The sequence below is a fragment of the Schistocerca cancellata genome, chromosome 5 (assembly GCF_023864275.1).
Source record: "Schistocerca cancellata isolate TAMUIC-IGC-003103 chromosome 5, iqSchCanc2.1, whole genome shotgun sequence".
Lineage (NCBI taxonomy): Eukaryota > Metazoa > Arthropoda > Insecta > Orthoptera > Acrididae > Schistocerca > Schistocerca cancellata.
In genome coordinates, this window is record NC_064630.1 from 290,598,966 (window position 1) to 290,887,323 (window position 288,358).

A 288,358-nucleotide genomic window follows, 5' to 3' on the forward strand; every position below is an offset into this window, starting at 1 on the left:
TCCCACCAAAATCTTGGAAGTACCGGGAATCGAACCCCGGTCTTCTGCATGGCAACCATCTACGCTAACCGTTCAGTTACGGAGTTGAACGTGTTAGTTGCCTAAATCTGTTCTTGTGAGACTAAAGACTCTGCTCATATCATGATAGTTTACTACCATGTGCCCCGTTCGCCACTGCTGCTTTTAAACTATTGTTATTTGTTCCAATGAATCAAAATATGCCCAGTACCGAGAATTACTGTGTTTACATGAGCTACTCTGAGATTTTCCTCAGTGAATAGACTTATTCAACGAATTAATGAAATCTACTGTTCCTAAATGATTCTTCTAGTTTGCTCTTAGTCTTTAAAAACAATAGTATCGGTCCGATTAAAATTCTTTGAGTGATAACTCATCATGATTTAAAAAGCTCGAACGTTCGACTACTATTTTTGTACTGCCGTTCTCGAACAGCAGACGTCAGTCCCCATAAAATAATTCCATTCTTATACATTCATTTTTAGTCATGAGAGTATTATTAATACACTGCCGGGAAAATGCAACACGTTCAAGGACTACTTTATGTGACACCAGAGTATGTAACAACAACAACGCTGTACTATTATACATATAATATTTTTTTCTTCTGATTTTCGATAAATTAGTGTAATCGATGTTCTGATTTCATTTCTTTTTTTTGTTTCATGTCATTGTGTTAAGAAAACTGTAAACAAATTTCAATATGAATATTAATGTTTATGTCAAATATCAAACAATATTGTAATAGAATTGAAAGGTAACAAATGTTGAAACTGTTGTAACATGTTTAAAATTGTAACTGTGCATCTGGTCCATACGTAGGCAATGTATTAGGATATGTAGAATGCAAAACCTCGGGTGAATACCCTGTCTGTAAGGGAGCGGTAAAAGGTGGATGGCAGGCGAGCGCGGGAAAATGCACACGGGCGCTGCACGGCATAACGGGCTCAGCAGTAGTAGTCGGAGTTGGGCATTGGTCTGAGCAACACGTTATGGATCGAGGAGGCTCTCCTGGAAGACGTGGTTTCATTGAGCCTCGGGTATGCCGTTCCAACGCCCATACAGCATGGCAAAATTCCATGGCACTAAATGGAAAAGTATTGCGACGCTAAGAAGAAGTAAAGTGCCGATACATCAAGAGCCATAGCTGTGGTTGTATGTGTGCTCTGTGCCTCGCCATCTCGCCGCTTACCAACCGCCGTATCGATACGAACAGGTTGAAACTTTTAGTACTATATTCGTGTGGACTAGTGTTACTTTTGTTCCATACTGTTCAATAACAACGTAATAACAACTTAAATTTTACCAGAACTTTCCTATCATTTAATTATCCTCACAACTAACCTAGACAGGGTCATTTCCAAATGTTGTGCAATCCGAGTGTCCCGAGATGAATAATTAAAGTTTGTGTTAATAATAATTACCTGCAGACCTAACTATGTTAGAATGGTGTTTAAAGAACTGTTTTGTTAATGAACCAATAGAGGAATAACGAAGGTCTGACAAAGTTGGAAGATAATTTTGATATTGATTTAGTAATGAAGTTTAATTATTTCGAGACAGATATAATGGTATTTAAATGAGCAGGAAATAAGATGAAAAGAGTAGTAACTCATATATTGGAAATCTTGAGCACATAATGATTTCAGTAATCAAATTTTTTAATACAGTGATCATAACAGTTTCAGGGTCCCCCCCCCTTTTTTTTATTCATTTGAATTCTGAAGTGTTCTAAACTGATTTGACCAGCAAAGCTAAAGTCAATATAAAAACCAAAATTTATCAGTGTTTTATCTTTATTAAAATTGACATTTTGTTTGTGGCTCGAAATTGCTATTTCTAGGGCAACCTATGCCCGATTTTAATCAGATCAATAGACAGTACGAAGTTTTGTAGTAAACATTATAGTGTAGTGTTATGTATTTATGGTTTATCCATGTCAGTACAGAAAGCGAAATTATCAGTTCAATAGATTTTCTGGTTCTAAAATTTACTATATTATGCAGTGTTACTATGTGTTGTTTTGCTTGAACGTACATCAACTTGTACAGGGAAGAAACTCAGTTAATGCCTAATTAGGCTGGCGACCGTATTATTAACAAGTTGGTAGCATATTCTGTGTTGCTTCTTGTCCGTCCTGACGTGTAGTTGCATTTCGGACTTGCTTGACGTATCATTGTTATTACAGAGTGGGTGTAAGTCTGATTTGCCTCCATTCAGGTACACGCGGTCAATATCTATACAAAAATCCTGTCTAGTAAGGTAAACCCCACTCATTTACCACAGTACAGGCTTTAAAGGAGTATCGTGGGCCCCACACGCGCACGTTACAAGTATAATATCTGTATACTGAGGGGTTGTAGTGTTAGTGATTCATTTGAACGGTCATCTCGAGATAGATGGCGCTCACGAGGCCGGCCAGTGTGCCCTCTGGTTTGGTTCTGCAGGCAGTAACTGTACTGAGGCGAACAGTGTTCACAGAATACATTCTAGGGTACAACTATGCCCCAGGAACGACTAGTACTCCTGTTGAGCAACTTATCCATTTGAATGGGACCGCATTGTGGGCCTGCGAGATGCTGAATGGACGTGTTGATGGATTGCTGCCCGTGCTGGGCACAATGTATCTGCGGTGATCGTTGCATTCAAAAATGGGCTGTGGGACATTTCCACACCTATAGACCAGGCTCTGGACCCCACGTAGTACAGACGCATGTCAAGATCGACTCACTGCGCGACCAGCAATGGCCGACCGAGAATCACCTAAGGATGAAAATGTGGGTGCATACTGCATTTGATACGTCATCAGGGGCTATTGGGAACCGTCTGCTCGCAGCAGGATTAAGATAACGTATGTGTCTGGATAGGATATCGCTGGGACCACCGATACCGCCAAGCATGCTTCCTCTGGTGTCGTGAAAGAATTGACTGGAAATTGAAATGGCGCCCTTTGTGTCTCCATTGATGACAGTAAGTTCTGCCTATATGAGAGTCATGGGCGTGCTTGGGTACGGTGTAGACCTGGTGAGCTGCCTAGTCCGGAGTATATTCGTCCACGGCAAACAGGTCCCACCTCAGGCTGCACGGCGTGGCGGACCATCGGTTACAGCTCGCTGTCACATTTGGTGTTTATGCAGGGTAAATTAACCAGTGCCCAATACACTGTGCGGGCTCTTATCCCTGTACCTGCAATTTCTTCGACAGGCCAACAAGATAGGTCTCTCGCCGTTCGAACAGTTTTGGGATATGATGAACTTATCTATTCTCCAGAGTCTACAGCAACTATTGCTGAATTACAACAGAAGACGCAAAATACTTTGGACAGTCTGTCGCAAGATGCCATTCGGCATTTTTATGGTCGTTTGCATGTGAGAATACACACCTGAGTTGTCGCCAGAGGACGATACACTGTGAACTGCTGCGACTGATGGGGCATCGTTTACTGTGGCAGGTGTGTTTCATCTAGTCTGAATTTGTTCCATACACTCTTGCAATGTTGAACTACCTCTCACCTCACTTTTCACTTTTTTCGGGCATAATATGTCGATGAGAGACCAAATTATTTCGAAGTAAGGTACAATGTGTAGGGGACAACCTGACTAAAGGGAGTCAAGCGCTGAAAGCACTGTTAAGTATCGACGGAATTTACAGATTCTCCTTGGAACTTCTGTCTGATCGCCCTCAATTAGAATTCACATCGACTCAGTATCACATCGTAGGAATTGCGCGATGGTTGTTTCAGTAGATCCAAGGCTAGTTCATTCCCGAATCCTTACCCATCTGTGGAAACAATGCATCTGTTAGCTGAAAACTAACTGACGAGTGCGGAGGCGCATTGCTGCTGACACGCTGATCTCGCATTCAGAAAGACGGTGTTGCAGTTTCTCGTTTGGCCAAACAGTTTCGATTTCTCACAATATCCGTGATTTGCTTAAGTAAAAAAGTGGGATGATGTCTTTGAAATGGAAAGGGCCGACTTCATTCCATAATACGAGCCTGTGATGCGTCTCTAATAATATCGTCATCGATTCGACTTTGAACCCTAATCGTCCACATGTTGGGAACACCAGCTTACTTCTGTTGTCAACTGGCCAGCGCTCCTTTACCCCGATCACGAATACCATACCAGACAACTTAAAAAACTGAATAAGAGATAAACGTATAGGTTGCTCAGATATTCGAATGACTATTATTCGTAAGCATACAAATGTTGAAAGTACGACAAAACGTTCCAGTAGATGACAAAAAGCGGCGATATGTTAATTATGGACAAGAGAGAAAGATAAGAGCTATAGAGACTGTGAGAAAGAGACGGAAGGGATTATGTGTATGTTTTCTGAATTTGTATTCGTAAACTGTACTTTGTATTTATGTATTTTAATGACGCGCACACCATGTGTGTGTGTGTGTGTGTGTGTGTGTGTGTGTGTGTGTGTGCAGCATAAGTATCACATTACTCTATGACTCTTTTTTCGTTTGTTTTCTACTTTTTTCAATTAGGCAGAAAAGATCATATAAAATTTTCTTTTAATAAAGACTTCTCCTAATATCTTAGGTCAGAAACGATAACTCAGAAATCCAGAATAAGAATTTATTGGTAAGCTTAGAATTTGCCATATAAGACACCCAATTAGTTATTAATCACCGATGCTATATCATACTTCATTACAAGGACGACTTGAAAACGCACTATCAGAAGAATAAATTGGAAAACGTGAAGTCAAACATGAAGGCAGGAAGGGAAAACTTCTTTAATATGAAGCTACGCGAATAGCTTGCAGGAGTTTTCTGCCTCCTTCTCCTTTAAAGCGCAGGTCTAAAGTCGAAAATTGAATCAGATTCGACGAGTGAGGCAGGAAGGAAATACGCTTTGAGGTGACATAGCCCAATGGCACGAATTTCACTGCTTTAACATGATCTGTAAAGTAAATTCAATACATTATTAAATTTAACAGTTGGTGTTAACAACTTGGGAAATAACGTCGTATAGAAATCACGTTGTTAGAGTGACGTTGGTTTACATTTGAAAATTTTAACGAATGGAGAATATAAAATCTGTGCGGAACTGTGTCAAAACGTATTGTAATTTGTGACTTCTTAATGAAATTCACCTTGTAAAGAAGAAAACGATAAAAATTTAGAAAGTGAGAATTCAGATTTTATAGCGAGGGTCCTATATCTGCGTTATAATCGAAACCTGACAATCTTTTACCATGGAAACAAGAACTTGCTGATTTGTTATGTGGAAAACCGAACATAGAATCATAATCATCTCGAGCTTTGAATAGTGGACTAGGTATGTTCTCATTGGTGTTGTAGTCGTCTTCAGTCCGAAGTCTGGTTTGGTGCAATTCACCACGCTAGTGTATTCAGTGCAAGCCTCTTCATCTGCACGTAACTACTATAATCATATGAACCTGTTTAATGTAGTCTAGCATCGATAATCCTCCACCAGTTTTACCTCGAAACGCTTCCTTCCATTACCATATTGATGATTCTACCGTAACAAAATTTACAGTTCCTTAACACCTCAGGAAGAGTCCTATCAACCGGATTCCTTCTTTAGTCAGGTTGTGCCATAAATATCTTTTCTTCTCAGTTGGCTTTAACGTCTCCTTACTGGTTATCTGACCCACTCATTTCATCTTCTGTAGCACCACATCTCAAAAGCTTCGATTTTCTTCTCGTCTCAACTGCTTATAGTCCACGTTCTTTGCCGTACAAGGCTACAATCCAGAAAAATACAGTCAGGAAATGCGTCACAACTCTTAAATCTATATTCAATGTTAAATGTATATTTATAAGTAATGATTTTCTTGTATTAAGAGTTTACGAATTGTATACTGTGTATTCAGCCGCTATCAGTTGTTTTGCAGCGCAGTAAGCAAAACTCAAACACTGCTTTTGATTTTTCATTTCCCAGTCAAAGTCCTCAAGCATTACCTGGTTCAATAAGACCACAGTTAGTACCATTGTTTTACTATTGCTGCTATGTTACAACCTCTTTACAAGATTCTAACTATTCCGTTTCACTGATCTACCAGTTCCTTTGCAGTGTCTATCAGTTATAATAGCATTGAAAACCTCAAAGCTTTTATTTTTTCTTCCTGAACTATAATTCCCTTTCCATATTTCTTCTTACTTTCCAGCTTGCTCAGTATACAGACTGAAATGGTTCAAATGGCTCTGAGCACTATGCGACTTAACTTCTGAGGTTATCAGTCACCTAGAAATTAGAACTAATTAAACCTAACTAACCTAAGGACAACACACACATCCATGCCCGAGGCAGGATTCGAACCTGCGACCGTAGCGGTCGCTCGGCTCCAGACTGTAGCGCCTAGAACCGCACGGCCACTCCGATCGGCTATACAGACTGAATAACGTCCGTGATATGCTACAACACTGACTCATTACCTTGTCACCTACTGATTCCCTTTTATGTCGTCGAGTCTTATTACTATGGTTTGGTTTCTGTACGAGTTGTAGATGAAATTTCGTTCCCTATACTTGTATCGCCGCTACCTTCAGAATTTCAGAGTATTCCAGTAAATATCGTCAAAATCTCTTTACATCTCCAACAAATGCTACAAGCGTAGGTTTATCTTTGTTCAGTCTGTCGTCTAGGACACTTTTCTAGGTCTCAAACTGATCTTCCCCGAGGTCAAAAAAATGGCTCTAAGCACTATGGGACTTAACATCTGAGGTCACAGTCACCTAGACTTAGAACTACTTAAACCTAACTAACCTAAGGACATCACACACATCCATGCCCGAGGCAGGATTCGAACCTGCGACAGTAGCAGCTGCGTGGTTCCGGACTGAAGCGCCTAGAATCGCTCAATCATAACGGTCGGCTCCCCGAGGTCAGCTTCTAATTGTTTTTAAATAGTTTTATACATAATTTGTGTCAATATTTTATCACTGATCTTCTTCGGATATTGATTTATTACATTCTTTAAGTTTGAGGCTATTTCAGCTTTCTCATAATTTTGCGCACCAGATGAAGTAGTTTTTGTCATGACTGGTACTCCTAAGGATGTCAATCATTCTGAGGGAATATCGTCTATTACAACGAGCTTGTTTCGGCTTAAATCTTTCAGTGTCCGTCAAATTCTTCCCGCAGTATCATATATTCCATGTCACCTTCATCTACGAGGGTAATCCCAAAAGTAAGGTGTCTTATAAAAGAATAAGTACATAGACCTGTTTATTTCTACAATGGTTTACATCAGTTTACAGCTTGAAAATTTAGCTATTTTTCGACATAATCACCATTTCTGTCGATGTATTTTTGCAGACGCTGTGGCAGTTATTGTATGCCCATGTCATACCAGCTCGCCGCCATGCAGTTCAGAAAGTTATGAACCTCTTCTTTCACCTCGTCATCGGAGCTGAATCGCTTTCCGGCCAAATGTTCTTTTAACTTAGGGAACAGGTGATAGTCATTGGGCGCCAAGTCAGGACTATAGGGTGGCTGGGTGATTATGTTCCACTGAAATTGTCGCAGGAGAGCAACGGTTTGCCGAGCGATGTGTGGGCGAGCGTTGTCATGGAGAATGTGTACGCCCTTGCTCAACATTCCTCTTCTCCGGTTCTGAATTGCCCGTTTGAGTTTTTTCAGAGTCTCACAGCACCTGTCAGCGTTAATTGTGGTCCCAGTGGGCATAAAGTCGACCAACAATAACCCTTTCCGATCCCAAAAAACGGTTGTCATGACTTTACCGACAGACTGTGTTTGTTTGAATTTCCGTGGCTTTGGCGAAGAAGGATGCCGCCACTGGCGTGATTGTTGCTTGGTCTCAGGTGTAAAGTGGTATGCCCAGGTTTTGTTACCCGTGACAATTGAGTCCAGAAAGTTGTCCTGTTCGGATGCAAGGCGGTGAATAAATGCGCGGGAAGCATCAACTCGTTCCCGCATGTGGTCCTCGGTCAGCATGCGTGGCACCTTCCGGTAGTTCAATGTTTCCGTTAAAATTTTGTGAGCAGTGCTTCGGGAAACCTCAGGAACCAACGTGCAGAGATCGTCCAGGGTGATCCGCCGATCTTCACGCATGCTTTGCTCAACCTTCAACACTGTCTACTCAGAAACTGACGGTGTCCCGCTCCTTTGCAAACTCTCTACACCACTTACAAACATTTTTGACGCCCGTGCACGACTCACCATACGCTTCCGTCAATTGGCGATGGATTTCAATCGGCGCAGTGCTCTTTGCTTTCAAAAACCGAATAACTTCGCGCAATTCGCACTTGGCGGTAACATCCGACGGGAGCTCCATTTTCAACGATTGCCAAGCCAAGACTGAGAGCCTCAGCTCGGCGTGCGCATGTTTAGACATAGCGTGTGAAGCACTCTTCGTGAAAGTGTGACCAACTGCCACACAAAGAGAGTTCCGTACTTATAAAAAAATAGGAGACTTTACTTTAAGGATTACCCTCGTACTTCCTCTTCCCTTTGCGTAACATTATCTTGAAGTTTGTTTCTCGTCTGTATTCCTTTTTATTCCTTCTACCTCCTACCTCTCAATCATCTCCTCTTTGCTTGCAAAGCAACTGAGTGTTGAATTTCTGTCTGGCTTGGCTCTGGTAATGCGTTCCTATTCTGTCGTTGTAGTTCACCCGCATTTCTGTTTTCTTATTCATTATCTGTGCTACTCCTATAAAACCCCTATTTGATTATGTTTTGTTAACCTTGCACTCTCCTGGCTTAAAGTACTGTTCTTTTCGTCACCTTTGTACGTCTAAAGTAACCCTATTCATTTTTCTTTTCAACCTGTCCTCCCGATTAAGGGATCCAACATTTCACGCTCAGACCCGTAGATAGGCAGATTTGATTGTTAGCTGAATCTTCCGTCGGTTCTTGGTAGATCAGTATCATAATAAGTGAAACGCCCTAATCTGATTTTGTTCTGCAGTATCACTTTTATCTGTGTTAACCGGTTTTCGGCTTGCAAGGCCATCTTCAGACATTTACTGACTATTATCGCCAAAAAAGTCACAATGTTTGTAGAAATACATTGGAAAAGAAGTTAAACATCTAGATTGGACCAGAAACGTACAGTAAAACATATATTTGGGAATGTGGTGGTAATGCAGTGTAAAAAGTAAAAAGTTGAACAGTAAATAAACGGAGTAAATAGGAAGAAACCTTAACACAAAATTGGAACAGCAAACCTACAGAACAGTTTATATTAATAAACAAAACCAATAAAATAAAATAAAATAAAATGTTGTATTTGACGAGGCTACTTCAGGAGGTATAAAACATGAAGAGTAACACACAAACCAATGAAAGAAGAAGGAATTGTCAATGTAACTACAGAAAATATAAGGAACTTAAGCAATATCAATAAGATAAACAGAAATGTATAAATGCAGGAAAGTGGAGGAGTGTGAGGGAACATACAGTAAATGTCAGCTTTGAGAGAGTGCTACTACTGCATTTTAAAAAGTAACAAGTGGAACACTGTACAAATGTAACAGGAGCAAACAGGAAAACCACTACACTGAAAACTGTTCCTATGTAACAGTTTGCTTTAAAAATGAACAAAGTAAAATAAAAAGAGTATTTGATGAGACAACTACAAGATTTGTTTGTCTTGATGAGGATATCCTCCAGATAAATCTCTGTTTGGAGATATGACTGAGAGATTTGCCTCCGGAATATTTTACTCGAAAAGAAGGAGAAAGAGTAAGATTTAACGTCCCGTCGAAATCGAGGTCATAAGAGATGGAGCAGAAGCTCGAAATGTTTCAAGGGTTGGGAAGGTAATGGGCCGTGATCTTTCAAAGAAGCCATCACGGTATTTCCTTGAGCGAGTTAAGGAAATCGCGGAAAACCTAAATCTGAATGGCTGGTCGCAGATTTGAACCGTCTGGCCCCGCCTGTGAATCCAGTGTGGTAATTACTGCTCCACCTGGCTAGGTATTTCTTTTGTTTACCTTTTGCCTTTACTCAAGAGTATGCCATCATCACTGCGCCACACAGCTGTGCTGCATGTCTTTTACAAATACCTGTTCTGGTTTCCGCTTGATTCTAGCTGTTCGTCTGGCTTCTCAGTTGATAACTCTCCGATATGGTTAATTGCATATCTTCTTTTATTCAGTGTTAGTGCACAATTACGCTCCCCCCTCCCAATGAACCATGGACCTTGCCATTGGTGGCGAGGCTTGCGTGCCTCAGCGATACAGATAGCCATATGGTAGGGGCAGCCACAGCGGAGGACTATCTGTTGAGAGGCCAGACAAACGTGTGGTTCCCGAAGAGGGCAGCAGCCTTTTCAGAAGTTGCAGGGGCAACAGTTGGATGATTGACTGATCTGACTTTGTAACATTAACCAAGGTGGCCTTGCTGTGCTGGTACTGCGAACGACTGAAAGCAGGAGGAAACTACAGCCGCAATTTTTCCCGAGGCACGCAGCTTTACAGTGTGGTTAAATGATGATGGCGTCCTCTTGGGTATAAAGTTCTGGAGGTAAAATAGTCCCCCATTTGGATCTCCGGGCGGGGACTGCTCAGGAGGACGTCGTCATCAGGAGAAACAAAACTGGCGTTCTACGGATCAGAGTGTGGAATGTCAGATCCCTTAATCGGGCAGGTATGTTAGAAAATTTAAAAAGGGAAACGGATAGGTTAAAGTTAGATATAGTGGGCATTAGTGACATCGGTGGCAGGAGGAACAAGACTTCTGATCAGGTGAATACAGAGTTATAAATATAAAATCAAACAGGCGTAATACAGGAGTAGGTTTAATAATTATTCAGATAGTGAAGGGAGACGAAAATTTATTGTCATGGGGGACTGGAATTTGTTGTACGAAAAGAAAGAGAAGGAAAAGTAGTAGGTAAATGTAGACTGGGAGTAAGGAATGAAAGAGGAAGCCGCCTGGTAGAATTTTGCACAGGGCATAGCTTAATCAAACTTGCTTTAAGCATCATGACAGAAGGCTCTATACGTGGAAGAGGCCGGGAGATACTGGAACCTTTCAGATACTTATATAATGGTAAGATATATATTTAGAAACCAAGTTTTAAATTGTAAGACATTTCAAGGGCCAGATGTGGACTCTGACCACAATCTATTGGTTATGAACTTTAGATGAAAACTGAAGAAACTGAAAGAGGTGGCAATTGAAGAAGATGGGACCTGGATAAATTGAAAGAACCAGAGGTTGTAGAGAGTTTCAGAGAGAGCATTACGGAACGATCGACAAGAATGGGGGAAAGAAATACAGTAGAAGAAGAATGGGTAGCTTTGAGAGATGAAATGATGGAGAAAAGAGAACCACTTGTATGAATATCAAGAACACAGATGGAAAACAAGACTTAGAGAAAGCTTTTGACAATGTTGACAGGAATACTCTCTTTCAAATTCTGAAGGCGGCAGGGGTAAAATACATGGAGCGAAAGACTATTTACAATTAGTAGAGAAACCAGATGACAGTTGTAAGAGTCGAGGGGCATGAGATGGAAGCAGTGGTTGGGAAGGGAGTGAGACAGTGTTGTACCCTATCCCCGATGTTATTAAATCTATATACTGTGCAAGCAGTATAGGAAAAAAAGATATACTTGGAGTACGAATTAAAATCCATGGAGAAGAAATAAAAACTTTGAGGTTTGTCGATGACATTGTAATTCTGTCAGAGACAGTAAAGGACCTGGAAGAGCAGCTGAAGGGAATGGACAGTGTCTTCAAATGAGGGTATGAAATGAACATCAACAAAAGCAAAACGAGGATAATGGATTGTAGGCTAATTAAATCAGGTGATGCTGAGGGAATTAGATTAATAAATGATATACTTAAAATAGTAGATGAGTTGTGCTATTTGGGGAGGAAAATAACTGATGATGGTCGAAATAGAGAGGATATAAAATGTAAACTGGGAATGGTAAGGAAAGCGTTTCTGAAGAAGAGACATTTGTTAACATCGAGTATAGATTTAAGTGTCAGGAAGTTCTATCTGAAAGTGTTTGTATGGAGTGAATCATGGGCGATAAATAGTTTAGGCAGGCAGAGAATAGAAGGTTTTGAAATGTGGTGCTACAGAAGAATGCTGAAGATTAAATGGGTAAATCACGTAGCTAATGAGAAGGTACTGGATAGAATTGGGGAGAAGAGGAATTTGTGGCACAACTTGACCAGAAAAAGGGATCGGTTGGTAGGACATGTTCGGAGGCATCAAGGGATCAGCAGTTTAGTATTGGAGGGCAGAGTGGAGGGTAAAAATCGTAGAGGGAGACCAAGAGATGCTCACACTAAATAGATTCAGAAGGATGTAGGGTGCAGTAGTTACTTGGAGATGTTCTGTAAGGTATCAAACAAATAACACACCTTATACTGAATTCCCGAAGTAATTCTGTAATTCTGGTTAAATGGCTATGCCACACGGCGTAGTTACGTAAAAATGTACGAATTATTGATAGGCAAAGCGAATACACAAGCCAGCATTTCGTGAATATAAACCACTAACACTCACACAAGTAATCACACGCAAGTAATTTCCCAGACCCGAGCTGAGAGACATAGTTATGAGGGAAGGAGAATTTTCTAATGGCAATACCCGTCCCAATGTTGGGTCGAAACCCACACAGCGGGACATCTAGCGGACACAATGAGAGTCTGGAGCCACTACACAGGCTGTCAGCAAAAACCGATCGTTTGGGAAGCCTTTCTACTGGAACACTGCTGAAGATGTCTGATGAACGTCTGGAGAAACCCAACTCAAAACATTGGTGACTCACTACTGTCATCTGTGTTAAAACATGCATGAAAGAAAATGCTGCTTATCTCAGTATTACGTAGCAGAAGTTAAACTGTGCCCCACAAAAGAAATGACGCCTTTGATAGGCTACAAAAACTCTAGTGGGTGGAGTTATAACAAGTACGAACGCTCTGATTGGCCAGAAAGATAAGGCATGGCCACCAGCTTAGACACAGGCAAATGTAGACAGAGAAATTCGCATTTTCTTCTGCAGGAAATCGTCGAGTGTTTGAGCAAGGTGACTCGCGCTGCACTGAAACGATTGCGAGAGGCATTATGTGAACACTTCTTCACAGGCTCGTCTTAACTCATAAGGAGTTAAACTGCAAAGTCTCCTAGTACGGAGAATACACCAAGCACTGACAGTTAAAGCTTGCGAGCGATTTGAGGGTAACAATGTATGTGCTATTCCAGCCAAATAGTGCGTACCATGCCAGTTAACTTAGCTAGAGAACAACTAGGAGTATCGGCTTCACTGAAGTCGTAGGATATCTATCAGACTAGGTTTCAATAGTTGAGAGAGATTTAGAATAGATTCTCAGGTTCACAGCTAGCGCCGACAGCCGCCATTGCCGCCGCCAACGAAAGGTAAACACGCGCGCTTGCGCTACGCCAGCAAGTGATATTCACAGAATGAGATTTTCACTCTGCAGCGGAGTGATATTCAGTTGACACTCAGAACTGCGATCGTCTCCGTCTCTCCTATTTTTTTCTTACATTCAACCATGACCTGTAGTTTAACATATTCACGACTGTTGGTCCTAACTGAACCAGAAACAGGAGATATCCGATTTAACGAAAAGAATTGATCGGCCACTGTAGAGCGCTTTAAACACTGAAGTTATTGAATTGTTTTAATCGTGTACTTCTTTCTGATTGCTCTTTACCGACCCCCATCCATTAATTGGTTATTTTAATTGTGCTTTTTTTAGCTTAATTTGTATCTTTGGCCCCAACTGTATTTAATTTATTTGTACTTTATCGACCCCCAGACAGGTTCAGCAACAGAGCCTTAGAATAGTTAGGAATTTCCCTTCACTGTTGTTAACACCCAATATTAATATTTTACCATCCTGTACGTATTATAATTATGATATTATGAAGTCACACTTAGAGAAAAAATTAACTCAGATAACGAAAATCTAAGATTTAAATTTTTTGTTGACATATAGTTAAGCCTGATCCTATACACTGATTACTGTTAGCGATAACGTTTCCTTTACAGGGAGTGTAGTAGAACGGACATTGAGATCATTGTCTGATTGCGTCACCGTCCATACTGCTGCACTCTTGTGATCTCTGCATGCTGAAATGGTATCTTCCTACCTTCCAGGCCGTAGGTTCAACACCAAACTCCTAAAACACTCACAGAGCGTCCTTGCACAACTGTGGTAGGGAGATAGATCAGAACCAGTCTCACACATGTTAGAGTTCAACATACTTTCGCTTACTCAGAAAGTAGCAATATAAATTCAGTTTTCTTCAACATTTAGTGGCACTCAAACGGACCCCAAACATAATGCGTATATGAAACTGAAATGTATCTGCAAGCATCAGGAATACATATACAACAGTTGTCATCACTAATTTTTCGTTTATAGAATAATACATTATTCTGAGTGTTGTAGTCCTGTAAAATTTTCTCAGTTGGGTTTTATGGGAGGAGAGTCTTTACTTTATGCCACCTTGGATCTGCGTCTTGTAATGTAGTAGTGTTATTATACATATTTTAATAGTGTTGTATGTAATGGCTGTCTTTCATCACAAGAAACAAGTGATAAGTTATCTGTTCTGATAATTCGAAAGATAATTCAGTCCTTGCAGTAGACGCAACAAAGCTTCAGCTACAGCATTGTTCTTACTTTTTATGTACATTGTCTCGAGACTATTCTTGAAGAAATGCTGTCCAAATTGCAATTATAGGATGAAGTAGCTTACAGGTTAAAAAACAGCTCAGAGCCTGGTAGTCTCAAAATAAGTTAATGTCTTTTCCATAAACGTGATGGTTAAATTTCTTCAACGCCCATGTTACAGCTAGTGCTTCAGCTCAGTACCCAAATATCCCCATCCACACTCTGAAAGAGTTCTATTGGTTAAACTAATCATGTTAACTTAAATTCTATTGTCCTCTCCAGGCATCTGAAATGAAAAAAAACATCAATTCCCGAAAATAATGTGTCTGTGCCAATGTAAAAATATAAACTCATGTTCGGATGTCATAGGGTACCAGAATTTACCAAATTATTCTTTATTGCTTCGAAATCTGTCTGACATCTGTCTGACCAAAATCATATTACTTTGTTCTTTAACAAACTTAATAGTGCTGGGGTATTAAGCAATGCCGACTAACTAAACGGCAAAAAACCGAACAGACACAAATGGATTTAACGGCCATTTTGTATTCGGTGCTGAAAAATTTTTCATTGTGCTTATTTTCGGTACCAGGTATTCCTCCTGAATGAGATACGATATAACCTAAAAATATAATTTCCTCACGACCAAATTTTGATTCCTGCAAGTTAACTTCCACTCCAGACTGTGAAAATTTACTTAATGTTCTGTCCATTGATTCACGGTGTTCCTTCCACGTAGCGGTAGTAGTCACGAGGCATTGAATATGTAGCTGCTCATCTGCTGCGTCCACGGCTCAAAGGGTTCCATCACCTTGTACGTAAAATCGGATGCGGAGTACTTCTTTCTGGTAGAAAGACTTGGAACTGACTATGCTTGACCACACTTTTTCAAGCAAGACAGGACATAATGATTGTGCAGTCTTTACTTCATATGGTATAGGGTTTGACGATAAGTCATGGAAATTTGTTTCGTTACCATAAGCAGTAGTGCTGCAGTAACTATCACATAATACACTCCTGGAAATTGAAATAAGAACACCGTGAATTCATTGTCCCAGGAAGGGGAAACTTTATTGACACATTCCTGGGCTCAGATACATCACATGATCACACTGACAGAACCACAGGCACATAGAAACAGGCAACAGAGCATGCACAATGTCGTCACTAGTACAGTGTATATCCACCTTTCGCAGCAATGCAGGCTGCTATTCTCCCATGGAGACGATCGTAGAGATGCTGGATGTAGCCCTGTGGAACGGGTTGCCATGCCATTTCCACCTGGCGCCTCAGTTGGACCAGCGTTCGTGCTGGACGTGCAGACCACGTGAGACGACGCTTCATCCAGTCCCAAACATGCTCAATGGGGGACAGATCCGGAGATCTTGCTGGCCAGGGTAGTTGACTTACACCTTCTAGAGCACGTTGGGTGGCACGGGATACATGCGGACGTGCATTGTCCTGTTGGAACAGCAAGTTCCCTTGCCGGTCTAGGAATGGTAGAACGATGGGTTCGATGACGGTTTGGATGTACCGTGCACTATTCAGTGTCCCCTCGACGATCACCAGTGGTGTACGGCCAGTGTAGGAGATCGCTCCCCACACCATGATGCTGGGTGTTCGCCCTGTGTGCCTCGGTCGTATGCAGTCCTGATTGTGGCGCTCACCTGCACGGCGCCAAACACGCATACGACCATCATTGGCACCAAGGCAGAAGCGACTCTCATCGCTGAAGACGACACGTCTCCATTCGTCCCTCCATTCACGCCTGTCGCGACACCACTGGAGGCGGGCTGCACGATGTTAGGGCGTGAGCGGAAGACGGCCTAACGGTGTGCGGGACCGTAGCCCAGCTTCATGGAGACGGTTGCGAATGGTCCTCGCCGATACCCCAGGAGCAACAGTGTCCCTAATTTGCTGGGAAGTGGCGGTGCGGTCCCCTACGGCACTGCGTAGGATCCTACGGTCTTGGCGTGCATCCGTGCGTCGCTGCGGTCCGGTCCCAGGTCGACGGGCACGTGCACCTTCCGCCGACCACTGGCGACAACATCGATGTACTGTGGAGACCTCACGCCCCACGTGTTGAGCAATTCGGCGGTACGTCCACCCGGCCTCCCGCATGCCCACTATACGCCCTCGCTCAAAGTCCGTCAACTGCACATACGGTTCACGTCCACGCTGTCGCGGCATGCTACCAGTGTTAAAGACTGCGATGGAGCTCCGTATGCCACGGCAAACTGGCTGACACTGACGGCGGCGGTGCACAAATGCTGCGCAGCTAGCGCCATTCGACAGCCAACACCGCGGTTCCTGGTGTGTCCGCTGTGCCGTGCGTGTGATCATTGCTTGTACAGCCCTCTCGCAGTGTCCGGAGCAAGTATGGTGGGTCTGACACACCGGTGTCAATGTGTTCTTTTTTCCATTTCCAGGAGTGTATATTAACAGTCGATGGGGTCCTTGAACTATGCCCCTGACTGAAGACAATTCTTGTTGTACGTTTGCAACTTGCGCATTTATTTGGTCACGCCATTCCGACAAATATTTGCTCAAAGTGACTTTTATTTGAGCTAAGGACTCGCTGGAATTGTCCCGTTAGAACATAGCGACGATGAGGGAATGATTTACAACACGTTCTAATGCAGAACTTATTTTTTAAGTAATTTCTGCATCCATGTGCGAACGCCATCGAGAAAAATAACAATGTTTCCATTTAGATGTTTGTGATCTGTACGGCTTCTGGGAGACCACGATCAGCCATCTTTAATTGTGAAACTTCATCCGCTGAAGTATTATACTGTACTGACAGTCTGTTGAAATCAGAAGCCAATTTCTCTAAGTCACTAGATTATTTTTTAAAATCATTAGACTGTTATTATATACCACTGAATTGTTTTTGTAACTCATTGGATGGTCTTTGTAATTCCTTGAATCAGTTTTGTAATTCGTCTGACATCCATTTCTGTTGTGTTGATAAACGGTTAAATTCGAATTTTATTCCGTTCTAAGTCCTTATATGTTTTCTTCCATTACTTGAAGACATCGTTATAACAACGTAATCGGATCAGTTGGTGGACCGCTAATTTCTACATACGTTTCTAGTGAAATACCGCACATTAGAACATCTGCTTAAGGTGAAGTGTCTTCAAGGTGAACAGTTACATTACGTAAAGAGCCGTCTCTGCCAACATCAACTTCACACCGAAGATTTTCAGTCGAAACATTGGTTTCACTTTCAGGGTACTATCCAAAGCTTCCGCTTTAGTGAGTTCTCTTTGTCAAGGAATAAATTTATGCTACTAGTTTATTTGTAGAAATTTTTGCGTTCTTTCCTATTTTCATCATAGTATTAGTGTAAATCAAAAATACTGTTGCTAAAATTTGGAATAAACTACGATTCTGAGAAGCATCTACAGGGTAATAATAGTATCTAGCTTATACACTGCTCAGGAAGAACATTATAACCACTGACCTACTATCGATACAAATCCATCCAGGCGACAGCAGCGTCACCTGGGGAGGAATGACTGGTAGTCAGACACACGCACTGTCCATGCAGTATCAGTGAGCGTTCAGTCCGTTTGTAGAATGGGGAAGGAGAACTATCTGTCTGATTTGACCGAGGGCAGATTGTGTTATGACTACGTGTTACGAACGGAGCACAGAACTCTTACAGCTACGGGACAGCGAAAGTATGATGTCTCAGAACCATACTGATGCTGTGGTGAATCATTCTCTCCGCTGTGTGATATGCTGAGGTGGCACCGCTAGTTGGGGTGGCCATGGTTGTCGCCAAGAAGCCGCCATCAATGATTTCCAGAATATAGAATGTTATTGCTGATTGAACTCTTCTGATTCCGCGCTCGTTGTGGTACTGGTAGAACGCATACACCCTCCGGCACACGCCATCCCGGGGCAGTAACGACCATTTTGTCATGTAATGGCTTCGCACCTCTGGCGCTGTTACACACACACACACACACACACACACACACAGAGAGAGAGAGAGAGAGAGAGAGAGAGAGAGAGAGAGAGTTCTAGGTTTTTCTGCTGAAGAGGTAATCGATTTAACCAGTTTAATGTGCTAACTGTAAGACGCGTGAAAGGAACAAGTGTTACGACATTGACGAATCTTCATCGATTAGTTTTCGCCTCTGAAAGCAATTTTATCTTTATAAATGAATGCTTTTGTCTATTCTGAACAGTCTCACAGTAGTTACCGACGAGTATGATGTTCACTTATCTACCTATATACCTGATCACACACGATCTATTTTAATGCTTGCTTCCGGTTTCGTTGGCTGTATTGTCTTTAAAATCTTTAAAGCATCAAAGTAAAATGTTGATGAAGGAAGTCAGCATTAATTGACGGTAGCAAGAGGATGATGACATAGTTATATAATTGAGATATGGTGCACTGAAATGTTTCCTGTACTACCTGTTTGATTTTACTGCATGGACCCCTTCTTTCATCGCCCTGATGTGTAGTTCAGTGTCAGAAGTCGTCAGTGGAAATTGCTTGTATACTCGTTTACGGATTCTCTCCAGCATGATGCGGTACGGCCGTTTATTAAGGTATGCGACGTCTGCTTGCAGCACCGCAGTCAGGCCTGCTGAGGCTTTCTCGAAGCGGTTGCGTAATTTTGGCGAAAAGAGTATGCGATAGAGTCGGATGTTGTGGAGAAATATCTTGATAAAGGCGACAAGTAACACTTTCATTACCGTGAGCATCGTCATTTAGAAGGATAATGTCGGTGTATTCTGAAAACGCGTGCCCAACCATGTCGCTCTAACACTCACAAACAAGTGAATGAGGCTCGAACGAGGTCAGAGAAGTAAGATAGACGTCAAATGATATCAGCCGATCCGACTTAACAATCTCTCACCATATCATCCTACTACATACCTACCTAGCAAACGTTTTCAAACGGCTGTAACAATGAAACGGTCGTTCCCAGATGTGTGTTCCTATTTAAAATATGTACTCACTCTCCTCTACAAGTCCTCGAAGTTTGTAATGAAATTTCTGAACACCTCGTACAATCAAAATATTAAATTAAATATACAGATAAAAGAAAGTCCGCAGACCGTTCGGTACTTTTCTCGAAAAATGATAAGTGATTGAATACAACAAAGAATCACCGGTATTTTACTACTGATCCTGATTTTTTGAAACGGTGTACAAAAATCATGTTGAAATCAAGGATCATGCTACTATTTGGGCACTACAAAGTCAGTGATAAAAGGGTGAAAACTAAAACTGGAGAACTCTTTCCTGTTAAATTGTCCATGTCGAAGGGCTACAAGCAGATGAAGGCCCATTGTGTAGACAGAGCCAGTAAATCAGCTATTTTCAATTTTTATTGTAAGCTATGACTGAATTATTAAGTTTTAAGTGTTCTCCTCATATGAAGTCGCAAGTTTATTGTGGCTCCTCCCGTTTTGAATATTTTGAAGCACATCGAGCACTGTACTTTATTAAAACCGCACTTTGCAAAATGCTTCCAGACTAGGGATGGTGCCATCCCGTAATACGACTGCTGTCGGACAACGACAGTGAGAAACCACCATATAGACCAGATGGGGCATGTCTTGTACACTGCATGTACACGCGTGCCATCTAGTAAGCCACACCACGTGGTAACAGGTACATTATTGTTTCAGCAACGTTGTACCAATTCTTATGCCAAGTGTTGTTGCTTGCTTCTGTCGGCATTGTTATTGAAATAGCTTTTCCCATTTTCTATTGTAACGCTTCATTTCAAAGCAGTGAAAGTATTACGAACAAAAATTACTCGTTTTTTTTTAAAAAAAGGTTAATTTAAAAATAAAAAAAATTAGCACTTCTGCTGTGGCTAATTAATATTTCTTTTTCTTACACGCTTATTAGCAAAAAATAAAAACACCAGCTGTAACTGAGACAAAAAAAAAAAACGAAAATACCGATTACTCAGAACTAAAATACCGGTATTGGTTTTAACCGATTGGTTTTTCCATCCTAGTTGATAGGGACACTGTTGGACGATGGGTAAAGAGAGTTACAGCATTAGGAATACAGAAACTGAGCTCCATGATCGGCCATTTTCGGGATGTCCTGCCTCAGTCACTGCTCCACACTTCGTGACTCGAAGTGCATTTACAGTGATTGAGACTCTTGGATAACGTATTCAAATGTGGGTTCAACTCTCATTCCACTAACGCTCACAACAGAGAGTAAGAGTCAAAGAAAAGCCATTTAATGTGAACTGTCAGAGAAGTTTTAGGCCAGTGAAGAGGCGTTTCTTTCACGGATCGTTACAGGTGATGAAATCTGCGTGTAGCACTTTAAGCCAGAAACAAAATTATCGTCACTGGAGTAGCAGCAACCAGAATCACCGGAAAAGAAAAAGATCCAGGCAGCTCCATCTGCTGCAAAGCCATGATGACAATCTTTTGGGATAGTGAAAGTGGCACACCTGTGGATGCTGAAAGGGTTAGCCACTGAGAGGCATATATGAGGACTCTGAACAAACTCAACAACCTTTTCCAATATGTGACAACAATCCGTAATAAATCTTGGTCCAACACGACGATACATACACTCATGGACCCCCCTCTCCCCCCTCCCGCGCCCCCCGCCCCACAACACACACGTATGTCCCAGTACCCGGAAACACATCGCCAAATTAGACAGGACATCACTGTTTAATGCATCATGTAGTCAAGACCTGGCATTTCCGGACATCTATCTGTGTGGGCCGCTTAACGATTCTCTATGTGGGACACACTTTGAAGAGGATGAGATTCTAATTCACGAAGTGAAAACGTGGGTTCGAGCACAAGACAAAGGCGTTTACCAACGGGGAACATATTCTCTACAGTGCTGGCGTAACCCTATAGAACTTGACGGAGACTACGTGCAAAGATAGTACATGCAGAAGAAATGCTGACTAATACTGTCACCAGATTCGAGCACTTAAGAATAAACAGCTTCTGAAAAAAAAAAGAAAACTGTGGGACTGTATTGAACGCCAATCTTAAATACCACAGCAATTAACAGGGAATTTTGTCTTGTGAATTTCTGTGAACAGTAAACGCTCGATAAAGCATATTTCAATGTTCATCATTTATTTGAGGAATAAAATCCATCTCTAAAAATCCCTAAAATAAGATTATACCTCCATCTACCGGCATCTGTTCGCATTACAGGTTAGCTGTACATCAGTAGAAATTAATTAAAATTAATATCATAACGATAAAATCTATTTTATAAAAATGTAAATCACTTTAATGTGGGCAATTACAGCCATTACCTGCTCCTGTCAGATGTAATTACTGAAACAGTCTCCTATAGATTAACTTATATTAATTAAAATAAATACCATAAACCTAATGCATAAAATGTAACCCACTTTAATGTGGACGGCTACAGACTCATGGAAAAGGCTAGACTACCACTCCAGTTTAACATGAGTCATGTCACAGCAACTGTAAGTTAAAGCTTAAATCTCTCTATCCTAAGTAATTTAATGTACTATACGAAACAGATACAGCTTTGCCCAATCGTTACAAACTCCATCAAGAATAGAACGCCGAAACACATAGCCCTCACAGGTGAACAAGAAGAATTATCATAAATCACAGACAGTACTGAAACATCTGACATCGGATTTTGATGATTCATTGATAAAGGCGTATCTTTTGTAGGTGCGTCCGCCGCTCGTGGTCGTGCGGTAGCGTTCTCGCTTCCCACGCCCGGGTTCCCGGGTTCTATTCCCGGCGGGGTTAGAGATTTTCTCTGCCTCGTAATGACTGGGTGTTTTGTGCTGTCCTTAGGTTAGTTAGGTTTAAGTAGTTCTAAGTTCTAGGGGACTGATGATCATAGATGTTAAGTCCCATAGTGCTCAGAGCCATTTTTTTTGTAGGTGTAAGTAATGTGTTTTCAAAACAGTAGCTTGCAATGACACTGCCTGCTGCTACAGGAAGCGTAACCGTTTGAACGATACTGCAAGACTACCACCTACATGAGTGTTATCTTCAGAAAAAAGGGCAGCAATAGGATTACCCGATGTTGCACTTGTATACAAATTATGCAACGGTTTTTACACCAAAGTATTAGTGATGCTACCTTCTACACACCTCACAGATGAGATCAAATGTGCGAATATCGGTTACCTTAGTTGTCGGAGTGGTCACATCTCAAATTACGAGAACTCACGTGCAGTTGTGTTTCAGATGTCAAAAACCAAGCTTTTTAGGTCATCTTTTGGGCTAGAATGATTGATAATCTCCTAGGCCCTATACTTCTGCCAGCAAGCTTAGCAGCTTCCCATCAGTGTCTTACGGAAATGCTGTAAACAGCCACTCCTGTTCCAACATGATGCCACCACAGCATGCCTCAGTGTTGAAGTATGAGCCCAAAAGACTTTTGACTTCGAGGTACAGTGGAAAATTCGAATAGGAACTCTTGTGTGAGCAGTGCGTTCGCCACCTTCTTGTCTCTTTTGTGGGTACGTGTTAGATGTACACATCATTACTCCAATTTCTACGAAATCTGAGCTAATCGAACGAATCACGGTACGCAGCTGAACCTTGCCATGCTCAACAGAGTTATAGCTCCATTGATGACTTTATGAACCATTTAAGGAACCTCTGGACAGACAATACCTACTGTAATGTTTGAGTAAGCCTTCAATAAATTTTAATTTCTATGCGTAGTTTTAATTCATTATTAGAGCTTTATGAAAGACTCATTCGGATATTTCACATCTGACGGGTTGTAAATAGCATTCCTTACCAAAAATTGTATTCTAGGTGTGAATAGCTTTTTTTTATATCCACAGCCACATTAAATTTATTGAGGGAAGCTATTTTTCTGCATAAGACTGTTTTTTATTTGAAACCAGCGCCTCGTTTCATTGGCGAGTAGCTAATTTTGCCCCCTTGGGCACTGTAAAGCAATATCACACAACAGTTACGTTTTATACTTTCATTTATCATCGCGTCAGGATCCATGCAACGATGTGGATGATTGGTATGTAATGGCGTCCAATATTATTGTCGAATGCCGCAATATCGTACAGTGACGAATGTGAGGTTCTACATCTAGAACCAGGAAGTACTACTCGTATACTAGCATACGCAGCACTTTAAAATAGATCAGCTAGTCTTGAAATAAAATCACACGTGGCGTGGTTAACGTCTGAAATTGAAGCTTTCCAAACAACGGAAGCATCTAATTTAATTACTGTGTGATGTTGTTTGATAACACCCAAGGAGGCTAAATGAACCAATATAAATAAAATGTTTCAAATAAAAATAAAAATAAAAATCAACATCACACAACGAATTAATTTCTTTAAAAAAATGTGTCAACTACAGTTTCTCAAAGGTAGTCGATAAGATCCGGGAACTCTCTGTGCTTACATGTCGTTAGAAGATGGCCAGTTGCAAAAGCTGTGAAGAAAAATGACCGAGTGTGACGAGTCTGGGAATCCCTAAGTGCAAGTACCATAAATAAACTGTGTGGCCGAAAGTCATGGGAGTGCCACTCAGTCTAGTTCGAACTGTGGTTCCCGTTCTGCAAGGCAAACTGAAATGTTTTCAGGTATACTAGCTAAAAGTATTCCATCATGATTCATTCAAGAAACTTAATTATTTTGAAAAGTAATCTGTATTATCACTATTTCGTTAAAGACGACTATTTATTATTTAAGTAACATACAGTTACTTAAAACTTACGAATGCCAAAATTAACACAAACACGACGCGATGGAAGCCACAGCTTGTGGAAAGAATGTGTGGACAACGTAGTTTGGTATTTGCGCTCGGTCAACGATATTGCACTTCCGCTGGTTTGATCGCAGTATCGCCTTGCTTGTCGTTCGATGTTTCTACAGTCAGTTGGTCTATTTATTTCAAAATTAGCATGTGTCACGGTTTTATTTGAAGAAATACACTGCTTGAGCAAAAAAAGTAAAGCATAAAGAAGGGGAGGAGGGAACGAAATGAAAATTCGCTGATTGAAAGCGATGTTATTACAGTAATCACAGAATGAGTCAAATTTACAACGAAATTGAAAGTACGCGGTCATTTACCAGTATGACGCTGTACCCCATCTGGCTTGGATACATGCAATGATTCGATTGGGAAGAGTGTCACAAAGCCGTTGTATCCTTCTCGTAAGGCAAGTTGTCCAAAACTGGTCCTTGATATTCTGGATACTGGCACTGGGACAGAGTTGATGTCTGATATGGTCCCACACATTTCCTACCGGCGACAGATATAAGAGTCTCGCAAGTCTCGGGCGATACATGCCATCTGCGGACAAGTATTGTCCGGATGAAACATGGCCCCACAATGCCGTCTCATCAGAGGTAACAAACGAGGATGACGGATGTCCGAAGGTACCATTCTACCGTCAGTTCTCTCAGTCACTGTCAACCGTCATCTGAGGCCATAGCCGATGGCTCCCTACACCGGACGACAGAAGTAACTCCGTTGTGCCTCTTCAAAAATTTGAAAGAAGGGGACCTCTCCTCAAACTGCCGCTATTCATGCCATCGATGTTCACCCAGGATACTGGAAAACCGTGATTCATCGCTGAGCATAATACAATGTCATTCATCAGCTGTCCACGCTTCTCGGTTATGGCACCACTCCAGTCGTATCCACTCAAAGCATAGTCCAGCTGCAATAGTAAGGAATGACACAGAATTTTGCAAAGAGTCCGTTACTTGTTCTCGGATAGCAGGCACAGATGTGAAGGGTACGATGTGCTTGGCCCACAGTCCGGCGATGCTCCCTTGCTGTGGTTAAACGAGGTCGATTAGAACCATGACGTAGGTATCCATGCTCCCAAGTTCCCAGGCTGTCGAACATTGGGCCACTGTCCCATCCGAATGCCACAGAAATCAGGATATTCCGCAATTAGACCAGCCAACAGAATGGAGACCCACAGTTAGGCTCCTTTGAAATCCCAAAATGCGCTGATAACGTCGTCTGATTCTGGTAAGTTGCATCTCCGAGTCCATTACACCTAACATTGAACACGCTTCTTATATAGTCTATCCGGCCTGGTAATGACCTTAACTCGAAACACACAAAAGCGCTCTGGTTGGGGTTTCTACTCGTCAAAAACAATTGCAACTTTTAATTATTTTCATATTCGCCGCTAGTGTGTAAATGTATGAAGCTAAATTGACATACGACTATGTCTCTTGGGTGCATCTCTTTTTTTGTCTGGCACTGTAATACCGATAATCTCTGCGTGAAAAAGAAATACAGCATAACCAAATAAGGTTACCATTTCTCTTTGCAAACTGAAGTTTAACCTGCACTGGACTGAAGCCGAGGAGGTTTCGATGATTCTAAAACTGTCAATGGGGATCAAAAAATCAAATGGCTCTGAGCACTATGGGACTTAACATCTGAGGTCATCAGTCCCCTAGAACTTAGAACTACTTAAACCTAACTAACCTAAGGACATCACATACATCCTTGCCCGAGGCAGGATTCGAACCTGCGACCGTAGCGGTCGCGCAGTTCCGGACGGAAGCTTCTAGAACCGCTCGGCCACCGCGGCCGGCCCAATGGAGATCGACAACAGGAATGGAAAATGCTGATTTACACATGAAGTATGTCAAGATTTTTCATCTGTGATAGATTACCTCAGCGACAGTTTTCACGATTGTAAAATCGACGAGTAAGTGCTTTGATTCTAAAACCACTTCCAGAAACTGAAAAAATGTTTTCGTATGTTGAAATTCCAGCCAACGTGCAATTTCTTGAGTTACCCGTAGACGACGCATTGAAAATAAGTCTTCGTAAAGCCACTAATATCGAAATTTATTTTAAGGAAACTATATCCATTCACCACAACTTACAGATGAGAAAGTTACTTTCGTCTATGGTAGCAATGAGAGTGAAAGCCAAGAATCGAATAAACTTTGAGCATGGCTTACGACGTGTATAGGGTAAGACCAAACAGAACGTAATAAAAAAAATTATTAGAAATAAATAGTGCTAATCATCTCAAGAGTCATTATTTCTTATTTCAACAAAATACCTAGAGAAGTACGCGGGTTTTATTTGTTTGATGGTAGCTAAAAATTGTCTCTCGTCAGTAATTAAAAATATAGAAGTATTCGAATTTTTTGTTTGATTCTATAGTTTAATCGGGGTTATTGTCTAACATGTAATTGCACTGAGGGGATACGTTGTGCTGTGAAGGGAAATTCAGTTTTAGCATGACATTTACGTTTTGATCGTTGTAGACGAAATAAGAGGAAGATTAAACCATACACTCATGAGGCAAATAATCCGACATTCATTTAAAGTGATTTAGGAAAACCTGAATGTGGACAAACGAATGGAGAAAGAACTCTAATCCTGTTTCTACACTTAAAATCACCTGAATATAGGGTCTCTGACGAAGTCGTCGATGGGGCGCTAAATCTTAATTTTCCTTCTTTCGTTACCTTATCATTACGCTTTTCATGCTCTCTCTTTAAACGTTTATTCGTTTGTAAAGCAGTCATTATCAGAAAAATTACGAAAGATTGATTATGCGTTTTACCTGTTTGTCAACAACCGTAGTTTTTTAGACTGAAGTTCACGATTCATTCTTACTTCCACAATCATAACTCAAAGTTAAGTGAATACGAATAAAATTTTGAGTTGAAATTTTTAAAAATTAGTTCTTGAAATTATGATCTACTGATACAGTCCTATATAAAAGGAGAAAGCTGTAAAATAAGTGAGAAACATTTTTATCTTTCTACTTAAGCAAGATAATAAGGCAAACAGTGGATTTTCACTACCGTAACTTCGCACACAGAGCTTTATGTTACATCGTGCCGACCTCCAGTCGTTACCGAAACAAATGTGAACATTAACTAAGGTATCTGCTATACACGCTGATGTAGGACTGTAATTGGTAACCATCCATCACGGAAGGCCTCGCCACATAACAGCTTTTGCTCTTGTTACCCACGGCATCGAAGCAACGTTTGGTAAACAAGCTGCGTTTGGGGAGACAAGTTGCAGTTCCCGTTATTATTAGAGCACACTTCACATGGTTTTTAAGAGATTTTTCAACAGCGAAACATGAAATTAAGTTTAATCGAAAAAAGTACATGCAATTTCTCCAACTGCGCGGTACTATAAGGTAGGCTAGTAGAAGCGCTTCACCATTCGCTGAAATAACTTGTGCACTTACTGATTCCACAAAAGCATTATTCGTGTACATCTGTAAGTAGGCTGTTTATGTTTTCTTATTGGCAACGTTACGTAGCGCTCTGTACGAAAATCATGCAGTCTGTGGCTAGTTTGCATTGTTGTCTGCCATTGTAGCGTTGGGCAGCGGCAGCTGGATGTGAACAGCGCGTAGCGTTGCGCAGTTGGAGGTGAGCCGTCAGCAGTGGTGGATGTGGGGAGAGAGATGGCGGAGTTTTGTAATTTGTCATGAACTGCTATATATATTATGACTATTAAGGTAAATACATTGTTTGTTCTCTATTAAAATCTTTCATTTGCTAACTATCCCTATCAGTAGTTAGTGCCTTCAGTAGTTTGAATCTTTTATTTAGCTGGCAGTAGTGGCGCTCGCTGTATTGCAGTAGTTCGAGTAATGAAGATTTTTGTGAGGTAAGTGATTTCTGAAAGGCATAGTTTAATGTTACTCAGGGCCATTCTTTTGCAGAGATCTTTGATAGTCAGATTGCATTGCGCTAAAAACATTGTGTGTCAGTTTAAGCACAGTCTTGTATAATTGTTCCTAAGGGGACATTTCATATGGCGACCCTGCCAGGATATCTCACTGGAATCTTCTGATTTTTTCTTGTAGTTTGTGTAATTAGTGTAGATTTTGTTTATTGCTAGCACGTAATTGCAGAGAGAATCTCCTTTGTAGTTGCAGCCTTTCATTGTTGCACAGTAAAACAGTTGTGGCATGCATGTAGATTTGCACCAAGTATTTCGCAGCTGCAATTAACTAGATATTATTTTCAGTACTATGTTAATGTGTTCTCTTATTTTTGCTCTTCAAATTGTGCTTTTCTGTGTTATCGTGTGAAATATTGTGACAATAATGATGTGCGAAACACGTAACACTAGGCTTCAAAGTAAACTGAGAAATAATAGTGACGACGAGCGTAGCTTATCAGCACCACTGGGTAGTGAATTAACAGACATTCAAAGTAGTAATTTGGTAATTGTGCATAGGGAGATGGAGCGGGCGGCAAATAATGGTGTAGACAGTCAAACAGGTAGTGAACAGGGAAGCATTATCGATCGATCGGTCGGCAACAGCTCGCCTCAGGAATCCTAAATGATAGGACACAATTTTGCAAATACTGTAGTCAAGACACATTTTCTGCTTGTCAAAATGTGAATGTTGCCGGTGAAAATGCACTGCCAAAAAGCATAGAGAAACAGATTCCAGACACTAATACATTATTATTGCAATTAATGCAACAAATGGAACAAAATCAGAGACAAATGGGACTAAATCTTCAAAAGTTAGACACAATGGAACAGAATCTTCTAAAGTTAGACACAATGGAACAAAATCAGAGACAAACACAGCAAAAGCTTCAAAAGTTAGACACAATTGAACAAAATCTTCAAAAGTTAGACACAATGGAACAACACCACAGACAAACACAGCAACAGTTACACACAATGGAACAAAATCAGAGACAAACACAGCAAAAGCTTCAAAAGTTAGACTCATTGGAACAAACTCTCGAACAAACACGTGAAGATTTAACTGCTGAGTTACATAACATTGAATCGAAATGTCAGAAAGTGTGTAATGACGTAAAAACACAAATTTGTGAGCATTTTCAACCTATTTTTTCGCGTCATGAAAATGCATTACAGAATCACGAAGCAGCCATAAAAGAACTGCAAACTATTGTTCATGAAAATCATGAGACCTTGCAAGCTAAAATGGACTCAGTTGCATCTACCGATTCGGTTACGCAACTTGCAAAAACTCAGGAAAACTTAAAGGACACAGTAGATACTCTGAAAATTGGTTCAGAAAGACACATGGAGGAAATTAGTTCATTATCAGAGAAAGTAGCCGAACTTTCGGATCAGGTCACTAACTTATCTACGAAGGTAGATGATAATCTGAATGACACAAAACCGGTAGTCTTTAATGACACAGAAGAGTGTGAACAAATTAGGAAACTGAAACAAAATCTGAATCAAATTAATACGCAACACCAAAGAGACATCCGGGAAGTACAAGATCAGCTGACACAGGTAATACAAGAATTACGTATTTCAGAGGACACTCGCGCTCCAATACGGGAAGAGGAACATAGAAATACGGAACAGCCACAAAATAATAACACAGGGCATTTCGGAAGTTATGAAAGAAATTGGCAATGTGCACCGAATTTTGAGATCGAACCGCCGACACGACGTAACAATGACCGACATGCTACTCGCCGACACGATGATTTTGACTATAAGCTGTTCATTACTACACGTAAATTCAAAACGTTTAAGAATTCTGTCAACGACATTCATCCACAAGCGTGGCTCCATCAATTCTCTCATTGTTTTCCTCCCAACTGGTCATTGGAGCACAGGTTAGAATTTATGTGTGGCTACTTGGAGAATGAACCAGCTGTAAGAATGCGATCGGTCATTCACGATTGTCACAGTGAAGGAGAATTTTACCATGCATTCCTCTCAGCATATTGGTCACAAGCTACACAAGACCGAGTAAAACATAGCATCATGATGATGAAACACTTTGAACAATCTGAATTTTCCAGTCTTGTGAAATATTTTGAAGACATGTTGCACAAGAATCAGTACCTGTCAAACCCATACAGCCCCTCAGAACTCATCCGCATTTGCTTAATCAAACTGCCTGAACATTTACGACATATTATTTTAGCAGGACGTTGCAAAGACGACATTGAAGCTTTTCAGACACTCTTACATGAATTAGAAATTGGCACAGACAGTCGCGGGATGCGAAAACAGGAAAACAATCACTACATGTCACATCCGTCACAATTCCGTGACGACAGAAACAATAACTGGACACGACAGTTCTATTCTTACAACGTAAATCGTGACCAAAAGAGACACCACCTGTACGACAACCACTGGCAGAGTAATAGTTACAGAGAGAGATCGCATTTCCGTAGTAATGAATATGACAGAGACACTCATAGAAACAGACAATTTGGCAACCAGTACAATTATTATCACGGGAGACAGAATAATTTCAGACGCAACAGTTCAGCGGGCAGTTACGATTCAGGGAGAAATTCTCCACGACGTGACCGGCAAGAAAGAAACTATGGAATCTACCGACATGATGACAGACGATATGATCATAACGACAGACCTGAATGTTATCAGAACTGGCGGGATTCTCGTCACGGTGAATTTGTAGAAGTTAGGTCTCCCAGTCCCAGTAACGACGCGCGCCAACAAAGAAACAGGCAATGACTCGCACACCAGGCAGCCACCTGCGCCTGCTGGCTCGGGGAAAAATAACATTGACGCTAACCTTGAGCAAAATTCCAGTATTCTTTACGGACGAATACTGCATGATAATTGCATTCAAGTTGAAATTCTGCGTACTATGAAGAGTAAAGGTTTACACCACATTTCACATGTAAAACCGTTTATTGAAAGATAAGCTGCTTTTTAACTTTGTCTTTGCCATAAAACGTTTCACTTCACGTTACTAGTATGCTTTAGAAACTGTTACCATGCAACAATGTTTAAAGTTAAATATCCAGTCAAGAACCAAGAGAACTTATTTAAACAGAAATTACGACTGCATTGTAATTGCGAACAGACGACACAGTGTTATTGTGTGTGTACATTCTTGCTTGTTAGTTGCACGATTACGTAACGACTATAAGGCTCACATACTTAGAACATTTACCAGTACTGCTAATGGGATTCTATTGCAACATTTTGGTTTACTTGAAAATACATTCCGGATTTAAAGTACTTTCTGGGAGATACCAGATGACACAGTGGTTAGTTAATGTGACAGCTACATGATTTTATCACGACGCTACCAATGAGTGACAATTTACAATGTTGCTTTTGCGGTGTTTCTGTTTCATATCTGCACAGTTTTTCTGAATTCTTCTGGAAAGTAAAACATGTTTAATAGTAACTTTTGTGGTACAGCTACAATGAGACAGCCTTTTCTGTAGCACAACAATACGTTACAGCACAGTACTTTCTTCATCACGGCAATAAGTGTAATAAGTAAGATATCTATACGCAAAGCATTTAACTTTTGTTTATCATGAGGTAAGTACATTGACTTCTGCAGAACTTAGCTTTGGGAGGACGATAACTACGACACTTCCACAGAGATTATCTTACAGCAAGACGCACATCTAGCGCTACAGGACACGTATTTGAGTGATTAATTTTGTACTTAAAACATTTATTTTTAAAGATTTTTGAATTACAAAGAAAGTTTTTCGTGATACATTTCATTCCATTGCTGTAATCTGTAACACCTGAGGGTATAATTACAATAATCCTCAGGGGGGTACACGCCTACTTTGTGTACCATGTGTTTGGCAAGCACAAGGAGCCCTAGCTAATATGGTATTTGCTTATACAACTTAACACATCGGTACCATATTTCTCTAACACACAAATTACACAGCTATCTGATCATTTAACTGAGAGATAAACATTTTTTTTTTTACTACATCAGTGACACATATTTACTCAATTACACCATTGGATGACTTCACACTTACAAAATTGTATTTTGTCTGTACTTTGTGAACTGTTCATATTTTTTCGGACCCATTGTGATATTATGAGAGCTTTGAATGATATATTTGGTATTGGATCATGATTTTTAAAGTACGTTTGAGGCATATGACACTTTTGACATGAGCAGAGAATTTTTTTAGGTTTTGAAATTATTGGAGGAAGCTACGACGATTTTGAGAGTTGACTGAGGTGTTATGATGTTATTATTACGATGACTATGTGTATTATGCTGTTGTGGTATGTTTATGATCAATAAGCTGATGCTATATGAGTTATTTGATTATGCTACGTATGTTATGATGAAATATTGAAGAAGTGTTGACGAATAAGGTAAGGAATAATGAGTTGTGGTTAGGGACTCTGGTTTGTGAATAAGGATGTTGGAAACCAAGAATCGTACTTTAAGAGTTATGAAATGTATGTAAGTGCGTGAATGTATTACAATGCCGACGAAAATTTTTTGGGCACTGTCATATCAATAGGATTTTGTTTCTACAGATTTGTAACCCAAATTCTTGACCTGTGAAATACTTTTATATGAGACTGTCACTGTAGCAAACTGGTGTCGTAAATATTTCGGTAAGAAAGCCAAGTGACCTTGACGTAATGCGTCTTGAGCGGCCAGCTGTGCGTCGCCTGGAAAAAAGCCATTAGTGCCTTTCGGAAGCACAGGTAGAAAAAAAAAGGGAGGCTATTCTCCTCGCTATTGACATTTCCTTGTTGATAGCATACTGTGGAGCTCGTAATTTATGATATTTACTGAAATGCCTAATGAAACAATGAGAAACATTTCACGGCTATTGTCTTGCTAGTTGAGAAAAATGCCATATGGCTTGCTTTATGTATCTATTTACACATTTTGTTTAATATCAAGTTTCTAGCTGCACTGCAGCATTGGTTAAAATAAAATTTAATATATGTACTAATATAGTTATTTTATGCCTACAGATCCAGTCAATAAGAAATTTATGATCTACTTCCAAGGAAACGAGGGCACATAAATAGACATTTCCCTTCACAGGAATTGCATAAATAATTTCTTTACGATTTGGTAACTTATCTGCTAGTGTAAGTTCTCGTGATGCATCACTCCAGTGTTAAGATGTGACATAGGTATTAGACATGGCCATTTTAGTGTAATATTTTTTCTGCTTGAGCTATGTCATGTTTAGATATAAGTTTTTTTTATTTGGTGCTGCTGTTTGCCAGGCATAGTGCTACTAAATTTCATTTTGTATTACTCTGTTAAGCTAGTTTTACTATTGATTTATTTTTATTGTTGCTGCACATTGGCTCATATTATTTGTAATGTTGCATTGCTTGGTAATTTAGATTTACTGTAGCTTGCTTTGCTGTTGTCATTGCTGTTTGCGTTAATTGTTTTGTGCTGCTGCATTGCCTCGTCCCTTATTTTAGCATCTGAGCTCAGTAGATTTAAGTTAGCTTAAGAGGGGGTAGCCTATAAGAGAATGAGTTGCAATGAATTGGAAGAAATGTATTGAGAAGTTATACGAAAAAGTACAGAAAGCAGGTATAGGTAGGACTTTTGGGGATAATGATGAACCAAGGGAGATCTCCATGCAAAATACTGCAGTAAAACAAACCCTGTCCTTTCCCCTTTGCTGCTTTTTCCCAATATGTAATTGTGTGTTGTCCTTTCCTTTTGGTGTTATCCCACTACGTGTTTGTGTACCCTTGTGTATTTGTTTTCTTCCTGTCTCTGTGTAGTTTCATAGAATTTTTTCTTCTTCTAATACTAAGCTACATTCACTATGATTAGGAATACTGTTATCCTCGAATATAATTGGCATTAATAATATGTTATTTACCTTGTAAATATGCTTAGACATTATTTATCTGTTCTGTTTTGTTGCTCATATGTGAAGTTGATGTTTCGCAAGCTGTTCTGATCTTTTATGTATGTACTCATGTAATAATTCCTGTAACACTGATGTATATGTTATTTCGATTCTTTTGTAAAACCTGTACTACAAATGTTATCTGAATTCTTATGTTCTTTAATGATGTATTTTGTACCTTTGTAATTGTATTATCATGTTATAATATTGTAATTGACACCAGTTAATCAAATTAAGTAACTTGTAAGTTCCATTTCACTGCACACGTTTCTGTTGGTCATAGTATGTGGACAATATGTGAGAAGTAGGGACTGTTAGTGTTTGCAAGTGTGTTAATAATTCAGCAAGGAACTGGATAACAGCATTGCTGGTTCTAAGGACAATTCCAAAAACTTTCTGAGTGCAGAAGTGGTGGTTATGGACTTGCTATATTAACTGCAAGACTCTTCAATGGTGATTGTGCACCCGCACAGTCACAACAGATGGCTGCTGGCCATCTCTACAAGGACTGCAGTAGGTATGCATCTTTGATGACTCACCAATACCATTATTTCTACAAGGACTACAGTGGGTCTACACCTTTGCTGACTCACCAATACCACAATCTCTACAAGGACTACAGTGGGTCTACACCTTTGATGACTCACCAATACCATTATTTCTACAAGGACTGCAGTGGGTCTACACCTCTGGTGGCCCACCAATACCGTAATCTCTACCAGGACTATAGTGGGTCTGCTCTGTGATGACCTACCTACCAATCTTCTTCAAAACGTCGAATGACTCTGCTGTGGGTTTGCTCTGTTGTGGCCCATTACCTGTCAGCATGTCAAGAGTCAGCACTGTCTTTCTGTTGGAAGGACAACACTACTTCTTCAAGACTGCATGGACATCCACTACTTCCGTGTGCATTGTCTTTTACTGCTCAGACTTTGATAAAAGAAACGGCAGTTTTACTGTGATGAATGATCAGGACTGTCTTTATGGACTGTGAGAAAATTTTAGCTTCTGACCAACATTGTATAAATAAGTGTGTGCATTTGATATCTTTGTTATTGTAATTATGAAAATTTTTTTCAAATCATTATTGGCCACGGCCCAAAAATATTTTGTAAAACTTTTTGTGGGGAGCATGGGGGCTATGTAAGTAGGCTGTTTATGTTTTCTTATTGGCAACGTTACGTAGCGCTCTGTACGAAAATCACTGGCTGTGCTGTGTGCAGTCTGTGGCTAGTTTGCATTGTTGTCTGCCATTGTAGTGTTGGGCAGCGGCAGCTGGATGTGAACAGCGCGTAGCGTTGCGAAGTTGGAGGTGAGCCGCCAGCAGTGGTGGATGTGGGGAGAGAGATGGCGGAGTTTTGTAATTTGTCATGAACTGCTATATATATTATGACTATTAAGGTAAATACATTGTTTGTTCTCTATTAAAATCTTTCATTTGCTAACTATCCCTATCAGTAGTTAGTGCCTACAGTAGTTTGAATCTTTTATTTAGCTGGCAGTAGTGGCGCTCGCTGTATTGCAGTAGTTCGAGTAATGAAGATTTTTGTGAGGTAAGTGATTTCTGAAAGGTATAGTTTAATGTTACTCAGGGCCATTCTTTTGCAGGGATCTTTGATAGTCAGATTGCGTTGCGCTAAAAACAGTGTGTGTCAGTTTAAGCACAGTCTTGTATAATTGTTCCTAAGGGGACGTTTCACATCTGACTAAATAAATGTGAAAATCACAGCGCTTGTACATATTTTCTCCCTTAGAAGTTCCGGAAACACTATTAGACTAGGTCTTTTGTACGACAATTCCTGTATATCTAGGTGGTGTGTACAATAATGCATATATAGAAAGATGAAATTCATTAACCGCGGGAATGAACACAGAAACAATGTAGTTAATCATATTTTTCGTCATCAACAACAAGTACGATACTAAGTTGTAAGAACACATCTTCAACTCAACAGATATACCCACGACACAATTCTTACACTTCGTAACAGTTTTCTTCACCTTGTTTCACTTTATATTAGTTGGTTAAAGGTACACCAGGGGGTCTCTCAGTAAACAGTTTCTAAAAAATAAAAAATAAATTGTATGAAATGTTTGCTAAAAGACTCTATGGTGCAGCAACGATAATAAAATTTGGCTGTTGCTCAAAGTCAGTAGTTCATGCAGAATATAAGTTAAAAAACATATTCTTAATGAATTATGGACCTGGAATGCCTGCCACATTTATTTATTGTTACCCGTTGCGGAACACCACTGTAGGAAACACATATATTTACGATACACGGAACTTCGGGCTTAATTTAGTTGTTGCTCATCAACTTAATTCTCCATCGGTGCATGACAGAAAATGGCAATGATATTTAAGGAAACACTTTCTTAGTATTCTGCTAGTATTATTTATAAGGTCACGAACAGGTTTTCAGCTTCTTAAGCCATACTTAGGTGTAAACAAAGTCACAACCATATAAAATGACGCTCGACGTACACAGATATTACTGATGTTGATAGTACATAAAAGGATAGAGTGCTTACAAAGAGAAGTATTACGTTTTTAGTATTTCATGAAAATCTTTACATTTCACCAAAAGTAGTTCATTATACTACGCTAAATCTAACCTTTGAACGATAGAAATTTAGTGTAACAGTTGGAAAAAGAAAACTGTGTTCGGTCATTTGAAACTAAGCTTGCATTCAGTCTTATAAGTTTATTACCTTAAAATATTTCTCTTAATGCCATGTTTCTGCTTTTTTTCATCTGGTCAGCATCTTTTGCAGTCCCCACCCGGAGATCCTTCTGGAGGACTATTTCATAACCTGAAAATTTTACAGAAGATACTGGCGTGGTTTACTGCTGGCGCTTGAGATGTTAGTGAATCTTTATTGTGGTGATTTCCATTTGAATTCCACATCCTGTGCTGTTGACCATTAATTAGTTCTTCCTCCTTCGTAAATGGTTTCTCATTTCCGGGACATGACGGTTCCCTGGCCATTAAACGCTGGGGTGGTGACTTATTCTATTCATCTTTCGGTCCTGTCCACGTTAGCCGTCCCATGAACTGACCTTGCCCCCTCTCTACCCCCTCTCTGCCATCGTGAGATTCCTTTCAACTAGTCTAGCACTTCAACGGTATTTCCTAGATCCCTCCAATACAAAAAAAAAAGCTGAATAATAAGACTAAGGAATTTAGTCTGCAGATAATATAGGAAATCGAAAGAAAGTTTTCTTGAGGAAATGTGCTGAAATTGAATAGAATATGCGAAATGGAAGAACTGATGTGGCCTACAGTATAGAAAATAAATTTTTAACAATCTTAGTTACAGTAGAAGATAAAGAGGGAAACATACTGTTTGGTGAAGCGTAGTCAAGAGATGTAAAGAATACAATGAGGAATTGTATAGCGAAAAGCACACCTGTTTTTTCCTGGAGCTTTATGGACCATTACTCCTTCAGAATCCCAGATACGCTTCCAAACTACTATCAAAACGCTCCACTTAAACTTGTCTATAATTCATCGCTAATTTCTCGTAGCAAATCCCTATGATATCAGAGGTACTAAAAAGGGGCGTCGAACAACTGATTTTCCCACACCGTCTCGTCCAAAAACTTCGCAGGTTATCGTATCCTGATTCTCCAAGATTGAGTCTTGCAATGATGCCCTGTTTAACCTTCTCCTGCTTCTCTCGAGGTCAATACCAGGCTATAAAAGCTCCCCTGAACTCCGCGGATGACGTGCAGCGTAATATCGCTGAACACTTGCTCATAGCGGTACTGACATCCAATAGTCACACATCAAGTCCAAACTTTTCCCCACAGGCCAAGTAGGGGGATAGGAGTGATCGAACTGGGAAATCCAGGCATTTAGATGTAATTCTCTGCCATCATCTCGTAAGGTCTGGAAATTTCCGGTGAAGTAACTGGCTTTTATGTCGTTGACACAAGAGCAGATTGTTGATTATCACATGCCTTCAACTCACATCTCCCCATTCTTCGTACATTCTAGACTTCCGGCTCCGTCACCTCTTGAGTACTAATTTTCAGTTGCTCTATCACCGCGGATAATCACCGTTTAGTGTCGACGTACTTTTTGTCCGCCCTCTCTTCTAAAAATTAGTTTCCCCCTGCAGTTTGTAACTGCTCAACCTCGTCAAACTGCTGTGGCAACTGGGAATCAGTGTCACTTGCAGGGCTGTATTACTAAGGCTACGTTACTAACTGACCTTCCAATTTTGTCAATATCTTCTTCGTCGCTTTGCCCCTATTCTCAACCACTATCCTGGTTTCTTTCGGTTCTGGTCCTATATTCGTCACCAATTTATTCGTACCGTCTCTTTTAATATTCATCATTTCAGCCACGTCCTCAGACATATTCTTCATAATGCTTTCAGCGTGTGCGACCTTCTGCTTTAGTCTGTCTGCTCCCTCTGCTTCACACTGTGCTTATTGAATAGTAGTACTACCTCTAACCCATCACACCGAGGTTCTCCCCTATCAGAAAGGGTGTAAGACGTACCGGGTTGGCTCGAGCGAACTCTGGATAGGTGACAGTCTCGTCCCTAACACTGCTCCTGACGTCCAAATCTTCGAAAGATATGCCCGCGTTCACATTCCATGATTCGTTCTCATTCACCCATCAATCCATCTGGACCTCTTGGAAATCATTCTCGGCTTCTGTCCTAACGGGATCCACCGGCTTCTCAGCATCTGAACTTACTTCAACTATTCCTGCTGTTTCAGATTTATCGATACTCCGACGCAGATTACTGATTAACTCATTCCGTCCGACAACTTCTTCTTTCTTGATTACTACCTCGTGTAATCCCTTCAGGTCACCATAATCAGTAATCGTAACATCCTCCACTATCTCCTACGTTGGGGTCCGTTCTTTACACTGAACTGACAAGTCGTGGGGTACGAATTTACACGTATACAGATGGCGATAGTGTCGTGTGCACAAGGTATGAAAGGGCAGTGCATTGGCGGAGCTGTCATTTGTACTGAGTGATTCACGTGAAAAGGTTTCCGGCGCATTTATGATCACACGATGAGAACTGAAGGACTTTGAACGCTGTATGATAGTTGGAGCTAGACGCATGGGAGATTCCATACTGTGCATCGTTAGGGAATTTAATATTCCGATATCAACAGTGTCAAGAGTGTGACAAGGATACCAGATTCAGCATTAATTCCCACCACGGACCGCGCAGAGGCCGACGGCCTGCATTTCACGACTAAGAGCACTGGTGTTTTCGTAGAGATGCTAGTGCTAACAGACAAGCAACGCTCCATGAAATAAACGCAGAAATCAGTGTGGGAAGTAAGACGAACGTATCCGTTAGGACACTGTGGTGAAATTTGGAGCTACGGCAGCAGATGACCGACGCGAGTGCACGACATCGCCTGCAGTGGCTCTCCTAGGCTCGAGATCATGTCGGTTGGACCCTAGACGACTGGAAAACCGTGGCCTTGCCAGATGAGTCCCGATTTCAGTTGGTAAGAGCTGATGGTAAGATTCAAACGTGGCACAGACCCCATGAAGCCAAGGAGCCAAGTTGTCAACAATGCACTTCGCAAGCTGTTGGTGACTCCATAATGGTGTGGGCTGTGGGTAATTGGAATGAACTGAATCCATTGGTCCAACTGAACATTATATGGAGACGGTTATGTTTCGCTACTAGGAGACCATTTACAGCCAATAATGTACTTCAAGTTGCCGTGTCACCGGCCACAATTGTTCACAATTGCTTTGAAGAACATTCTGGATAGTTCGACGGAAAGGTTTGGCCACCCAGATCGGTCGAAGTTAATCACATGTAACATTAATGGGACATAATCGAGAAGTCAGCTAGTGCACAGAATGCTGCACTGGCAATATTTCCGCAGTTATGGACGGCTATAGATGTAGCATGGCTCAATATTTCTGCAGGAGGCTTCCAACGACTTGTTCACGTCACGCCGAGTTGCAATACGCCGGGCAAAAGTAGGTCCGAGACGATATTAGGATGTCTGTCATGACTTTGTCCCCTCAGAGTATGTTGAGAATCAAACAGCTCATCGGGTACGTCCACATTCCCAGCAACGTAACACTGAATCGAACGCACACAACACAGGCAAATGACGTAACGCAATACTAACAACAGGTAACCCTCGATGGGAAAATCTTTGTTCAGTATGGTATTATTACATATGCAAAAGGAGTATGGTATTATTACACACGCAAAAGGAGGGACATGATTTTGATAGCTTCGACCATCAACTAAAGACATTTTAGAAGAACTGCATATTTAGGTCACGAAGTGCAAAGAGGCGGATAAACTCCTGTATGAACAAAATTAGTTTGGAAGTAATGCATATTTCAATATGTATGATGATTTAATTAGCTGAGTTAGTCGATGCTTGCTGTATATATGCTCTAGCTGATCATGGAGCGCCTTGTGAACCAGTGTCGCAATGTGCGACCGTACCGCGTCTGCCCTTCCTCGCGTCTACCCAGCTAACCTGAACACCTCGTAGCCGGAAGAGAGTAGCAACGAGTTGCAACAAAGAGCTTCCCTTGTGGTACATGCCGTCTCGTCTCTCCTAAGTTCATGTGCAGTGCCTCCAGGCACCGAAAAATATACCGTAAGGATTACTACTCTGTCTCTTTTACTGTAAAGGCCTCACCTTGTTCTAAATAGAATTTATCGTTTTAACGAACTGTATTTTCTTTCATATTTAAGGAATAGCCGGCCTGTGCGGCCGTGCGGTTAAAGGCGCTTCAGTCTGGAACCGCGTGACCGCTACGGTCGCAGGTTCGAATCCTGCCTTGGGCATGGATGTGTTTGATGTCCTTAGGTTAGTTAGGTTTAATTCGTTCTAAGTTCTAGGCGACTGATGACCTCAGAAGTTAAGTCGCATAGTGCTCAGAGCCATTTGCCATTTAAGGAATAACTGATTGAAATATTATTGTAATGATTGTCATATTTTATGGTTTTTACGACTGAAGAATATTTTATAGAGAAGACGTGCAGGTAACGCAAATACGAGGGAAGGAGAAGTACATTTGCTTGTTTGTATATATTTACTTCATTTATGATTTTTTGTTTAGGTGACAACGCATACACACCTCTACGTCAAATGCCATCCTTTGTATGAACCGTATGCATGTTGATAGCACTCTACCAATCTCAAAGTAGACCTAATAAAAATCATTGAACTTGTTCCTGGTCTTACTTTAAGCTTTTCTGTTCTCTGTTTCAGCATATGAAGATGGCATTTGAAGGTCGAAACCCGTTATTGTTGCATAAAAAAAGTGATTGTGTGAAAAATAAAAAATAATAACTTACAATAAGTAAACGGAATGTCGTCTTGTCCTTGTTCACCATCTAGAAGGAGGCCAAGAAAAAAAACAGTGAGTTGCTCCTCACCACCATCTGACCTGTTCCTCCTCTTTCCATTTTTGTACTTAGCGGCAACCACTCTGATACTGCAGGTTTCAGTCACCTGCAGCGCCTGTGTTCTCTGTGTTATTTACGTTATCATATTACGCACGTCTTCTCCGTTTCCTCTCAGTCTTCCTAGCTCTTTTCCATCTCATATTTAACGAAGCGCATTCCCCACATCCTCCAGCGAGGTCCCCGTCACGTTCGCATACCGCACAGAAACCTGGCGTAGGCTGGTAGCATGGGTGTCCTATGCCCTGTTAAAATGCACCTGATACAGTACGAACGCTATCAATCAATTTGGTACTATCTCGAACCTCTTTAGAGACGTGCACGAGCCCATCATTGATGTGCCACCCTTCAGTCTCTGAGACTTGTTAATTTCTCCATAACTTCATATTCCCATAGTTTCACTCGTCTATCATCTACGAAACTGGCGTTCACTCCTTCGACTCAATATATACACCCTATCAAAACTATATCTCAAACACATCACACGTCATAACACCCTGCCAAATTTTGCAATACAGTCTGGTGATCGAACATCAAGTGGAACACACACATAAAACACGAACAACTGGCAAAAGCTGAAAGGAAACTCAGGAAATGAAATACAACATGCCAACCACTAAAATAAATTCTCTCTCTGAAGTGAAATTCTGAAATATGACGGAAAACTGTCCTTAACCTTTTGATCAGAATATCATTAAAGTCACAAAATATAAACTTTCACGGCCATAAATGTTATAATTAATAAAATGTTCCGGGATATTATGCCATGGTCAATGGCTTTCACCCAATGTTTCGTCCCCATTTGCGGAGGACATTTTCAAGGGTGAGCGTAGTTTCTTTGAATGTCCGATACACACCCTGGCTGCCTACGATTCCGATTGCAAATGTTCTCCGCAGATGGGGACGAAAAGTTGGGTCTTAATGTGAAATTCGTTCGACGACGACCTAATAGCCTGGATCCTTTTATTGATTGTGATCATTAAAGTCCCAGCAATAATATATTTGTCATTCATTCTTAAGCAAATTTCAAACCGACTCCTCATTAAATTGCGTATGCAGTGTCTTCCTCATGACCAACATTATCACAGATACAATGTTCAAGTCGACCATGGAAAAAGTACAAAAAAGAAGTAAGGACAAAAGCTATTAATTACACAACGATTTGTCAAACGCTATTGGATATAGCTTAATGGTTAAAATGTAAAAGGATCCGCTAGCTTAACACAAGACTGGACTTCCCTGACTCAATAACAACCGATTTAATACAAGTTGCAACTTCTCTGACCTGATCGGAAATTGACTGTCAGAAAGACACTTAAGCAGCGTCACCGCCAAAATAATGCAAGACGACGTTTGTCTGACAGGTTCGGAAAACTGCCTCATGGCAAATTCCTAGGCAGGGTCGCCAGTTTAATACAAGGCGCTACTGGGTTCTGGATAAACATAAACAGTGCCATTGATCTGAATGAATGAGGCCTCTTGATATTCAGATTGTCCCCGTCCGAATCACATGTATGTTATAAATCATGCGCAATGGAAACAGACTGAAGGTTATTAGCCCTAACAAATGAGTCGTGGTTGTGGTCCTTGTTGACATTGATAGTGATAGCGAGGATATAGCGGTGTACGGCGTCTGTTATTAATCAAGTATACTTGTCCGTGTTGAAGCACGTTTAAAAACCCTGCGTGGCGGTAAATCTATAATTACTTTGAAGATATTGTGGTGTGTCTCAACTAACAAGCAACATTTTCATGGCACGAAATGTCAGTTCTTATCTTTATATATGGGATAAAGAAAGCTAATAAAATATATGTTTACTCAAACAGGGAGTGATAATGTCACACCACCTGAAAAGAATAACGTTAGACCTCAGCAGGAGCAGTTTCGCCGTTATGTAGCCTAACTTGCTATATAATTAGAAAGCTGACCATATTATACAACAATGACTCCTCACAGACATCTTACTTAGGTAGAAATAAGATAAAAATCTGGACTAGCATTAATCATTATATATTTATTTGTTCCCCCTACCCCCCATGAACCATGGACCTTGCCGTTGGTGGGGAGGCTTGTGTGCCTCAGTGATACAGATAGCCGTACTGTAGGTGCAACCACAACGGAGGGGTATCTGTTGAGAGGCCAGCCAAACGTGTGGTTCCTGAAGAGGGTCAGCAGCCTTTTCAGTAGTTGCAGAGGCAACAGTCTGGATGATTGACTGATCTGGCCTTGTAACCTTAACCAAAACGGCCTTGCTGTGTTGATATTGCGAACAGCTGAAAGCAAGGGGAAACTACAGCCGTAATTTTTCCGAGGGCATGCAGCTTTGCTGTATTGATAAATGACGATGGCGTCCTCTAGTGTAAAATATTCCGGAGGTAAAATAGTCCCCCATTCGGATCTCTGGGCGGGGACTACTCAGGAGGAGGTTGTTATCAGGAGAAAGAAAAATGGCGTTCTACGGATCGGAGCGTAGAATCTCAGATCCCCTAATCGGGCAGGTAGGTTGGAAAATTTAAAAAGGGAAATGAGTAGGTTAAAGTTAGATATAGTGGGAATTAGTGAATTTCGGTGGCACGAGGAACAAGACATCTGGTCAGGAGAATACAGGATTATAAATACAAACTCAAATAGGGGTAATCCAGGAGTGGGTTTAATAATGAATAAAAAATAGGGATGCAGGTAAGTTACTACAGACAGCATAGTGAACACATTAATGTGGCCAAGATAGATACGAAGCCCAAGCCTACCACAGTAGTACAAGTTTATATGCCAACTAGCTCCGCCGATGACGAAGAGATTGATGAAATGTATGATGAGATAAAAGAAATTATTCAGATAGTGAAGGGAGACAAAAATTTAATAGTCATGGGTGACTGGAAACCGATAGTAGGAGAAGGAAGAGAAGGTGAAAATGGAATGGGGGCAGGGAATGAAAGAGGAAGCCGCCTGGTAGAATTTTGCACATAGCGTAACTTAATCATAGCTAACACTTGGTTCAAGAATCATAAAAGAAGGTTGTATACATGGAAGAATCCTGGAGATACTAAAAGGTATCAGATGGATTATATAATGGTAAGACAGAGATTTAGGAACCAGGTTTTAAATTGTAAGACATTTCCAGGGGCAGATGTGGACTCTGACCACAATCTATTGGTTATATACTGTAGATTAAAACTGAAGAAACTGCAAAAAGGTGGGAATTTAAGGAGATGGGACCTGGATAAACTGACTAAACCAGAGGTTGTAGAGAGTTTCAGAGATAGCATTAAGGAACGATTGACAAGAATGAGGGAAAGAAATACAGTAGGTGAAGAATAGGTAGCTTTGGGAGATGAAATAGTGAAGGCAGCAGAGGATCAAGTAGGTAAAAAGACGAGGGCTAATAGAAATCCTTGGGTAACAGAAGAGATATTGAATTTAATCGATCAAAGGAGAACATACAAATTGAATTAAATGAATCAAAAAAAAAAAAAAAAACGAATACAAACGTCTCAAAATTGAGATCGACAGGAAGTGCAAAATGGCTAAGCAGGGATGGCTACAGGACAAATGTAACCATGTAGAGGCATATATCACTAGGGGTAAGATAGATACTGCCTACAGGAAAATTAAAGAGACTCTTAGAGAAAAGAGAACCACTTGCATGAATATCAAGAGCTCAGATGGAAAACCAGTTCTAAGCAAAAAAGGGAAAGCAGAAAGGTGTAAGGAGTATATAGAGGGTCTATACAGGGGCGATGTTCTTGAGGACAATATTATGGAAATGGAAGTCACGGCTGCAAAATACTAAAACGAATTCTTTGCAGACTAATGGAAAAACTTGTAGAAGCCGACCTCGGGGAAGATCAGTTTCGATTCCGCAGAAATGTTGGAACACGTGAGGCCACACTGACTCTATGACTTATCTTAGAAAATAAATTAAGCAAAGGCAAACCTACGTTTCTAACATTTGTAGACTTAGAGACAGGTTTTGACAGTGTTGACTGGAATACTCTCTTTCAAATTCTGAAGATGGCAGGGGTAAATCACAGGGACAGAAAGGCTATTTACAATTTGTACAGAAGCCAGATGGCAGTTATAAGACTAGAAGGGCATGAATGGGAAGCAGTGGTTGGGAACGGAGTGAGACAAGGTTGTAGCCTATCTCCAATGTTATTCAATCTGTATATTGAGCAAGCAGTAAAGGAAACAAAAAAAAATCGCAGTAGGAATTAAATTCCATGGAGAAGAAATGAAAACTTTGAGGTTTGCTGATGTCATTGTAATTCTGTTAGAGACAGCAACGGACCTGGAAGAGCATCTGAACGGAATGGACAGTGTCTTCAAATAAGGGTATGAAATGAACATCAACAAAGCAAAACGAGGATAATGGATTGTAGGCTAATTAAATCAGGTGATGCTGAGGGAATTAGATTAATAAATGAGATACTTAAAATAGTAGATGAGTTGTGCTATTTGGGGAGGAAAATAACTGATGATGGTCGAAGTAGAGAGGATATAAAATGTAAACTGGGAATGGTAAGGAAAGCGTTTAACATCGGGTATAGATTTAAGTGTCAGGAAGTCGTTTCTGAAAGTATTTGTCTGGAGTGTAGCCATGTATGGAAGTGAAACGTGGACGATAAATAGTTTAGACAAGAAGTGAATAGAAGCATTCGAAATGTGGTGCAACAGAATGCTGAAGATTAGATGGATAGATCACATAATTAATGAGGAGGTGTTGAATAGAAATGGGGAGAAGAGAAATTTGTGGGACATCTTGACTAGGAGAAGGGATCGGTTGGCAAGACATATTCTGAGGCATCAGGGTATCACTAATTTGGTATTGGACGGCAGCGTTGAAGGTAAAAATCGTAGAGGAAGACCAAGAGATGAATACACTAAACAGATTCAGAAGGATGTAGGTTGCAGTAGGTACTGGGAGATGAAGAAGCTTGCACAGGGTAGAGTAACATGGAGAGCTGCATCAAACCAGTCTCTGGACTGAAGACCACAACAACATTTATTTGTTATTACTTCAGAAGGGCATGAGTGCGAACATTAGTCTGCTGAGGTAATCGAAATCAAAATTTCAAATACACTTCTGATTTAGAGGAGTAATTATTATGGAAAACCCTCGCATAGATCGGTAATAGATGAACCATTTGCGACACTTTTTCCAGGTTGGGTAAATTACTTGGTGCCGTTAGAATGTGGACAAAGAAACCTTACTTGTTTCTGTCCAAATTCTGATTTTTCTCACTTAACAGTAGCCCCACATTCTTTAAAAATGTCATTATGATTGTCACATATCTCTTCTGCGATTAGCACGTCATCGCCATGTTGTCAGTCTCTTCTTCAGATCCAACAGAAGAATACTATGAAAGCCTCTGCCAAGTGCTGCCAAACTATCATCCAAGCCGAGGGGTAACTTATAGAACGGGTAGCAACAACCATAGCATAAAAATGCTGTATACATCCTGCATGACGGATGCTACTCTATCTATAAGTCGATGGCTTGTAGATAAGTTGTGGATATGACCTTAACGTTATGAAATTTCTCCCTTCCAGTGTCAATGGTATGTCGGTTTCTGTCATACTTATTGTATTAATTTTTCTGGAATGAAATACTAGTCTAAAGTCATATCTTCTTTTTTACTCATCTAAAAGTGGATTATTATAAGAGCTAAGCCCTGGCTTAATGACCACCTCATGTAAAATTTTCTCGATTTCAGCTTCAACTTTCTTTTTGTAAATTATTGCTATCGAATATGGTTTAACAAAGAATTCCTTATGTTCTCTAATTTTGACTTGATATGAAAATCCCTTAATAGTTTCTGGATATTCAGAGAATACACAAAAGAGATGGCGGAACACATTATTTAAATTTATTTTCACTATTTCGTCGGCCTCTTCTATATATTCAACCCTATTCCAAATATCTTGTTCAACGCTAAGGTCCTTGTTGTAGTCTAGTAATAGAATGGCAACTGATGTATTCTCTTTAACAAAGATTTCCATTCAAAAAATGCTATTGTCTTCGTTTAAAATTTAAGGCTATTACTTCCTTCTTTATAGTAGCATATTCATCAAAGCACAACTTCATTATTGACCCATTATACTCCAACAGCACTTCACCATGACAAAAGTCCGTTACTGCTTTTCGTCTAGACAAGACGTCCACACCTAATATAGAACCTAGTAAAATGGAACTTTTCATAGCGAGCATAGTTCGTTCCAGAACCTTACTCGTAGTGCGAAAGACTCGTTAAGCGAAGCATTTTATCGCATATAAATTAATGTTAAATACGATAATGTGTTTCATGCAGAGAAAGTACTAAAAGTTCTATTTTATTCACGACATTTTTTGCAAAGAAAATTGTACATACTGTATTATGTGCTTTATTGTTCACGATACAAACTAATTCTTTTTTTAAAGAAGAAACTATCTACCGCCATTTGTTACTGCCGACGCTTCAAGACTTGGCGAAAATGCGACACAGTATTATCATCAAATAAATTTGTAGCGGTTCTAGGCGCTTCAGTCCGGAACTGCGCTGTTGCTACGGTTGCAGGTTCGAATCCTGCCTCGGTCATGGATGTGTGTGATGTCCTTAGGTTAGTTAGGTTTAAGTAGTTGTGAGTCTAGGGGACTAATGACCTCAGATGTTAAGTCCCATAGCGCTTAGAGCCATTTCGAAATAAATTTGTAGCTCGCTTAGCCACTGCTATATCGGGGAGATGATTTTCAATGTACGATACATCCGATTCCCACGCTTTCAGCATTTCTCTCATTGCTCTTGCTTTGCCATTACCACCTCCTCTCCCTCTTCTGAAGTACTCCTCTCCACAACTTGCTGCTATGAAACACACTACAACTCCATAAACTCATCGGTGGTCGTTTATTGGCCATAATCTTCCACAAGCCCATAGATATAATTGCTATCCACTTCTAGTCCTATGCACTTGGCCAAAGATACAATCTCGCTGGCTACAGACTCCACAGATACTGGCTGAAATGCCTCAGAGTCACATTCGACAGAGCAATCTGGCCAAAGCTTCTTCCAAGCAGAAGTGAGAGTTCTCTTGCTCACTACTCCCCACGCCCTTTTGATCATCTTGACGGAAGCAACGATGTTGAAGTAATATTTTCAATACTCTCTGAGACTGGGATTGGTAGCTTCAGTCAACTTAAACCAATGCTCGAAGAGTGATTCACTGTAGAGCTTCTTAAAGTTAGAAATAATCTGGTGGTCCTTAGGCTGGAGTAGCGAAGTGGTGTTCAGAGGTAGAAACTGGATATTCATGAATTGAAATTCTTCAAGGAGGTGGTCTTGTAGGCCTGGAGAAAGGGCAGGAGCGTTGTCCATAACAAGCAAGACATGGAGACTCATCTCCAGCAAATGTTTTTTCAGCGATGGATCAAACACTTCATTGACCCAATCACAAAAATGATCACGTGTCACCAGAGCCTTGTTGTTGAACCTCCACATCACATTTAACCCGCTCTGTTGAACTTTACACTTCTTGAAGGCTCGCCGGCAGCGGTGGTCTAGCGGTTCTGGCGCTGCAGTCCGGAACCGCGGGACTGCTACGGTCGCAGGTTCGCATCCTGCCTCGGGCATGGGTGCATTGGAACAGAATAGCAGTGTGAGACGGAAATTGACTGGCTCGTGATCGGGCAATGCATTGTCCTCTTCTGTTAAAATGGTACGCTTTGGCAACTTTTCCGAGAATAGATCCTTCTCGTCACAATTAAAAACCTGTTGCAGCAGACAACCCTAAGAATCTAAGAGTCTTGAAGTTGCTGATGAAATTCTCTGCTACCTTTGTGTTGGAGCTGGTTGCTTCGCCGTGCCTCAAAAACGCTGTAGATGCTCGTTCTTCTCTTAAACTTCTCGAATCACCCACAGATTCCCTTAAACATTTCCTCGGCCGCTGATCATCCTGGCGTCTTCTTAATGAGGGCAACGAACATCCTTCTTACCTTCTCAGAAATGTTGTTCTCGTTAATAGTGCCGCCTTGCAATTGATTTTTATTTATTCGTATAAGGAGCAACCTTTCGACATCGTCCAGAATACGAAACCGCTGTTTAGATACTCTTGTCACTCCCTTTGAAGCATATATCTCCTTAATCTTGTCCTTGCTTTTGAGCATAATGCAAACAGTTGATGTAGAGCAAGTGCGTGTGCTTGCTAAATCAGCAACGCTCACACCATGTTCGAGTCTGTCAATGATTTTACCTTTCATTTATAAGATCATTTTCTTTCTCTTATGGTTGTCTTCTTGCGCTTTATCTTCAGGGACATTTCTACGAAGGTTATTAATATTTACACATAAAAAAACTGTGTGAACACAAGTTTAGGAAAATATGTGATCGCAAGCTGCACTAAGATGGTAGCAGAAAGAGCGATATATAACCCAGACTGCTGCACGTCCTTAAGACATTGCTCATATTATGCCGCTGCCGACAATGAAAGGTGTTGATATTGTTCAACGTTTCGCCTGCCGCGAGCGAATAGCTGGTGACATCACAAAAAATCGTCGTCACTCGTTTGCGAAACATCGCTTGTTAAGTGAGTAATTATACTGCAGTTTGTTTTGCTCATTATGCGAATTGCGCTTTATGGGAGGTGCTCGTTAAGTGAGGTTTCGCTGTACTAGGTTTGCCACAAAGTTTGCAGAAAACCTTTTGCCCTGACAAAAATTTGACATAAATCTGTCTGTTATAACAACACCCATTCCTGGTGTTGCTGTAGTGTCATGGAAAGAGTAAAGAGTTGGAAACGTGGAATATTGTCAAAGTTTCGTTGCCTATGCCGAGAGCCAGAGGCAGTAAGTTGTCGCTGTTGTTGCTGTTGTTGTTGTGGTCTTCAGTCCTGTAACTGGTTTGATGCAGCTCTCCATGCTACTCTATCCTGTGCAAGCTCCTTCATCTCCCAGTACCTATTGCAGCCTACATCCTTCAGAATCTGCTGAGTGTATCCATCTCTTGGTCTCCCTCTACGATTTTTACCCTCCACGCTGCCCTCCAATGCTAAATTTGTGATTCCTTGATGTCTCAGAACATGTCCTGCCAAACGATCCCTTCTTCTAGTCAAGTTGTGCCACAAACTTCTCTTCCCCCAGTCCTATTCAATACCTCCTCATTAATTACGTGATCTACCCACTTAATCTTCAACATTCTTCTGTAGCACCACATTTCGAAAGCTTCTATTCTCTTCTTGTCCAAACTATTTATCGTCCATGTTTCACTTCCATACATGGCTACACTCCATACAAATACTTTCAGAAACGACTTCCTGACACTTAAATCTATATTCGATGATAACAAATTTCTCTTCTTCAAAAACGCTGTCCTTGCCAATGCCAGTCTACATTTTATACCCTCTCTACTTCGACCATCATCAGTTATTTTGATCCCCAAATAGCAAAACTCCTTTACTACTTTGTCTCATTTCCTAATCTAATTCCCTCACATCACCCGACTTAATTCGACTACATTCCATTATACTCGTTTTGCTTTTGTTGATGTTCATCTTATATCCTCCTTTCAAGACACTGACCATTCCGTTCAACTGCTCTTCCAAGTCTCTGACAGAATTACAATGTCATCGGCGAACCCCAAAGTTTTTATTTCTTCACCCTCGATTTTAATACCTACTCCAAATTTTTCTTTTGTTTCCTTTACTGCTTGCTCAATATACAGATCGAATAACATCGGGGAGAGGGTACAACCCTGTCTCACTCCCTTCCCAACAACTGCCCCTCGACTCTTATAATTGCCATCTGGTTTCTGTACAAATTGTAAATAGCCTTTCGCTCCCTGTATTTTACCCCTGCCACCTTTAGAATTTGAAAGAGAGTATTCCAGTCAACATTGTCAAAAGCTTTCTCTAAGTCTACAAATGCTAGAAACGTAGGTTTGCCTTTCCTTAATCTTTCTTCTAAGATAAGTCGTAGGGTCAGTATTGCCTCACGTGTTCCAACATTTCTACGGAATCCAAACTGATCTTCCCCGAGGTCGGCTTCTACAAGTTTTTCCATTCGTCTGTAAAGAATTCGCGTTAGTATTTTGCAGCTGTGACTTATTAAACTGATAGTTCGGTAATTTTCACATCTGTCAACTTCTGCTTTCTTTGGGATTGGAATTATTATATTCTTCTTGAAGTCTGAGGGTATTTTGCCTCTCATATATCTTGCTCACCAGATGGTAGAGTTTTGTCAGGAATGGCTCTCCAAAGGCCGTCAATAGTTCTAATAGAATGTTGTCTACTCCCGGGGCGTTGTTTCGACTCAGGTCTTTCAGTGCTCTGTAAAACTCTTCACGCAGTATCGTATCTCCCATTTCATCTTCATCTACATCCTCTTCCATTTCCATAATTTTGTCCTCAAGTACATCGCCCTTGTATAGACCCTCTATACACTCCTTCCACCTTTCTGCTTTCCCTTCTTTTCTTAAAACTGGGTTTCCATCTGAGCTCTTGATATTCATACAAGTGGCTCTCTTTTCTCCAAAGGTCTCTTTAATTTTCCTGTAGGCAGTATCTATCTTACCCCTAGTGAGATAAGCCTCTACATCCTTACATTTGTCCTCTAGCCATCCCTGCTTAGCCATTTTGCACTTCCTGTCGATCTCATTTTTGAGACGTTTGTATTCCTTCTTGCCTCCTTCATTTACTGCAGTTTTATATTTCCTCCTTTCATCAATTAAATTCAATATTTCTTCTGTTACCCAAGGATTTCTACTAGCCCTCGTCTTTTTACCTACTTGATCCTCTGCTGCCTTCACTACTTCATCCCTCAGAGCTACCCATTCTTCTTCTACTGTATTTCTTTCCCTCATTCCTGTCAATTGTTTCCTTATGCTCTCCCTGGAACTCTGTACAACCTCTGGTTTAGTCAGTTTATCCAGGTCCCATCTCCTTAAATTCCCACCTTTTTGCAGTTTCTTCAGTTTTAATCTACAGTATATAACCAATAGATTGTGGTCAGAGTCCACATCTGCCCCTGGACATGTCTTACAATTTAAAACTTGGTTCCTAAATCTCTGTCTTACCATTATATAATCTATCTGATACCTTTTAGTATCTCCAGGATTCTTCCATGTATACAACCTTCTTTTATGATTCTTGAACCAAATGTTAGCTATGATTAAGTTATTGTTTAAAGTCTTCATATGATTCACAGCTTCTGACTAATGCACAGAATTTATACTGTGGCTACACCTTCTAGGTAACCACACAGGGGCTGAACCTTACGACTGCCTGGCCAAGTATTTGGAAGGGTATAATCAAATTGTACAACTGAGCACAAACATGGATTCCACTAGGAGAATTTCTAAATACTTGAAACTTTTTTACAGTTGAAAAGTTGTTATAATCAAAAATAGATATTTTCTCAATATGTACTTCATCTACGAGGGCTATCCACAAAGTCCATTACGTTTTCGTTTGTGTCCGTTAGGGGCGGGGTTAGCGCGGTCATCTTGGTGTCATGGCATCCCGCCGCTCAGTCGGCATCCTGCCGTGCTAGTGAGAGGTTCTTGCTGTACTCCGTTGAGTTAATATGACAGTTTGAAATGTCAGCGTTAATTGAAAATGCCGCGAAGTGTGAAGTGCGTGCTGTAATAAGGTTTCTGACTGCAAAAAACTGTATACCGATAGAATTCTATCGTCAGCTTTGTGAAGTGTATGGGGACAACATAATCACTGAAGGTGGAGTGCGTCAATGGGTCATAAAATTTTAAAATAGCCGAACTAACGTTCACGGCGAAGAGCGAAGTGGAAGGCCCAGCATAGTGACTGCCGAACTTATCGAAAAAGTCGATGCTGCGGTCCGTGAAAACCGTAATTTCACAATAGCGGAACTCTCTATGTGTTTTCCACAAATTTCACGAAGTTTGTTGCACGAAATCATTACCGAAAAGCTTGGTTACCACAAGTTTTGTGCAAGATGGATACCACAAATCTTGACAGAGATTCACAAAAATCAGCGAATGGCTTCAGCGTTAACGTTTTTGGACGCTTACGAGAAAGATGGTGACTCATTACTCGATCGCATCGTTACTGGTGACGAAACATGGGTTAAGTATGTGAACTGCGAGACAAAACTGCAGTCAATGCAGTGGGGGCACACAAATTCCCCCCAAAAACCCAAGAAATGCATGCAGACAATGTCGGCAAGGAAGGTGATGGCGACTGCCTTTTGGGACAGAAAAGGTGTGATTTTTGGGGAATTTCCTGGAAAGAGACACTACAATAAACTCTCAAAGGTATTGCCAAACTCTGCACAACCTCAGAAGAGCAATAAAAAACAAGCGCAGGGGAAAGTTGAGCTCAAAGATCTTGCTGATTCACGACAACGCCCGGGCCCACACGGCAAATGCCACTCGTGAAAGTTCTCGAATCTTTTAAGTGGGAGTTGTTTCCTCATCCGCCGTACAGTCCCGACCTGGCACCGAGCGACTTCCACTTATTCCCAGCAATGAAGAAATGGGTGGCTATGCAGCGTTTTGATGACGACGCACAGCTTGAAGAAGAGGTAACCACGTGGTTGTGAAGGCGCAGGCGGCCGAATTTTACGACGAAGGAATTTCCAAGCTCGTCCATCGCTACGATAAGTGCCTTAATTTAAATGGCAACTATGTAGAAAAGTAGTATTTAAGTGTGGCTTTCATCTGTATATAATAAAAAAATTTCCAATACTTTATTTATTTTTAATTCCAAAACGTAATGTACTTTGTGGATAGCCCTCGTATATATAGATTTTATTACTCTGGTGTTGTCCATTACTTTTACGGATAACACCTCGAGTAGGCGTACCTACTTTGTATGTATTCATAGCAACATAAGATGTTTGACCTATACCATTTTTTGTCTCCTCACTAACGCCTTTACCACTTGCTTTTCCAATTTTTGACAGTCTCTCACTTAATTCTTTCACTGATTCTCTCTATTTTCTCATTTTTCTAACAGACATTTCATACAAGTCTCAAAGTGCGTTCTGAATTATTTCACCAAGTTCACACTAATACTTTAACTAATAGCTTCTATTACTTTTAGTTGCCTATGATGTTCCCCATTTTTTTAAATGGATTGTCGCAGTGCTCCATTCTTCTGTTAGTTGCTCTATGGTCCTCCCTCAACTTAAGAGTAATTCGTACACCTACTGATCATAATGCTGTTTTGTAGTTACGCTAACTGGTTGCTCAACCAGTGGAGAAGAAACCGTCGAGGCTCAGGAGTGATCTGCTTTGCGTCGTGTTTACATGGTTGACTACCTAAAATATAATGTTTCTACGTTACTGATATCCTGACTTTCCTGATATGGCCACTAGCCGTAAAGCTAATGCCACTAATTAAATAAAGTGTAAAATCATCTGAATGAGAGTGGTCTGTAACCCTCCGGTATTTTCTTCCTCCGCCGTCTTCAAAATGGTTGCCCCTCATTCTGATCAATTACTGATTTTTTCATTTTAAACATTAAGAAATTCAACAAAGAGGCAAACAAGCAATTGTCTCAAAATTATCTCACAAATCTCTAACTTACGAAAAGAACTATCAGTCAACAACTTCTTAAACAAATAAACCAGCGGAAAACAATTTTTAGTACTGTAAACAGGTATTAATACTCCACGAAGACAAATCACTGGACAAGGCTTCAAAAATGCAGAGTGATGTAACTTAAAAGGGAAAAAAAACCACGTGACCCCTGTTTGATCAAAGCATGCGAGGCAGGGCTGCCAGACGGACGGCGTCTGTTAACAGTCAAGTGTATTCGTCTAGTAATCAAACCCATATACACCTATGTCCAAGCACGTTTAAATAGACACCGATACATACACAGTAATAATTACTGAACTATATGAAAGAAACGTAAATTAGTTACACACTACGGCGTGCAAACACTTTAATCAAAATGTAAACGTCAGTGCAGTTATTCGGATTTAGGTTATGACATGTTCGATTTGCCTGCCATAATTGGCGATATGTCGCGCAGACGAATAGCGAAATTCTGCATGAACCGCTGAAATGTCGGAACATCGATCCTTTCGATGACCTCCTGAATGGCTGCTGTCAGCTCAGCAATGTTTTGGGGTTATTGCTGTTCGCCTTGTCTTTAATATAGCCCCACAAAAGGTAGTCTCATGTGTTCAGATTCTGAGAATATGGCGGCCATTCGAGGCTTTTGCCAGTGGTCTCTGGGTATTCCAGAGGCAGAATGCGGTCACCAAAGTGCTCCTCTGCTCCTCGAGGACATCATACACTTTCCTGCATCGATGGCGTCGAGCTCCGTTTTGCATGAACCACATCTTGTAGAAATAAGGAATGTCGCACCAATTATTCCGTGACTGGACATTGCACACCACACAGTCACTGGCTAAGGATGGAGAGACTTCTTGATCGCGAAATGCTGATTCTCAGTACACCAAATGAGCCAGTTTTGCTTAGTGACGGACCCATCAAAATGAAAGTGGGCTTCATCTTTAAACTAAACCATTCATGCGAATACTAATTCCCATCATTTCCCGTGGCCTACCGTGTCGTTTGAACGTCCTACTGCAAACCGTTGAGGAGTTATGACGATTTTATTTAATGTAGTTCAATAATTGTCACTCTGTATATTGCGCTACAGTGCAGTTAGTCACTACTTTGAAGGTATTACAGTGTGTATCAACCAATAAACCTCTGCATGGCACTGACGACCAGTTCCGATACTTATATACGGGACAAAGAAACTTAATAACAGATACGTTTACTCAAACAGCGACTGATAATACCAAATACCACACCATGAGGTCGGCAGGAGAGATTTCGACGTTCTGTAGCGTGAATTACCATTCAATTACAAAACTGACCCGGTCATGCAACACTGGCTCCTCATAGGCATCTTACTTAGGCAGAAATAAATTAAGAATCCGGACAAGCATTAATCATAAAATGTTTATTTGTTATTACTTCAGAAAGGTATGAGATATTAGTCTGACTAAGATAATAAAACTATAAATTTCTAATAAACTCATGATTTATCAGATAATTATTATTACTAACCCACACATTGATGAATACAACATGAACCTTCTGTACACTTAATACACTCACATTCTGCTAGTCTGCTGAATTGGCAATGATAAAAAAAAGAAAAAAACTCAGAAGTGTTACCAATCTGTTTGTGAACGAAACATCGCCTTACTAACCCCCAATCGTGGATTCGTGGATTTAACATGGGACGCGAACATGATCAAAATGCTGTGCTTTGGTCTCAATCTAATTGGTATTCGCTACACGGTTCATGGGAAGACGTAATCAGTCACATTGCGTCTACATAACACACCAAATCGTTATAAAATAGTAACACCTTACCTCGTATCACCGAGTAGAATAAAAAAAGGAGGAATGTAAAGTTTTTGTCACAGTCAGTTCAGAAACATAGTTCGCTCTCTCAAGATACAATACTATAGCCATTCTCTTTACCAATTCAGATATTATTATGCACACTTTCACTTCAACTGAGTGATAACAATAACAGGCACTTCTTACGTAAAACGTCTCAGTAGCGACTAACTTACAATAACATATGCGGCATTAAATAACGAGACAACTTAGGAACTTCCACGTCTGACCACAACAGAGTAACTTTGTCTGCCGCGCGGTGTAGCCGCGTGGTCTATGGCGTCTTGTCGCGGCTCGCGCGGGTCCCCCCGTCGGAGGTTCGAGTCCTCCCTCGGGCATGGGTCTGTGTGATGTCCTTAGCGTAAGTTAGTTTAAGTTAGACAACGTGTTGGTTAAGCTTGGGGACCGATGACCTCACCAGTTTGGTTCCATAAGATCTTACCACAAATTTCTAAATTTACCACTGACTGTACAACTGCCTCTCTTTCTTCATATCGAATTCTACCTGCTCACGTGGCATTGCCACGCCCAAGCCGTTCATTAGCCGAGCTACTGACTCCAAAGAACACAAGTAAAATTTATGTACATCCTACGGAGCGGAGCTAGATATCGAAACCGATCAACATGCGATCGGAAAAGTAACGGTAGAGAGCTCTCCCCTAACCGAAGCCAAAAAATACTTGATCCAAATGAAGGGTGGCTGAAGGAACAGATACTTTTTAGGGCCTCATCTCAACATACTATATTGAAATATCGGTCACTGATACATCGTTTATTATAAAACATTCAACAGAGGGAACAGGCATGATAAACAAATGTGATCATGCACTCTTTGACACAACGGAGATGAGTGGCAGTCGGAACATAAAATTCATGTAATTAATAAAGTTGTCAGAAACTGAGAGGCAAAGTCAGCTGGGAAGATAAGAGAATGGTTGGCAACTAACATGCTGTTTAATTTAAGTGAGTCAAGTACACTGTTTCGCATTGGTCCTGATGAATGCCTCTATCTGTTGAGATGTAGGACGGTGGATGGCGCAGAGTCTACTAACTGAGTCGTGAGTAAGAAATCAGCTTTCTGTAACATTTCATCACGGCCTGATCTCTCAAGGATAACACTCTACTGCTTCTGGTTGACTATAAAACATCAGGAGAAGCGATGAATGAAAGTCAATATATAGCAACACATCTTGTCGGTCTAGACTGACCATTATGGTACGCGTTAGTGGGTCGTGTCTATGAATTACCTGCACATTAGCAGTGTAGTCGGCCTCCGCACTTTCTCGACCTGTAACCTATCTGAAATTGCATGCTGTGCAGCCAATCGTGCGTTATTTGACACTCTGCGAAATCTGTATCTTTACCAAATCATAACTCTAATGCGGAGAACTGAAAGTTTACCACTACTAAAGAAGGTAATAAAGTTCTGTAAAAATTACGTACATTCTTGTGGCGTGTTGGCCTCTATAAAACCTTCTTACAGACTTTTACAAACACCACCACTTCCGTACTGCATGATTCCTAATCCACTACGCTGGCGGTCATGTGGTTATGCCTCTCTGTGTGGCGCTTACTTCACTGGTGCAACTTTCTGCCCAGTTCAGAGTTTTAATAAATCTAGTCACAGTAAGGCTACTCCCAATTACGCTCTCACGAGTATAATGCTCTTTTGCTACTATGGTCTTCCCTACACAACGCCAGGATCTTTCCCAAAGGAACGATACGGAATTACACCGCCCTGCCCCTCCAAAGTCCCACAATTCAAATTAGTAGCAATTGTAACCAACAGGTTATCATCGATCGTTGATTGACCACAAAAGAGAAGTGCAGCAGCAAGAGAAAGCACGACGGCTGACTTACCGTGTCCGGCGGCATCCGTGTTATTGTGAAGAATAAGCTTTGGTAAGCGAAATAAGTTCGTCTATGCCTCTGTCATCGACGCAGTCCAAATCAAACTTTTAATTCACTATTACAGAATTGCACAACCTACACACAAATACCTTCTCACACTTTGGCTCTCTCTGAGCAAAATACAAATCTTATTTACAAGTTTTCGGTTAGCGATGATGCCGTCCGTCTGTCCCATTCAACGGCAGTGCTCCAAGTCCGAACAAGCCGTTCCTGCCTCATTCCCTCCGTCCACTCAGCTGTGACGTCAGCCACCATCTTCTTCATAAAACGGGACCCGCTTAATTTTAACTCCTCCTTACTGACTGTAGCACTCGAATTACGGAATTATGATTTTATCTAATTTTTGCCACTGCTTCCTGCCTTACCTTAAATTTTTAACGACAAAACTATTCAGTCTTGGCTGTAGGGCACTGGTAGCACCAGTTCACTTTTCCCAATGCGGAGTGGTGTCCGCTTTGTAGATACTACGTTTTAGTTAATGTTCGCCTCTATCGTGGCAGTGTTCTTCCTGCTACTTGGCCGTGCAAGTCACTGCGACCTCGTGCTGATACCCAACTCGACTCCGGAAGCATTCGGTACTGCCATCACGCGATCCGCACCAGCTTGCCTCACACCCACTATCTAGCTGGATTCTGATTCGCACCCTTTAATTAAAGTCGCTATAACTTTTATTTCGTTGCTCTCACAGCAGCCACGTTAACTTCTACAATAATCGAGTACTCTTGTTGACAGATGTTACAGATCAAAAGTAGTCTACAACTATAGTGTGGACAACCGTGCCTATGTAACTGCAACGTTTCATGTCAAAGTGTCATTTAAAATGAGAGCTTCAATTACTTTAAAATGAAAACGCACCTACTCCTGCATCAGCACCAACATCTTGCTTCGTGGCACTGCCTGCATTTAATCAACACTGTATTGGAAGAAGGTGGCCTGCTACTTCAGCAATAGCAGCAGAGGTCTGTAAGTACTGCCTATGGACCCAAGCGGAAGTCACACCTTTGACGCATGAGTTCTCTGCAGACGAACCGCCAAAAATACCTGGTTGTCGAATCAGACGTACAATTAAAAATATTTCTAATTGCCCTCTCTTCCGGAAAACTTATTCTTATATGAGCCGGTCTCTTAATTTTTCATTTTACACAAATTTGCAACAATTTGCTTGCAGTCCCCTATCCTGGATAATTGGTAGTACACACCAATGCTAGAACTCGCACTTCCTTCGCTTCGAAAGGAAATACTAGTTCTCCCACTCTGGCTAATTTTTTTAGAGACCGTCCAGTCATACATATGGCCTGTTTCCCACGTCAAAGCTCGGGTCAGTAACTCCAGAGTCTAGGCGACAGTGTAGCCTGGCGGTGAAATTCAGAAGTTGGCCTAATGACTGCGTGATCGTGTTTCCCCATCCTCCGCAAGATCGTATTTACAGACCAAACGTTTGCCTTAGATTCTCCAGAAACGTCGTCGTATGAACGTGGTGCCATACGGGATAGTGGGTGAGCGGTGAGCGGCTGCCAGGAGTGCCAGACAGGGAGATTGGGAAGTCCGTACCACATCTGAACTGGTGGAATGCTTGTCTCAAGATCCCAGGTAAATGCTCCTCTGGGCCTTCCCGCACCGCAGGAAAAGCTCGGTGTCGATGGCTTGGCCACGGCTCTGCCAATACACGAAGTTAATGGAATATTAGTGGGAAGTTGTAACTATACTGTCATCGTGTATGTTTCATTTGAATATCAAAACCCGCAATATGCGAGCACGATAGAAGGAAGAAATCTCTCTATCAGTTTATAATGTAACTAGCGAAAATAATTAAAAATTAAATCGACGAGCCGGCTGCAACCTGTCGTGTGTGAGGGTGTCTGAATGAACGAGTTTCTAGCGCGATATCCCAGCAGTTAGTCCATTGGACTCGCAAGATGGTGCTTTAGCAACCTCGTCGTCGATGAGGCGATAAACATATAACTTCTTTTCTTTTTTTTTTCTTCAACTGAAGAACACAAGGTGGTAGTGGAATGCTGTTGTCAACCAATCACGCATAATCGTTCTGAACCATTACTTCGACATAAAAAGGAACTAATTTAACGTCTCGTCGATGTCTGTTTCGGACTGGATGACTATGAGAGCGTAAAAGTCAGGTCTCTTGGAGTGGGACCACCCAGATCCATCCATTTAAAGATTTAGGGAAGCCACAGTAAACCTAAATCTGGAAGATATGGTGGGGCTTTTAGCCCTCTTCATTTGGCATGCAGGACCAGTGTCTTAACCACTGTGCTATATCTCTCGATGTTTCAGAATAAGTAGCAATTAAACTCGACTAACACCTCAAAAAATTTAATACAACATTTTAGTTTCAACTACATTTGTCTATTATGCCAGAATCTGACATTCTTTCGACGGTCCAAAGTTTGCACCGTCTTGGAGCTAGCTTGTCATTTCCTTGTGTATCTCTCAATGAAGGAGGACAGCAATCGTCGCTCACTACACAATATCTCTTCTTCACAAACTATTCTGCCCTTTGGGGATGGTCACCATCAGAACGGGCTTCTTCCTTAAATCAGCCGCTATTAACAGCCAAGTTCATATCTCTGGACTATGGCTGAGAATAACTCTGTTCTTGTTTTACCCAGCATTGCTCGCCTAGTACTTATAGTGACTGATACCGAGACTTGCTTACTAAAAAGTATAATGAATTAAGCTTCAACTTTCTCTTTCATTACTACGATATATTCTCTACCCAATCGCCAATAGGATAGCTCGCATAGTCGTTCATAGGGGTTTTACACTTCTATTGTACGAAATTTTTAACTTTACTGTGGAATTTGCGCTATGACAAAATTTCTTGACTGCTTTTAGCAGTGTTCCGGTCTGGAACTGCCCTTTTCCATCTGCGATTGGCATCAGTGGGTTAGCATCTCTTTCCTACTTTGTAGACTACGTTGTAGCTATTCAGCATACAAGGGATGGCTACTAACGTTAACTTTGGGAATCGAAAAACTTATGGAACTGATTCGAAGAGAGACGCAACATCGCGAAATTAGTAGTTAAAATAACTAAGAGTTTTTCCACCACTTCCACGTCGTTTAATGCATGTCTTACAAATATGGTTAATTGCAGTTGATTTTTGATATTCAAAGACAGAGCCATTGTTTCACACTATTTCTCCTTTTCCACTTGCTTACATTATCACCTCCAATAACAGAAACTGGACTCTATTGTATGTCTGGCAAGGGGCACTTAGTCATCCATTTTTTGCTGTTTCTTATTTTTGGTGGTCTAAGTTTCTTCACTTTTGCAGTAGCCTATTAAAAGCCAATATGAAGGCGTCATTGACTGATAAATGTTCATCGTCTATAAACAGGATTTGTAAACAGGACATAGCTGTACTCTGACCTTGAAGCTCCTCTTTCAGTGATGTCAGTTTAGTTTTCTGTAACTGAGAACCAAGAGGAAAACCCTTGCTGATTCTATTTCAGTTATTGTCATGCTAGCGTTTCAGATTACTGGCCTTGAACTGTATCAATGTTGCTTACCACAAAAGACAACAAAACACCCATTGGTTTACTGCTTCTGTCTACAAAAAAGAATTTCTCTTGCCACTCTTTTTTTTTAATTGGTTTGACCTGCTAAGGACCATATGAAATAACTTATTATTCTTTCTCTTCTGCATTCTTTCTTTCCAGTAATTTTTCATTCTTTCCCTATGTTTTTTCTTCTTCTTTCTTCAGTCCGTATTGCATCTGTCTGTTTCCTTGTTTTCTCCTGGAAACCTCTGAAAACTTTTACTTTTGCTCAGAACCTGCCTCTTTCTCCTATTTCTTCCTCCATTATTTTCATTTCCCGCTGGTCTGCTTTATCTTGTATTAGCCACGTCATTGATATTTTGGAGTTTCTGTCGATAAGTTAATAATTCTTTTTATTATCCTGCTTTAGGTGTTCATAGAATACAACTCTTTTCTTCCTCATCGTATCTTATATTCGGTTTATGTTTTTCACAAACTTCTGTATCACTTCTTAATTCCCAATTCCCATTCTCATTTTTTGGTCCCAAGATTTTCCTGATTATTTTCCTTTCCTTCTTTTCTGTTTCACCTCATTATTTGGCCATATTTAATGAAAGACATTCTTATGCATAAAGGCATTCTGGTTTAATGACATTCTGGTTTAATGACAGTATTGTAATTTTGCATTTATGTAAATAGAATTCTTGTTATACAGGTTTTTTGTTTGTTGAAAAGCCATCTCCATTTTCCTTGCCCTTGCTAGGTTACCTTCTTTGTCTAAAACATTTGGTTGCATTATGTCACCTAAATGTTTTAATTTTTTAGCCTTTCTTTCTACCATAATCAGTTTCCATACATTTCGTATTTGTCATGTATGCTGTTTTTTCAAAATATGTATGTAGGCCTGTTTTTGGAGATGTCTCTTGTAGGAGATATATCTGCTTTGTGGATGTACTACAGATCCAGCAAAGATGGCAAAATCTAGACAACGGCATTTTTTCTAATTCTTTCTTCTTCTGTTCTTATCTTCCATTCCCTGATTACCTTTTCTAGCATCTAATTGAACAGCAGTGGGACAGTCCATCTCCCTGCCTTACGCCACTTTTGATCTTAAAAGTCTTGGAGGTTTCGCCTAGAAATTTAATTTTACATTTCGTGTCTTTTAGTGTGTCTTTTCTGATTGCCACTGATTTGTTGGCAGGTCCCAACTCTTTTAAGGTGTTGAATAACGTTTTCCTGCCAATTGAATCATATGCTTTTCTGAAGTCTACAAATGTTATATAAATGCCTTTAGATCTCATTCTTCTACGCCTGATTATGAACTTCAGATTTGAAATTTGTTCCACACAGGAGCGCTCCTTGGTACTTTCCTAATTGCTGATCCAGTTGGCTTTCCAGCTTGTTTTGTAATGCTTTTGGAAGAGTTTTGTGAGTCGCTGGAAGGATGGATAGTTCTCTATAGTTGTTAGGATCACTTTTATCTCATTTTTTGTGAATTGGGTGAGTTTGTTTTCCAGTCTTTCGGTTTCGCTTCTGTTTCCCAGATTTTTTCAAAGGATCCATGTAGCTTCTTGACTATTCTCACACCTGCAATTTTCTACTCTTTATTAAACACACGATTCTCTTCTTCCTATTCACGTTCCTAGCCAACACTGCAACAGTTAGGGCAGCGACAGTAGTTACAGTTTTACTTAAAAAACGCTACTTCATATAACTCACTATGAGAGATACTGTGTTCAGCGTTACTAAGGCGATAAGTACGCGTGTAGAGCGTTGCTAATTGACAGGAGCCATATTTAGTCCACCCCCGAGATATGTTACGATTCAATTTCCCATACCGATGCGTGTTTTGCAACCCGCAATGCCTTTAAATACTACGTGCAAGATTTTCATTTTCTCTCACTTACTACGCGCAAACCATTAGTCCTACAGAAAAAATGAATGGGATCGAGACCATAGTTTTAGAATTATTCTAGGAAAAGTACAAAAGTGACTTCCAGGCGCGTTTTTCTTGAATAACTTGAAAACATTGCCTCTAGCAATAACGTATCACACTACAATTTTAACTACATTGAATTTCCTATAAAAAAGTTCTGTAGGACTAATAGTTAGGGTGCAGTGATAGAGAGAACAAAACAATTTTGTACGTGATTTTTGAAGGAGTTTCAAGTTCCATACAACCTATCAGAAGGAACAGCTGAATCACCCTGTACTGTGGCATGTCTATGTTCCTCAGCTGCACTATATTCTTGAGTAGGTCTGCCAAGCAGGACTTCCTGTTCTGCAGTTGGGTTACCAGAAGCTTTGACATAAAATCATATTCGTCTAGCAATTCCGACGAACAGATGGGTTTACCTTCCCGCAGGAACAACACGGTGTCTTCTAGAGCTCTAAAACGTGCCATGTTAGCAGCTAAGTGCAGTCAAGAGCTTAAGACTGGGCCTAGAAATGCTTCCCAACTCTTATCAAAGGGCAGGGCAGTACTTCAAGCTATGCTACCAGCGTAGAAGCATCTTCCAAAGGGGAGGCCGCTGTTAGCCAGAAGTATGAAGTGTCATATTGATGTAGGTGGGGTTCCCTTTCAGACGATCATAGTTCGCCCACCGTGATAGACCATTGCGGATAGTATGATTTCTGGAAAGTACCTGCTCGTCGTCATTAAACCAATGTCACAGCTTCTGAAACACTTCTTGTCTGCAGTCCTCCAGCAATTATTTCCTCTTTCCAGACATTGCTGTCTAAAGTCGTCATTAAACCACTGTCACAGCTTCTGAAACACTTCTTGTCTGCAGTCCTCCAGCAATTATTTCCTCTTTCCAGACATTGCTGTCTAAAGAAATGCAGCTATAACTATTGTGTCACGGCTTTCATGGTAACTGAAATTAAGGCCTTGCCAGGCCGGTCAATCAGAGCACGTTTTCTACTTGTATCTATCGTCTGAGTATCGTTACTTTCTCTGCACTATTTCTGACTGCTGGAATACATCAGCTATGGATAACTGACTACAACCATTAAGTGAAGTACAATCTTGTCAAATATGACAATGAGGTTGAACTGTCTAAATCTTTTGAATTAATAAATTAAATAAAAATTTCGAATATAAACCACTCATCGAAATTCTAAATGTGTAAAATACGCACTGTAATATGAACTACAGTGTATGTCATGAGGTCATAATCACTGGGATTCCCAATTCACAAATAAAATGTCACATTTCATTGTAAACTAGTCCTCTGGCTACACTACTGATCAAGCACAACTAAGACTCATAATGAAACTGTAATCTTCAGCCGCATGTACCACATTTCGCGCCACATAATTTTGTAACAGGTCAAAACCTACATCAAGTACGGTTAGGTTCAACCGACCCTAAATTTTTGATATTTTATTAATATTATGCAATTAACAGATATATTCACAGCCACAAGGGGTTCACAATTACATCCTGTAAACGTCATATTAAAACGTTGCAGTTCTTGTTAACCGTTAAAACAGATTACACTGACGAGTACGCTTTTTGATGTTGCCACCTAGGAGACGCTAACGGTAGTACACTGTATTAAATAAGTTTATCAGCCTCATCTCAGCCAGTGGTTGTCTAGCTACTCGTTCCCAGACCTATACAATCAGTTCACACAGACGAGTGGAAACTCGTATGTGTAAATATTTCGCTTTTGATTATACAAAACGAAGGCTATTTTGGTTTAGTTACACGACTTACAGATATACGTGAATCTGACTGATTAAAAAATCTACCAAAGAGGGAAACAAGCAGTTATCTCGGAATTATCTCACAGATCCCTAAGTTATGAAAAGAACTATCATTTAACAGCGTCTTAAACATGTAAACCTGCAAAAATCAATTTTCAATTCTGCAAACAAGTATTAATACTCCCTGAAGAAAAATTTGCATCAGATTATTGCACAAGGTTTCAACAAGGCGCACAGTAATATAACTTAAAAGGGAAAAAATAACACAACGTGACCTCTGCTCAGTTAAATCAAGGAGGCAAGGGCTTCCAGACGGACTCGTGTACTCGTCTATTAACCACATCTGTATACATCTGACTATATCCAAGCAGGTTTAAATAGACACCGGAACATACATTGCGCAAGGTACAGTCAGTGGTTACTTAGAAGATTTTATTTATTTATTTAGCGTATGGCTCATAACATCACAGCAAAAATTACAGAAACAACACGATTAAAAAAAAATCACATATGTATAAACAGAGCAATAAATAACAGTTTGTATATAAGGACACCGCCAATTGTGTGGTTACACTCACAGAAGACCAGTCACAAGCAGACGTCCAGCTGAGATAGTAAATAGTCGATTGCCTCTTGGGTCGCCGTTAGGAAATCTTGTGGGTCACCCTCGTATGCCCTTAGTGGGCATTCCTGCACGATGTGTTTGACCGTCTGTCTCTCAGCGCCACAGTCGCAAGCGGCCGAAGGAAGTTTACCCCATCTGTGTAAGGAGTCGGCACATCTCCCACAGTTGGTTCTGATGCGATTAAGAGTTGACCAAACTTTGCGAGGGCAATCAAATCCTTTTGGTTTACTAAAGATGCATGGCATACTGTGGCAGTTTACTACTGTTCTGCTCTCCCATTCCTCTTTCCATCGGTCATTTATTTTGAAGTTGGTTTGGTGCAGAGCCCGTGCGGTTTTTAGTGGAGGATGCCTAGACCGGAGTCGGTTTCCTTGGATGTCGTGAGTATCTTCATGGATTTGTAATTGAGGGTTGGTGTTGATTTTTTGAAATTCTCTAACCAGAGCGTGTTCACGGCGCAGGTTAGGAGGGGCTATGTTACTGAGAACGGGCAGCCACACTGTAGGAGTTGGCCTGATTGTGCCTGATATAATACGCATTGTTGCATTAAGTTGGCTATCTACCATGTGTGTGTGTTTGCTGTTGAGCCACACTGGGGCACAGTATTCTGCCACTGGATACACCAAGCCAAGTGCGGATTTTCTTAAGGTAGATGCTGTGGAGCCCCAAGTGGTGCCACAGAGCTTCTGCAATATGTTGTTGCGTGTTTTAAGTTTCGCTGCAGTTTTCGTCAGGTGTTCTTTGAATGTTAGTGTCCTATCTAGGGTAACCCCAAGGTACTTTGGGTGTTTGTTGTGATTTAGTAATATAGAAACTGCCGAAGATATCCTTACGAGTGACCTAGGGATTCTCAGCGAGTACTTTAAAAAATGGAGGCTACAACCTAGTGCTAAAAAGACGGAAGTATCTGCCTTCCATTTGAACAACAAAATGGCCAACAGAGAACTACAAGTCTATCTAGACGGGAAATTACTTAGAAGATATTCTGGTGTCATACTTCGACACTGTTAAGACAATATGCAATACTGTCATTTTTAATTTAATTGTGCTCCTATGGCGGTTCATAAGGGACAACGTAATTTATTATTCGGAAAAAATGGGAAAATTTTTCAACTTTGTCGACAGCGTTATCTCTCTGAAATTACGAGAAAGAACACCATTATGCCGCCAGAACGTGGGATTGCCTGTAATGGAGGACGTGGCAGAGCGGGCAACCACAGCGGGGCTAATTAGAGCTGTGGTGACAGCTGTAATGAACTGTCGCGCGGAATGGAATCGTTTGCCGAAAGAGTAAACGGTCATGCGTGCCACTGCCACATAATTGCAACAAGATTTTATGTCGGATAACCAATCAGAGTCATTCTTTCTGCCAGCAAGATGTTATGCAGTATCCTTAATGATTTTCCTCAAGTATATAGCTGTTTCTGTAATGACAGGACAAATTTTGAATGCATACGTTGATTATGACGGCAACCAGCTAATTTTTTTTTATTAATAACGCCATAACCGGTTTCGAAACGACAGGTTCGTCATCAGACGGCTGTTCACAACAAGATGCACATTTGTTGAAGTTTACATAAGTTTTTGGTTGTTTATTACCTACTGTGGTGAGAGATCCATGAGATGGCGGTGTCGTTGAAATCCTGCGTCACTTTGTTGTAATGTTGTTGGCTGGTATTCACGAAATATTGTGGAGTTTATGCAGTTCTTTTTTGATTTCTATATAAACGCAATGCTCGAAGCAGCGCACACACCAAAATGTTTGTAACTCATGGGGAACGTACACATGTTCACATATAACAATGCAACATTCCAACAAAATGACATAAAAGTTCAACAGCACCCACATCTCAAGAATCTTTCACCACAAGGGGGCATAAAGGGCCAAAAACTTTTGTAAACTTAAATATATGTGCCTGTCCCAAGAATCTTTCACCATAAGGAGGGATAAAAGGCCAGAAACTTTTGTAAACTTCAACATATGTGCATCTTGACGTGAAAAGCCGTTGAAGATGAACCTCTCGATTCAAAACCGGTTATTACACTTGAATAAATAGCATTATCAATAGTGGATGGCTGCTGTCATATTCCTTGAGAGAATCAACCTATATTGTGTACACAGCTACCGTTTCAAAATGTCACTTTTCGACAAAATAGCATTAAACTTTGAATGGACGAAATAAAGGTAAAAACTTGCAGAGTAAGTTGACATTTTTCAAAATTACAGTGGAACTGGATGACATCTGCGACTAACAAATTAAAAGAGAAAATTCATAATACTTTCGCTTCAGCTACATTTACGACCAAAAGTGGTCTGGCACGACGCGCTACGGTTACAGAAAGCGATTGTCAGATATTCAAGCTGTCAGACACGCAGTTTCTTGCAACAGAGAGTTTCTGCTGAGTGTGTCAATTGGGTTATAAGTCACTTCTGAAACTGTATTAAATTTTCAAATAGATCACACAGTAAGTAACCAATAAGAAAGAGGTCCGTGAAGATAACAGCGTGCTGCATGAGATAAAATAATAGCCGGTGGTCAGCAGGAATAGGTAGCACTTTATAGATAACCAGCACGAGAGCGTACGGGGTCGTTAAAAAAGAAACGACAGATTTCAGTTGTTTATTACAGACAAAATGTGAAAGATAGAAACATATTCTCACATCACTATATAAAGGAAGGTTCAAAGTTCTATGTTCAGCACAGACTACCGTACACTCAAAATTAGCACCTGCGTTACATGAGAAACATCGAAACCGTAGATCATTTCATCCCACACACGAGTCAACAGGTCCTTGTTTACCGAATCGCAGCAGTTCTCAGGTTTTGAAGAGTATCTGCCGTGAGTGAGACAGAGACTTTGTCATTTAAGTACCTACACAGAAAAAATAAATCGCGAAGTGTGGAGTCTGGCGACCTGGGAGACCAAAAACAATAAACAAGGTGTAAATTAATGCAGATGAATAGGAAAAAGAATCCTGTAATGTTTGAATTATCCATTAGTAGTGTAGCGCTTGACACAGTCACGTCGATTAAATATTTGGGCGTAACATTGCAAGCATGTAATGGCAGCTGTGGGGAAGGCGGATAGTCGTCTTCGGTTCATTGGTAGAGTTTTGAGAAGATGTGGTTCATCTGTAAAGGAGACCGCTTATAAAACACTAATACGAACTATTCTTGAGTACTGCTCGAGCGTTTGGGATCCCTATCAGGTCGGATTGACGGAGGACATAGAAGCAATTCAGAGGCGGGGTGCTAGATTTGTTGCTGGTAGGTTTGATCATCCCGTGAGTGTAACGGAAATGCTTCAGGACCTCGGGTGGGAGTCTCTAGAGGAAAGGAGGCGTTCTTTTCGTGAATCGCTACTGAGGAAATTTAGAGAACCAGCATTTGAGGCTGACTGCAGTACAATTTTACTGCCGCCAAATTACAGTTCGCGGAAAGACCACAAAGATAAGATAAGAGAGATTAGGGCTCGTACAGAGGCATATAGGCAGTCATTTATCCCTCGTTCTGTTTGGGAGTGGAACAGGGAGAGACGATGCTAATTGTGGTACGAGGTACCCTCCGCCATGCACCGTATGGTGGATTGCGAAGTATGTATGTAGATGTAGATGTAGATGTTGCTGTCCACCACTTACAATGCAACGTTATGGGATGGTACAGTTAAGTTGACGTCGCACCTGAAGATGGAAGTGAGGCGAGGCGCTGTTACGCATAAGAATGAAATCAATGAAATCTTCATGAAGTTGCGGTAACAACCAATTTTGCAGGATGTATCGGTATGGCATTCGTGTCACAGTTTCCTCAGCAAAAAACTTTGTAAACAGAAACAGCACAAAACATATTCAGAGCGGCGAGTCTAATGTTCGACAACGACGCCAGGATTTTTGACCCCCATATTCTTAGATTATGACGGTTTACTTTTCGCCGTACATGAAACGCTGATTCGTCTGATAAGATGAGTCGTTCGGAAAAAGTGTCCTCTGCTATATTCTTACCTTTTTTTATGGTCGCCGGGACGCAATTGTTGCAATAATTGGAAGTTGTAGGGTTCAGATACAGGCGTCGTTTGAGAAAGCGTCACATCGTTGTTTGAGGAAGCTGAAGTTCCTGACTCGCCCGTCTTGAGGAAGGCTCCCTGTGAACGCATCTCGCTCTTCTCTTTGCGTCTGCAACTAACTTTCACGTATTCTTTATGCCAGTCATAAGCTGCAGAGGCGGCTTCTTGCCGAATCGACGGCGGAATGTACGTTGCACTTTAACAATGCATTAACTTCGTGCAAATTCCTACATACAATATGATTTATGCTAGATGATGGAGAAATACGTCCATGGTATAGAGACAAGCAACCATTCAGATTTGGCACAACTTTGAAATATAGAAAAGTCTTGATAGCCAAGTTCTTTATTAAGCGTTACACGTTTCAAAATTTCATCAGACTGAAGCTGTGAAATCAAATGTATAAAGAAGTTAACCATAAAAAATATGCATATAATAACAAAGTATCCACAAAAGTATATTTCCATATACAGAAATTTCTAATAGTATCGCACTTACATCAAAATCATTGTTTGACAAAAACTGATGCCTAGGGAAGCATAGTGCTGATATAGTGGTCAAACTATTTCGGAAATAAAGGATTCCGTTTGGACACATAGTTATACGGAACTCACTGTGAATGTGTGTGACAGTATGGAAATGTAGAACTGTACTATACAACAATATAAGGTGTATGAATTGGTAGGAAAACCCAAACGTTCAACTTTCGTACGGCTTTTTTCCATTATTGTCATTTAATCCCGCCACACCACATATGAGCGTGGGCTCTCAGTGGTACAACACTTCGCTCTTCAGCCAAGAGTGCTAATAAAAAGAGAACAAAAATGATAGAAAAACATATGTGAGGACTGATAACAATGTAAGTTAAAGACATTAATGACGGAAAGGTAAAAGGAGAAGAATATATACAATTCAAAAACACGGTTGCGATGAGGAGAAATTTGTCAATGAAAAACACTGGAGCACTGCACTTTGACTGAACATCTGAAGGACCTGTACAGGGTTAAAAAGTATACTGAGTGGAGGATGTATGTTTCATAGAACATAGGGGATTGGGGGGGGGGATATATGAAGATAGGGGTCTGTTTCTTGGGAGAACTATGGAGATGATACGTAGGAGGCGAAATAGATAGTGGAAATACAGACATTGGGAAGCACAGAAGGTGACAAAGAGTAATGGTGTTTGGGGAGGGTAGTGGCCAAGAAGAAAGGGATATGGGTCAGTGTAGAGGGAAAAGGAGATAGAAGCCCTGATATGGAGTGGCTTAGGTGGGTCGGGATTAAAGTTGGTAGGAGGGCGGATCTGAGTGTATGTTAAAGGTAGTTGGTTGAAGATGTACGGACGTGTAGGGACGGAAGGATGCGTTAGTGAAGCCGCATCACCATCCCAAGGTTGGTGATCAGAAGGGAGACGATGGGGTTTTTGGAGACTGGTTTGCGGACAGTATAGTAGGTGTTCGATGTGGGTTAGGTCAGGTGAGAATTTGGTGAGATGGTAGAGGATACATGTGGGGTGAGGTAAACGAATGCGAAAAGCGAGACAGAGAACATGGCGTTCGAGGATTTAGACAGATTTATAGGGACTTTGATGGGCGAAGACCGACGTAGCATTTCCATAACAAAGGATGGGTCGGATCAGGGTTTTGTAGGTGTTTCGTAGGGCGAACCACAATGTAATTTACATGTAATGTAACTATATTCGATACGAGAAATTAAATTTACTGTGTTCAAAACGTGGAACACAAAGCGAGGAAGCATTCGCGTGTTGGGATAAAATTGTAAAGTAAGTCAAATGAGTAGCATGAATTACTAATTTTGGCGAAATGCTAAGTACCGATGCACTACGCGTTGTCTGTAATTAATGGAGCTACACACTGAGACAGGTACAGTGTGGTGGTGGCCTGCGTGGACAGTGCTCCATCCCTTGTGAATCTATAGAGAAAGCCTGCCAAGACAGCCTCATCAGATCGGCCCATGAAAACTGTGACACCATCTAACAGGGCGGAAGGCACTAACGTACATTCAGCTGCAATGATTGCATCGTATACAGCTCACGAATTATAGATAATTATGACTAATCTAAGCAACATTAGATCAGTTGCGCAAATTCCGAGGTAAGTTCCGTATAGTGTCTTCAAGACTAAGGACCAGTTCCTACGGAAAAACTCCTGCTCGTTAAGTAACCGATGCGACTGACAGTTTCCATGAGTATAAGTTTCAAATTCTTCAAAAATGTCTAATAGACGACTGAGAGGAGCGAGGTGCAAAACCTGTAGCCCTTCGGCTATCAGCAACATGCTGTGCTCCTTCGTTTTCAAGTGTTGTCCCAGAACGCTGGCATTACTGGAATATGCTTTCTGCATCTGGTACAGAAATCTCTCCCCGTCTTACCAATATAGAAATTATCGCAATCTCTACAATGTATCGTATACACAGCTCGTTTATTGAAAATACTTCTTGGTCTCTGTCCTTCGTCATCCCTTAACCGCATACGTAAATACCTCTCGTTTGAAACAAAATGTTGATATTAGTCTTTTTAAGAGCTTTCCTATGTTTTCGCAGGGGTGGTGGTGGTGGTAGTGGTGGTGGTGGGGGGGGGGGGGAGCAATTACAGTTTAGATTAACAAAACGACCTTTCTTATGCTCTTTTTTGACGCCTAGGATTTCCTCATCTGCATAGAATAAAACTATTTACGAATACTTTTAGCTTTATAACCATTTGCTGTACCTACCTGAACAATCGTCTACTGTCCCTTATAATTTGCATCCTGATTTATATCTAACCTCAAAATTCTGTGTATCACGGAGCGAAAATACGCCCATTTGTAGCTATTCGAATGCCATGGACCTTTATCAATTATAACGTCGTTGCAAGTAGAATTACGAAATACTTCGAAAATAAGATTGTTGTCTTTCCTAGTAACAGAGAGATCTAAATAATTTAGTGAATCATTTACTTCCACTACGAAAGTAAATTTAACATAAGGGTGTATCTAACTGAAGTGGGCACATAAATTAGAAATGTCCTCATCACGTTCTTCATACAATAGTAATACGTTATCTAAATAACTATGCCCAAAATGTGGAACACAGGCGTTCCACATTGTGGGAACACTAGATTTAACTTCTCGTATCGAATGTAGTTACATTATATGTTCATTAAATTGTGTTTAACGTAAAGACAGGTGAACATTTGGGTTTCCCGACGAATTCAAAGGTATTATACCGCTACATATATAGTTCTAAATTTGCCTACACTTACGGATTGCATTTCGTATATATACAAGCCCATACAGAATCCATTAATTTCTTCAGCATTAGTTTTTGTCAACGGATGATACTGACTTTACATCCATGATCACAATGTGCTAAGATATTTTTCGTATGTCCTCACGCATCTACTTCAAGCTGCTATACATTCTGATATGCCTTTACGTTTCTTAGTATAAAATTAAGGGGAAGTGTAATATTAGTTCTGTTTTATTTCAAATTGTTGCCACTCATCTAGGCTTACCTAAATGGTTGTATTGTATGTCATCCATTTTTTATTTCAAGTTGTTGCCACTAATCTGGGCTCACCGAAATGATTCTGTTATAAATCAAAAGTATCCGGACACCTCCGAAAACATACGTTTTTCGTATTAGGTGCATTGTGCTGCCACCTGCTGCCAGGTACTCCATATCAGCGATCTCTGTAGTCATTAGACATCGTGAGACAGCAGAATGGGGCGCTCCACAGAATTCACGGACTTCGAACGTGGTCAGGTGATTGGGTGTCACTTGTGTCGTACGTCTGTACACGAGATTTTCACACTCCTAAACATCCCTAGCTCCACTGTTTCCGATGTGATAGTGAAGTGGAAACGTGAAAGGACACGTATAGCACAAAAGCGTATAGGCCGACCTCGTCTACTGACTGACAGGGACCGCTGACTCAAGAAGGTCGTAGTGTGTAATAGGCAGACATCTATCCTGACCATCACACAGGAATTCCAAACTACATCAGGATCCACTGCAAGTACTATGACAGTTAGGCGGGAGGTGAGAAAACTTGGGCTGCATGGTTGAGCAGTTGCTCATAAGCCACACATCACGCCGGTATATGCCCAACGATGCTTCGCTTTGTGTAAGGAGCGTAAACACTGGACGAGTGAAGTGTGAAAAAACGTTGTGTGGAGTCACGAATCACGGTACACAATGTGGCCATCCGATGGCAGCGTGTGGGTATGGTGAATGCCTGGTGAACGTCATCTGCCAGGGTGTGCAGTGCCAACAGTAAAATTCGGAGGCGGTGGTGCTGTGGTTTGGTCGTGTTTTTCATGGAGGGGCTTGCACCCATTGTTGTTTTGTGTGGCTCTATCACAGCACAGGCCTACAATGATGTTTTAAGCACCTTGTTGCTTCACACTGTTGAAGAGCAATTCGGGGATGGCGATTGCATCTTCCAACAAGTTCGAGCGCCTGTCATAATGCACAGAGGAGTGGCTACACGACAATAACATCCATGTAATGGACAAGAAACCTTCCAGCGCCTGACTGAACGGATGCATGCGAGAGCGGAACCTGTCATCAAAGCTAATGATGGGTTAACACCATATTGAATTTCAGCATTACCGATGGAGTGGGCCACGAACTTGTAAGGTATTTTCAGCCAAGTGTCCAGATACTTTTGATCACATAGTGTATGCCATTTATTATGTGTTTGTCTATTGATATATGACAACATTTGCTGGTATTTGCGTAACATTTTATTTAGGATAGTTATAAACGTATTCCTTCACAACTCAGCCGGCCGGTGTGGCCGTGCGGTTCTAGGCGCTTCAGTCTGGAACCGCATGACCGCTACGGTCGCAGGTTCGAATCCCCGCTCGGGCATGGATGTGTGTGATGTCCTTAGGTTAGTTAAGTTTAAGTAGTTCTAAGTTCTAGGGGACTGATGACCAAAGATGTTAAGTCCCATAGTGCTCAGAGCCATTTGAACCATTAGTCTTCACAACTCATGTTTTAATTCTTCTGAAGGTTGCTGAGTGTGGACGGGTTACTCCTGTAAACGAAATTGCAGATCTGATGATGGTTCTAGAGGAACCGAAACCGGTCATGCGAATAAGCATTTTTGCAATCAAGACGGATTATAAGTAAGAGAGTCCCACAGTCTCATTGTGCAGACACGCTGGATGGCGCCAGTCGGTCGGCAGCCGTGTCCAGGTAGACTGGCTGGCGCCGAGAAGTCGCCGCTGCAATGGGCAGTGCATTGAAGACCGGCAGTAAAGCAGAGGATGGGCCCTTGTTAGGCATGAGACGGCTGTGAGCTTTCTGCGAATTCCGCGTGACGGGTCACTGGTGCTCAGACGTTCCGACTCTATTACAAAATATATTTGTGAAGGGACGAGGCTTTTCGCGAGTTTATGGACGTTCTTTGAAATGTTCGAAACTGAGCAACAAGGCAGAGGAGGGCTGTGGTTCCATCCAGATCATGTTGTTAGCTAAAGACACGGCTTAAATGCGCGGGAAAGAGGCCGCGAAGCTGAATCTCTATTTCCTTTTCTCCCAAATAACCTTAAAGTCTCTTATTTGTCAATTCTGTGTATATAGACCAAGGGGCAGTCTCTCATCTTCGAATGCGACGTTCCAGCTCGTGATTGGCTTGTGCCAAGGTGGGAATAGTCTAAGATATAAATATGCTTTGTTACAGGGCTGGCGAGAAAAGCGGAGAGAAACAGAAGTGGACGCTCTTGTACTGGCGCTTCGCTAGTAAAGAACTGCAGGTCTTTACCTAAAAGATGAGACTTGTGTCCTTTGCTAGTGTGCCACACTTGGAGCTTGTGCCAGTCACCATCTGAACTGTCAGAGGTACTGCTTTGAGCATCATGCACAGGACGAGTGATGTGTGGGTGTACTTATTTGTTTTCAGTCAGCTGTCTAAACAGAGTGAAATTGGTTTGGCAGACCAGCAAACGGGCCCACCTGCCCCCTGGAATCCATCGGAGTTTCAGATGCTCTTAGGGAAATACCTGCGTTCCGCAGTAGCCGAAAGCGAGACCGCGTACTTGCATTTTTCGGGCGCGCGCCGTTAATAACAGATTTCTACCGTCCATGACTTCAGTTGCCGGACGCATCGTGGAGTGGCGCCCTGACCACAAGGAGGGTAAGGTATTCGCTGCTACGGCGTACGGCTCCAATATATGTTTCTCAGCACCCTGTTCTTTGGAACCATATTTTTCTTTACGGAATAGTAGAGTACAGATGCTTTATTGTGGCGTACCTTTTGTGCCACACCCGGGATTCACGTGTATGAAGTCAGATAAAGCGATTAGTGTTCCGATTAGTGTCGTGTGTAGATTCCCAGCTGAACACTTTGTCCACTGTAGACCCCATTATAGTGAAAGTGTTTGTCAAATAAAATTGTTTGTGTGATGTTTCTTTAGCCTTTTTTGTCTAGTGTTGTTAAGAATAAGTCCAGATTACAAAAGAAAATAGGAAGCTTGCAAGTTGTTTGTGAAGTTACTCTTTAACTTGCTTTCTATAGTTAATGCTGACGCTAGCTAATGGTCTTCGTTTACGCCTTTGGGAGCTTAATCGCCACACTCAGTCTGGCATTGGTTCTAGTCGAATAGGCAATGGCACTGTGAAACATGCCTGCATGAGACGAGATCCCTATTGTATTCAGTCTATGTGCTCATTTTTGTGTGCTTTGTACTGAACTTTGCCGTCCAGTGTGGCTGAGCGGTTCTAGGCGCTTCAGTCTGGAACAGCGTGACCGCTACGGTCGCAGGTTCGAATCCTGCCTCGGGCATGGATGTGCGTGATATCCTTAGGTTATTTAGGTTTAAGTAGTTCTACGTTCTAGGGGGCTGATGACCTCAGATGTAAAGTCCCGTAGTGCTCAGAGCCATTTGAAGCATTTGTACAGAACTTTGATTTTCAGGTATGTACAATACTAACTGAAGTGTCTGTATATGTAATAGTATGACGGGTACTTATGTTACTACCTGCATATCTTGTAAGTAGGCTGTTTATGTTTTCTTTATGTAAGTTTGATGTTTATGTTTTCTTATTGGCAACGTTACGTAGCGCTCTCTGTATGAAAATCACTGGCTGTGCTGTGTGCAGTATGTGGCTAGTTTGCATTGTTGCCTGCCATTGTTGTCATGAACTGCTATAGCTGGATGTGAACAGCAGATTGCGTTGGGCAGTTGGAGGTGAGCCGCCAGCAGTGGTGGACGTGGGGAGAGAGCTGGCGGAGTTTTGATAATCTGTAAGACTGAATGTCAATTATGAATATTAAGGTAAATACATTGTTTGTTCTCTATTAATATCTTTCATTTGCTAACTATCCCTATCAGTAGTTAGTACCTTCAGTGGTTTGAATCTTTTATTTAGCTGGCAGTAGTGGCGCTCGCTGTTTTGCAGTAGCTTGAGTAGCGAAGATTTTTGTGAGGTAAGTGATTTGTAAAAGGTATAGGTTAAAGTTAGTCAGGGCCATTGTTTTGTAGGGGTTATTGAAAGTCAGATTGCGTTGCGCTAAATAATATTGTGTGTCAGGTTAAGCACAGGCTTGTACAAGTTGTTCAAAGTGGACGTTTCGTATGTATAAAATTGTTGTAAGGGGACGTTTCATATGTCGACCCTTAGCCTAGGATACCTCACTGGAATCTTCTGATTTTTTCTTGTAGTTTGTGTATTTAGTGTAGCTTTTGTTTATAGCTAGCGCGTAATTGTAGAGAGAATCTCCTTTGTAGTTGCAGTCTTTCATTGTTGTACTGTAAAACAGTTGTGGTATGCATGTAGATTTGCACCAAGTATTTCGCAGCTGCAATTAACTAGATATTATTTTCAGTGCTATGTTAATGTGTTCTCTTATTTTTGCTATTCAAGTTGTGCTTTTCTGTGTTGTCGTGTGAAATATTGTGACAATAATGGCGTGTGAAAAACGTAACACTAGGCTCCAAACTAAATTGAGAAATAATAGTGACGACGAGCGTAGCTTATCAGCACCACTGGGTAGTGAATTAACTAATATTCAAAGTAGTAATTTGGTAACTGTGCATAGGGAAATGGAGCGGGCGTCAAACAATGGCGTAGGCAGTGAAACAGGTAGTGAACAGGGAAGCATTATCGATCGATCGGTCAGCAACAGCTCGCCTCAGGAATCCGAAATGATAGGACACAATTTTGCAAATACTGTAGATTCAGGTTTTGCGTCCTCACCGTTTTCTCAAATGAGTCAAGACACATTTTCCGCTTGTCAAAATGTGAATGTTGCCGGTGCAAATTCACTGCCGAAAAGCACTGAGGAACATGTTTCAGACACCAGTGCATTGTTATTACAGTTAATGCAACAAATGGGACAAAGGCTACAAAAGTTAGACACAACGCTTGAACAAAATCAGAAACAAATGGGACAGAATCTTCAAAAGTTAGACACAATGGAACAAAAGCTTCAAAAGTTAGACTCAGTGGAACATATGCTTGAACAAACACGTGAAGATTTAACTACTGAGTTACATAAAATAGAATCGAAATGTCAGAAAGTCTGTAATGACGTAAAAACACAAATTTGTGAGCATTTCCAACCTATTTTTTCGCGTCATGAGAATGTATTACAGAATCACGAAGCAGCCATAAAAGAGCTGCAAACCATTGTTCATGAGAATCATGAGACCTTGTGGGCTAAAGTTGACTCAGTTGCATCTACCGATTCGGTTACGCAACTGGCAAAAACTCAGGAAAACTTAAAGAACACAGTAGATTCGATCTCAACACAAATGGACACTCTGAAACTTGGTTCAGAAAAACACACTGAGGAAATGTGTTCACTATCAGAGAAAGTAGCTGAACTTTCGAATCAGGTCACTAACTTATCTACAAAGGTAGATGATGATCTGAATGACACAAGACCCGTAGCCTTCACTGACACAGAAGACTATGAACAAATAAGAAAATTCAAACAAAATCAAAATCACATCAATACACAGTACAAAAGAGAAATCCGGGAAGTACAAGATCAGCTGAAACAGGTAATACAAGAATTACGTATTTCAGAGGACACTCGCGCCCCAATACGGGAAGAGGAACTTAGAAATACGGAAAAGCCACAAAATAATAACACAGGGCATTTCGGTAACTATGAAAGGAATTGGCAAGGTGCACCGAATTTTGAGATGGAACCGCCGACACGACGTAACAATGAGCGATATGTGACTCGCCGACACGATAATTTTGACTATAAGCTGTTCATTACTACACGTAAATTCAAAACATTTAAGAATTCTGGCAACGACATTCATCCACAAGCGTGGCTCCATCAATTCTCTCATTGTTTTCCTCCCAACTGGTCATTAGAACACAGATTAGAATTTATGTGTGGCTACTTGGAGAATGAACCAGCTGTAAGAATGCGATCGGTCATTCATGATTGTCACAGTGAAGGAGAATTTTACCATGCGTTCCTCTCAGCATATTGGTCACAAGCTACACAAGATCGCGTGAAACATAGCATCATGATGATGAAACACTTCGAACAATCTGAATTTTCCAGTGTTGTGAAATATTTTGAAGACATGTTGCACAAGAATCAGTACCTGTCAAACCCATACAGCCCCTCAGAACTCATCCGCATTTGCTTAATCAAACTGCCTGAACATTTGAGACATATTATTTTAGCAGGACGTTGCAAAGACGACATTGAAGCTTTTCAGGGACTGTTACAAGAACTGGAAATTGACACAGACAGTCGTGGGATGCGAAAACAGGAAATCAATCACTACAGGTCACATCCGTCACAATTCCGTGACGACAGAAATAATAACTGGACACGACAAGTCTATTCTTACAACGCAAATCGTGACCAAAACAGACACCACCCGTATGACAACCGTTGGCAGAGTAGTAATAATTACAGGGAAAGATCACCTCTCCGCAGTAATGACTATCACAGAGACAATCAGAGAAACAGACAATATGGGAACCAAAATAACTATTATCAAGGGAGACAGAATAACTTTAGACGCAACGGTCCAGCACGCAGTTACGACTCAGGCAGAAATTCTCCACCACGTGACAGACAAGAAAGAAACTATGTAAACTACCGACAAAACGACAGACGTGAATTTCATCAGAAGTGGCGAGCTTTAAACAGAGCTGGGCCCTCTGGGCAAGGCGAATTTGTGGAAGTTAGGCCTCCTAATCCCAGTAACGGCGCGCGCCAACAAAGAAACAGACAATGACTCGCACCGCAGGCAGCCGCGTGCGCCGGCTGGCTCCGAGAAAAATGACATTGACGCTAACCTTGAGCAAAATTCCCGTATTCTTTACGGACGAATACCGCATGATAATTGCATTCAAGTTGAAACTCTGCGTACTAGGAAGAGTAAAGGTTTACACCACATTTCTCATGTAAAACCATTTATTGACAGATAATCTGCTTTTTTAACTTAGTCTTTGCAATTTTCACTTCACGCTACTTGTACAATTTGTCAGACTTAAGAAACTGTTAACATGCAACATTTTGGTTTGCTTACGAGTGGATTCTGGATTTGAGGTGCTTTCTGTGAAATGCCAGATGACACAGTGGTTGGTTTGTGTGACAGCTACACGATTATATCACGACGTTACTAATGAGTGACAATTTACAATGTTGCTTTTGCGGTGTATCTGTTTGATATCTGCACAGTTTTTCTGAATTCTTCTGTAAAGTAAAACATGTTTTAGTGGTGACTTTTGTGCTATTGCTACAAGGAGACAGCCTTTTCCGTAGGACAACAATACGTTACAGCACAGTACTTTCCTCATCACGGCAATAAGCGTAATAAGTATGATATCTATACGCAAAGCATTTCACTTTTGTGTATCATGAGGTAAGTACATTGACTTCTGCAGAACTTAGCTTTCGGAGGACAATAACTACGACACTTCCCAGAGATTATCTTAGAGCAAGACACACATTTAGCGCCACTGGACACGTATTTGAGTGATTAATTTTGTACTTAAGACATTTATTTTTTAAGATTTTTGAATTACAAAGAAAGTTTTCCGTGATAAATTTCATTCCATTGCTGTAATCTGTAACACCTGAGGGTATAATTACAATAAACCTCAGGGGGGTACACGCCTGCTTTGTGTACCATGTGTTTGGCAAGCACAAGGAGCCCTAGCTAATATGGTATTTGCTTATACAACTTTACACATCGGTACCATATTTCTCTAACACATAAATTACACAGCTATCTGATCATTTAACAGAGAAACAAACATTTTTTTTTTCTACGTCAGTGACACATGTTTACGCAATTACACCGTTGGATAACTTCACACTTAAGAAATTGTATTTTGTCTGTACTGTGTGAACTCTTCATATTTTTTCGGAACCATTGTGATACTACGAGAGCTTTGAATGATGTATTTGGTATGAGATCATGATTTTTAAAGTACGTTTGAGGTAGATGACACTACTGAAATGAGCAGAGAATTTTCGTTAGGTTTTGAAATTATTGGAGGAAGCTACGACGATTTTGAGATTTGACTGAGGTTTTATGATGTTATTTTTACGACGACGATGTGTATTATGCTGCTGAGGTAAGTTTATGATCCATAAGCTGATGCTATATGAGTTATTTGATTATGCTATGTATCTGTTATGATGAAATATGGAAAAAGTGTCGACGAATAAGGTAAGGAGTAATGAATAGTGGTTAGGGACTCTTGACTTGTGAAAAAGGATGTTGGAAACCAAGAATCGTACTTTAAGAGTTATGAAATGTGTGTGTAAATGCGAGAATGTATCACAATGCAAGCGAAAATTTTGTGGACACTGTCATATCAATAGCATTTTGTTTCTACAGATTTGTAACGCAAATTCTTGACCTGTGAAATATTTTTATATGAGACTGTCACTGTAGCGAAAAATGTCGTAAATATTTCCATAAGAAAGTTAAGTGACCACCTGCACGTGCGTCGTCGGCACACAGCTGTGTCAAACACCTGGAGAACAAGCCATTAGGGTGTGCCTTTCATCGCTAATGCGACACGCTCGTTACTGGAAAACATATGATTTTTGTAATGCGTTGTGGGCACACAGCTGTGTCAAACACCTGGAGAACAAGCCATTAGGGCGTGCCTTTCATCGCTAATGCGACACCCTCGTTACTTAAAAACATATGATTACTCGCACTTTGTGCTAATTATTGAAATGCTTATGAATTGATGGGAAATATTCGTACATCTGCACACCTGATTATGACAAGTGTCTTTCTACGAGAGTTGAGAGCCATTAACTTATGAAATGAAATGTCACATGACTACTGAATGACATTTTTATGCTTTGGTTTGCGTAATTACTTATTTCATTTGATATCTGGTTTCCAGCTGTGATGCAGCATTGCTTTTATAAAATGAGATGCATTTGCTAATGTGAACTCTTTCTGTCAACAGATCTATTAAATGATAATTTTGTAATCCACATTCTTTAAGAAAGGAGCACTTGGAAAGGAAAGAACAATAAGAAGAAACTAGCAACAGTAAAACAAAATTTTCTTTTCAAGTACATGGTAATATTTTTTTTACAATAAGTTGTTATGGTGCACCACTTTAATTACATAGACATTAAGATGACCACTTTAATTACATAGACATTAAGATGTGAACATGCTTTTCCCTTGTCTGCATTGTTGTTTTTACTGTAATATTTTTTCTGCTTGCGCTATGTCATGTTTAGGTATAAGTTGCTGCTGTTTGCCAGGCATAGTGTTATTGAATTTGACTTTTGCTAATTTATGCTGCTAGCTTTGCCAATTTGCGTTTTTTGTCATTTCTGTTTGTGTTGATTTCTTGTGATGCTGCATTGCCTCGTCCCTTGGTATATATATCTGAGCTCAGTAGATTTAAGTTAGCTTAAGAGGGGGTAGACTATATAAGAAACTGACTATGGAGAATAGGTAAAGAATGCATTGCGAAGAAAGATTTGGGCCCAAATGAGTATGGTACAATCAGAAATAATTATTTTGAAAGAAATATGAATAGAATACAGGAACGAGGTATAGGTAGGATTTTCTTGTAAATAAATAATGAGGTAAGAAATATGTGAACACATAAATACAGAAAGCATGCTTGGATAGGATTTTTTTGGTGGAAGCAAAGGTTGAAATAAGACGAACGATCTATGGAATGAAGGGAGATCTCCAAGCAAAATACTGCAGTAAACCAAACCCTGTCCTTTCCTCTTTGCTGCTTTTTCCAAATATGTAATTGTGTGTTGTCCTTTCCTTTTGGTGTTATCCCACTATGTGTTTGTGTACCCTTGTGTATTTGTGTTTTTTTCCTGTCTTTATGTGTTTAGCTGATGAGAGCTATGTTGTAGAATTTTTCTAATATTCTGTTATTTTCTTTGTAAAGATGCTTAGACATAATTTATTCTGTGTTGTTTTCATGCTCATGTGTGAAGTTGACGTTTCAAAAGTGATTCTGATCTTTTATTTTTGTACTCATGTCATCATTCCTGTAACACTGATGTATCTGTTTATTTCTATTCTTTTGTAAAGCCTGTACTACAAATGTTATCTGTATTGTTATGTTTTTAATGATGTATTTTGTACCTTTGTAATTGTATTCTTACGTCATAAAATTGTAATTGACACCAGTTCATCTTATTATTAACTTGTAAGCATTCATTTCACTGCACACATTCTGTTGGTCATAGTATATGGACAATATGTGAGAAGTAGGGACTGTTAGTGTTTGCACGTGTGTTACTAATTCAGCAAGGGACTGGATAACAGCATTGCTGGTTCTAAGGACAATTCCCAAAAACTTTGTGCGTGCACAAGTGGTGGTTTATGGACTTGCTATCTTCTCTGCAAGACTCTTCGATGGTGATTGTGCACCTGCACAGTCGCAGCAGATGGCTGCTGGCCATCTCTACCAGGACTACAGTGGGTCTACACCTCTGGTGGCCCACAAATACCAATACTCTCTACCAGGACTACAGTGGGTCTACTCTGTGATGACCTACCTACCAATATTCTTCGAAACGTCGACTGACTCTGCTGTGGGTTTGCTCTGTTGTGGCCCATTACCTGTCAGCATGTCAAGAGTCAGCACTGTCTTTCCGTTGGAAGGACAACACTACTTCTTCAAGACTGCATGGAAATCCACTACTTCTGTGTGCAATTTCTTTTACTAATGAGACTTTGTAAAAAAAACTGTAATTACTATTATGATGAACGATCAGGACTGTCTTTATGGACTGTGAGAAAATTTTAGCTGTTGACCAACATTGTATCAATAAGTGTGTGCATTGGATATCTTTGTTAGTGTAATTATGAAAAATTTTATCAAATCATTATTGGCCACTGGCCAAAAACATTTGTAAAATTTTTTGTGGGGAGCATGGGGGCTATGTAAGTAGGCTGTTTATGTTTTCTTTACGTAAGTTTGATGTTTATGTTTTCTTATTGGCAACGTTACGTAGCGCTCTCTGTATGAAAATCACTGGCTGTGCTGTGTGCAGTATGTGGCTAGTTTGCATTGTTGCCTGCCATTGTTGTCATGAACTGCTATAGCTGGATGTGAACAGCAGATTGCGTTGGGCAGTTGGAGGTGAGCCGCCAGCAGTGGTGGACGTGGGGAGAGAGCTGGCGGAGTTTTGATAATCTGTAAGACTGAATGTCAATTATGAATATTAAGGTAAATACATTGTTTGTTCTCTATTAATATCTTTCATTTGCTAACTATCCCTATCAGTAGTTAGTACCTTCAGTGGTTTGAATCTTTTATTTAGCTGGCAGTAGTGGCGCTCGCTGTTTTGCAGTAGCTTGAGTAGCGAAGATTTTTGTGAGGTAAGTGATTTGTAAAAGGTATAGGTTAAAGTTAGTCAGGGCCATTGTTTTGTAGGGGTTATTGAAAGTCAGATTGCGTTGCGCTAAATAATATTGTGTGTCAGGTTAAGCACAGGCTTGTATAATTGTTCTAAGTGGACGTTTCACATGTAAAATTGTTCAAAGGGGACGTTTCAATCTACTATCGTTAATTTTCTTGCACACTTTATTCCACAGCTTCAGCATACCGCTTAAAAAATAACTGTGCTACCAAGAACTTCCTATAAGTGATGGTGGTAAATTCCTATGGGACACACACCCATGCCCGAGGGAGGACTGGAATCTCCGATGGTGGTGGTGGTTGGGGGGGGGGGGAGGGGGGGAGCCCCGTGAACCATAACAAGGCGCCTCAAACCAAGAGGCCAACTCGCGCGGCAACTTTCTATATTTCAAATTTGGGTCAAATATGATTTCTCTAGCGGTGTAGTCGCCAGGTTGCTACAAACAAACAACAGCGCAGATGTGTCAAAACTTTGGGCGTTCCTCTATCCAATAACATGCGCGTAGTTTTTCTTTCTTTTAAATTTTGTAATAAACAATTCAAATGTATTCTTTGTTTTTGAATCACCATGTACTTAGAGATGCAGCAATTTTTGAAAATTACACTCTTATGTCCTTGAGAAAACAGGTGTGATTGTGTCGCTCCTAGTATTGCAGCATATGCTCTAACAATATTGTTGTCATTTGCATAAAATCGAAAGTATCAATGATTCTCTTCAAGAGTTGTTGTTATCTGTCTCTACATATCTCGTATGTAAGGCCTATTACATTACCTTATTAGGAAAAACATTACGTTATAGTGTCAAAAAAGGAGGAAATGCAATCCGAGGAATAGAATTTTCTCTTATTATCCACCTTTTAGGCGTCCAGTTACGTTGATATTGACAACCATGTAGAAAGTGCAACGGTGAACTTATATGCGTCTTAGAAAAACTGGAGAAATTTTTTCTATGAGTAGGGAGTTTGTCCGTCACAAACCAAGTTCATATAACTGTAATTAGCTGTTGAAAAAGCCGGCCGCGGTGGTCTAGCGGTTCTGGCGCTGCAGTCCGGAACCGCGGGACTGCTACGGCCGCAGGTTCGAATCCTGCCTCGGGCATGGGTGTGTGTGGTGTCCTTAGGTTAGTTAGGTTTAAGTAGTTCTAAGTTCTAGGGGACTTATGACCTAAGATGTTGAGTCCCATAGTGCTCAGAGCCATTTGAAGCTGTTGAAAAAAAGATACACTCCTGTAAAATATGTCCACTCCCATGTTTACCCCAAATATTTGTTGATATATTCTAGCAGATATGGATTTATAACTGCTGTGGGATAACGTAAGTGACTTTCCATGCAGCCTTATTTTTTGTATCTGGTCACATTATGGCACACATTTTATAATTATATTCTTTTAATATTTCAGCTGAATTTTAATACGACTCCAATGACGAAATTTCAGTAGTTGATTTATTAAGAAAAAAGAAATAGCTGAAGTAGTTCTACGAAACAGAAACAATGTAATTAATTCTGAAGGAAGAGGTAGTCTTTTCTTGCTTAATCTTTCACATTATTGACAACCCAAAACTCCTGAGCCATTTACTAATTCGAGAAACCGTATTTTATTGGCAGTGCAGAAATGAGACAGCAATAGCATATGACAGAATTACAAGGCGCAAAACGACGAGAACTACACTGCTAAAGCATATCGCAACGACTGCGATTTCTCGACAGAAGACAGTGTGTAATACGGGCTGGACAGCATATGCAAGGAGGCCAGCTCTCCGAGAAAATGGAAAGTTGCGACAGGTCGAGAGGGAGAGTTTAGAATTATGGGGTCGTCAGATGGCGCGATAGTGGAGAATGGTCCCGCCGTATCTCCGTTTACGGTCCAGAGAGGCTGTGTCCTCACGCACCGCCGCGAGGAAGCTGTAAGAGGGCTCCCGACCCTGCCGCCTTTGAGAGGCGTCTTTTGAACTTCCAACGGCGGTGACCGTGCTTCTGGCAATCTGTGCTGCGTTTCCTGGAGTACTAAGACAGGCGTTGTGTTTCTCTCGCTACTGCTGTCGTACCTTCTCTGTTGCAGTAGGGTCTCAAAGCGCTCAAACCTGCACATTTGATGAAAATCTGTCTGGTATGAATATCGCGCCTTCCTCAGTATCTCGACACTTCGCCAGAAGATAAGTATGACACTTCTCGACACGTCAAGTTATTTTAACACTTCCACCCAGGGGGAAAGCCGAGAGCTTCCCATCAATAGTACACGCCGTGGGATCACACATTCATACGTCACTTTTGCTTATTTGTCGCAGAAAGATTTTACCGAGGCCCCACATCGTTACTGAATAAACAAGAAGTACAAGTACAGGTAACGGGTGGCTGCAATGAAAATTCAACAACTCACAGAGATCCAGGGTTGGTCATAATTATCGTATGGCAGCAAAACTTAGTGGATAGGCTAATGTGTGAATGAGGAACGGATTTACGCTGCAAAAAAAATTGCCAGTTTTGGTCACCAGCTGCAAATCTGGCGCTGTGAATGCAAGAAAGAGATATAGATATGTTTCCATGAGTAATGGATTAGGGATGGAACGTACCAGAAAAGGTCGACCAAGTAAGAAAGGCATAATGCTTGTTTATTATTATTCTGTATTTACAATGTGAGTACATTTTTCCAGCACCTATTCTAGATTACAGTAAGTCACTAATTATTGTTCTCCACTCTTCTCTATTTGTCCATAAATCTTCAGGAATGTTGTTCTTCCTCATTGCTGACTGAACTCCCTGTTTCCATGTATCAGGTGGTCGTCCCCTTTTTCTTCTTCCAATTGGTACCCAGTCGATTATGCATTTTGGTAGCCTTTCCTGTTCCATTCGTCTGATGTGTCCATACCATTTAAGTTGTTTGTGCTCGATGAAATCAATAATTGAATTTTTACATTTCATCTTGTCTCTGATAACTTCATTTCTTATTCTTTCTCGTCTTGATATTCTTGCTGAACGTCTCCAGAAATCCATTTCTGTGGCTAATAATTTTGATTTCCGTTGCCATTTTGTTGTCCACACTTCTGAACCATATGTAATAATGCTCCTAACTATTGTTTTAAAAATCCTTATTTTGTTATCAGTTGTTATGTGTTTGTCCCAGAGAATTCCATTCAATAAAGAGATTGTCGTTTTTCCAGAATTTATTCTTGATCTAATTTCTTTGTCCTGTTTCCCATCATTTGTAATTTTCACACCTAAATATTTATATTCCTCAGTAGCTGTTATTGTTCAAAAAATTGAATCCTATATTGGTGGTAAAAGAAACACAGAAGCATGGAAAACTATAAAAAATTTAAGAAGGAATTCCAAAGAAACAACACATATTAAATATATTACTCATGACTCTTGGGAAAAATATTTTAAAAGTTTATTAACAGAAAACAGGGAAGAATACTTGGGAAACCCTGAATATAATGAAATGATAGATCTACAAGCAGAGAATTACATCCGTTTGGAAATAGAGACAGTAAAAACTGCAATAAAATCTTTAAAGAATGGAAGGGCTACAGGCATTGGAGGTATTACTGCAGAATTATTAAAATTAGGAACAAAGAAATTAATGGAATTGTTAAGAAACCTTTTCGAAAGATGTTTAAATGGGGAAGATGTCCCAAATGATTTGAAAGTAGGATATATTTCAGTGATACATAAAAAAGGAGCGAAAGATGAGTGTAAAAATTATAGGGGAATAACAGTGACCAATACCTTCAGTAGAGTATATGGAAGAATTATTAAATATTTGTTAGAACAAGAATACAAAGAAAAGGAGGCTGAAGAACAAGCAGGTTTTAGAGCTGGAAGATCAACAATTGATCATATCTTTTGCCTACAACAAATTATTGAAAAAAAATGGTTCTCGGGCACAACCTATACATTTAGTATTCATAGATATAGAAAAAGCCTATGATAGTGTGCCTTTATCCAGTTTATGGAAAGCTTTAATATCAATAGGAATAAATCCAAGAATAATTAAAGCAATTCAAAATTTATATAAAAATTCTATTTCAAAAATAAAAATTGGTAAATATCTATCACATAATGCTTGTTTCAGTATTAATCGCCGCTTACACAACATCGAAGACGTGGAAGAGATGCTGCATCAATAAAACGACATGATCAACAGTTACACGCAGCAGTTCCAATGGAATGTGTAACGTGTTCCTGTATATTGGCCTTGAGACCAGGTGCAGATGGAACGTGTCCTGGCAAATGCGTTCTTTTAGACATCATCAGAGCCAAAGGCCACATGGATTCATATCAGATGATTATGCAAGCAATGCATCCAGAAAAACTCTGGATATAACATGTTAACACTTAGCAGATCTTTCACTGGGCGAGCAACATGAGGAGTTGCCCCAGGTTGCATGAAAACAATGGATTTCACACAGTTACGCTCTTCCAAAGCAGGACTCACAAGATGTACAAGGAGTTCTAGACAGTGTGCAGACGTCACGGTACACGTGAACAAGCCCTCTGGGTGTATCCTATTCAAAGAAGAGCGGACCGACAATAAAGGTGCTTCTGAACCCACACCACACAGTCACAATGGTTCTTCGTGCACAACACACGGTTTAACAGAACCCCCAAACCTCCGTCTCTAATGACTTAAATATCGCGGGACGTTAAACTCAATCTCCCTTCCTTCCTTCCTCAGTACCTCAAATCCTGCCGTTCTGTGTATCAATGTACCCTGTAGTATAAAACGTGCCTCGTCACTCCATAGAATATTGTCCGTGCAGGAAACGAAAAGCAAAGTTAGAACATTGCTTCATATCATGAGGTTTGAGTTGCTACAATGTCTGGATCTAGTACGAGTACAAGTGTAGTGTAACCAGCAAAATTTTCCATACTGTTGGCCATGGGACTGACAATTTTAGTCCCATTGCACGAGCACTAACACTACCTGGGGCACACACTGCATTGTCAGTTACAACAACCACAACCTCGCCAGTAACTTCCACCGGGATAATACACGATTCTCTTCCAGGTACCACACGAAGCTCATCTTCGTTTTCAAATTTCATTATCATTTTCTTTAGATCATTTAATGACATTGGGCCTCCCCTAAGATTTTTCAGTCGGCGATACTCTTTCAATGCAGCGCTATAATTACTCCTGCTAACATAAAACAGCTTCACTAACAGCACACGGTCTCTATTCTCAATAGCCATACTGTTCACTCACACTATGATTTGTCAGATAACAGTATGGCTGTCATACAAACCGAGTGCGGAGTCAGATATGTAAGTGGTGACCAAAATTGGAAATATTTTTTTTTCAGAGTAAATCAGTTTCTCATTAACATATCTCCTAAGTTTCACTGCCATATGATAATTACAGCCCACATTGGACCTTCATTAGTAGCTGCAGGACGAACATTAGAACTACGATATTGCAGTGTCTGTGTTGTTCAGAAATACGATGCAAAATTCCGTCGGAAATGCATACAAGTCCGAAGGAACAGGCGCTACGACGACTACAGTCGTTACGAAATACATGAAATGTATTCGCAGTGGAGAATATGGACAACCATCAGTTGTATAATGGAAAAACGACAGTGAAAACTTGTGCCGGACATTGACTTGAACCTGGATTTCACGCCTATCGCGAACGTATACCGTAGCATTAGGCTATCGAAGCACGAGTCATAGCTAGATCCAAACTTCCATATGTCGACAGCCACGTTGGACAGGCTGTACTTATTATGTCTCCATGCTCTTCGTCAAATATGTGGTGTCCAGGAAATCTGCGTACTCGGTTCTCTCGACAAACAATTCAAACAAATCGTATTAATGAGTTTTAGTACAAAATGAAAAGATACAATACTTCACTTCGAAATAACACAGAGGTGTCGCAAGCAAAGGGTGACAACCGAATTAATGAATCTTCTTCAGTATAAACAATTCTAAGTCTGTGCCACATAGTACAAGCGAAATGACTATTCTTGAAGCTGCTGTTGGACTGGATCGTCACCAGTTGGTCGCGGCGCTTATGTCCTCTTCACATAGGGAGGGGCTGCTGCTGTGGCGTTGTCGTCGAGGAGAGGGGTCTGTCAGCATGCGATTGGCTGACGTCTTCTCACAGCCACCTCTTCCCTATCGTTCCCAACTGGCGTGCCGGAGCTTGACTTTACGCCGTAACATCACCCCCCCCCCCCCCCCCCACACACACTCACACACTCCACACAAAGCGACAGGCCGTCGTCGTATAAGGAGCACGACAACGGGAAGGGAGGCAGCACATTGGACGCTACGGTGGACCGGAAGCTGTGGCTGCAGGGGACGTCAGACATCCGCCAGTATCCCGCCATCTGGCCTACACTCTGGTGGAGACGTCCCCCGGAAAACGGCCAGAAAGGTACGCGTCCACCCCCTGAGGCCCATACGAAGATGTCGAATGCCTCGGTTGCTGCGGCGTGCCTCGTGCACACCGTCTGCTGCCGCAAAACCCCCTGAAAAACACAACATCATGCGGCGCGAAGCGATACTTGTGGCATTACTTTAACACCGGTGCTGAGGATGGTGGAGCAGCGTCCGAAGGTGGCGGCCGGTAAGCAATTGCGCTGGCGATGATCCATCTCGTGGATGCGAACGATAGGGGGCGCGAAACAGTTGCAATGCTCGATCCCTGGTGTGTGCGGCGAGAAGTTTGGCAATCTGTTTCTTGAAGGTTCTGACAAAACGTTCCGCTTCGTCGTTCGACTGTTGACGGAACGATGCACTAGTTGGATGATCTATGCCATTCCGTTCACAGGATGTTTCACATTCTGTCGTCCGACACTATGACTTGACGTAAACCTCCAAGGCAAAAAATAGAAGACAACGCTTGAACTGTGCTACGTCACATTGTCGAGCTCATTGGCACAGCAAAAGATAACATGGTATAAGAGTCTACCATAATCAAACCACAAGTGTTCCAAAAAAATCCGCGTAGTCTCTGTACACACGTCGCCATGATGATTGTGACTTAGGGCAAGCAGAGAATTTTTGTGTCGGAGTGGACTGATTTTCCGTACATGCGTGACACTGTGACATCATTTGTTCTATTTGTGTGTCTATACCCTGCAAAGTACAGTGTCGATGCGCTAACTGTTTCGTTCGAACAATCCCCCAGTATCCATAGTGAAGTAATTGCAACACTTCTTTTTGCAAAACTTTGGGGATCAATACACGTGATTGTCCACTGTCATTTTGAACAAGAATAACACCTTGCTGTATAGCTAGGCTATGCCGACGTGCAAAATATCGGTGCACAACAGTTCTCTCTGCTAAGCAGTGAACGAGGCTAAGATGTGCGAATGTCGAGCCGGGGCGAAACTGAATTAGTAGACTGTTCTGTCTGTCGCCACTGACTCAGGTGTAGTATCCCTCTTGCGGCCCCTTTGTCAATATCTATGACGAAGAGATGGTATCTGTGGGTTGTGTTCTTTGAAGGTATTTGCTTGCTGATATATACAGGGTGTTTCAAAAATGACCGGTATATTTGAAACGGCAATAAAAACTAAACGAGCAGCGATAGAAATACACCGTTTGTTGCAATATGCTTGGGACAACAGTACATTTTCAGGCGGACAAACTTTCGAAATTACAGTAGTTACAATTTTCAACAACAGATGGCGCTGCAAGTGATGTGAAAGATATAGACGACAATGCAGTCTGTGGGTGCGCCATTCTGTACGTCGTCTTTCTGCTGTAAGCGTGTGCTGTTCACAATGTGCAAGTGTGCTGTGGACAACATGGTTTATTCCTTAGAACAGAGGATTTTTCCGGTGTTGGAATTCCACCGCCTAGAACACAGTGCTGTTGCAACAAGACGAAGTTTTCAATGGAGGTTTAATGTAACCAAAGGACCGAAAAGCGATACAATAAAGGATCTGTTTGAAAAATTTCAACGGACTGGGAACGTGACGGATGAACGTGCTGGAAAGGTAGGGCGACCGCGTACAGCAACCACAGAGGGCAACGCGCAGCTAGTGCAGCGGGTGATCCGACAGCGGCCTCGGGTTTCCGTTCGCCGTGTTGCAGCTGCGGTCCAAATGACGCCAAAGTCCACGTATCGTCTCGTGCGCCAGAGTTTACACCTCTATCCATACAAAATTAAACGCGGCAACCCCTCAGCGCCGCTACCATTGCTGCACGAGAGACATTCGCTAACGATATAGTGCACAGGATTGATGACGGCGATATGCATGTGGGCAGCATTTGGTTTACCGACGAAGCTTATTTTTACCTGGACGGCTTCGTCAATAAACAGGACTGGCGCATATGGGGAACCGAAAAGCCCCATGTTGCAGTCCCATCGTCCCTGCATCCTCAAAAAGTACTGGTCTTGGCCGCCATTTCTTCCAAAGGAATCATTGGCCCATTTTTCAGATCCGAAACGATTACTGCATCACGCTATCTGGACATTCTTCGTGAATTTGTGGCGGTACAAACTGCCTTAGACGACACTGCGAACACTTCGTGGTTTATGCAAGATGGTGCCCGGCCACATCACACGGCCGACGTCTTTAATTTCCTGAATGAATATTTCGATGATCGTGTGATTGCTTTGGGCTATCCGAAACATACAGGAGGCGGCGTGGATTGGCCTCCCTATTCGCCAGACATGAACCCTTGTGACTTCTTTCTGTGGGGACACTTGAAAGATCAGGTGTACCGCCAGAATCCAGAAACAATTGAACAGCTGAAGCAGTACATCTCATCTGCATGTGAAGCCATTCCGCCAGACACGTTGTCAAAGGTTTCGGGTAATTTCATTCAGAGACTACGCCATATTATTGCTACGCATGGTGGATATGTGGAAAATATCGTACTATAGAGTTTCCCAGACCGCAGCGCCATCTGTTGTTGAAAATTGTAACTACTGTAATTTCGAAAGTTTGTCTGCCTGAAAATGTACTGTTGTCCCAAGCATATTGCAACAAACGGTGTATTTCTATCGCTACTCGTTTAGTTTTTATTGCCGTTTCAAATATACCGGTCATTTTTGAAACACCCTGTATATACAGTGTTCGCTGGCCCTAGAGGGAGGCACGAAGTTTGAGGATTTGCGGAAGCGTTGCGGCAAGAGGTGGTTACCAGGAACAAGCGGCCGAAGCCAATAGCTGCACAAGGAGGGCCTACGCAGAGTAAAAGTACCGAAGTACTTCACTGGGGTCATTGTCGATACAAGCAGCAGGCCCTCATCCCTTCGCTTGGTTGGCAACATTCGTGTCGGACGACTGCTCGTGGCCTGACTGCCATATTCTACTTGGCTTTCATCGGCACCACTCACTAACCGCTGCGACCCACCGCGGGTGGATCCATCGAACTGGATGCTGTTAAAGAGGAGTAACATTCTGTATTCCTCTTGGTGATTTGTTTCATTATTTTCTGGTTTTCACCCGATCATTAATGTTATTATAATTAATATGCTCCCGGTCGTACATACAGCCGGAACAATTGCACTAAAGTATTTGTTGCCGTTAAACAAAAGAGGCACCTTGTGGTTAGATTTAGCTGTTAACCGGTTCAGTTCTTTGGTTGTAATTGCATTTCTCGGTCATTAGTTATAATCTGAACAACCTGTTGTACTAAGCTGTTCGTTTCTGTGTTTGAAAGATCGGGTCATTATTAGTGTATTTTAGCTGGATCTTGTGGCTCCGCCGAGTGAGTTCTCTTGTAATAAGTGTTCACAAGTGATGCTTGAAGCCGTTCCTTCAGAGCAGTCTTAATAACTGACAATCAGTTTCACTTTGAAACACTGCGTGAGGTACTGGCGTATCGACCTGCAGCTGTTTTGCTGTTAGGAAGGCAACTAGGATCTGCCCAACTATGGTGAGTGACAGAAGCAGAGGCATCCAGGCAGGATTCGACTCTTGCCTTAACGACTGGTTAGTGGCATCTGGCTGTGGCGAGCACGAAGTGGTTTTGTAGCTGGGTGGTCCACCGTTCGACCCTCAGGCCATCAGTACTGCAGCAAGACTGCCTGGCGGATGGTCTGGTCAGGATGACATTTGAGATGTTGCAGCCTCACGGAGGAAGCCCACTCTGCAGCCGATGCCACCTCAATGACTCACCCACGTGACAACCAGCCTGGCTGAATGGCCAGTTATCTGAACTCCCTCAAGAGTGCATCTCCTTTTTTCTGGAGAGACTGAACACACACAAAACCTTAGAGGTGAAAGGGATAAGTACTCCTCCTTGGCCGTCCAATTCACATGGAAATCTGTGTCAAATGATACAAGTGGGATGAAACAAAAGCGCTCTTCCAACCCTAGGTGTGACGCAGTGCGTGCTGACTGATGTGTGGCACATAGGAAGATGTGTCATGAATGGAGACTCAGAGACAACGTGCGAACTATCTTAGTATTTGACCTTACACCAGCTTGGGGCTCCACTGTTGTTGATCACCGGCATATCTTCGATTCTGGTGAGACGAAAATGAATAACAAAGAAACTAATTTAAAAATTGAGTGACTTTATAATACCTCAAGTAGCCGTTGAAACGATGGAAGCTGTTTCCATAACTGAACCGGGGGACAGACCAGATCAAGAAATGGGAAACGTCGATGAGAAGTTGGACCAAATAAAGATGAAATCCTTGTCTGGGGCACAGAGCAGGAAACTTCTAAGAGAATGAAAAGGAAGGGAAAGCAAAATAAAGGCCTTCTAAGAACAAATGGAGGGAATTGAAAGGTCTTGGACCTCACGCCTCCAAGGAAAGACGTTTCAGAGTGAAGTGGGTAAACAGACCACACCAACTTCCAAAACAGGGAATATGAGAACGAGAGAACAGTCCGTGAGTCCGTTACTCCTGCTTTGTAGAATATCCGGATTCAGAAAAAGCAGAGCTAGGGAACAGAAAAACTGATCTGCTGTACTCCAGTCTCCGTTTTTAGGACGGCAGTAATACAACAATGATAAGCAGTTGTTAACATCATCTTGCAGTAGGAAGAGCTGTTGCAGGTGGCTTTCTTTGAAAAGCTTGGGAAAGACAGATGACTAGAAGATAACCAACCGGAAGTATATATTTGAAGGCCAAACACTTGCTGTAGCAGTCGGCGAGAAATATCTGGAGGCAATGAGAGAGCAAGAATGAAATCTGTCTATGGGGTTCCTGTAGCTAGCTGTCAGGATGATTAAGAATTTTAAGAGCAACAATGGCGCCAAGCTGGTGGCTGGAAATGCTGCGGATACACCTGCAGCACAGGAAGGGGGAAACTTGTGTCTTTTGGCGCCTTCTGGGAAAATATGCGGTGGATGTGAGCCTGATCCAAGAACTCCATTTATACAAAGGAGGTGTATATTAAGAGGAACTTTAAGTAAGCTGATTTAGCTAGGAATTAATCCCCAGAATACGCATTTATATTAAAAACGGAATTTCATTCATGACGATGGCGCACTTCTGTTCCATGGACTTCATGACCATCAGAACGAAACTGCAGGAGGGAGAGAACTGGTACTGGCCTCAGTATACTCTCCTTATGAAGGCAGTACATCTCCTTACCAGGACGTGAGGCGATAGGTAGACAAGACAAATGCTTGCAACTGCATCAACAACTGCTGTTTGGCTGTGATGCCAATGCACACAATTTGATGTGGGGAACCAGTGATACAAACAACAGAGATGATTACTTACTTCGGTCCCTATCAGAGGGAAATGTAGAGATCGTAAAGGGGGGTAACGAACCTAACTTCAGGAGTAGACGAAAGGAAGAAGTAACTGACATAAAACTTGGGTACTTGTAAATGGATAGTTGCGTTAAAGAATGGCATGTGGCAGTGGAGCCATTGTCGTCTGGCCACATGTGTTATACGTTTGTGGTTGAAATGTGACCTATGTTATAAGTTTGTGGTTGAAATGTGACCTATGTTATAAGTTTGTGGTTGAAATGTGACCTATAGGATGATAGGAAAACAGAGTGGAACACATGAGAGAGACCTGAAGTCGCGATTATCCTACGTTAATGCTTCGGTAAGAAATCCAGTAGATATAGAGGAAATCGCTGATAAAGTTACGTCTGACATTATGACCTCGAACTTAGAAACCCGTCCAATGAACAATTAGTGCACAACAAGAATGTATCAATCTTGAGGACAATAATCTCGAACTGCAAATGAAACAGATAAGAAGACTACGTTTTTCCAGAAGGAAAGGACAATGAGTAAAATATCGGGAGTCGCTTGCCAGATATTGCTCTTAAGGAAGTGAAGGTTCAAATGGCTCTAAGCACTATGGGACTTAACATCTGAGGTCATCAGTCCCCTTGAACTTAGAACTACTTAAACCTGACTAACCTAAGGACATCACACACATCCATGCCCGAGGTAGGATTCGAACCTGCGACCGTAGCGGTCGCGCGGTTCCAGACTGAAGCGCCGAGAACCGCACGGCCATCGCGGCCGGCTAGGGAAGTGAAAGAATCAGCCTGCAAGGTAAAATTCAGCAGGCAGACTAAGGTAGGTGGATGTTGTGTACACAAGAACTGCACTCTGGAAGATTTAGTCCCTGTGAGGTAATGGTTTAGAGGCATACAATGGGAGAAATGAGAACTTTCTGAAGAATGTGTTAACTTCAAGAATATCCACTGGGCAATGGGGACGTTTCTATCATTCATGTCAACAGATCCAGACTGAATTTTTCCCGCTTTACTGCAGCAAGCAAGAGAGAGGTTAATCAAACTCCTGTGCAGACTGTTCTGAGTCAGTCTAGTAGCAAGAATCATTCCTAATGCTCTCTTACTATCCAATGACGATGGCCCGACAATGGTAGCCCAATGTTTGTTTTTTACCCAATAATACCACCTCTCCAGCAAAAGCGCGGGGAAAACTCCTCTTCATAAGAAAGGCGGCACTGTTCTCTGTCAGTGTTCAATCAGTAGTGGACATAGAAGATCCTGAAGAAGATCCCGGCAGAGGGGTCGAAACATCGATTGTTTGAAGAAATATGACATGGCCTGATAACGCAGAAGATTTTAACTTCAGTGACAATGGCCATGAAAGCCAGAAGACAGACAATGAGGTTGTTTCCATTTGGAAAGCAGCGTGAATTGATCATGCTAAGGATATGAGACCTGTCCGTCTGTTCCTCCTTTAAAGGACATTAGAGAAAGTGGTCATTGCACATCTAGGGAAAGGAGGTTAACTGACGTTCCTCCACATAAAAATCAATACTCTTGTCAACCAGGCAAATCATGTGGAACAGCACTTCACCAAATTTTTGTAAAGCGGAAAACACTCTACACTTTCAGGATATTGCTATCTGCAACTACCTGAATGTTAAGAGTGCTTTTAGCAACATGATCGCTGAATCCGAGGTTACAGGAGCGGAAAAGAACGACATTAACCAATATAAGCAGGTGGATTAAGGCCATGGTTAGTAGAGGAAAGATATAAGTCAGCATGATGGATGTCAAAATGGTGATCAGCACGTCCAGATGGTGTCTGCAAGATGGGGTGCTGCTGTGGAACTCAGTGGTGAATGAAAACGTTAAGGAATCAAATGCTAGAAATTACCTTTGACAAGGATACACAGACGATCTACTCATAGTAACACTTGGAAAATTTGCAGGTACCTTATAACAATGGTACAATGTGTAAAAACAGTGTAAGAAACAGTATGTAAGGAATAGTTTCAGGAAAACTGTTGTAGTAGTACCAGTTACGGGGAAACATATCGTGGAAATAGACCGGAAGCTTAACTCTTCGGCGAAATTCTACCCTTAGAGGGGGCAGTGAAAGTAACACCGACTTCTCACGGAAAGAGTATGGTTACAAGGCAAAATGGGCTGTTCATTTGCGCGCCGCTCTGATGTTTGGGGGAGGTCGCGTAGGCGTGGAGCCTGTGTGCAACGGCAGCGGCTGGACACACGTGCTACTGTCAGTTCGCAGCTGTGCGGATGTGACGTCACGAGGGTCGTTACCAGTTTGTTCAAGGACAGTCATCATAATACATATTTGTGCACATGGAGCATAAACCGTTAATGAAGCACGATACCCTGGATTAGAAAGCTCAGTGAGATGATCACTGTGATATGCGAGAGTAATTGTGGAAACGACGTATTTCATTAGTTAGTGAGTGGTCAAGGAATCTGGAAATACTTTTTGCACTAATTGTAATACTTTTTGTACTAATTAAACCACAAAGAAGACTGACCTATCAAATGAAATCACTCATCAAAGTCAATCGAATGAGATATTCATATGTTTATTTACGTACTTAATTAGCCGAGGAGAGGTGCCTGAATCAAATGGTTAACTAAATTTGGCAAATCTAACCATACAAGAAAGATATATGAATAGAATAGCAGCATGTGGTGGAGAACGTAAGCACACATTACGAATAACATTCAGATTGTAAGTTTTCATTGTTTAATTTCCGTTTTTGATTAACTAGATTTTTCGTAAAAAGTTTCCTGTGGTGGTGAACCACAGTTATGCAAAACTTTTTAAAAGAGTAAACCGACATTTGAGTCTATATTACTATATTTATCTTTTGTACTATTCAGCTTTCGGCTTTTGAGCCATTTTAAAGTACAATGCTAAATGTTGTTGGGCCATTATTATGTCACAACTGTTAAGGGAATCCAAAACACATCTTTAAGATGTGACTGTCACTTACACGAAGACGAATCGAGACTCTATTTCATAAGTACGAAATTTGATTACAAGAAATATGGAATCAATTAGAACTTCCCTTGTCGATAGCGCTCAAAACTTCGTCTAAGAAAGAGCTAGTTGTCTTCAATGAGAACGATGTTTTCTAAATCCGTGTTGACTATGTGTCAATAGACTGTTCTCTTCGTGGTAATTCATAATGGTCGAACAGATTATGTGTTCCAAAACCCTGCTGCATATTAACATTAATGATATGGGCCTGTAATATAGTCGATTACTCCTATCGCCTTTTTGAATATTGGTATGACCTGCGAAAATTTAAAATCTTTGGGTGAGGATCTTCCGTCGAGCGAGCGAGTGTATATCATTGTTAAGTATAGAGCTGTTGCATCAGCATATTCTGAAAGGAACCTAACTGGTATACTGTCTGGGCCTGATTAAGGAATGATTTTAGTTGCATCTGGTCTACACTTACGTCGTTAGTTTAGAGTGGAGTGGAGATTGTCTCCCAGGAAGGATACAAGCGAATTTTCATCTGCTTTTTTGAATAGATAAATTTTTCGTTTATTTTTGGTGAACTTGGGAGTTGCGATATTCAATTTCTCCTGTGTCGACTAATCTCTGTATTCACTTTGATTTTAGTTATTAGCTCACAATAATTTCTTGCTAAGAGGTCAAGTATGTTTTCACAACCGTTTACTATCCTAATGGGCTCATGAACTAATTGCTCGAAATGATAATTGCGGATGACGTTTTATGCTCACCGCCGGATTTAAACATGAGTTTTCGCCAACATATCGAGGGAAATTGAAGTTACGATCAACTATAATCCTATGAGTCGCGCATACGTTTGAAATTAGACTTAATCTTTTTGAACCTACCACCATTTGTGTCATCTGAGTTTGGAGATCGTTACAAGGATCCAATTATTTATTCCGGTTGCCAAGAATGACCTCTACCCATACTAGCTCCCGGCAATGATCTGCTCCAGTTTCTCGACGAGATAAGCAACTTTTAACATTAACAAATACGCACTGCCAACAGTATTTATCCCATCCTTTCTAAACACTATTAGGTCCTTGGCAAATATTTCGGCTGAACTTATCTCCTACTTTACCCAGCTTTCAGTACCTGTAACGATTTGAGCATCAGTGCTTTCCATCAGCGCTTGGAGCTCTGGTACTTTCCCAACACAGCTACAGCTTATAGACATTGTACCGATAGTTCCTAGATCTAAGTTCTTTGTGTGTTCCACCTCCACTCTTTGAGGATGAAGCACTTTCTGTGTGTCTGGCGACCCTCTAACCTAAAAAATCGCTCAGTCCACGCCATACAGCCCCCGCTATAGGAACAGCTGCTCCTGCGTGTAATGAACTCCTGCACTATTTAGGGGAATCTGAAATCCCACCAGTATGTGAAGCAAGTCGAGGAATCTGCAGTCCATGCGGTCGCAGAACCTGTGTGATCTGATAAAGACCATCCACTCAGCTTTCTATCAGAGAACCGCAATCGGTCCTTTTAACTATGCTGCAAATTATGATCTCTGCTTTCATCTCGAAAGCAAGACTGGCAGCCTATACCACGTCAGGTAGCCTCTGGAAATGAGAGAGAGAGTCCCTTCTGATCCAAGGCGACACGCATCATTGGCACCGACGTAAGCCACCACCTGCAGTTGCTTGCACCCTATGCTCTTCATGGCACCCGAAAGGATCCGGTCCACGTCTGGAATGATTCTACCCAGTATGGACACGGACTGTACACTGGTTTTCTTCCCCTTCTTGTCAACCTAACATTGCAGCTCTCAACTACCAATAATTCCACCCTCTTTGACTGCACAGATCTTGCAGGCTGAGAGGTTTCCACTGAAACAGGACAAGCGACTGCATCTGGCTGAGGGACACTGTCAGCCACAGATAACACCTGGAACCTGTTTGTCAGACTAACCGGGAATGCCTTACGTTTGCCCCCTGAGACGTCTTTCGCAGTCTGTCGCGCCTCGAGCCGACGTTCCTGTCGACCATGGGTGAAGTGTCAACCTCAGTGCGAGCAGTAACTGGGTTGGCCACCGGTGCAGAATAAACAGCGGACTCGTGGGTCATGCTGGACGCTCATTGGATCCTCACGATCGGTCCACAACAGTGATGCATATCTATTGCAGTCTCATGCTCTGTAACCGAAGCCAACAAACCCTGGAGCTAAGAGCGAAATGTCACCAACTGAAATCGCATCCGCACATAAAAATCACTGTCCCTATCCCTATTAAGGACGATGGAAAAGTACACTACACAGACAAACAACCGACTATCGACACACGCTGCGGATCATTGGTGGTGAGTTCCATAAATCGAGGCCCTTGCGACTGCATAAGATGTTTGTTTGTTGTAGCGGGTGGACAGCCCTCTCAGCAGTAGACCGAGCATATTGAAGGTGAATCTCCCAACACTTAGATCAACTCCAATTAACAACGTAAACTCCTGTACTGCTTCTTTCAAAGTTATTTTTATTTTAAACAGCTAAACTGATATTTCACTGTAATTGCTTTCGCTACAAAACTAACTGTTCCAACTCATAATTCCAATTGTATATACTACTACGACGAAAAAATTCCATGACTGACATCTAATAAACTGTAAATTTGACTTGTTGTAACTACGAGTACTGACATAGCTCATTTCCTTTTATTGAAATTATTGGCACCACCACGTTTATTCCTTTAGACTACTTAGTTTAATTAGTTTTCAACACAAAGAACGATTCCTTGCACTAGCCGTCACCTGTAGCCGGCGTCACTGACGGGAGCCTGTGCAGTGGCGATGTCTGTGAGGGAGCGTAGTCAACCCTAGTAGTGAACGAAATTTTCAGAAACCGTATTAGACCGGTAAGACGAGGAGAGGTGATGATGTAAAGTCATCATTCACCAGACTTTGCACTAATGATATGGATTAAATGTCAAACCCCCTCTGCAATTGTAGCTAAGAGACAGTGCTTATGCTGATCCATCCGTCGGATGCTCATGCAGTCTGATGGTTCTGGCCACCAATTTAAATTTTCTATCTTTCCTACATCCAAAATCGTCGTTACCGTAGAAATTTCAATGTTGCCATCTGAATTCATTGAGGCGCCCCAAAAGCTACTCCATGTCCGATTTCACCGGCGTTTGATAATTCTATGGACATGCGGGTAATTCAGAAGCAGACAGTATTGTTTACGGGCGGATTTAGTTGATTCTCGAGTATAGATTAATCGTGCTGCTGATCGATGATTGTGACACATCGTTTGATTACGCAACACAAATCAAATTGTTCGTCTAAGAACTGTTTTATTACAGACAGAAGAAAATGGCCTCGCGTAATGGGATTCGACACCGACCTTGTAGCTCAGCTGCGTGTGGAATTCCTGCTGATTTCTGCCGAGTCAGCTCCTCTTCTGCAGGCCCGGCGAAGAGTGAGTGATTTCATGCTATGCGCGCTGCCGGTGCGGCTATGGTCCAGCGCGAATGGTCTCGTACTAGCTGCTGGAGTGTGCTCGATCCCACTCCGAATTCTATGTTGACCCTTGATGACCCATCTTCAACGTGGTGTTGCCGGTATTCGTGTGTTCGGTCGAACTCCTTCCTGGTGGCCAGCTAGGTTTCAGCATCAGGAAGCACTAAAGTCTTGAAGAGGAACGTGGACTCCACGAGGCCCTGCTGCCGGTTTCTGCGATGAAATTCGGTGCTATCAGCACTCCGCGATGTGCTGTTGTCGGAAGACAGTGAAATCCTCCATCAGCAATGGTAGGCGGCTAACTGTATGAACTTCATAAGGCGAAGACTGTCGTCTCAGGTACATTTTCGACTGGCTCGTGGACTGTTCTGCAGCATCTAGGACATAGATTTGCTAAAGTATCGTAATCAAAGAATCAAGTGCTGTTCCTGTGATCGTCATCGATGCGAATGATTAACTACTTGAGAGCTGGAGGGATCGAGTATTTAAAGGGAAGTAATGTGAGGCCATGACGCGATGCTCGGTTCATAATGACCGCATGAGTCCTTATTATTCTGCTATATTTGCTTATAGGCCCTTAACTGCTGTGTTGGTTCTCTGATATTGCTTCTTATTAAATAGGAACAGTTTCTTTCGACACCTCTTACGAAATAATTAATGCGTGTGTCACGTTTCCGTTGCTTTCCTGTCCTATGCTATTTCTTGCAGAGTCCCTCCTCTCCCTCTCCTCTCTCTCGGCGTGGCGTTGTAATGCATGGAGGACGCTTGCAACGTACAGCTTATTTCCTCGTTCTGTCTCTACCTCTGGCGTGACCACACTTTGCTTGTAGCAGAGTGAATGGGTTTTAATAAAATTTTCTAATTTTCAATCTCTTTCTATTTTGTGCCATAAAATTACTACATATCACGTTTAGAGACAAAAGACATTTACACAATACTCTAAACAATACTCACAAGGAACTAATTTATTAAATCTTTTTTGAAAGCTTGTAAGCGGGAATGAATTTGAATTTTGAGTTGAAGGAAGCGCTCTTCACCTTGTACTACACTTCCTTTCCTCTTACCTTGTCAGTAGAGACTTACTTGAGAAATTTCACAGCTCAAAGAATTTGATAAAGATACTTAGGATGTCGTTATCAGGAGAAAGAAAACTGGCGTTCTACGGATCGGAGCGTGGAATGTCAGATCCCTTAATCGGGCAGGTAGGTTAGAAAATTTAAAAAGGGAAATGGATAGGTTAAAGCTAGATATAGTGGGAATTAGTGAAGTTCGGTGGCAGAAGGAACAAGACTTTTGGTCAGGCGAATACAGGATTATAAATACAAAGTCAAATAGGGGTAATGCAGGAGTAGCTTTAATAATGAATAGGAAAATAGGAATTCGGGTAAGCTACTACAAACAGCATAGTGAACGCATTATTGTGGCCAAGATAGATACGAAGCCCACACCTACTACAGTAGTACAAGTTTATATGCCAACTAGCTCCGCCGATGACGAAGAGATTGATGAAATGTATGATGAGATAAAAGAAATTATTCAGATAGTGAAGGGAGACAAAAATTTAATAGTCATGGGTGACTGGAAACCGATAGTAGGAAATTCGAGTGTAGGAAAAGGGAGAGAAGGAAGCGTAGTAGGTGAATATGGATTGGGGCTAAGAAATGAAAGAGGAAGCCGCCTGGTAGAATTTTGCACAGAGCACAACTTAATCATAGCTAACACTTGGTTTAAGAATCATGACAGAAGTTTGTATACATGGAAGAACCCTGGAGATACTAAAAGGTATCAGATAGATTATATAATGGTAAGACAGAGATTTAGGAACCAGGTTTTAAATTGTAAGACATTTCCAGGGGCAGATGTGGACTCTGACCACAATCTATTGGTTATGACCTGTAGATTAAAACTGAAGAAACTGCAAAAAGGTGGGAATTTAAGGAGATGGGACCTGGATAAACTGAAAGAACCAGAGGTTGTGCAGAGTTTCAGGGAGAGCATAAGGGAACAATTGACAGGAATGGGGGAAAGAAATACAGTAGAATAAGAATGGGTAGCTTTGAGGGATGAAGTAGTGAAGGCAGCAGAGGATCAAGTAGGTAAAAAGACGAGGGCTAGTAGAAATCCTTGGGTAACAGAAGAAATATTGAATTTAATTGATGAAAGGAGAAAATATAAAAATGCAGTAAATGAAGCAGGCAAAAAGGAATACAAAAGTCTCAAAAATGAGATCGACAGGAAGTGCAAAATGGCTAAGCAGGGATGGCTAGAGGACAAATGTAAGGATGTAGAGGCTTATCTCACTAGGGGTAAGATAGATACTGCCTACAGGAAAATTAAAGAGACCTTTGGAGATAAGAGAACCACTTGTATGAACATAAAGAGCTCAGATGGAAACCCAGTTCTAAGCAAAGAAGGGAAAGCAGAAAGGTGGAAGGAGTATATAGAGGGTCTATACAAGGGCGATGTACTTGAGGACAATATTATGCAAATGGAAGAGGATGTAGATGAAGACGAAATGGGAGATACGATACTGCGTGAAGAGTTTGACAGAGCACTGAAAGAACTGAGTCGAAACAAGGCCCCCGGAGTAGACAACATTCCATTGGAACTACTGACGGCCTTGGGAGAGCCAGTCCTGACAAAACTCTACCATCTGGTGAGCAAGATATATGAAACAGGCGAAATACCCTCAGACTTCAAGAAGAATATAATAATTCCAATCCCAAAGAAAGCAGGAGTTGACAGATGTGAAAATTACCGAACAATCAGCTTAATAAGCCACAGCTGCAAAATACTAACACGAATTCTTTACAGACGAATGGAAAAACTAGTAGAAGCCGACCTCGGGGAAGATCAGTTTGGATTCCGTAGAAATACTGGAACACGTGAGGCAATACTGACCTTACGACTTATCTTAGAAGAAAGATTAAGGAAAGGCAAACCTACGTTTCTTAGTATTTGTAGATTTAGACTTAGAAAAAGCTTTTGACAATGTTGACTGGAATACTCTCTTTCAAATTCTAAAGGTGGCAGGGGTAAAATACAGGGAGCGAAAGGCTATTTACAATTTGTACAGAAACCAGATGGCAGTTATAAGAGTTGAGGGACATGAAAGGGAAGCAGTGGTTGGGAAGGGAGTAAGACAGGGTTGTAGCCTCTCCCCGATGTTATTCAATCTGTATATTGAGCAAGCAGTAAAGGAAACAAAAGAAAAATTCGGCGTAGGTATTAAAATCCATGGAGAAGAAATAAAAACTTTGAGGTTCGCCGATGACATTGTAATTCTGCCAGAGACAGCAAAGGACTTGGAAGAGCAGTTGAACGGAATGGATGGTGTCTTGAAGGGAGGATATGAGATGAACATCAACAAAGGCAAAACGAGGATAATGGAATGTAGTCGAATTAAGTCGGGTGATGTTGAGGGTATTAGATTAGGAAATGAGACACTTAAAGTAGTAAAGGAGTTTTGCTATTTGGGGAGCAAAATAACTGATGATGGTCGAAGTAGAGAGGATATAAAATGTAGACTGGCACTGGTAAGGAAAGCGTTTCTGAAGAAGAGAAATTTGTTAACATCGAGTATAGATTTAAGTGTCAGGAAGTCATTTCTGAAAGTATTTGTATGGAGTGTAGCCATGTATGGAAGTGGAACATGGACGGTAAATAGTTTAGACAAGAAGAGAATAGAAGCTTTCGAAATGTGGTGCTACAGAAGAATGCTGAAGATTAGATGGGTAGATCACATAACTAATGAGGAAGTATTGAATAGGATTGGGGAGAAGAGAAGTTTGTGGCACAACTTGACCAGAAGAAGGGATCGGTTGGTAGGACATGTTCTGAGACATCAAGGGATCACCAATTTAGTATTGGAGGGCAGCGTGGAGGATAAAAATCGTACGGGGAGACCAAGAGATGAATACACTAAGCAGATTCAGAAGGATGTAGGTTGCAGTAGGTACTGAGAGATGAAGAAGCTTGCACAGAATAGAGTAGCATGGAGAGCTGCATCAAACCAGTCTCAGGACTGAAGGCCACAACAACAGCAACTTGCGATTAATGAAGATGGATACTCTAACAGCGCCATATGTCGTGTCGTAGGATACAGAATATTTACTATACATCTCTAGGCGAAGAGGATGGTGCCAGAATGATTTCCTTGGAGCAAAAAATTTTTTTCTGACGTGTTTTGTCCAAAAGCAAAGAACGGTGTTCTCTGGTGACATCTTGTGGTGTTAATTTTGTATAGTCAAACGGCTGCACTTCAAAGAAATTAGTGGACCTGTAAGACAGTTGCTTTACGTGGGCTGCATGCAAATCAGGCGAAACGGAATTCAGGTCGTTTCGAAACTGTTGGGAAACCATACACAGTAATTAGGAGCAACACCATCAAAATTCAGAATATAGGTAAACATTATGCAACGAGTCTCAGAAACACCTCGGAGCGAAGTACGGCCACTATTGGTGAGGCTTCCCTTGGGTATAGGAAGAGGCGCAATAACAACAGCGCGCTCAACAACAGTGGACATAGAAGGGACACCACGTCCTGTCACACGAATCCCGGTTGTGCGTACAGAGTCATAAAAGATTACTTGTGTGTGATTCCGAAGAGAACAAGTGTTGCCAGGTTGCACTGAGTGTTGCCATGCTGATCCAGCATCTGCCGTGGTGATATTGGTTACCACTCGCTACACAACGTAATTGCCTCCAATAATCTGGATAAAATCCGCTACGAAACTTCCTGGCAGACCGCTACTCGAAACCGGAACCTTTGCTTTTCGCCGGCCGGAGTGGCCGAGCGGTTCTAGGCGCTACAGTTTGGAACCGCACGAGCGCTACGGTCGCAGGTTCGAATCCTGCCTCGAGCATGGATGTGAGTGATGTCCTTAGGTTAGTTAGGTTTAAGTAGTTCTAAGTTCTAGGGGACTGATGACCTCAGAAGTTAAGTCCCATAGTGCTCAGAGCCATTTTTGAGCCTTTGCTTTTCGCGGGCAAGTGTTCTACCGATTGAGCTTCTGAAGAACAACTCACGACCCGTCTACTTCCACCATTATATCATCTCCTACCTTCCAAACTTCAAAGAAGCCCTCCTACGAAACTTGCAGGACTAGCAGTCGTGGAAAAAAGGATATTGCAGAGAAATGGCTTAGCCATAGCCTGGAGGTTGTTCTCAGAGTGAACGTTTCACTCTGTAGCCGATAGTGTGCTGGTATAGAAATTCTTGGGAGTTTAAAACTGTGAGCCGGACGAGTACTCTAAAGGGGGATCTTTGGTATTCGCGAACAAGTGCTCTACCAACTGAGCTACACAAGCACCAGTCACGACTTGTGCTCACAGCTTTACTTCCAGGGGGACTTCTGTGAAGAGTGGAAGGTAGGAGATGAAGTGCTGACAAAAGTAAAGCTACGAGGACGGGTCATGAATCGTGCTTGGGTAGGCAAAGCACTTGCCCGCGAAAGGCAGAGGTCCCTGGCTCGAGTTCCGGTCCGGACATAGTTTTAATCTGCCATGAAGTCTCACATCAGCACACACACCATTGTAGAGTGAAAACACCGTTTTGAAAACATTGGCCAAATTTCTGACTTAGTATGCCCAGCGGCTGCGCCTTATCTTCTGGATCCCCGTGTAATCTTTCAAGAAGATGACGAAAGGTCTGCTTTTTCCGTGCCGTCCTGGCCTATCTGTACACACACACACGTGTTCGACTACTGCCAGGGTACTTAGTTATCCAGGTCTCACACACACTAAATACATTTGGTCATAGGATGCTAGGAGACAGGCACACCACCACTCACCAGCTACTTTGAATGATGAACTCTGGCACAGATTTGAAGTAATGTCGAATGACGTAGACATACGCCATCCAACCTCAGTCCAATCTGAAATCAATCAAGATTAGTGTCATTGTTGCTGCCAGAGATGGCATCTCTGGTACTAAAATAAGCGCCATGTACATCCCCGTTCAATCAACAAATTTAAACACTATTATTCCTATTGTTCATTATATGCACAATAAGTAAAATTTCGGTGTTCACTATCCTCCCTGGGGTTGCAGCTTTTAACTGCGAGTGTTGTACGGGGGTTCTCAGTAAATAACGCAACAATTTTTTTTCTCGGCGAGTTTGGGTTGAAAAAAGACAGAATTTGTTGTGGGGGATCGCGGATTATTCCCGCTTTAGCCGCTATCGTTTCATGAAGTTCCGATAAGGGGCGGCGCTATACTTTGTCTTCAATAATGACGTCTGTAACAGAGGTGCGTTCCGAGCAGAGAGCTGCCATTGAGTTTCTTTTGGCGGAAAACCAGGCCATCGCAGATATTCATAGGCGCTTGCAGAAGTATGCGGATACCTGGCAGTGAACAAATGCACGGTGAGTCTGTAGACGTGGCGCCAGTTATCAACACAAGGTCAGGCAATCTCATCCGATCACCCGCGTGCGGACCAGCCACACACAGATGTCACTCGTGCAATGATAGAACGTGCGGACACTCTGTTATCGACGGTCGCCGTCATACACCTTGTTGCACAACCGGACGTTTCTTTTGACAGCGCTGACGCACTCGTCCACCACCTGGGGTACTCAAAGGTGTGTGATTTCCGGGTTGGTAGCCGCCTAATACAAAACCATAAGGCGTATATGTGCGGAACTGCTTGCGCGTTACAAGGCTGATCGTAGCAACAGTTTCTCGAACACAGTCACAGGCAATGAAACGTGAATTCATTACTTCGAACCGGAAACAAAGTGGCAGTTCGTGGAGTGGCGGCACACCACCTCTCCCCCGAAGATAAAGTTCAAAACCACACCCTGAGCTGGTACAGCCATGGCGATGGTCTTAAGCGACTCTGAAGTGTACTGTATTCTCCCAAGGAAACTGAAGAAACGACTTCAGCGTGTTCATCGCCACAAAAAATTCAAACGAACTTCTCTTTCTACATGACAACGCAAGACCTCAACAAGTCTGCGGACGGGATAGGAGCTCACAAAACTTCATTGGACTGTTCTCCCTCATCCATAGTGCAGCCCGGATCTCACACCTTCCGACTTCCATTTGTTAGGGCCAATGAAGGACGCACTCCGTAGGAAGCAGTACGTGCATCATTGGGAGGCCATTAATGCAGCAAGACGAGTACAGTGGTACCATGCGGCGTAAAGGCCCTCACAGTGACGTAGCGTAAGGTCGTCGCAAGGATCGGAAATTATGTTCAAAATTAACGTTTTGTAGCCAAAAGAGTACGGGATAATGTGGTATTAAAATCCCGAACAAACCAACCTGCTTTCAGAAAAAGAAAGTGTGCTTTACCTATTGGACGCCCCTCGCACTTCATGACCGACGAACGTGGTTTCCGCGTGTTGCGACGAGGGGCGACGCCGCCAGATTTAAACGGCAGACGTGTCTCGCCATGGCAGGCGCCGCTATGACTGCTGCCTCCCACTCCCTCCCTGCCCCGCTGTCGCAGTCTGATCTGATCGACGTCGCAGGTAATTACCGTAGAGATTGATTGCCCGCTCTGCGCCCCACGCCGGCCCAATTTCAGCGAGCCACGCAAGAAGATTCCACGTGCCGGCGCCGCGCGGCCAGCGGTTATGCGCCCGCTAGAAGGCTATTGATCACCGCGGGCGACTGCATATTCATGTAAGGAGATGAGGATTACGGCACTCTGGCTGTGAATGGAAAACCGATTGTGCTGATAACCAGAGCTCTCCGCGGCCGATGGACTCCCGCACGCGAAGACCAGTCGACCGGGGTGGGTGGTGTGCGGCGGAGATCGTGTGGGTTGCGCTGACTGGATTGAGTCCGGACGGATTCCAACCACATTACTGGGAGGATTTAGCATCGTGAAGCGGCAATGACGTGGTACCTGCTTTATGAGATTTGTTGTACGCAAGCTGTTGGATTGATGAAAACGTGCACTACCACACCTTAACTGACTGCCACAGTTTTCGTATCCCAGGCAGCTGGAATGAAAAGAGCTTGCCCCATTGAGTGAGCGAGATAAATGTAGATAGTGTAACATTACATGAGTATGTCCCATATAGTCGGATCTACTTTGCGTCACGTGAGTGTAGGGGAGTCGAAAGCAGTAGTGACCCATGGCGTCATATCCACTTGAGATTTTTTTTTTTTACACATGTCATTCAATTCTAAATTTTATTGATTATTTACAGAGTAAAGAATTTATGTGCACCATTTAATAGGTAATGAGTTTTAATGAGGTAGATATAAATATGTTTTGACATAGCAAATAACCTTGTTGCATTATGCATGATATGTTTTCTCTTTGTAAGAAAAACAACTTCCGTGTTTCCAGAATGAGATTTTCACTCTGCAGCGGAGTGTGCGCTGATATGAAACTTCCTGGCAGATTAAACCTGTGTGGATCAAGTAGTCGTGGAGTGCGGATCTGCTGTAACTTTCCCGAATGGACATAGAATTGTTAATTTAAAACCCGCAGCTGATTTACAAATTATTCTAGGGAACTACGGCATGACTTTGGTGCAAACAAAACGCGCGCGAATTCTCAAATATCGGCGCGGAGTTCAAAATACGCGGCTGGATATAGAGCGTTATCGTCGCGTGTGTGATTCAGTAACATTAACCGAAATTTCCGGACATTAGCTTGATAATAACTATCAAATACTTATATGAGCAACGTAGTAATCGTTTTGATGCATAAAGCAAGCGAGAAGCGATCTACTGTCGGAATACGACAAAATTAATCATTGCATAGTCAGCTTGTTGATATGTTGCTTAGCAACTCATAAACGGACAGTGATAGAATTGCGGAACGATCTTTTAGGTATTAATGACCGCTACACACACATCAGAAACTAATTACTCTAACTGTTAGTGACGTCTTGATTGAATGAGTTTTGTTTTATTTCAGCTAATTGGGATTAATAAACTTCTTTCGAGATTGAAACTTCATCAATGGTGCTACACTCATTCAGTTTAGTAGCACGATAGATAGTACTAGCTACACTACTATTGATAGCTTTAAGAGAAAAGAGAGCACATACCTGTTTTTCTTTTGAGAAATGTTCGTACTTCAGTCATCAGTCTTCTCAAACCAGAGTCACGAGTGACCCTCCCTCACTTCACTACGCTCTCGTGACCCGCCCCACACATGTGCCCCCTTCTCACTTCATTTCTGCATTGAAAAGCCTGAGATATAGCCGCTGTACGAAGAAGGAAGAAAGAAGAGGAAAGATCAGCGAAAGAAACGGAGCAAAGAGAGAAGGGGAGGTCACAACAGATCATCGGGGTCTAATGTTATTATTCTATACAGTATCAGGCAGTGGGAGCGCATGGACTACGACCATACTTGCAGAGTGTCACTGATTTGAATGGATGCTGCGGGAAGGTCGTAGAAACTGAAACACAAATAAAATATGTAGCATGTAGCACAAAGTGATATATTCTGAAATTAACAAAGAACAATGTATTCTTAACAGAGGGCAGCCACCACTGACAAAGACATATTCACAGTATGACGTACAGAAATAGAATTCACCCATAGCTATACAAGTTTAACTGAGAACACTCGGGAGAGAGAATACTGAATCATGGGAACTAGGTTTCGGCAACAAAAGAGTGGTTGGCAGAATTGTGTGAACCTTACCGCATGGCTGGCGCTACTGCTCTCCTGTAGTATCGCGAAATACTTGCGATCACCAAACGGCTGAAATGGCGATCGTGCCCCGAAGACACGAACCGTTAAGCTTTACCATCGCATGTCGGTCGCTGGCGGAGACGACAGCTAGTGGACTTTCCAACAAGACATTCCAGAATGGGCTGGGGCGCTGATGCTCAGGGGTTTTGTAAGCTGGTAGGCACCTTACAGTTGTGTGTCTACGGCTGAAAAAAGTAATTCCGGTGCCAATTTGCTGGGTGATCAAGCTGTAGCCTGTTGGGCTATAGAAATGACAGCTTTTTTTTTGCACCATAGGTTTCCTAACCTGGCACAGCCTCGGTCTTTGGGACGGTGGACCTTTCTGTGTTCATGCACGCCTCAAAACTAAGAAGAAGCTAGGTATGAACTTGAATAATTTAACGGCCACCGCCATAATGAATAATTTATTAATTTCTCTCAAAGTGACGGCATATTTCTTTTTCTCTGTTTGTAGGGTTGTGTTATTACAATATTCGTTTCTGTAATTATTTAGACGCCTTATTTTACAGTTGGATCTTTAGATACTTCGAAATAAAATTGATATGTAAATTCTGGCTAGAGCAGCGGTTTGTCCGTCATAAAAAGGACCTGATTTCTTATTATTTAATTACTTCTTGGCTCGTCCTTTGTTTCTGGCCTTACGCGGCCGCCCGCGCGCTTGTTCCTGCACGTCCAGTTCTTGAGAGGATTCTTAACACAATATGTTATATGCGTACAGTTTCGCGTCAAGACCTCTGAATCGCAGTGGTAAGACTACTCTAGTTTACTTGATTATTTAGGATGTTATGTGGATCGTAACTACTAACTCTTGATAAGATATGGGAGAAGCCAGTTTCACAATTTTAGTACATTTGTTTGAAGGAAAACATGGTGACCTGATGACTATTTACAAGACTGTCGTAAAATGTAGGCATTTGTACTGAACTATGTTCATTGTCTCTATTACAGTCTCATTATTACATAGAAATTTTTCTACGGAGTAGAAGGAGCTGTCAAGCGGGACATGATTCCAGTTTGTGTGTTTCGCATAACTGGGAAGGTGTCAAACATTTTTATGGATGAGCAGTCACTCCTTCCTGAGTTTCAGTAAGGTAGAGTCGTCCATTAAATCATATCTGCTGTTGACGAACCACGATTGATGGTTGAGAAGAGACTTCATAACGGGGTGTGTCGTGAGGTTGTCAGTATGCCCCAGTGATAAATGTGCTGTCTGCGTCGAAAAGATTCAGAAATTTTTTATGGAATTGAAGGAAATGTCAAGCAGAGACGATTTCAATTTGTGTGTGAAGTTATTAGTTGGTGCATATGTTCATAGCATTTTCATTTTGCATATGAGGAGTGTGAGGGAGCTATCAGGGAGAGACAACGGGCCAAACTACTGTGGATACAAAGCAATATGCAAGAAGAAGAAAAATCGAAGTTTGAAGAAACACGACGGCAGACCCAAGCCACATTGAGGAAAGCAAAGAGAAAATATGTTAAAAGTATCATGGAGGAAGCTGAACAAGACTTTTATGGAAATAGGTATAAAGAACATTATAGAAAAGTGAAAAGTTTTAAAGGAGGGACATACCATCAACACAGATTCATAAAAGATGCCAATGGAAGAATGTTAACAGAAGATCAAAAAATTGGAAGAAGATGGATGGAATACTTCAGAGAATTACTAAACTCTGATGAACCAACCGAACTACTTGAGTTTGATAAACCAGTAACAGTAGACCCAGAATATCCTCCACCCACCATTGAAGAGATAAGGAACCAGATTAAAAACCTTAGGAATGGTAAAAGTCCAGGTAAGGACGGTATTTCTGCTGAACTTCTCAAGGCTGGAGACGAAATCCTCTGTTTCAAAATCCACAAGCTAATCGAGCAAATTTGGGTAAAACATGAAATACCAGAGGAATGGAAGGTAGCTGTGATATGCCCCATATATAAAAAGAAAGACAAATCCGTATGTGACAACTACAGGGGCATAGTGCTACTCAACACCTGTTATAAGATCTTCTCCAACTGCCTATTAGAACGACTAAAACCTATAGCAACAGACATAATTGGAGAATACCAAGGAGGTTTCCAGGCAGGGCGATCAACCACGGACCAGATTTTTGTCCTAAAACAGGTCTGTGAAAAAATGCACGAATACGGACGAGAGATACATCTCCTGTTTGTAGACTTCAAGAAGGCTTACGACAGTATACATAGACCTAGCCTGATTAGAACTATGACAGAGTTTGGTATACCAAAGAAGTTGGTCAAACTGGTAGAGGTATGCCTAAATGACACAAAACTTAAGGTTAAGGTAGGCAATCAAATGACAGAAAGCTTCCAAGTTGTAACAGGATTACGCCAAGGAGATGGGCTATCACCTGTCCTCTTCAACCTGGCACTTGAGAAGGTAATGCGGGATTTCGACAAAGAAAACATCAAGGGCATTCAAATTGGTAATGAACACATTACATATCTGGCCTATGCAGACGACATTGATTGCACTATTAGCATGCACACAAGAAGATCTGAAGAGAAGTATCCAGACCTTGGAGTTATTCGCAGCTAGGATCGGTCTACAAATTAGCTCTGAAAAGACAGTGTATATGACCATAGGAAGAAAGATCCAGAACTCTCAAGATTTAATTGTGAACAACACCAGGTATAAACATGTGAAAGAGTTCAAATACCTTGGATCACTTTTTAGAGAAGTAACATCAACTGAAGCAGAGATAAAAGCACGACTGCAGGCGGGAAACAGATACTATCACTCTCTAGACCCTATATTAAAATGTAGAAGTGTCTCGCAACAACTAAAGCTACGGTTGTATAAGACATTAATAATGCCAGTAGTACTTTATGGTTCTCAAACCTGGAGCACTCGAAAACAAGACCTTAAGCGACTGCTAACATTTGAAAGGAAAGTCCTCAGGAAAATATTTGGACCAGTCAGAGATCAGACTACTGGAGAATGGAGAAGACGCCATAACACTGAATTAGAAGAGCTGTACAAGGAGCCTAACATCTTGGGAGTGATGAGAAGCAAAAGACTGCAGTGGGCTGGACATGTTGTTAGAATGGAGGCAACAAGATGGCCCAAAATCACAATGGACTGGATCCAGTCAGGCAGCAGACCAGTGGGAAGACCTAGAAAGAGGTGGATTGATGGAGTGAGAGAAGACCTGTTGCAGCTGGGAGTCATGGAAAACTGGAGACAGATAGCAGAAGACAGAGACGGATGGAGAGCTCTAACTGTGGTGGCGCACGGTCCTCTGGGCCTGATCGCGTGAAGAAGAAGAAGAAGATGTTGGTATTCCGATTGTTATCGGCTTAGGACTCAATTGTCATTATTTATTTGCAGTTCATTGTTGCTGTTTGAGTTTACATATGGAAGTCTTAAATGTGTTAACACGTGCTATAGACAGAATAGTGCACGTTGTCCTAAAATATATTTTCAGTAATGATATTACATTATCATTGCAACTGTCACCAACATGAACAGGTTTGAGCCCGGTAAATTTGTTACATGTTCTCACATCTTACTACACTGACGCTTTGAAATAATATCACTCAAATTTCCAATTATGTGTACTGTATCAGTAGCTGCTGTATTTATAACTTACTAAAACTGGAACTGTGAATGCTACTACTACATCGTGTTTTTTCGTCGTGATACACATTTAGATTTATCTACTTAAAAATTCTTCAGTGATAGTATTTTTAATCTGTTTCTTGCTTACAGCGTGAATGTGATGTCTGAAATAATGTTTCACAGTAATTTTTCCATTTTTCACCTGCATTGTACATAAAGAGTAAGAGAAACTGCGAGAATCGAAACGGCGAACATTGAAACATATCATGGTTCATAATGCGTGAGTCCGGGGAAGGACATGTTGTCTTCTCGCCGTCTCAACTCACACCTGTTATTCACAGATAGGTACTGACTTCCGCCTGTAGCGGCCTGATGTATCTGCCTCTTATATTCTAGGCGTTCCTTGCCTTTTATAACAAAGACAGTGTCTCTTGGAAGAAGGATCATGACTAATCGCCGGCTGCGGTGGCCGTGCGGTTGTAGGCGCTACAGTCCGGAACCGCGGGACTGCTACGGTCGCAGGTTCGAATCCTGCCTCGGGCATGGATGTGTGTGGTGTCCTTAGTTTAGTTAGGTTTAAGTGGTTCTAAGTTCCAGGGGACTGATGCCCTAAGATGTTAAGTCCCATAGTGCTCAGAGCCATTTGAACCATTTGACTAATCCTGATTATCTCCTGTAGAAGGAGTTTTCATTGTATTCTAATTATATCAAGATTTATTCAAAGTGAGACCATTTCCCCTAATGAACTATGGACTTAACCGTCGCAGGGGTGGCTTGTTGTCCTCAGCGACACATATAGGCGTACCGTAGGTGCAACCACAACTGAGGGGTATCTGCTGAGAGGCCAAACAAACGTGTTTTTCCTGAAAAGGGGAAGCAGCTTCTTCAGTAGCTACAGGGGCAAAGGTCTGGTTGACTGACTGAACATAAAAAAAAACGGCGTTGCCGTGCTGGTACTGACAAGGGAATTCTCTCTGCTCAAACATGAGCCTGTGTTCCAATTGAATTTAGAAGATCACGTACCACTGTGATTAGGATCGTGAATGCATTCGATTGTATTACTCTTAGTTTTCCCACTATCTGACTTAAGAATTGTAAGTGAGGCTCCTCAGCGAAATGTGCGAAACAATATTCAGAATCACCGCAATCACATTTGGCGAAAGCAATATCAGGACAACTCTCAGAATCACGTTCTTGGGCTGCAAAATAGAATGCCACTCGAATCTCATTCTTCAATTCAGGAACGTGTGCGGGAGTATTGTACCCGGCCACGTGCCAGGAATATGGAAGCATAGGCCGCTACACTGGAGAAGACAACTGGCTATAAATAATAGATTGCATTTTCATCATGAAAATTCTATTTCCTAATTTAGTGCCGAAGTCATTTCGGAGTGTCTTTATGAAGTCCCTCTTGCATATATTTCTTATTGCCGCAAGAAACATACATCCAAAGGCTGTACGTATTTTGTTGTTTTTCGCGGATCGATAACGCTTTCAGAGTTTTTATGCGCAAATAAATCACTAGCTATTGTTGTCTCCTTGTGAGCACTCCAACAATCAAAAATTGATTTACGCATCTAGTTATTTGCTACATTGTGATTAATAATTTACGGAAAACACCTCTCTGCGGTCACTTCGACACTAAATTAGGGGACAGAATTTTCATGATGAAAATGCAATCGGTTATTCACAACCAACTGTATCAGCCTATGCTTCAGTATTCGTGGCAGGCGGCTGGGTACAATGCTTCCGCACACGTTGTTGAATTCAAGATGTAATTCAAGTGACATTTGATTTGCGGCTCAAGAATGTGAATCTGATATTGCTTTGGCCAGATGCGCCTACTGTAAATCTAAATATTGTTTCATACATTTTGCTGAGGAACATCATGTGCCACTTTAAATTTCAGATAGTGGAAACCTAAGAGTAACACAGTCGAATGCTTTTACCATTGTCATCAAAGTTGTACGTGAAGCTTCTAAATACAACTGTGACATCGAATTCCTGTTCGAGGCGAGAGACTTGCCTGAAAGAACGGCTGAAAGCAAGGGGTGTTTTCCGAGAGCATACAGCTTTATTGTATGCTTAAATGATGATGGCGTTCTCTCGGGAAAAATATTCCGCAGTTAAAATAGTCCCTCATTCAGATCTCCGAGCTGTGACAACTCAGCCGACCGCGGTGGTCGTGCGGTTCTAGGCGCTCCAGTCCGGAGCCGCACTGCTGCTACGGTCGCAGGTTCGAATCCTGCCTCGGGCATGGATGTATGTGATGTCCTTAGGTTAGTTAGGTTTAATTAGTTCTAGGGGACTGATGACCACAGCAGTTGAGTCCCATAGTGCTCAGAGCGATTTGAACCATTTTTTTTTGTGACGACTCAGGAGGAAGTCGACAACAGGAGAAACGAAACTGGCATTCTACGTATCGGAGCGTGGAATGTAATGTCCTTTAACCGGACTGGTTGGTCGGAAAATTTAAAAAGGGAAATGGGTAGGCTAAAGTTCGATACAGTGAGAACTAGTGAAGTTCGGTAACAGGAGGAACAGGATTTCTGGTCAGATCAATACGGTGCTATAAGTACAAAGCCAAACAGGGGTAATACAGGAGTGGGTTTAATAATGAATAAGAAAATAGGACTGCGGGTAAACTACTATGAACAGCATAGCGAACGCGTTATCGTAGATAGACACGAAGCCCACACGTACCGCATTAGTACAAGCTTATATGCCAACTAGCTCCGAGATTGAATAAATATGAGATGAGATAAAAGAAATTGTTCAGATAGTTAATTGTGATGGGGGACTGAAATTCGATAGCGGGGAAAGGAAGACAAGGAAAACTGGTGGATGAATATGAACTGGGGGGAGGAAAGAAAGAGGAAGCACCTGGTAGAATTTTGCACAAAACGTAATTTAATCATTGCTGACACTTAGTTTATGAATCATGTAATAGGGCTGTATAAGTGGAAGAGACCTGGAGGTACCGGAAGCTTTAAGATTAATTGCGTAAAAATAAGACAGATTTTGGAACCAACTTTTAAATTGTAAGACATTTCCACGGACAGATGTGGAATAAGACCATAATATATTGGTAATGAACTGTAGATTAAAAGTGAAGAAATTGCTAAAAGGTAGGAAATTAAGTTGATGGGATCTGAATAAGTTAAAGGAACTGGAAGTTGTTGAAAGTTTCAGACGAAGCATTAGGCAACGATTGATTAGAACGGGGGAAAGGAATAGAATAGAACACGAATGGGTAGCCTTGAGACATGAAACAGTGAAAACAGCAGGGGATCAAATAGATAAAAAGACACCGTCTCGTAGAAACGTTGGATAACACAGGATGTAACGAATTCAGCTGATGAAAGGAAAAAATGTAAAATCGCAGTAAATGAAACAGGCGAAGAGGAATACAAACGTTTAAGAAATGAGTGACAGGAAGTGTAAAACGGCTAAGCAGGAATGGCTAGAAGACAAATGTCACAAGGGGAAAGATAGATAGATAGCGTCTTTGGAGAAAAAAGAGGAGCAGCTGTAAGAATATCAAGAGCTTAGATGGAAAACTACTCCTAAGCAAAGAAGAGAAAACTGAAAGAATGGAGTAGTGTACAGAGGGCCTATACAAGGGAGATGAAGTCAATATTACGGAAATGGAAGAGGACGAGATTAAGATGAGAAGAGAGATACGATACTGAGGAAGAATTTGACCGAGCACTGAAAGACCTAAGTTCAAATAAGACCTCGGGAATAGAAGATATTCCGTCAGAACTCCTGATAGCTTTGGGAGAGCCAGTCATGACAAAACTCTTCCATCTGGCGTAAAAAGTGTATGAGACAGAGGAAATACCCTCAGACGTCAAGAAGAATGTAATAATTCCAAAGGAACCAGATGCTGACAGTTGTGAAAATTACCGAAGAATCAGTTTAATAAGTTGTGGTTATAAAATACTAATATTTGTAAATGATGGTTTCAGCTATCAGGCGTCCTTTGGAATATTTATTGGCAGATCTAGATTTCAGCTAGAAACTAGCCATTCTCAATGCTAAGAATACAACGGGTACATAGTTAGATGATGTCATAAAATGTAGCAATTAATGGCTTAACTCATATGGTTTATATATTACATACCACTATGCGGTTTTGGTCGATGCATGTAATGCCTGTTGGTCTGGCTTTGTACACAGTTCACTGAATACTAATGTTTGCGGAAGGCGGGCGGTGTGGAGAACACATCGATTGGTTATATGGCACCATCTACGTGAACTACATATAAACATCAACGGAAGTAAACCACTTCAAATTTAATTACATAAAATGGAACATAAGTAGAATTCTTACATTGTCGTCCGACTTACTTCAATTTATCGTCAAGTAATAAAACTGCCATGTTCACTCCTTATGAGACCATTACTATTATTAAAACGTTTAAATTACGTCAGGTGGGTAAAATTTTTTAAGTTTTAAAGAAACATTCTTTAAATTTCTGAAACACTGGAGGACACGTAGTGTATTACATGCATCAACCAAAAAAAGGATAGTGGTATATAATATATAAAACATATGAGTTAAGCCATTAATTGCACCTTTTTTATGACATCATCTAACTATGTATCTGTTGTATTCTTAGCATTGAGAATGGTTAGTTTCTAGCTGAAATCTAGATCTGCCAATAAATATTGCAAAGGACGACTAATGGCTGAAATCTATTATTTACAAATCAAAATAACGGGCGCTGCGTGCAACAGACTCTGAATTGAGGGTAACCTGAAATACTAATATGAATTGTTTGCAGAAAAATGGAAAAACTGGTAGAAGCCGACATCGGGGAAGATCAGTTTGAATTAAGGAGAAATGTAGGTACATGCTAAGCAGTACTGACCCTACGACTTACCTTGTTGTTGTTGTGGTCTTCAGTCCTGAGACTGGTTTGATGCAGCTGCCCATGCTACTCTGTCCTGTGCAAGCTGCTTCATCTCCCAGTACGTACTGCAGCCTACATCCTTCTGAATTTGCTTAGTGTATTCATCTCTTGGTCTCCCTCTACGATTTTTACCCTCCACACTGCCCTCCAATACTAAATGGGTGATCCCTTGATGCCTCAGAACATGTCGTACCAACAGATCCCTTCTTCTAGTCAAGCTGTGCCAGTAACTCGTCTTCTCCCCAATTCTGTTCAATACCTCCCCATTAGTTATGTGATCTACCCATCTAATCTTCTGCATTCTTCTGTAGCACTACATTTCAAAAGCTTCTATTCTCTTCTTGTCCAAACTATTTATCGTCTATATTTCACTTCCATACACGGCTACACTCCATACAATTCTTTCAGAAACGAATTCCTGACACTTAAACCTATACTCGATGTTAACAAATTCCTCTTCTTCAGAAACGCTTTCCTTGCCATTACCAGTCTACATTTTATATCCTCTCTACTTCGACCGTCATCAGATATTTTTCTCCCCAAATAGCAAGACTCCATTACTACTTTAAGTGTCTCATTTCCTAAACTAAATCCCTCAGCATCACTTGCGTTAACTCGACTACATTCCATATACCTCGTTTTGCTTTTGTTGATGTTCATCTTATATCCTCCTTTCAAGACACTGTCCATTCCGTTCAACTGCTCTACCAAAGTCCATTGCTGTCTCTGACAGAATTACAATGTCATCGGCGAAAATTACAATGTCATCGGCGAACGTTAAAGTTCTTATTTCTTCTCCGTGGATTTTAATACCTATCCGAATTTTTCTTTTGTTTCCTTTACTGCTTGCTCAATATACAGATTGAATAACGTCAGGGAGAGGCTACACCCCTGTATCACTGCCTTTGCCTTTTCTTAATCTAGCTTCTAAGATAAGCCGTAGGGTCAGTATTGCCTCACGTGTTCCAACATTTCTACGGAATCCAAACCGACCTTCCCCGAGGTCGGCTTCTACCAGTTTTTCTATTCGTCTGTAAAGAATTGGTGTTAGTATTTTGCAGCCGTGACTTATTAAATTGGTAGTTCAGTAATTTTCACATCTGTCAACACCTGCTTTCTTTGGGATTGGAATTATTATATTCTTCTTGAAGTCCGAGGGTATTTAGCCTGTCTCATACATTTTGCTCACCAGATGGTAGAGGTTTGTCAGGAATGGCTCTCCCAAGTCTGTCAGTAGTTCTAATGGAATGTTGTCTACTCCCGGGGCCTTGTTTCGACTTAGGTCCTTCAGTGCTCTGTCAAACTCTTGACGCAGCATCATATCTCCCATTTCATCTTCATCTACATCCTCTTCCATTTCCATAAAATTGCCCTCAAGTACATCGTCCTTGTATAGACCCTCTATATACTCCTTCCACATTTCAGCGTTCCCTTCTTTGCTTAGAATTGGGTTTCCATCTGAGCTCTTGATATTCATACAAGTGGTTCTCTTTTCTCCAAAGGTCTCTTTAATTTTCCTGTAGGCAGTATCTATCTTATCCCTAGTGAGATAAGCCTCTACATCCTTACATTTGTCCTCTAACCATCCCTGCTTAGCCATTTTGCACTTCCTGTTGATCTCATTTTTGAGACGTTTGTATTCCTTTTTGCCTGCTTCATTTACTGCATTTTTATATTTTTCCTTTCATCAATTAAATTCAATATTTCTTCTGTTACCCAAGGATTTTAAAGAGCCCTCGTCTTTTTACCTACCCATTCTTATTCTACTGTATTTCTTTCACGTATTCTTGTCAATTGTTCCCTTATGCTCTCCCTGAAACTCTGTACAACCTCTGGTTTAGTCAGTTTATCCAGGTCCCATCCCCTTAAATTGCCACCTTTTTGCAGTTTCTTCAGTTTTAATCTGCAGTTCATAACCAATAGATTGTGGTCAGAGTCCACATCCGCCCCTGGAAATGTCTTACAATTTAAAACCTGGTTCCTAAATCTCTGCCGTACTTATATGATCTATCTGAAACCTGTAAGTATCTCCAGGTTTCTTCCATGTATACAACCTTCTTTTATGATTCTTGAACCAAGTGTTAGCTATGATTAAGTTATGCTCTGTACAAAATTGTACTAGGCGGCTTCCTCTTTCATTTCTTAACCCCAGTCCATATTCACCTACTACGTTTCCTTCTCTTCTTTATCCTACTATCGAATTCCAGTCTCCCATGACTATTAAATTTTCGTTTCTCTTCACTATCTGAATAACTTCTTTTATCTCATCATACATTTCTTCAATTTCTTCGTCATCTGCAGAGCTAGTTGGCATACAAACTTATACTACTTTAGTAGGCGTGGGCTTCGTGTCTATCTTGGCCACAATAAGGCGTTCGCTATGCTGTTTGTAGTAGCTTAACCATCATCATCATCAGTGGTCTGTCTAAAGGCAGGTTTCACATGGTAGTTCTCCAGGCTGTCCGGTCTTCTGCCATCCTCTTCAGGTCTGCATAATTTCCTTTTCCCTTTATGTCGTCTATCACCTTGTATCTCCTTCTTCCTCTCAGTCTTCTCCCACAAACCAATCCTTCCAAAGCATCTACTAGCAAGCACTCCCTTCTCAATGAATTTCCCTACCAGTTCTTTTTCCTTTCTCTTACAACCTTCAGCAGACATATTCTCTCACCAACCCTTTCCAATACTCTTTCATTACTCACTCTTTCCATCCAGCTTTTTCTCTCCATTCTCCTCCACATCCACATCTCAAATGCTTCTAACCTTTTTTCATCCTCTCGTCTCAGAGTCCATGTTTGTGCCCCATATAGTGCGACACTCCAGACAAAACATTTGGCATGCCTTTTCCTTAGTCCTTTATATAATTTGCCACATGAGAGTCTCCTCTTTCTGTTGAATGCCTCCTTCGCTATGGCAATTCGAGTTTTCACCTCCTGGTGACATCTCAAGTGTTCAGTATTGTGCTTCCGAGATATTTAAATTCACTTACTTGGTTAATGGTAGATTGTCCTATTTTAATATTGGACAGTCTGCGTCCTGTACTGATGACCACACTCTTTGTTTTTGCTGTGTTTATTTGCATCCCATATTCTAAACAAGCTTCATTCAGATCTTTGAGCATGTTATTCACTGTCCGCTCACTTTCTGCCACTAATACTAAATCTTATACATTCTATTCTCTTTCCACCAATACATATTCCTCTTTTCCCATCTAAACTTTTCGCAATAATCTCTTCAAGGTATACGTTAAACAACAGAGGGGAAAGGCAACAACCTTGTCTAACACCTCATCCAATGCTGCTTCCTTCTGACATTTCATTTTCAATCCTTATCCTTACTTTCTGGTGTAAATATAGATTCTGTATCAGTCGTCTCTCTTTCCAATCTACTCCTTTCCTCTTCAAGATATCCATCAGCTTGTTCCACTGAATCCTGTCAAAAGCCTTTTCTAAATCTATAAAAACAGCAAAGATTTCTCTACCCTTTTCCATATATCTTTCCCCTATAGTACTAAGCAGGCCAATAGCATCTCTTGTTCCTTTTCCTCTTCTAAATTTGAACTGCTCCTCTGCAATCCCTCTAGTCCAGCTTGCCATATAACCTTCTGTTCAACACTCTCAGCAAGACTTTAGCTGCATGAGAAATTAGACTGATGGTCCGGTGCTCTTCACATTTTTTAGTATTTCCCTTTTTCTCTATTGGTATCATAACTGTTGCAGCGAAGTCCTCAGGCCATTCCCCTTCGTCATATATCTCGTTACAGAGGTAGATTATTTCTTTTCTTGCCTTGTTTTCCAGACTCTTCAACAGTTCTTCTGGCAAATCATCTATTCCACAGGCATTCATATTCTTCATCTCCTTCTGCGCCTTTTCTACTTCTGCTTCCAAGATGGTAAATCCCTTTCCATCTTCCGGCACATATTGCTCCTCTTCAACCTTAATTTCGCTTTGCATTTCATCCCCCTTATACAGACATTCAATATATTCTTGCCATCTATTCAAAACCTCCTGTGGTTCTTCTGCTAGAGTACCATCCGCTCTCTCTATTTCCATGTTATTCCTCTTTCTTTTACGTTCAAAAACTATCTCACTAGCCAGTCTATACATCATTTCATACTTTCCCTCTCTCTCCATTTTCTCTATTTCGTCGCATTACTGTTTCATCCATTTTTCTCTTGCTTCTTCAGTTTCTCTTCTTAATTCATTATTCAGTTTCCTGTACCTCTTTTTGCCTTCTTCAGTTTCTATACTTTTCCACTTTCTGCGTTCTTCCATCTTTTTCAACATGTTTTCTGTTATCCATTCTTTCCTGGTGCTTTGGGATACTCTAATTCCTAGTACTTCTTTGGCAGAGTCCATGAGTCCTTCCCTCATTTTTATCCACTTGTCATTAACACTTTCATCAAGACTACCTCTTTGCCATTTTTCCATAAATCTGTTCTCCAAATCTGATGCCTTTCTTACCTCTTTGCGTCTTTCTATGTTTACTCTCTCCTTTGCTTTACCTTTCCAGACTTTTTTCAACTTCACTTGTATTCCTCCCATCACTAGGTTGTGGTCTGAATTTATATCCGCTCCTGGATAAGCTTTAGCATTCTTCAAACAGTTCCTAAACGTTTTTTATCAGGATGTAGTCCAGCTGATATCTTTCCCTATTAAAATTTGATATCCATGTGTAACGCCTCCTTAACCGCACTCCTATTTTTTTTTATTCATTATTAAACCTACTTCTGCATTACCCCTATTTGATTTTGTATTTACAACCCTTTATTCACCTGACCACAAGTCTTGTTCCTCTTGCTACCGAACTTCGCTAATTCCCACTATATCTAGCTTTAACCTATCCATTTCCGTTTTTAAATTTTCTAAGCTACCTGCCCGATTAAGGGATCTGACATTCCCCTCACCGATCCGTAGAACGCTAGTTTCCTTTCTCCTGATAACGACGTCCTCTTGAGTAGTCCCCGCCCGGAGGTCCGAATGGGGGACTATTTTACCTCCGGAATATTTTACCCAAGAGGGCGCCATCATCATTTAACCATACAGTAAAGCTGCATGTACTCGGGAAAAATTACGGCCGTAGTTTCCCCTTGGTTTCAGCCGTCCGCAGTACCAGCACAGCAAGGCCGTTTTGGTTAGTGTTACAAGGCCAGATCAGTCAACCATCCAGACTGATGCCCCTGCAACAACTGGAAAGGCTGCTGTCCCTCTTCAGGAACTACACGTTTGTCTGGCCTCTCAACAGATACCCCTCCATTGTGGTTGCACCTACGGTACGGCTATCTGTATCGTTGAGGCACGCAAGCCTCCCCACTAGCGGCAAGGTCTATGGTTCATGGGATAGATTAAGGAAACACAGACTTACGTTTATGGCATTTGTGGACGTAGAGAAAGCTTTTGACAATGTTGACTGGAATACTATCTTCGAAATTATGATGGTAGCAGGGTGTAATACAAGGAGCGAAAGGCTATGTGCAATTCGTAGAGAAAGCAATCGGCAGATACAACAGACAAGGGACATGAAAGGGAAGCGGTGATTGAGAAGGGAGTGAGACAGAATTGTTGCCTATCCCAAATGTTATTCATCCTGTGCGTCTAGCAAGCAGTAAAGGAAACAAGTTTACCGATGACGATGTAATTCTGTGAGAGACAACAAACGACTTGGAAGAACGACTGAACGGAATGGACAGCATGTTGAGAGGTGGCTATAAAGTGAACATCAACAAAAGCAGAACAAGGATAATGGAACATATATGAATTAAACCGGGTGATGGTGAGGGAATTCGATTAGAAAACGAAGCAATTAAAAGTAATGGATGAGTCTTGCAATTTGGGCAGCAAAGTAACTGAAGATGGCCGAAATAGAAAGGATATAAAATGTAGACTGGCAATGTAGATTGGCAATGGTAAGAAAAGCGTTTCTCAAGAGAAATTTGTTAACATCGAATATAGATTAAGTGTTAGGAATTTTTTCTCAGGTATTTGTCTGGAGTGTAGGGATGTACGGAAGTGAAACACTGACAATAAACAGTTTAGGCAACAAGAGAATTACAGCGTTTGAAATGTGGTGCTACAGAAGAATGCTGAAGATTAGGTAGCTAGGACACATAAGTAATAAGGAGGTAATGAATACGACTGGGGAAACAAGAAATTTGTGGCACAAGTTGAGCAAAAAAAGGGATCGGTTGACTTTACACATTCTGAGACACCAATGGAGGGAAATATGGGGGATAAAAATTTCTGGGGAGACCAAGATATAAATACAATAAGCAGATTCAGAAGGGCAGTAGTTATTAGGAAATGCTTGCGTAGGTTAGAGTAGGATGGAAACAGCTTCCAACCAGTCTTTGAACTGAAGACCACAGCAACAACAACAAAAACAACAACATGTGAGAGTATTTAAATGGACAAAAGTGTCAAAGTTTTTATTTTATTTTTATTTATTTTTTTGATTTTGTGCGATAGTGAATCAACAGCAGGCTAAAAATAAACTCGGAAATACAGTAGTGTTATAGCATGGTTAAAATATAAAGAAATTCCACCAAAGAAGGCTGTGTTTCTCTAACGGTTAGACGTTCAAAGAAAGAAAATTGGTTTAAAACCAAAGAGGTTTCAGCTAGCAGGAAATGCATGGACTCAAATTACAGAAGCAGAGCTAGTCTTAAACTCCACTGCAGTAAACAGCTTCATCGTGTTCAAACTAGGTATTTGAGAGAACTGTATTTTAAAACTGAACTGCATTTTTTTCATATACTGCAGAATGAAACGAATACATAATATTGCGACAATTTTGTGCGCCCTCACAACGGATTTAGAATGGTTACTTGCTTTGTTCAGATGGTGTGTAAACAGCTCAACGTAAATCAGATTTAAGGTGGGAATTAATAAAATTTCTGTACATGAATATGGGTAACTTAGATTTTAAGATCTAAACATGATTTTGGTGACTTGTGAATAAACTAACCTTTAAAGCTCCGAGTAAGATATTCGTCCTTTCTCTTTTCTTCTACTGGGTGAAAATATTGTGGAATTACGAATATTTCTTGTCATCAACATGGCCGTGGGCAAGTTAAGCCAAAAGCAGATAGCAAAAATTAAGCGCACAACTGTGATTCTTGTTACAGCTTGATGTTTATTGACTGAGATCTGTTTTGGAAATCTAATGACGGTAATATGTATTCGTGGTAGGCAATTTCAGTGACGTCCTTCATACCTACACTATCCGATCAAAAGTATCCGACCTCCTATTACTGAACATCAATATGTAAGTCTTCAGTCTTGCCTTCATCACGCCTTAAACTCCGCTGGAGACACTTCCAATGATTTGTGTGTCTGTCGAGGAATAGCAGTCCACTCTTCCTCAAACGCCGAACTCAGAAAAGGTAGTATATTGGGGGCTGGGATTTGGAGCGAAGTCGACATGCTGTTTGGCTGAGGTCGGTGCTTTGGGCAGGCCATTCCATTTCATCCACGTTCCGCAATGCTCGACGTTCCCTGTCCGTGAGTACTGTCTGGTCTTGGTTTAATTGTGGTATTTCGTTAGCGTTTCCACTTCATAGTCACATCAACAACCATCGATTTGGACACCTTTTGAATGGATGAAAAGTCCCTGATGAATTTTTTATTCGGGAGAAATTCATTGACTAGACGACATTCGGAGTCACTGAGCTCCTGTATGTATGTATGTGTTTGAAGTTTACGGGCGCTAAACAGCGTGGTCATCAGCGCCCAACTGAGCTCCTGAGCGACCCATAGTGCTGTTACCTGTTTTTCTACTCTAGTGGTCAATCATGCGCTATAGAGGCGTGTCCGAATTCTTTTGATCGGGATGTGTAGGTTATTCTTGATTTCCCTAAACAGTTAAGGTGACTATCTAGAAGATTCCTTTGAAGGAACCCAGCGGATTCCCTTCAAAGTCGTTCCGCAGAGCCAGTTCTCCGTCTTCGATGAGCTAGTCGCCGACGGGACGTTAAACCTTTTATTCGTTGCGTATTGCATAAAATAAATTAAATATGTATTGATGTAAAGCAGAAGCTGCCTTCTTATAAGTTAGAGCAACAAAGGTTATCTTGGGTGGTTGAATCAACTAAGGTGATTGTTTGTTACAGCACTGTGGAAGAAACTTCGCATCATATTATTCTCGCCATTGAAGTTTTTCACTGGTTTTTAAAAGTGCTCATTTGCATTATTCCTTTGAGCGTATAAGAAACCGTGAATTTTGCGTAGACTGTCCAAACTTTCTAAGCCACCCTTCTTCTTCTTCTTCTTCTTCATGTTTCACAGAGTTGAACAGCTCTAAATCCATACATGAAGAAGCGCCCGATGATAATCTGGTGGAACCGAACTGTTCCCTCACACACATGTTTCCAAGCAGGAAAGATAAGACATTCTGCACCTACACGCTTCAGTTTCCAGACCAAGCCGACCAATTGATTTCTGTGGAAAAGAATACGCAGTATGGATGACACTTGGTGCAACGACCACGTGAGTTTTTGTTATTGTTTAAGTTAAAAACAATAGTTCATTGAAATTCTATCCCTAAAATGAATAATTTCATTTCGGATTTTATAACCGAGAAAATGAATCACGTGGGGTAGAATTATTTTGACGGAATCGACGTGATCTGTTCCCAAAGTTTTTATGTAAAATCAGATTAGTAGCTTTGGATACCAATATTAAGTAGCTTGCGCCTGGATGTGGCATACCCCTTACAACCTCCCAGTAACGTAGCATTTGAATAGGAAGAAAACGTTGTTCAGTAGTAAGTGAATATGCAGTGCTTTTAAAAAGTCACAAACAACAAAAACCAAATTAAAGGCTCTGCGTTCTCTTTTCTGCCGAGAAAGAAACGTGGCGATAGAGCTGATGATGTTTACTTAGATTAGCAGCTAACTTTTCACAAGGTCTCATCACGGTATACTACTTCGTTACTTTCCGACGTCCAGTGGGAATTGACAATTATCCTTGCTCTTTTTAAAACAATTTTAAAATAATTCTAAAATAGTATCCGGCCCCTAATGTAAGGTCTTATCAAAAACAAACTTCCTCGCTCCTCCCCGCTGCTCGTCTCTTTTCTCACCTGCAAGTATAAAGAAAGTTTCCTTCTTCTTGTCTTGTTCATTGGCACGGCAAATACAAGGTGTTCGGAAATTCGCGTTACAAACTTCTAGAACTAGAGAGGAGTGAGTAGATAATATTTTGAATAGGAACCCATGACTGGAAATGTACTGTTACCGTTCTATCACGGTTTTAAATAAGATGTTTAGCTCATCCACTTCTGCTTGAGGAACTGAATTAGGCGTGACACAATACAGTTATTAGCAGACAATTCGAAAGGAAACATAACGAAACACCATTTTATCACTTAAACACATTTGAACATTACGTGTTTACATTATTCCAGAAGAAAAAAGAGTCCAGCCTACTGTATGTGCGGGACAGTACTGATGCATTACAACATCCGCTCCATGTGCCGACCACCAACGTTGTTATAGACATTGCACCTACGAAGCATGTTTTGTACAATATTTCCATACTACCTGGTGTGTCTTCGGTGTCTAGTCGAGCGGCCAGAAATTGTGCCAGCAGATCTTTTCTACAGCAGTCTCGTAGCAAGACTGATGTTAAGCGACATCAGGTGACTGTCTGACCTAGTGCACGTCATCCTGTCTACCCTACTGCACACCAGAACAAGCAACTCTCAGACTTTCCTCTTTCCCTCAGCAGACGTGAACGAATTACACATTTGAACTGAAGCCGTCGTAAAACGGAAACGATACGTTCCTGGACATGGGTTCCTATTCAAAATACGGAATATGTACCCATTCCCTTTTACGAGTCCTAGAAGTTTGTCACGGAAATTTCCAAACACCCAGAGAATTCTGAATTTCCTTCGAGGTTCGACGGCGTGAAGACGTATGCTCTGTGTTCAACACTGATGTGGACATTCCTCTTTAGTATAATTGCGTAGGCTTCCGCGGCCAGAGTCAGTCGACATAAAAGTTTTCTGGGTTTGGTACCGCGTCATAATGTAAAAACTACTGCTGCTATAGAAAAGCCAACGTTTCGGCCACGATTGCAGCGGCCTTCTTCTGGGTCTATCAAACCCAGAAAACTTTTATGTCGATTCCTCTTTAGCTTTAACGCATTATTTTTTGCGCGTTTTAAGGAATTTGTGAATAGGTATTTATCGGCTTTGTAGCTTGTGCACGATTAAAGAACGGTCGCTCTGAGGGAAGCTGAGGAACACTGGTGGTTACCGACCGACAGTTGGTTTGTTCGCCTTCAAGTATAAATGCTACTTGTACAGGGGTTTCCCTAGCTCCAGTGACACGCTTATGGAGCTTTGGGAGATGACTTACTGAGTAAAACTGCACAGAAGAAATTGTTCTTCGGAAACTATTTCCATGTTACACGAAAAACGAATCAGCATCACATAATTAAAATCTCTCGCTAACATTAATATTGCATACGTAAATTACTTAAGCGGTAGGATCTCATAGTGAAGAGCTAACATGACACTGTTAGGTGATGTCACATGATGTTCTCTTCTTGCAGACTGACTTTCCGATTATCATTTGCCATTCGGTTGCTAACGAAAGTGATTCAACACGGCAGTTACTATCTGTCCAGACGAATGGTCAAGTCGCACGCTAAGCTTCATGAATGAAGCAAGAGCAGGACAACGGAGAAGGACATGAACGGCAAAAAATTAGGCTTCACCTTTTCCAGGCATTTGACTCAAGCGATTTAGAAGTACCACGGGAAACAGAAATCGGGATATGAGACCTCTGAACGCACATTTTTGATTTTCCAAGACGAATTATTTTCTTAAAAAAAAAATGGGTCAAATGGCTTTGAGCACTATGGGACTTAACATCTAAGGTCACCAGTCCCCAAGAACTTAAAACTACTTAAACCTAATTAACCTAAGGACATCACACACATCCATGCCCGAGGCAGGATCTGAACCTGTGACCGTAGCGGTCGCGCTGTTCCAGATTGAAGCGCCTAGAACCGCTCGGCCACACCAGCCGGCTTATTTTCTTCGATGAAGTCCATTTCATCTGAGAAATTGTTTCCAAAAGCCCGGAGACGAACGTTTGCGATGAAACAAATAAATCTTCATGCTAAATATTCCCTTTAATGTCAGCGCAACTACGGGATTAATGTATGTATTAATGTCTATGAAGCACGGTGTTTCAAACAAATCGTACATCCATTTCATCTATCTACCGACACACAGGCAACAGATCTTTCTGCAAGCAGTTCTTATTGAGTTTTTGCGGGGCGTTCCGCACAACATTTGTGAAGTAATGTGTTTCTAACAGTACTGAGCGACTATATTTTCATTTCCAGTGAGAGATTAACGTCTCCTTGACGTAAATGACCAGAAAGTTAGATGGAAAGTGACGTTAAACTTATTTGGAATGTTGTGGTTTAAATCACTGTAAAGTCATGTAGTTGAAAGTCAAGAAAAAAGTTTGAATTACTACAATTATATTTAGGGTTTTAGTTTAGAAAGCTGTGAATATCTATGAAAGGGGACTGATATTCAACCTTTGACAGTATGTGACTAATCTCTGTTTGTTTTTTGACGTAAGTGGCTTTAGTTTGTTTTTCTTTTTGACAATGATTAATTATAAATTGTTATAATCATATGTGCGGTAATATTGAAATAATAATGAATTTAATCGGGTCTAGCCTGTTACTTCTTATTGAAATACGAATCTTAAACATTATTTCATTTTGTGAGAATTGACAAGTAATTTGGATAGTAATTCGTCGATGTGGTCTGGCACTTATTGAAACACTATTCTATGGTTTGACATAGCAAAAGTTTGGGATTTTTTACTAACAAAAAGTATGTGTATTTTAATGTATAGGACGTCTGGTATTTGAGAAGTGAAACCAATTTTTCATATACATAATCACGTAAGTTTCAGGTTTCTATCTTTCTGCTAATTCATTATAAACGGTAATCAAACATTTGCAGCCCTGCTAGGAAAGAAATAAGCCAATTTTAGATCTGGTGATGCAGTGCCACAGTTTGATTGATACCAACAAAACGAATATACCTTTAGTAGATCTTACAAAATTTGCTGTTTTATCATCTTGACGCTGCTCCTATATGTGTTGCGCCACTTCCTGATCTGCAATTAAAACTAATGAAAGTTAAAACGAAACTAAGACAAATATTTTAATAGGAAAAGACGAGATTACAGATGCAACGTACTGGAATAGGTAGGTTGATGTGGTGGAGCACATACTTGACCAACAAGGCCGCCAGATGTAATTCGTTTAGACTTTGTACTGAAAGGATCCGTAAAATATTCATTCAGTCTTTCTCGGAACTTCTGGGGTGTCCTAATAGCGATCGCAGACAGAATCCATGCACTCTTAGCTATGTGCAATATGCGAGACGAATTACACGATCTATTGCTTCGCAGATCTACTCGGAATCGTTTTTTGGCTCATCACAATTAATTCTAAGGACTGCTACACTACCAACCTGTCTAAATAAAGATCTCCAGTCTTGCTTTACCCCGTGACAAGGGGTTAAAATTTCTACTACTCGTATACCACTGAGAAATGTCCTGTAGTAATCTAACTACTTTTTGACAGACTCCCAAATCCGACGACTAGATTAGAAAACATAATCTGTAGACAGTCGCTACACAATCTAGAGCGGGTTTTTAGCAACTCCCGCAGGTAATTTTCTCCAAAATAAAACTGGATAACTGTTCAGAATCAAAAATGGTTAAAGAAACTCAAAAACACTACACTTGAAGTTTACCCGGGAAGAAACGAAATTTAACTTCAATTAGACATCGCCAAGCCAATCTGGTTCATTAAACACCACTGACCAGCTAGCTAATGGCTCCATGTACTGCTATTCTAAGCTGCACACGATAGCGCACTGACAGTCTTTCAGATCTTTTCTTGTTGGGAAAAATACTTAACTGACCACCGGGGATCACTAAATTCCCATTTTATTTACACAACACTGATGAAAAATCACCTCTGCCCTTCCGTGTACACAATTCGCTTCCTACGCCCTCTAGAACTGCTCAAGAAGTTTCCCATTTCGTGAGATGTCATTCGATCTGTCTTGTAAAATGCATTGATTTACCAGCAGACCTCCACCTCCTATTATTTAAGGAATCGAATTCTCATGTATAAAGCGTTATATCTCCCGAACTATGTATTGTAAGTTGATATAACTTTGTTGTTACATTCAGTGTTATACACGGATACTGCCTGTAAAATGTACTGTGAGCATTTTTGTAGTAAGAAAATAATAGATTAATAAGTCGAGCCTGATGCTGTAGTTTTACTTCCTGAACAACGAAAATAAATTAAGCGATAAACGCTTTTTTCGTTTCATCAGTTCGGTGGTGGGGTTGGAGGGTGGGAGGAGGGATGTTGCTGTCAGCGAGAAAGAGTTCAGTACGGGTTCGAAATTATGTGTGAAGTTTGTTGGAAGTCGAAAAGTGCTGCCGTTCTCAAAAATCTGGATTAATATAGTCTGGGTAATTTGCACGCAGTGAGATACGCTGCCTGAAGGCATATATGCGGTTTTTGTAATACTTGCCTTATTGTGTTGAACGTTTAACGTAAGAGTATATATTTTAATGATTACAACAGCATTCTAAATTTTTAAATCCTGTCAATAGCTGTATGAAATATCGAAAATTAATTTTTTGGTGCTCCAGGAAGACATTAGGTTGGTAACCTGCTGCTGGGACGTATCCTGGGTTAGCTGTTTTGTTTCATGGATGTTCTGAAAAAAAACCTCCGTGAGCTAGTCGCCTCTACAACCTCTAGCAGGGTATAATATGGATTCTACAACACCATGTATTTTTATGTTTGAATGTTGTTAATGGCGACAAGGAAAAACGGATTCTCAGACAGCGTTAGCACATGGCTTGCTCCTCTTGAACAGCACAAAACAGGAGTCGACAGCAGCGAAAGCTCTTTATGTTTTGACTACTATTACGTTTTAGACAGTTGATACAATTATTTTATGAAGTTAGAAATATTTTCAAATATTTCGATACACGTATTTAAAAATATGTTACGCTGGACAGGGATATCTTTGGCGACTGTCAAGTTGATAATGGAAGAAACATCGCTGCCGCGCGGCAGTTTTGCCAGAAACTTAAGTTTGAGATAGCGAGGGTAGCGATCATGTGTAACGGTCACTTCAGTGTACCGGTAATGATTTTCAAAACATATTTCACACAATATATATTTTTAACAAACAGTATGTTTTGCTTCAGCTGTTCATAAAAAGAAACTGTGCAATGGTTACATTTCATATGTGTCGAGTTATTTATTAATTAAACACAGCGATGAGGTGCAGTGTGGCAGTACGGCAAATTTGCAGTTTGACAAGGCTGGCGATACGGAGAAGCCAAGAACGAAGATACTAGAGAAGGCAAGGAAGTGTGATAAATCGTTACGCTTTAGATGCAATCTGAGTGAAGGAAAACATCCTTTAGAAATACGTGCTCGAATCAACTACTGTGGGATCTCAGTGAACAATAATATAATACCTTACTTTTCGACAATTTTTTATTTGGCCTTGTTGTGCTTTGGTGGTAGGGTCTTCCTTGAATATATCTGCAAGTATTGCTAGGTGAGAGTGTACTGTTAGCTGTGGAAGATTACGAAAAGCTAGTCTCTTTCATGAATGTCCATCACTAGTGATCTTGCTGTAGACGTGCCCAAGCCTTATGCTGAGGTATTTTATTACACATTCCGCACTGAAGTGTCGGGAAACGGTTTAGTAGTAGTGGAACTTTAACAGAAAAGTCACTGTTCTTTTGAAATTTTACTCTCCTCTTCCAGTACCGGTACATTTCAATTGGTGCTGGAATTTTCGCCAGCTGTTAGTTTCACGATGACAGATTTCAGAATCCTACCTCTTCTTACCTCTTAGATGGAATTTTGTAGCTATGGGATTACCGAAGGTCGAAATGTTTTAACTGTTAAAAAAGTTCAAAAACCAAGATCGAACAAACTATTTTTTGTGCAAGACAACCGATTTCAACAGTCTCAGATGTCGTCTTCAGGTCTTAAACATTCTTTGTAGTAAAACATGTTCATTGAGCATGAATTTCAGCGAAAAATGAGGACGTTATATACTAAAAAAAATTTTAAGACCTAAAGACGACAGCTGAGACTGTTGAAACCAGTTGTCTTGAATAAAAATATTTTGTGCGATCTTGGCTTCTGAATAGTTTTTAATCTTACCACTTCGTTAGTGGTACATCTTTCTACCCGTAACGTTTTCGACTGGTATAGAGCATGAAGACGACTGTTTATTTATTCAGTGGACTATCTTAAACTTGAAATTTACTGCACTAAATTGCTTTTTTCGTGCCGGTCATACAGCAGAGTACTATCACAAAGAAGTAATTCACATAACACCTTTTATCCTTAGACGAGAATGCAATAGCTCGTCAGTTTACTTAGTTTCCATCTCTGCTGTGAATCTCTGCACACATTCCATATTTCATGGGCCACTCACAGCCTGACAGAAAGTAATTAACGAAATTCTACTACCTCTTATAGCAGCTCACACGAGTATTCGTCCACTGGAAACGACATGAATTTTATATATTGTCATTGGACTGATACTGTAATCTGGAGATTAACTAAATAACTTCCTAGTAGATTTTTCTCCTTTCCTCAGCTCAATAGTTAGTTTCATGTAACATTTGAACGATTCTTCCTCGAAATGATGTGGAACGAGTCAGATTACAGGTGTACACGATTATTGTTAAAGTTAATGAACAAATTATTTTTAGTCCTATTTGTGCCTCTGTATTGGTTTGTTTGAAGAAATAATTTTTAGGTTATTTTAGGTTATATTCAAATCTTGCTTGTTTTTTTGTTGTCAGGCATTTTATGGTACTGGGTCAACGATGAAACTCTTCTGTTGTTGCATACTGAACTACTTCCCAAGCAACTTACAGCTGTAATAATGTATAATAAATGCCACACTCACCACGGAGAACATCAGATATTATTCTGGCTACTCCCTTTTGTGCAATCAGTATTTTCTTTCTAAGCAACGAGTTACCCCAGAAAATTACTCCGTAAGACATTATTGAGTGGAAACATGCAAAATACGTCAGACGGTGGATTCCTTTATTTCCAAGAATAACAGTTATTTGAAGATGAAAGGTAACTGAATTTAATTGTTCCAAAAGCTCCCAGTTACGTTTTGAATCAATATCTACTCAAAACTTTGGAGCATTATCCTCATTTAATAACTCCTGTTCATGTACTACATTTGTTGTCGGTATGAATATTTATTGTACAGAATTGAGGGATAGTTCATTTTCAGAGAGCCACTTAATAATTCTTAATAATTCTTCGTAATACAACATTAACAATATATTTAGTTGCACTCTGTCTAACGGGATTCATTATAACATTAGTATTCTCTGCAATAACTGCCAATTTTGTTTATTGGCTGTAAAGTGGAACGTCATTCACACATATAAGAAACAGATTTTTTTTGAGTCATCAGTTTTCAGACTAATTTCATGCGGTCAACCACGAATTCCTCTCCTGTGCCAAAATCTTCATCTCAGAGTAGCAATTGCAACCTACGTCCTCAATTGTTTGCTGTATGTATTCCAATCTTTGTCTTCCTCTGTAGTTTTTGCCCTCTACAGCTCCCTCTTGTAGCATGGAAGACATTTCCCGACCTGTTAATAGATGTCCTATCATTCTGACCCTTCCTCCTTGTCAGAGTTTACCACATATTCCTTTCATCTCCGATTCTGCACAGAGGCTCCACATTACTTACCTTATCAGTCCATCTAATTTCAACATTTGTCTGTAATATCACATCTCAAATGCTTCGATTTTCTTCTGTGCCTTTCTTCCTAAGGTCAATGTTTCACTACCATACTACACTGTGCTCCCAACACACTTACTCAGAATTTTTCTTCCTCAAATTAAGGTCTATGTTTGATATTAGTAGATTTCTTTTGACCAGGAATGCCCTTTTGGTCAGTGAAGTCTACTTTTGATGTCTTCCTTTCTCCGTCCGTGATTGGTTATATTGCTGCCTAGGTAGCAGAATTCCTTAACTTCATCTACTTCGTGACCATGAATCCCGATGTTAAGTGTCTCGCTGTTCTCATTTTTGCTACATCTCATTAACTTCGTCTTTCTTCGATTTACTCTCAGTCATACTCTGTACTCAATAGAATGTCCAATCCATTCAGCAGATCATGTAATTCTTCTTCGCTGTCACTCAGGATAGCATGGTCATGAGCGAATTGTATCGTTTATATCCTCACACCTTGAATTTTAATTGCCTTTCTTTCTTTTACATCATTGCTTCTTCGACGTACAGATTAAACAGAAGGGGCGAAAGAGTACACTCAGGTCTCTTTTTGATCTGAGCACTTCGTTCTTGGTCCTCCACTCTTATTATTCTCTCTTGGCTCTTTTACATATTGTATGTTAGCCGTCTCTCCCTATAGCTTACCCCTATTTTTTCGCAAAATTTCTAACATCTTGCAACATTTTACACTGTCGAACGCTTTTCCCAGATCAACTAATCCTATGAACGTGTCTAGATTTTTCTTTATTTTTGCTTCCATTATCAACCTCTGGTGTCTTTACATCTCCAAAGTCAAAATGATGTCATATAACACATCCTCAATTTTCTTTTCCATTGTTCCGTGTATTGTTCTTGTCAGAAACTTGGCTCTATGAGCTGTTAAGCTGATTGAGCGATAATTGTCGCACTTGTCAGCTCTTGCAATCTTCGGAATTGTGTGGATGATATTTTTCCGAAAGTCAGATGACATGTAGTCAGACTCATACATTCCACACACCAACGTGAAAAGTCATTTTGTTACCACTTCCCCTAATGATTTTAGAGATTCTGATGGAATCTTATCTAACCCTTCTGTCTTATTTGATCTTAAGTCCTCCAAAGCTAAATTCTGCTTCTAATAGTAGATCCTCTATCTCTTCTAAATCGACTCCTGTTTCTTCTTCTACCACATCAGACATATCTGCCTCCCTGTAGAGGCCTATAATATACTATTTCCTCCTATCCGCTCTCTACTCTGCATTTAAAAGTGGAGTTACGGTTGTACTCATAATGTTTTCATCCTTGCTTTTAATTTCACCGAAGGTTATTTTAACTTTCTCGTAAGCTGCGTCAGTCCTAAGGACTACCATTTCTTTTTCGATCCCTTCACATTTTTCATGCCGCCATTTCGTCTTATTTTTCCTGCACTTCCTTTTTATTTCATTCATCATTGTGTTTCTGTATTCCTGAATTTCTCTGAACATTTTTGTACTTCCTCCTTTCATCGATCAAATGAAGTATTTCTTCTGTTACCCATGGTTTCTTCGCTGTTACCTTCTTTGTACCTATTTTTTTTCTTCCCAACTTCTGTGATTGTCATTTCTAGAGATATCCCTTGCTCTTCAGCTGTACTGCGTATTGAGCTATTGCTTTTTGCTATATCTATAGCCTTAGAGAACGTCAAGCGTATCTCGTCATTCCTTAGTACTTCCGTATCCCAGTTCCTTGTGAATTGAATAATCCTGACTAATCTCTTAAACATCAGCCTACTCTTCATCACTACTACATTGTGATATCAGGCTGTATCTGCTTATGGATAGGCCTTGTAGTCCAGTATCTGATTTCCGAATCTCTGTCTGACCATGAAGTATCTTCCCATATCACCTGGCCTTTTCCAAGTATATCTTCTCCTGTGATTCTTGAACAGATTACTCGCTATTACTAGGTGAAATTTATTACCGAACTCAACAGTCTTTCTCCTCTCTCATTCTTTGTCGCAATCCCAAAATCTCCTGTAAACGTTTCTTCTACTCCTTCCCCTACAACTGCATTCTAGTCTCCCTTGACTATTACATTTTCGTCACCCTTTATATACGGCATTGCCCTTTCAGTATTTCCATATACTTTTTCTATCTCTTCATCTTCAGCTTGCGAAGTCGGCATATATACCTGAACTATCGGTGTCATTGTTGGCTTGCTGTTCGATTCTGGTAAGAACAACGCTATGACTGAACTGTTTATACTAACACCCTCTGCCCAACCTTCTTATTCATTTGTTTATATGAATATTTTTAGTGGTGTTTTCATGTGGGATTTTCTACCTCACTTGCACTGTAGGCCTACATATCTTTCACACAAACGCTCTTGAAAATGAGAATACATTTTCGAAATGCACTGTGTTAAACATGAAAAAATAAGTAACTGGTGCAGTATTTCATTATATAAGTCATTAATAACAGTTGGGCTTTCCTAAAACATTGAGTATGATGAACGAAATTGAAATACTAATTTGCTAAGATTGGAGGCCAGATTTTTTGAAATAAGATCCGTACATTTAACAAACAACGTTGAAAAAAAGTGTGACATATCATGTGCATGACATACAGGTGAAGAATTATCTGTACTTAAGAAAGCTGAAAGGAACAGCTGCGAAAACTATTGAGGATAAACGTATTCAACTCCGCCTATCGGTTGATGATAATAACTGATGTAATATTAGGGGATGAACAAGCAGGATTTACAAAAGGTCTTCATGCACAAATAAAATATTTAACTCCAGAAAAATTAAAAGAAAGGAACAGAAAGAGGTCGAGAATTCAACTTGGAAACTCATATTGAATTTATCGACTTCAAAGGATCCTTCGGTAAAATAAACATGGGAAATTAAAAAGAATATACCAAAAAGCTGATATTTTGAACAAAGTATGTTACAGTAAAAGCTACTGAAGGGCTAAGACAAAAGTGTAATAGGTCACCCACATTATTTGACACATACATTGGTCATATCGTTGACGAATAGAAACAGAGGTAAGCTCTTGGATAGCTCATGGTATGTCCGCAAGTGTTTCACTGTTTAATAATGAAGTTAATTTAGAAAACAAAAGTTGATCTTCACAGATCTGTGTATGGACGTGAACAAACTGTCAAAGAATATAGATCAGAAACTTCAGTTAGTGAAAACCAGAGTAATGACATCTCATGAAAACACTGTCTGTTCTAAGATAAGTACAACAGAAAATGCATAGAACACATCTCACATTTCTGGTATCTAGGAGAAGATTTCAGTTCCATTACAGGTCGAGACGGAGAAAATAAGGTTCAATGTTTTTGGAGTAGTGTCATCAGATAGGGTAGTTTTAGTGTGAATCTGCGGCAGTTGATTCCAGCCGTACCTGTATGTCAGGCGCGGCTTTGCCGGCAGTAACTGTGTGCAACGTGAAGTAGCAAAGTATGTCACGCCGACCAGGGTGCAAGAGTTGCCCAACCTGCGTGCTAGGCGGTATTGCAAGTAACTCTTGCCGCAACAAGCACAATGGCGCTAACTTAATGTGCATCAGTACGTGACTTGAAGAGGCGCATTCGTAATACATATGTGCATTGACGAGTGTAAATCAGAGGGAGTTCATTGCACCTATAACCTAGTGGTTGCCGGCACTTTAGCTCAGCGTGTTCGGTTAGAAGGCTGCCCTACGTAATAAAAAAAAAAAAAACAAAAAAAAACGAGTGAACGGATCGACGATGAACATGAACGGATGTCATGGGACATCCGCTCCGAACAAATACAGCGGACAGTAAATAACAAAATGAGATTAAGTAAATAAAAGAAAAAAAGGGGGGCTAGCGTCTTTGATTAGTAATGAAAACGCCCTCAGTCTTGCGTTCGAAATCCGCCACCGATTAAATTTTGATTAATAATCAGCGTTGGCGGCCGAAGACTTCCGGCATAAGAGGTCAGCCTCATCGCACCAACGGTCTTGTCAAAGAGGGCGATCGAGCGGACAGAGAATCAGGGCACTCTTTTGTCCTTGGGGTGGGAAACTGCTACTAAAGGCGGAAGAATCAGTAACGATCAACGGCATGACAATGCATAAGTCAATGGAAACCACTGCGTTAAAGACACCTAACATGTATACACGGGACATGTGAAATGTAATTGTAAAAGTGTCATGATGATCTCTCCATTTGCAAAAGATTCCCCCATTCGGATCTCCGGGAGGAGACTGCCAAGAGGGAGGTGGCCATGAAAAAAAGATTGAATAATCAACGAAAGGACAACGTTCTACAAGTCGAGGCGTGGAATGTCAGAAGCTTGAATGTGGTAGGGAAGCTAGAAAATCTGAAAAGGAAATGCAAAGTCTCAGTCTAGATATAGTAAGGGTCAGTGAAGTGAAATGGAAAGAAGACAAAGATTTCTGGTCAGATGATGGTTCAAATGGTTCAAATGCCTCTGAACACTATGGGACTTAACATCTGAGGTCATCAGTCCCCTAGAACGTAGAACTACTTAAACCTAACTAACCTAATGACATCACACACATCCATGCCCGTTTCAGGATTCGAACCTGCGACCGTAGTGGTCCCGCGGTTCCAGACTGAAGCGCCTAGAACCGTTCGGTCACATCGGCCGGCTGGTCAGATGAGTAAAGGGTAATATCAACAGCAGCAGAAAATGGTAAAAAGGGAATAAAATCCGTTATGAATGGAAAGGTAGAGCAAAGAGTGTGTTACAGTGAACAGTTCAGTGACAGGGTAGTTCTTATCCGAGTCGACAGCAAACCAACATCGACAACGAGAGTTCAGGTATACATGGCGACGTCGCAAACTTAAGATGAAGAGATAGACAAAGTATATGACGATATTGGAAGGGTAATACGCTACGTAAAGGGAGATGAAAATCTAATACCCATAGGAGCCTGGAAAGCAATAGTATGGGAAGGAGCAGAAGAAAAGGTTACAAGGAAAGTGTAGCCTTGGGAGAAGGAGTGAGAGAGGAGAATAATTGAGTTCTGCGATAAATTTCAGCTGGTAACAGCGAATACTCTGTTCAAGAGTCACAAGAGGAGGAGATATACTTGGAAATGGCCGGGTGATACGGGAAGATATCAGTTAGATTACATCATGGTCAGACAGAGATTCGGAAATCAGATACAGGCGTACCCGGAGCAGATCCAGACTCAGATCACAATGTAGTAATTATGAAGTGTAGGTTGAATTGCAAGATATTAGTTAAAAAGAATCAATACACAGAGAAGTGGTATGCAGAATTACTAAGAGATACACTTTAAGTTTTCTAAGGCTATAGATAAAGAAGTAGGAAATAGCTCAGTAGGCAGTATTGTTGAAGAGGAATGGACATCTCTAAAAAGGGCAATCACAGAAGTCTGGAAGAAAAGCAGAGGTACAAAGAAGGTAACTACGAAGAAACCATGGCTAACAGAAGAAATACTTCATTTGATCGATGAAAGAAGCAAATACAAAAATGTTCAGGGAAATTCAGGAATAGAGAAATACAAGTCACTGAGGAATGAAATAAATACAAAGTTCAGTGAAGCTAAGATGAAATGGCTGCATGAAAAATGTGAAGAAACTAAAAAAATGATGTCGGAAGGACTGACTCAGCTTATAGGAAAGTTAAAATAACTTTCGGTGAAATTAACAGTAGGGGCGGTGACATTAAGAGTGCAACGGGATATCCACTGTTAAATGCAGAGGAGAGAGAGGATACTGGAAAGAGTGCAAAGAAGATTTGTCTGACGTAATAGAAGAAGTAACAAGATTTGATTCAAAAGAGGTAGGGGATTCAGTATTAGAATAAGAATCTGAAAGAGTTTTGAAGGATATCAGATCAAATAAGTCAGAAGAGTTTATAAAATCATTAGAGGAAGTGGCAACAAAATGACTATCCACGTTGGTGTGTAGAATGTATGAGTCTGGTGACATACCATATGACTTCCGCAAAAGTATCATCCACACAATTCCGAACTGCAAGAGCTGATAGGAGCTAGAATTATCGCACAGTCAGCTTAACAGCTCATGCATTAAAGCTGCTGACAAGAATTAACTACAGAAGAATGGAAAAGAAGATTGAGGATGTGCTAGATAACGATCAGTTGGCTTTAGGAAAGGTAAAGGCGCCAGAGAGGCCACTCTTACGTTGCGGTTGGTAATGGGATGAAGACTACAGAAAAATCGTGACACGTTCGCAGGACTTGTCGACCTGGAAGAAGCGTTCGACAATGTAATATGTTGGAAGATGTTCGAAATTCTGATAAACTAGGTGTAAGCTATAGGGGAAGACGCTTTATATACAATGTGTACTAGAGCCAAGAGGGAATCATGAGAGGACGACCGAGAACGAAGTGCCCAGTTTAAAAAGGGTGTAAGATAGAGATGTAATCTTTCTCCCTCCACCCCCCCTCTCTCCCCCTTCTGTTCAATCTGTACATCGAATAAGCAATGATGGAAATAATAGAAGGGTTCAGGAGTGGAATTAAAATTCAAGGTGAAAGGTTGTCAATGATACGATTCGCTGATGACATTGCTATGCTGAGTGAAAGTGAAGAACAATTACATGACATGCTGAATGGAATGAACAATCTAATGAGTACAGAATCCGGACAGCGAGTAAGTCGAAGAAAGACAAAAGTAATGAGAAGCGGCAGAAAAGAGAACAACGACAAACTTACCGCCAGGATTGATGGTCATGAAGTAGACGAAGCAAAATAAACAATGACGGACGGAGGAAGGAGGACACCAAAAGCAGAGTAGCACTGGCAAGGTCACTCCTAAGAGGAGTCTGCTAGTATCAAACATAGGTTTTAATTTGAGGAAGAAATTTCCGTGAATGTACGTCTGGAGCACAGCATTAAATTCTAGTGAAACATGGACTGTGGGAAATCAGAACAGAGGAGAATCGAAGCATTTGAGGTGTGGTGATACAAGCGAATGTTGAAAATTGGGTGGACTGATAAGGTAACGAATGAGGAGGTTCTGCGCAGAATCGGAGTGGAAGGCACTGACAAGGAAAAGGGGCAGGATGATAAGACATCTGGTAAGAGGTCAGGGAATGTCTTCCATGGTACGAGAGGGAGCTGTAGAGTTCAAAAACTGTATAGGAAGACAGAGATTGGAATACATCCACAAACTAATTGAGGACGTAAGCTGTAAGTGCCAGAGGTTGGCACAGGGGACGAATTCGTGGCCGGCCGCATCAAACCATTCAGAGGACTCATGGCCCAAAGTAAAAAAGAAAAGGAGAAGAGGAAAAAAGATTTATATCAGTGTCTTCCGTGTCTCAGCTCTCTCGGACGGCGGTGTCGTGCTACACTGGCGGCTACTTGGATTCTTCCGACAGAGGACCACAATTCCGTTGTTTTTGCGGGCCACGGTTCGACTCTCCGTGATCGCAAGCAAGTGAGAGCCAATCAGCAGCGGGCCATACTAAGCCTTTCAGCAGCACGATCGATTCGTGCGCGGAGGTAGTTTGGGCCGCACGGGATTAGCCAAGTAGTCTAAGGCGATGCAGTCATGGGCTGTGCTGCTGGTCCCGGCGGAGGTTCGAGTCCTCCCTCGGGCACGGGTGTGTGTGTTTGTCCTTAGGATAATTTAGGTTAAGTAGTGTGTAAGCTTATGGATTGATGACCTTAGCAGTTAAGTCCCATAAGATTTCACACACATTTTTTTTAGGTAGTTCGGTTTTATCCCGGCTGCTGTAGAGGACGTCTATGCACCGCCAACCGCCTTTCTCCGTCGCGACGAGCTGATCGGCGTGGCGCGAGTGCCACTTATCACCGGAGGCTGGCTAGCAGTCGTCATCGAAGAGTTCGCTGCTGGGGTAGCGTGCCTCGCGGGCAACGTGGCTGAGTCCTCAGCAAAGCAGAGCGACCAAACCGCCGAGTGAGCGTAATTCGAGGTGAGCGGGACGACGGACTCGTATACTGACCGAGGCAAAGGAAAATAAAATATTTACAGACTATCGCAGCCTCTCCCTGTACCCGTGAGCTGCCCTGTGGCCAGTCCCACAACCTCCACTCCAGCATCCCTGTACCTCTGACGACTTCATTCTGAGCATATACGTGGTATTACAAGCAGGACGTTGAATAACAAGACATTAAAGGACATCAGAATCAAAATGCAATAGCAACAGCAGTTTTACTATGTGAGAGTGAGACTACAAAGAAGGACATGAAAAAGATCCAAAGAGCGGAAATTACATTTTTAAGATAGGTTAAACGATGCTCAAAATTAGACAGAATATGTAACTAAGGCGTAAGAATAGAAGTATTACTTATAATTTCGGGGAAATAGTGAAGCACTACAGGAGAAAGTGGAAGGAATATATTAAAAGAATGAATGAAAAATAGATTGCCAAAACAAATAAGACTTTATAAGCCAAATGGAAACAGAGATCCTGGGAGACGTATAAAAGATGTGAACAACTCTGAATGTAATGTCAGAACAGGCGTTTTGCCTAGACCATGAAGTGCAGAGGAAGAAGAAGGGCAGGATGAGTGACACAAAATTTCTAATTTCTTTGTACTCGGCTTTGACGCAAATAACAGGCGGAGTAGAAACAAAAGCAGGTCGTGTTGTGCCCTTTAGAGGCGAGTGGGCGCCGCTGAATGGAGAGCGGGCTGTAACGCAGTGCGCTGAGCGTGGGTGGCGGCCATTGTACGCGGCTCGGGCGGCCCGCGCCCCATTCACGTGCCGGGGCTCAACACAACACGCCGCAGCGCGTCACTCAGCCCGCGGCAGTGATGCCGGGCTTCTTGAAGGCTCGTCATTCATCTGGCTGAATTCATTGTAAAGTTCTGATTACAACATTCATGTGCTCCTGTACCAGTACTCCATTACTATAGTATGACATCGTCCCTCCGTGTCGGTCAAGGAAGAAGTCTAATAAATATTCGACTCTTTATGATGATTATGATTAAGACTGTGAGGGAGCACTACAGCAAGGTCTTTAGTTCCAGTAATATAACGTTATGAGACGAGTGTGGAGGAATTACTAACGTGAGAACTGCGAATAACAACATAAAGGTAGTCTTGAAAGAAATAAACACACACACACACACACACACACACACATAAAACGCAAAGAAAATCAGAGTGTCAAATGCAGAACAAGGCAAAGGAGGGAAATATCAGTGGGAAGTGTTAAAAGAAGACCAGAGACTGCCACTGACTGATCGCTGGAAGAAAACTATCTAGGTTGTGAAGAAAATGACTCAGTAGAGTAATGAAATCAAGTCACAGCATGTTGTGGTTCCCAGTCCTGTCACGAGCAGAGTCATTTGTGAAGGAAACGGTTCTCATAAATCTACTTTGCGTAGTTCTAGCAGTGAAGTTTGCTTATTTAAACTCAAAAGGACCCGTTTTACCTCCGTACTTAACCAATATAATCACCTCATGAGTTTGGTGACAGACAGCAAAAGAATATAAAACACGAAATCTCCCATAAATCACTTCGTAAATAACTAAGGAAATGGCTGTAAGTTTGTTCAGTTATAGCTGTAAGAGCCGAATAAACTGACACTTGGTCATGCTTATGTCGTAATACGACGTCTCATCGAATGTAAATATTGTTTACGAAGCTGTCAGATTCAAAATTCCCAGCATGCCGCTGTTGCCGAGCGGTTCTAGGCGCTCCAGTCCGGAACCGCGCTGCTGCTACGGTCGCAGTTTCGAATCCTACCTCGGGCATGGATGTGTGTGATGTCCTTAGGTTAGTTAGGTTTAAGTAGTTCTAAGTCTAGGAGAGTATGCTAAGTCCCATACTGCTTAGAGACATTTGAACCATTTTCAAAATTCCCACCCATAGCGTGCCTTACACCAATAGCGGACGAGCCGCCTAACTATGATTGGTCGGCTCAGGATTTAGTGGCGGACATCAAACTAACACGGTGTGGCACATACCACAGCAAAACACCTAAATGCGCCTGATAAAAATACTGTCCACATTCATAGAACCACACCCCTCCAAAAGAATAGATATAACACTTATGATAACAACTACAGTAAAATAAACGAATAAGACAGAGAAAGTAGAGAGTAGTTACTACTATTAAGGGTGGACTCAACAATGTCAACACTGACAGCGAATACACTTTACAGAAACTGATGATATTTTAAAAGAAAGCAAATACTGAGAAACGTTTGTCATAAAAGAGAAAGAAGTTAAAACTGAAATTATGTGAAATGCTTGAACTCTTTACAGAGAGAGCGTTTGGCATTGCAGCATAACTTCGCTTGGTCTGTGCGTTGTTGCTGACTCATCGGTTGTAACTGAAGTATCTACATCACCCATGAAAATGCGACTGATACATTCCCTTGCTTCTTCTGGCAGTAATACCGACTGTCCTTAAATTATCTTCAAAACTTAAGACTTTGGTAACTTTAAAACTATACTAGATATTAACAAACATTTTTCAACATTTGATAAGGTACTGTATATATTGTATGTTAACCGGGGATCTAGAAACAACGGAGAGGCTCCATCCCAGCCGCAGCCGCAGTGGTCCACAACCCCACGACGACTACCGCAGTCCACTTCACCCCTCCGCCGCCCCGCACCGAACCCAGGGTTATTGTGGGGTTCGGCCCCAGGCGGACCCTCCAGGGAACGGCTCTCACCATACGAGTGTAACCCCTATGTTTGCGTGGTAGAGTAATGGTGGTGTACGCAGCAATCGCCGACATAGTGTAAATGAGGCGGAATAAGGGGAACCAGCTCACATTCGGCGGGGCAGATGGAAAACCGCCTAAAAACCATCCACAGACTGGCCGGTTCACCGGACCTCGACACAAATCCGCCAGGCGGATTCGTGCCGGGGACCAGGCGCTCCTTCCCGCCCGGAAAGCCGTGCGTTAGACCGCACGGCCAACTGGGAGGGCTTGATAAGGTAACTCAAAGTTTTTTTTACTTTCCAGGTTATGCAGCTTTGACGTCAAACTGAACTTGGAAACCTGATGAAACGTAGACGCCGCAGGAGTAAGCTCAGTGTTTGGCCTGGTTCATACCGACGACGTCCGATATCGAAGTGCAACACAACTTGGAAGGATATAGCCGTAGCCTCTTCTGCAAGACATTGTGCACTGTTGATTGTGCCGTTTCCAACTCGTTGGCCGCTATAAGCACCGTTTTTTTGTTTGGTTGATTTGGGGGAGCGGACCAAACAGCTAGGTCATCGGTTCATCGGATTAGGGAAGGTAGGGGAAGGAAATCTGCCATGCCCTTTCAAAGAAACCATCTCCGCCTTTGCTTGAAATGATTTAGGGAAATCACGGAAAACCTAAATGAGGATGGCCAGACGCGGGTTTGAACCGTCGTCGTCCCGAATGCCAGTCCATTGTGCCAACCTCTGCGCTATCTCTCTCGGTACCTATTTTGTCGGACTCGTTGCAGATGTCTGTCGGATCTTGTCAACGTTGGCGTCTGAAACAGATGGGTGACCCGCCCCCTTTTCAGGGAAATCACTACCGAAAAATGATGTATGCCAAACCAGAATAACTGGTCGGGACGATGGTTGCCTTCCATAGCGCGTTTGAAAGTTTCGTTGCTCTTGGGTATCGGACGGTGTCTATATGACAAACACTGATCTTTCTCTTGTGGGGTCCACATTGTGTCATATTTTCAAGTTCAGTTCTGTGTCAGTTACCTGGACGATAGGAAAACTAAGTTATCACATGTTGCAAACTATTTCTTAATATCTAGTATCGTTTTAAAGTTATTAGAGTCTTAATTTGTAAATATAACTTATTGACATCCTGTAATATCTTCCTTTGCATTCGTTTAGTAAGAGGTCGGCTATTTGTAACTGTACAAATCCAAGAACTATGTGTACGATTACAACTTTCTTCACACACACGTTTCTTTTTCTAACAACTGTCACACAGTTTTAAAACTGTGTACAGTGCCCTTTTACTCGCCGATCGCAGAGTTACAGTTCCTTCACTTTTAGCAATGCCGGCCGCGATTTCACAGATCTGGCGAAAACAGTGCCACACGTCATAAACAGTTTAAAAGTCTCATCGGTGAATGTTGTGTATTGACCGGCGCGGCAGCTCATTAACTTACACACAAGATAATAAATTCAAAGTACATTAATTCAAGCAACTCAGTTACGTGCAAAACAGTTCGGTTCTAACCAGGACAATCACAATCCATTCATATGAAGATTGTCACTGCTTGTTATAGTAATCAATGAAGCTTAAAGCATTCAAAGTCTAACATTTTGTTTCTTAACGTCCACCACGAAATTTAATTTATACCGTGACCAGAAAAATAAGAAAGCGGCCAAAAGTTTTTGTATTCATCTGTCTAGTACGATCATACAATACGCGCGTATGACACGACGCTACACACCCACAGTGTTACTCTTTGACTGCTAACTATCTACATCTCTCTCGCAGTACAGTTCATACAACAGTTTTACATATTAGATTTGGTTTCACACAGCATTTTTTACAAGAGCTTAATCAGATTACAGAGATTCATGTAGCAATGCTTATAAGGTCAAAGAATATTACATTTCATACTGTAGAACCCCCCCATGAACCATGGACCTTGCCGTTGGTGGGGAGGCTTGCGTGCCTCAGCGATACAGATGGCCGTACCGTAGGTGCAACCACAACGGAGGGGTATCTGTTGAGAGGCCAGACAAACATGTGGTTCCTGAAGAGGGGCAGCAGCCTTTTCAGTAGTTGCAGGGGCAACAGTCTGGATGAGTGACTGATCTGGCCTTGTAACATTAACCAAAACGGCCTTGCTGTGCTGGTACTGCGAACGGCTGAAAGCAAGGGGAAACTACAGCCGTAATTTTTCCCGAGGACATGCAGCTCTACTGTATGATTAAATGATGATGGCGTCCTCTTGGGTAAAATATTCCGGAGGTAAAATAGTCCCCCATTCGGATCTCCGGGCGGGGACTACTCAGGAGGACGTCGTTATCAGGAGAAAGAAAACTGGCGTTCTACGGATCGGAGCGTGGAATGTCAGATCACTTAATCGGGCAGGTAGGTTAGAAAATTTAAAAAGGGAGATGGATAGGTTAAAGTTAGATATAGTGGGAATTAGTGAAGTTCGGTGGCAGGAGGAACAAGACTTTTGGTCAGGTGATTACAGGGTTATAAATACAATATCAAATAGAGGTAATGCAGGAGTAGGTTTAATAATGAATAAAAAAATAGGAGTGCGGGTCAGCTACTACAAACAGCATAGTGAACGCATTATTGTGGCCAAGATAGACACAAAGCCCATGCCTACTACAGTAGTACAAGTTTATATGCCAACTAGCTCTGCAGATGATGAAGAAATAGATGAAATGTATGACGAGATAAAAGAAATTATTCAGGTAGTGAAGGGAGACGAAAATTTAATAGTGATGGGTGACTGGAATTCGAGTGTAGGAAAAGGGAGAGAAGGAAACATAGTAGGTGAATATGGATTGGGGGGAAGGAATGAAAGAGGAAGCCGCCTTGTAGAATTTTGCACAGAGCATAACTTAATCATAGCTAACACTTGGTTCAAGAATCATGAAAGGAGGCTGTATACATGGAAGAAGCCTGGAGATACTGACAGGTTTCAGATAGATTATATAATGGTAAGACAGAGATTTAGGAACCAGGTTTTAAATTGTAAGACATTTCCTGGGGCAGATGTAGATTCTGACCACAATCTATTGGTTATGAACTGCAGATTGAAACTGAAGAAACTGCAAAAAGGTGGGAATTTAAGGAGATGGGACCTGGATAAACTGAAAGAACCAGAGGTTGTAGAGAGTTTCAGGGAGAGAATTAGGGAACAATTGACAGGAATGGGGGAAAGAAATACAGTAGAAGAAGAATGGGTAGCTCTGAGGGATGAAGTGGTGAAGGCAGCAAACGATCAAGTAGGTAAAAAGACGCGGGCTAATAGAAATCCTTGGGTAACAGAAGAAATATTGAATTTAATTGATGAAAGGAGAAAATATAAAAATGCAGTAAATGAAGCAGGCAAAAAGGAATACAAACGTCTCAAAAATGAAATCGACAGGAAGTGCAAAATGGCTAAGCAGGGATGGCTAGAGGACAAATGTAAGGATGTAGAGGCTTGTCTTACTAGGGGTAAGATAGATACTGCCTACAGGAAAATTAAAGAGACCTTTGGAGAGAAGAGAACCACTTGTATGAACATCAAGAGCTCAGATGGCAACCCAGTTCTAAGCAAAGAAGGGAAAGCAGAAAGGTGGAAGGAGTATATAGAGGGTTTATACAAGGGCGATGTACTTGAGGACAATATTATGGAAATGGAAGAGGATGTAGATGAAGATGAAATGGGAGATAAGATACTGCGTGAAGAGTTTGACAGAGCACTGAAAGACCTGAGTCAAAACAAGGCCCCGGGAGTAGACAACATTCCATTAGAACTACTGATGGCCTCAGGAGAGCCTGTCATGACAAAACTCTACCATCTGGTGAGCACGATGTATGAGACAGGCGAAATACCCTCAGACTTTAAGAAGAATATAATAATTCCAATCCCAAAGAAAGCAGGTGTTGACAGATGTGAAAGTTACCGAACTATCAGTTTAATAAGTCACAGCTGCAAAATACTAACGCGAATTCTTTACAGACGAATGGAAAAACTGGTAGAAGCCGACCTCGGGGAAGATCAGTTTGGATTCCGTAGAAATGTTGGAACACGTGAGGCAATACTGACCTTACGACTTATCTTGGAAGAAAGATTAAGAAAAGGCAAACCGACGTTTCTAGCATTTGTAGACTTAGAGAAAGCTTTTGACAATGTTGACTGGAATACTCTCTTTCAAATTCTGAAAGTGGCAGGGGTAAAATACAGGGAGCGAAAGGCTATTTACAATTTGTACAGAAACCAGATGGCAGTTATAAGAGTCGAGGGGCATGAAAGGGAAGCAGTGATTGGGAAAGGAGTGAGACAGGGTTGTAGCCTCTCCCCGATGTTATTCAATCTGTATACTGAGCAAGCAGTAAAGGAAACAAAAGAAAAATTCGGAGTAGGTATTAAAATTCATGGAGAAGAAGTAAAAACTTTGAGGTTCGCCGATGACATTGTAATTCTGTCAGAGACAGCAAAGGACTTGGAAGAGCAGTTGAACGGAATGGACAGTGTCTTGAAAGGAGGATATAAGATGAACATCAAGAAAAGCAAAACGAGGATAATGGAATGTAGTCAAATTAAGTCGGGTGATGCTGAGGGAATTAGATTAGGAAATGAGACACTTAAAGTAGTAAAGGAGTTTTGCTATTTAGGGAGTAAAATAACCGATGATGGTCGAAGTAGAGAGGATATAAAATGTAGACTGGCAATGGCAAGGAAAGCGTTTCTCAAGAAGAGAAATTTGTTAACATCGAATATAGATTTAGGTGTCAGGAAGTCGTTTCTGAAAGTATTTGTATGGAGTGTAGCCATGTATGGAAGTGAGGCATGGACGATAACTAGTTTGGACAAGAAGAGAATAGAAGCTTTCGAAATGTGGTGCTACAGAAGAATGCTGAAGATAAGGTGGGTAGATCACGTAACTAATGAGGAGGTATTGAATAGGATTGGGGAGAAGAGAAGTTTGTGGCACAACTTGACTAGAAGAAGGGATCGGTTGGTAGGACATGTTCTGAGGCATCGAGGGATCACAAATTTAGCATTGGAGGGCAACGTGGAGGGTAAAAATCGTAGAGGGAGACCAAGAGATCAATACACTAAGCAGATTCAGAAGGATGTAGGTTGCAGTAGGTACTGGGAGATGAAGAAGCTTGCGTAGGATGGAGTAGCATGGAGGGCTGCGTCGGGCCAGTCTCAGGACTGAAGACCACAACAACAACAACTGTAGAACAAGACAACAAACATCACTCATAATAATAAACAACCTCTTTCCATGGTGCCCATTAAGCGAAGAAGAAAAACTTTACGTAAAATTAAAGCTGACCCACAAATATGAGAATACCAGGCTGATTTTCGCAAGGGACGATCATGCATAGAACAGATCTGGAATCTAAAAATGATTATCCAGATGAGATACAGATACTAAAAGACGACGGAGAGGAATGCAGTACGTGCGGCTGAAACGTGAAGCAGAACAAGTGGAGAAACAAGAGAGAAAAATATTAAAGAAAGTAATAGTTTCTAAAGGCTTTGTTAAAGGTACAAGAACAATATCATGAGAAGTCCCACTGAAAGAGCAAGATTTGCACACATGTGATCAGGATGAATATGAACATGATGACCAAAAGAGTATGGAAAACTTCGCGAAGGACAAGAGAAAGGAGAGAATCCTAATTTATTACCGACCTCAGTAAGGACTGTTTTTTTTTTTTCTTTTAAGCGAACCGCCAGGCGACGGGCGTCGGCATTAGGGATAAATGGAAAACCTACTACACGCTGAACAACAGACTAGAGATCTATGGCAGCGAAGGATATAGGGACGTGATAGTAGATAGTTACTAGTCGAGCATACAGAAGAAGAGGGTACTGAAGATCTCAGAAGAAGAAGTGAGATGAGAAGAGAAAGGAAGGAAGTGTTGTGAGAGGAGAAGAAGAAAATGTTGAAGACTGAGATAGCTTCACCACGGATTTAAAATTAACCAAAACCTCATTGGCAAACAAAATCTGAATGCATCCACAATTAACATACGGAGATCACGTTTGAGGTGCTCAACTAACTCTATCTCCGGATATAACAAAATTTGCTAAAAAACTTTTGTCTTACGTTAAATCAGTAATCGTATCGAAGACATGTGTCGAAACTTTGTGAATATAATAGCATCAAAACTGATAATTATTGAGGGGAAGCAGCAATACTAAATTTCTGTTATAGCTGCTGGTTCATTAACATATACATCTACGTGATTACTGTGCTACTCACAATAAAGTGCCTGGCAGAGGGTTCAATGAACGATCTTCATGCTGTCTCTCTACCGTTCCACTCTCGAACGGCATGCGGGAAAAACGAGCACTGAAATACATCGTGCTGCGTTTCCTTGTCTGAACCGTAAAAAGAACGTCAAAATAACAGGTTGAAACGACCCCTTTGAACAATTATACATGACTGTGCTTTAACTGACACACAATATTTTTTTAGCGCAACGCAATCTGACTTTCAGTAATCCCTAGAAGAGAATGGTTCAAATGGCTCTGAGCACTATGGGACTCAACTGCTGTGGTCATAAGTCCCCTAGAACTTAGAACTACTTAAACCTAACTAACCTAAGGACATCACACGCATCCATGCCCGAGGCAGGATTCGAACCTGCGACCGTAGCGGTCGTGCGGTTCCAGAATGTAGCGCCTTTAACTGCTCGGCCACTCCAGCCGGCTACAAGAGAATGGCCCTGACTAAATTAACCTATACGTTTCAGTGTGGTGTCTAACTTTTGAAGCTTTTGCTGTGTTTGTCTCCGATTTTGTTCCATTGTGTCTAACTTTTGAAGATTTTGTTCCATTGTGTCTAACTGTTGCTGTGTTTCTCTCTGGTGTTGTTCCATTGTGTCTAACTTTTGAAGATTTTTTTCCATTGTGTCTAACTGTTGCTGTGTTTGTCTCTGGTGTTGTTTGTTCCATTGTGTCTAACTTTTGAAGCTTTTGTCCCATTTGTTGCATTAATTGTAATAACAATGCACTGGTGTCTGAAACATGTCCCTCAGTGCTATTCGGCAATGCATTTGAACCGGCAATATTCGCATTTTGAAAAGCAGGAAATGTGTCTTGCCTTATTTGAGAAAACGGTGAGGACGCAAAACCTGTATCTACAGTATTTACAAGATTGTGCCCTGTCATTTCGGATTCTTGAGGCGAGCTGTTGCCAACCCATCGATCGATAATGCTTCCCTGTTCACTAATTGTTTCACTGCCTACACCATTATTTGCAGCCCGCTCCATTTCCCTATGCACAATTACCAAATTACTACTTAGAATGTCTGTTAATTCATTACACAGTGGTGCTGATAAGCTACGCTTGTCGTCACTATTATTTCTTAGTTTACTTTGGAGCCTAGTGTTACGTTTTTCATACGCCATAATTATTACAATATTTCACACGATAACACAGAAAGCACAATTTGAAGAGCAAAATAAGAAAACACATTAACATAGCACAGAAAATAATATCTAGTTAATTGCAAGCGCAGCTGCGAAATACTTCGTGCAAATCTACATGCATGCCACAACTGTTTTACTGTGCAACAATGAAATACTGCAACTACAAAGGAAATTCTCTCTAAGATTACGCGCTAGCAATAAACAAAAGCTACACTAATTACACAAACTACAAGAAAAAATCAGATTCCAGTGAGGTATCCTCGGCTAAGGGTCGACATATGAAACGTCCCCTTTGAACAATTATACATGACTGTGCTTAAACTAACACACAATATTTTTTTAGCGCAACGCAATCTGACTTTCAGTAATCCATACAAGAGAATGGCCCTGACTAAATTAACCTATACGTTTTACAAATCACTTACCTCACAAAAATCTTCGTTACTCGAACTACTGCAATACAGCGAGCGCCACTACTGCCAGCTAAATAAAAGATTCAAACTACTGAAGGCACTAACTACCGATAGGCATAGTTAGCAAATGAAAGATTTTGATAGAGAACAAACAATGTATTTACCTTAATAGTCATAATATATATAGCAGTTCATGCCATCCAGTCTTACAAATTTAAAAACTCCGCCATTTCTCTCCCCACATCCACCACTGCTGGCGGCTCACCTCCAACTGCGCAACGCTACGCGCTGTTAACAGCCAACTGCCCAACACTACAGTAGCCAACAACTATGTAAACCAGCCACAGACTGCACACAGCACAGCCAGTGATTTTCACACAGAGCGCTACGTGGCGTTACCAATAAAAAAACCTAAACAGCCTACTTACAAGGTATTGGATTAAGTGACACCGGAATAGTGACTGGACTCCATGAAATGCCTGTACGATTCCTCGTAGAGTACCAGAAAGAATTTTCTCCCCTTCTGCTGTAGGTCGACGGAGGAATCGAAGCTCTATAGTAATAGGAAAAATACACAGATCATTCTCGTTTCCAAAGAGGGTTGTCGAACTGCAGAGATACTGACGTCAGTATGTTGCAGAACTTTTGAACACGTTTTGGACTCGTGTATTATAATCTTTCTGGAGAGCTAAAATCATCTCTGTAGGAGTGAATATGGATTATGCAACAGTCGTATGAAACCCTGCTCACTCTCTTCGTCCACGAGATCCAAGGGGGCGGCAGCGCGAGTGTTACCTTGTTCCTTGCTTTCCGGAAGGCGTTGGATATACACTCCTGGAAATTGAAATAAGAACACCGTGAATTCATTGTCCCAGGAAGGGGAAACTTTATTGACACATTCCTGGGATCAGATACATCACATGATCACACTTACGGAACCACAGGCACATAGACACAGGCAACAGAGCATGCACAATGTCGGCACTAGTACAGTGTATATCCACCTTTCGCAGCAATGCAGGCTCCTATTCTCCCATGGAGACGATCGTAGAGATGCTGGATGTAGTCCTGTGGAACGGCTTGCCATGCCATTTCCATCTGGCGCCTCAGTTGGACCAGCGTTCGTGCTGGACGTGCAGACTGCGTGAGACGACGCTTCATCCAGTCCCAAACATGCTCAATGGGGGACAGATCCGGAGATCTTGCTGGCCAGGCTAGTTGACTTACACCTTCTAGAGCATGTTGGGTGGCACGGGATACATGCGGACGTGCATTGTCCTGTTGGAACAGCAAGTTCCCTTGCCGGTCTAGGAATGGTAGAACGATGGGTTCGATGACGGTTTGGATGTACCGTGCACTATTCAGTGTCCCCTCGACAATCACCAGTGGTGTACGGCCAGTGTAGGAGATCGCTCCCCACACCATGATGCCGGGTGTTGGCCCTGTGTGCCTCGGTCGTATGCAGTCCTGATTGTGGCGCTCACCTGCACGGCGCCAAACACGCATACGACCATCATTGGCACCAAGGCAGAAGCGACTCTCATTGCTGAAGACGACACGTCTCCATTCGTCCCTCCATTCACGCCTGTCGCGACACCACTGGAGGCGGGCTGCACGATGTTGGGGCGTGAGCGGAAGACGGCCTAACGGTGTGCGGGACCGTAGCCCAGCTTCATGGAGACGGTTGCGAATGGTCCTCGCCGATACCCCAGGAGCAACAGTGTCCCTAATTTGCTGGGAAGTGGCGGTGCGGTCCCCTACGGCACTGCGTAGGATCCTACGGTCTTGGCGTGCATCCGTGCGTCGCTGCGGTCCGGTCCCAGGTCGACGGGCACGTGCACCTTCCGCCGACCACTGGCGACAACATCGATGTACTGTGGAGACCTCACGCCCCACGTGTTGAGCAATTCGGCGGTACGTCCACCCGGCCTCCCGCATGCCCACTATACGCCCTCGCTCAAAGTCCGTCAACTGCACATACGGTTCACGTCCACGCTGTCGCGGCATGCTACCAGTGTTAAAGACTGCGATGGACCTCCGTATGCCACGGCAAACTGGCTGACACTGACGGCGGCGGTGCACAAATGCTGCGCAGCTAGCGCCATTCGACGGCCAACACCGCGGTTCCTGGTGTGTCCGCTGTGCCGTGCGTGTGATCATTGCTTGTACAGCCCTCTCGCAGTGTCCGGAGCAAGTATGGTGGGTCTGACACACCGGTGTCAATGTGTTCTTTTTTCCATTTCCAGGAGTGTATGTGAGCCAGTCACATTAATGTGTCACATTAATATGTTCCACGTCAACATATAAGGACCATGGCACGTGGCAGCACCAGCAGTGGAGGGCGTACAATGCATGTCGGAGGGTGGCTGGTGAGTGGGTGGCAGGCAACAGTGCAGTAGTCGAAGTAACATGAAAGCAGAGCGATTTATACGACATTCAAAAGCACATGATCATTGGCTTCGGGCCAAGGGTGGATGCGTTTCCGAACGGGTAGGTTTGTAAACTGTTCACATACCGTAACGTGATAACTATAGTGCACCACAGACCATAGACGAAAGGGGTGAACGACTGTTCTGGACACTTGTACAGGCGAATAGACTGCAACTGTTGAACAACTGACCGCCAAGAAAACCAAGCGAGTATCAACACTGTCTCCTCAATGACCGTTCAGCGATCGTTGCAGCGTATGGGCTTCCACAGCAGGCACCTGGTTTTTGCACCCATGCTGCCTGCTGTTTATTGGTGAGGAAGGCTGGAATTAGCATTCCAGTACCGCAACTGGACGTCCACTGTGGGACCGCAGGGGGCCTTTTCAGATGACTCAGCTTTTATGCTGAAGTAAACACCCTGCAGCAATGGAGGAAGTGTTATGGGGAGGGGAATTTTTTGTGGCATTCTCTGCCTGATCTCGTCATTCTGGAAGGCCCAGTGAATCGACACATGTATGCTCCTATTCTTGCAGACCAGGTCCACCTCTCTATACAGTTTTTCCTTTTTCTTTCGGCACGATGGCATATATCAGCAGGACATGTGATGCCCCACACAGCTCGCAATGTACGTGCGTGTTTCGAAGGTCATCACCATGAGTTTATCACTCCCCTGGCCTGTAAACGCCCCAAATGTAAAACCAATAGACAATCTGTGGAATCACGTCGCGCGGGCTGTTCGCCCCATGGATCCTCAACCGAGAAACCTAACGCAGCTGGCCACGACTCTGGAGGCGGCATGGCTCCACGTCCCTGTCAGTACCTTCAAGAACCACAATGACCCTCTTCGTGGACGTGTCGCAGCGGTCAGGCTTTTGACACGTGGTCACATTAATATGACTGGAAGTGTAGTTGCACAACGTAGTCTGGTGCACCAAACTGGTGCTTACGGAATATTAGACCAGTTTTGTGACTATATTCAAGAGTCCTTATTAAATAGCACACAACACGTTCTTCTTAACATAGAGATATGTTAGGACATAAAAGTAACTTTCGTCAGAACCATTGGCATTACCCTTTGTGGTTAAAAACGTGTCATGAGGTAGTATTGGGCAAAATTAGAAGAAAAATTCCTAAAATGATATGTCCTTAAACAAATACCTGTTGAGACAAGGGCCAGTCTGTTCTCTCATTACCATATGTGTGTGACGTTGAAATAGGAATTATATGCAGTGTTGCATGTGGTTACCACGCATCCTGACTTCTTTCACCCCTTTCGCACTCTCTGAAAAACACTTGGGTCCATTCGGATGGGTTTCATATATTGGTCACACGCTCCTGTAACGTTTGCACGTTGTCAATAGGTGGGCAATAGCAATGTAGCAATGTCTTTAAATGTTCTCACAGCTAGAGATCCAACAGATTCAGGTCCACTGAACGGCAGAGAGGGGAGGGGGGGGGGCATGTTACCGGAATTACTCGACGTAACAACAGTTGCCTACGAAACGTTGCCGAGAGGCCCTGTCACACGACCCCTAAAACATTGGGTGATTTCCCGTAGTATACATACGACAGTCATTGTCTTTCTGCAGCGGTAATGGTCTCCAGTAGCGCAGGTAATTCATTGCGCAGAAACTGGTAATACACAGCGCCTGCGCAGGACCTTGTCGATAAATCGGAAGCTCCACGAGGCTTTTCGCAGGTGAGAATGATGTATAGGGACAAGCCGCAGCATTTGAAAATTGTAGCCAAATGTGTGAGGGCTGCGGAGGATGGAACGTCGATGCAATGATTGGCAGCTGACCCTCAGCATAAAGAAACTTAACATATTACGTAGGAATAGGCGGAGATGCCCTTTCACGCATGATAACAAGATTGCCGAACAAACACTAGAAGCCGTCACCTATCATAACATAAAGCTAATCGTAAAACACAGTTATTAAAGATTCATTGTAACATCCCTCTGGAAGTGTAATCCACGCACGAAGGTGGTAGTTTGTAAAACCGTCACTCAACCGTTACATGAAAGTTGTACGTCAATCCGAAATACGTGCCAGGCAGATTTGGAAGAGGAAAGAGAGTTCCAAAGAGGAGCAGCGCGTTTGTTCACTGATTCATTTACTGACCGCGACATCGTCACGAAGATGCTCAGCCAACTACAGTGGCAGACACCAGAAGACAAGCCTTGTGGGTCGTGTGGTTTTTTATTGAAATTCCGTGAGCCTACTTTCGCAGAAGAATAAATCAACGTATTGCTTCTTCCAACGTATATCTCGTGAAGAGATCATGGACAGAAAGTGTCAGATATTCGAACTCATATGCCGGATGATAAACAAATGTTCAAATGTGTGAATTCCTAAGGGACCAAACTGCTGAAGTCATCGGTCCCTAGACTCACACACTACTTAAACTAACTTATGCCAGAAACAACACAGACATCCATGCCAGAGGGAGCAGTCGAAACTCCGGCTCTAGGGGCCGCACAGTTCGTGACATGCCCCCCCCCCCCCCCCCCGACCGAGCGACCACTCCGCGCAGCCGCTGATCAACAATCCTTATCCTCGCACATCATTCGCGAGTGAATCAGGAAAGGGAGAAACACTGTGGCACACAAAGTATCACAGTCCAGGCACTATGAAATAGCTTGCGAAGTATAGATGTAGACATAGCAGATGTAAAGCTTTTCAAGAACTATGTGTAAGTTTCTCCACTCCGAATTCAGTCTTATACCTATCGTATTTCTGCTGGTAAGATTTGACATTATCCATGCAAGGTACTGCCTTTAAGGCCATTTACTTTTGCTACCGTAGTGAAAGTAGACTGATCGGAGGATAACTGCAGCAGAGAACAGATCATCTAATGAAAAATGTCAGAAAGTGAAACCTGTGTAAATACTATCGAGCTAGGTTGAAACCGTTGACAGAAATCTTGTGGATCTACATCTACATTTCTACATTTATACTCCGCAAGCCACCCAACGGTGTGTGGCGGAGGGCACTTTACGTGCCACTGTCATTATCTCCCTTTCCTGTTCCAGTCGCGTATGGTTCGCGGGAAGAACGACTGTCTGAAAGCCTCTGTGCGCGCTCTAATCTCTCTAATTTTACATTCGTGATCTCCTCGGGAGGTATAAGTAGGGGGAAGCAATATATTCGATACCTCATCCAGAAACGCACCCTCTCGAAACCTGGCGAGCAAGCTACACCGCGATGCAGAGCGCCTCTCTTGCAGAGTCTGCCACTTGAGTTTGTTAAACATCTCCGTAACGCTATCACGGTTACCAAATAACCCTGTGACGAAACGCGCCGCTCTTCTTTGGATCTTCTCTATCTCCTCCGTCAACCCGATCTGGTACGGATCCCACACTGATGAGCAATACTCAAGTATAGGTCGAACGAGTGTTTTGTAAGCCACCTCCTTTGTTGATGGACTACATTTTCTAAGGACTCTCCCAATGAATCTCAACCTGGTACCCGCCTTACCAACAATTAATTTTATATGATCATTCCACTTCAAATCGTTCCGCACGCATACTCCCAGATATTTTACAGAAGTAACTGCTACCAGTGTTTGTTCCGCTATCATATAATCATACAATAAAGGATCCTTCTTTCTATGTATTCGCAATACATTACATTTGTCTATACATATTAAGGGTCAGTTGCCACTCCCTGCACCAAGTGCCTATCCGCTGCAGATCTTCCTGCATTTCGCTACAATTTTCTAATGCTGCAACTTCTCTGTATACTACAGCATCATCCGCGAAAAGCCGCATGGAACTTCCGACACTATCTACTAGGTCATTTATATATATTGTGAAAAGCAATGGTCCCATAACACTCCCCTGTGGCACGCCAGAGGTTACTTTAATGTCTGTAGACGTCTCTCCGTTGATAACAACATGCTGTGTTCTGTTTGCTAAAAACTCTTCAATCCAGTCACACAGCTGGTCTGATATTCCGTAGGCTCTTACTTTGTTTATCAGGCGACAGTGCGGAACTGTATCGAACGCCTTCCGGAAGTCAAGAAAAATAGCATCTACCTGGGAGCCTGTATCTAATATTTTCTGGGTCTCATGAACAAATAAAGCGAGTTGGGTTTCACACGATCGCTGTTTCCGGAATCCATGTTGATTCCTACATAGTAGATTCTGAGTTTCCAAAAACGACATGATACTCGAGCAAAAGACATGTTCTAAAATTCTACAACAGATCGACGTCAGAGATATAGGTCTATAGTTTTGCGCATCTGCTCGACGACCCTTCTTGAAGACTGGGACTACCTGTGCTCTTTTCCAAGCATTTGGAACCTTCTGTTCCTCTAGAGACTTGCGGTACACGGCTGTTAGAAGGGGGGCAAGTTCTTTCGCGTACTCTGTGTAGAATCGAATTGGTATACCGTCAGGTCCAGTGGACTTTCCTCTGTTGAGTGATTCCAGTTGCTTTTCTATTCCTTGGACACTTATTTCAATGTCAGCCATTTTTTCGTTGGTGCGAGGATTTAGAGAAGGAACTGCAGTGCGGTCTTCCTCTGTGAAACAGCTTTGGAAAAAGGTGTTTAGTATTTCAGCTTTACGCTTGTCATCCTCTGTTTCAATGCCATCATCATCCCGGAGTGTCTGGACATGATGTTTCGAGCCACTTACTGATTTAACGTAAGACCAGAACTTCCTAGGATTTTCTGTCAAGTCGGTACCTAGTATTTTACTTTCGAATTCACTGAACGCTTCACGCATAGCCCTCCTTACGCTAACTTTGACATCGTTTAGCTTCTGTTTGTCTGAGAGGTTTTGGCTGCGTTTAAACTTGCAGTGAAGCTCTCTTTGCTTTCGCATTGAGACCGATATTTCGAAAAATAACTGATTCCAGCAGTGCCTCCCAAACGATTTTGTTTACCAGTTCCCGTTATACACTAAGAAAAAAAGAAAGAAAATCACTTCGTGAAGGACTGCGACAGAGGTCGGTAGATGTAATGTACATGTATAAACAAAGAAATGATTACAATTTCAGAAAAAAACACTGAGTGATGTATTCAACAGGAAGAGTTTCACAAATTTAGCAATTCAATGAGTTGGTCCAGGTGTGGCTCTTATGGAAGCAGTTATTCGGCTTGGCTTTGATTAATAGAGTTGTTGAATGTCCTTCTCAGGGATACCGTGTCATATTCTGTCTAATTGGCAGGTCAGACGACCAAAATAGCGAAATGGTTGCTGGACCCTACCAGTAATCATCCAAATGTTCTCAACTGTGTCCGGCGATCTTTCTGGCTTAGGTAGGGTTTGGGAAGCACGAAGACAAGCAATAGACACTCTCGCGGGCGGACATTATCTTGCTGAAATATAAGACCAGAATAGCTAGCCATGAAGGGTAACAAAACAGGGCGCAGAATATCGTCGACGTTCCGCTGAGCTAACAGGGTGACACTGATGACAACAAAAGGGGGTTGTGCTGAAAGGAAATTGCTTCCCAGACGATCACTCCTCGCTGTCGGGCCGAACGGCTGGCAACTGTCACGTAAGTACCCCATTGCTGTCTGGGGCGTCTCCAGACACTTATCTGGCCAGAGATCTGATTGACTAGAGTAGAGTTGTCTTCGGAGATGAAACCCGTTTCGAACTGAGCGGCGAAGAGCATTATGAGCGGTGCGCTCCAACCGCCAAGTGACTTTGACGATCTAACGCGCCAATTGCACAGAATTTGGTGTGATATCCCTCAGGAGAACGTGCAACAACTCTATCAATCAATGCCAAGCAGAATAACTGCTTGAATAAGGGCCAAATGAACACCAGCTAGTTATTGACTTGCTAAAATTGTGACTCTTTTTCTTGAGCAAATCCTGCAATTTTTCGAGAATTATAATCATTTATTTGCCCGTAGACGTACATCACAACTACCGATTTCACTCCCATTCGGATAATTCCTTCGTGGTGCGTCGTTTATCTGTCTTTCCCGAATTGAAAACATTGTATCTTTGTTAGGCAGATGAACTGTGCAGTTAGGATAGTTTAATAACATAATGATAAACGGAAGCCATATTGTAAGTAGGCTGTTTATGTTTCCTTATTGGCAACGTTACGTAGCGCTCTGTAGGAAAATCACTGGCTGTGCTGTGTGCAGTCTGTGGCTAGTTTGCATTGTTGTCTGCCATTGTAGTGTTGGGCAGCTGGATGTGTACAGCGCGTAGCGTTGCGCAGTTGGAGGTGAGCCGCCAGCAGTTGTGCATGTGGGGAGAGAGATGGCGGAGTTTTGATAATTTGTAATACTGGATATTATGAACTACTATATATATTATGACTGTTAAGGTAAATACATTGTTTGTTCTCTATTATCATCTTTCAATTGCTAACTATGCCTATCAGTAGTTAGTGCCTTCTGTAGTTTGAATCTTTTATTTAGCTGGCAATAGTGGCGCTCGCTGTATTGCAGTAGTTCGAGTAACGAAGATTTTTGTGAGGTAAGTGATTTGTGAAAGGTATAGTTTAATGTTTGTCTGGCCCATTCTTTTGTAGGGATTTTTGATAGTCAGATTGCGTTGCGCTAAAATTATTGAGTGTCAGTTTAAGCACAGTCTTGTATAATTTGTTCTAAGGGGACGTTTCATATGTCGACCCTTAGCCTAGGATACCTCACTGGAATCTTCTGATTTTTTCTTGTAGTTTGTGTATTTAGTGTAGCTTTTGTTTATTGATAGCGCGTAATTATAGAGAGAATTTCCTTAGTAGTTGTGGTTATTCATTGCTGCACAGTAAAACAGTTGTGGCATGCATGTAGATTTGCACCAAGTATTTCGCAGCTGCGCTTGCAATTAACTAGATATTATTTTCAGTGCTATGTTAATGTGTTCTCTTATTTTTTCTCTTCAAATTGTGCTTTTCTGTGTTATCGTGTGAAATATTGTGACAATAATGGCGTGTGAAAAACCTAACACTAGGCTTCAAAGTAAACTGAGAAATAATAGTGACAACGAGCGTAGCTTATCAGCACCACTGGGTAGTGAATTAACAGACATTCGAAGTAGTAATTTGGTAACTGTGCATAGGGAAATGGAGCGGGCGTCAAATAATGGTGTAGACAGTGAAATAGGTAGTGAACAGGGAAGCATTATCGATCGATCGGTCGGCAACAGCTTGCCTCAGGAATCCGAAATGACAGGACACAATCTTGCAAATACTGTAGATTCAGGTTTTGCGTCCTCACCCTTTTCTCAAATAAGTCAAGACACATTTTCTGCTATTCAAACTGCGAATATTGCCGATTCAAATGCGTTGCCGAATAGCATTGAGGAACATGTTTCAGACACCAGTGCACTGTTATTACAGTTAATGCAACAAATGGGACAAAGGCTACAAAGGTTAGACGCAACGCTTGAACAAAATCAGAAAAAAGGGGCAAAATCTTCAAAAGTTAGACACAATGGAACAAAATCAGAGACAAACACAGCAAAAGCTTCAAAAGTTAGACACAATGGAACAAAATCTTCGGAAGTTAGACACAACACTTGAACAAACACGTGAAGATTTAACTACTGAGTTACATAACATTGAATCGAAATGTCAAAAAGTCTGTAACGACGTAAAAACACAAATTTGTGAGCATTTTCATCCTATTTTTTCGCGGCATGAAAATGCATTACAGAATCACGAAGCAGCCATAAAGGAACTGCAAACCATTGTTCATGAAAATCATGAGACCTTGTGGGCTAAAATTGACTCAGTTGCATCTACCGATTCGGTTACGCAACTTGCAAAAACTCAGGAAAACTTAAAGGACACAGTAGATTCGATTTCAACACAAATGGACACTCTGAAGCTTGATTCAGAAAAACACACTGAGGAAATGTGTTCACTATCGGAGAAAGTAGCTGAACTTTCGGATCAGGTCATTAACTTATCTACGAAGGTAGATGATAATCTGAATGACACAAAACCGGTAGTCTTTAATGACACAGAAGAGTGCGAACAAATTAGGTAACTGAAACAAAATCTGAATCAAATTAATACGCAACACCAAAGAGAAATCTGGGAAGTACAAGATCAGCTGACACAGGTAATACAAGAATTACGTATTTCAGAGGACACTGGTGCTCCAATATGGGAAGAGGGACATAGAAATACGGAACAGCCACAAAATAATAACACAGGGCACTTCGGAAATTATGAAAGAAATTGGCAAGGTACACCGAATTTTTAGATGGAACCGCTGAAACGACGTAACAATGACCGACATGCGACTCGCCGACATAATGATTTTGATTATAAGCTGTTCATTACTACACGTAAATTCAAAACGTTTAAGAATTCTGCCAACAACATTCATCCACAAGCGTGGCTCCATCAATTCTCTCATTGTTTTCCTCCCAACTGGTCATTGGAGCACAGATTAGAATTTATGTGTGGCTACTTGGAGAATGAACCAGCTGTAAGAATGCGATCGGTCATTCACGATTGTCACAGTAAAGGAGAATTTTATCGTGCCTTCCTCTCAGCGTATTGGTCTCAAGCTACACAAGACCGAGTAAAACATAGCATCATAATGATGAAACGTTTCGAACAATCTGAATTTTCCAGTCTTATGAAATATTTTGAAGACATGTTGCATAAGAATCAGTATCTTTCAAACCCATACAGCCCCTCAGAACTCAACCGCATTTGCTTAATCAAACTGCCTGAACATTTACGACATATTATTTTAGCAGGACGTTGCAAAGACGACATTGAAGCTTTTCAGGGACTCTTACAAGAATTAGAAATTGACACAGACAGTCGCAGGATGCGAAAACAGGAAAACAATCACTACAGGTCACATCCGTCACAATTCCGTGATGACAGACACAATAACTGGACACGACAATTCTATTCTTACAACGTAAATCGTGACCAAAAGACACACCACCCGAATGACTACCAATGGCAGAATAATAGTTATAGAGAGAGATCGCATTTCCGTAGTAATGAATATGACAGAGACAGTCATAGAAACAGACAATATGGCAACCAGAACTATTATTATCAGGGGCGACAGAATAACTTCAGATGCAACAGTTCAGCGCGCTGTTATGATTCTGGGAGAAATTCTCCACCACATGACCGACAAACAAGAAACTATGTCAACTACTGACATAACGACAGACCTGAATTTCCTCAGAACTGGCGAGCTTCAAACAGAGCAGGGCCCTCTCGTCTCGGTGAATTTGTAGAAGTTAGGTCTCCTAATACCAATAACGATGCGCGCCAACAAAGAAACAGACAATGACTCACACCGCAGGCAGCCAGGTGCGCCCGCTGGCCCAGGGAAAAATAACATAGACGTTAACCTTGAGAAAAATTCCAGTATTCTTTACCGACGTATACCACATGATAATTGCGTTAAAGTTGAAACTCTGCATACTAGGAAGAGCAAAGGGTGACACCACATTTCACATGTAAAACCATTTATTGAAAGATAATCTGCTTTTTAACTTTGTCTTTGCCATAAAACGTTTCACTTCACGTTACTAGTATGCTTTAGAAACTGTTACCATGCAACAATGTTTGAAGTTAAATATCCAGTCAAGAACCAAGAGAAATTATTTAAACAGAAATTACGAATGCATTGTTATTGCAAACAGATGACACAATGTTATTGTGTGTGTACATTCTTGCTTGTTAGTTGCACGATTACGTAACGACTATAAGGCTCACATACTTAGAACATTCACCAGTACTGCTAATGAGATTTTAATGCAACATTTTGGTTTACTTAAAAATACATTCTGAATTAAAGTACTTTCTGAGAGATACCAAATGACACAGTGGTTAGTTTATGTGACAGCTACATGATTATATCACGTTACTAATGAGTGACAATTTACATTGTTGCTTTTGCGGTGTATCTGTTATATATCTGCACTGTTTTTCTCAATTCTTCTGTAAAGTAAAACATTTTTTAGTAGTAACTTTTGTGGTATAGCTACAAGGAGACAGCCTTTTCCGTAGCACAACAATACGTTACAGCACAGTACTTTCATCATCACAACAATAAGTGTAATAACTAAGATATCTACACGCAAAGCATTTCACTTTTGTTTATCATGAGGTAAGTACATTGGCTTCTGCAGAACTTAGCTTTCGGAGGAAAATAACTACGACACTTCCACAGAGATTATCTTACAGCAAGACGCACATTTAGCGCTACAGGACACGTATTTGAGTGATTAATTTTGTACTTAAAACATTTATTTTTAAAGATTTTTGAATTACAAAGAAAGTTTTTCATGATACATTTCATTCCATTGCTGTAATCTGTAACACCTGAGGGTATAATTACATTAATCCTCAGGGGGGTACACGCTTACTTTGTGTACCATGTGTTTGGCAAGCACAAGGAGCCCTAGCTAATATGGTATTTGCTTACACAACTTTACACATCGGTACCATATTTCTCTAACACATAAATTGCACAGCTATCTGATCATTTAACTGAGAGATAAACATTTTTTTACTACGTCAGTGACAGATGGTTACGTAATTACACGGTTGGATAACTTCACACTTACGAAATTGTATTTTGTCTGTACTTTGTGAACTGTTCATATTTTTTTGGACCCATTGTGATATTATGAGAGGTTTGAATGATATATTTGGTATGGGATCACGATTTTTAAAGTACGTTTGAGGTAGATGACACTACTGAAATGACCAGAGAATTTTCTTTAGGTTTTGAAATTATTGGAGGAAGCTACGACGATTTTGAGATTTGATTGAGGTGTTATGATGTTATTATTACGACGACGATGTGTATTATGCTGCTGAGGTATGTTTATGATTAATAAGCTGATGCTATATGAGTTATTTGATTATGCCACATATCTGTTATGATGAAATATTGAAGAAGTGTCGACGAATATGTATATATGTAATAAGGTAAGGAATAATGAGTAGTGGTTAGGGACTCTGATTTATGAAAAGGATGTTGGAATCCAAGAAGCGTACTTTAAGAGTTATCAAATGTGTGTGTATATGCGTGAATGTATCACAATGCAGGCGAAAATTTTTTGGACACTGTTATATTCATAAGATTTTGTTTCTACACATTTGCAACGTAAATTCTTGACCTGTGAAATATTTTTATATGAGACTGTCACTGTAGTGGAAACGGCTGTCGTAAATATGTCCATAAGAAAGTTAAGTGACCACCTGCACGTAATGCGTCATGGGCATCCAGCTGTGTCAGACGCCTGAAAAAAAAAAAAGCCATTAGTGAAAGCCTTTGCAGAGGCACAGGTAGAAAAAAAAAGGGGGGCCCTTATCCTCGCTATTGACATTCCTTTATAGAAAGCACCGCAAATACGACACGCTCATTACTTGGAAACATTCTTACATCTGCACACCTGATTATGACAAGTATCTTTCTACGAGAGTTGAGAGATTTTTTTTACTACCTGCCATATGGCTAATGAATGATGTTTCATGCCTTCCTTTGTACATAGTTGCTTATTTCATTTAATATCTAGTTTCTAGCTGCCCTGCAGCATTGGTTAAAATAAAATTTTATAGATGTACTAATTAAATATTTTCTGTCTACAGATCCAGTAAATACTAATTTTGTAATACATTTCCCAAAAATGGGGGAGCACAAAGACATTTCACAGGAACTGCATACATAATTTTCTTTTCAACTACTTGGTAATTTTTTTTGGTAGAGTAAGTTTTTGTGATGCATCACTCTAGTGTTAAGATGTGACATAGGTATTAAACATGGCCATTTTTACTGTAATATTTTTTCTGCTTGAGCTTTATCATGTATAGATATAAGTTTTATATTTTTTATATTTGCTGCTGCTGTTTGCCAGGCATAGTGGTACTAAATTTCACTTTACATCACTCTGTTAAGCCAGTTTTACTACGAATTTATTTTTCTCGTTTGCTGCGCATTGCCTTATATTAGTTGTAATATTGCATCTGCTTTGCTAATTTATGCTGGTTGCTTTGCCATTTGTATTTTTTATCATTGCTGTTTGTGTTAATTGTTTTGTGCTGCTGCATTGCCTTGTTCCTTAGTTTAGCATCTGAGCTCAGTAGATTTAAGTTAGCTTAAGATGGGGTAGGCTATATGAGAGAACGAGTTGTGATGAATTGGAAAAAATGCATTGAGAAGCTATAAGAAAATCGTGTGGCCAAAAAAAGTATTTTGAAAGAGGATGTGAGCAAAAAAGTAGGGTTTAGGGACAACAGGTTTAGGTAGGATTTTGTTTGAAATAAATGATGAGGTAAGATAATGGAAAATGAATAATGAGGTGAGATATATGTGAACATAAAAATACAGAAAGCATACTTGGATAGGATTTTTTTTTGGTGGAAACAAATGTTGAAATAAGACGAAAGATCTATGGAATGAAGTTTTGGGTTGGACTGCAGTACCAAATGTTACAATGAAAACGAACCCTGTCCTTTCCTTTTGTGTTATCCCACAATGTGTTTGTGTACCCTTGTGTATTTGTTTTCTTCCTGTCTCTGTGTAGTTTCATAGAATTTTTTCTTCTTTTAATATTAAGCTACATTCACTATGATGAGGAATACTGTTATCCTCAAATATAATTGGCATTAATAATATGTTATTTACCTTGTAAAGATGCTTCGACATTATTTATTCTGTTTTGTTTTAGTGCTCATGTGTGAAGTTGATGTTCCAATAATTATTCTGATCTTTTATGTATTTACTTATGTCATAATTCCTGTGACACTGATGTATATGTTATTTCTATTCTTTTGTAAAGCTTGTACTACGAATGTTATCTGTATTGTTATGTTCTTTAATGATGTATTTTGTACCTTTGTTATTGTATTCTTATGTTATAAAATTGTAATTGACATCAGTTCATCAACTTAAGTAACTTGTTAGTTACATTTCACTGCACACTTATCTGTTGGTCATAGTATATGGACAATATGTGAGAAGTAGGGACTGTTAGTGTTTGCACGTGTGTTAATAATTCAGCAAGGGACTGGTTAACTGCATTGCTGGTTCTAAGGACAATTCCAAAAACTTTGTGCGTGCACAAGTGGTGGTTTATGGACTTGCTATATTCTCCGCAAGACTCTTCGATGGTGATTGTGCACCTGCACAGTCGCAACAGATGGCTGCTGGCCATCTCTACAAGGACTACAGTGGGTCTGCATTTTTGATGGCCCACCAGTACCATTAGTTCTACAAGGACTACAGTGGGTCTGCACATTTGATGGCCCACCAATACCACTATCTCTACCAGGACTACAGTTGGTCTGCACCTCTGGTGGCCAACCAATACAATAATCTCTACTGGGACTACAGTGGGTCTGCTCTGTGATGACCTACCTACCAATATTCTTCAAAACTTCGAATGACTCTGCTGTGGGTTTACTGTGTTGTGGCCCATTACCTGTCTGCATGTCAAGAGTCAGCACTGTCTTTCCGTTGGAAGGACAACACTACTTCTCCAAGATGGCATGGAAATCCACTACTTCCGTGTGCATTTTCTTTTACTCTTCAGACTTTGAGAAAGACACTGCAATTTTACTGTGATGAACAATCTGGACTGTCTTTAAGGGCTGTGAGAAAATTTTAGCTTTTGACCAACATTGTATCAATAAGTGTGTGCATTTGATATCTTTGGTATTGTAATTATGGAAAATTTTATCAAATCATTATTGGCCAGTGCCCAAAACAATTTGTAAAATTCTTTTGTGGGGAGCATGGGGGCTATGTAAGTAGGCTGTTTATGTTTCCTTATTGGCAACGTTACGTAGCGCTCTGTATGAAAATCACTGGCTGTGCTGTGTGCAGTCTGTGGCTAGTTTGCATTGTTTTCTGCCATTGTAGTGTTGGGCAGCTGGATGTGAACAGTGCGTAGCGCTGCGCAGTTGGAGGTGAGCCGCCAGCAGTGGTGGATGTGGGGAGAGAGATGGAGTTTTGATAATTTGTAATACTGGATATTATGAACTACTATATATATTATGACTGTTAAGGTAAATACATTGTTTGTTCTCTATTATCATCTTTCAGTTGCTAACTATGCCTATCAGTAGTTAGTGCCTTCTGTAGTTTGAATCTTTTATTTAGCTGGCAATAGTGGCGCTCGCTGTATTGCAGTAGTTCGAGTAACGAAGATTTTTGTGAGGTAAGTGATTTGTGAAAGGTATAGTTTAATGTTTGTCTGGGCCATTCTTTTGTAGGGATTTTTGATAGATTGCGTTGCGCTAAAATTATTGTGTGTCAGTTTAAGCACAGTCGTGTATAATTGTTCTAAGGGGACGTTTCAATATTATAAATTTAAAAACGCCTTATTGAACAGAGTTACCAGTAACGTAAATTGTGGATAGGTGAGCTTCTTATTCATTCCACAAATTCCTAAATTTCGGAATCAAATTGGAAACGGCTACCCTCATTTACTGTATCACGTTAATATTCATGCGAAATGTATTTACAGTGATAGCCAAAAACACAGTTTTCACAAATAGGACGTTGTTAATGAATTTAATATTCGTTTAGCTTCTCAACTGGGCAGTGGGTATTCATCTGTTAATTAAGTTCGATGCTGCCAAATTTTGGCTTCGGTGTAATGTCGAAGGGTGACTGAAAAATTTTTTTTCTTCTAAAGAAGTAAATCGAGATTGAGCTTTGATTGTAAATTGAATCTCATATCCATGCCAATCTGCCTGCGAATATTTTTGAACCATATCATGGTGATGGGAACAAACGAATGACCAAAATCAATTTATTCAGTCAGCAATAGAAGGAAAACAGTCTTTCAGCTTGTTGGACTACTCATTCATTCATTTGAATGAAACCAATAAATGGGAGCAACTGAATGAAAACAATCCTGTCAGTCGGTTGTAATTTTACCTGTCAGTTGGATTATTATTAATTTACTTTTTTCGGGTGAAAGATGTTAGTGGCAGTAACACCGTTGTAGCTTTGCATATTGACTGAATTATTCATTTTTCTTTTCAAGTGAAAACGATCAGTAGTTTTTCTGTCGGTTGAAATATGCGTTTATTCTTTAAACTGAAACCACTCTTTAGTGTTTTACACAGGGTGGTCCTAAATGAATACGTATCTCAGGGGTATGCCAAAGTTAAAATAAACATTGTACATGTTCAGTTAGTTATGTACTGAATGGAGTGATTTTTCTTTTCATCATTTGAAACTGATTAATGTACTGATGTGGATTAAACCATTCCAGGTGCCATTAAAACGACCTATCGCTGGGGTGGGCCTTGCATCAATTAATTGGCCAACCCCAGGCAAAAACTGCCGAAACCACGGACATCTGGGTCAAATCGGATTATTTTCCCAGTCAGAAACAGTCTGTCGACGGTAAGTTGGTTGATGGCCACGGTATTGGGCGGGGAGCGGCGACATGAAAGGGGGAATGTTTTCTCGCTTGCGTTCCATTGTCGACAACGTCATCGTGCGCACGCCTCTATCCGACAAGCAGATAGAACTACACATGAGAGTGACAAGGATTTGCGCATTATAGAGATGTTCATGCTCAGACGTAGTACTAATATGGAGTAAGGAATATGAACGTAAATGAAATCAGTTTTATACAGCTCCGTGATTAGAAGGCATTTGACATTTAAGATATTCAGTTGTCTGGAGGGCAGGGCGGCGTCGCCGTTTATGCGATCGCACATTGTTGGCGCCTTCTCATCGTCTCAGTAAAGAAGTGTGGGAAACACAAGGTATTCCAAAATTGTATTTGCAACGTCGATGAATGTATTTTAGTAATGGGGATAGGTAGAAAAGCGCAGTTTTAATATTCATGCATACCTAAGGTTCTAGTCAGTCGCTTAACAGAGTTCTGTGTGTTGAGGTAATCATGTTTTCAAGAGCCAAATTCGGGACATATTAAGACATTTTGATTTTGCAAAACAGTCTTAACTGAATGTAATAAATACAAACCATCACTTTAATTTGTTAAAAAACTACGTAATTTATATTTTATTAGTACCTTCTAAGATGGAGTGCAAGCAGACATACAGTATTCGTCAGTGCTATAAATTTTCTATATTCTTCAACAGCATTAAAGAAACTTTCAACTCAAGTTTTATCATAATTCACTCTAGTCACTAACATTACTTTCGTAGTCTTACAACAAAATTTATATAGTCCCTACTACATACATTACTCAGTAACAACGTACCGATACAGATAAATGAACATATAATTTGGGATAAATCGTTTCTTAATTGTTAAATCCAAGACAGATAGGTGTCTCTGATTACTTTCCAAAAAATTGGGGACAGAGCTAGGACAGTCGTGACTGTCACAAAAAAAGGGGTGACGGAAGGACGGATGGTCACCTCAAATGCGTGCGCCGTCTGAAGCACACAGGTTATCTAAGCGATATTCCAGTTGACATTAAAGTGCGCTATCACTGCTCTGATTCGAGCTCACAATTCGTGCAGGTTTCACCGGAAGTGGAAAAAGGTCTAACGGGTTTCCGCAGGACCTGTGTATTTAGTCTGTACCAAGCATTCCACACATGGTGTCAACTGCTGGAGAGTGGACAGTCATGCTAACATGGAAAAATAAGAAAATCATCAGCTTCCGGTATATGTGGACGCTATGTCGTAAACGGCATACGTATTCCCATTTCTAAAATATACGTGATCAAAGTTGTAACGATCATTTTGGAACATACTGTATGCGTATAGGAGAGCATTTAGGCGTGCTACCCCCTGCGTTTTTAGAAGTGTAAAATGAAGAAACTATCTCTGGCTCGGTCCTTCCTTAATGAGTTTTAACCAAGGTTTATTATGATCTTTTTCAAATCAATCGAATTTCCGTGAAAAAAGGTCTAGGTTTACCGTAGACAGTTGTATAAAAATCCCTCCAGCCCGCCTCTGGACGCCTTCAGAATTAGGACCAATCCGAGGAAACCGGACGAATTGCAGCCCTAATTGGTGAGGCAAAGAGAAGCGTAATGCTTCCCTTAATGATATATGATGAAGAAACGACTCTTGTCTCGTTTTAGCAACAGTTTGCATTCCGTTTTACAGGCAATGTGTGATGATGTCCATAAATGCAAAATCATTTCAATAATCGGATAATTATTTGTGTGGAAGTTAAATATTTTGTACACAAAATTACGTCACTAGCTACATACGTTCCCCGATGTCTTGTGTTTTATATGTAGTGTCACAGATGTTAAAAATTCACAAGAACAAATTTTCAGGACTATGTGTACGACGTTAGGAATCTGTATGGGGTTAAGAGAGATTTTTAATATTTACATTATGAAGCTTCTCTATTTAAATAGTTATTTTCTGCTTTTTAGCCTTGTGTGTGTGATATTTTCAGCTGATTTAAAACATTTGGATGACACTGCAACAGAGATGTGTCATAAACATCAGGTTTATTTCAGTTTCTTTTCGGATAAGTCAATCAATATATTGTTGCCTCATAGGCATATCTCGCGAAAAGACCGCGAAAGTAAAAATGACAGAGAATCGAGCTCACAAGGAAGCTTAGCAGAAACCGTTCTTAAGTGAGAAACATTCGCGACTGGAACAAGAAAACAGTGAAATAGCAGTGGTACACCAAGTACCTACTCGCCGCCACACGGCACAACAGAAGGCAAGTTAATATTGCACATCATCCAGTTCTGCGTTAAGTTGAAACTTATTGGGAAGTTTGTTTAAAATCAATCGCAAAATTTGTACCGAAAAGACAACAATAAACCGGACTAATAAAAACGTATTAAAAATGATTTTTCATTTATAAATACACAAATCTACAGTGCAGCACCAGATATTAAACGTACACTCCTGGAAATGGAAAAAAGAAGACATTGACACCGGTGTGTCAGACCCACCATACTTGCTCCGGACACTGCGAGAGGGCTGTACAAGCAATGATCACACGCACGGCACAGCGGACACACCAGGAACCGCGGTGTTGGCCGTCGAATGGCGCTAGCTGCGCAGCATTTGTGCACCGCCGCCGTCAGTGTCAGCCAGTTTGCCGTGGCATACGGAGGTCCATCGCAGTCTTTAACACTGGTAGCATGCCGCGACAGCGTGGACGTGAACCGTATGTGCAGTTGACGGACTTTGAGCGAGGGCGTATAGTGGGCATCCGGGAGGCCGGGTGGACGTACCGCCGAATTGCTCAACACGTGGGGCGTGAGGTCTCCACAGTACATCGATGTTGTCGCCAGTGGTCGGCGGAAGGTGCACGTGCCCGTCGACCTGGGACCAGACCGCAGCGACGCACGGATGCACGCCAAGACCGTAGGATCCTACGCAGTGCCGTAGGGGACCGCACCGCCACTTCCCAGCAAATTAGCGACACTGTTGCTCCTGGGGTATCGGCGAGGACCATTCGCAACCGTCTCCATGAAGCTGGGCTACGGTCCCGCACACCGTTAGGCCGTCTTCCGCTCACGCCCCAACATCGTGCAGCCCGCCTCCAGTGGTGTCGCGACAGGCGTGAATGGAGGGACGAATGGAGACGTGTCGTCTTCAGCGATGAGAGTCGCTTCTGCCTTGGTGCCAATGATGGTCGTATGCGTGTTTGCCGCCGTGCAGGTGAGCGCCACAATCAGGACTGCATACGACCGAGGCACACAGGGCCAACACCCGGCATCATGGTGTGGGGAGCGATCTCCTACACTGGCCGTACACCAATGGTGATCGTCGAGGGGACACTGAATAGTGCACTGTACATCCAAACCGTCATCGAACCCATCGTTCTACCATTCCTAGACCAGCAAGGGAACTTGCTGTTTCAACAGGACAATGCACGTCCGCATGTATCCCGTGCCACCCAACGTGCTCTAGAAGGTGTAAGTCAACTACCCTGGCCAGCAAGCTCTCCGGATCTGTCCCCCATTGAGCATGTTTGGGACTGGATGAAGCGTCGTCTCACGCGGTCTGCACGTCCAGCACGAACGCTGGTCCAACTGAGGCGCCAGGTGGAAATGGCATGGCAAGCCGTTCCACAGGACTACATCCAGCATCTCTACGATCGTCTCCATGGGAGAATAGCAGCCTGCATTGCTGCAAAAGGTGGATATACACTGTACTAGTGCCGACTTGTGCATGCTCTGTTGCCTGTGTCTATGTGCCTGTGGTTCTGTCAGTGTGATCATGTGATGTATCTGACCCCAGGAATGTGTCAATAAAGTTTCCCCTTCCTGGGACAATGAATTCACGGTGTTCTTATTTCAATTTCCAGGAGTGTATAAAACGAATAAAGAATTGATATTTAATGCCACACGTACGGAAATTCGTATTTCAATAAGCAATTACATAAATTTTAAACATATTTTTAAAAATATACTTTACATTCACATCTCTTTGAAGTAAGATGCTTTATTTGTCTCTAAAAAAGTTGTCATCCAAGTCATGGTTCATGTGTAATCGAAAGGGTGAAATATTCATATACGGCCGCATGCGACGGAGACTTGTTTCAGTCGGTTGTCTCACACTGAGTAAAGCCACTCAAACGCGGTGTGTGAGTGACAAAGTTCTTGTAGCTGACATGGACGCAGAGACTTGTTTCATTCGGTTGTTTCATTCGACTGAAAAAAATGATTGAACGAAAAGGCAATCGAATAGTAAAACAATCGAATGTTCCATCACTCGTCTTTGATAAGCTTTGATAGATGAGCCTGAGATCACTTTTTCTGCCGGTAAATCCCTGAAACAAGTGAGAATAATCAGCCTTGCCGTCTTCGGTAACGTTTCTTTTCCGTAGAAACAATCTCCTTTTTAACCTTAACTTCACCTCTCAATGACTTGAGGTGTCACAAGATGCAACATGTCGTTCGGATTCCACGTTAAACTGTAGGTCTCCTTCGCCCGATTGGATAACTGGGGCAGCTTAGGAACACTCAAGGCGCCAAAGTGGCTTTCAATAGAAAGCCTTGAACCAAGCTATTGAGGCACATGAAGTTGTTTTACTACTACTGCTATTATTATTATTATTATTATTATTATTATTATTATTATTATTATTATTATTATCATCATCATCATCTCTATAGGCCTACGTAATTCACTTACTACGGACCCTCGAGTCCAACACTCGCACTCGTCTGGTTCTTTCCCATATATTAGTTAATGTATTTCATATTTAACACACAAAACAGCCATACTCCCTACAAAGCACATCTTTCAGCATAGGGTATACAGAGTGAGTCACTAACTATTGCCACCAAGAATAACTACGAAAGTACGATAGGAACTGAAAAGTTTATGGGACAAACGTTTCATGGGACAACGGGGGCCATATATGACGTAGGTTTTTTGTTGCTATGTGGGGTTGCTTCAGAGATATGAAGGTCAGCTTTGTTTCTTTTTTTAAATGGAATGCTATGGTGTGGTACCTATTTTCTGATAGCGGCTATCGAGACCAATCGAATGATGTGTAACGTAAAGTCACAAAGGTGGCATGAACGTCCATTTACAGAAGGTGTTCGAAGTGATGACCATTGGTATCAATTCAGTGCTGCAATCTTCTTATCATGAGTGATATTCCTTATCACATTGGCACTCATTGAAGTTCATGCTCTGACAATTCCCTCTCGCATATCTTCAGGTGTAGTTGGAACGTCTTTATAAATGTTTTTTTTTTAAGAATCCCCACAAGAAAAAATGCAGAGGTGTCAAGTCTGGCAAACGAACCGGTCACGACACATCTCCTCCGCGTCCAATCCAACGATTTGGGAATTGTCTCTGCAACTCACTTCTAACCATGGCATGTTAGGTGGATACGCCGTATTCGGTGAATATTTACTATTTGCACAATTACGAGAGAGAGAATTGTCAGAGCATGTGCTTCGATAAATGCCAGCGATAAGGAATACTACTTAATCCATGATGAGAAGATTGACGCGTCCCAACCTAGCAACAAAAAACCAACGACATATTATGGACCCCGTTGTTCTATGCAACATTTGTCCCACAGACTTTTCAGCTACTATCATACTTTCGGAGTTATTCTAGGTGGCTATAGTTAGTGACTCACCCTGGATATAGAATTTAAATGTAGCACGTACATAAGATACCTACAACATACGTAAAAATCACAAACACTCTCCGCAGTTCACATTTTAAATTGGACATTTGTACAGGGCTAGCCATTAAATTTTGAAAACTAGAAAGGCGGCAAGCGCCCTATGTCCAAATTACATGAAGTGAACTTCATACTTTCATATGCAAGTGGTTGGTATTTTAGCCCAAATGCTCAAAATAATTGGAAGCAACGTCATTTACATTCTGTATATTAGGAAAGATTACGCAGAGAGTTTATCACTCAGAAATAGTATTCACTTGTTTTTTGTGAACTTTGAGAAGATCGAGGTATGCTCCATGTGAGAATGAAAAACGTGTACCAGCAGGCGGAATTCAGTAGCGGTAGGATCGTGGTGTACCGAGAACACGATTTACGATTCCACTATATCGCTACTCCCGTAATTTGGGATCCCACGACTGTCTTGAGAATATGGAATCAATGGTGTGGAGGGAAGTGTGCCGCCATTGATGCGCTCAAAGACAATACTGGACACAGAACTGGCACGAAACGTCCTAAAAGACGGTTTTCTAGTAACAGTAGCATCTGCTGAAATACAAACTTTTTTGGAGGTAAGCGACTTAAGTTCAACTTTAGACGAAGAACTGCGCGACTAAACACTTATTCGGATATAGTTTGAGATTGATTTGTGTAAATTTCGGAAAGGCTTTGAAGCTGCTTGTCAATCCAGTTCATTAGTTTCGGTTTCTTTCCTGTTACTGTGATAATCTAGTTTCAAGGATATGTTCTGACTCGTGCCGCCAATATCGATAGCTCGCAGCACGCTCCTGGATTTCACAGATTTTACTTCTGAGAGGACTGGCCGCTAGGGGGCCGCGCAAATCCGCTGGCCGATCTCTCTTACCGTAGTTCCTTACTGAGGAAGTAGTCAGTCGGGGCTAGGGCATGTTTGCTTGAAGAGTGCAGTACGACACACAGCCTGAGTCGGTGTCGGAGCAAGGTGGGTCACACCGGTGCCCCGGAGTACATCGGATCGACAGCGCCTGCAGTTTGAGGAGCCGGCAGGAGGCCGTGTGGAGAACAGCCCCAGAGGAACGAACGATAAGCTGTTAGAGGCTGTTAGAGGACGGCCACAACACCTAAGCGAGTCTCCTACCACTGGGAAGTTCCCTACCAAAAGGCTATACCGAATGAGCACGTTTTTGAGGTGGTTTAAAATCGCAGCTGTTCGTCTGCATTGTGCAAACTGAAAAGAAATAAGCACGTCCGGTCATGTAATAGGTCGGACATGTTTTGTTGTGTTTAACTGCGGCGCTAAGTGCTGTTCTGTTAGCCCTATGGTAAAATGTTCATAAATTCAATCTCTTGATCAATGACGCAGCTCTATCTCTCGTGGCGTACATTTACCAAAGAGTTTCACTCTTGTTCTCTGCATTTAAGAAGCTTTTAATTTTCGTAAATTCAATGTCTTGATCAGTGATACACCTCAGTCTCTCATGGTGTACATGTACCAAAGAGTTTCAATCCAGTGCTCTGTGTTTAGTAAGTTTTTGGGAGTTATTGAAGTCGTTATTGTGTGCCATATGTTAACTACACTTTCTCAACTTTTTTCGTGAGTATTTTGGAGTGAAATTTGTTCTTGGGAAATTGTAATTGTTTGGTGTGTTCGCAGGTGTGTTCGGTGGAATAAAGGAGGGCAGGGAAGCGGTATGGTTTGCCTATCTTAAGAAAAGAGCAGTTGCAATATGAGCTGTGTGTATGCAGGCAAGCGGAAGATGCGATTGTCGGAGGCGGGCACACTGCTACGCGGATGACGGCGCGTCGTTTGCAGGTTGAAGCGACCAAGTTTGATAGGTGAGTACAATTCTTTATAACTGTGCTGCATCTCACTGCACTGTTGAACACATTTCTTTCTTAGAAGACAAAATCCCTGGCGTGCGCAGGTGTATAGAGTGCAAGTTCAAATTACGAACCATTTCCGGCACATTAAGGATGTGAGTCTTGTTATTAGTGATATCCAGTAGAATTAAGCTGTTAATGATTTGGATGATAAGGTGATGCAATTACAAATGAGACTGAAACTTCCCAGCCGATTAAAACTGTGTGCCGGACCAAGACTCGGACTCGAACTCAAGACCTTTGCCTTTCACGGGCAAGAGGACTTGCCTGCGAAAGGCAAATATCCTGATTCGAGTCTCTGTCCGACACAGTTTTCATCTGCCTGGAAGTTTCAAATGGTCGCACACTCCGATGCAGATCGAAAATTTTACTCTAGAGAGTATGCTAAAGTGGTGTGGAAATCTGGGACAGCTTTGGGAGGAAATTTCATCATTATTTGAAAGTACGGGTCACTCGTAGAGGGGGGCGTGGGAGTGTTAGTGGTGGTAATATGGCAAGTCAGTTTCCGAAGTTACTAAATCCTCTTTTAATGTTGACCGATGACTACTTCCGCACTCCAGTTCCGCTCGCCACCAGACCCAGGCGCCGGAATGTCAACACCGTGCGTCCTCGTCGACTGACTACTCGCGATGCTCTGTGCGCCGTCTTCTCTCTGTCACTGCCCCGACCGTGTATCCGTAATGGTTAGCCGCGGGCGTCTTATATAGAGTTCGCCAGCCAACCACGACGCCACAAAGCGTGTTAACTTCGACAGAGAAACTATCCTGCGAAGAGCATCGCTGGAAGTCACGACTCAATCCCCATGATGTCACGATCACCTGACTGGATGTACCATTCTTACACTCCAATTTGCTCCTGCCAATTTTCCGGTGGGGGCGGGGGTGAATACTGAGTGCCTTTTGGAGGGAAGTCCTTGGGGAAGAAACCTGTTTCAAGCATACTTTTTGGCAACTTTGTAATGAAGCTCAGTTGAGGGCCTTACACCAAGGTGAACGCCTCTGGTTAATTCTGTCTGCGATAGATGAACAGGACGAAGTGGTCTCCTGCACTGTGGATTGACCGTCCATTTCAAACACCACGAGAAGCTACAAGACGTGCAATATTCTTTATGAGATGTGAAACGCGTCACCTTTATTTGCTGAAAAATATTCCCCCTTTAGTCATCCATTATTACATCCTTATATTTCTCATGTAGGAGGCTACGGACACAGTCTTCAACTCTATGCTTGAAATTGATGCACATATTAAATTCTTCTCTTAATATATTGTCAATTGAAGAAGTTTCCCGACAAAGATAAAGACATCACCTTCCTCTCCAGTCTTGTACGTGCCAATTCGGTACTGTGGTAGGGAGGGGAAGTGGTATAGGGGAGGGAGGTGTGTGGCAGGTTAGGAGAGTGCTGGGTGGATTTCCTAGGAGGGTGAAAGTGTCTCAGAACTGAACTGGGCAGGGGCAACAAAAAGTGGCCCTTTTTCCAGACTGTTGGGTGTGGAGTCTGCTAGAAGAATGGACTATCCCCAGGAAGTTATTAATCAATTAACATAACAGGTAGCCCAGGGAGTCCTAACTCAATTATCATAACAATAAGTTAGGGGATCATGTCATCAATTTAATGAATTAGCATACCAACTTGATATGAAAAGTGCCCCATAATCCACTTTATCCGACTACTAAGGTCGTCTATAGTAGGTCGTTCTCGGAACATCTTTAACACCTGTGACAAGTCTTGACCAGGTGACGGGAAGCTGGATTTAACTTGAAGTTCTCTAACGTCAATTTGGCGAAACAGGAAATTTCTGTTTTTGGTCACCTAGTTTCTGTACCTGACATTGATCTCACACACACCCACACTATCCATAGCTTCTAGCCACTCAAGACCAAGAAGACCATAACCTGCTTTGCTGACAAGTGCAACCTCTTGAGCAAATTTGTTCCCAAGTTTACGGAACTTGCTGCTCTCTTAAAGCAGCTGTGCGAGAAGGGCGAGCCATTTAAATGGACTGACAGTCGACAAGCAGCTTTTGACGGCTTTATGACGCCACTGAGTAATGCGCTAAGCTTGCACTTTGAGTAGCCATTTATTATCCAAAATGAAGCTTCCAACTCTTATGCATTCCGTAGGAGTGGAACGGTGATCATCGCCCATGGTGTACGCATCGAGGTCCCTGTCTCCAGCAGAGGCTAGGTATTCGATGTAGGAGCTGGAGGCCAGGCCTGTGATTTTCATGTTTGAGAAATTTAAATTATACGTGGAGCAATGGCAGTTTACACTCGAAACACATAATCACGCTCTTAGTTGGGTAGTAGCACGTCCCTGCAGGGCTAACTGGATCGCCTGCTTCACGGTGCAAATCTTTCCGCTTCTCCATCAGATGCATTTGGGGTTATGAAAATGTCGTCGCCGATGCCCTGTCTGAATAGGAAGGGAAGAACTTGGTCACGTCACCGGTTCAGGGGAGGCGTGTGGTTTATCTGTGGCGCTAACTAAAATACCCTTTCTGCTCAGCGACTTGCAAGAACAACAAGAGCGAGACTGACTCAGAGGCAATTAAGCAGAAGATCACAGCAGGAGTGGCAGTACCAGGCTACGAGATGCAGAAGGAATTGTTATGTTATTGTACACGGTGGGCTGGAAGGTTAAAATAGGATACAGGTTCAAGTACTACCATGAGTCTGTTGTAGTGAGACACACGGGAGTGTATAGAACTGTCATGATCTCAAAGAGGCATTAGATAGCGTTCAAATAAGGCTGTCACGACGTTGTTGATCAAGCGCCAGGTTTGTAAAATCTCGAGACCCAATCTAACTGTAGTAGGGAGCTTGTCCAGTCCATCTCTGCAGAACAGCTCATGGACCAGCTGTTCACTGATAAGAGGGACCGTTGCCTCACATCCAGGAGGGCCACAGGAATATTTTTCTATCTGTGGACTCCTTTATTTTGTTAACGCCCACCACTGCGAAAACTCCAAGAGACAACGTTCGGCATTTGACAAACATTTTTTCTCTATTTGGATATCCCAGGGTACTGGTTAGTAATAATTCTCTAGTGTTTGTGTTAAGCGTGTTCTCTCGATGTTCGCTCAGTGATCTGCTACCAGAAAGGGTTACTCATGAAGCTATTCAGGACAACTGGAGCAGTTCCAAGTGAAATAAAGAGCGCGCTGAGTCCATCTGAGTTTAAGGTTAGTAATTCTAATTTGGAGTAATGACAGTTGCTATTTGTAAACCATAACCCCCGGCGGTTGAGTTTGTGCGGGAGGGGGTGGGGGGGGGGGGTGGTCGAAGCAGCCACGACACCAAGTTTACTGGCTGAGACAACGCACACAAAGTCCGAGACAGCACCCGTCAGCCATGAGACGGACCGGAGGCCGTGTGGAGAGTACCCCACTGGAGGGAACCAGCAGCCGTGAGAGGACGATCGCAACATCTATGCATCTATGCGAGTTTGATACCACCGGGAAGGCCTTGCCAAAAAGGCTATATTGAATGAACGAGTTCTTGAACAGATTTAAAATCGCGGTTGCTCGGCTGCATTATGCAAACTGAAATGAAATGAACACGTCCAGACTTATATTTTGGCGGGAATGTTGTATTGTTTATCTGCAGCTCTAAGTACTGTTCGGTTAGCCTGTGGTAATTGGAAATTTTCATAAATTCAGTGTCTTAATCAGTGGTAGATGTCAATCTCTTATGGCGCCCACGTACTAAAAAGTTTAATTCTTGTTCTATACACTTACTAATCTTTTAATGTTCTGAAATGAAATACTTCGATCAGTGGTACACCTTAGCCTCTCGTGGTGTACATCTACTAAGGATTTTTCAAACATGTTCCGTGTATTTAGTAAGTTTTTGGGAGTTATTGAAGTCATTATTGTGTGTCAGACGTCAACTTGAATGTCTCATTTTGTTTTTTACTGCTAAGTACCCTTTGATTGTCGCTCAGTAAATTTTCTGCATTAAAAACTGCTGTATATTTGATACCATATCGCATTTTACTGAACTGTTATTGTGCATTTATTGAGTTGTGGCTGAGAGAGGCATTACATTGCTAGCTCGGTACCACACTACTGTTTGAATACTTTTATGTAATGGTTTTGGAACGGGTTTACATCGTATTCTTTGTTGTTAATTTAAATCTTTAAGTGTCTGGAGTGGTGGGTAGCTCATCTGTTTTTCAGAATTAATTGATCTCTAAAGAGAGAAAGTTGTCCAGAGTATTTGCACTTGTGTGTATCTTAAGGTATTTCTGTGTGTCTTTTGGAAGTGCACGATGCTTGCGTTTCTCAACTAGCGTGTGTTGCGTGTATCCGGACTAGTGGGTGACTCCGGGGTTTGAGTCCTGTCTCCCAATGTCTCTCTGAGGAGCAGGCTAATTGTAACTCACTAAGCTACCTGTTTTGCTTATTGTATTATTGTAGTTCTTATATTGTTTATTAACGTTTCGTGGCACACTGGGGCTTAATAAATTGTGCTTTTGTTACGAATATGCCCAATTTTCCGTTCCCAGTCCTTCCACTCCCGAAGAAACGACTACTGGCTAGCCAGGTATCGAGTTCCGCTGTTCATATTAACAAATTTTAAAGTTAAATATCACAAACAAAATACTTCAAGTGATTGTTTGCTCAAATGTTCAAATGTGTGTGAATTCCTAAGGGACTAAACTGCTAAGGTCATCGGTCCCTAGCCGGCCGCGGTGGTCTAGCGGTTCTGGCGCAGCAATCCGGAACCGCGGGACTGCTACGGTCACAGGTTCGAATCCTGCCTCGGGCATGGGTGTGTGTGTGATGTCCTTAGGTTCGTTAGGTTTAAGTAGTTCTAAGTTCTAGGGGACTTATGACCTGCGATGTTGAGTCCCATAGTGCTCAGAGCCATTTTTCATCGGTCCCTAGACTTACACACTACTTAAACTAATTTAAGCTAAATTATGCTAAGAACAACACACACACCCATGCCCGAGGGAGGACTCAAACCTCGGGATGGAGTGGCCGTACAATCAGCGACAAACTGCGGGCCACTCCGCGGGCTGATCGTTTGCGATAGTCAAAATATTCTCAAATCACGAAGCTCTTGTTAGTAGCACTGCTTCTCATATCAGAGAAACTGTTGCCCCGTAGCATGTTGAAGACAACCATAAACACAGAACACCGTAAAAATTGGAATTCTACTCACTTTTTGGTTGCCTTCTTGCTTTGTATTTAACAAATCAGCGTCTCTTACTATCTTATAACGTTCGAGAGAAGTTTAATCACCTTCTCTCGCCTGTTTGTACTCGTATTATTGAGAGCATTAGTAATCTTAATGTTACTGAGGCAGCCGTACCTATCTGCGACGACTGTTTTATTTGTCTTCTGTACTTATAATACAAAATAATGCGCAAAACTTTGGGTTTGAACGGGACAATATCCTGTATAAGACGACGGTTAGTACCTATAGCGGCCGGGATCACACTTTGCTTCTTAGAGTAATGGAAAAGAAACCATCCTTAGCACGGATATATGCAGCCGCTACTCAACAAATTGGAAAATGTTTTTCTTCTTGAGCAAAATTAACTATTCCGTTGCGTTATGGACTTAAACTGGAACCTTTGTCTCTAAGCCCTGCTGCCTGCGACTGTTCCGAAACAGTTAATCACTTTCTCTCGTGGTCTTCAGAAAGTGCTGTGTTCGTATTTATCTGAGGAAACAGGTCCATAGCACAGCAGAGAGTAAGCTGTACCTTTTGGAGGGAGACATTTGTGTCCGGTATTGCCGAGTATTCCCAGCAAAGCCGGAACACGTAGGCCACTTGTGACGCACGACGAAGTGAGCATCCGGGACTGCTTTCTCATTCAGCAGCAGCTGCAGCAACGGCCGCCATGTCCCCCGCAGGAGTAAACAGTCCGGCGCTCCCGGCGGCACGGCCCAGCCTCCCTTATTGCGTCACAGCCGTGTAAGTCAATTAGGGGCGTGCAGGGGCGTGAAGGGGTGGGAGGCGGGACGCCGACTCGCACCTGGGCCGACACGTCTTCCAGCACATTGCCGCTGAAATTGCGGTCGTAGCGAGCACAGGGGCTTATCTCGCCGAGTCCGAGGTAATTTAATCCGCAGGTGACGTCTGCTCTTCAGTACAGTAGCTTTATTCTGCTTCACAAGAACACTGAAGTGGAGGAGATTTTCCGTTTTCTCTTTGTCAGGAAGAACTATGCTATATGTCCTCCTCCATTAATAACTTTAAAAAACATTAATGCTTTGTGAATAATACGTATTTGAAATTTGCCGTCATACCTGGCACATGTTCTATTCTAACAGGTTCTCATTTTTTAATTTTTAGTTGTTATATTTCTATTAAATATGTATATAACGTATGGATAAAGGCGCTGTCACAGAAGCAGCGAGTCATCTAAAAGAAAGGAGAGCATATGGGAGTCAGAAACTGAAACAGTTCTGTAGACATTGTAACCTTCCCTGCAGAAAGAAAGAATGCTTTTAAAGAATTGGCGCTACTTTGTACAAAAGGTGGTTTATATAGCCACATAATGATATAGAAGAAGAAATTCATCACAAGCAATATTACTGATACATTAAAAACATTACTACTTAAAATAGGAAAGTGCAAAAATTCCGTAAGTTGTGCAACAGAAACACGCAAGTTGGTCACAGAAGTAAACATATCTCTGGTAACGTGACCGAATGAAAGGAAGATTTACTCAACAAGATTTACTCAACAAACGCCACGTGTTGATCCACAATACTGGCCAACAATGAAAATATTTCGGGTTAAAAATAGTTAATTCTCATGTATTTACATCTGCTGAATTAAAAAATCACCATAAAAATGACAGATCAGCTCTTGCATTGGAGATAAAGTGACATTTCATTTTGTAGTTGAAATTTTCATTTTGGGGGAAATTTTGTTTTCGGAGTTGGCACACCTGTCCAATAACAAAACACGAATGCTCTTAAGCTGTTTTGTAAGTCGTAAGCATAGATACTGTGGTGTCACCGCCAGACACCACACTTGCTAGGTCGTAGCCTTTAAATCGGCCGCGGTCCGGTGGTATAAGTCGGACACGCGTGTCGCCACTATCAGTGATTGCAGACCGAGCGCCGCCACACGGCAGGTCTAGAGACACTTCCTAGCACTCACTCCAGTTGTACAGCCGACTTTGCTAGCGATGGTTCACTGACAAATTACGCTCTCATTTGCCGAGACGATAGTTAGCATAGCCTTCAGCTACGTCATTTGCTACGACCTAGCAAGGCGCCATTATCATTTGCTATTTATCTTGTGATGCATGTACCTTCAGACCGATGTTCACCAATTATGAATTAAAGTTAAGTATTCCAGTAGTTACTTACGTTCTTTATTACTATAAATTCCCTTAACTGTTCCAGACCTCACGCCAGCCTGCGTGAGCTTAAACGCGTGCCTTTCGGCTACCAATCAATGGCTGTCTTGCCAAGTCACAACAGTTTGGCGACGAGGATGGGATGACGAGCCCACTTTGCGCTCGTATTTATCCTACCCTGATTTACTTGTGTGATGGCTTCGCCACATTCTCCAGATGTACTGTCCGAATTTTATCGCTTACAGAACCAGCAGACGCAGGCCTTACTGGATGCCCTTGGACAGCTCTTCGAGGGTCAACGTGCACTGCAAAACGATGCGGCAGCCGCCGCTTCACTGCTCACGCAGCCACAACACGCAGTTGCACCACCTTTTTGTCTTTTTGATGCGGCACTGGAAAGCTGGACGGAGTGGTCACGCCAATTTGGATTCCATCTCGCCGCCTACAGAATTCAAGGTAACGAGCGGCAGCCGTTCTTATTATGTTCTGTCGGAGTGTCCACGTACCGTGTGATAGTCAAATTGTTTCCCCGACGCGACGTAGCAACTCTGTCCTACGAAGAAATTTTGTCTGCATTAGATTCATATTTCAAAGAATCAGTCAATGTAGTTGCCAAACGGTATACGTTCTTTCGTACAAAACGTACGGCCGGTCAGACTAATCGGGAGTGGGTTGCAACCTTGCAAGGCCTTACTAGGGATTGTGCTTTTGAGTGTGAATGTGGACTCCCTTATTCAGATACTATGGTTGTTGTTGTTGTGGTCTTCAGTCCTGAGACTGGTTTGATGCAGCTCTCCATGCTACTCTATCCTGTGCAAGCTTCTTCATCTCCCAGTATCTACTGCAACCTACATCCTTCTGAATCTGCTTAGTGTATTCATCTCTTGGTCTCCCTCTACAATTTTTACCCTCCACACTGCCCTCCAATGCTAAATTTGTGATCCCTTGATGCCTCAAAACATGTCCTACCAACCGATCCCTTCTTCTAGTCAAGTTGTGCCACAAACTTCTCTTCTCCCCAATCCTATTCAATACCTCCTCATTAGTTATGTGATCTACCCACCTTATCTTCAGCATTCTTCTGTAGCACCACATTTCGAAAGCTTCTATTCTCTTCTTGTCCAAACTAGTTATCGTCCATGTTTCACTTCCATACATGGCTACACTCCATACAAATACTTTCAGAAACGACTTCCTGACACTTAAATCTATACTCGATGTTAACAAATTCCTCTTCTTGAGAAACGCTTTCCTTGCCATTGCCAGTCTACATTTTATATCCTCTCTACTTCGACCATCATCGGTTATTTTACTCCCTAAATAGCAAAACTCCTTTGCCACTTTAAGTGTCTCATTTCCTAATCTAATTCCCTCAGCATCACCCGACTTAATTTGACTACATTCCATTATCCTCGTTTTGCTTTTGTTGATGTTCATCTTATATCCTCCTATCAAGACACTGTCCATTCCGTTCAACTGCTCTTCCAAGTCCTTTGCTGTCTCTGACAGAATTACAATGTCATCGGCGAACCTCAAAGTTTTTACTTCTTCTCCATGAATTTTAATACCTACTCCGAATTTTTCTTTTGTTTCCTTTACTGCTTGCTCAATATACAGATTGAATAACATCGGGGAGAGGCTACAACCCTGTCTTACTCCCTTCCCAACCACTGCTTCCCTTTCATGCCCCTCGACTCTTATAACTGCCATCTGGTTTCTGTACAAACTGTAAATAGCCTTTCGCTCCCTGTATTTTACCCCTGCCACCTTCAGAATTTGAAAGAGAGTATTCCAGTTAACATTGTCAAAAGCTTTCTCTAAGTCTACAAATGCTAGAAACGTAGGTTTGCCTTTTCTTAATCTTTCTTCCAAGATAAGTCGTAAGGTCAGTATCGCCTCACGTGTTCCAACATTTCTACGGAATCCAAACTGATCTTCCCTGAGGTCAGCTTCTACCAGTTTTACCATTCGTCTGTAAAGAATTCGCGTTAGTATTTTGCAGCTGTGACTTATTAAACTGATAGTTCGGTAATTTTCACATCTGTCAACACCTGCTTTCTTTGGGATTGGAATTATTATATTCTTCTTGAAGTCTGAGGGTATTTCGCCTGTCTCATACATCGTGCTCACCAGATGGTAGAGTTTTGTCATGACTGGCTCTCCCGAGGCCATCAGTAGTTCAAATGGAATGTTGTCTACTCCCGGGGCCTTGTTTCGACTCAGGTCTTTCAGTGCTCTGTCAAACTCTTCACGCAGTATCTTATCTCCCATTTCGTCTTCATCTACATCCTCTTCCATTTCCATAATATTGTCCTCAAGTACATCGCCCTTGTATAAACCCTCTATATACTCCTTCCACCTTTCTGCCTTCCCTTCTTTGCTTAGAACTGGGTTGCCATCTGAGCTCTTGATATTCATACAAGTGGTTCTCTTCTCTCCAAAGGTCTCTTTAATTTTCCTGTAGGCAGTATCTATCTTACCCCTAGTGAGACAAGCCTCTACATCCTTACATTTGTCCTCTAGCCATCCCTGCTTAGCCATTTTGCACTTCCTGTCGATATCATTTTTGAGACGTCTGTATTCCTTTTTGCCTGCTTCATTTACTGCATTTTTGTATTTTCTCCTTTCATCAATTAAATTCAATACTATGGTACGTGATGCAATTGCACAGAACGTTTCTGATGTTCGTATACGGGAACAGATTTTGAAACTAGTCAATCCCTCCCTTCAACAAGTGATGGACATATTGTATCGGCAGGACACACTTTACTTTGCTCAGGAATCATTTGCCACTTCGCCACCCGTGTGTCAGGTTAACCGGCCCGCCGGGCGAGCTGCACGGAACAGTAAACAGCCATCGCGCCCGGCCGCGCCAAAGCCGCCTGCCTCTCAGCCACGTGTCCCGCGCCAGCATGCAAATGCAGTGAAATCATGCCCGCGGTGTGCTACTAGACATTCGCGTGAAAATTGCCCGTCACGCCAGGCTATTTGTTTTTTCTGTAATAAAAAAGGCCATGTTCAAAGTGTTTGCCAGGAAAAGCTCAGATCGGACACTCACAACCATTCCAGGCCCTTTGCTTCACGCCGGAATCGAACCAAGAATACTCGGGCTCGTGAACCTTCGCCGATGGAAATTCATGTAGTTCATTCCACTCCGCCCAGTGCCACTCTCTCTGACTGTTCGTCCCACCAAACGTGTGCGTCGACATCGACGGAAATCCCGTCAAATCGCAAGTAATTCTGTACCAGTGTCAGTTCACGTTGCACGAGACAGTCGCTCTTGTCGTCAGCAGGACAATAAACTTTTTGTCGACTTGGACATTAACGGCACAGTGATACCGTTCCAGCTCGATACCGGAGCTGCAGTTTCCCTGATCAATCACGACATGTACAAACAGCTGGGCAAACCTCCGTTTCGTGCCGCAAATGTTAAGCTAACTAGTTATTCCGGACAAGCTATCCCTGTGTTAGGACAGTGCAGCCTTCTTGCAACATACAAGGGACGAACAAAACTTGTGTCATTTTACGTACTTCGTTCTTCTTCTGCAGTGAACTTGTTTGGTTTAGATTTATTTCAGTTGTTTAACTTGTCTATAGTTAATCAGGTCCTATCAGTGAACCAGACTGTGCCTTCAGACAGTGTGTCTCGTCTACGTGAAGAATTTGCAGAAATTTTTGCACCGGGCCTTGGTTGCGCTAAGAACTATAAAGCACATTTGGAACTGAACGTCAACGCGCAACCGAAATTTTTCAGAGCGCGCAATGTTCCCCACGCATTGCGTGATGAAGTCGCAAAAACATTACACGATTTAGAATCACAAGTTGTAATTGAACGTGTGCAAGCTTCTCTCTGGGCATCACCCTTAGTAATTTTGCAAAAACCTTCCGGAAAATTGAGACTTTGTGTGGACTTCCAGGCAACAGTGAATCTACAACTAGTGACAGCAACATTTCCTTTACCCGCCCGGAAGATCTTTTTGACAAACTGTGCCCGGGTAAATATTTTTCGAAGTTGGACCTAGCAGATGCGTACTTGCAAATACCGGTGGACGATGAATCCCAGCGCGTTTTGGTGTTTAACACGCATCTTGGTTTGTACCGATTCAAACGACTGCCATTCAGGTGTGCATCCGCCCCTGCATTGTTTCAGCAATATTTACAAACTGTTTGTGCGTCGGTCCCTACTGCAGCAAACTGTCTGGACGATATTGTGATCTCCGGAAAGACGGAAGAAGAACATTTAGCCAATCTCAGAACATTATTTCAGGTCTTGCGAGAAAATGGTCTTCGCTTGCGGAAGGACAAATGTGTGTTTTTTGCTCGTGATTTGCCATATCTGGGACATGTACTCAATGCCCAAGGCATACATCCCAGTCCAGAGCACCTCCGTGCCATACAAGATTTGCCTTCGCCGCAGAATTTGAAGCAGCTACAGAGTGTGCTGGGAAAAATAAATTACTATCATCGCTATGTGCGCCACGCCTCTTCGATTTCAGCTCCGCTTCATCGCTTACGCCGTGAGGGTGTTCCGTTCGTCTGGACGAAGGAATGCGAACGCGCCTTTCGCCAGTTGAAATCGGCGTTGCTTTCCTATACTTGCCTTACGCCATTCGATCCCCAGAAACCCCTTTTGTTGATGGTGGATGCTGTGCTTGCGCACAAAGATGGTTCGCACGATCGCCCTATTGCCTTTGCGTCCAAATTGCTGTCGTCTGCGCAAAGACATTATTCACAGATCGAGAAAGATGCTTTGGCTCTCGTCTTTGGTGCTACAAAGTTTCATGATTTCTTGTATGGTCGTCACTTTACCATCATCACAGACCACAAACCTTTGACATCGCTTTTTCATCCGATCAAGCCTATACCTCCACGTTCAGCGCAGAAATTCATTCGCTGGTCTATTTTCCTCTCGCAGTACCGCTACGATATCTTGTATCGGTCCACTGCTAAGCACGGAAACGCCGATGCGTTGTCCCGTTTGCCTGTTGCTGAGGATAGAGCATTCGATTCCTCCGAACTTGCTTGCATGTTTATTGATTCAGAAACCGATGACGTGGTCTACTCATTCAGAAATTTTCCTTTTGTTGTCCGGATGTCTTCCACGACGTCTTCTGCCACCATCCAAGCGTTGTCCGCTATCTTTTGCATTGAAGGTCTTCCACAGACTATTGTTTCCGACAATGGCCCACAACTCATGTCCGCAGAATTTCAGTCATTCTGCAAGGCCAATGGTATTCAACATCTGCCGTCCGCGCCGTTTTCGCCACAGTCAAACGGTGCCGCTGAACGTTTGGTCCGGACATTCACGTCACAGATGTTGAAGTTGATAGAGTCGCATTCTCGGGAGGACGTGTTATTGCTCTTTTTGTCGTCGTATCGCTCTCAGCCTCGAGATGGTCGCTCGCCGGCTGAGTTGCTTCACGGCCGCCCTCATCGCACCTTGATGTCTTTGCTACATCCGCCACATCAGGTTCCTGTGCAGCGGCAGACGCCTGCGTTTGCTCCAGGCGACGTTGTCTACTACCGCAACTATCGAGGTTCACGGCGTTGGCTCGCAGGGCGCATTCTTCGCTGCCTCGGCCGCGCTATGTATCTGGTTTTGGGGGCCTCTGGTGAGGTGCGTCGACATCTCAATCAGCTGCGCCTCTGTCGTCGCACGGGACCTGCCGCTCCCCGTCTGCTTTCAGCGACGGTACCGTCCGGTCAGCGCCCTGGGGACCCATCTACTGGCTCGCCTCAGCCCCAGGTGTTACCGACGCTGCCTTCCATTTTGCCCCATGGCGACGCGCCGCCACCGCCGCCGCCGCCGCCTGTGCTCTCGCCGGCGACGCCCGCCGTGGACACGTCGCTGCAACCGCCGGGCGCCTCCCTGGGTCACGCGCCGCCGATCGCTTCCCGTGACCAGTTGTCCTTCGCCATGGACTTCTTGCCCGCTCCGGACCACATGTCGACTTCGCCCGTCGGGTGCCCCGGCTCGATGGAGGTCGACCCTTCGGCCCCTCCTGTCTCTAAATGGTTCAAATGGCTCTGAGCACTATGGGACTCAACATCTTAGGTCATAAGTCCCCTAGAACTTAGAACTACTTAAACCTAACTAACCTAAGGACATCACACGCACCCATGCCCGAGGCAGGATTCGAACCTGCGACCGTAGCAGTCCCGCGGTTCCGGACTGCAGCGCCAGAACCGCATGGCCACCGCGGCCGGCCCTCCTGTCTCTCTACGGGCGCATACACCGCATGTTGGCGTGCACCCTGGACTAGGATTTCAGGCGTTTCCTAGCTCCCCTCGGACCGAATGGCAGGGTGCGGGTGGCACAGCCTCGCCTGTTGTTAGGCTCCCCACCTCGTCGCATACGTCAACAGGGGGTCCTCCCCACGGCGGACGGAAGCCTTATAAAACAACCGTACGCCGATTTGCGGGTGAGGAATGTGGTGTCACCGCCAGACACCACACTTGCTAGGTCGTAGCCTTTAAATCGGCTGCGGTCCGGTGGTATACGTCGGACACGCGTGTCGCCACTATCAGTGATTGCAGACCGAGCGCCGCCACACGGCAGGTCTAGAGACACTTCCTAGCAGTCGCCCCAGTTGTACAGCCGACTTTGCTAGCGATGGTTCACTGACAAATTACGCTCTCATTTGCCGAGACGATAGTTAGCATAGCCTTCAGCTACGTCATTTGCTACGACCTAGCAAGGCGCCATTATCATTTGCTATTTAACTTGTGATGCATGTACTGTCAGACCGATGTTCACCAATTATGAATTAAAGTTAAGTATTCCAGTAGTTACTTACGTTCTTCACTACTATAAATTCCCTTAACTGTTCCAGACCTCATGCCAGCCTGTGTGAGCTTAAACGCGTGCCTTTCGGCTACCAATCAAAGTGGCTTGGCTGTCTTGCCAAGTCACAACAGATACTGTTGCTATGACTGAGTGTCATATAGTTTCTGCTGGAATTAAAGCAGAATTTGTGGTTTGAGAGTGCTTTTGTGGTGAAAAATTTGTAAAAATGCCATGAATAAGTGTAAATAAAGGGAATAATTTTTGTTACATTTGTTGTGAAATAACATTTTTCTCACAGAATAGCAGTCTGACGCCGCCTGTTGGGAATACTGCCTATGGCATTATTTCTGTGTGAAAGTGGGGGACCAGGATAACTCTTGGGCTCCACATATATGTTACAACGCATGTTCAGTTAAAGTGCAAGAATAGTCGAAAAATAAAGGATCTATGGCTTTTGCTTTGCCTTTGGTTTGACAGGAGCCTAGAAACCATATAGATGACTGTTGTTTCTGCTTGACTTTACTTATAAAGGCAGGATTGTCTATGATGAAAAGAACAGTTCATTATCCGAATATTCGATCTGCTAATCGACCTATTCCGCATTCAGATGGTTTACAAATTTCTACTCCACTCGAAAATTGTGTTTTTAAGAAGAAGAAGAAGAAGAAGAAGAAGAAGAAGAACCAAACAAGCCTTACACATCTCGTGACCCTGATTTTGAGGGAAAAGATAAACCGAACATATTAAGTCAAGTTTAATTGAGTGATCTCATTAGAGACCTTGACCTGTCAAAGGAGAAGGAAGAAATTCTTGGGTCTCGACTACAGCAAGGGAACGTTCTCGAAAGTGATGTCGCACTCTCACGGTACAGAGAACGTCTCATGGAACTCCTTCCTTTTTTGGAGAAGAAAAATAATCTTGTTGTTTGCTGCGACATTAATGTGAAAAAAAAATGTGTGTGAAATCTTATGGGACTTAACTGCTAAGGTCATCAGTCCCTAAGCTTACACACTACTTAACCTAAATTATCCTAATGACAAACACACACACCCATGCCCGAGGGAGGACTCGAACCTCCGGCGGGGCCAGCCGCACAGTCCGTGACTGCAGCGCCTCAGACTGCTCGGCTAATCCTGCGCGGCCGACATTAATGGCTTGATGAAATCTTTGAATTCCAACCCGATACAATTGAATGGCTGCTATTTAGAATTCTCCAAGTTTAGTATGAAAGCCATGTTACTTCACAGTGCCAACCGTCTTCCTTCTATTCCTGTTGGTCATGCAGTTCGCATGAAGGAGACAAATGCAAATATGGCAGCCTCATAGGCTCAATCAAATAACATGAACAGAGATGGAAAATCTGTGATGATCTAAAAATCATTGCCGTACTCTTAGGAATGCACCCGGGGTACACAAAACATTGCTGCTTCTTTTGTGTGTGGGGCAGTAGGGATAGGAAATCGCATTACATTAAAGCAGAATGGCCTGCAAGAAGTCGTAATCCTAGTTAGAAAAATATAGTGGACGCAAAAGATGTTCTTTCACCCCTGCAAATCAATCTGGGTTTGATGAAAATTTTTGTCAGAGCTATGAACCAAGAAGGACGTACCTTTAAGTACGTTAGAGAGAAATTATCTAAAATAAGTGACGCAAAAGTTAAGGAAGGTATTTTTATCGGACCACCAATTGGAGGACACGTAAAGGATCCTGCATTTGACAAGTTTTGGAGGGGAATGAAAATGAATCTTGGAAAGCCTGCAAGGCGTTGATTTTTGGGAATTAAAGAGATAACTACACTCCGTTGGTGAGGGCTCCAGCAAAGATACCTTAACCTTGGATGCAACATATCCCTTAAATCCCATTTTCTCTACTCCAACCTAGACTTTTTCCCTCCTAGTTGTAGGGCTATTAGTGATGAACATGAAGAAAGATTCAATCAGGGCATATATGTTACGGAACAAAGATGTCCGGGCCTCTGGAATGAAGCAGTGCTTGCGGATTACTGTTGGTCTTTGTGTAGGGACGCTCCGAAACTCCGTTACAAGAGGCAAGCTAAAAGACAACGATCTCATGCGACCACCACATGATTCTCCTCAGACCCAACCGTCTGCGAGGTATTTTTCCAACAATTTGGAACTCTTAAAATGTAACTACCATTTAAAAAATCAAGTACTCTTTCAATGTCGTTAGTATATGTAATTAAAATGTATCTTTTTCTCTTAATCTGTTAATATGAAATACTTCCACCGAGTGTATATCACAGGAACTAAAGCTAAGGAAAAGTATTCATTGTCATGAATGAATAGATTTTCACAAGTTAGTGAAACATACAGGCAGGGCTCAAATTCGTTAAAGATTAGTTCATTAAAAATAAATATGTTCTTCATTGTGTGTGATTATAAGCTGTAAACAGAGTTCATGGCACTCTGAACATGAAATTGGTTTTCTTTAACATTACAACCAGTAGGAAGGACTAAACGGATCTTGATTTACAGAATGTTCCCTTGGCTTTGGCTAAGCCATGTCTCCCAAATATCTTTCGTTCTAGGAGTTTTAGTCTTTCAATCATCGCAGGAGAAATTTTGTGAAGTTTGGAAGGTAGGAGACGAGACAATGGCAGAAGTGAAGCTGTGAGTACGTTTAGTGAGTCATGCCTGGAAAGTTCCGTCAGTAGAGCACTTGCCCGCGAGAGGCAATGGTTCCGAGTGTGAGCCTCGGTCTGGCACCTAGTTTTGTTCTGCCAGGAAGTTTTGAGTCTCGAATTGCTCCATCCTCAAAGTTATTTGTCGAGGGATCTCTTCCTCAGTCATTCAGTTCTCTTTCCATGTTTGCTGATTAGCGACGCTTTTGAAATTCAAGCTGCATTTATTTTTATCGCTTGTTCTTTTATTTTCTTTTGTATTTTGTTATTTCGTATTAAGTCAAAACTTTAGTTTCCTTATTATCTCATCATCTCTCTCCCTACCTAGTAATGTATAGCCCATTGTAAGAAACCATCTTTCTGTACTTTTTTACACTATTGCTTCGTTAACGTCCAGTACTTATTTCCTTAAAGCAATGTTGGCACTGTCACAACGCTGTAGAATCCCTCTCCTATCCTGAAAATTTGTATTCGTTGCGCTACATGGTCACATTTTCTTAGCTTGGAAATGATGTCAGTGTGACGTACAGGTATTACCGCAACTAGGTCATAAGAATTTAAAAATCGTCTCTTTTAAATTTATCTCATGTTATATATGAATGTGCAAATTGCTCATGACTTGAGCGGCTCAAAAACTTTACAGCCCGTGTTTTCATCTTCTAGAGAATTACCTGTGGTTGAGTAGAGAAAAGCATGTCTTCATACAGTAATTTGAAGGCAGAGTCTTATCAGCCAATCTGGTTGTTTGGCAAGGAGTAACAAGTTCACTGTGCACTGTGGTCTGGCAGACTTTGGATTTTTCTCTTCTGCATCACTTAGTCTGCGACGGACATTTGTTACATCGTACTGCTTGCTGATGATTTGTAAAGTTCAAATCTCTATCCTGTGAGTTACTTACGATAGGCATTACTAAGCTTCAGTGCTGAGAATTATTTGTGAGATCGTTACTCGCTTGCAGTGCATTGAAAAATCGTGTTACATGACTTCCAGGTACTTTCACGGGAAATGCTTTCCAACCGTATATCCACGAAATGAAAGTTCTTTGGGCAGATCAAGTCATCTAATATTTCTTTTTCAGTTATTCATCTGAAAATACAGTTCACCTATCTCATCAGTTTCCTTTTCTCTGAATGGTAATACAGGATTTGTGAAGTACCCATGGTTATCTTTCTGCTGCAATGAAATGCATTGTACATCCAAGTGATCCATCAGAGGACCATTGTATATGCCTTTCATGAATTTTTGTGCCTGCTTGCTTAATATTAACTGAGGTTAACTTGAGTCTCACGAAAATTATTTCCCTATGTAAATCATTTTCAGTACTTTTGTACTTTACCTCATAGGCACATGTGCTCATTTATGTTTTGTTCATGAAAGTGCAATGTGCGAGTACGGAAAATTTAGAAAGAATTGCCTTCAGCAGAAATAATAATGCATTAAACTGCCGCCAGTACGCATTGTACATAGCTATTTTGTACACTTTATTTCCATAAGCAAGCTATGACGTCACAGGAAGTACGCATATATATATATATATATATATATATATATATATATATATATGACATAGGTAAGTGGAGCGCTTTATAGAGCTGTACCGATGGCAAGCTGCAGTTATTATTGCACCATGCCTGGAATTCCCAGTCATTAGGTGCCCCGTCTGCCTACCCGCTCACAAGCATCACTAGCATGACGAGAGGGAAGTCATGGCCCGTACACGAATACTTAGAATGTTAATCAAGAACAGTAAATTTAGGTCCAGAGTAGCCACAGTAATTCTGTTTACGTATCTGAATTAATAAAGTGATGACGCCAATAAAATTCTTATTAGCCATGCAGTACTAATACTAGCAATGATATTAACGTTTATATGTAAACTATATACAAGAAAAGATTTCACAATTACACATACTCATTTTGCTAACAAATGGCACGCTATCTGAAAGAGAATGAAGTTAGCTCATGGATGAGCCTATGAGGCGATGTCAAGCAAAAATCGAATTCATTGTAAACAGAATATCGTGTTCTCTAGGTAATGTGCTACAGGGAAGTGTTCTCCACAGTTACACAAAAGGCTTAGCGTCTGCGGGAGTTGTTCATAATATTATCTATTGTTATGTACATTAGTAACAAAAGTTGGTAATAAAATTTTGTTAACAGCGTCATTTGAATTAAGTAGTAATGCAGGGAGCATGAAGAACCAAGATGTGAACTGGCCCATGTTCTTGTAGTTCTGACTTTTAATATCGAAATAGTTATCTAAAAGACAATTTCAGCTATGTATACAATTAATTTGTGCAATAATGAAATCAACTGAACTGTAAGGATATATCTAGTTTGCTTAATGAGAAGTACATTTAAAATTGGTAAATAGTTTCAAATGCTGGTCTGTAAGTTACGGGCTGAAATGAGCGCCGTGGTAGTCATGTGACAGAATCGAGGAAGGAGCGAGCAGAGCAGGTTTCTACGTGTTTTGTCGCTGCCCTTGGTCAGGGAAAGAGCTAGTGACAATATCGTGTGCAGAGAGTTTGAACTTTGTCATTTCAGTGCAACAGTTAGCAGGTGTAACATCCACGAGATAAATTTTAGCTACAGTGCGACGAGAGGAAATTATGCCTGTAACAGTTATAAACATTATCTATTCGACATATGAAAAAATAGTGAAAACGATGATAAATATTAATTATTTATATAATATTCTATGATGTAATTGGACATATTGATGTGTATCATACAAAGACAATGATAATTGTAAATTCTTTTTATGATCTGCGTTTGTCTTCCTTTTTTACCTTTTGTTGGTTGGCTTTTGTAGGTTGCGGACGCATATCAAACTGAGGTCTGTTAAGAGATTGTAATTAATTGTTAATTATTACTTGAGAACAGAGTACATTATTATTATAAATATGAGTGAATAATTATTTGTAACTTTAATTCCTCTCTCAGTAAGCATTATCTGTGTTAATTATTTCTTTCCGCTGCAAGGAGCGCAGCCATTGATAATAGCGATTTGTATCGCGTTTTTGTCTGTGGTTTCCTTAGAAACAAATGAAACGTTTGCTTGATGAAGTCCAAATAGTGCACAATACGAAAGTAGAGTTTAGAGAGTTTAATAAGCATTTCAAATGCTTACTTATTTGCTCTAATAATAGAAAGTCTCTATCAATTGTCTGCCGCCATCTTAACAATTATCTCAGCGGCAAATTCAAATTACGCAACTCTGCAGACATAAATGCCGAACGTACTACAAATGTGTATAAATAAATGTGCACCGGTGGTTCTGAACTCATTTTAATGAAAATAATTCGAATCAGATTGGTTCTTTAAAAACAGTGCTCATAGCACGATCGCTATAACAAACTTTTCCAGCTGATGTATGGAGTCGAAATTAACTACGCACGAGTTGCGAAGAATATGGTTTCAGGTAACATACGTCAGTGTTTTGCGCGGCTAATAGTCGGTGGTTTTAATGATGATTTTGCTGAAGATAACTGTTTCCATCATAATCCATAGTTGTATAGAATCTGTCGTATGAACTGTGATTCAGTGACACACAACTTACAGACAACACTTTAACACGACGTTAACTTGGAGTTCTTTAGCAACTTGATCAATTCTTTAGCCGGGAGAAAATTTATTTAGCAATTACTCAATGTAATAAAATAAGATTATCATTTTCATTTACAAATTAGTTAAATACCAAACCACTGAATAACACAGCGAACGCCACACTTATTTCAGTGCAACAGTTAGCAGGTCTGCTGGAAATGCGTTTTCAATGTGTGAAAATTAAGTTATGTCGAACTTTATTTTGAGAATAAGCTATTAAACGGACTTCACTGAATTGTTTAGATATGAGGAATTTGCTTAGATTGATGAATCAGTGCACTGGACAATGGCCTACCATAAATTAAACGTTGCCTGTGTGTGCTCTGCTAGCTGCAGTTTTATTACTTTTTTCAAATCATATTTAATCATTGTGTATAATGCATGTGTAAGGTCACCATTCCGCATAATTTGTTTGTTGACGTAAACTGACATTGAACTTAATTCTGGTGTCTGGATACATTTTTGTAGGCCCACTTTATTTATTTATTAGTTTATTTAATACTTCGTAATTGTTTGTGCTTTTCAGTCTGTTCATTAACTGTGATTTAGGCTGACTTATTATTGCTGTTATTATTAGTTTCTTATGGGCACAATACACTGTGTACAATCAAATCCCTATGTTAGCAGACGAGCGAATAAATTTATTAAGTCGATGTGTGCTTTCCCATGGGTTGACAGGTAAAATCAAGCTGATTTATTCGATGATTAGCCTTACGTTATTTTGTTGCTATAAACCAACTAGTACGGTGCAGTTAGTTTTCCTCACACAAAGTACCAACAATACACATGACGTTGCAAATGTAAGTACGAGATGCATAGGATTTACGGACACGTACTGCAGCAACGAAGTGCTCGAAACTTTACCTTACTACGAACCATTTTTTCGTAATTAGGCTTTAGGACATACTGGGCCCAGTTACATCGTATTAGTATGTGTGTCTACTACAAGGAGAGAGGCATTTACGATTGAAAACCTTGGTTGCAGTGTAATCTATGTTTAAAGCCTATTTTCCGTTGCACAATAAATGTTTGCGCGGACCTCATACTTCATGAACTTTAAGAATATTGCATTGTTTATTCATGGGTCAAATCTTGTAGCTTGGGATTAGGTGGAGAGGGATGTAGGCTAGGGGTTCTGCAAACGAGCGACTCAATTTAAGGAAACATGATTTATCAAAAAAATTTAAGTAACAGAACACAAACCATTTACTTTAAAACAATACAATTAACTGTATCCCAAAAGATTTAAGGACTAGAAAAACCAACAAAAACTGAACAAGGAAAAACTTAGAATAATTTCAGTGTGGTCCTGCAGTGGACGACTAGGCAATAATATAACAATTTCAAACATTGGGCACAGTGTCATTATAAAAGATTACTAAAAACTTACGAAGCCAGATAAATATTTAACTTCTTCATGATTAAAGATATAGCCCCAGAGCACCTTGTTCTACTGTAACTATCAACACCAACCATTAGGACATTGTCTAGCAACAATACTTGCGAACTACCTATACTACTACCTAAAGAAAAGTATTGAGGTGGTGGAAGTAATGAGATAGTGATATACACATATACAGATGACGGTAGTATCGCGTACACGAGTTATGAAGGGACAGCGCATTAGGGAAGAGAAGTGAAGAGAACCTAACTTCAGGTATTGTTCCTCACAATGGGCAACACAGTGGCCGACGACCTTCAGTTCAAGACCGAGGGCAGCGGCGTTTGTGTAGCGTTGTCAGTGCTAAGAGACAAGCAACACTGCATTAAATAACCGCAGAAAATGTGGGGCGCACGACGAACGTATCCGTTGTGACAGTGCTACAAATTTGGTGTTAATGGCAGCAGACGAGCGACGAAATTCAGTTTGCTAACAGCATGACAATGCCTCCAGCACATCTCCTGGCCTTATGCCCATATCGGTTGGACCCTTTTCTTTCTTTTTTTTCTTTTCTTTTCTTTTGAGTCATCAGTCCTCTGACTGGTTTGATGCGGCCTGCCACGAATTCTACACCTGCGGTAATCTCTTCATCTCAGATTAGCACTTACAACCTACATCGTTAGTTATTTGCTGTATGTATTCCAAGCTCTGTTTTCCTCTACAGTTTCTTTTCTCTACAGCTCTAGTACAACGGAAGTCATTCTTTGATGTCTTCACAAATGTTCTATCATCCTCTACCTTCTCCTTGTCGGTGTTTTCCACAGATTCCTTTTCTCTTAGATTCTGGGCAGAAACTCTTCATTTCTTATCTTATCAGTCCACCTAATTTTCAACATTCTCCTGTAGCATCACACCTCAAATGCTTCGATTCTCTTCTGTTCCGCTTTTCCCACACTATGTTTCACTATCGTGCATTGTTGTGCTGTGAACGTGCTTTCTCAGAAATTTATTCCTTAAATTAAAAGCCTATATTTGATACTAGTAGACTTCTCTTGGGCAGGAGTGCCCTTTTTGCCATTGCTAGTCTCCTTCTGATCTCCTCCTTGCTCCGTCCCTCATTGGTTAGGTAGTAAAATTTCTTAACTTCAACTACTTCGTGACCAGCAATCCTGATGTTAAGTATCTCACAGTTCTCATTTCTGCTACTTCTCATCACTTTCGTCTTTCTTGAATCCACATTTTGTACTAATTAGACTATCCATTCTGAAATGCGGTAGGGAGCTGTTGTTGAGTGGAAAGGCACTGAGTCATATGGAATTTATTGACGTTTCTAAAACCATTAATGAATATATTTTTAAAAGCAAACATCCAAGAATAGCATTAACTGAAAAAAACTAAATTTCAATAACCCACTGGTGGTTAACACCTCAAAGGGGAAACACTATAAAATCACTTTTTTTTTGTTTAAGAATGTTAAACGAAGTAAAAAAAAAGTACATTTACATTGCTGTTGCTGTTGTGGTCTTCAGTCCTGAGACTGGTTTGATGCAGCTCTCCATGCTACTCTATCCTGTGCAAGCTTCTTCATCTCCCAGTACCTACTGCAGCCTACATCCTTCTGAATCTGATTAGTGTATTCATCTCTTGGTCTCCCTCTACGATTTTTACCCTCCACACTGCCCTCAAATGCTAAATTTGTGATCCCTTGATGCCTCAAAACATGTCCTACCAACCGATCCCGTCTTCTAGTCAAGTTGTGCCACAAAAGTCTCTTCTCCCCAATCCTATTCAATACCTCCTCATTAGTTACGCGATCCACCCACCTCATCTTCAACACTCTTCTGTAGCACTACATTTCAAAAGCTTCTATTCTCTTCTTGTCCAAACTATTTATTGTCCATGTTTCACTTCCATACATGGCTACACTCCATACAAATACTTTCAGGAACGACTTCCTGACACTTGAATCTATGCTCGATGTTAACAAATTTCTCTTCTTCAGAAACGCTTTCCTTGCCATTGCCAGTCTACATTTTATATCCTCTCTACTTCGACCATCATCACTTATTTTGCTCCCCAAATAGCAAAACTCCTTTACTACTTTAAGTGTCTCATTTCCTAATCTAATTCCCTCAGCATCACCCGACTTAATTCGACTACATTCCATTATCCTCGTTTTGCTTTTGTTGATGTTCATCTTATATCCTCCTTTAAAGACACTCTCCATTCCGTTCAACTGCTCTTCCAAGTCCTTTGCTGTCTCTGACAGAATTACAATTTCATCGGCGAACCTCAAAGTTTTTATTTCTTCTCCCTGGATTTTAATACCTACTCCAAATTTTTCTTTTGTTTACTTTACTGCTTGCTCAATATACAGATTGAATAACATCGGGGAGAGGCTACAACCCTGTCTCACTCCCTTTCCAACCACTGCTTCCCTTTCATGTCCCTCGACTCTTATAACTGCCACCTGGTTTCTGTACAAATTGGAAATACCCTTTCGCTCCCTGTATTTTACCCCTGACACCTTTAGAATTTGAAAGAGAGTAATCCTGTCAACATTGTCATAAGCTTTCTCTAAGTCTACAAATGCTAGAAACGTAGGTTTGCCTTTCCTTAATCTTCCTTCTATAATAAGTCGTAAGGTCAGTATTGCCTCACGTGTTCCAACACTTATACGGAATCCAAACTGATCTTCCCCGAGGTCGGCTTCTACCAGTTTTTCCATTCGTCTGTAAATAATTCGCGTTAGTATTTTGCAGCTGTGACTTAATAAACTGACAGTTCGGTAATTTTCACATCTGTCAACACCTGCTTTTTTGGGATTGGAATTATTACATTCTTCTTGAAGTCTGAGAGTATTTTGCTGTCTCATAAATCTTGCTCACCAGATGGGAGAGTTTTGTCAGGACTGGCTCTCCCAAGGCTGTCAGTAGTTCTAATGGAACCTAGTTTCGACTCAGGTCCTTCAGTGCTCTGTCAAATTCTTCACGCTGTGTCATATCTCCCGTTTCACCTTCATCTGCATCCTCTTCCATTTCCATAATATTGTCATCAAGTACATCGCCATTGTATAGACCCTCTATATACTTATTCCACCTTTCTGCTTTCCCTTCTTTCCTTAGAACTGTGTTTCCATCAAAGCTCTTGATATTCATGTAAGTGGTTCTCCTTTCTCCAAAGGTCTCTTTAATTTTCCTGTAGGCAGTATCTATCTTACCCCTAGTGAGATAAGCCTCTACATCCTTACATTTGTCCTATAGCCATCCCCGCTTAGCCATTTTGCACTTACTGTGGATATCATTTTTGAGACGTTTGTATTCCTTTTTGCCTGCTTCATTTACTGCATTTTTATATTTTCTCCTTTCAGCAATTAAATTCAGTATTTCTTCTGTTACCCAAGGGTTTCTACTAGACCTCGTCTTTTTACCTATTTGATCCTCTGCTGCCTTCACTGTTTCATCCCTTAAAGCTACCCATTCTTCTTCTACTGTATTTCTTTCCCCTATTCCTGTCAATTGTTCCCTTATGCTCTCCCTGAAACTCTGTACAACCTATGGTTCTTTCAGTTTATCCAGGTCCCATCTCCTTAAATTCCCATCTTTTTGCAGTTTCTTCAGTTTTAATCTACAATTAATAACCAATAGATTGTGGTCAGAGTCCACATCTTCCCCTGGAAATGACTTACAATTAAAAACCTGGTTCCTAAATCTCTGTCTTACCGTTATATAATCTATCTGATACCTTTTAGTATCTCCAGGGTTCTTCCATGTATAGAACCTTCTTTCATGACTCTTGAACCAAGTGTTAGCTATGATTAAGTTATGCTCTGCGCAAAATTCTACCAGGCGGCTTCCTCTTTCATTTCTTAGCCCTAATCCATATTCACCTACTATGTTTCCTTCTCTCCCTTTTCCTACTCTCGAATTCCAGTCACCCATGACTGAAATTTTCGTCTCTCTTCACTACCTGAATAACTTCTTTTATCTCATCATACATTTCATCAATTTCTTCGTCATCTGCAGAGCTAGTTGGCATATAAACTTGTACTACTCTAGTAGGCGCGGGCTTCGTGTCTGTCTTGGCCACAATAATGCGTTCGCTATGCTGTTTGTAGTAGCTTACCAGTACTCCTATTTTTTTATTCATTATTAAACCTACTCCTGCATTACCTCTATTTGATTTTGTATTTATAACCCTGTATTCACCTGACCAAAAGTCTTGTTCCTCCCGCTACCGAACTTCACTAATTCCCACTATATCTAACTTTAACCTATCCATTTCCCTTTTTAAATTTTCTAACCTACCTGCCCGATTAAGGGATCTGACATTCCACGCTCCGATCCGTAGAACGCCAGTCTTCTTTCTCCTGATAACGACGTCCTCTTGAGTAGTCCCCGCCCGGAGATCCGAAAGGGGGACTATTTTACATCCGGAATATTTTACCCGAGAGGACGCCATCATCATTTAATCATACAGTAAAGCTGCATGCCCTCGGGAAAAATTACGGCTGCAGTTTCCCCTGGCTTTCAGCCGTACATTTACATTACGAACAGCTAAACATATGGTCAAATGATTATGTCACAGATGTCAACCATCGGCTATTGTCAGTAATTATCAAAACTCCATTGCCTTCGAAGTAATCAAAATGATTGACAAATGTGGTTCCAAGTTATGACGATAGAGGCGGCGGCAGATGCGACGCCAGGAGCAATAATCGCTCCTTCTCTGCTAACACAGGACGGCGGTTGCCCCTACAGCAGTACTAGAAACCTTCATTAATAATTTCAGTCATGGTACTCAGGTATCTTTAACAAGATCACAGTTAATGGGAGATACAGTCACCTTCCCCGTAACACAGAGACAAGTCGTTAATTATTTAGTAAAAATTAACTTACCACAAATACAGAAATTCTTCTTTAGCTCTTTTGTAGAAGCAAACAATTTAGTCAACAGCTCGAGCTCGTGATACTAGCTAACAGGTTACTATAGACATGCCTTAGAAATAAGGTAGATAGGTTCAACAATTTTAACTGACTATAAAGTACAATTCGTAAATCAGAAGAATTACATCTACATTCTATACCCCTAGATTCTGAAATCATAGTGACAGCCACAGCCGGTGGCCGAGCGGTTCTAGGCGCTACAGTCTGGAACTGCGCGACCGCTACGTCGCAGGTTCGGATCCTGCCTCGGGCATGGATGTGTGTGATGTCCTTAGGTTAGTTAGGTTTAAGTAGTTCTAAGTTCTAGGGGACTGATGACCTCAGAAGTTAAGTCTCATAATGCTCAGAGCCATTTGAACCATTTCTTTGACAGCTACAAGCCCACACACATTGACAGAACTGAACTCAAGTAATAACAGGCAAAACCTTCGTAAATAACACATTTATATATATAACAACGGGCAACCAGGATACGGAGTCAAAATAGCCATCTCGTGACACCAAGTGACGTGTACACCAATGGATGCTCACCGTGATTTCTCGTAAAATCCAGCTTAGATAGCGCCGAGAGAAGGATGTAACGAAGATTACTCGTAGCCAAAAACCGACGGGTATCATCCAACAGACGCCACCGCATCTGGTACTTGCAATGGTCAGACCGGACTCCAACCCGGCACCACAATGGACACAAACTGCTTGCAACTTCCCTAGGAAAGGACACGCCGAATACTGTGCGTCCTGCCGAAGTAGCTTTAACGAGCAACGTTCACGGCTACGACCAACACTCGGCCCCACCAAACCCGCAGTGAGCGAAGGCACCAACAACTCTTTCCAACGGGCCACGGCAGACGCTTGGCCACAAAAACACGCCGCCTCACTTACGCTCTTCGCCGTCCGTGTCAGACCATCCTCTCCTCTCCAGGTCACTGCAGCCCTTCACAACCTTCTCCTCCGACCTGCCCTCTACCGGCGATAGCAATGCTCCATGCGCTCTTTCCGCCAGAGGGATACCAAATGCGCGGGAATTATCCGAAATTAAACGCGGGCGTACGGCACACATTCTATTTAGCAGATCATGTAATTCCTCTTCGTTTTCACTCAGGATAGCAAAGTTATCAGCGAATCGTATCAACCGTTCTACCCTGAATTTTAATTCCACTCCTGAACCTTTCTTTTATTTCCATCATTGCTTCTTCGTGTGCAGGTTGAACAGTAGGGACGAAAGACTACATCCTTGTCTTACACACTTTCCAACCCGAACACTTCGTTCTTGGTCGTCCTCTCTGATTCTTACCTCTTGGCTCTTGTACATATTGTATATTACCTGTCTTTCCCTATATCTTAACCTGATTTTTCTCAGAATTTCGAACATCTTGCAACTTTTTACACTTTCGAACGCTTTTTCCAGGTCGACGGATCCTATGAACGTGCTTTTATTTTTCTTTACTCTTGCTCTCATTATCAGCCGCAACGTAAGAATTGCCTCTCTGATGCCATTACCTTTCCTAAATGTAAACTGATAGTCATGCAACACATTCTCAATTTTCTATTCTGTTCTTCTATATTTTATTCTTGTCAGCAACTTCGATGCATGAGCTGTTCAACTGATTGTGCGATAATTCTCGCACTTGGCAGCTCTTGCCAGACTCCTACATTCTACACACTGAAGTGGATAGTCGTTTTGCCGTTTCCCCCAAAGCTTTTAGAAATTCTGATGAAATGCTATCTACCCCTTCTGCCCTATTTCCTCTTAAGTCGTCCAAAACTCTTTTAAATTCTGATTCTAATACTGGATCCTCTATCTCTTCTAAATCGACTCCCGTTTCTTCTTCCATCACATCAGCAAATCTTCCACCTCATAGATGCTTTCAATGTATTCTTTCCGCCTATCCGCTCTCTCATCTGCATTTTACAGTGGAATTCCCGCTGGGCTCTTAATGGTATCACCCTTGATTTTGATTTCACGGAAGATTGTTTTGAATTTCTTGTATGCTGAGGCAGTCCTTCGACAGCCATTTCTTTTTCGACTTCTTCACATTTTTCGTGCAGCCATTTCTCCTTAGCTTTCCTTCACTTCCTATTTATTTAATTCTTCGGAGACTCTTATTTCTGTTTTCTTGCATTTTCCTCAACATTTGTGTACTTCTTTCCTCTATCGGCTTAAGTATTTCTTTTGTTACCCATGATTTCTTCGCTATTACCTTCTTTGTACCTACGTTTTTCTTTTGTGACTGCCCTTTTGAGAGAAACCCATTCCTCTTCACCTGTACTGCCTACTGAGCTATTCCCTATAGCCGCATGTATAGCCTTATAGAAATTCAAGAATATCTCGTCATTCCTCAGTACTTCCGTATACCATTTCACTGCGTATTGATTCTTCCTCACTAATATCAAACTTCAGCCAACTCTTCATCACTAACGCATTGTGATCTGAGTTTATATCTGCACCTGGGTATGCCTTACAATCCAGTATCTGATTTTGGAATTTCTGTCGCAGCGTGTTGTAATCTAACTGAAATCTTCCTGTGTCACCCGGGTTTCTCCAAGTATACCTCGTCCTCTTGTTATTCTTGAACAGAGTATTCTCTATTACTAGCATAAATTTATTGCAAAACTCAGTCTTTCTCCTCTCTCATTCCTTGTTCCAAGCCTGTATTCTCCTGTAACCTTTCCTTCTGCTCCTTCCCATATAACTGCATTTCAGCCCTCCATGACTACTAGATTTTCATCTCCTCTTACATACTGTACTACCATTTCAATATCCTCATATGCTTTATCTCTTCATCTTCAGATTGCGACGTCTGCATTCATACCTGAACTATCGTTGTCGATGTTGGTTTTCTGTGGATTCTGGTAAGAACAACCCTATCACTGAACTATTCCCTGTAACGTTCTCTCCTCTACCTTCCTATTCATAGCGAATCCAACTCCAGTTATACCATTTTCTGCTGCTGTTGATATTACCCTATACTCATTTGACCAGAAATCCTTTTCTTTCCATTTTACTTCACTGATCCCTACTATATCTAGATAGGGCGTTTGCGTTTCTCTTTTCAGATTTTCTAGCTACCCTATCACGTTCACGCTTCTGAGATTACACGCCCAGCTCTTAGAACTTTATCCTTTTGTTGGTTTTTCTCATGGTCCCCTCCCCATTGACAATACCCTCCCGTAGATCCAAATGGGGGGATATTCCGGTATCTTTTGTCAGTGAAGAGCCACATGTCCTGAGGACGTGTCTTTAATGCCATGGTTTTCATTGACTTCTGCATCCTCATGCCGTTGATCACTGCTGATTCTTCCACCTCTAGGGGCAGTATCCCAACCCAAGGGCAAGAGAATGTCCTGAACCTCTGTCCACTCCTCCGCCCTGTTTGACAAGGTCATTGACAGAATGAGGGTGACTTCTTATGCCAACGTTTTCAGCCACGAATGCTCCTTAGACGACTGGAAAACCGCCCTATTCAGACAAGTCCCGATTTAAGTTGATAGGCGGTGATGGTAGGATTCGAGTGTGACGCTAACCCCACGAAGCATGGAACCAAGTTGTCAACAAGGCACTGTGAAAGATGGTTGGGGCTACATATTTGTATGAAATTAAGTGTTTTCTCTGGTCCATCTGAACCGGTCACTGACTGGAAATATTTGTGTTCGGCTAGTTGGAGACCATTTGTAAGGGTGCAAGTATTTCATGTTCCTAAAGAAGGATTGAATTTTTGTGGTTGACACCGCGCAATGTCACCGTGCCACAGTTATTTTCGATTGGTTTGAAGAATATTCTGGGCAGTTCGAGCGAATGATTTGGCCACCCAGATGACCCGACGTAAGTCCCATCGAATATTTATGGGACATAATCGGGAGGTCAGTTATTGAACAGAATCCTGCAACATTATAATCTTCGCAGTTACGGACAGCTGCAGATGCTGTACTGTTCATTATTTCTGCGTGGGACTTCCAACGACTCGAGTCCATGCCACGTTGAATTGCTGCACCACACCGGGCAGAAGAAGGTTTGACACGATTTTAGGAGGCATCCCATGACTTGTTAGCTCATTACTGTCACCCAATCACATGCCTGACAGTTCACTGGTATCTTTGTCAATTTAAAATATATCATAGTGCACATGAACGAATCAATGGTATACACACAAGAAATTAATACAGAACCATATCAATGACTGTATCGTCGCAATGCCAAAGAATAAACCTCTGTATAATATGATTAGCCACACCCTCGGTATGTGCTGACAAATAAGACCTACTGTTTCGCACAACACACCACGTTGTATGCCCTACGTGCCATAAACACAGAAAAGCCACTACTCAGCAGTCGGAACCTCCCGTTGCTTGGAAGTAGTCAGTCTTGGTGAACATTCATCCGTAACTTTCCGCACTACCTCAAACACAATGCCACTATAAAGCAGCTTAACTGTCAAAGCACTCGAGTAGTGGTTCTTATCACCTACCGAAGCCGTTCTCTGGCCTCCACTTCAAGGCTCATCGTCCCCGCTTGCCAGAACTTGGCAACTTCTACCTTCAAGTGGAAATGTGAAACACTAATTCGGCAACTCTTATCAAAGGGCATCCTGAGCGTCACGCATTATCTCGGAAACTTCTCCTTGCTCGTGGCAGACTGAGTGCACAAACGTGGCAAACTCTTTCAAGTCTGCCCGGACCATGTGCGCGACCTCCGCCACTACTTACGAACTTAAAGAATACTGTAATTATTGGACCCACGAATAAGTTATAAAAGAAATAAAATTATACATATACACAAAGATTTTATTACAAGTTTCATATATAACAGTATTTTTTGGATACAACTGCTTCCCTTTTATCTTATTTTCTGCTCACGGCTGCTTAGTATGAAACGCGCTTTACAAATTCTGATTTGCAGTTTCATCGTTCCTGAGTAAATGTAATTTATGTTGGGGAAAGCTTCTCTCTCACTGGTTTTTGAGTCCATTCTGATGTGGCCATTTTCAGCAGAGTTAATTCTGATTTAGGCATCAGTTTGTTCATGCTGCAGACTTTTCACTAACATGATTTATGGGCGAGGAGATTCACACAAAGCATTAAAAGAGGAATGTAATCTTTCACAAGCATTAATCGCCACGAGGTTGCGCAATCTGCTGCCCAAACGTGAAGATTGAATAGCACACCTCCGTCGTACATGTAATTTTCAGTTACATAATAGGACAGTTAGGTGAGTTCTTGGTCTTCTAGCTGTTTGCTGACTGGGTCATCAAATACGACAGGAACATCGTGAGGATTTAAGTAACTAAACCCGAAGATATAATGCAGCGGCCTTTTTCATTGTTCTCGTCTTTGTACATCGAAATCAAACCAAGTGTTGATTTTCCGCCATCTGAAATATAGAGAAAGAAGTGTTTCTGGAAATTTCAAAAGAAAAAAAATTTTAAGTTCCGCAACTTGAGCTATGTACGCAACCCTAGGTAGCGTGAATGATTTATAGCTAATTTAGGAAAAGCTTAATTTTAGGAATAAGTGCAATCCACTGTGTTTTTAAGAAGTCAGTTATATTCTACACTAATTATGGCTGTTTACCGTTCAAAAGTAATACTTTCTCTTTAAAATAACAATTTTACTTGCCGAACTTGAGCCAGGTGAAACCGAAAATCCGTAATCTTCACTGATGAGAAGGCAACCTTGATACTCTCATGGACTGTTCAAAGTCGTTTACCACCTTTTTTGGTTTAAGACAATTGCCCCTTCCTACATTCATTTAGAACATACTCTGCAACTTTCAAATATATCTTTCTTTGTATCTTTTATATGGTTGAACCTATTAGTATCTAAGAACCTCCAGCGTAGCTGTGGATGGTGAGTAACTGAGAAAATGTTCGTGGAATATTGGCAAGTACCATGCTTCAGTACAGTTTCCTGCTGACGTAGGTAATATAGATTGGAGTCGGATGAAGAAACAGCCTGATCGTTTTCCATATCATTATGAAGGACAAATGTAGTTGTCACCGTCTGCAATAAGGTAATCTGCATTTCCATCGCGGATTTTGACAGTTTCGGCATACTTTTCAAACGAGCTTGAATAATATTGCGAATATACATTCCATACTTACTTTTTCACGCGTTTACGATTGTCGGATTGTCATTTACTTCTTTGTCTACAAGCTTTGACAGTCTTTCATCCAGAACTTTGCATTTTGTTTAAACAGAATTCGATAACGTTCTCCTGTTCAACAAGTGTTCTGGAACCGTTATTTGGTCATGAGTGCACTCCTAACGCGAAAATAAGTTTTCGCTGCCTACAGTAAATAATTTCACAGAACATCGCGAATTTTTACTACAGCCTCGCCTTCACGGTTTTCAGTTCCTAGAACTGAAGAGTTTTAATTTTGTAACCGTCCAAGTCAAAAGAACAATTATGTTTTATCAAGAATAGACGGAAGAGTGCGTTAACGAAAGAATTTCATTGGAGAATAACGAATTTGTCATTTAGAAATGGGCGATATATGACGTGATAATGTATCACATATTTTATCTTATTTACATAATCTTACATCGAATTTACACTGCAATAACATAACATTTTTCATCTCCGAAAATGGAGATACTCTGTATATGCAGTGATGTAACTGGCCGAATTTTTTCATTACATTGACTTAGAAGCTTAAATTATTTATGCCGCCAAGGGACCGTAGACTTTAGTATGCAATAAATTTAAACTTTATACGTCTACCCGTTCCTGAGTAAAAAAGGGTTTTCAACAGTGATACTCCAAGGGTTCCGTTTTTATCGACTGAAGAGCGGAACCCTAAAAACGGAAAAATGTCGTGTTCATCAGGTTGGATAATGGTATCGTTTGCACGGACTCCCAAAAACACATTCCACACAATTTAAACATACATGGGCACAAGATCAGTGGAATACGTGATTGGGTGGTAAAACTTGGGTATTGCAGCTCTAAATATTGCTGAAGTGTTTGGAAACCATAACAAATAGGATGAACTGGAGATGTTGACAAATTCTACTAAGAACATCACGAATGGTCATAGATTTATTTAACGTGCAGGAAACTGTCGCAGGACTTTTGAGAATCTTAATTACCACAAGCATGAAGATAGACGCCAGTTATTCAGCCGAAACCTACTTAACGAACTTCCCAGGGTCAATATTAATTTATGAATCTACCGACGTATTTCGGCAAACTAACTATCGCTCCCATAGAGACCGCGAAGACAAGATTATACGAATTATAGCATTCACAGAGGTACGAAAAACACTTCTACCGCGTTCCATATGTGTCTGGCATTGGAAGAAACCGTAAAGTTTGGTACGGTACTAGTGCCTTCAGTTACGCGCTTCACAGCGGTTTGCAGAGTATGATTGATGATATATTATGTGCAAGAGAACACCAGAGGACAAGGAGACACCTGAAATTAACAGATTTATCAAAAAAAATCAGCAATAACGGTTAAAAATTTGACAAAATAGAATGGAAGGGAGAGAGCAAGTATCTTCTATATGCTAAAAAGACGTGGGGTTAAGCCCTCCCACACAACCAGGAGGTAAATGGTTTGGGTGGAGATGCAAAGCGACATGCAAACACGCTGCTGCAGTTAACTAACACCTATTTAAAGGACGGTCCCTACCATGCACCTAGTTCTTACAGTCAGTGTCGACTTTCCCGGAAACCTCAGTAAGATCCAGACGCACTAATTTGACCCTCAAGATTCATAAGGGCACAGAAGTTACGCATCGCCAGCAGTAGTTACTAGGCTGTCGAAAGCTCAATCATATAAATAAAGGCGAACAGCAAAATACTTCATTTTCATCATCATTTTCTTAGGGTCTCTGTCCCGCTGCAAATCGGGGTCCGCCTTGTTATTATGGATTTGGCGATATTAGTGTCAGAGGGTGGCCAGATGCCCTTCCTATCGCCACCCCGCACCACGTGGGATGGAATTAGTGTACCTCAGCTTACTGCGTCTTGTGCAAGCCATGAAATAGTGCGAGTCGTGTAACTTAGGCGGGACGCGGCGACCAGGCCAGTATCCGCCAAATGGGATGTAGAAATTGGCCTAAAAACCACATCCAGGCTGGCCGGCACACCAGCCTTCGTCGTTACTCCGCCCGGCGGATTCCATCTGTTGCCTGTGTGCCTACCGGAGTCCAGGAAGCAGCGCATTAGCGCTCTCGGTTAACCTGGCGGGTCGAACAGGAAAGCACCTAAGTACGTAATTTAGGCAGAGGACGCAGAAGCGTAAATTTAAATCGGCATGCAGAAAACCTCTACGCTAGCAAAGATCCAATAAAGTACTGACCGACACCCAAGAGTAACATCAAAAATATGGTCGTGCAACTTCCCTGGATTAGTGATCTTGCAGAAGATTGCGCCTTCCATTTTAGCCAGTATCAGCAAATATATGCGAGACAATTATAAATGTCGATATTGAAGCAGCCATGGCAATACTGTATAGAGAAGGCCTGCAATAAGCATTTATAGCACTTGGCTCTGGTGCCTGGCATGGAAATACAATCTGGATGTGACGATAAGATAGTTTTACAGAAATGCAACTGTGATTTCAACCGTGTCTTGCACGCTAAGCAGCCAGCACCGAATATGAATCAATGAACTGAAGTTCACGCCTTAATATGTGAGCTTTACTTGGTAGGAATCTGGTTGCACAACTGCAGCTGGCTCATACGTTACCGTCACAACAGCAAGCCATTAAGACAGAATTTATGTCGTACAACCACTGATTAACAATATACGTCTGTTTGCTGCGCCAAGGAGACAGCCAGCCATCTTAGAAAATGAAAAACATGATACATCCGTGCGCAAACTTCTACGGGCACATGACAGCATATCATAAGAACACATCACGTAGTTCCTAGTACCTTTTCGGGACACTATATGACACCATATATAATGTCAGCGAACAAACAAGCCTCAGATTCAAAGTTCCGGGTTTGTCTAGAAATTCTCTAGTACAAGGTAGGTCGACGCTTGCATACTTGGTTTCAAAGAACAGTGGTGCCTCAGAACTGTGTTTGGGATAGCCTTAAGGGAAAAAACGTGGAAAGTGGACCCATATATTTTGCTATTTGTCGTTTCGTGTAATAGACTATTATTTAATGACAAGATTAAAATTGCAATTTAAAACTTATTAAAGATCTCAGAACTCTGACCAAAACTTGAACAGGCTCAAATAACCTTAAAAAAACTGACAACTTTACCATTAAGAGCATGACATTAAAATTGGAAGTACAGAGTTCCCATAAACAAGGAAAGCTGTATTAACTGAGCGACGATGCAAGCAGATTCAACAATTTTTATCAACTAAATGAAGTACAATTATAGCTGTTAAATGTACTAACAAGTTGCAAACACAGTCGGACAACATTAATCGAAATAATAGAATGACCACAAGACAGACCACTGATTGCGGCTGTTCAAAAAAATGGTTCAAATGGCTCTGAGAACTATGGGACTTAACATCTGAGGTCATCAGTCCCCTAGACTTAGAACTACTTAAACCTAACTAACCTAAGGACATCACACATCCATGCCCGAGGCAGGATTCGAACCTGTGACCGTAGCAGCAGCGCGATTCCGGACTGAAGTGCCTAGAACCGCACGGCCACTTAGTCCGGCGATTGCGGCTGTTGGAAGGCCGCTTAGCAATGCATAACCCTTAACAGGAAAATCCCTTAAGCAGTAAAATACACAGTTGTTCAAACAGACCAACTGGGAAGGTATAAAATTTAAATATAAATACCTACCTGTAAATTGCAACCAAACATTAACAACAACTCTTAATAAATACACAATTGCCCAAAATTCGAAGTAAGTCGAGAGCTACAGCAGATAGCTATCACAGCTAACAAGGAACGAGCAGCCAAATGTCACAGCAAGTGTAGTAGCTAATGACTGTGGATCAAGGTAAGGTTTGGCAGTTTATACTGATAAGTAACAGGTTTTAAATTTAACGCATTGAGAAGTGTAAGAGTGCCTGCCTTAGAAAGATAGTTACAGACGCATAATGAGGAAGAACCTCGGGCTTGACAAGTAGGTTTTAACCTCTGAAGTGTCAGTGGATCCCTCAGGATAAAGGAACAACTAAACTGGCTTGGGAAGGTGCAGGCTATTTATCACAAGTCATTTGTTACTTCAAAAATTCCAACAATATTTTATTGCACTAAAAAGCTTATAATTTACTGCCTGACGGTACACATTCCCACTGAATCTTACCACCATAAATATAGAGCATTACTCAAACATACATAAAAAAAGTAAACTGCTCACTTCAGATTAACAGGTAAACAACACTCAATAGGTTTAATATAAATAAATAAAAAAGATAAATTTCTTACAACCCTGGCCGAAGTGAATCACTTATTTGAGAACACTCAATGAATCAAGGAAGGCTCCTTTACATACCCAAGCTACTAGGGTGGAAAGATAAAATACTGTTTGAGCATTACAACAACGTTGGAAGTGTTACATCTAAAAACCTAATTCCAGAGAGGGAAATCACGGAAGGAGCAGGTGCGGCAAGCTAGGTCTGAATAACATGAAAAGGTAACTGGCAAGTCTGGGTAAATTAACGCCCGATTGCTACGAAATAGGCACTCAACTTATAATAGATGCCATGGGAAACCAGGAGGCCATAACGTATCAGAGGCTACGGTGAGACGTGAAGCGGCGCGCCGCCCGCATGCATGTACACAGCCGAAACAGACCGGCTGCACCCGGTGGAACGGCGGGTAACAAGTAAGACCCCGGAGCAGAGCCCTAACCCCTACGAACGGCTCGAAAGGCCGAGAGGAACCAAGCAGACATGTAAATCATACATAATAATCATGGAACATATGAAAATGGTCAGACCAAGACCAAAGCTCAAAGTGAGCGTGGCGCTATGTCCCGCCCAAACTTTACGTGTAAGAACCAGAATTTTACCAAGAGTTATTAATGATTAGCCGGTTAATCTTACAATAAAATTTAACAATGTAATGTAATAATCACACACGACCCTCAAATTAACTGGCTTAGAGGGTAGCAAGCGAATTTTGAGTACTAGCGCTCAACTACAGTCGTAGTTATATTTGAAACAAATATTAATTTTCCTGATATGGTGAATCTAACTAGCGTAAAGCAACTCAATTACGCAAAGAACCGAGTTTCAATGGCCGGTAGCGTTTGGTTACCACAGCTGCAGTTATTTTTATAGTCAGACAGGGAAGCAAAAAATTTCATTACGTATCAGACTCAATTTGGACTTCTGGTCATTAACACACGTGGTGGCCCAAAATACTTGCCAATTAATTTCAGACGCAGGCTGACAAAAAAACAGACAATGATCAAACTGTAATCAAAGGAAATTTTAAACATACAATTGTGACACTAAATGTCAGACACTGGCATCGAAAATTAGATTCATTTCTTGAAAAGTGATGGAGAAACACAGGCAATCCAGCGTAGCGGGAGCACCTGCAACATGGCAGCACATGCGGCAATCAAATAATGTGTACCATACCCGCAAGGGTAGCCCAGACTGCAATAGGAAATCGACAGCGCTCCGACGCCCATATCAGAAACTATGCCTCCTTAATGCAGGGTATTGTCGACCGACACGGCTTAGTGACGACCGGCCGCTAACACAACTGTACGCCAGTAACGTCGGAGCATAGCCCTCCGGACGTCACACGTGCCCCTATCTCTCTCCCCTGACTACGACAGATTGACTGGCAATGTCGTCAACATGCTTCCTAAGGAGCCGCAACACATTCTACTAAGGGGCCATCAAGGCGCCACCTTGCGACTAGACAGGCGGACCGCGACAGTAGGCAAGGACGTGAAACAAAGAACGAGCCAACACAGATCAACCTCCTGAGCTCTTTCAGTTCACCAACCAGGTCTAACAACTGGTTCCTTCATAAAAGGTGACACCGCCCGTCAACCCGGACGCCCTGCGACGACAGGAGTGCCACTACACCAAAAAAACGCTCCTCTGCTCAGGGTCCAGGGAACAGCAACGCGTCGTTTGCCGACAGAGCTGCCCTGCCAACGCATGGAAAGAGGGTATTAATCTGCGTAAATGAAGCTTCGCGCAAGAATGGCCAGGCCGCTAGAAAAACATGAATTGATGGCAAAGCGGGTATCTATACGGTTGAACTTAACACTCCTTAAAATTACTGATTTTCACGAGTGATCATATCAGCGTCTGCTGCTACAATAACACGAACGTACACATGTAACACCTTGGCGCCCGCCGGCCGGTGTGGCCAAGCGGTTAAAGACACTTCAGTCTGGAACCGCGCGACCGCTACGGTCGCAGGTTCGAATCCTGCCTCGGGCATGGATGTGTGTGATGTCCTTAGGTTAGTTAGGTTTAAGTAGTTCTAAGTTCTAGGGGACTGATGACCTCAGAAGTTAAGTCCCATAGTGCTCAGGGCCATTTGAACCATTTGAACCTTGGCGCCCACACAGATCCAGCCACAGTTTCTTGCCTTCACGAAACCTATCGCAGGGGACACTCTTAAACTTGCACCAGATATGGCCCAGAACACAGATTACAATTAAGAACACTGACCGATGGTGTTGCGCCCAAACACTGGAAGGTGCTTTAATATAACAGGTCAAATTCCATATAACACAGGCATCGCCTTACAATATTAAGTACTTGAAATAAGAAAACACTTCGACTCCACTTAAGCGACACGGAGCCGCGACTTGCAAGATTCCAGCCAAAGCGTTATTGCGAGGCGATCGTCGAGGTGCTGTAAACTTGAAGTTTGCGGAGTAAGCCGGTAACTTGACGACCAGGTTGCGTGTTCGCGCTGCCTGCCGCTACGAATTCGTAAGTGGGCCGGCCGAGCGATGTATTATACACCCTTTCTCGAGACCTCCGTCAGACAACCGGAGTCCCCCCAAAGTCACAACTTGCCAGCCACGTGGTTCTCAGCCAACTCACTTCACCAGGCTCCAAACCAGCAAAACACACACACACACCTACACCACACACACACGCACACACACAAAATTGGAATCACGAACAGCCTGCGGTCAGACTAGAAGCTTTCCTCAAATCGAGACACAACACTGGCTAGAGCACTTCACATGCTACATTGAGATGATCAATAACCCAACGTAGAAACACTAGAGCAGCTTTTTTTGTTGCACTGGGAGTTGAAGTGACACGTGGGAGACAACTGCGGAAACGAATGCCAGAATTAGCGACGCATAGCTTTGACACCAGCATAAAGTATAATTTCTGATTACATTTTAAGGGGGCTATTATTTTTAAAGAAGAATTTTAGTTGATGAATTTTAGGTTTTTAAACGTCAAAAACATTTTTTTGTTTTCAAGAATTTATTTTCCGTAAGATTTCAAGTCTGGAGTTTTAGTTTCCGAGAAGATAAATTTTGCCAAAGAGTGTAGTTGTTTTAAGAGATGTAAATATCCTCCTGACAGTTCTGCAGTACAGCAGAATTTTGATTGCTTTTGGGTGGTCTGGAACAAATCCTACCAACAGCGGCTGCTGCTTCGTGTGTCGATGTAACACTGTTTCGTGCAGGTAACTTCGTTTGGCGAGCGGCGCTGCTAGATGTGTTTCTGACGTTTAATTTAGACTGAGGTTAATGAGAAAATTTTTGACGAATGGTGGAATTAAAAATATCTGAGCTGTGATGGAAACGCTTAATCTTAATGTGTGTTTGCGAACGTAAGTTGCCATTTTGGTGTTTAAGTAAAGGCACCTCTACGTGGCTGCATCTGAAGTCTAATAGAAATAGTGATTACGTAAGAAAAATCTTTTGACTCATTCACAGTCTCATTTACTTTGCTGTTTGTATGCTATAAACACAGGATATTGCGCATTTTGGAACAGAGTACTTTGCAAATACTTTATTCGTACTGCAACGCAATACTGGGCATTAAGTAGTAAATGAATTCAGTCAGTCTATGCGATTCTCCAATCAGCCATTCCAAACTGAACAAATATTCATACAGTCACTAAATAATGATGACAAAGACAAAATACCACAAGATAGCATTCATTCAGTGAAAATTAAGTTCAAAAATTTCCCGAAATTTCTCATTATAGTGCATGCAAATATGCCAATAATTAACACGTAACAACTACGTAGAGTCTTCGCATGTGTTTGCATGTTTTCCTTTTTTCAGTTTCCTGTTTACTCGGGTAAGTGATGATTTAAATAAGTACTTTGTTACTAATAGTAAACTGCTGGAGAGTCAAGTTACAAATTTCGGCAATTACAAAATCCATTTTATCGTAATTTTTCAATGAACGTATTTGGCAGTAAATAGGTTTCTCAGAAATTAAAGCAGCTTAAGAACACTTTCACACTTAATTTAATCAAACTGCATTTTTCTTTAGTAGCATTAATCACAAAAATTAAAGGAAAACTCTCTGATACTCATCATCAGTAAATTTTCACTTACGTAATTTTGTCTTTATTTCCCATAGAAAATATACTGACAAAATTTAATTTTCAAACGTTAATTATTTTTCAAGTTTACTTCCTTTAAAAATAAAAAATAACCATACTTTAAATCAAAATCTTAATAATGCAACACATCACAGTCTGATTCTTCTCCAATTTTTCCCTATGGTTTCAGTCAAAAATTCCTCATGATGTTCTTCATAGACCAGGACGCAACAAATTCTGAAAAAAGCACAAATTTGTGTTCGGATTACTATAACTACAAAGATATCACTAGATGTCTAATATAGCTTTATTGAATGATTATGACTATATGTAAACCTTCTCTAAGACGCAGAAATACACAGTTTTCTGATAGCCAGATGATATAAGGCTTTAGTAGATCACCTGGTATCTACGCCTGGAGACCGGCGAATACGAATTGAAGGTAGAGTGAAGATGTATCTTCATACTGAGTAGCGTCCACAGGACGCCAACCAAAACATGCTACTTGATAGCTATACTTGCACTCTCGGATTATTTAGGTCATACCTTTTCGGTGCTTTTTTAGGCATTTTAAAAATTGGACATGTTCGTCGATACTAAACACTAGTACATATATTTTCGGTCGATGTTTTGGACTGCTTCTTCAAAAGACGTTGATAATATTTTATAAGTTACTATACCATCGCTATTATGCTCATAATCGTACTGTTCCATGACATTTTGGCGGGAAATTAAACATTTCATAGATGAAAAAATTACATATGCACATGACCTAATGTTTTTCAGTCTATGTTTAACAAATAACACGTGTAACTCCGTTACACCTTATAAGTTCACAGTGTGTCTCTAAAGTAACTGATGAGTCGCACGAAATTCTATTATCTTGATTAGTATATGTCAGCGGTGGAAAGTTAATATTTGATTTGAATTAGGCTGTGCATAAGTGGTTTTTAAATTTATCAGACTGATTTTAAGTGGGACAGAGAAGCTATGGCGTCCCACGTTCACGACTAAATTTGTTTACTAATTGGCAGACCGCTGAAATAACATGCGATTATTGTACACCACACCGAATTTGCTGACTACCTCTAGTGAATCTTGCACATATCTACTTTATGAAGTTACATGCTATGAAAATTGATATTGTATTTAGAGTTTCTTTTAGTAATTAGTAACTGATTTGAGTTACACTAGTTGGTTTAGTACTATATCTCCTGAGAAATACTGAGATCCAGTAGAGCCGTCTACTGCAATACACGTTTAAAGTGGCTGGAGATAGGACTTCTGGACTGGGTGAAGAGATTCCTTCGGTGTCATTGTATAAGCTACGAAATTTGCTGTTTTAAATCCTCTTTTGCATTTGGAAGAATAATTACTAAACCCTAAAGTGTAACTAGAAACGACTCCTAGACACTTGATGTAACATAATTCGTGGTTTGTGTACAGTAGCTATGACATCAACGTAAATGGATCACAAGTTTCTGTGATCTGAGCTGATGCGAAAATTAATTCGCTTGAACTGTTTTAATAGCTTTACTCTAAATACTTTCATTAAGACTTTCATTGTTCTTGTAGTCTTCAGTCCAGAGACTGGTTTGATGCAAATCTCCATGTTACACTATCCAGTGCAAGCCTCTTCATCTTCGAGTAACTACTGCAACCTACATTTTTCTGATTCTGCTTAGAGTATTCATCTCTTGGTCTCCCTCTACGATTTTTACCCTCCACGCTCCCCTTCAGTACTAAACTGGTGATCCCTTGATGCCTCATATAGTGTTCTACCAACCGATCCCTTCTCCTAGTCTAGTTGTGCCGCAGATTCCTCTTCTCCCCAGTGTTACAAATTTCTTGTTCCCCAGTTCTATTCAGTACCTCCTCATTCACCCATCTCATTTTCAGCATTCTTTTGTAGCACCACATTTCGAAAGCTTCTATTCGCTTCTTGTCTAATCTAGTTCTCCTCCATATTTCACTTCCGTAAGTGGCTACACTCCCTACAAATACTTTCAGAAACGCTTCCTGACACTTAAATCTGTACTTGATGTAAACAAATTTCTCTTCTTCAGATACGCTTTCCTTGCCGTAGCCAGACTACATTTATATCCTCTCTAGTTCGACAGTCATCAGTTATTTAGCTTCCCAAGTACCAAAACCCATTTACTACTTTAAGTGTCTCATTTCCTAATCTAATTCCCTCAGTATCACCTGATTTCATTCGACTGCATTCCATTATCCTCGTTTTGCTTTTGTTGGTTATCATCTTATATCCTTCTATCAAGACACCGTCCGTTCCGTTCAGCTGCTCTTCGAGGTTGTTTGCTGTCTCTGACAGAATTACAATGTCGTCGGCAAGATTTTATATCTTCTGAGTTGAAATCCTACTGCAAATTTTTCTTTTGTTTCCTTTACTGATTGCTCAATGTACAGATTAAGTAACATCGGCGATAGGCTACAACCCTGTCTCACTCCTTTATCAACCACTGCTTCCCTTTCATGCCACTGGACTCTTATAACTGCAATCTGGTTCTGAACAATTGTGAACAGCCTTTCGCTCCATATATTTTACGCCTGCCACCTTCAGAATTTGAAGAAAGTATTCCATTTAATATGATCAAGAGCTTTCTCTAAGTTTACAAACGCATCTTCTAAGATGCGTCGTAGGGTCAGTTTGGTCTCAAGTGTTCCAGTATTTCTACGGAACCCAAACTGATCTTCCCCGAGATCGGCTTCTAACAGTTTTTCCATTCTTCTGAGAGGAATTCGTGTTAGTATTTTGTAGCTATGATTTATTAAACTAATAGTTCGGTAGTTTTCAAGCCTGCTTTCTTTGGGGTTGAAATTATTATACTCTTCTTGAAGTCTGAGGATATTTCGCCTGTGTCATACATCTTACTCACCAGTTGGTAGAGTTTTGTCATGGCTGGCTCTCCCAAGGCTGTCAATAGTTTTAACGAAATATTGTCTACTCCCGGGGGCATTGTTTCGACTTAGGTCCTTCAATGTTCCGTCAAATTCTTCACGCAATATCGTATCTCATCTCCTCTACGTCCTCTTCCATTTCCATAATATTACCATCAAGTACACCGCCCATGTACAGTGCCTCTGTACGCTCCTTCCACCTTTCTGCTTTCTCTTCTTAGCTTAGAACTGGGTTTCCATCTTATCGCTTAATATTCATACAGGTGGCTCTCTTTTCTCCACAGGTCTCTTTAATTTTCCTGTAGGCAGTATCTACATTACCACTAGTGATACATGTTTCTAAATCCTTACATTTGTCCTCCAGCCACCTCTGCTTACCCATTTTCCACTTCCTATCGATCTCATTTTTGTTTTCCTCTCCACCTTCTTCATTTACTGCATATTTATGTTTTCTCCTTTCATCAATTAAATTTATTATATCTTCTGATACTCATAGATTTCTACTAGCCCTCTTCTTATTACCTACTTGATCCTCTGCTGCCTTCACTATTTCGTCTCTCAATGTTACCCATTCTTCTTCTACTGTATTTCTTTCCCCTGTGCTTGTCAGTCGTCCCTAATGCTCTCTCGGAAACTTTCTACAGTCTCTAGTTCTTTCAGTATAACCAGATTCCAGCTCCTTAAATTACTACCTTTTTTGCAGTTTCTTCAGTTTTAGTCTACAGTTCATAACCAATAAATTGTGGTCACAGTGCACATCTGCCCTGGAAGTGTCTAACAGTTTAAAACCTGGGTCCTAAATATCTGTCTTATAATTATATAATGTATCTGAAACCTTCCAGTAGCCCCAGGCCTCTTCCATGTCTACAAACTTCTTTCATGTTTCTTAAAGCAAGTGCCAGCTATGACTATGCTATGCTCTGTGCAAAATTCTACAAGGCGGCTTCCTCTTTCATTCCTTATCCCCAGTCCACATTCACTTACTACTTTCCCTTCTTTTCCTTTTCCTACAGTAGAATTCCAATTCCCCATGACTATTAAATTTCGCCTCCCTTAACTACCTGAATAACTACTTACATCGCATCATACATTTCTTTAATCTTCATCTTCTGCGGAGCTAATAGCAAATAAACTTGCAATACTGTTGTAGGCTTGGGCTTTGTATCAATATTGCCTACAATAACACGTTTACTATGCTGTTAGTAGTAGCTTATCCATGTTCCTACTTTTTTTATTTATTATTAAATCTACTCCTGCATTACCGTTATTTGATTTTGTATTCACCTGACAAGAAGTCCTGTTCCTCCAACCACCGAACTTCACTAACGCCCACTGTATCTAAATTTAACCTATCCATTTTCCTTTTTAAATTTTCTAACCTAGCTGCCCCATTAAGGGATCTGACATTCCATGCTGCGATAGAACGCCAGTTTTGATTCTCCTGATAACGACGTCCTCTTGAGCAGTCCCCACCCAGAGATCCGAATGTTGGACTATTTTACCTCCGCAATGTTTTACCCTAGAGGACGCCATCACCATATAGCCATACACCAAAGTTGCATGTCCTCAGGGAAAATTACGGCTGTAGTTCCCACTTGCTTTCAGCCGATTGCAGTACCGGCACGGCAAAGCCGTTTTGGTTGTTGTTACAAGGCCAGGTCAGTCAATCATCCGGACTCTTGTCCCTGGAAAGGCTGCTGCCCCTCTTCAGGAACCCCATGTTTGTCTGGCCTCTCAACAGATACCCCTCCGTTGTGGTTGATCTTGCTCGGGATTCCGTTTACTGTAGTACACAGCTGCATCTATACAAAACAACAGTGGAATGAATAATTGCCTTTAAGTTGTAGTACAATGCAAGTTTGTAACTTTTAATTTGGGCACTTATTGTAAGCGTTATGTTTCAGTAAATAACATAATTTGGGAACCGAAAAGTGTAGAAAATCTGATTATAACAGACTCACGGTGGTTGTGCTGATAAATGAAAACTAGATGTGATGTGGAAAAACATCGGAAACAGATGAAATTCAGCTTGGCGATAATTTGTGCGAACGGTGTAGAAAGCGAAGTTGTAGGGTTTCCCTGAGACAAGTTACGCTAATGTGAAAGCGAGGATTGCCACAAAACAAGCACGAAGCCAGGAAAAGGGAAGAGCTATGCGCTGCAGTTCCACAAAAGCCGATACAGGTGCAACACTCACTTCATTCATTTTAAACTCAGTAGCATTAAACAGCACTTTGTGAATGGGTGTATGCATTACAGTTACGTGGAATTTGCTACGCCCCTGGATATTCGGAGTGCGAACGGCTAACGACACCAACAAATTCTTTTAATAAATTCCCGCAATCCACAGTCCCAGGAACGCATCAAGGCCTCCAAAACAGGTAGAAAATATTTAGTAACACGCACTTGCGTGTCGGAAATAATATTTAACTTACTGCAGGATATGGCAATACAAGCTGTGTGTCACCCGGGAAGTAGTTGACTTGAATTCCTTTGACAGTGTAATTAGCAGTACTGAGATATGAAGAAGACAGCTGTTTCAAAAAGATACATCCCATTTCAAAAAACTATGTCTTGTACATAGGTGAAGCTTTAAATCTGTATCGAAGTATATTTTGCGCGTAACAATTAAAAGTTTTTCTTGACGCCAGTCGTAACTGTGGTTGACTGTAGAGATCTCCTTGATGCATTAATACAGCAATTTTTTTTTCCAACTGTGGGAGCGTGCTGAAAATATCGTCTCTCAGTAGGACAGTCTGGTTTGATGCTGCCCGCCACGAATTAGGAGTCCGTCTCACGTGACAACCTCTTCACTTCAGAGTAGCAATTACAGCCTACACCCTATATGTTTTCCAATCTTCGTCCTTCTATGTACTTTCTACCCCCTCGAGCGCTTGCCGATTCTGCGGAGAACCTCCTCATTTCTTAGCTTACCAAGCCTCCTCATTTTCAACATTCTTCTGTAGCACCACATCTCAAATGCTTCCTTTGTCTTCTGTTCCGGTTTCACACAATTCATATCTCACTACCATACAATGCTACGCCCCAAACGTACATTCTCAGAAATTTCTTCCTCAAATTAAGACATCTCTTGCCTAGGAATGCCCATTCTGACAGTGCCAGTATGCTTCTGATGTTCTACTTCCTCCGTCCATCATTGGTTGTTTTGCTTCATAGGTAGCAGAAGTTCTTAGCTTTGTCTAATTGGTGCTCCCCAATCCTGATGTTAAGTTTCTTGCTTTTCTCATTTATACTGTTTCGCATTACTTTCGGCTTTCTTCATTTTACTCTCAGTCCATATTCTGTACACTTTAGATTGTTAATTCCATTCATCACATCCTGTAATTCTTCTTCACTTTCATTGAGAATCGTGCAGCGTACGGATCTCGTACTGCACCACTGGCCTCTGAAGTCGCCAGATCTCACAGTATGTGACTTTGTTATAGGTCTTTGCTAAAGGCGTCGTCTCTGCGTCTCCCCTATCCGCTTCTGCGAGTGAACTGCGATACCGCATAATGCTAGATACGATCGCATAACTATGGGACGTGTTTGACTATCGTCGGGTTGTTTGTCTTGTGTCCGGTGGTGGTAGCATCGAACATTTTTGAATAGGAAATGAAAATTTTGATACTAAAAGTTATTGGAAAAAGTATCCTAAGGTTGAATGTCTGTGCATGTAACAGATATCCACTTCAAAAACCAGATAAGTCTTTTTATAATAAAAACTTTATAGTGCTTTGTGTAAGTTAAAATTTATCCCAAGTTTCTGTCTTCATTTGGTGCTATCGGAGAAACTATTTTGATAACTCTTTTAAGATTTCATACTTACCAACCATTTAGTGGATCGAAAATAGCCGCTGACGTTTCTCATCTGATCTTGTCAGGAAAGTAAGCACAATTATAATTAATGGTGCGCCTACTGAGTTCTATCATTTTCAGTCATATGACGATTTCTATTTAGAATGGAGTGAAAGATTTTCCTCTCTTGAAATATTACATTCGTAGCTGTCAACAATGATACGTCAGTGTCTTGTGGTGCACCAAAATCCTTCTCGTTTTGCATCAGTAATGTTTAGCTCATACCCACGAGATTCTTCAGCACCGTGTGTGTTCTTTAGGAGCCTTAGTCTCCTTCTCCTATAAATATATGTAAGAGATATGTATTTATCGTACCTCTGCTCTTTTCGTATAAACATCTGAAATACGGTTTATTCACAAGAACAGCTAGTCCTCCGTTGGGGTCTCCGGGCGGGTACTGCTAGGGAAATCGTTATTAGGAGGACGAATATCAAGGTTAACGTTTCATGAATGCAAATGTGGAATGTGACAGACTGGGAAACTGAAGAGAGTGATATGAGATGAGTATGTTAGATTGGAAGAAAATAATGAAGTGAACTGTGTATGGGTCTATATGATAAACAGTTCAACATACAAGAGAATAGAATCTCCTGGCATGTGGTGCTACAGAGGAATACTAAAGATTTTATTGGTAGATCGAATAACTAATGAGGAGATAATGAATCGAGAATGAAAGAAATTATGACGCAGTTTGATTATAAGAAGGACCTGGTTGACAGGAGACAAGGTGAGACATCAAGAAACCTTCAGTTTGGTAATGAATGAAAGTGAGGGGTTAAAAACTTTAGAGAGAGACAATGCTTGACAACAGTAAGCAGATTCAAAAGGATATAGTTTGCGGTAATAAGGCAGAGATAGTAAGTCAGAGATGAAAAAGCTTGTACAGGATAGATAAGATTGGAGATCTTTAAACTTCAGACCACAACAGCAGCTGCTGACGAATTATTAAACTGACTTTGTTTACTTTTTTACAATTTAATAGAACTGTATTTTTTCTTCCTATGTCAATTTACCAACAAAAAGAGAAAAGATACTCATCTTCTGCAGTAGCGAAACTGCCGTGTCACGAGCAATTAAGCGTAAAATCCGGTTTCACGTTCCGGTCCGGATTGTCATCCCATTATGCAGCCGGTCGTTTCCAATATGCGCATCTGCGAATATATTTCATGTATTTCACAACGTTTGTAGTCGCCGTAGTGCCTGCATCGTACTTAACAACACGGGCACTGCAGTTTCATAAAAATCGATAAAATTAATCATGTGTCGGCAATAAGGATCTTACAACGCGTTTGTGTAAACAATGCCATGAGTTGCATTGCTTCTGTGACTACAGTCATGTGCTAACAGGTACCTCAAAGTACATTCATGACATGTAGAATGCCTTATACTGTTAAGCCTAAGTCTTGTAATGGTTTCTCACATTTTCGTACATATTCAGGTACAGAAAAGGAAAGCCATTGATTTCTGATACCTATACGAAGTGTTGTTGCAGTTAAATAATAGTACTTCCTTTTGTTTTAATCATTAATTTAACGTTTAAAAATGTTTCATAATCCTAGAATAAATTGTCATACTTACATTTCTTGCTTGCCATGAAATTTATAATCATATGTGAGAAAAAAAGACGTTACAATTTCAACTGATTTTCTGGAATATTCATAGGCAACGAGTCACGGAGAGACATTCGACAGTTGTGTACACATGCGAAATTAATTCTAAATCATCATCCACGAGAATAATATTCCTTAGTGAGGAATAAGCAAATGCGATGATGTGGTGTGATAGTTTACTTTTAGAAAAATAGGGATTTCCACTTCAAATACAAAAATTAACAATGTTAAACTTTACTGTTACAGAACCGCAAATAAAATGACATGTTATTTTTCAAACAAAAGATTCTTAATGCAAATAAAGAATAATTTAAAATCCAAGTATGAAAATAATTTAGAAAAATCTATCTATGCCCTAGAAGACAACCAGATTTAGTAACAAAAAGGATTAATTAGTAACAAAAAGGATTTCCCCAAAAATAAAGCCTAATTAATGTGACTACTAACGAGCTGCGCACTCTGAAATATGTTGAAGTGCTACGCTTTTAGACATGTAATCAGAAGTCTCCTTCCACTTTTTGGGCAATTATGGTAGCAAAATCACTGTGGTGATTTACATGTATGTACGATAGCTAGCAACTACGAATTTTTGTCAGAAATCTGAATTACAGCTCTATCGTCAAATTTTTGTTTGTAGGTGGGACTACACAGTGTCATCGGTCTTCGAAGGGAAACTGACGGACATTTTAATATACTCGGGACAGATGAAAAATTCAATACTTATTATAAGATGTAACGCTTTGTATTATTTTGCATTCAGAGGTGGAATAACAAAGCATGTGGGCCGATACATTTAAAATAAATCTGAATGGCAATACTGTCTTTTCACACGTACAGATAAACATGTTAGGCTACACACATGGTGAGCAGTAAACTGCATTAACTACGAATACTACCGTACTGGCACAAACTACCGTACTGGCACAAATTTTATGCATTTGTCTACAACAGGAGTTCCACGTGCGACGCACGGCTCAGGTCTCTCGGCCGCAGCCTGTTTGCGAGCCAGCCGCCCGCTCCACGCAGCCCACGCACCCTCAGTGTTTCCGGAGCGCAGGGCTGCGCGCTGGCTGCCCTGGCCGCGTGTCAATCAGGGCCGTGACGTCAGCAGTTCAGTGGCGGCGGTGACCTCCGGCGATCTCCATTATGGCGCCCAGCCGGTGCCCACACGCTCAATTGCCGGGAAATGAGGGGCCCAGGATCAGATCTCCGGTAACAGACAGCACGGGCCCGCACTGCGCACACCTCCTACTGCCGACGGACGCAGACCAACCACCAGCGCGTCAGGTCATCACAGGGAGAGTGTTGGAAGCCAGGAGCGTGAGCGGCAACATTGCTGCAATGTTCCAACATACAAATATGTCTGTAATAAAGTCGGCACTGTGCCTCCTGCCTCTGTCCCATCCCGTTACGTTTAAACCTCCATTGGTGGACTTATAAAGCAACAAAGACAAAGAATTGTGAGTGATGTGTCACTTAAGGGTTATAATAATAATATTTTGGTGAGAATTACATATGGCGTTGCTCTCGGCTGCATACAGTTTTAATCTGCCATGATGTAAGGTTTACATAGGGTGATTCAGTTGGCCGTACTTCTGGAATTTAAGCAACTGCAACGCATTCAGATACCACATTCAAGACTGTCATACTTTCTCGCTTGCTACTCGCAAACTATTAGCCCTACATAAAAAACGAACAAGGCTTTTATTACGAAATTTAATGTAGTTAAATTTTTTACTGGGACTCGTTTCCACTAGAGTGCCTAGTTTTAGAATTAATCAAGTAAAACAAAGGAAAAAGTGACCTTCAAACGCGTTTATCTTGAATAAATCTAGAACAGTGTCACCCTGCGAAAACATATGCCAATAAAAAATTTAACTACATTAAATTTCCTGCAAAAAGATCCTGTTTATTTTTTTCTGTACGACTGACAGTTTGCGCGTAGCGAGCGGGAGAGCATGAAAATTGCCGCGCGGGGTAGCCGTGCGATCTGGGGCGTCTTGTCACGGCTCGAGCGACTCTCCCCGACGGAGGTTCGAGTCCTCCATCGGGCATAGATATGTGTGTTGTCCTTAGCGTAAGTTAGTTTAAGTTAAATTGAGTAGTACGTAACCCCAGGGACCGATGACCTCAGCAGTTTGGTTCCATAGTCATTACCACAAATTAAATTAGATTAGTATGAAAATTTTTGGATGTGTTATTTAAAGGCTTTGTGGGCAGCATGAAACCCAGAATTAGGGACAGCTGAATCATCCTGTATAATAGTTACCTTCTACATTTACATTTACATAAATTATCCGCAACACCCTCTATGGTGTGCATGGCGGAGGGTACCTTTACCAACACTGGGTCATTCCCTTTCCTGTTCCACCTGCAAACAAAGAGGGAAAACCAACTTTCTATATGTCTCCATACGAAACCTAATTTCTCTTATCTTACTTTGGCGCTCCTTACGCAAAATGTACGTTAGCGGCAGTAGAATCGTTCTGCAGTCGGGTTCAGTTACCGGTTCTCTAAATTTTCTCAATAGTGTTCCTTGAAAATAACGTCGTCTTTCCTACAGGGATTCCCATTTGAGTTACTGAAACATCTCTGTAATACTCACGTGTTGTTCGATCCCATCAGTAATAAATATGAAAGCCTGCTTCTGAATTGCTTCGATGGCTTCCTTCAATCCGAGATGCTGGACAGCCAAACCACTGGAGCAGACTCAAGAACCATATTTTCCTAAAATCTCTCAATAAACCGAAGTTAGTCATTAGCCTTCCCTACTAAAATCTTTGTGTGCTCGTTCCATTTCATAACGCTTTGCAACCCAACGCCCAGATATTTAATCGATGTGACTGTGTGAAGCAACATACTACTAACGTTCCGGGGTTATCTTTCCTACTAATCTGTGTTAGCTAACATGTTTCTACATTTAGAGCTAGCTGCTGTTCATCACAACGTCTGGAAAGTTTGACTAAAGTCATCTTGTATTCTCCAATAGTCAGTCAACGACGACAGCTTCTCCGTACACCACAGCATCATCAGCAAACAGCTGTAGATTGCTGCTCACTCTTCCCATCAGATCATTTAAGTATACAGAGAATTATAGCGGTCCTATCTACTTCCCTGGGACACTCCTGACGATGCTTTTGTTTCTGATGAACACTGGTCGTCGAGGACAACATATTGGGTTCTATTACTTAAGAGGTCTTTGAGTTACTCACGTGTCTGGGGACTATTCGCTACGCTCGTACCTCCGTTAACAGTCTGCAGTGGGGCACCGTATCAAATGATTTTCGGAAATTCAGGATTATGGAATCTACCTTTTCTTCTTCATCCATAATTCGCAGGATATCATGTGTGAAAAGGGAAAGCCGAGTTTCACACCACCTATGCTTGCTAAAATCGAGCTAATTTCTGGACACAAGCTTTTCGACTTCTAGGAAATTCGAACTGAGAGTTTGTTCAAGAACTTTTTGTTCAAGCAAACCGATGTTACAGATATTTGTCTGTAATTTTGCGGGCCTGTTTCTTTACCTTTCTTGTATACTGGAGTTATCTGCGCTTCATCCAGTCACTCGGGATTTTGACCTGAGTGAGAGATTAGTGATAAATGCAAGCTAAGTAAGGGAGATTTCAGCAGAGCACTCTTTGTAAAACCGAATTGGGACTACGGTGGTAGTTACACAGGAAACAAATAGATGAATTAAATGTTCGCTTCTGAACAATTACATAAGAGTATGATACTTTTGAACCGCTCAAATAGTCGAGCACGTTAACGTGCTACTTACGAGATTCTGGGTCGGAAACTAACCCGGATCGCGTCCGTCTCACGGATTAACGACGACGGCTGGTGAATTAACCAACCTGGATGTGATTTTTAGGCGGTTTCTCACATCCAGATAGGTAAATACCAGGCTGGTACCCACGTCCCGCCTCAGATAGACGCTACATAAACATTTAGAATACGTTCTCACACGTTCAGACGTGCTTTAGATATAGGCAGATGTGGTACACAGATTCCATCCGGTACAGGGAGGGACGGTGTCGTCAGAGAGGGTACCCGGCCACCAGCTGTCACAGCTTCAATCCAGTATAAGAACGCCGACCCTATAGAGAATAGGAAGAGGCAAGAAAGAAGACAAATTTCATACTTTCGACCCGTATGATTCTCTTTCTTTGCAGACGTACAGAAAACATACCTTTTTGTCTGTGCAAAAATGAATATAAAATTCTCGCAGACAATTGGTGGACTTACTTTGCTATTCGCCATTTTGCACCTCCTTTTCACGCAACCGACTATTGTCCAACATCTTCCTGGCGAACAACTGGAGCTGAATGTCACAGAAAAAGTGAAGAGATTAGTATCTTTTGAAAAATGCTAATGTGGGAGCAGCAGTAAAGTTAGAGACGAACGATAAAACCTTATTATCTTTAGAACAGCATGCTGTAACATATGTGTATGTTGATACATGATTACCTGCCACGGAAATAAACATACTCCTCTAACATATTCCTCTTATTCCTATAAAATGTTGCAGGTGTAATTTCCTATGTAAGCAACCGTTATTTTGAGAATCGAAAAGTTGACTAAATTTTAATGTTTAAAAAAGAGCAGTCTCAAATTTTTGGAATAGTGTCTACTACAACAATTTTTTATGCAGTTGTACCTAAAAATTATCTATACAATACAGAATTTTTTACTGTTCATAACTTACCATTTCTAAGGTTGGTAAAATTAATATGAAGATACGAAACAAAACAAAAATTGGTTCAAATGGTTCAAAAAATGGTTCAAATGGCTCTGAGCACTATGGGACTTAACTGCTGAGGTCATCAGTCCCCTAGAACTTAGAACTACTTAAATCTAACTAACCTAAGGACATCACACACATCCATGCCCGAGGCAGGATTCGAATCTGCGACCGTAGCAGTGGCGGGTTCAAATGCCTCTGAGCACTATTGGCCTTAACATCTGAGATCATCAGTCCCCTAGAACTTAGAACTACTTAAATCTAACTTACCTAAGGACATCACACACACACACACCCACGCCCGAGGCAGGATTTGAACGTGCGACTGTAGCAGTCGCGTGGATCCGGACTGAAGGGACTATAACTGCTAGGCCACAGCGGCTGCCGATACGAAACAAATGTGTTAAAGCTGTGCTGAACTACAAAGATGCAGTTTATCAAGTGGTTCAATAAGTTATCACAGCGCAGAATCAGTTTGTATAGTTATGGATTTGTTTCAGGTTTGGTAGCTTTTTTCTGATGAAACTCAGTTCTGATCGTACAGTAAGACAAGATCTATGTGTGAAATATCGTGATAATATAGTTCGCATGAACTGTCACGTTACATAGGGTCAATTGCATCATGGAAATTGCCAAACAGCCTTATTTGATGATGGTAGGTAGCTTTTACAGTTGTTGTCGTAGTCTAAGGGTAGAGTTCTTTTTCAGTCAAAACCTCAATAGATGATTGCATGATTTTGTTCTTCACATGATCTAAAGTCATCGTTACCTACGTAAATAGCTGCGAGATAAAAAAATTTTGGTCAATGTTTCACCAACCGCTCATAGTTAAATCAGTTGTAAAGCAGGTCGTCCTTTTGCAACGACTTTTTTACATTTTCATAAGAAAATAAATAAACGAGACCATGGGAAAACTAAGTTACATTACTCTGAATCACACAAATACATTTATTAGAAGTCTGATCATTTTGAAGATTTGGTACGTCCTGTATCATTCGCTTTCAACGTCTGGCAGTGACGTAGAGAACAGTTTTCTTTTACATCACACAACAGAAAAAAATTTGAAAAAAGAAATCATGGGGGTCGATATATTCAAAGAATTTACTGAGTACAATTTTCTATTCAGCGAATAAATGTCGTGAGTTGAGAGCTCATTACCACAGTGCACTGATCTATTACGAAGACGTTCGTTGTTTATTTCCTTTTACTTAACGAATAACTTCAGATGCTATTTATGACATCGTCCTCAGAGTGACAAATATTTCACCCAACTAACTAAGAGATGCATAAATTGGTCTTTCGTTCGTATATAATACGTATTTAGAACGCAATGTTTTGTAGTCCTTCACTTTGTGTTGTTTCTTCAAGGTATTTACATTTACTAACTATTTATTTTTGTTTATTAAGGGCCTCTTTTGTATCCATGATTTTTTTCGGGCTGGAATTCTGGGATCTGTTCCATTGACAGTTTATTATGAAAGATTTATTTGAGCAACTGCTTCTTCTAGATTTTATGAAGTTATTGTAATATCGTGTGCGGGAGCTAGGAAGTTTAGCCGTTACATTTCGTTCCTAGATTGCTGGTTTAATTTTTGGGTCTTCCATTGTAATATTTTTATCACCGAATCATTCCATTTGCAACATAGTACTACTTTTAGATATGTGAACGCATATCTAGGCTTGGCAATATAGCCACACAATTTCCTGTTTCTAGGAAACATTTTGGCCTTAAATTAGATTACGTGGAAGAAATAAACTTCGTCGTTGAACAAAATTTGTAAGGTAGAGAAGAATGGAATAGCACTGCCAAAGAACCAGTACTTCAGTTGTACATCAAAACAAGAATTTTTTCCTGCCTCATGTGGAACAGCAATCAAGGCCCTGCTTCTTGTGAATTTAGCTTTTATTCTAGTTGTTTTATTAGCTGTGGCATAAGTCTCTGTGTAACGGAAAGGAGGCATCCTTATCTTGGTTTAAAGAATTAATGGAATAATGCAGGGAAAGTTTGAAATAAAACACAGATATGTTCTTGTATTTCACGGTGCCAATAGCTTTTAGTTGGTCAGATTACACTGATGGCAATGACAAGCGTTTTTGTACACAGATACACCGCAAGGTTTGAGTGAAATATCGCACATGTTATCCTCAGTGAGTGGTAACTTTGTAACAGATCATACTGTTCGGGAGCCTCTCACTGCTTGTCTGCTGGTGGCTACAGTGCAGTCGGTCGATGCGCACGGAGGCCCAGGTTGACGACACGTTGACAGGCTTCACGTCCAGCGCGCGGTCGATAGCGAGCCGCCCTGTCGATAAGTCACTTTTTGCGAAACGAACTGCTGGTCTGCTAGCAAAAAAGTTCAGCCAATCTCACACTGTTCTTTTCATAGCCTGTAAGGTTGGAAAATGAAGCGCTAATATCTATGTCGTGCTGTTCTTTTCACTGTAAATGCTACGTTCAAAATTCATATTACTGTTACCATTTTGTTATCATCATAAGCAATAAATGCAAGTAGTTGTCCAGCTATCCGAAAGTCGCTGCAGGCGTACAGTTCCTAATCATCTCTGCAGTACTCTCGACAGATGCAGTATCGCTTTGGATAGGAAGAGATTCTTTCTGATTTCGAGCAGCTAAGAGAAGTGGTGAAGTCCCCCATTCTTGCTTACGAGAAGAAACCAGAACTCGCCACTTGCAGCATAGTCGGCAGAACCGTTTGTGGACTTCTGGTACAGAGCCGAGTGGAGGATCCGAATCAGAGACTCAGACGGTTTTGCTACCGTGTAGGTTGCTGATTCCTCGAGTTGCGTCATAGGGTGATTGGGTTTTGGGTTCCGCTGAATAGGTCAGGAATCGACTACAAGCATGAGGCAGCTACACGGTTAGTAGGGGCTGCGTGACGTGGATTGGGCGGTTTGTTACATTAACGGGTCTCGGGGAACCGCAAAAGGGGCAGGTCGAACACAGGAATAACGTAGATAGAGGAATCAACAGTATAACGTAGTAATTTGTCGTAGCTACGTTGGGAAAGTACCAGGGCTCCAAGCGCTAATACTTTAGAAAGCACTGATGCTCATATTGTTATAGGCAGTGTAAGCTGGCTAAAGCTGGAGATAAGTTCAGCCAAAATTTTGCTGAGGACCTAACGGTGAACGGAAAGGATAAGCTAAACTTAATTGGCGGTGGTGTGTTTTGTGCTGTTAGAAGTTGTTGATCTTGATGCGAAATTGAAATAGATAGTTCCTGTGAGTTGGTATGGGCAGAGGTCATTCTCATCAATCGAAATTAAAGTTGACTTCAGCGGAAACAGAGGTGCACAATGGTGCAACCAAAATTTTTGATCACTTACCCAGTGATATAATGTGTCTGACAGGTAGCTAAATAAAATTTGAGGACAAACTCAAAAAGTCTCTCCTTGTCAGTTTGTAACAACAACAACTCTGTACTATTGTACATATAAGTAATTTTTTTCTTCTGATTTTTCGATAAACTAGTGTAATCGATGTTCTGATTTCATTTCTTTTTTTTGTTTCATGTCATTGTGTTAAGAAAACTGTAAAAAAATTTCAATGTGAATATTAATGTTTATGTCAAATGTCAAGCAATATTGTAATAGAATTGAAATGTAACAAATGTTGCAACTATTGTAAGATGTTTAAAGGTGTAACCTCGGGTGAATACCCGGTTTGTAAGGGAGCGGTAAAAGGTGGTTGGCAGGCGAGCGCGGGGAAATGCGCACGGGCGCTGCACGGCACAACGAGCTCAGCAGTAGTAGTCGGAGTTGGGCATTGGTCTGAGCAACACGTTCTGGAACGAGGAGGCTCTCGTGGAAGACGTGGTTTCATTGAGCCTTGGGTATGCCGTTCCAACGCCCATACAGCATGGCAAAATTCCATAGGCACTAAATGGAAAAGTATTGCGACGCTATGAAGAAATAAAGTGCCGATACATCAAAAGCCATAGCTGTGGTTGTATGTGTGCTCTGTGCCTCGCCATCTCGCCGCCTGCCAACCGCCGCATCGATACAAACAGGTTGAAACTTTTAGTATTGTATTCGTATGGACCAGTGTTAAATTTGTTCCATACTGTTCAATAACAACTTAAATTTTACCAGAACTTTCCTATCATTTAATTATCCTCACTACTAACCTAGACAGGGTCCTTTCCAAATGTTGTGCAATCCGAGTGTCCCGAGATGAAAAATTAAAGTTTGTGTTAATAATAATAACCTGCAGACCTAACTATGTTAGAATGGTGTTTAAAGAATTGTTTTGTTAATGAACCAGGAAATGAATAACGAAGGTCTGACAAAGTTGGAAGATAACTTTAATATTGATTTAGTAATGAAGTTTAATTATTTCAAGACAGATATAAAGGTATTTAAATGAGTAGGAAATAAGATAAAGAGAGTAGTAACTCATATATTGGAAATCTTGAGCGCTTAATAGTGTCAGTAATTAATTTTTTTAATACAGTGTTCATAACAGTTTTAAGGCCCCCCCCTTTTTATTCATTTGAATTCTGAAGTGTTTTAAATTGATTTGACCAGCAAAAGTTAAAGTCAATATAAAAGTCAAAATTTATCAGTGTTTTATCTTTATTAAAATTGACATTTTGTTTGTGGCTCGAAGTTACTATTTCTAGGGTAACCTATGCCCGATTTTAATCAGATCAGTAGACAATACGAAGTTTCGTAGTAAACATTATAGTGCAGTGTTATGTATTTATGGTTTATCCATATCGGTACAGAAAGTGAAATTATCAGTTCAATAGATTTTCTGGTTCTAAAATTCTACTATATTATGCAGTATTACTACTTGTTGCGTTGCACGAATATCTGCAAACTTGTACAGGGAAGAAACTCAGTTAATGCCTAATTAGGCTGGCGACCGTATTATTAACAAATTGGTAGCATCTTCTGTGTTATTTTTTTGTCCGTCCTGACGTGTAGTTGCATTTCGGACTTATTTGACGTATCATTGTTATTACAGAGTGGGTGTAAGTCTGATTTGCCTCCATTCAGGTACACGCGGTCAATATCTATACAAAAATCCTTTCTCATAAGGTGAAGCCCGTCAGCTTACCATAGTACAGGCTTTAATGAGTATCGTGTGCCCCACGCCCACGTTACAAGTGGCTTCCCGGTGACAGGACATCTAGTTGTTGTCGGTCACAAATTAACATGAATACCGAACAGTGGATGTTCAGTGGCACGAATTGCAATAATATTTAGTAAAGTAAATAGCAGTGAACGTCAAGTACGGTGGAGAGGTGTAATTTGCATTCAGTATGGACAGGAACGTAGACACAGTAGATGTGCCGTGCGTAATGAAAGATGCGTATGGCAATGACAGGAGTTTACGCGGCCAGACAACAGATGGCGTTAGCGGAAGACAATAGGCGTACATACAATACCACGAACATATTAACGAACAGACTGAAATGTCGAGATTGCCTAGAACACAGCAAGGAATAAAACAGGAAGTGGAGAATGACTTTGTAGATGATAGTGGGTATGTGAACAAATCCACTGAGATGTTTACTTCACCACAGATAAAGAAAGAACCGAAAGAAAATTTTGATGTAGGATCGGAACACTCCGATTTCGTTGAACAAAACAGCGTGAAAATTTTAAGCATGAACGATGTATTTGAACGATTAACCAAACAAATTGCAGGACAGAATGATCAGCTTAAAACACAGGTTGACGAGCTCAAAACACAGAATGATCAGCTTAAAACACACGTTGATGAGCAGCTTAAAACACAGAATGATAAGCTTAAAACATACGTTGACGAGCAGCTTAAAACACAAGTTGGTCAGCTTAAAGCACAGGTCGAAGAACAAGGAATTAAAATTAGTAAACAAATAGAACAGGTAGAACAAAAAGTGGGTAATTTAAGCTCTGTGGTAAATACTATGAAGTTTGAAATTGACACAATTAATAAAAATATGGATACTATGCAGGGGGAAATTGACAACATTAACAGTAGGTTTGATGTTGAAATTCTCAACATCCAAGAGAAAGTAGAGCCTCTAGTTGAAACAAAAGTAGACGAAAAAGTTTTCGGTCTTAAAACTGAGATCGTAAACGAATGCCAGCACGGAATCTCACAGTTGAAAAAGGCAGTTTTAGACACTGAAAGAAATTTAGGCGAAAAAGTTACCGGATGTGTACAAAAGTGTGAACAAAATACATCGAAAATTCAAGGCAAAATTTTCGATTTCGAGAGTAAAATCAAAGATAGGCCTGGTGTTGTCTGTAATGGCACGACACTTACGAAGCTGTTGGAAGGTGAGGAACGCTTCGATCCCGCCAAGAAACATAATGGATGGCATCCGTTGGATTTCATCAAAAATTGCGAGAGAATGTTTCCTGAACACTTGTCTGGTCAGGAAAAGATAAACGTAGTAATTAGCGCCTTAGCAGGTGATGCTAAGCGCTGGGGAATTAACTTGAATACCGAACAAACGACGTTCGAAGAATTTAAACAAAATTTTACGGAAGAATATTGGTCCGAACAAAAACAGGACCATTTGTGGCGCGAGTTTATCATGGCTAAACTTCATGATAACAGGGGCAGGAATTCTTTGAAAGATTTCTGCGAATATTGGTACCGAAAGTTGACACATTTAAGAGGAAGAAGATCCGATTCAGAAATCATATGGGAGCTATATAAAAGCTTCCAGAAGATTCAAAGAGATATGTGGGAAGCAATCATCGTAGCTTCCAAGCGTTTCTCGAAAGGATCGAAGACGAAGACCACTGGCGCGAAAGTTGTACCAATTATCAGAATTTTAGTAACAGAAATAACCGCAATAATAACGAGAGTAATGACGGCGATGGGTTTCGCGTCAACATGATACAGAGAGGTAGAGGCAGAGGAAGAGGAAGAGGGGGTTATATAGGTTGCGGTAGAGGGTACACCGCGCAAAATAATAACGACGCAGGAAACTGATTTTCGCGAACGTTGCGGGCCAAACGGAAGCGGACAGAACATACCAGCCCCGATTTAAGAAATGTTACCGGACTGACAGTAAAGTTATGAGACAGGTTAGAGACAGGAGTGGAACGACACAACGTGTTATTGCGAAACAAGCGTCAGGTGCGAGCGCAGATGACTCATCTTCGCCGCACAGGGCGATACCTGTTAACAAGCAAGTGGAGCATCAGAGGGCAACGGCCCAGCCTAGCAGAACAGATGTTCAGAGTGAAGCCGCTAGCAAGGCGGCAGAATTAGGTACAAATATTGTCGTAAGAGCTGGTGAATACATTACATGTGGTAATTCCATGGCGAAGGAAATAGTAGATGGAACAGTGGATAGATAGAGAGGTGCAGTTAGCAGTGTTAGCAATGAAGTAAATGGCGAGAATGAATTAGCAGAAGTAACTGATTGGTGTGTGCAGATCGACGATCTGTACAAGGGCCTCAAGCACTGTGAGTGGGAGGATTTTAAGAAGGAGTATGAGGCAAGGAGGTTAATTAGTGTAAAAGGAAATAGAAGGGACGTCGATAAGGTGGCGTGGCCCAAATTTGAAGAAGAGAGAGTAAATAGCGCCGCGCAAAGTACGCGTGCTCCCGATAGGACGAAGGTTAAAGATAGAAAGGAATTGGAGGATGAAATCCTAAGCATTGATGAGGAAGTAACTTCTGTTAATGATCCGCCAACAGTACAAGCTGCTATCTAAAGGCACCTTGGGGCAGGTAATTACCTAAGAGTAACTGAAGTCTATGAGGATTACACTAAATATGAAGTAACAGTGGATGTGAGTAAAGCTGATAATGAGGCCGTTTTGCCAAAAGAGGATATTGAGTTAAAATCAAAGTCTGACGAAAATGCAGAGGAAGAACTTAGTGCCTGTCTCAGAAAAGCTTTTATGTTAGAACCTGAAAGCAATCCAGAATGGTCGGATTTGGACGATAGTTCAGATGACGAGTATTTCGGTACTAGTGAAAGTAATGGGAATACAGCTAATTGCGATATTGTACCTACCGATGATGAAGTTTCAAAACAAAACCCAGATGTTGAGACTGAACACAGAAAGAAAGAGCCACCTGACGACTCAGGGTCTATTTTACAAAGAGTTCAAGTAATTAATGACTTTGAACTCCCGGAACCAAAGAAACCGCCTGATATAGGTGATGTGAATGTTAAAAGCATATCTTGGGACAATGTTATCGTCGACCCGGATTTGCTTAGGAAAGATCACAACAATGAAAAGCATTTGACGGTTAAACCAACTGTAATACCAGTTGAAATTTATAAAGTGAAATTGCAAGTACTTCTTGATACTGGATCTCAGATAAGTGCAATCTCCCAGTCGTTTTTCGAACACATCTGTGATAAGTCTGGACTAGTAATTATGTCAGTGACTGGTGTAAAAATTGCTGGTGCTAGTGGCAAGACTAGCAAGCCGGTAAAGAACCAGATTTTGGTTGAATTTAGTATAAAAGGACAAAAATTTCAACACGATTTTTTGCTTGTGCCAGACTTGAGTACTGAAATGATTCTGGGTATAGATTGGCTAGATAAAGAAAAGGTTATTATTGATTGTAGCCAGGAAGTGATCAAAATTAATAATGCATCTATGAATTTGGAATTAAAATTTGAGGAAAATGGGAAGGTGTTCGATTCAGAAATTGATTCTTTATTGTTGGAGATCAACGAAGGGAATGATGGTTTGACAAACATGTATGAGATGTACCAAGTCAAGAGGTTAATAGATGAGAGTGACAAGCAGGGGCATGATTTTAAAGAAATTGTGGAAAATTTGAAGGAGATATCTCCTGATCAGAAAACAGAATTGCTTGATATTTTAGAGAGTAATAGCACCGTATTTTCGGACAAATCTGGGCTAGTTAAGAACTTTGAATACCAGATTGAGACAATAGACCATAAACCTTTCTTTGTAAGACCGTTTTCGGTACCCATATCAAAGAGGAAGGCTGTTCAAGTGGAAATATATAAAATGATAGAATGGGGTGTAGTCGAACGGAGTAGCAGCGAATATAATAGTCCCCTTATCATCGTGAATAAAAGGGATGGGGGAGTAAGAGTAGTTACTGACGCCAGGACTTTGAACAAAATTGTAAAGAAGGAAATAGACAGACCTGAAAATCTGGACGAAATGCTCCAAAAGTTTTATAATGTGAAGTATTTAACCAGTCTGGACATGACCGCCAGATACTGGCAAATCCCATTGAGCAAAGAATCCCGTAAATATACCGCTTTTCTATTCGCCGGGAAATGCTATCAGTATAAAGTAGTGCCATTTGGGCTTAGCACTTCTGTGGCAGTATTTATTAGGGCACTGGACTTTGTATTAGGGAGAGAATTGAGTTCCCGGCTAACCATTATGTAGATGATTTACTGATTGCTACTGAAGAATGGCAAGAGCATTGTGAATTATTGCAGAAAGTTTTTGTTGCTCTACATGCAGGGGGCATGGAACTTAAGTGGAAGAAATGTGAATTCGTGAAGTCGGAAATAAAGTTTCTGGGGCACATTATTACTACGACTGGTATTGGCAAGGACCCGGAAAAGTTAAGTGCAATAACAGGGTGTTCAGCTCCTAGAAATAGAAAACAGTTGAAAGCCTTTTTAGGTTTATGTGGGTTCTATAGAAAATTCGTCAAGGGGCAAGTTTTTAATAGTCCTCATTTGAATAATCTACTTAAGAAAAATAGTGCTTTTGTGTGGGCTGAAGGGTGCATGAGAGATTTTGAAAAGTTAAAAAGTGAACGTTTGAATGACAATATTTTGCATCACCCCATACTGTCAGAACCTTTCCACATGAGTACTGACAGTAGTGCTTATGGAATTGGTATAGAAGTTTTCCAAGAAATCTGTGATGGCAAAGAAATCGGACACAGGACTATCGCGTTTGCAAGTAGAACTCTAACAAAATACGAGAGAAACTACACTATATCGGAAAAGGAGGCTTTAGCCATTATATGGGGGTTTAAGAAATTCAGGAATTATCTGTGGGGCCATAAGCTCATCATACATATTGACCACAAAGCTTTAACTTTTCTTAAAGATTGTCGTTTACTTAATGGCAGGCTAACTCGTTGGGCTTTGTACCTGCAACAGTTTGATTACGAGATTTGCTATGTTAAGGGTACTGAGAATTACGTGGCAGATGCTTTATCTCGATTGCCTAATGGTATGAGTGAAGTGCCCAATGAAAATGATGAAGAGGATACTTTTCAGATAAGGTATATGAAAGAGGTTTCAGGAAAAAGAAAAATTGAGCAAATATGTAAAAACATGAGATACCATCAGAATGAGGATCCGACATGGAAATCTGTGAAGGTAAATTTTGACAGTGTGCAGTATCCTCAAATTAAGAAATATTACAAAATCTTTAAAAGTATTTTATATAGGAGGATAGATTTAGTCACTGAGGAATGGAGAGTATGTTGGCCACACCAGATTGATACTGATGTCATAGACTATTTTCATTTAGCATTGGGGCATAGTGGGCTAAAGAAATGTTTGGATAAATTGAATAATGTAGTAGTGATTGCTGGTAGTGTCAGTAAGAAGGTAAATGAACGAATTAAGTCGTGTGATGTCTGTCAAAGGGCCAAAGTACCGAACAGAACTAGTAGAGGTCCAATGCAAAGTACATTACCTGAGGACACCCTAGAATTATTATCAGTAGATTTGTATGGTCCCCTCCCGAAGACTTCGGGAAATTGTGCATATATTTTAGTAATTTTAGAAGTATTCTCAAAGTTTGTGAAATTATACCCCTTGAAAAAGGCAACAGCAAAAGCTGTATTTAATAGGATGGTCGAATACTTCAGAACTGTCGGGAAACCCAAGGCAGTACTATCTGACAATGGACCCCAGTTTATATCCAAAATTTGGAAGGAAGGAATGGAGCAAATTGGTGTGGAGGTTAAATATATCTTAGCCTACCACCCAGCTAGCAACCCGGTTGAAAGGTACATGCGAGAAATCGGGAGATTGTGTAGAACGTACTGCAGTCATAACCATAGAGCCTGGGGCAGATTTATATTGGACTTTGAGAATGTCATGAACGCAGTACATCATGAAACTACTGGGTTCCCACCGGAAGAAATTTTGTTAGGCAGCAGAAGTAAAAGTTTAATTGAGGAAAAACTAGAGTTTCCGCCTTGTACAAGCTTGGGGTTGAGTCAAAAGAAAGAATTAGTCAGAAAAAGGGCAAAGCAGAAAGCTGAATCTAGATCTAAAAGACATGATAAAAATCTGAAAGTTTCAAAATTTAAAATTGGGGATTATGTTCTTTTAAAAACCCACGAAAAATCTAGTGAAGTGAACCATGAAATTTCCAAATTTAAATATATTTATAATGGACCGTATATAATGCAGAACATTCCATACGATAATGCTTGCTACCTGATCTACCCAAAATCCAAGAGACCTGTAGGTGTAAGAAACGTTGTGGGCCTGAAACTGTATGTTCCTAGGAGTGAGTGACCTAAGTACACTCAGAAAGGAATCTGCAGTAAATGTGCTGTATCTTATACTGAAACTATTTTATTCTAAATGTAACAAATATTTGTAAATGTATGTATACCAATGTCAGTGTGCTAATGTGTTTATGTGAGTTTCAGATTACCAAATGTACTATAAATGTAAAGATGTATGGAGAAAAGGGCTGAAAAGAAAGGGTGAATGCTGCAAGCCAAATAAAAGATGGGACTGCCAAAAATCAAAGAGGGCAGATAAATAGTCAAAGGAGAATTGTAAGTGTGGTACAAGTGATGTGATAAAAAGATGCGAAATGGACTGCCCAAATCTGAATAATAGGCAGCGAATAGATGTAGTGATCTTTCTAAATAGTATTGTGTGTTTATTAGTAAATAAGGAAATGGACTGCCATTCAATGCAAGCAGCAACAAATTGTTTTATAGTGTATATGGGTATTTCTATCTGCTTTATAGTTAAGTGTTAGTGTTCCAGATTTTGATTTTTATTTCTCTGAGAAATTTAATAATGATAAGTAGTTGGCTATTTAAATCATGTTGTGATAGGAGGTTGACTGTGCCAAAGGCACTTAAGTAAATGATAGGTAAATGTTCTCAATATATTAAAAAGTATAGACCTATATAATGTGCAAGAGAGGAAGTTTAGTGATACAAAAATTTGTGATGGTACATTCACTCAAAGATACAGAACCACTGTATAAATATAAAGTTTAGTGTTCCCATCAAATTTGCACTTAGTGAAATTTACTGGAAACAGGGGCAACAACAACAACGCTGTACTATTGTACATATAAGTAATTTTTTTCTTCTGATTTTTCGATAAACTAGTGTAATCGATGTTCTGATTTCATTTCTTCTTTTTTTTTGTTTCATATCATTGTGTTAAGAAAACTGTAAACAAATTTCAATGTGAATATTAATGTTTATGTCAAATGTCAAGCAATATTGTAATATAATTGAAATGTAACAAACGTTGAAACTATTTGTAAGATGTTTAAAATTATAACTGTGCGTCTGGTCCATATGTAGGCAATGTGTTAGGATATGTGGAATGCAAAACCTTGGGTGAATACCCGGTTTGTAGGGGAGCGGTAAAAGGTGGATGGCAGGTGAGCGCGGGGAAATGCGCACGGGTGCTGCACGGCACAACGGGCTCAGCAGTAGTAGTCGGAGTTGGGCATTGGTGTGAGCAACACGTTCTGGATCGAGGAGGCTCTCCTGGAAGATGTGGTTTCATTGAGCCTCGGGTATGCCGCTCCAACGCCGATACAGCATGGCAAAATTCCATAGGCACTAAATGGAAAAGTATTGCGACGCTATGAAGAAATAAAGTGCCGATACATCAAGAGCCATAGCTGTGGTTGTATGTGTGCTCTGTGCCTCGCCATCTCGCCGCCTGCCAACCGCCGCATCGGTACAAACAGGTTGAAACTTTTAGTACTGTATTCGTATGGACCAGTGTTAATTTTGTTCCATACTGTTCAATAACAACTTAAATTTTACCAGAACTTTCCTATCATTTAATTATCCTCACTACTAACCTAGACAGGGTCCTTTCCAAATGTTGTGCAATCCGAGTGTCCCGAGATGAAAAATTAAAGTTTGTGTTAATAATAATAACCTGCAGACCTAACTATGTTAGAATGGTGTTTAAAGAATTGTTTTGTTAATGAACCAGGAAATGAATAACGAAGGTCTGACAAAGTTGGAAGATAACTTTAATATTGATTTAGTAATGAAGTTTAATTATTTCGAGACAGATATAAAGGTATTTAAATGAGTAGGAAATAAGATAAAGAGAGTAGTAACTCATATATTGGAAATCTTGAGCGCATAATAGTGTCAGTAATTAATATTTTTTATACAGTGATCATAACAGTTTCAAGGCCCCCCCCCCTTTTTATTCATTTGAATTCTGAAGTGTTTTAAATTGATTTGACCAGCAAAAGTTAAAGTCAATATAAAAGTCAAAATTTATCAGTGTTTTATCTTTATTAAAATTGACATTTTGTTTGTGGCTCGAAATTACTATTTCTAGGGTAACCTATGCCCGATTTTAATCAGATCAGTAGACAATACGAAGTTTCGTAGTAAACATTATAGTGCAGTGTTATGTATTTATGGTTTATCCATATCGGTACAGAAAGTGAAATTATCAGTTCAATAGATTTTCTGGTTCTAAAATTCTACTATATTATGCAGTATTACTACTTGTTGCGTTGCACGAATATCTGCAAACTTGTACAGGGAAGAAACTCAGTTAATGCCTAATTAGGCTGGCGACCGTATTATTAACAAATTGGTAGCATCTTCTGTGTTATTTTTTGTCCGTCCTGACGTGTAGTTGCATTTCGGACTTATTTGACGTATCATTGTTATTACAGAGTGGGTGTAAGTCTGATTTGCCTCCATTCAGGTACACGCGGTCAATATCTATACAAAAATCCTTTCTCATAAGGTGAAGCCCGTCAACTTACCATAGTACAGGCTTTAATGAGTATCGTGTGCCCCACGCCCACGTTACAAGTTCCTATTTCGTAGAAGTACTTTACATCTGCTTAGTGAAAAAGAGCAACAGTTATTAATGTTCAGCATGTAGCCACATTTAAAATTAGTTTGTTTTGTGGATATAAAATGACTAGTTTCACATCTGTAAACGTTTAACGTGCAAATGATCACGGAACATGTAAGTAACTAACTAACTAACTAACTACCTGTCACGAAAAAAAATTCGCATTCGGGAGGACGACGGTTCAACCCCGCGTCCTGATTTAAGTTTTCTGTGGATTCCCAAAATCGCTCCCGGCAATTGCCGGGATGGTTCCTTTGAAAGGGCACGGCCCACTTCCTTCCCCGCTCTTCCCAAATTCGATGAGGCCGATGACCTCACTGTTTGGTCTCCTCTCCCAAACAATCCAACCCTCTCGACAGAAGATGTAGATACGGCAACAACAATAGATTGTAACACAAATGCAGAAACTTTGGACATTGCACACTGCCGAGTAAATCATAAAATAGGACCTAGATTTAGGACCGTGGCCGGCCGCGGTGGCCAAGCGATTCTAGGCGCTTCAGTCCGGAACCGCGCGACTGCTACGGCCGCAGGTTCGAATCCTGCCTCGGGCATGGATGTGTGTGATATTCTTAGGTTAGTTAGGTTTAAGTAGTTCTAAGATCTCGGTGACTTATGACCTCAGATGTTAAGTCCCATAGTGCTCAGAGCCACTTGAACCATTTTTGTAGGACCATGTCATCTGAGGCGAGACACAGGATGTATTACTGAGGAATGACGAGAAGTCTTAGATCAGATAATGACTGGTCTTGAAAGGATTCGGTGTGTGTCTCGGGCACTCCTTCGTGGACAGCTTCAGTGATGGCGGTATACAAATCTTTTTTAAACATTTCCATTTCATAGTTTTCAAGTATGTAAAACTACAACGTTGTTAAATCACTAATAAGCAACATAAACTAAATTTCAGTACATGTTTAATTTAAAACTGTAAAAACAAGATCCGGCTTAGTCACCAGGTGGAAAGTAAATGTAAATGGCTGGAAATGAAAATATATCGTTTTTTTTTTTTTAATTTAGTTTGCGCGTTTGTGTTGCTGTCAGTTTCACCGTGGTGAGGCTGTGCCTCAGCCTCAGTGGGTCTTATAGCAAAGCCCCCCTAAAAAATTCACGAAGTCAGGCCGTACAGAGGGCTACAGGTGGCTGAGGCGGCCTGCAGTTCGGCAGTCGTACGATGGCGGACGCAGCGCGTGTTGCATATGCAGCAGGCGCGTCGCGGAGTCCGGCCGCCTCGCCAGCCCAGAACCCAGATGCAGCCTCGGCTTCGGCGCGGAGAGGCTCGCCGATCCCGGCTTTTATCGGCCGCCTGCCTGCATTCTTCGCCCTTTCCCCTTCACGGCGTCTCCCGGCCGAGCCTAAGTGAATCTCTCCTGCAGAATTCAATGTATCTTCCTCCGGCTCACATCTTTTATCCGACGAACTCGGGAGAAGAAGGCGCAGCATATCCGTTCCTGCGGTCGCGTGGCCTGCTCTGTCAACATGGTAGGCTGGGGCACAAGGACAGGCTCACTGATCAAACCACTAGGGCGTTTCGTCTGGGTCTCCCACCGATGCACAGAAAAAAACGAAACGGATTTTAAATATGTACTCAACTGTCTCCTGTTGTAGGTTGGTAACCCAAAGTACTCGTAGAATAACTAATTTTTGATTTCATTTTGTTTACACCGTGCTTACGAAATACAACATTGAAATGATGATGAGTAGTGGTGCACAGAACACAACCATCAAAATTTGGCAAGATGCGATAGTGGAATAAGTGAATGAAATCGTTCTAGAAAATATTATATGCAATTCCTGAAGACAGGCAGAGAAGTAGGAAGGTGAAAGTGACCAAAAAGTCTTTACCAATGAGTTCCACTGATGTAAATATAGACATAAAACTTAGCGAGACTTACTTGGAAGTGTTTGCAGTATCGTGTATATTTAATATTTGGATCAAAGCTCAAAAGTGGAAAATAAAAACATGATCGAAAAGACTAGCTCGAGATTGAAAGTAGTGCATGAATGAGCCAATTCCGTCCAGAGAGCAATAAATTACAAATAGTAAAAAAAAAAAAAAAAAAAAAACATTTCCCCTTGTCCAAACGTTTACGAAACACTTCAGTAAGAAGTCATGGAAATGTTGCTTATCTTATCTGCTACATAAAACCTCTTTAATGGCTTGTACACGTCAACAATGTATATGAACTGACATAGTAACGAATATGAGATTAGTAATGTATATATAATCACAGAAAAGAAAACTGCTACACTATGAAGAATTTGCTTTCCTTCAGCAGTAGCTTATAGCGGGTCGCCGCAACAACGCTGGGCACCTAGCACTGGAAAAAAGTGGTCTTCACTGCCATTTTACAGAAGTGTAGGACAGATGAACATAACTACGGACCTAGCCTATTTCGCTGCTCAATCTGTTGTAGAATTATACAAAACATTTTTTGCTAATGTACCATGATGCTTTTGAAGAAAAGAATCGCTGATAATCTCGTCGTTGAGCACCTACACTACCGTCCAACAGAGCTATACACACAAAAACTTTCATCTATAAAAATCCGCAAGGACTTGGTAAATTGAGATCTTGAGAAACTGGGATCACTCAGTTTCTTCATGAAATCCAGAGTGCCGTAGACATCAGCATCTAGTGTGATGTCCTATTCCCTGACTTCGGGATTCCTTGACCTCAGGAAACATTTTATACAGTTTCACACTGTTGTTCAATGGAAAAAGCAAACGAGCTTACCGAGCATGAGATCAGATTAGTGACTGGATACAGGACCTTCTTCAGTATAAGATTCAACATGTCGTTGCTAATGGAACGAAATCGATAGCAGCAAAGACAGTTAAGTACCCCAAGGAAATGTGATGGGAACGTTGCTGTTTACAATCTATATACACTAATAAGCCAAAGCATTATGACCACTACCCATCCCAACGTTGGATGCTGCCTGGTGTAGTTGTGGGCACGTGACGCAGTTACAAAAGTATGTAAGCGGAGCAGATAAGGACGGGGGATCACCCTAGCGAAGCTATGGGCTATAAATGTGGAAACCCATCGAGATAAGCGGCTTTCACAAAGGGCACATTATTATTACTCAGAGGCTGTGAACGAGAATCTCGAAAACTGCGAAGCTGGTCGATTGTTCACTTGCCATTGTAGTGAGCACCTACGGAAGGAGGTAGAAGCTCCTTGAAACTACCAGTAGGCTCTAAATGGTTGGACGTCCATAACTCTTCACACAACCTGGGGTTCGGAGGCTTGTCTGCTCTGTAAAGTAGGATAAACGGTGATCTGTGGCATCTCTTCCATAAGAGCACAAAGTGGTTCGGATCACATCGTTCATCGTACATGGCTGAACATGAAGCTCCGTACCAGACAACCCACACGTTGATCCAACGACATCGTCAATTGCCATTACAGTGGGCACGAGACCATCGGGATTCGACCGTCGATCAATGGAAACGTGTCGACTCCTCGCATGAATCACATTTTTACTACACTAAGTCGACGGTCGACTCCACAAACGCCGTCATCGAGGTGAGCGGCGGCTCGAAACGTGCAGCGTGCCACGGACGCAGGCCTGCGGGAACAGCATTATGCTACAGGAGACATTCTCCTGTGCTTGCATGGCACTTGTGGTAATAGCTGAAGTGCGCTGACAGCTGCGAACCATCTGCATATCTTCATGATTGATGTCTTCCCCGACGGCGATGTCATCTTTCAGCGATAAAGTGAGTATCGGAGTCAGAACCGTGCAACAGTGGTTTTAGGAGCATTATACCGAACTCACGGCGACCAAATTTGTCTGATGTAAATCCTATGCAACCCACCTGAGTCGCTATCAGATGCCATTAAGCAAGTGGTCATAATATTTTGGCTCATCAGCGTAAATGATCTAGTGGGTAAAGTGGACAACGCACTATTAACAGACGATGCGATAGTCTATAACGAGATGGCGACACAAGGAGAGTGTAGTGAACTGTAAGAAGACTTGCGCAGGATTGATGATTGGTGTAGGGCTTGACAGTTGACATTGTAAGTAAATAAATGTAAAGTATTGCGCATAAATACCCGCAGAAATCCACTAATGTATGATTAAACCAGGCGAAAAATCGCTGGAGGCAGTATCTATCGTAAAAGGAGTAACTATTCGCAGCGATATAAAGTGGAGGGAATGCGGAGGCCAAGTTGAGGATCACAGAAGAAATTTTGAGGAAAGAAGTAGCTTTTTCTCGAGTTCATAGGTCGCGGACCCTTACGAATTTTGTTAATAGAAGAGATAGACAAGATTCGACGGAGGTCTGCACATTTAATCCATAGATCATTAGATAGGTTAGGTGGTGAGAGAGCGCCGTGGCGGTTCTCTACAAACCACGAGATAGGCTTAATTCATCACGGTGAGGTTTGTTATTGAAGTTCCAAGAGGGTACGTTCCGGGAAGAGTTCTGCAACATGTTACTTCCTCAGAAATACTACTTGCGAAATGACAAAGGGACGGCCCGAGAAATTAAAGCTATTTGTGTGGTTTACCGACAATCATTCGTCCGACGCGCCATTTTCAAATGGAGTAGGGGAGCAGCAATCAGACAGCTGTAACGGAAGTGTCCTCTGTCACAGGCCATAAGGAGACTTTCGGTAAGTTGACGTAGATGAAGAACCAGTCTTATATGAAAGAAACTTTAGGGAGATGTTCGATGGCTAATGGGCGTTAGGTAATTAAGCTCTCATTCCATTAGGAAGTGAAGTCCATCATCAATATCAGTACGTAATGCTATCCCCCGTCGTATTTTTGTGACATGGAACACACAGACTTCGATTGTGAACTTGTGAAAAATCATGGCATACGTGAAACATATTCTGCACTAGTCCATGAAATAGCTGTCTGGAAAGTAATATGAAAATATACGTTTTATCATAGCATCCCAGTCGTGTTCTGTGGGTGATAAACCAGGGGACTAGAGAGGTCTGTTAGGGATCCGAAAATTCCTCAAGTCTTTTGTAGTGCCGACTGCAGTGTCAGTGTTGCATTATCCCGCTGCCATTTGGAACTCTTGACACGCAGGGTACGGAAGCAGAGTTTTTCACTCTTGCCAAATACTGGCGAGCACTCAGCCTCCATTCGATAATGAAAAAATCAATTCTTTTGAATATCATGTAGCTTATTACACCAAAATACCAGGAGTCGGAGAGCTGCGGGTCTTGAAAATCGCTGCTTACTGTGGCATGGAGTCTTTCTTGTCGATCTGGCTGCCAGAGAGACCGAAGAGAAGCCCTTCGCTGAATACGTAAAATGTCCTTGTTGACTCTGGTTCGACACCATGCAGTTTTTGATGCGTGTGGTTGGGGTTCAGCCGTAAAACGCATAGTAACTCAAATTCTCAATATAGCTTCCAGTAATCTCTTTCTGGCGGCTCATGATGACACAGTATCCATATCATGTATTCAGATTTCAGCTCTGTCTTCCTTCTGTTTTCCTGGTTGTAGGGCGCCAAGTTTGTGACTCTACATAGGCAATTACTCGAGCGGTTTGCTCAATATAAAGAATGAAAGCAAAAGACAACAAATTGTGACTTGTGGTTAATAATGTACATCTACAAATGTGGAATTGACCAAGAGAGAAGCAGCTAACGAACAGAAGCTGAATCCATTACGAAGAGTGCACCTATTGCCTTCAATGAGCGTACTTCTCTGTACAGAACAGTGTGAGGTATGTCCAGAACATCATCGATCTTATTCTCTCTCCATTCTTTTTATGTGAAGGATCTTTCAACATTGTCATATTATACAAAGCACAATACCACAATAATCAGTAGATTTATCCGTCCTATTTCCAATTAGGCACGTTCAGGACATAACAGAGCGTCGTCTGCTTCAGCTACATAATCAGAAACATATCTAGAACGTGCGCACCAAGGTCCGTATACGAGAACTCTACAGTCGATTTTAAGTGCATTTTTCCTAAGGAGGATGCAGCGAGAGTAGTCCATGCAAGACACTGAAATACGTGTCGAAAGCATTCTGACCATAGTTTTCTGACCCTGTTTCGTCTTTATCTACAATCTACTGCTTTTACAAAATGCCTTTTTTGTGAGACTGTTATTTGAGAGTGTTGACTTTTATTAAGACTAGTGTTTTTTGTTTACGAAAGTAGAGTTTGGAATAGTTTAAGATGTAATCAAGAAACATGAGACAAACCTCACCGTCAAAACTTCCACCTGCATTATTCTTGTGAAGTCATGGGTTGAGCTCAAGTGAGGACATCACAGGATGTGAAAACCATGAACGATTCTGCATAAAAGTTAGTCTGTTCCCGTAGAAATCATCAGCAGCGAGCACAATTCCACCAGAAAAGAGGCAATTTGGATATGTGCTACTACGCATGGTTTCTCTGACCTTTTCGAAAAACCACAGATTCTGCCTGAACATACGGAACACACTGTTGCCTCAGCTAGCTTTATTAGAATCCTAGGATGTAAGCCATTTCTGTTGCACAACTCTATTGAATTTTAAGGCTTTATATAAGGGTCCTAGGTCATACCACTTTATAGTGACTTGAAGTTGTTATGGTTGACACACATGCTTCTACATTTGCAATATCTGTACCCATGCAATGACCGAAGTGAGGAAGTTACGTGCGTTCTATTTAAAACAATTTTCGTACACAGAATTTCGGTCTTCGTCTTGTAGTCTGGTCTCTACATAGTGATAGAGTGAGTAAGTAGACGATGATGAGGTATTAACTGGCTTTTCGTATATACAGAGTGAAACATAACTAGCACACTGATCTCATAGCGTTATTCCTTGCTTACTAACAGCAGAAAAATGCCTGCGACAAAATTCTGACCTGTGCATGTGCGGAAAATGGACGTTAAAGGAGGGCAAACTGGCATCACATATAGAACAAATGTCTTGATTCATTACACCATAGCTGTGCTGCTATGTTACTACAGTGGGTAGAATTTTCATTAGAGTACTGGACTTCGTGAGTTGGATACCAGGTCAATATGTAATTTTATTTCTTTATTCTCTAATTTTGATCTACCCAGTAACGCTACAGCGTACACCGTTTCTTAAACTATACATATCCCACAGCTAAAATTAATTTTTTTTTAAACAAAAAAAGAGTGAGTATGATAGTAACTTGTAAGATAAGACAGAAATGTTCATGAAAGGTAGTAATCATTTAAAAATAAATTATCCATCACAGGGCGGAAATAACTACAAAACATAGCAATATAAAGATGTTAAAAGCACATTCAGTAAGAACGGTTAGTTGTAATTTTTTGAATTATTAGTCACAAAACATACGTGATCCTCACAGCAGATTTTCAAAGCAATTTTCCTGTATCTCCACACCTTTAGCTACTTACTGTGTCACGCTTCCTAAACTATTCGCAGCATAGTTGCATCCCCAGTTACAAGAGCTACGTGGGAGTGTGCTAGCAGTTCTTCCACATTCATCGGCAACGTACAACGAATGTAACAGGGTTTTGTAGTTACCTGTGAATCGGGCAGTTAGACCTACTGGTTTCCTAATGTCTTAAACAAATGTAATGAACCTGTAAGTGGTAAACTTGATATTTTGTAATAATTGATCACATCAGTACTGGGAACTGTGTTCGAATCTAGTTAATCCAGCAGTGTGAAACAATGTTAGACTTTGTGGCTGTGTGATCTGCATGGTTACAGGGGAACTCCCTAAGGTAAAAGATGCAAGGGAAAGACCAAGAAAGAGAGGGGTACGTCATTTGTTTATTACTTCCAGTGAAGGGGTTTAACTAAAGAAATGGGAAGTAAAGCTGATAATGGGCTAGAAAACATAGAAGGGTGTAGTACGTAGAAAAGAGTGAATATTCAAAAGCAAAATACGTCTTTAGAAGAGGTGTGATGAAAACAGCTGTACTCTAATTTCTGTGTTGTTGTTACTGTTGTTGTGGTCTTCACTGCAAAGACTGATTTGATACAGCTCTCCAAGCTATTCTATCCTGTGTAACCTTTTCATCTCAGAGTAACTATTGCAACCTACATCCTTCGGGATCTGCTTAGTGTAATCACCTGTATTGAGGATACTGAACGGGTAATGTAGTACATAATGAGAGATGAAAGTCTGACTGTCATAGGAGACTGGAATGCAGGTTTAGGGGAAGGAATAGAAGAAAGGGTTACTGGAGAATATAGACTTGATACATGGAATGAGAGGTGAGAAAGACTAAATGAGTTCCACAGTAAATTTCAGCTAGTAATAGCGAATTCACAATTCAAGAATCACAAGAGGAGGAGATATACTTGGAAAAGGCCGGGAGACACGGGAAGACTCCAGTTACATTACAACATCGTAAGTCGGAGATTCCGAAATCAGATATTGTATGGCAAGGTGTACCAGTACAGATGCAGGCTCAGATAACAATTTAGTAAGCGTGACTAGTAGGCTGAAGTTTAAGAGACCAGTCAGGAAGAAATAATTTGGAAAGGAGAGGGATACAGAAGTACTAAGGAATGAAGATATGCACTTGAGCTTCTCTCAGGCAATAGATACCGCGATACAGAAAAAGCTCAGTAAGCAGTTCAACTGGAATGGGAATTTCTAATAAAGGGAATCACCGAAGTAGGAAAGAGAAACGGACGTACAAAAAAGGTAACTGCGAAGAAACCATGGGTAACAGAAGAAATACTTCAGTTGATCGACGAAAGAAGGAAGTACAGAAATTTTCAGGGAAATTCAGGAACACAGAAATACAAGTAATTTAGAAATGAAGTGAACAGGAAGCGCAAGAAAGTTAAGGTCAAAGGGCTACGTGAAAGATGTGAATAAATCGAAAAGAAATGATTATCGAAAGGACTGTCTCAACATACAGAAAAATTAAACCAGCCATCGGAGAAATTAAAAGCAAGAGCGGTAACATTAAGAGTGCGATGGGAATTCCTCTGTGAAATGTAGGAGAGTTAGCGGATATGTAGAAAGAGTACACTGAAGGCCCCTATGAAGGGGAAGACTTGTCTGGTGACGAGATAGTAGGAAGGAGCCGACAAGAAGAGATAGGCGATTAAGTATTAGGATCTGAATTTAAAAGAGCTTTGCACGACTTAAAATCAAATAAGGCGAAAGGGATAGATAACATTCTATCAGAATTTATAACATCCTTTGAGGAAGTGGCAACAAAAAGACTATTCATGTTGGTGTGTGGAATGTATGAAACTGGCGACATACCATCTGACTGTTGGAAAAATATCGTCCACACAATGCCGAAGACTGCAAGAGCTGACAAGAGCGAGACTTATATCGCACAATCAGCTTAACAGCTCATGCATCCAAGTTGCTGACAAGAATAATGTGCGGAAGAACGGAAAAGACTGAGGCTCTGTCAGTTGACGTTAAGTTTGGCTATAGGTAGGATAAAGGCACCAGAGGGGGACTTCTAACGTTACGGTAAATAATGGAGCAAGAATGAAGAAAAATAATGACACATTCATTGCATTTAACTACAAAGAAAAAAGCTTTCGAAAATGTAAAATGGTGCAAGATGTTCGAGATTCTGCAAAGAATGTGGCAAGAAGACGGGCAATATAAAATATGTAGAAGAACCGAAAGGTAATATTAAGGTTAGAAGACCAAGAACGAAGTTCTCGGATTGTAATGTGTTTAAGAGAGAGATGTGATGCTTTTTGCCTCATGTTCAGTGTATACATCGAAGAAGGAATTACGGAAATGAAATATAGGTTCATGATTGGGTTTAAAATTCAGAGTGAAAAGATATCAATGATAAGGTTCGTGATGTCCTCATAATGAAGAAAAATTACAGAATCTGTGAAGTGGAATGAACTGGGTAATGAGCACAGACAGTAAGTCGAAGAAAGATGAAAGAAATGAGCATAGCTGAAATGCGGACAGCGAGAAAGTTAACATGAGAACTAGGGATCACGAAGGAGACGAAGTTAAGGAAGTCTGCTATTAGGCTGCAAAATAACCGTGGACGGCCAGAGCAAGAGGACATAAAAAGAAGGATTAGCACTGGGAAAAAGGGCATTCCTTGTCAAGAGAAGTCTACTAGTGTCAAATATAGGTCTTCAGTTGTGGAAGAAATTTCCGAAAATGTACGTTTGGATCACAGAATTGTATGGTACTGAAACATGGACAGTCAGAAAACGGCAGCAGAAGGGAACCAAAGCATCTGAAATTTGGTGCTACAGAAGAGTGTTGAAACTTTGGTGGACTGACAATGTATGGAATCAGGAGGTTCTCCGCAGAATCGACGAGGGAAGAAATATTTGGAAAACACTGATAAGAAGACGGGACAGGACGATAGGACATGTTTTAAGACATCACTGTTCAACTTCCATGGTACTGGAGACAGTTGTAGAGGGTAAAACCAGTAGAGGAAGACAGGTATTGGAATACATTCTGCTAATAATCCAGGATGTATGTAGTAACTGATAATCTGCGATGAAAATGGTGACACAAGAGAGGAACAATACGTGGCGGGGCGCATTAAACCAATCAGAAGACTGATGACACATTCACAAAAAAAGCTGTGATTGGTAGTACAATGGGCTTAATAATCCGAATGCACAGATATTGACAGTTTATGTGAAATGTCTTACTAGCTTGTACTTTACGTTGATAGACTTCTGGAAGCAAACGAGGATGCACACTGCTTTCACTACAAGAAAAACCACTTAGAACAATGTTCAGCATAAATACTTCCAATATCGCCAAAACTGGTTCCCTTCTGAAGGACACATTGGGTCAAATTAGCAAATAAAGAGTGGCATAAACATCCAATGAAAGCGAAGCAACGTGTTGCCACATGAGAATGCTCGATAACACCGCTCCTCGCGGATCATCACACGTTGATAAACAGTCGCTACAATCTGTCCAGATAATGCGTGGCATCTCTGCTCTCTTCCACACCAGGTGGCGTATGAAGCAAAAGCTCTAGCGCAAGACCCGGCGAGCAAGACCTAACTGTCCCTCCGCCGTGTGGCGCTAAATTCTCATTTTTCCGCTTCGCGCGCCGCCTATCGGGCAGCGGCGGAGACCACCGCGCCGCGTTGCAGCAACACAGTCTTTGAGCGCTCTCATCAGGTGTCAATAGGAGCTGACGCACGACTCAATGCCATAAGAGAAATTACTTTCTCTGGTGGTCTCTGTGCATTGGACGGATAAAAGTTTGTAATTTGGGTACTAGACAACTAACAGCACGCAGTACGTTATCAGGCAATTGCTTATGGGTAATATTTTAGAGACAACAACCAAATATGATTAGAAAGATCAAGCAGATTCTTTATTCAATAATGAATTATGTGTCCTAAATTACACTCCTGGAAATTGAAATAAGAACACCGTGAATTCATTGTCCCAGGAAGGGGAAACTTTATTGACACATTCCTGGGGTCAGATACATCACATGATCACACTGACAGAACCACAGGCACATAGACACAGGCAACAGAGCATGCACAATGTCGGCACTAGTACAGTGTATATCCACCTTTCGCAGCAATGCAGGCTGCTATTCTCCCATGGAGACGATCGTAGAGATGCTGGATGTAGTCTTGTGGAACGGCTTGCCATGCCATTTCCATCTGGCGCCTCAGTTGGACCAGCGTTCGTGCTGGACGTGCAGACCGCGTGAGACGACGCTTCATCCAGTCCCAAACATGCTCAATGGGGGACAGATCCGGAGATCTTGCTGGCCAGGGTAGTTGACTTACACCTTCTAGAGCACGTTGGGTGGCACGGGATACATGCGGACGTGCATTGTCCTGTTGGAACAGCAAGTTCCCTTGCCGGTCTAGGAATGGTAGAACGATGGGTTCGATGACGGTTTGGATGTACCGTGCACTATTCAGTGTCCCCTCGACGATCACCAGTGGTGTACAGCCAGTGTAGGAGATCGCTCCCCACACCATGATGCCGGGTGTTGGCCCTGTGTGCCTCGGTCGTATGCAGTCCTGATTGTGGCGCTCACCTGCACGGCGCCAAACACGCATACGACCATCATTGGCACCAAGGCAGAAGCGACTCCATCGCTGAAGACGACACGTCTCCATTCGTCCCTCCATTCACGCCTGTCGCGACACCACTGGAAGCGGGCTGCACGATGTTGGGGCGTGAGCGGAAGACGGCCTAACGGTGTGCGGGACCGTAGCCCAGCTTCATGGAGACGGTTGCGAATGGTCCTCGCCGATACCCCAGGAGCAACAGTGTCCCTAATTTGCTGGGAAGTGGCGGTGCGGTCCCCTACGGCACTGCGTAGGATCCTATGGTCTTGGCGTGCATCCGTGCGTCGCTGCGGTCCGGTCCCAGGTCGACGGGCACGTGCACCTTCCGCCGACCACTGGCGACAACATCGATATACTGTGGAGACCTCACGCCCCACGTGTTGAGCAATTCGGCGGTACGTCCACCCGGCCTCCCGCATGCCCACTATACGCCCTCGCTCAAAGTCCGTCAACTGCACATACGGTTCACGTCCACGCTGTCGCGGCATGCTACCAGTGTTAAAGACTGCGATGGAGCTCCGTATGCCACGGCAAACTGGCTGACACTGACGGCGGCGGTGCACAAATGCTGCGCAGCTAGCGCCATTCGACGGCCAACACCGCGGTTCCTGGTGTGTCCGCTGTGCCGTGCGTGTGATCATTGCTTGTACAGCCCTCTCGCAGTGTCCGGAGCAAGTATGGTGGGTCTGACACACCGGTGTCAATGTATTCTTTTTTCCATTTCCAGGAGTGTATTACCAATAAGTCATTTAGTGTAATTGCGAAACATTTTCATTGCGGTTATTTCAAACAGTTACTAACACTACAGAGTCACTACAAAGCTGGTACAGCGACCTTTCAATCAACCTCTCAAATGATACTCAGCTTCAACTCTTCGGAAAGGTTACCAACCATATTTTAGAGAAGATTATAAGTACGAAGTCATGCTTCCTTCAATTATTACCACGCTGATAACGACACACTCCGAGAACATTATTGTCACTCACTTATTAATATAAAATTAAAGCATGGAGGTAAACGAAAGTTTCAATTTACAGAAATAGTTTGTTCGTATTTTATAACGCTGAGAATTTGAGTGCATTACTGAATTCTTCTGGTTACTAATCGTTCAGTACTGCGGCCGTAGCTTTGATAGACACTTTCGTCACGGGTCACATAGATTCAACATGCTCCTTTGAAATTTCCTCTTGTATTCTTTCTTCAATGCGAGCTCGTGCTCCGTCGGTAATGACTTCATCGTCGACGGGACGCTAAAGAATAGTAATCGTCCCTCTTCATTGATTACTACATTCAAGTATTCCGTAGCTTAGAAACGTGGCACTTCACTTAATTACTTTGTGTCCTCTTCATTTTATAATTGTCGTCACGATGATTTTCTGTTGACTCCGCATCTTAGATCACGGCGTAGCCGTAGCCTCTAACTCTCTCTCTAGATGCCCTATACAATCTTATCTTCAGTTTGTCACTGCCTCTCACTGACTGACTCTTTCACCCAAGGGCTACGGCTCGATTTGCCGACTTCTCACCTACATCATGCTTTCCCTGCGACCTGTATTGATGCTGCACTGTTATCAGTACAAAATTTCACTCAGCTATACAGAATCACTGATCTTTGAGAGGGTTCATGTTATTCCATGCTAAAAAAAGAAACTAATCTCCGTCACAACAGGTCGCGGAAGGCCCAACGTTACCGACGGACCACAGTGTCGTCCTCATCCGATAGGCGTTACTGGATGCGGATCTGAATGAATATGGGTTCAGCACACCACTCTCCAGGCCGCTGGCAGTTTTCATGACCGGAGCCGTTACTTCTCAGTCAAATAGATCCTAATCGACTGGTGCTACAAGGGATGAGTGCACCCTGGTTGCCAACAGCGCTCGGCAGATTCCAGTGATTACCCATTTAAGTGCTAATCAGGTTCGACAGCGCTTAAGTCAGGACAACTGATGGGAACCGATGTTACCACTCCGGAAAGTCCTTGATGGCAAATATTGTGTTCTTCTACAATTTGGATCATCTCTGTCGTATGTAGCTGAATTACATACGAGAGTCAAAATGTTTACAACTGAGTACAAGAAAATGCGACCCACTTTAGGGAAGGGGTGTGCGACCGAACCGCTGAATCTTTCCATCAGTAAATGGGGTATGTTCTCCACTGACTCGGTTGTTTTAACCTCCTCCACTGACGGAATGACCCACTTCCCAATTCCGTATGTATAAAACCAATACGGACTTGTAGCTGTCACGCCTTTGCGCTTACTGCTACGTATTTTAACTGTAAATAGCTCAGTCCCAATGGTAAGAGGCAGTAGTGAATTCACGTAGTTAATATTTGAATCCAGCACAGCTGCCACAAGCTCAGCTCACTTTTACTCCACTCCTACCCTCGCCATTGCACCACATTAACTAGGTGCTACGTGGACCTTGCTAAATTTACTTGCGTATACATTTTTGACCGTTACTCGCCAGTATTTACCTAATGAATAGTACACTCCTAACCGGACTATTTCCCTAAGAGCTGTGATGATTGAACGGGTTCGATCCACGGCCTACAGTGCCCTACAGTTCACACGGTAACACTGCCTACCTAACCCACTTAACTTGGTAGTGAGCTTATGTATCCAATCACCACTGCTAGCAGCAGTGGATAATCCTATCAGCACGACGAGAGCAGCAGACTTACCGTCGAATCCTCCTGAAAATACTTATAACTACGGTCGCCAGCTCTGAAGGAGCAAAAGAATAAATCAATTTTTGGGCTCGTTTCAAAGTGAAATGGCTTGAGTTGAATTTAAACTTAATTCTGAATATTACTATTTCTGATCATTCTAGATGATTCTACAAAGCAAATACTCTCTCAATTTCTGTGAGGTGGCTTGGTAATTACTACCAAGACAGGTTATGCAACTTCGTTTAACAAAATTCTATCCTTCAACTTATTTAATGATTTTGGATATTACTCTTTGGACCATTGATACAGAATTAGTTAAGTGACTTTACTTGAAAGGTTGCTCAGAAAAATTTAAGTAACTGTAAATAGGCGACTCATTCTGGTGTGACCATTGCTCTTTTCAACATTCTTATACGCTAAAGTATTCTACAACCAAAAGAATTGTAAATGAAAGAGGCGATGGTGGCCTCAGTCTGATTTCACTATACTATGTTTGAGGTTACTACACTTTACAATGAACAACATGCGTCGTAATTTTACTCATTACTATATTCTGTCCTCTGCACTTGCATAAAAGAAAACTGGTATGCTCCTTTAACATGTATACAATGTTCGACTTAACAATTGCAAGCAGTCTTGCCTTGGGTAGACGTGTCGGTGCTGGTGGTGAGATGCATGTGACTAACGCAGCTCTTCACGCCTCATGCCCTTAATGGCGGCTGGAACTATGAGCTGTAGCACTCGTATAAGCTACTGCACGTCCGCCATAAAATCTGGGCACAGGAACTCTTACAATCAGCCCCAGTGGCATAGAGGCGGCTTCAACAACCATTCGTCGCGTTTTACTCCAAAAAGGCGACGATATTCGCCTCTTCGCTGTTGCACAATCACTTTTGCGTGAGCACAGTTACGCACGTCCGATCACGTCAACACTCCCCAGGCCATTCTACATCTACATCTATACTCCGCGAGCCACCTTACGGTGTGTGGCGGAGGGTACTTATTGTACCACTATCTGATCCCCCCTTCCCTGTTCCATTCACGAATTGTGCGTGGGAAGAACGACTGCTTGTAAGTCTCCGTATTTGCTCTAATTTCTCGGATCTTTTCGTTGTGATCATTACGCGAGATATATGTGGGCGGTAGTAATATGTTGCCCATCTCTTCCCGGAATGTGATCTCTCGTAATTTCGATAATAAACCTCTCCGTATTGCGTAACGCCTTTCTTGAAGTGTCCGCCACTGGAGCTTGTTCAGCATCTCCGTAACGCTCTCGCGCTGACTAAATGTCCCCATGACGAATCGCGCTGCTTTTCGCTGGATCATGTCTATCTCTTCTATTAATCCCACCTGGTAAGGGTCCCATACTGATGAGCAATACTCAAGAATCGGACGAACAAGCGTTTTGTAAGCTACTTCTTTCGTCGATGAGTCACATTTTCTTAGAATTCTTCCTATGAATCTCAACCTGGCGCCTGCTTTTCCCACTATTTGTTTTATGTGATCATTCCACTTCAGATCGCTCCGGATAGTAACTCCTAAGTATTTTACGGTCGTTACCGCTTCCAATGATTTACCACCTATGGCATAATCGTACTGGAATGGATTTCTGCCCCTATGTATACGCATTATATTACATTTATCTACGTTTAGGGAAAGCTGCCAGCTGTCGCACCATGCATTAATCCTCTGCAGGTCTTCCTGGAGTACGTACGAGTCTTCTGATGTTGCTACTTTCTTGTAGACAACCGTGTCATCTGCAAATAGCCTCACGGAGCTACCGATGTTGTCAACTAAGTCATTTATGTATATTGTAAACAATAAAGGTCCTATCACGCTTCCTTGCGGTACTCCCGAAATTACCTCTACATCTGCAGATTTTGAACCGTTAAGAATGACATGTTGTGTTCTTTCTTCTAGGAAATCCTGAATCCAATCACAAACCTGGTCCGATATTCCGTAAGCTCGTATTTTTTTCACTAAACGTAAGTGCGGAACCGTATCAAATGCCTTCCTGAAGTCCAGGAATACGGCATCAATCTGCTCGCCAGTGTCTACGGCACTGTGAATTTCTTGGGCAACTAGGGCGAGCTGAGTTTCACATGATCTCTGTTTGCGGAATCCATGTTGGTTATGATGAAGGAGATTTGTATTATCTAAGAACGTCATAATACGAGAACACAAAACATGTTCCATTATTCTACAACAGATTGACGTAAGCGAAATAGGCCTATAATTATTCGCATCTGATTTATGACCCTTCTTGAAAATGGGAACGACCTGCGCTTTCTTCCAGTCGCTAGGTACTTTACGTTCTTCCAGCGATCTACGATAAATTGCTGATAGAAAGGGGGCAAGTTCTTTAGCATAATCACTGTAGAATCTTAAGGGTATCTCGTCTGGTCCGGATGCTTTTCCGCTACTAAGTGATAGCAGTTGTTTTTCAATTCCGATATCGTTTATTTCAATATTTTCCATTTTGGCGTCCGTGCGACGGCTGAAGTCAGGGACCGTGTTACGATTTTCCGCAGTGAAACAGTTTCGGAACACTGAATTCAGTATTTCTGCCTTTCTTCGGTCGTCCTCTGTTTCGGTGCCATCGTGGTCAACGAGTGACTGAATAGGGGATTTAGATCCGCTTACCGATTTTCCATATGACCAAAACTTTTTAGGGTTCTTGTTTAGATTGTTTGCCAATGTTTTATGTTCGAATTCGTTGAATGCTTCTCTCATTGCTCTCTTTACGCTCTTTTTCGCTTCGTTCAGCTTTTCCTTATCAGCTATGATTCGACTACTCTTAAACCTATGATGAAGCTTTCTTTGTTTCCGTAGTACCTTTCGTACATGATTGTTATACCACGGTGGATCTTTCCCCTCGCTTTGGACCTTAGTCGGTACGAACTTATCTAAGGCGTACTGGACGATGTTTCTGAATTTTTTCCATTTTTGTTCCACATCCTCTTCCTCAGAAATGAACGTTTGATGGTGGTCACTCAGATATTCTGCGATTTGTGCCCTATCACTCTTGTTAAGCAAATATATTTTCCTTCCTTTCTTGGCATTTCTTATTACACTTGTAGTCATTGATGCAACCACTGACTTATGATCACTGATACCCTCTTCTACATTCACGGAGTCGAAAAGTTCCGGTCTATTTGTTGCTATGAGATCTAAAACGTTAGCTTCACGAGTTGGTTCTCTAACTATCTGCTCGAAGTAATTCTCGGACAAGGCAGTCAGGATAATGTCACAAGAGTCTCTGTCCCTGGCTCCAGTTCTGATTGTGTGACTATCCCATTCTATACCTGGTAGATTGAAGTCTCCCCCTATTACAATAGTATGATCACGAAACTTCTTCACGACGTTCTGCAGGTTCTCTCTGAGGCGCTCAACTACTACGGTTGCTGATGCAGGTGGTCTATAGAAGCATCCGACTATCATATCTGACCCACCTTTGATACTTAGCTTAACCCAGATTATTTCACATTCGCATTCGCTAATAACTTCACTGGATATTATTGAATTCTTTACTGCTATAAATACTCCTCCACCATTGGCGTTTATCCTATCCTTGCGGTATATATTCCATTCTGTGTCTAGGATTTCGTTACTGTTCACTTCCGGTTTTAACCAACTTTCCGTTCCTAATACTATATGCGCACTATTTCCTTCAATAAGAGATACTAATTCAGGAACCTTGCCCTGGATACTCCTGCAGTTTACCAATATTACGTTAACTTTTCCTGTTTTTGGTCTCTGAGGACGGACGTTCTTTATTAACGATGATAATGTCCTCTCTGGTAAGCCGTCAGGTATTTTATCGTTTCGACCAAGGGGGGGTCCCTCTAACCTAAAAAACCCCCGTGTGCACGCCACACGTACTCTGCTACCCTAGTAGCTGCTTCCGGTGTGTAGTGCACGCCTGACCTGTCTAGGGGGGCCCTACAGTTCTCCACCCAATAACGGAGGTCGATGAATTTGCAACCATTATAGTCGCAGAGTCGTCTGAGCCTCTGGTTTAGACCCTCCACACGGCTCCAAACCAGAGGACCGCGATCGACTCTGGGCACTATGCTGCAGATATTAAGCTCAGCTTGCACTCCGCGTGCGATGCTGGTTGTCTTCACCAAATCAGCCAGCCGCCGGAAGGAACCAAGGATGGCCTCAGAACCCAAGCGGCAGGCGTCATTCGTTCCGACATGTGCTACTATCTGCAGCCGGTCACGCCCAGTGCGTTCAATAGCTGCCGGAAGAGCCTCCTCCACATTACGGACGAGACCCCCCGGCAAGCACACCGAGTGCACACTGGCATTCTTCCCCGACCTACCCGCTATTTTCCTGAGGGGCTCCATAACCCGCCTAACGTTGGAGCTCCCTATAACTAATAGGCCCGCCCTCTGTGACTGTCGGGACCTTGCCGGAGAATCGGCCACTGGCCCAACAGGCGAGGCATCCTGTGGTGGCTCGGAAACGATGTCATCACCACTAGGAAGCACCCCGTACCTGTTGGAAAGGGGTAAGGCAGCTGCCTCGCGGCCAGATCCCACCTTCGCCTTTCGGCCAGGCACGCGCGAGCCCACCACTGTCCGCCATTCACCCTGGAGTGATGGCTGACCGGTGAGATGCTCACTGCCGGAAGACGCAGCGACATCAGGGGTTCCATGTGACTCCAAGGCCACCGAAGTAGGCATACGTCTCACCACAGTTGCCCCAACGCCACTACGAGCCGACGCCTGCGCCTCGAGCTCGATGAGCCTAACAGACAAAGCCTCCACCTGCCCCCGAAGAGTGGCCAATTCTCCTTGCGTCCGCTCACAACAACCACAGTCCCTACACATGACTATGTTTACCCTACTCTATACGATGACAAATTCCCAAGATAATCTTCTGATGAGCTACTCTGATAATCAAGAAACACCCACTGAAATACGAGACGCGAAAACTACGCTAGGTTTTCCCAGAAAAACTATTTAAAAGCTAAGCGCAGCAAATAAGTACAAAAACGCTTTATACAAAACAAACAAAATGCAAAATAAACGCTTTATACAAACAGTACTCGCTGCTGCTGGTGCTCTCGCTCTGGCTGTCACAAGACAACTGCTGATTCAAGTGACTAGTGGCTAACGGCCGCGAAACAAACAAAACACGGTTTTAGGGCGCTTTCTGTTCTAAACGATCAAGAAAACACTAAGAAATCTAACACGAAAACTACGTAAAGTTTTATCAAGAACTGTTAGTTACTATGCAGAGCAGATAAACACAAATAGAATCCCTTCCTTAGTGGAAGGTCGTAAACAAAATGCAAAATAAACGATTTATACAAACAGTACTCGCTGCTGCTGGTGCTCTCGCTCTGGCTGTCACAAGACAACTGCTGATTCAAGTGACTAGTGGCTAACGGCCGCGAAACAAACAAAAGACGGTTTTAGGGCGCTTTCTGTTCTAAACGATCAAGAAAACACTAAGAAATCTAACACGAAAACTACGTAAAGTTTTATCAAGAACTGTTAGTTACTATGCAGAGCAGATAAACACAAATAGAATCCCTTCCTTAGTGGAAGGTCGTAAACAAAATGCAAAATAAACGATTTATACAAACAGTACTCGCTGCTGCTGGTGCTCTCGCTCTGGCTGTCACAAGACAACTGCTGATTCAAGTGACTAGTGGCTAACGGCCGCGAAACAAACAAAAGACGGTTTTAGGGCGCTTTCTGTTCTAAACGATCAAGAAAACACTAAGAAATCTAACACGAAAACTACGTAAAGTTTTATCAAGAACTGTTAGTTACTATGCAGAGCAGATAAACACAAATAGAATCCCTTTCTTAGTGGAAGGTCGTAAACAAAATGCAAAATAAACGCTTTATACAAACAGTACTCGCTGCTGCTGGTGCTCTCGCTCTGGCTGTCACAAGACAACTGTCTTTCCTTGTTCAGTCCCTGTGTCTCCAGCTACCCCTAGTTACGCTCGTATCACCAAGAGTGGGGGCGTTCCCCTACCACCTTTTTACCGAAATCATTTAGTATTTAAGAATATTTATATTTACTACCCTGGAGTCCATACCAGTCATAATAATTTACAACATTAAATTATACAGTAATAACTTATAATTACCAAGAAAAAGAAAACATTTGACTCTGAGAGCTTAGTGCATTGTCTGACAGCGCTAATTCCCAGTTTCGCCAATAGATGGCATCAGGGTGCACTCCCTGGCAGTCTCACACAAGCGCGCCCGTTTCAGACGCGCGGGCTCCAAATTACTGTCAGCCCACCATCATTTCAGTTCCGTTACACATGCCCCACTTCTTATTGAAGTATCTTACAGTGATAATTCAATAAGAAGTCTTTCCTATAATGAATCTGAAATGTTCGATAAGCTTTTTACCAAGGGTTTTTCCTTTCTTACTGATACACCTCGATACTTATATTACATATTTAAAATTAAACACCAATTCTTTCTCTCTTTCCTGCTAAACATTACATAAATGATTTACATATATTCTTTCCAATTTTCTTACTTCTAAACACAGTACACTTTAAACATCTTTTTTTTTACAAAGTTTTAAATACACTTCTTTTATTTCAGGCAAGTAAAACACACGTTATGCGCCTATTACTTTGTAGCCCGTCCTTTTCACTTTACCTCCTCACTTTTCTACCTCTTCCACAACACTTATTTACACATCTATTAAGGCTTTCTTAGAAGCTCAGTCTTTCCCAGTCCGTTTAGTCTCTACTTAAACTAGAAGTTTCATTAGAATACTGCAATATATTTTAGTGAGCATTTACCTTTCACATAGAACAAAAGAAACACAACTATTTACATACTGGTTTACTTTAATATTTATTTATATATTTATTTTCAATCTGGTAGAATTCGTGGTTCATACCTTTTGAGATCCACTATGTTTCTTACTCCCAGGCGTTTGCCTGTTAATGGGTACTCTAAATAAGAAGCATTCACATTGGGTATGGACACTATTTTAAATGGTCCATTATATATATATTTAAATTTGCTGATCTCGTTATTAATTTCACTTGACTTTTCATGTGTTTTTACAAGAACGAGATCACCTATTTTGAATTTGGGATTCCTTACTTTTTCGTCGTGACGACGAATTCTCGCATCTGCTTGTTTTCTCATCTTGTCTTTTACTAAGTTCTTTTTACTATCATAATCTAATTCAACTCTATTTGGAAATTCTAGTAGGTCTTCTACTAGACTTTTACTCCTTGTCTTTTTCAGGATTTCTTCTGGAGTAAATCCAGTGCTCTCGTTTGTTAATGAATTCATGATTTCTTCGAATTCCCTCACATACATGCCCCACTTCTTGTGGTTACTATGGCAGTACGTCCTAAATAACCAACCTATCTCACGCATATATCTTTCTGCTGGATTGCTTGATGGGTGATAAGCTGAGATATGTACCACTTCTACCTGTTTCTCAGTTATCCCATCCTTCCACATTTTTGAGCAAAACTGAACACCATTATCTGATAGTATTCTCTTTGGCTTCCCTACTTTCACAAAATAATCACACACCATTTTATCATACACAGCTCTGGCAGTAGCTTTTCTCAAGGGATAAAGCTTTATATACTTTGAGAAAAGTTCAACTGCTACAAATATGTACACAAAACCCCCCATGGTTTTCGGTAATGGTCCAAAGATATCTACTGCTACTATTTCTAATACTTCATCAGGTTTTATTGATTGCATGGGCCCTTGATTAGTTGCATTTGTTACTTTCGCCTTTTGGCATAGATCACAAGATCTTATCCTCTGTGCTACCCTTCGTGCCATGTTGTTAAAGGTAATGCATTAATCTAACTTATCGGTACACTTCCGTGCACCACAATGGCCATATGCCAAGTGAACATAATCTATCAGTACTTCAGTGTGTTGTTCCGGCCAACATACTCTCCACTTCCCTGGATTATTTAATCTTTGAAGATACAGTACACCTTTATGTATTTTATATGAAGCCCTTATGTTAGTTGCGTCCGGATTGTCAAACTTGACCTTTACCGACTTGAGTGCATCATCATCATCACTTTGACATCTTCGCATATTCCGACATATTTCCCTAATTTTTTCTCTTCCTTCCGCTTTTTTGAAGTAATTCACCTCAAAAACATCTTCCCTATTCTTTACACTTTCTAGTGTCTCACATCCTTCCGGTAATCTCGACAAAGCATCCAGTACTGCATGTTCTTTCCCTTTAACATACTTGATCTCTATATCAAATTGTTGTAAAAACAGCGCCCATCTGGTCAACCTGTTATGTAACAATCTGCAGTCCTTCAAAAATATTAAAGCTTTGTGGTCTGTATGGACCACAGTCTTATGTCCCCATAAGAAAAGTTGAAATTTCCTAAAACCCCATACTATAGCTAAAGCCTCCTTCTCTGAAACTGTATAGTTTCTTTCGTACTTAGACATGGTTCTACTCGCAAATGCTATTTGTCTATGAGTTTTTTCCCCATCTATCATTACCTCCTGAAATATGGATACTCCCAATCCATAATCTGAACTATCTGTTGCCATGTGGAATGGTTCACACATGTCAGGGTGCCATAACTTTATGTTTTTAGCCAAATTGTCTTTTAGCCGGTTGAATGCTGTTTCACATTCCTCAGTCCATATATACACACTGTTCTTCTTAAGTAGGTTGTTCAGATGTGGGCTATTGAACACCTGATCATCCACATACTTACGATAAAAGGAACAAAGTCCTATAAACGACTTTAGTTGTTTTTTATTCTTGGGAGCCGGACAATTTATTATTGCTTTGACTTTATTGGGATCCTTTTCAATTCCCTCTGGTGTTACTATGTGACCTAAAAACTTTATTTCTTTCTTCACAAACTCGCATTTTTTCAGGTTCAGGGTCATTCCTCCTTTAATTAAAGCTTTGAACACCCTGTCACATAACTCCATGTGCTCTTCCCATGTCCTTGTAGCAATTAACAAATCATCTACATAAACCATGATTAGCGAACTAAGTTCACTCCCTAAAATTTTGTCTAAAGCCCGAATGAACACTGAAACGGAAGTATTTAGGCCAAATGGTACCACTGTGTAATGGTAGCATTTGCCATTGAATAAAAATGCCGTGTACTTCCTAGACTCCTCACTTAATGGGATTTGCCAGTATCCTGTCGTTAGGTCTAAACTAGTCATGTACTTTACACCATTAAACTTCTGCAATAAATTATCTATGTTCTCTGGACGATCCAACTCCCTCTTCACTACTTTATTCAGAGTACGAGCATCTATCACTATTCGTACACTTCCATCCTTCTTACCTACTACCACCAATGGGTTATTATATGGGCTAGAACTCCGTTCAATGACCCCACATGAAACCATTTTATCTATTTCTTTTTGAACTGCTTCTTTCTTAGACAAGGGTACATTATATGGTGGTTTAAAGAAAGGTTCATGCTCCTCTACCTCCATGCAGTACTCATAATTTGTCACTCGTCCCGGTTTGTCCGAAAATACCTCCTGATTTTCTTTCAGAATTTTCCATAGATCCTCCCTTTGGGCATCAGATAGTCCTTCCGTTTTATCCACTACATTTCGAAGGAGTGTCTCCTTATTTCCATCTTCAACTATCTGCCTCACCAGAAACCAATCGAATTTTTGACCTATTCCTGAATCATGATCATCTCTAAATTCTATCCATCTCAGCTGGTTCTCTTCCATTACTCTAGATGATTCAAATGGTATTTCTAATACCGCACTATCAACTTTACAAACTATTATCCCTTTGTCACAATCTATAATTACTTTTTGTTTTATTAACCAGTCAATGCCTAAAATGATCTCGGCACTGAGCTCTGGAACTACTAAAAATGCATTAGAAAATAGCTTGTTTTTTATCTTAAATTCCATCATCACTTGATGTTTAACAGGTTTACTACATTTCCCTGTCGCCCCTATCACTTTAACACCTGTTACTGGCATCATGACTACTCCTCGTTGCTCTTTGATCATCTCAAAAATGCGTGCGAAATAGCACTTATTTGAGCACCCGTATCCAACAATACATATAAATCGTACCCACATACATTAATAGGTAGGATTGTTTGCATCCTATTGTCCTCTTTCATACTTTCTTTATCTTCCCATAATAAATCCTTTTCCACCGCCAAGTCTTGCCATATTATTTTTCCGGTTTTTATACTGACCATTCCATCCGGAGGTTTCGTTCTCCTTTTCATCCTAAATTCTTTCACCACTTTTTCCAATAGTCCTTCGTCTAGGCTCTCTAATGCCATCGCGTTCTCATTCGAATCTGTCATGCCTGAACTCTCGGTTGCGGAATCGGAAACTTCCTCTATTTCTTTTTCTCCCTGGATGCTTTCTGATGATTCTGACGATAATTCCTCCTCCTTAGAAATATGACCTTCTTCGGGTTCAAATAATTCTCGCAAATTATAATCCATTTCAATACTTTCCCTTTGTTGGATAGTGCATTCGCCACTCTTACTTTCATTATTTTCCCCTACTAATGGAATTCCAGTCTCACTCAACTCATTTGCTTCAGTACTACAGGGATCACAACACTCTTTCTCTTGGTTAGATACACTTTCTCTAATTTCTTTAAAAGAATCTTCATCACAGTCATGTACTCTTGCTGTCACTAGGTACACATCATAATCGGTATGGCTCTCTAACACTGTCATATTCGGGTCCAAATTAATCACTTGAGTGGAAGATCTTTCTAATTGTGCTGGCTGGCTTTTGAGCTGATGTATATATTCTGCATACGAGGTAATTTCTGAATCGGCATGCGTCTCTGCACTATGCCCCTTTTTCTTATCCACCCTTTCCTCTTTAATTACTTCTCGATGCGATTCGTCGACTATTCGTACGAACCTTTTACCATAAGTCACATCACTCCTCCCTTGCCCCTGCCTCTCTGCACAGTTGCCATCCCTACCGACAAACAACGCCTTCTCTGACTCTTCCTTCATCAATTCGTCACTCTGACCGCGAATTGTACTTATTTCATTCACGTGAGCCTTCACATCCGACCGATATTCTTTTCCTACTTCATTTCCCTTAATAATTCCTCCCTGCTCTCTCTCCTCTGTTTGTATCCCTGCATTATACTTCGCAAAGTTTCGTTTATGTAACTGCTCTTCAGGCGAACGACGCACTATCCTACTATAGTACTGCCTACTCCGATCTTCCCTATATTTGGGCCATTTCTTTCTTTCCGCGCGCGTTAGGCCCTTGACCTGCGCGGTATTTAGTTTTCCTGATTTTGATAATGCATCCTGTTTCCCTGATAGTGTCCTCTCCCTCGCTGAGAGTTACCTTCTTGACCTCTTCCTCTCATCATGTTAATTTGCGGTTCATTCCTACCACCTTTTACTATTCCATTCTGATTTCTGAAACCTCGAAACTCTCTAGTTTCACGCCACCTATCTTCATTCTCGATTTTTTCTAAAATTTCATCGAATGTTCGATGAGTGCCTCCTACATAACGCTTTGAATCGTCAGGTAGCTTTTTCCACAACTCCCACACTATCTCAGATTCTGATCTACGATCTTCAAGATACTCCAAACGCTTGAACCATCCTTCACAGTATTCTTTCATGAGCCCACGCCCATGTTCTGGCATTCTGGCGACAACGAATTCTCTCCACAACCTATCTCTCTGTTGTGTGCTCCAGAATTCCTCAAGGAACTTTTCTTTGAAGTCTGTAAACTTCAAATTGTCGATATCCAAATTCAATTCCCAACGTTTAGCATGACCTGCTAAAGCGTCTATTACTAAATTAATTTTTTCTTTATCCGACATGTCTGTTGGTAAGACACGTTCACAATTTTTTATAAAATCCATTGGATGCCATCCACCTTGTTTCTTTTGAGGATCGTATTTTTCCTCCCTACTCAGTATTTCCGATTTTTGCATTACCAATGGGATACCACTACAGTTAAGAAATGTCTGGTTCTGAACTTGCTGACTTAATAATTTTATCTCATTACGCAGTGTATTTTCCTGCTCCTGCACACATGCATCAAAACTCAACATGGTATTGCGCAGTGTTTCAATATCAGCTGCCGTTTCTTTAACAATCTCTTTCTTTAGAACTGGTACTATCACCTGTAATTTACTTTCAATTATCGGTTCTAATTTTTCACTAACCAAAGGTTCCACTGATTTCTCTATTCTCTGAATTTCGGTATCAAATCTTTTCTCTATTTCTGTAACTTTTCTCTGAACATTTGTTATTTCAGCCCTAATGCTATTTACTGATTTGTTTACCTCTGTGATACGTTGGCTTTGCGTATTCAAAATATCTAAATTGGCTTTTATTTTGCCAGATAGGTTTTCATCCAATTGGGATATATGACTAGCCATTTCTGCTTTCAAACTAGCATTCCCTTCTTGAATTTGCGCCATCATCCTATTTAACAAACTTGTTAATTCCATATCCTCTCCCTTGTGACTTGCATCCACAGATACATTGGGTTCACTTTTCACTACCTTTGGTTTCACTTCCCGTTCCTCCTGTCTTATGGGTGTGGATTCATCTATAAGATTTTCCAACCCTACAACAGTATCTATGATCCCTAATTCTGGGTCTGACCTTGTAGTGTTTTCGTCTTGCTCGTTACTATTCGACTCCATCTTATGCTGCTGTATTTCGTGCCTAATAGAAATGTTTATTAAACCAAGTATTACTTGTTTAACTCCTACTATTGGACTTTCTTTTGCTGCTTTGCAGGTTGTCGTCTTGAACTTACCAATTGTGGTATATTTGTCTACAACAGAATTTTAAATTTAAAATTTTCTTGAAACTACAAGTTTATATAAAACACTTTCATTGCAGCCATTATTCTACAAACTTGGTTAGTCCTGTCACGGTCGCCACATGCGACCGAACCGCTGAATCTTTCCATCAGTAAATGGGGTATGTTCTCCACTGACTCGGTTGTTTTAACCCCCTCCACTGACGGAATGACCCACCTCCCAATTCCGTATGTATAAAACCAATACGGACTTGTAGCTGTCACGCCTTTGCGCTTACTGCTACGTATTTTAACTGTAAATAGCTCAGTCCCAATGGTAAGAGGCAGTAGTGAATTCACGTAGTTAATATTTGAATCCAGCACAGCTGCCACAAGCTCAGCTCACTTTTACTCCACTCCTACCCTCGCCATTGCACCACATTAACTAGGTGCTACGTGGACCTTGCTAAATTTACTTGCGTATACATTTTTGACCGTTACTCGCCAGTATTTACCTAATGAATAGTACACTCCTAACCGGACTATTTCCCTAAGAGCTGTGATGATTGAACGGATTCGATCCACGGCCTACAGTGCCCTACAGTTCACACGGTAACACTGCCTACCTAACCCACTTAACTTGGTAGTGAGCTTATGTATCCAATCACCACTGCTAGCAGCAGTGGATAATCCTATCAGCACGACGAGAGCAGCAGACTTACCGTCGAATCCTCCTGAAAATACTTATAACTACGGTCGCCAGCTCTGAAGGAGCAAAAGAATAAATCAATTTTTGGGCTCGTTTCAAAGTGAAATGGCTTGAGTTGAATTTAAACTTAATTCTGAATATTACTATTTCTGATCATTCTAGATGATTCTACAAAGCAAATACTCTCTCAATTTCTGTGAGGTGGCTTGGTAATTACTACCAAGACAGGTTATGCAACTTCGTTTAACAAAATTCTATCCTTCAACTTATTTAATGATTTTGGATATTACTCTTTGGACCATTGATACAGAATTAGTTAAGTGACTTTACTTGAAAGGTTGCTCAGAAAAATTTAAGTAACTGTAAATAGGCGACTCATTCTGGTGCGACCATTGCTCTTTTCAACATTCTTATACGCTAAAGTATTCTACAACCAAAAGAATTGTAAATGAAAGAGGCGATGGTGGCCTCAGTCTGATTTCACTATACTATGTTTGAGGTTACTACACTTTAAAATGAACAACATGCGTCGTAATTTTACTCATTACTATATTCTGTCCTCTGCACTTGCATAAAAGAAAACTGGTATTCTCCTTTAACATGTATACAATGTTCGACTTAACAATTGCAAGCAGTCTTGCCTTGGGTAGACGTGTCGGTGCTGGTGGTGAGATGCATGTGACTAACGCAGCTCTTCAAGCCTCATGCCCTTAATGGCGGCTGGAACTATGAGCTGTAGCACTCGTATAAGCTACTGCACGTCCGCCATAAAATCTGGGCACAGGAACTCTTACAATCAGCCCCAGTGGCATAGAGGCGGCTTCAACAACCATTCGTCGCGTTTTACTCCAAAAAGGCGACGATATTCGCCTCTTCGCTGTTGCACAATCACTTTTGCGTGAGCACAGTTACGCACGTCCGATCACGTCAACACTCCCCAGGCCATTTCCTTGTTCAGTCCCTGTGTCTCCAGCTACCCCTAGCTACGCTCGTATCACCAAGAGTGGGGGCGTTCCCCTACCACCTTTTTACCGAAATCATTTAGTATTTAAGAATATTTATATTTACTACCCTGGAGTCCATACCAGTCATAATAATTTACTACTAGCGTTTTACAACATTAAATTATACAGTAATAACTTATAATTACCAAGAAAAAGAATACATTTGACTCTGAGAGCTTAGTGCATTGTCTGACAGCGCTAATTCCCAGTTTCGCCAATAGATGGCATCAGGGTGCACTCCCTGGCAGTCTCACACAAGCGCGCCCGTTTCAGACGCGCGGGCTCCAAACTACTGTCAGCCCACCATCATTTCAGTTCCGTTACAGGTGAGTGGAAACTGTGACACCGCTGGAACATTCCGGTGGATTACTAAGCAGTATTGTTCTTGTGTTGTCGCCTTCAGTCCGAAGACTGGTTTGATGCAGCTCTCCATGTGCCAGCTGTGCCAGCCTCTTCATATCCAAGTAACTACCACAACTGATACCTTCTTAATCTGCGATCTGCATTCGTCTCTTGGCCTCCCTGCCTCTCTCTACGATTTTAACTTTTAACCCCCCCCCCTCCACGACCGCGCTTCCATCCAGTACTAAAGTACTAAATTGATGACCCCTTGATGTCTCAGAATGTGTACTAATAAATACCGAACCCTTCTACTAGTCAGGTTGTGCCACAAATTTATTCAGTACCTCCACATTAGTTACGTGATCTACCCATCTAATTTTCAACATTCTTCTGTAGCACCATATTTCAAAAGCTTCTTCTCTCTTCTTGTCTAAACTTTTTATCGTCCATGTTTCACTCCCATACAAGGCAACGCTCCACACAAATACGTTCAGGAAAGACTTCATAACACTTAAATCTATACTTGATGTTAACAAATTTCTCTTCTTCAGAAACGATTTTCTTCCCATTGTCAGTCTACATTTTATATTCTCTCTGCTTCGACCGTCATCAGTCATTTTGCTGCCCAAATGGTAAAACTCAACTACTACCTAGTTCCCACAGCATCACCTGATTTAATTCGACTGCCTTCCTTTATCTTCTTTTGATTTTGTTGATTTTCATCTTGTATCCTCCTTTGAAGACACTGTACATTCCGTACAACTGCTTTTCCAAGTCATTTGCTATCTCTTAAAGAATTACAATTTCAACGGAAAACCTCAGAGTTTTCATTTTTTCTTCCTGGATTTTAATTCCTTAGCCAAATTTTTCTTTTGCTTCCTTTACTGATTGTTGAGTGCACAGATTGAATAACATCGGGGATAGGCTACAACCCTGTCTGACCCCCTTCTCAAACGTTGCTTTCATATCGAGCCCCTCGACTCATATAAGTGCCTTCCGGTTTCTGTATAAATTGTTAATAGCCTTTCACTCCCTGTATTTTACCCCTGCCATCTTTACAACTTGAAAGAGCGTATGTAAATCAGCATTGTCAAAAGCTTTCTCTATGTCTACAAATCCAGTAAACGTAGGTTTTCCTTTCTGTAACCTATCTTCTACGAAAAGTTGTAAGGCCAGTATTGCTTCGCGTGTTCCTACATTTCTCCGGAATCCAAACTGATCCTCCAATAGGTGGGCTTCTCCCAGTTTTTCAATTCGTCTGTAAAGGATTCGTGCTAATAATTTGCAACCGTGACTTATTAAACAGATAGTTCTATAACTTTCACACCTGCCAGCACATGCTTTCATTGGAAATGGAATTATTATATTATTCTTGAAGTCTGAGGGTATTTCGCCTGTTTCGTACATCTTGCTCACCAGATGGAAGAGTTTTGTTTTGTCATGGCTGGCTCTCGCAAGGCTATCGGTAGTTCCAAATGACTGTTGTCTACCCCTGGGGCTTTGTCTTGATTTAGGTCTTTCAGTGCTCTGTCAAACTCTTTACACAGTATCATAACTCCCATTTCATCTTCATCTACGTCCTTTTCCATTTCCATAATATTGCCCTCAAGTACATCGCCCTTGTATAGACCCTCCATATACTCCTTCCACCTTTCTGCTTTCCCTATTTTGCTTAGGACTGGTTTCCTATCTGAGCTCTTATTTTCTCCAAAGATCTCTTTAATTTTCTTGTAGGTGCCATCTATCTTACCTTCACATGCCTCGAGATGACTGGACTGAGTAGTGGTTGGGAATTTGTACGGGCGCTGATAACCGTGGAGTTGAGCGCCCCACAAACCAAACATCATTATCATATATCTTACCCCAGTGATATATGCCTCTACATACTTGCATTTGTCTTCTAGTCATTCCCACTTAGCCATTTTACTCTCCCTGTCGAACTCATTTTTGAGACGTTTATATTCCTTTTCGCTTGCTTCATTAACTGTATTTTTATATTTTTTTTCCTTTCATCAGTATTTCTGTGTTACCCAAAGATTTCTACTACCTCTCGTCTTTTTATCTACTTGATCCTTTGCTGTCTTCATTATTTCATCTCTCAAACCTATTCATTTTCCTTCTGCTGTATTCTTTCCCCCTATTCTAATTAATCGTTCCATAATGATGTCTCTGAAACTCTCCGCAACCCCTGGCTCTTTCAGTTTATCCAGGTCACATATCCTTAAATTCCGACCTTTTTGCAGTTTCTTTAGCTTCAATCTACTGCTCATAACCAATAAATTATGGTCAGAGTCTACATCTGCCCTTGGGATTGTCTTACAATTTAAAACCTGGTTTCTAACTCTCCGTCATACTGTTATTTAATCAATCTGAACGTTCCAATGTCTCCAGGTCTCTTTCACGTATACCACCTTCTTTTACGAGTCTTAAAACAAGTGTTACCTATGAATAAGTTGTGCTCTGCGCAAATTCTACCAGGCGCCTTCCTCTTTCATTCCTTACCCCCACCCACACCCCCCCCCCTCAGTTCGTGTTCACCTTCTACTTTTTCTTCTCTCCCTTTTCCTATTATCTTCCAGTACTATTAAATTTTCGTCTCCCTTAACTATTCGTATAATTTATTTTAGCTCGTCATACATTTCTTCACTCTTCATCATCTGCGGAACTAGTTGGCATATAAACTTGTTGTACTGTGATGGATGTGGGCTTCGTATCTATCTTGCCTACAGTAATGCGTTCACTGCGCTGCCCATAGAAGCTTAGCCGTATTCCTACTTTTTTATCCATTAGTAAACCTATTCCTGAGTTACTACTATTTGATATTGTATTTTTAACCCTGTATTCACCTGAGGAGAAATCCTGCCCCCCCCCTCCCCCCTGCCATCGAACTTCAATAACTCACAGTATATCTAAGTTCAACCTGTCCGAGTCCCTTTTTAAATTTTCCAACTTACCTGTCCGATTAAGGGATCTGACATTCCAGGGTCCCATCCGTTAAACACTACTTTTGTTTCTCCTGATAACGACGTTCTCTTGTGTAGGCTCAAAGATCCGAATGGAGGACTATTTTATCCCCGGAATATTTTACCCAATAGGACGCCTTCATTATTTAACCATGCAGTACAGCTGCATGCCCTCGGGAAAAATTATGACTGTAGTTTCCCCTTGCTTTGAGCCGTTCGCAGTACTAGCAGAGCAATGTCGTATTGGCTGGATTACAAGGCCAGGTGACTCAATAATCCAGACTGTTGCCCCTGAATCTACAGAAAAGGCTGCTGCCCCTCTTACGGAACCACACGTTTGTCTGGCCTCTCAGCAGATAGCCCTCCATATTGGTTACAACTACGGTACGGCTATCGCTGAGGCACGCTGAGGCACACAAGCATCCCCACCAGTGCCAAAGTCCATTGTTCACGGGAGGGGAGGGGGCCTGAACAATATTAAGTCATTGATTTCCTATTGCATACGCGTGTCAGTCTAGTCAGTACACACTGCAGGCATAAAGGAAAACATAGGGAAGACCCGTACAAAAAAAAATGTTCAAATGTGTGTGAAATCTTATGGGATTTAACTGCTAAGGTCACTTCCTAAGCTTACACCAGGGCTTAACAACTGGCCGGTTTTGAGCGCGAGTACTCGCGTCTGCTCAGGCACGTGCTCGCGAGCAGGTGCAAGGTCGCGGAGTAGGGAGGGAGGGGAGGGAGGGGAGGGAGGGGAAATGCGCGCGCACGTGTGAATAGGACTGCAGCGTGCCTATTGAATTCGCGCCGACTGTGTAACGTTAAAAGTACTGCGATCAGCTCTAACAGTCACTTCGCTGGTTAAGAACCATGTCAAGTCGCCGTTGTGTAACCCCAACCATGCTTTCGCAGTTCAACTCCCATTGGGAGCAATTGTATCTGTTTACAGAAAAAGATGGTGTTGCAAAATGTTTAGTATGTCACAAAACGCTGAATTCTTTTAGGAAATTTAATTTGCAGCGACATTACATGCCGTACCACGCGAAAGACTACGGAAGTGGAAAATGTGATGGACCAGATCGTGCACAGGAAGTTATTAAACTTAAAAGGAAGCTATCCGAAGAAGATCTGGATGACGAAGAAAAATCAACTGAGGCAGCTCTCAGAGTGAGCTACAAAATTGCTTTGTTTTTAGCAAAATCCCTGCACCCCTTCACTGATGGCGATTTAATAAAAGATGTTTGGTAGTTGCAGCGGAACATTTGTGTCCATCTCAAGTTGAACAGTTTCGGATTGTGCCATTATCTGACATGACCATTATGCGTCGCATACAGGACATGGCAGACGACGTCCAGAGCCAGCTTGCAAATATCTATAAAGATTTTATGGCGTATTCTCTAGCTCTGGACGAAAGTGTTGATATCTCTGGAACAGCGCAGCTTTCCATATTTATTAGAGGTGTTAATAGAGATCTTCAGGTGAGGAAGGAGCTCCTCGATGTAGTAGCCATGAAGAACACTACAACCGGAGGTGAGATTTTAAGTAGTGTTGAAGAAAGTGTTGAAACTATAGGATTGTCGTGGAATTCTTTAGGTTCAGTGTCTACAGACGGTGCACCAGCGATGACAGGGAAAAAATTAGGTTTCGTTGCGCTGTTGAAGGAGAAAATGCAAAAACTGACCGTGCCGAATGAAATAAGGGGCGTTCACTGTGTGATCCACCAGGAAAACTTATGTGATGAGTGTTGTTGTTCGTACAACCAATTATATAAGGAAGCATGGGCTACAACACAGACAATTTAAAAGCTTTCTTGAGGATGTAGAAAGCCAGTATGGTAGCCGGCCTTATTACAGCGATGTCCGCTGGCTTAGTCGTGGCGAATTATTAAATCGAATTTTTCCCTATTAGATGAGATAAATATGTTCATGGAAATAAATAACATGCGTGTTCCTGAATTGAAAGAGCCTTCATGGAAATGTGATCTCGCGTTCTTAGCAGATTTAACTAGCCATCTGAAAGCTTTGAACATTTCACCACAAGGTAAAGATCTGGTAATTACTCATTTCATAGATCTAATACGAGCTTTTAAAATGAAATTGACACTTCGGGTGGGTCAGCTGGAAACAGAAAATCTAGCTCACTTTCCTATATTATCATCCATGCAAGATGTTCACAAAGACTGTGAACGTTATTCACATAGTTTAGTTGCCCTTAAGGAAGAATTTAATCAACGCTTTCAAGATCTGACAGCACTAGTCAGTGATTCTGATCTGTTCTCCTCTCCATATTCAGCGAATATTGAAGAGATTCGTCCTGAGCTGCAACCAGAAATTATTGACCTGCAGGGTGACAGAGAATACAGAGACAAATTTCAGAACAAGAAAAACATTCTGGAATTTTACACACACTTCCCTCAGGATAGATTTCCTCATTTGCACAAACTGGCGACTACAATAATATCAATGTTCGGTTCCATGTATGTTTGTGAATAACTGTTCTCTGCAATGAAATGTAACAAGACGCGCCTGAGAAATGCATTGTCTGATCGAAATTTAAACTGCACGCTGCGCCTACGATGCACAAGAACTATTACTCCGAACATAGACGCAATTGTAAAGGGCAAAAAGTACAAGATAACAGAGAATTCCACACTTCAGTGACACCTTTTATTGTGTAACAGTTCACAAATTAATACGAATGTAGAGGCATACACTAAGCTAATAAAATTATGTGGCACGTGTACATTCTTCTTTATTTGTTTCATTTGTCACAGTAATAATTCGTGAGCGATATCCCTGCAGGTGGCTGCGGATTTACATTGACTGGCGGCAGCTGTTGTGTGCCCCACGTGACTCTCCCCACTCTCCGCTCTGGTCCGGTAGTGGGGGTAGCGTGCTCGCGCTGCTCCGTGCTCGCGCCTTGCTGCTCACAGCTTGCTCCGCGAGCACGTATGTTGTGAAGCCCTGGCTTACACACTACTTAACCTAAATTATCCTAAGGACAAACACACACACCCATGCCCGAGGGAGGACTCGAACCACCGCCGGAACCAGCCGCACATTCCATGACTGCAGCGCGCCTGACCGCTCGGCCAATCCCGCACGCCGAAGAATTGTACAGAGGTTTCCATAAGTACATCCAGGGTGTCAGAAGACGTCTGTGCGAAAATTATAAGACATAGAGAAAATAGAGATGTATAACTGGATGGAGTATATTTGGAAGATTTTACCCACATTTGAGGGCACCATTTCTGACGTGGCAAACGTCAATACTTGCATGCAATTCATTAAAGTCATTGGCACAGGTTGACCAGAGAGACGAGGTAGCATCCCGCTTTGGAAATCTGTACTTCGGGTTGCTTACCTACAGGTGCTTACAAAGTTTGCACGACAACACGAACAGATGTTTGGTCTGCATGTTCTGACACGCGTGGAGAGTTGGAGAGATGTTCTATTCACTGATACGTGACAGTTTCCTGTGCATCTTGTTCTTCTGCGTTATTTTCTGAAACCCCTGAGATATTTATGAATAACGTTGCTAAGAAATAAAGCTGCCGAAAAATACAAGAAAAAAATTTGTTGATTAAATTCTTATTTAGAATTTATTTTTGTTTACATTGTTTCTTAAAATGCATTGAAAGTAACGAACGATGGGGCTCCAGTTGGTGAAACGGTAAATATCTTACGACTGCCAGTGCTAATTCTCAAAGTAAAGTTGCTATTCCAGCTGCAAATAAGGCATAGTAAGAAAAATTACGTGGTGTTATTGTGTATATATAACTCGGTATTGTGTAACTCAGGTAGTTTTATTTCCAATGTTCTTTGTAAAGAGCGAGTTGCTCATACTGTTGTGTTTTTCTTGAATATTAGGCGACATTTTATAGTTTTATAGTGCCCGTATGCACATTCATACCTAACTACACTCCTGGAAATGGAAAAAAGAACACATTGACACCGGTGTGTCAGACCCACCATACTTGCTCCGGACACTGCGGGAGGGCTGTACAAGCAATGATCACACGCACGGCACAGCGGACACACCAGGAACCGCGGTGTTGGCCGTCGAATGGCGCTAGCTGCGCAGCATTTGTGCACCGCCGCCGTCAGTGTCAGCCAGTTTGCCGTGGCATACGGAGCTCCATCGCAGTCTTTAACACTGGTAGCATGCCGCGACAGCGTGGACGTGAACTGTATGAGCAGTTGACGGACTTTGAGCGAGGGCGTATAGTGGGCATGCGGGAGGCCGGGTGGACGTACCGCCGAATTGCTCAACACGTGGGGCGTGAGATCTCCACAGTACATCGATGTTGTCGCCAGTGGTCGGCGGAAGGTGCACGTGCCCGTCGACCTGGGACCGGACCGCAGCGACGCACGGATGCACGCCAAGACCGTAGGATCCTACGCGGTGCCGTAGGGGACCGCACCGCCACTTCCCAGCAAATTAGGGACACTGTTGCTCCTGGGGTATCGGCGAGGACCATTCGCAACCGTCTCCATGAAGCTGGGCTACGGTCCCGCACACCGTTAGGCCGTCTTCCGCTCACGCCCCAACATCGTGAAGCCCGCCTCCAGTGGTGTCGCGACAGGCGTGAATGGAGGGACGAATGGAGACGTGTCGTCTTCAGCGATGAGAGTCGCTTCTGCCTTGGTGCCAATGATGGTCGTATGCGTGTTTGGCGCCGTGCAGGTGAGCGCCACAATCAGGACTGCATACGAACGAGGCACACAGGGCCAACACCCGGCATCATGGTGTGGGGAGCGATCTCCTACACTGGCCCTACACCACTGGTGATCGTCGAGGGGACACTGAATAGTGCACGGTACATCCAAACCGTCATCGAACCCATCGTTCTACCATTCCTAGACCGGCAAGGGAACTTGCTGTTCCAACAGGACAATGCACGTCCGCATGTATCCCGTGCCACCCAACGTGCTCTAGAAGGTGTAAGTCAACTACCCTGGCCAGCAAGAT